We start from the raw sequence: 243636 nt of genomic DNA on the forward strand, positions 1-243636 counted from the left end.
TTATTAGGACTAGGTGGTTCAAAGTAATTTACAAACAGCAAGATCAAGATTGGACCCAGTATGGAATCCTGCAGTACACCTTATATTACAGTGGTTTTTTTTGTGAATGATTGGAAATTAAATTTTGTACAAAAAGGCAAAAATTTAAACTATTTGTTGTCTGTTTTTTAGGTATGACTTTCCCCACTCACAGGCTAGGCCTATGACACCAACATTTTATAGCTCCCAAAGCAATAGATCATGGTTAATGATGTTAAATGCATTTGAAAGGTCTAGGAATATTGCTGTTTGTGTTCTTGTTTGTCTGCTGTGTTCAAAGCTTCGTTTAGGAAATCGATAACAGCTGTTTTGGTGGATTTATATTTCAGATATCATGCTGTGTGGTCAAGAAAAATTTATTTTTTCAGTGAAATTTATTAGTCTTTTGTGAAAGATTTTTCAATTAGTCTAGAAAAAACGGATAGTACAGACACTGGCCTCTAATTTGTTACATTGCTTTTTTTCAATTTTTTTTTCAGTGGCTTCACTTTAGATATTTTTAGGGCAATTCCACAGTTACGGGTGTTACACGTACACACCTTAAAATCAGGAAAAATAATGTAAGGAAAAATATTTATTGAATTTAATATTGAAAACTTCTAAGGCTTACATTATATTTCATCTTAGAAATGTTGATACTGGAATTGTTTTATTGTTCTCCTGGTTATTAATCAAAAAAGTAGTGTTACGGGTGTTACCAAAAGTAGACCTGGCCCCTGTTATGAGTTAGGGAATTCTCTAATTTCTGCAAACTTGATGAAGCTTTTATTCTTGTAAAACACCTGTTAAGAGGTATTGCCCCAAATTTTATTTTGAAATATAAATTTTTATTTTTTTGGACATCATAACTTAGTATATATATATATTTTTTTGCTGTTACGGGTATTACATAGATGCATCAGATTTGATTCTTGAAGGAATAAATTTACCTCTTACAATTGCATAAAAAGAAAAGAAGTATTGTAGTTTATTTGGAATAAAAGTATATACTTAAGGAAATATATTTGAAGAATAAAGCTATTTATCACACAAAAAATTTTGTTACAATTTTATAGTACAACTAGACCAAGATATCGTTACTTACTTAACGTTTACCTCATTTTGTAGGCCTAATAAATTTATGACAAAAATGTTTTCTTATTATTGATTGGTTTAAAAACTTTATTTAATAATCTTTTTCCGCACACATCCAACTCAAAATTGAACTCTTAGTACAAACAGTTACCTTGTTGTTAGATTTCTGGTGTTGTTACCTTAGATAGTACTTGAATGAATTTCAAAAAACAAACATCAGTTTCATCTAGTTTAAAAAGTGTTTTACCTTTTCCTACTGACTTCAGAAACATTATTTTCACATCCTCCTTTTCATCAACCTCACTCTGGCAGATTCCCAAGTAACGGTATTGAGTTTTGGATAGGGTTGGCTTCTTTTTGTCACTTGGAATGTCAACCAAGACAAATAACCCAAATTTTAAATCAGACTTTTCAATTTTATTAGTTAGGTTTAACTCACAAGCTCTTCCAATATTGTCTTGTGATTCAGATAGTGAAACATTCTCCTGATCAGAATCATCAGAACTGCACACTTCATAGAAGTTTATGCATCTTTTGCATGTAATGTTTTAACTTTGGCCTCCTCAGTGCTAAATACTGACACCCTTGTCATTAATGACTCTGCTGTTTTTGAAACCAGCAAATGAGTTGTGTTACAAGGCCGAAAGTGATGGCAGCCCTGGATTTGAGGAATTGCTTGTAAATTTTTCCACCTTTCATCCAAAATAGGAATGTTTGGAGGGCAGCGTGGAAGGTAAAAATCGTGGAGAGAGACAAAGAGATGAATACACTAAGCAGATTCAGAAGGATGTGGGTTGCAGTAAGTACTGGGAGATGAAGAAGCTTGCACAGGATAGGGTAGCATGGAGAGCTGCATCAAACCAGTCTCAGGACTGAAGACCACAACAACAACAGGAATGTTATGCTCCACTGTTATCTTATCAACCCATAGTACCTTAATTTTAGAAAAGCTCATCAGAGTGTAGTCATAAAAGTCAATTGCGTTGTTAATAATAACTTTCCTAGATCTAACAGCTGTCCACATGCTCCTCTTCAGTGCACCTCCAATGCCATCCATGGCTCCTTTACCATGTGAACTGGCAAAAAAATTCCACTCAACTGTCAATCAGAAGTCTCTCTCAAAATAACATAGATTGGACAAAGTATATTTATTTTTGAACTGCCCAGCACAGTTGTCAGAAAATATAAAAACTCTTTTAACTTTAGGAAACGCTTTTTTAATGTCCGTTATAACAGTTTTAAGAAAAGCCCACACAAAATATTTTGTGTGTGAAAGGTCATTACTGATGACTGCATAGGAACTGACTTCATGGTTTGCAAGCTAAATGCAGAAAGTGCAAATAGTTACTTGTGAATGTGCCCAGTGTGCACTCTGTACCTCATCTTGTGAAATTAGAGCATAATTCTCTGCAAAGTCCATTTGAAGAACACATTCTTCAGCGTCAAGGCTGTTTTTCTTTCCTTTGATGAAATCACTCTGCTTTATCTTCACGTAGCAATGCTTTTTAAACTGCAACAATTTGTCAAGCAGGCATCATCGCAGCTCCCTGAATGTTCACTAAGACAAGGACGATGTTTCGCATCATTTTCCCATTACTGCCAGACAATCTTTTTAATTACGTCAAAGCCTTCTGGGATAAATTTACTCAATTTAACTTGACATTCCTGGCATGACCCAAAAACACAGTCTTCGTTCTGTGAATTACAACTTAATTCGTTCAATAATTCCTTGTGATTGCTTGGAACAGCTTTGCTCAAAGACTCAAGTATGATTATGAAATTGTATGTTCTTATGAATGACTAGAATTTGCCTCAATAAGCAGTTTACTGGGCCTATACAAAATTTAAAACTGAGGTTAGCAGTATTGTTGTCCTTGGGAAAGTTAGAATGGAAAACATAAACTATATGCAATCTAAAGAATTTTGGGCTTAATTAATTTTTTAGGAGAACGTCAGTTGAGTCAGGTTAATGCCCCAATTAACTTTTATAATGTAGGTGCAGTGCTTAAACAAGTGTATGCAGAGGAATAAAAATTTTTGTTTTCAAGCTTAAAACTGTTTTCATATGTAATAAACATAGTTAAAAAACTTTTTTCATTCATAATAATACCCTTTGGTTATAATTTAAATGCAGGCCCTAGGCCTACTGAAGATGAAGGTGGCATTAAACCTTCCAATTCAAGTTACGGGTGTTACGCATGTGTTAAGTAACACCTGAAACAAAAATTAGTAACACCCGTAACAGCTCCAAGAGTGTTAAATAAGACTTCAAAATTCCACGTAATGGTATGATATTGTGAAACATGTGCATAACCTCACTTTTACAGAAAGGTATTGTACAGAACAAATTTACTAGATTACAAATTAAACTTTTGTACCTTTTTTGTTACGGGTGTTACAAGCTGCACATATATTATAAAACTAACAAAATAAAGAAATGCAATTAGCTTAGCTCAACAAAACGAATTATTGTGAGCTATAATAATGTTGACTTCAATATTCTTTGCAACAATAGAACAATCAGCCATAGATAACACAACTAATACTCATCTGGATATAGCATAAAACATACCTCTCTGTGGTGCCATGGAGTAGTGCACTTTAAACACTTAGTGATGGTAGAAATTTAATTTTTTCATAGTCATGATTATTTTGCAATGAACAAATGTACTTTTAACTTGGTATTTTTAAGATTATATTTGAAATATTGTCATTTTAATTTTTTTGTCACAAAGTCTCTTTAACATGGAATGACCCTTTAGTTACTTTGGGAAAATTCCCCTCCGGAAATGAGCTGTTGCATATGTCAACCACAGGCCTAGCTACTAATGATTCACATTTTTTAAAGGCTGGGTCTGGTATGTTGCCAGTACCAAAGATGATTTTGATTTTAGCTCCTCTCTCTCTCTCTCTCTCATTTTTTTTTACCCCAGTTTTTACTCCAGTTTCTTGTCTTACAATGGGCCATGTGGCTTCATTTAATTTGGTGTGTTTGCTATGCAGGAAATATCTGCCATTCCTTTTGCTTCTTTTATAACTTTAGTTAAAACATTTTTGTAACTCTTAAATTAGGAATCAAATTCTGGAAATGTAGTGTGCTGTCTAAATATTTCATGAAGTAATCTCTCTTTCTTCACAGAAGTTTGAATCCCTGTTGCGATTCGTCTTATTTCCAAATCCCTTTTTGTGATTGTACTTTTATGGAGTGGAAAGCAAAGTTCAAAATAATAGCTAAAATTATTTAAAAATCTATAGAACTTATCATTTGTATTTTTACATTCATAGATCTCTTTTCAAGTTTCTTTACTCAGACAGTGAAGGAAATGTATGTTCTGGTCATTATACTTCCTAGATGTAGTTGTTAGAGATGGGGTTGAACCAAGCTGTTTTGCTAATATTATATTAATTTCTTGGGCTGTGTGGTTTCTAAAACCTATATTGAAGGTTTATGTTGAACATTTCAAGGGCACATTCATAAATAACAATATTAGAGAAGGAAAGTTGGTACTCACCATACAGCAGAGATGCTGAGCTGCGATAGGCACAACAAAAAGATTCACACAAGTATAGCCTTCGGCCATTAAGGCCTTTGTCAACAACAGACACACACAAACACACACACACACAAAGGCAACTTGCACGCATGACTGTAGTCTCAGGCAGTGTGGTTTCAGTTGACTGAGACTGCAGTCGTGTGTGTGTGTGTGTGTGTGTGTGTGTGTGTGTGTGTGTGTGTGTTGCTGCCAAAGACCTTAATGGCCGATAGCTATTGTGTGAATCTTTTTGTTGTGCCTATTGTGACTCCGCATCTCTGCTATATGGTGAGTAGCAACTTTCCTTCTCTAAGACTGTTGCACTCCATCCTGGATTTTCCATTGCATATTCATAAATATTTGATCGAGGATTGTGGCTGAGATTTCTGTGATGTGTGTTGGTGTTTCTACAGCAGCCTTTAAACTGGAAGTTGCTAAGAGGTTAAGTAAAACAGTTTTTTGCTTGGACTCACTTGCAGTAAAGTCAATATTGAAACCCCATCATAAAATAACTTTTCTGTTTTTATGTGTAGTCTTGTGTAAAATATTTTCAAGGTACTGTAACATGATGTTAATATGGCCACTTGGAGCCCTGTATAGACTAATTATAGTTGCTTTTTCATCAGTGATTTCAATTCCATTTACCTCAATATCTCTCTCTGTGGATAATTTCTCTAAGTAAAGTATACATTTAGAATTAATGCCATTTTAACATAAATGCAGCTACCTTGATGTTTATACAACTTCTTACCAAAATAACTGCCCAGTACAAAATTTGAGATGGATACCCATTGAAGTTTCTCTTTGTCAATCTAATATTCAGTAAAACATAATACATAAGTATTTTTCATGTTATTTTCTAACAAAATATGAAATCCATTTTGTTTGTTCAATAGAGATCATAAATTTTGATGAAATACCATCATGTTGGGAGTTAAATTTGAGCTCTGAAACCTACTGTCTTTAGTACTTATATTTATATCAGAATTTTGGAAATACGGAAGCGTCCGATCCCGCCCGTCTGCTTTGACCCGTGACGTCACAAATATGGCGGAAACAAAAACACACACACTTTCCACAAGAGGCCTAATGACACTAACGGGACAAGTGCGGGAAATGGGGTGTTTTGGGTGGGGGCAAACTAAATATAAACAAATTTAGACGCCTTGCGAAGCTACAACGTGTAAGTGAAGACAGCCATGCATGAATACCCACCCACCTCCCCAGGGGTCGTAACCCCTGCAACCTATAGAAGATAAAGATGCTTCAGTAGCTGATTAGTGTTTTTTGTCTTTTTAAAAAAAAAATCTCACGGGATAGAACGAACAGATCAGAAAGATAAATATAATAAACTAAAACAGAAATTGGAGGAAACAGATAATTAAAATAAGTAATAAGTGTTTTTAAATTTTAAAAAAATCCCACGAGATAGAACGGACAGATCAGAAAAGTAAATAAAATAAGATAAAACAGAACTGGAGACAGCCACACTCAAACCAAACTCCGTCACACACGACAACACCCTTACGTCACGGGTCAAAGCCGAAGCGTGGGATCGGACGCTTCTGTTGACCCAGAATTTCTGTCTGAGAGATGTTTTTTTTATTTTCAGTTGCCACTTTTTAAATTTCATCCTCTTCATATGGTAACAGTTTCCCTTGTTCTTAATGATTTTACAGATGTTTGTAGTCACTTTACTATAATTCATTGAGCCTTTAAATGCACGCCATCCTTTCCCAGGCATCTGTCACTTAAAAATTTGTAGAACGAAAAACCAGTCCAGTCCAAAGTTGCAAATTTTTACTTTTTATGTACTCAATGACTAGTTTCGGGTTGAGACCATTTTAAAATTATCATAACATAGTTGAAAATGGCATTTCTGAAGATGTCAAAAATGTGCAATGAATATGCACTGTAACTGTTCATTGCATATTTTTTACATCTTCGGAAATGCCATGGCACAATGATATGAAAATGAGTCTCAGCCTGAAGCTTGTTCAAGCGAATGAAAAGTAAAAATTTGCAACTATGGACTGGACTGGTTTTTTCGTTCTACTGATTAACACAAGTTGCTGACCCAAGCTAATCCAGCATGCTGGAAATTCATAAATACTTAAAAATTTGTTAGGATCAATGAATACTGTGTAGAGTTTGTTGCACTGTTCCCTGACACCACTGTTTATTTTGTTTTTGGATTCTGTGCAGAATTCACCTTATAGCCAATCTTGAGTTTTTGATCAATACTTTGACTTGGCGAATGATGTTTCTGGTCTCTCAAGTCCTTCCTCACTGCAGCTTCATGTTGAGTTCGTCCCAGAATGAATGAAAACACATTTGAAATTGGTCTTTGGATCATATCCTTTTTTAGTTATGGAGTGGTTTGCACTTAGACTATTTTTAAAATGTTTTTAAGCTAATGAGGCCAGATACCAGAGAGAAACCTGGTAAGGAGTCATTCCAATCCCGGGAAAGCCCCGGGATTGGAATGACTCCTTACCCTATCCCTTAAAACCCACTTCCTTTCGTCTTTCCCTCTCCTTCCCTCTTTCCTGATGAGGCAACAGTTTGTTGCGAAAGCTTGAATTTTGTGTGTATGTTTGTGTTTGTTTGTGTGTCTATCGACCTGCCAGCGCCTTCGTTTGGTAAGTCACCTCATCTTTGTTTTTATATATAATTTTTCCCACGTGGAATGTTATATATATATAAAAAAACAAAGATGAGGTGACTTACCGAACGAAAGCGCTGGCAGGTCGATAGACACACAAACATACACACAAAATTCAAGCTTTCGCAACAAACTGTTGCCTCATCAGGAAAGAGGGAAGGAGAGGGGAAGACGAAAGGAAGTGGGTTTTAAGGGAGAGGGTAAGGAGTCATTCCAATCCCGGGAGCGGAAAGACTTACCTCAGGGGGAAAAAAGGACAGGTATACACTCGCACACACGCACATATCCATCCACACATACAGACACAAGCAGACATATATATATATATATATATATAAAATAGAGGGAAACATTCCACGTGGGAAAAATTATATATAAAAACAAAGATGAGGTGACTTACCGAACGAAAGCGCTGGCAGGTCGATAGACACACAAACATACACACAAAATTCAAGCTTTCGCAATAAACTGTTGCCTCATCAGGAAAGAGGGAAGGAGAGGGGAAGACGAAAGGAAGTGGGTTTTAAGGGATAGGGTAAGGAGTCATTCCAATCCCGGGAGCGGAAAGACTTACCTTAGGGGGAAAAAAGGACAGGTATACACTCGCACACACGCACATATCCATCCACACATACACAGACACAAGCAGACATATATATATGGATATGTGCGTGTGTGCGAGTGTATACCTGTCCTTTTTTCCCCCTAAGGTAAGTCTTTCCACTCCCGGGATTGGAATGACTCCTTACCCTATCCCTTAAAACCCACTTCCTTTCGTCTTCCCCTCTCCTTCCCTCTTTCCTGATGAGGCAACAGTCTGTTGCGAAAGCTTGAATTTTGTGTGTATGTTTGTGTTTGTTTGTGTGTCTATCGACCTGCCAGCGCTTTCGTTCGGTAAGTCACCTCATCTTTGTTTTTATATATAATTTTTCCCACGTGGAATGTTTCCTTCTATTATATATATATATATATATATAAACAAAGATGATGTGACTTACCAAATGAAAGTGCTGGCAGGTCGACAGACACACAAACGAACACAAACATACACACAAAATTCAAGCTTTCGCAACAAACTGTTGCCTCATCAGGAAAGAGGGAAGGAGAGGGGAAGACGAAAGGAAGTGGGTTTTAAGGGAGAGGGTAAGGAGTCATTCCAATCCCGGGAGCGGAAAGACTTACCTCAGGGGGAAAAAAGGACAGGTATACACTCGCACACACGCACATATCCATCCACACATACAGACACAAGCAGACATATATATATGGATATGTGCGTGTGTGCGAGTGTATACCTGTCCTTTTTTCCCCCTAAGGTAAGTCTTTCCACTCCCGGGATTGGAATGACTCCTTACCCTATCCCTTAAAACCCACTTCCTTTCGTCTTCCCCTCTCCTTCCCTCTTTCCTGATGAGGCAACAGTCTGTTGCGAAAGCTTGAATTTTGTGTGTATGTTTGTGTTTGTTTGTGTGTCTATCGACCTGCCAGCGTTTTTGTTCGGTAAGTCACCTCATCTTTGTTTTTATATATAATTTTTCCCACGTGGAATGTTTCCTTCCATTTTTTTTATATATAATTTTTCCCACGTGGAATGTTTCCTTCCATTTTTTTTATATATATATTTTCCCACGTGGAATGTTTCCTTCCATTTTTATATATATATATATATATATAATCAAATGAGAAAGCGCTGGTAGATAGACACAATTAAAAAACACACAAGTGCACACACACAAATTTCAAGCTTTCGCAACCCACGGTTGCTTTATCAGGAAAGACGGAAGGAGAGGGAAAGACGAAAGGATGTGGGTTTTAAGGGAGAGGGTAAGGAGTCATTCCAATCCCAGGAGCAGAAAGACTTACCTTAGGGGGAAAAAGGGACAGGTATACACTACGCCCCCCCCCCCCCCCCCCCCCACACACACACACACACACACACACACACACACACACACAGATATATACAGACACAGGCAGACGTATGTAAAGGCAATATATTTTTCCCATGTGGAATGTTTCTTTCTATTATATACATAGTAAGTGTCATGTAATATTTTGTGTGATTTAATATCTTGTATGGACACCTTTTATTAACCTGACACGTTCCACATCATTACGAAGTGTTGTATTCATGATCTATGGAACAAGTACTAATCTAATCTTACTATATGTCACTGTTTTCCAGCTATATTTAGTTACAGATTTTCCACAATTTAAAGATTTTTTTTTGGGGGGGGGGGGGTTATTTTGTCCATGAGAATTTTTACTGTTGTGTAATGTTTAAATGAAAGTGTATTTCAGTTATGTAGAGTTATGCCCATTTATAAGAGGGTAGTGAGGGGCACCTCTAGTTAACTCCCAGTATCTCTGACACCAATTTTATGTAAAGTTTTAGAATGCAGCATCTGTTACCAGTTTTGTGATTATTTGGAACGTAATAGCATTCACTGTGCTGCACAATTTAGCTTTAGGAAGAGCAAATCTACTGTTCGTGCTATACTCTTTGATTAAAAAAGGTGCTTAGTGCTCAGGAGGAGACAAATTTTACTCAGGCTACATTTTGCAACTTAGTAAGCCTTATGCTGTGTGCAGCATGATTCATTCCTTAACATATTAGTTTATTATGGAATCATTAATGTCAAAGTAGCTAACATTTTTGAATCATTTCATAATAACTGTAAATAAATTGTGTGTATTGAGTCGCAGGGATTGCAGATAACTGAAGTTAAGTTGATATGGTGGGACCTTCGTTATTTAGTCTAATGATACATGATTTACCATTTTATATAAATACTCACTCCATTCTCTATGCTGACGGTACAGTTTTTTCAGCCCCATTTCAGACTTTGATACCCTACAGACTATGAGTAAAGACACCCTATCGCAAGTGAGAGTAAAACTCAACAAACGGTATTTAATTTAAGAGATCTGCCAGTAGAAGACTGGTTTTGGGAGTGTTCAGTTCTTCAAATAACCATTGATAGTAAATTGTTTTGGGAACCACACAATAAATAACTAAGGGCAAGATTGTGTAGATGGTGCACGGCTATTGTTTGGTCCTTTTTCTTGGGCAGAGACTCTTCAAATCTAATAACTTGAGCATCTATATTCATTACAGTAGTTTCTAATGTAATACCTTGAGCATTAAATTCTTCTACTAGGTTAGCTTTATTGCCGTCTGTAAGAGGCAGTTTCCATTTGAGGGCTTTGCTGCAGTGTAGCATGGCTATGAAGTGGGTATATAAACACTGACATGTAGCAAGTGATCAGTGTGGCATTTGTATGTTTCTGATGTGCGTGTGCTACATGTGGAAATGTGAATTATGGCAAAGTTATATACCACATGCATTGAAACAGGATCAATGTACTGTTATTCTTTCCTTGGGTGCTGAAGAACGAAAACCAGTAACACACATTGGAGAATGAACTATGGGCACGGGGCACCACGTCTTTCAAAGACCACTGTTGTGCGATGGTGTGCCAATGGGTACTGCTGCCACTTCATGATAACACAGGCTCCGTATCACAAATGTCATAACGCACAAGTTGCGGCAACTCGTGGGAGACACTCGAGTACCTAGCCTTTAGTCCTCATCTCTCCCCACGTGGTTACCTGGGATGATTGCCTCAACGCTCACAGAAATTCTACTTGATTGGTGTACCGATTCTGTACAGCCTTCAAACAGAAACTTTTTGATAGCCTCTGATAATTTGGTTCTCAATTCATCACTCTGAGCTTTTACACTCAAGTTATTAGATTTTAATTGCTGTAAAAATCAGTATTCCATTAAATCCTGGTGATTAATTCAGGTGTGGCTTTACACATCTCCATCTTAAAGGTCAGTACAGCCGTGCTGTTTAAACAAGATGCAGTTTAACTCCAAACTACTCATATTTCCAGAATGAGATTTTCACTCTGCAGCGGAGTGTGCGCTGATATGAAACTTCCTGGCAGATTAAAACTGTGTGCCCGACTGAGACTCGAACTCAGGACCTTTGCCTTTCGCGGGCAAGTGCTCTACCATCTGAGCTACTGAAGCACGACTCACGCCCGGTACTCACAGCTTTACTTCTGCCAGTATCTCGTCTCCTACCTTCCAAACTTTACAGAAGCTCTCCTGCGAACCTTGCAGAACTAGCACTCCTGAAAGAAAGGATATAGCGGAGACATGGCCTAGCCACAGCCTGGGGGATGTTTCCAGAATGAGGTTTTCACTCTGCAGTGGAGTGCTCATATTTTTACTCATATTTCTGTTTGTCACACCATTAAGAATAAATCTGTTAATTTGTAAATACACTTTAACACTTTCTTCGCTGCAGCTGACACTTATAAGGCCCCTTACACACTGGTGATTTGGTCGTGCGACTTGGCTGCTAGGTGGAGTCGCGTCCGTCCTATACACGCTGTTTCCATAAGATCTTTCACACTGGCAATTTGGCTGTGCACCTGCTGCGCGCCCGCCTGCTCCCGCGACTGGTCACGGTGATTCAGCCACGTTTGAGCCTTTCATACGCGGTGATCTGGCAGCGCAGCTGTGCACCTTTGGAGGTGATAAACAGCTGACGCCTTGTCAGTGTGATTGTTGACTTGCGTGCTATTGTGCTACTTATGCTACTGAAATGACTTTCGGTGTGGAACTTTTCATCATTGAAGCAGAACATCGCCGTGTAATTTGGGATTCAAGAAACAAGGATTACAGTAATAAGTTCGAAAAACGTAATGCTTGGGAGGAGATGTGTAAGAAATTTGTTCCTGGCTTCGAAAATGAAACAGTATCAGAGAAAAACGAAAGTGGTATGTATTGTTCTGTTTATTTCTCATTAGAATACATCTTATATTTTTGGGTAAACAGTGCTCTTCTCCTCTTACAATTTTATAAGAAACAATCTAGAGCACAAACTTCATTTCAATTTCCATAAGCAGTTAATAACACCTGGACACATCTGCAGCACCTGCTCCGCTCCCCGCCAGCTGTGGTATTGTCTGAAGATGGTCCACCTATGGATAGAAACTAGTTGCTACTAAATTCAAAAGTTTCCACTCTAGACAGTTTTTTTTTATATATAAAAATTAGTATACGTTTTATATCTTGCTCATTTGCCAAGTAGGAGCACATTCACTGCTAACAAAATAATCAGGAAATTTGTCTTGTACACTTGCAGCATAGCGGGCTTCTTACAGGCATGGTGCTCTGTACATCGTCCAACCCAATTATTTCCCCCTAGGGGGTCTACAACTGTTTTGTGGATACGTGCATAGCGAGTACGGGACCCCGAGCTAGTGTGGCCCTCTTTCCTTTCCGGGCTGCATACCTTCCTTTTCCACATCCCACATCTCCCCCCCCCCCCCCCCCCCCCCACCTCCGGCCTCTTTCCTTCCTTTTCTCACCTCTGGGAGTATGTTTAGTGCCTACTCCAGAGACGGACACTTGAAACTGTAAAACAGTCTCTCTTCTTCTCTTTCTCTGCTGGCAAGTCTCTGTCCTTCTCTTTACCCTCTTCTTCGCTGCGGTGTTTGAGACTTCTCTTCTTTCCTTTCCCTTTTTGTTCCTCCCTTTCTCTTTTTGCCTCCGTGTGCGTGTCTGAAGGCTGACCCACACATTCCCACGCATAGCTGGTGATGGGGTAACGTGTAATTCCCCGCCCCGGGTAGACAGGTAGGACACATACTTACCCCCTGGTAACGGCCAGGCCCAGGGAGGGGTGATTACCCGAGCTGGTATCTTCCGAAAGTGCCAATTTGTCCCTCTGTCCATTTCTTGGGAGGTGTGACCTGAGGTGTGAACAATCACCTAATGCAGGAGTGCCCTCAGAGAGGGCCCCCGCAAGGAAGAAGCACGGCATCGGAGACGCCGATAATCATGGGGGATACTTTCGCAATGGTTTCCTCATCATCTACTATGTCTGCTCACAAGCGAAAGTTAAATGAGTCTCAACCACGGACAATTCTTCCATCAGTGCCACAGTTCCTTGTTGTTTCTCATCGGACGAAGGCCAAGACTTCACCACGGTCAACCCTTTCATTATTCAGAAAGGTGTGGACGCAATTGCAGGCCCTGTCAAGTCTTGTTCCCAATTACGAAATGGCACCTTGTTGTTACAAACAGTCAGTGCCCTCCAGGCACAAACATTGCTGTGTACTTCACTGCTACACACCTTCCCTGTGCGAATAAAAGTGCACTGCACTTTAAATTCATCACATGGGGTGGTTTATACACGCTCCCTGGACGGATTGTCCGACGAGGAAATTCAAAACTACCTGTCTGACCAGGGCATAACAGCTGTTCATCAAGTCATGAAAAGGGTTGACAAGGACTTGGTTCCAACCTGTACTGCCTCCTTACATTTGACAGAGTTCAACTTCCATCGAATATAAAAGCGGGCTATGAGATAATTTCCGTTCGCCCTTACATCCCAAACCCTACGCATTGCTATCGGTGTCAGCGGTTCAATCATACCAGCCAGTCCTGTTCCAATCAGGCCAAATGCGTTACGTGTTGCAGGGATGCCCATGAGGGTGCTTGTCCACCTCCATCGCCTCGTTGCATCAACTGCATGGGTGACCATGCTGCTTCCTCTAGAGATTGCCCCATTTTCAAAGACGAATGGCTCATTCAGGAAAACAGAGTGAAGGAAAAGGTGTCAAACTATGCTGCTCGAAAGTTACTCGCCAGTTGAAAGCCCACTGTGCCTCATGCAGGTAAATACAGCACTGTTCTTGCCTCTTTTGGCCCACAAAGGAGGCAGCCATGCAGATCGGCCAGCACAAAGATCGCCTGTTCAACATCCCCACTATCACCTGCTCACTCTATGGCTCACCCTTCATTGGGTTCTGCTAAATCACAAGTCTCAAAATCAGAGACCTGGACTTCCAGAAAAGAGCCTACTAGTGAAGATTTTTTACATACCCCGACTTCACAACCATTGATTCCTACCTCATCTCAACGTCCTGTTTCCAAGAAGGCTAATAAGAAACCTAGTTCCTCACCTTCTCCACCACGACGTGTCTCATCTACAGCACCACCTGGCGGTAACTGCCCTCGGCCGTTTTCTGTGTCAAGAAGGCACACTGCTGGTGGCCGATCAACCGGCCGATCGCTGGTGGCAGGAGCTGCTCCCAAACAACTTATGGATCAGGATCTTTTGCTTTCGGCTGAATGCCGTTCCACGCTGTCGGCTGCCGGCTCTGAGCAGTCGTTGAGTTGAGGGCAACCTTGGCCACATTCTTCCCTTTTCTGTCCACCCGATGTCCATTATCCATTGGTATATCCGCGGCATCGAGCCAATCGGGATGAATTATCGATCCTCTTATGATCCTACTCGCCGGTCATCTTCTGTGTTCAGGAAACAGTGCTATGTCCCACAATCGCTTTGTTTTCCCTCATTTTCAGTCAGTCCGATTTGATCTCTCCTCTGTTGATGGCACTCCAGCACACAGGGGACTTATGATTCTTCTCCATGATACTATCCATTATCACCCAATTCCCTAAAACACTTCCTTCCAAGCTGTTTCTGTCTGCCTTTCCCTTTCTGGATACACCTTCTCTCTTTGTACTGTATAGATTCCATTGTCCACACCAATGGCACGAGCTGATCTCCTTCATCTTCTTGGTCAGCTTCCACCCCCCTATTTGCTGGTTGGGGACTTCAATGCCCACCACCCGCTTTGGGGATCTCTGCGTCCTTGTCCGGGCGGCTCACTATTGTTAGACATCTTCCACCAAATGGATCTTGTTTGCCTCAACTCTGGGGACCCTACATTTTTGTCTGCCTCCACGACAAATTTCTCTCATTTGGACCTTTCGGTCGGTACTGTTCCACTAGCTCGGCGCTTTGAATGGTTTGCTCTTGCTGATACACACTCGAGTGACTACTTGCCATGTTCACTTAGATTGCAGCCACAACTGCCATATATGCGCCCGAGACGCTGGAAGTTTGCCCAAGCCGATTGGACACTTTTTTCGTCTCTAGCGACATTCGATGACCGTCACTTTCCTAGCGTCGACGATGAGATCACTCGTATTACAGAAGTTATTCTTAACGCTGCAGAATGTTCAATACCTCGCACGTCTGATTTGTCCTGGCGCCCCCCAGTTCCTTGGTGGAACGAGGCATGCCGTGACGCAATACGTGAGCGGCGACGTGCTCTTCGCATTTTCCGCCACCATCCTACTTGGCCAACTGTATCCGCTATAAGCAGTTCCGTGTGTGATGCCGTTGAGTCATCTGCGATGCCAAGAAGGCAAGCTGGGACTTCTTTACTAGCTCATTTAACACTTTCACTCCCTCCTTGGAAGTTTGGGGTTCAATTCGACGGTTATCTGGCGCGCCTAGTTTCTCCCCGGTCTCTGGGCTCATTGTCACGCATGATACGTTAGTGGACCCTGTCGCAATTTCTAACTCATTGGGTCAACACTTTGCTGAGATTTCAAGCTCTTCAAATTACCCGCCAGCTTTTCTCCCGAAGAAACGTGCGCGGAAGTGCGACCTCTTGCTTTCTCCTCTCAAAATCGCGAAAGCTATAATACTGTTTTCTCCATGCGTGAACTCCAACACGCACTCCCTTCTTCTTGCTCTTCCGCCCCAGGACCAGATGGTGTCCACATCCAAATGTTGCTCCATTTATCAACCCATAGTCTGTGCTACCTCCTTCGCCTTTATAATCGAATTTGGACCGACACTACTTTTCCCAGAAGGTGGCGGGAAGCTATCGTCGTTTGTCCTTTCCAGGTTTCGGAACAAGAACATCTCTCCTCCAGCTATCGCCCCATTTCTCTCATGAGTAGTGTATGTAAGGTTTTGGAGTGTATGGTGAATTGCCGTTTAGCCTGGTGGCTGGAGTCCCGAAGTCTTTAACACCTGCCCAATGCGGTTTCTGAAAGCATCGTTCTGCCGTTGACCATCATGTTGCTCTCTCCACTTATATCGTGAAAATTTTCTCAGGACACGCCAAACAGTAGCAATATTTTTTGATCTGGAGAGAGCATATGATACCTGTTGGAGGACAGGCATCCTCTGCACACTGTTTTCTGGGGGCTGTCGAGGTCGGCTGCCCCTTTTTATTTGTAAATTTATGGCAGAGCGCACATTTAAAGTGCGAGTGAACACTACTCTTTCCCATACTTTCTTCCAAGAAAACGGGGTACCCCAAGGCTCCGTGCTAAGTGTTGTACTGTTTGCCATTGCCATAAATCCAATTATGGATTGTCTCCTTCCCGATGTCTCACGCTCCCTCTTTGTGGACGATTTTGCGATCTACTACAGCTCTCAGTGGACCAGCCTTCTTGAATGGCATCTTCAAGGATGTCTCGATCGCCTCCACTCTTGGGAGCATCAAACTGGCTTCCGCTTTTCTTCCAGTAAGACTGTTTGTGTCAATTTTTGGCGTCGTACGGAGTTTCTTCCGCCTTCCTTGACAGAAAATTGTGCTGGTCCTCCCACATTTCGTATCTTTCGGCTCGCTGTCTACGATCCCTCAACACCCTCCGTGTCCTGAATGGTACCTCCTGGGGAGCGGACCGAGTGGTCCTTCTCCGCCTCTACAGCACCTTAGTGCGCTCAAAATTGGACTATGGAAGCATAGTTTACTCCTCTGCTCGGCCGTCTATTCTTCTGTGTCTCGACTCTGTCCACCACCGTGAATTACGTTTAGCGTCTGGAGCTTTTTACACCAGCCCTGAGACTGCTGAACCTCCGCTGTCCAGTTGGCGAACTGTCCTTCTAAGTCGTTATGCTAGCCATCTGTCTTCCATGCCGGCTAATCCAGCCCCATGACATTTTTTTCGATGCCTCCTTGGATTAAGGGTATGCTGGCCGCCCCTCCTCCCTACTACCACCGGGAGTCCGCTTCCGTCAGCTGCTCCATTCTCTTTCCTTCCGCTTGCCTAAAACCTTCTTGACAACTTGGGGTACAGCACCGCCTTGGCTCCGGCCCTGGACCTGCCTGCTCCGTGGCCTTTGTCAGTTTCCCAAGGATAGTACCCCTTCATTTGTTTATCGTCAGGCATTTGCTGCTCTATGCGCACAAATGAAGGACGCCACATTTATTTACACTGATGGCTCAAAAACATCATTTGGTGTTGGGAGTGCATATATTTTTTGCGACACCCCTAATCAATTTCGGCTTCCGGACCAGTGTTCGGTTTTTACTGCGGAGCTTTACGTTGTTCTCCAGGCTGTCCATGTATATCCGTCACCATCAGCGGCTACAGTATATTATATGTTCAGATTCGCTCAGCTCTCCCCTCAGTCTCCAAGCTCTCTACCCTGTCCACCCTCTGGTCCATTGGATTCAGGACTGCCTTCACTTGCTCGGTGTGTCTGCGGTGTTCCTCTGGATCCCAGGACATGTTGGTATCTGTGGTAACGAGGCAGCCGATACAGCGGCCAAGGCTGCAGTCTCTCTTCTTCAGCTTGCTGTTCGCATGGTTCCCTTCACCGATCTATGGAGTGTTTTATGCCGTCGTGTTGCTCTTTTATGGCATACACATTGGTCGACACTTCCCAATAACAAATTGCGGAACGTGAAAGCTCTTCTCTGTGCTTGGACCTCTTCGTCCCGAACTTGTCATCGGGAGGAGGTAATTTTAACTAGAGTCCGCATGGGCACTGTCTTTTTAGCCATCGACATCTTATAAGTGAGAATCCTCCCCTGCTTTGTCCCCACTGCTCTCAACTGTGGACGGTGAGACACCTTTTACTTGAGTGCCCCTATTTTATTCCGTTACTCACCCGTCTACAGCTGTCGCCTGATATATCTTCCATTTTAGCAGATGACACGCGCTCAGCCGATCGCGTTCTCGAGTTTATTAGTGTCAGTGAGACGACGTCAGTCATTTGAAGCTCTTTTTGGGGACAAACTACTCCCCATCTATAGTGGGTTTTTAAGCTTTCCTTCTGTTTTTAGTTTCCCCACTTTTTTTAGTTTTGCTCCCATTGCTGCTGGTTTCTAGTTTGGTTTTTTACCCTTTCCTAAGTCACAGACCGGGCGGCAATGACTGTAGCAGTTTTGCGCCCTAAAAAACTAAAAACAATTATTTCTAAAGTTTCATCCAGTTTGAACTCATCTCTTTTGTTAACGAAGTTGTGTAAAACAGAATGTGCTTTAATTATTACTGCACAGAGGTCCTCATTCACATTTAAATGGCGATGGAAAAATTCGCCATTTGTTGGATAGGATTTCAAAAGTTCACTCAATGTAACGTCACACCATCGATAACCTGTAATTATTTTCCACTGTAAGGACGTTGCCTGTTTTCTTCAAGTGCAAATGCTTCATCTCCAACAAAACAGAATGGAAGAGGCTCACCTGAGTCAGTCAAAAGTCAAGGCTCTGGCAAATTTAAATTATTATCTTTCATTCTTTTGTAAAGCTCACTGTTTTTGTAAATTTGTGAGTCCTCACTTTTGCCATATGAACCTACATCTACGAATGTAAAGTAATAATCAGCATCACAAACTGCTAATAACACTACTGAGAAAAAGAGTTTGGTGGTTTAGTGGCAGTTACAGGCGATACCATAACTACAGAGTTAGAAGAAGCTGATGTTCTGTAAGAGACAAAAGGTGACAGACAAGGAGAAATTATTTCAGGTACTTGCAGCAAACATCAAGGGGGGAGGGGGGGGGGGGGACGTATCAGTGGCTCAGTGGCTGAAGTAGATGACCCTGACAAACTTTTCTACTATCATTATTACATGATTTGAAATCTGTGCCACAACATTTGAAAATAGACGCTAAATTTGAAATAATGTCAGTTTTGAGGAAGTACAGTTCACTAGAAAACTACAATTTTCATTTCACTTCTCAAATACCAATGCCTGTTTACTCAAATTCACCAGAACTGTATCTGCATCCAACCCAAGCCCACGTACATCAAATGTTGATGCCACACTTTCACCTGTATCATCTGTTTGATCAGTGGTCACTGATTTATTTTCTGGGTAGCGAAATATCACAGTTTTGGCTTACTGTATTTTAATATTACACATTGGAGCAAATAACTGTTACACCTAGTTTAAAAATAAAGGTATATGTAAAATAATCATTTTATTTACCTTAAAGTAATTATTAGTCTTTCCCCTGGTGAAATACTGTTCCTCCTTTGCGTATTTTGCTTTGTGAGATTTGGCCGCAGCTTAGCACATGTCACAGACATTCTCAAATAGTTCATGAATTTTGCAGGGTTTTCTCTTAATTCGTAATAAATTTTGAAAAAATGTCCGTGTTTCTCTCGAGCATTCAGTAGAGGATGAATCCAGTATTTCCTTTTCAACAGCAGAGCGAAAAGCACCACTTCCTCGTCAGAATCCATTTCGGAACTGGCTGGCACGAGCACACAGAACTGCTGCCGCGCGGTTGAGTCGCTTGCCTGGCGATTCAGTCGCACAATCCAGCCGCGTGATAGTCACGCATTGCAGCGATTGAATCGCGGCGACGAAATCACCAGTGTGAAAGCAGCTTAAGCGTCACAACAAGCCATGAGCCAGTGCGAATTGTCCGCACTCACCGTCGGATTACTCAGTCTAGTTGCAGCGTCTAAGCTAGCATCAGAGCGTATAAACTTTTGTTTTGTGTGGTCAGTTATCGAACGTATATTTTTCGTAATGGCGGCTAGTGAACTGACACCTGGACCTTCCAATGTGAAAAGCAGCAGGAAAAGTGTTAAATTGATAGATGAACAGTTACTTAGTGTACTAGACGACAGTGATTTTCTGTGTAGTGAGGACGAGGCATACCACGGATATTGTCATTTAGAAGCTGCAGTGTGATGATAGAAGCACAGCTTTTGAATCTGTTTCATGACAGTTCTGAATCTGACGATACGGATCACAACGATTGTGTGGAAATCTACGACGAAAAAGAGCCCAACCTGTCACACGGAGATAATCCAGGTGCGTCATGGCATAAAGAACTACATAATACGCAGTATCACCCATTTACGAAGGAAGTAGTTTTGCAAATTCATCCTGCTTGCAATTCTCCTTTGGGTTTCTTCAGATTATTGGTAACAGACGAATTGTTGCAACTTGTAGTTGACGAAACGAACGATAATGCAGTCAACATATTGGTGAGCGAAAATACAAAAGAGGGATCTAGGATCTGTAAATGGAAACCTCTAAGTAGAGGCGAATTACTAGTTTTCCTGGGTGTTTCTTTACATGTGGGTAACATTAAATATCCTCGATTACAAGACTACTGGAAGAAAGAACCGCTGGTTGAGAATAGAGGAACAGCGGTGAGTATAAGCAGGTACCGGTATTTGATCATATTACGCTCTCCGCATTTTGCAAAAAATCCACTTCCAGAAAACCCAAAACCAGACTATCGTTTATATAAGATGCGACATATATTAGATTATTTTAACACGAGAATGTCTCAAGTGTATTACCTGGGAAGATATTTATCAATTGATGAATTAACGATTGTTTGGAGGGGAAGATTTTCATTTAGACAATTCATAAAAAGCAAATTTAATACATATGGCATTAAGATGTACATGCTCAACAATCCAGACGGTTTCATAAATAAGTGCGCTGTGTATGCAGGAAGTAGTGGAGATATGGGGGGAAAAGGTCATGCTGAAAAGGTCGTTTTGCATTTGATGGCAGAAAAGCTGCATGTTGGTCATCACATTTACTTGGGCAATTATTATAAGTTTTCATTTAGCTACAACTCTGTTGAATCTAAAAACACTTTCCACAGGTACTCTGAAATTAAATAGGAAATATACCCCCAAAGACGTTGTATCGGCAAAACTTGGGAGAGGAGAGACAATAGCGCGGTATTCTAATGGAGTAATGATTGGAAAATGGAAGGATCGACGAGACGTTTCCTACATTTCCACAGAACATCTAAATGTTATGGAGCAAGTGACGAATGCATGCCAGCAAATAGTGACAAAGCCTTTACCTATTATTAGGTGCAATGCGAGTATGTCTGGGACTGATAAACAATATCAGATGTTATCGTAATATGTATGTGAACGAAAGACTATCCGCTAGCTTTTAGTATTCTTTCGTGTCATTGACATGCTAGTTTTCAATTCTTTATATCTGTACAACAAATACTCAGGAAATAAAATGATGTACGATTACAGAATGAACATTATAAAGGGCTTCCTTCCGCCAATGGACGTTTCACGAAATGTCAGCAAGAAACATCGCAAACACACACACGTTGTGCAAAAGCGGGAAGCTACTGCAGGGAAGAGGCAAGTTATGAGAAAACGGTGTAAGAAGTGCGCAGAACAAGGCAAGCGCACTAATATACCATACGAGTGTACAACCTGCCCAGAGAAACCTGGATACTGCTTGAACTGCTGTATGATGTCTCACAAGTAACAAAAACGCGATAATATCGGGCAAATTCTGATTATCAAAGACAACTTATTTTATTTCTTCTGACATTGCATGGTTTCTTCTTACGACGTGAAAGGTTAGAACTTTTTTTCATGAGTACTCAGAAAATGAGGTTTTCTTTTGTGTTAAGCCGACTTATTTCTTATTGCGTTGTAAAGCATTCACTTTAGTTTTTTGCGAAAGAATTTGTTGTGCTAAATTTGTTTTAATAGCACCGCAATTGAAGTGATGGGGGACACGAGACAAGCCTCCACGTATTACTAATTTCTACACATCCGGGCGTCCCCTGGGCATCTATGATAAATGTAGACTGCTAATTCCCTCATACCAGGAGGAAACATGCTACTAAATTGACGACCTCTATCAGAGTCAATCTTAAAAATGCGCATTTGAAGTAAATATAATTTCAAATGAATCCAGTTTCCTTTTTTTCCTGCTTAAGAATTTGCATTTTGGAATCCAAATTTTTCCTGAATGCAGTGGATGTGTTGCTTGTTTGCATTGTATTTTTTGTTACATTATCTAAAAATCACGAACATTTGAGTGACGCCTGTGACCCCTATAGGTGTCAGACAGCAAACAGACTTTAAAACATGACCACAATATAGTCGAAGCCTATTTGAAGTAATGCATCTAAGGTGTCATCATTAAGTCAGTATAGAACATGATCCTACAGATCTTAAAAGGTCTTGATGTCAGCCTGTAGCTTAGGAGCGTCGGCTCCAAGTGGTACCTGCCGTTTCAGAGTGTTACCGGCTGGCACTTGCATGTTGCCGGATGGAGAGTTGCGTGCCTGCACCAATGCCGCAGCTAAAGTGTTAATTATCCATGAGACACAGCACCACCACTGCAATTTAAAAAAATTAGTCACCACAGCTTACAAATTTAGTTGAGCAGCTCAAAGTGTCGTGATGATGCAAGACTGTACTGCCACGGATCAGTGAGCAGCTGCAGTGATTCAGCTAGTAAGCAGATGAAACAGTGATAACTCTTAAAAGTTGATGATCTTCTGACTCACGGACTTATTACAGTATTCTGTGATGTAACTGTTAATGACCTATTTTATTATTAATTATTGACTAATTATTACTTCTTTTTCTACACGGCTTCATCATAATGTTTTTCTGTCAACTCCTTTGTGAATGACAACAGTGATAAATGTCCGATAAACATCTGGTTTAAAAATCGCAAATCTCCTTTAATAATGTAATTTTCTGGTTACTGTTATTTTTATTCGTGAAGCTCTGTCATTCCATCTATATTTGTCCTTGGTTCTTGTCCCAAGAGCGCCAGAATGCAATGTTCTTGCTGCTTGTAGATGACTAGTTTGTTAGTGAGCATTAGCTTCAATATATAAGTCAAGAGTGCAAGCAAAATATCCGATTTCCAAAATAAATACAACTTCTCAAATTAATGTGATATATATATTCATACTCTCAAATATAATGACTGTTCATATTAACATGTCTTTGTAGGTTAAGCAAAATAATCTAAATGTGAAACATCAAATTGACAAATCAAGATATAACTACAGAATGAATATGTATTTAAACGATAGAGATTCTTCTCTTGTCTTTGCTGATATCATCAATATTGTCACACACTGCATGGCCAAAGAAACTGGTATAGGCATGCATATTCAAATACAGAGAGATATGTAAACAGGCAGAATACGGTGCTGCGGTCTGCAACGTGTATGTAAGCCGACAAGTATCTGGCACAGTTGGTAGATCGGTTACTGCTGCTACAAGGGCAGGTTATCAAGATTTAAATGAGTTTGAACATGGCGTTGTAGTCGGCACACAAGCGATGTGACACAGCATTTTCAAGGTAATGATGAAGTGGGGATTTTCCCATATGACCATTTCACGCGTGTATCATGAATATCAGGAATCCAGTAAAACATCAAATCTCCGACATGGCTGCAGCCGGACAAAGATCCTGTAAGAACGGGACCAATGACAACTAAAGAGAATCGTTCCAATGTGACAGAAGTTGAATCCTTCTGCTAATTGTTGCAGATTTCAATGCTGAGCCACCGAGTGTCAGCGAGCAAAGCATTCGATGAAACATAATCAATATCGACTTTCAGAGCCGAAGGTTCACTCATGTCTCCTTGATGACTGCACGACACAGCTTTACGCCTCACCTGGGCCCGTCAACACTGACATTGGACTGTTGATGATGGGAAACATGTTGCCTGGTCAAATAGTATTGAGCAGATGGATGTGTACGGGCATGGAGACAATCTGACGAGTCCATGGACCCTGCATGTCAGCAGGGAACTGTTCAAGCTGGTGGAGGCTCTGTAACTGTGCGGGGCATGTGCATCTGGAGTGATAAGGGACACCTGATATGTCTAGATACGACTCTGAGAGGTGACACATGTGTAAGCATCCTGTCTGATTACCTGCATCCATTCATGTCCATTGTGCATTCTGACAGACTTGGGCAATTCCAGCAGGACAATGAGACACCACACACGTCTGGAATTGCTACAGAGTGGCCCTAGGCACACTTTCTGAGTTTAAACACTTCCGCTGGCTGCCTAACTCCCCAGACGTGAACATTATTGAGCATATCTGGGATGTCTGGCAGCACGCTATTCAGGAGAGATCCACCTCCTCGTACTCTTATGGATTTATGGACAGCCCTGCAGGATTTATGAGGTCCACTCCCTCCAGCACTATTTCAGACATTATTATAGTAGAATCCATGCCACATCATTTTGCGGCACTTCTGCACGCTTGTAGGGGTCCTACACAATATTAGGCAGGTGTACCAGTTTCTTTGGTTCTTCAGTATAGAATGTGCTTTCCAATGGCACACCTTGCATCCCCAAGGTGGGACATCACAGCGTAGCACGCTCAGTATGTATCGCAAGACGTGATAAAGCTGCAGCCACTGGTGACCACCCAGCCTGGCCTTGTAATGCTAGTGCAACTATTACTGCTGTGCTAATAGATGTCTTGCAATTCTGGACAGCCAGGCATTGCCTGCCATCACTGAGAATACGGCAGACTACATGTTGCCTGAGTGGCCCAGGAAGGAGTCTTCAGTTTGAACATTGGCAGATGTCGAGACATTTGGCTCCTGGCATCATCGACCTGTGACGATTGGAGAACGTAGGCCCAAGCATACGGACGGTCAGGCGAGAGTTGGAGATTTGAGGCTCGGTGACGGCGGCAGGGTGGTGGTGGCAGCACGATCGGTACAGCACTGTCAGGCACAAGCTGGATGTCATAATAGTGTCAAGCTGTTCGACAATGACAGGCTGGCCTTGAGGGGTTTAATTGCAGCTGTACAGGCTGACCATGTAGAAACTGTCACTTTTTATGTTGCGTGGAAACATATTAACAGGTGCCCAGTTTTCCGGAACCATGTATGTGGTGGATGGCTGCTAATGTAGTAGTTATAATACTGGGCTGTGGCCCATGGCTTTACAGTAGTGATGCACATCCCGGCATGTCGTAACGGATGAATGATACTTACAACAAAATTGTTTGTATGGCAAATAATAACATAAAATAAAAGGTCTAGTATAAATGTTAAAATTTTGTGTTCGGTTTTACTTTTATTGTGAACTTCGTGAGCCATATTTAAGGAGGACTACATGGCTCTTCAGCATGGGTAAGCAGTCAGTAAGAGGAAATACCTTATCTGATGTGGAAAGAGGTATTCCGTGGATCACTATTCTGCCCTGGAGGTGCTGAGACTACCTAGTACTCCTCTATCAACGATTTTAAAAAAATAAAAAAATAATAAAAAAAAAATAAATAAAAAAAAAAAGGTGAGAGATAGAGGGAGACAAACACATTGTAATGGACGTGAAATGAACTTTTGGGTTAAATGTTGATTGTGTATGTGAAGCATAAAGATATCAGATTCATATGAGTTATCAGTGTTCTAAAGTACAGGACAATAAATTGCATATTAGGTTGCATATAATGTGGGGAGTTTACACCGAAAATATGATATAAATGAGAATTTATTTATTTTTTAAGTTAAGCCTCAGTGAAGCAGTCAGGAACGACAACAAGAGAAATACACGATAAAACTATTAGTTGATCACAATGTTATTGCACCTGGGAGTGACAGAACTTTGGTGGGCTTACGTGAGTTTTTATCATGATATTCAAACATGCTGAAACACTTGTTATTTCATGCACAGCTGTTCTGAAAGCTGAAAGCATTCATGGTGCGATGCATTTTCCTTAGTCACCACTATACTGTTTTACTGTAATGTCACCATGGGTTTCCAATAATGGCCACATGGGGCCAAGTGCAATAATATTGTTTTTGAATGTGGGTTTAATTTATATAACAGTTTCCCAACCACATCACACTTGTTGTGGGACTCCTGAAGTAACTGTTCCATTTTAGTGTCGGAAAAAGCCTTCAGTGCAATTTTGGACAATGTTTTTTGCCACCACTTTGAGGGTAGGTTCAAGTCGCCGCCTACTTCACTGGTGTGTAAAACATAAGGAAGAAAGCAACAGTTGCAGGATGTATTACTGCTACAGTACAGGAGATAAATGAAAAAATATGCAACGAGATGAACAGAAATGACATTTTTTTTCAGAGACAATAATTACACTGAAGTCACCACAATTTTGCAGTGGCGCCCTGGACTTTATAAAAGGTGGGACATTGTTCTTAATACAGAATGTGCAGATCACACATAGCTATCTGTTCTAACCAAAGTACTCCCATACGCATGCTCTGCAACTTGCCCCTGCTTTTATGGTAGAGCAGTCCATTCCTCCACCAACACGGTTGACAACTGCTGGATGGTTGTAGATGCATGTTGACATCCTGCAATACATCTCCCCAGTGTTCTTTCCAAGAGCTGCTCCACCTGTGCAGTTTGATGCACTCATGCATTGTCATCCATAAAAATGAATTCAGGGCTGAATGCACCCCTGAAAAGATGCACACGGGGAAGGAGTAGCGTCACGACGACGTTGACCAGTGAGTGTGCCACATTCAAAGCTTTGGAGAGCAGTATGCCTGTGCAACATTGGTCCGTGCAACATTATATGACAACAGTTGAACCACAAAAATGATTGTATTCAGTAATATGCCTGGGTGCACTACATTTCTCACCTCTCCCCATATAATGCGCAGACCATTATCGATCACAATTGCTTTGGTGGTCCTGATATAGTGTGGTGAGGCATAATCTTGCGCGGGTGCACTGACATCCAAATCTTTGGATGCAATAATGCAGTACTCTCACCGATCCACATCACTGTCACTCTATACTTCCTCCCCGTGTGCCTCTTTTTCTGGGGTGCATTTGGCCCCGACTCCCTTGTTATGGATAACAGTGTGTGACCACATCAAACTGTACAGTTGATGCTCTCAGAAAGAGAGGATACCTGGCGACGGGTTCACCTACTTATTCTCCCAACGTGAACTCCATTGAGCATCATCATCATCAGTTATCTGCTATATTAGCAGGTCCTTTGCCTCTCCATTTTCTGCGATCCATTGCTTCCTTCTTAAGGCTGCTGTATGTTGTACCGTCCATCAAGTCATCCAGTATCTGGAATCTCTTCCTTCCTCGCTTCCTTTTCCCTTCTACATAACCTTCTAAAGCTGTTTTTATCAGTCTGTCATTCTTTCTTAATATATGCCCAATCCAATTTCTTTTTCTTCTCTTTATTACATCTAGTAACTGTCTTTTCTCTCCCACTCTTCTCAGTACCTCTTCAGTTTTTACTCTGTCCATCCAACTTATTCTTTCCATCTTCCACCATGTCCAGATCTCAAAAGCCTCCAGCCTTTTTCTGTCTTTTTTCCTCATAGTCCATGTTCCAGCGCCATATAGAAGAACACTCCATACAAGACATTTTGTGAGTCTCTTTCTGAGTTCTCTGTCCGGACCGCTGCAGAAGATTCTCCTTTTCTTATAAAACGCCTCTTTTGCCATTGCTATCCTTGTTTTAATTTCTGTGGTGCACTTCCAGTCGGTGTCTATCCTGCTTCCAAGATACTTAAAATTTTGCACGTGTTCTAGTGTTTCTCCATTCAGCACAATTTTTATTTCCTTATTTCCTCCTATTGCCAATACTTTTGTTTTATTTATGTTAATTTTCATTCCATATGTTTTTCCGTTAGTTGCAATGGTGTCCATCAAATCCTGTAATTCTTTTTCCCCTGTGGCTAGAAGGACCATGTCATCAGCAAATCTCAAGCACCCTACTCTTCTTCCTCCAATTTCTACTCCTTTGTCATCTAATGAGCATTGGTCAATCATATTTTCCAAGTACAGGTTGAAAAGAATAGGTGATAAACAGCATCCTTGTCTTACTCCTTTCCCTAGTCTGATCCAGTTTGTACTTTCTCCTCTCACTTTAACTGAAACTTTTTGATTAAGGTACAATGAGTTTATAAGTCTTCTGGTTTTCCAGTCCACTCTCTTTTCCCTCATTATAGTTGCCATCTTGTCCCAAACCACATTGTCAAATGCCTTTTCTAAATCGATGAAGCACATATATAGGTCTCTTCCTTTTTCAATAAACCTTTCCCCCAAGATTCGTAGGAGCCCTATTGCATCTCTGGTGCCCGTATTCCATCTAAAGCCAAACTGCTCCTTGCCGAGATTCTCCTCTATTACTTTTTCAAGTCTTTTATTAATTATTCTTAACATCACTTTGGCTGCATGTGAAATGAGGCTGATTGTCCTGTGCTCACTGCATTTCCTGGTTCCTTGTTTTTTCGGTAATGGAATCATTACTGTTGTCAAAAAGTCCTCAGGCCATTTACCACTGTCATATATTTTATTACATAACCTCAATATTTCTCTTATTCCATTGTCGTTCAAGCATTTTAGTATTTCTCCCGGTATTGTATATGTACCTACTGCTTTGCCATTGAGCATATGTGAGATGAAAAGTGTCAACACGTACCGGTGACCATCGAATCTTCATCAGCCACGTTGATGGAGGAATGGAATGCCCCACCACAAGAACTCCTTAGCAACCTTGCGGCCAGGATTGCAAAGCATACATTGCTGTCTGCAGTGATCACACAGCCTATTAAGAACTGTGTCCTGCCTTTTGTACTGGTCAGGGACCATCATGAATTGCAATGACTTCAGTGTATTTATTATCTTTGAATAAAAGTATTAGTTCTACTTGGCTCATTGATATTTCTTTTAATTCCCTTCTGCACTACACTGAAGCAGTTCTCTCTCTCTGTACGGTCCCAGTTTCAGCGAGTTATGTTACTTGACAGTGACCCGACATCATGGAGTTACTTTTGTCCATAAGTTTTGAACAACAGTGAATAATTGTATGTAAGATACCTATTCGAAATAAGCCTCTCTGCAGCTATATAACTGAGTCCAGCATTTGAGGAGAGGAACCAATTATTAATTTATTTCAGTTGTCGAGTCTATCTATCTAACTCAACAGGGTGGCGATTCTTCTGGAAAACCTGGAATTCTCAGAGAATTACATTTTACGTGGAAAAACCAGGGAATTCTGCATTATTAACCTAACAGTGAAATTGAATTTTATGTAGTTTTATAAGTAAAAAAGTTTAAAATACTTTATATCACTCAAAGTGTGCTGACTATATGAATTTTTTTTGTGCCTATTGCGACTCGGCATCTCCGCTATATGGTAAGTAGCAACTTTCCTTCTCTGGTATTGTTACATTCCATCCTGGATTTTCCAATTGTTTGATTATATGAACATTATTCCTTGTAAATTATGAATGTTTAAAAACTGTGGTCAAACTATGGCTCATGGATGGATAAAAGTCATTATTGTGGTATGCTGACCAACACGAATCCTATCGAACATTTATGGGGCATAATCGAGAGGTCACTTTGTGCACAAAATCCTGCACCAGCAATATTTCTGCAATTGTGGATAGCTACAGCGGCAGCATGGGTCAATATTTCTGCAGGGGAGTTCCAACACAATGAAGACTTTGGAAAGGTCACAGAGCGGTTATCTTTCTTATTTCCATCACGATTAAGGTTATGTGATCAATTATTGGTTTCTTTGTACAGAAAACTGTACAGAAGCTGCACTAGTTATGAAAAGGCTACTATCAAAAAGGTGGCATAATACTCTTACATAAGATCCTCCTCTATAATTTCATAGAACACAGGAAGGGAGAGATGGATTCGTAGTTGAAGATCACTTGTGTATCTCCACTTTTACAGGACAGTTAGTGCTAATGGATTAAGTACTTACTGGCTTCAGATGGGGGCTGAAAGCATATGTCAAAAGAGGGAGGAAGAGATTGAAGTGGGCTGCTATAGGCACCAGAGAGGGGGTTGGGGGGAAGAAGAATCACAAAGAGGGCAGGTAATAAATTCATCTTTTTAAGATAACATTTTGTGAAAAGTGTGTATACAACAATAATAAAATTCAATAATATGAAAATATTCTTCAAAAACGAAATACATATTCAGTTTAGTAACATTACAGTGTTGTATATTGAATAAACAAATATGTTAAGTACAATTTAAATCTTAATTGTAGCATACGGAACTTGCAATGAAGGCACAACTAATCGTTCACATGACTAAGCACTATGGGACTTAACATCTGAGGTCATCAGTTCTCTAAACTTAGAACTACTTCAACCTAACTAACCTAAGGCTATCACACACATCCATGCCCGAGCCAGGATTTGAACCTGTGACCGTAGCAGGCACAACAGTTTCACCCCCTAAACAAGTCTCCCTTCACCAATTCACTGCTGGAGTCCAGTAATATTACCTTATCTGTGTAATGTTGGTTCTTCAGATGAGCCTTTGTACTGCATATCAGTTACCAAATTTTTATGAGAGGGTTTTCATATCACCACAGATTTGTGAAAATTAACAAGTACTTGTCTCTGGGAAGCACAATGCCAGTTTTGCCAATATGAATACATGAGAAACACCATTCAATGGGAAGAATGTGTTCACTGTTGCGAGAAGAAAGAGGAATTATTTAGGGAGGGTGAAAAGTGTAGCAGTCACTGAATTCTAGCCTAAATGGAATCCTACTTGTTATTTGGAGGAAGTGAGGTGAAGATGTTACAGGGAGCATGAGGTTGAATGTAACACATCAGTATTACACCAGATACGATTAAAAAGTGATAGTCAGAAGATATTGAGAAATACAGAATTACAACAAGGTAAGAAAACAGGAAGAGGAATGAATAACACAGTTATAAAACACAAAGGATGGCAGGAAATGTGGTTTGTTCATACTGCAAGTGTTCAGGGATGGGGATATGGGGGAGATAAATTGGGATACAAAATAAAATTTCTAACACACCATTTATGGAAGAGGATCTAGATGTTAGGTTAACGGAAGGGGGCAGAATGAAAGGTTATGTCGGGAAAAATGTTAAAGTCTCTAGAGCAGGGCTTCCCAACGTGTGGTCTGTGGACCCCTTAGGGGTCCGCCGCTCTTTCTAGGGGGTCCGCAGCCACCTTTGACCAAATCATGTAAAATAATGAGTAAAATTATTGAATAAAAATGTGAAAATCAAATTCATCACATTTTTTTTTGTGTGTGTGTAAAACATGTGTACTTTTACTTCAGGCTGTATTCCCAAGCAGCGTTTGCAGTTGCTAAGTGAGAGCGCATACACAGTTTAGTGCCGGTGAATGCGGCTTCTCTGATCAACTGTTTCGCAACAATACGGGGGTCGCTTGAGCCCCGGCTCACGACGCTAGATGCGCTGAAACCTTTTACGCATGCACGGAGTGAGCTTTGTTGACCAAGCACAGCACTCGCTGGTACGTATGCGGCTCCAGGCATCGTTAAATGTTAAACTTGCTTTGTCAGTGCACTACCTATTTCATAAGTCGATTTTTGACCAGTTTATTACTTCTAACATGGATCCGTGGCTGAAGTCAGGATCATTGAAGAAGGGTGCAGTTTCTCCATCGCCTTCACAACAAAGGAAGTTTCCAGTTGGAATTAATGAGGAGGGAGGATGACCAAAGGAAGAACAATCACAAGAAGCTCCAAAGACTATTGATACTTCGGGGTGGGGGGGATGGAGGGGGGTCATTGGGAATATGGCACTTGCATTAAGAAGCTTTCAGTTCCCATGGGTTTCGCCCTGAAATTTAAAGTTATTGTGCTCTTGATTGACTAGGGGTCCGCTAAGGATTTTCGTCTGTAGAAAGGGTCCGCCAAGGATTTTCGACTGTAGAAGGGGTCCACCAGCTGAAAAGGTTGGGAAGCGCTGCTCTAGAGTAAAGTACTGGGTGGGAGGATCCGAATGTCCCTTGTTGTGTAGCAGACACTCAAGTATATAGTTATGTTGTTGAGCATGGCCAGCAACTGGGTACTTGATGACCCCAAACAAGTTGTTTCTCTGTGGCTGTTTGAATATTTAACTACATTTGTGGTGATCATCTCCTGCTAAGAAGCAGCACAGTGAACACATCAGATAGTAAGCAACCCAAGTAGTTTGACATGTTGCTCTGTCTTTTAATATAGTGGAGTACAAGGTAAGGGGTGTTTTACAGTGGTGTTGGACGGTGGCCTGCAATATTTTCCATTCTAAGTGGAATATTGCAGTGGTTACAATTGCAAAAATGTGTTGTGGGGAAGGCCGTGGGAAGTCTGTATCATTTTATGGCTGGACTTGAATTTGCATCCCTGGTAAGAATAATCTGTTAAGGCAAGTAATCTGTTAAGGCAAGAAATGCTATTGTGATTAAGTGTGGTTCTTCTAATGTTTTAGATTCTATGACGTTTGGATGAATGGGACAGGAGATGGTCAAAGACATTAGTTTGTGGATAAAGCCAGTGGATAACTGTTTTCAATATAATTCAGTTTAAGACGTCTATGTTTCATTACTGGTAAAATGCTTCCATTGACTGGGTCTACGAAAACACATTGTCGCTTTACAACAATAATCACAGCCAATGTAAAGCTTCAGTCACAGCACTGAGACAAAAATTACATGGTGCTGTCAACAGAGTGCTACCATATTTTAAGGATTATAAGAAAACTTTTTTCTTTAAAAAAATTGCCTCCAAAATTCAGGTGCATCATATTTGAAATTAAAATAAAAATGTCTAGTGATTGATTTAAAATTCCCACCAGTCTTAAAACTGGCCACATATTCGATGCCACAGGAAATCTACGCCTACGAGGCTACACTGGATTCAACTGGCAGCAGCAGTGCACCAGCATCACAAACTCGAGTTGTGGGGAATTTGCACGCTTGCTGACATTGTCTCCCTCCCATCCACCAGAACACCGTTGAGCCTATGATGTGTCATTGCAGTCAACAGTGATAGTGAACTTGAATTGAAAGTGATTTGTATTATCAATAACAGTGTGCTATTTTTGTTAGTAGCTAGTTTTGTAATGGAAGAAAATAGAAGTTATTTGTATGGCGCGGACTATAAATTGAAAGTAATAGCATAAGCAGAACAACATGGAAACAGAGCAGCTAAGCGGCATTTCAGCCCTCCACCAACAGAGAAAACCATTTGTGGTTGATGGCCTAGTAAAAAAAAAAAAGAGGGACACTAAAATAGTGCAAATAGAGTACTGAATGCAAAATGGCCAAAACTAAAATATGAAGATTTTCAGGGATTTTAAAGGTAAGTTTGGTTTTATAAACTAATAATTTTTTTAGTATGGCTTTGCAATCTAATAATAAAAATAATAAAAAAACTTATTTAAAAAAATTGCTTAAAAATTAATGTGTGTCCAATAGTCTGTAGCATCTTATAGCCCGTAAAATACGGTATTACAAGGAACAGCATAATAATTTGTAACTTCCACAAACAGTTTAAAACTTATGCAGTAGCAACATATAACAAGTGATGGGAGCATAAATAAATAAGTAAATAAATGAAATATAAATAATTGTCTAAACACTTGTGCATACTAAAAACCTTTTTATTTAAGTTGTTTTCTTGTTCTTAATAATCACATATTACTGTCAAGGAACTACAACACTGCAATCTAATGATTACATTTAATTTTACTGACAGTTTCAGCTTTTGCAACTTGGGCTTAGATGATCACAGAGAAAGTCGGATTTTCTTTGGCAAACTTCCACACAAAACATATACATTTCTTGCGTACTTCAACATAAACACACTGATCCAACCAGGGAAACTGCACAACCTAACATTAGAGCTTAACAAACAGAAGATAATTATACTCACCCTGCAGGAAGTCTGCACAATGAATTATGGAGACTACTGTATCTTCAAGAGCAAGACAGACAATTGAGTCGCCAACGGTGCTCCAGTTCTTGGCATGGCCTTCATGGTATATAAGAAGATAATCAATTAGAGAAGCCAATCCAATAAACAACAGGTTAATGACAATGTGTTTACAGTGTGCAAACAAGAAATACACCACGATCAATGTACATGCTCACACAAATGGGGATAACAAAAAAAAACAATATCAACAGAGAAATTTTGGGCAATACTAGAGACATTGATGACCAAGATCCCCAAAGACGATACAAAAATTTTGTTAAGTGATTTCAATGCACAAATTGGCAGAGAAAAAGTCATCAAAGAACTGTAGGAAAGTTTCTGGTGCACAAATATACAAAGAGAAATGGCATGAGACTCATCGAACTATGCCAGCAAAACAACCTATAGGTTATGTCAATATCCCTTAGGAAATCTCCACAAAAACAGAAAACATGGATGTCACCAATACAAGAGATGGCAGAGTAGGCCATTAGCAATTTCCTACCCGGCCCTGAAGGAGATCCACGATGTTCAACTACGCAGAGGTGCCAATATTGATTCAGACCACTATCTGTCTCAAATCGAGATAAAATTTTAGATTGAAGGAAATCCATCAGAAAACAATGTGCTTAGAAAAGTTTGACCCAAGAAATATCAGACTCCAGTGTAAAACAGGAATGGGAAAAATAATCTGGAAACACATGGGAAGAATTCCATAGAAAGATCGCACAAGCAGCAAAAGAACTAATACCTCAGAAAATGAACACTAAAGACCCTTAGTGGGACTCAGTATGAAAAGACACTAGAAATACATAAACAAGCGTTTCAGGACTACAATAGTAAAAAATCCCCAGAAAGCTTATGTTGTTTCCAAGGATCAAGAAAACAGGCTGCAAAACTTATTAGGCAAACAAAGCAAAAGTACATGAAGGAGCAAGGAGTAAACTTCCACAATCACAACACGAGAGAATTCTACAGGACCTTCTCAATGAAGATCTGTGGGTACACACCTCAAAATTTGTGCTTCAGGAGACCAGATGGAAAACTAGTTCTAACTAACCAAGAGAACTGTCAAGAACTGTCACGTTATTTCTCTGATCTCCTTAACTGCCTCGAACCTGTAACAAGATTTCCAATACAGAACTATACCTCCATCCAACCAGAATCACTCCCACCTACATGTGAAGAGATCACCAAAAACACACACTTAAACTAAAATGCAACAGGACATCTGGTGTAGACAGTATCATTCCAGAATCACTAAAGAACCTTGGACCAAAGTCACTACAGGAGCTTACGTAAATATTCTCTTGAGAAGTAATAATTACTTTACACTGGAAAAATACCTATCAAAATACACTGAAGTCACAAGCAATGGTTTTAAGAGTTTGGGTATCCAGGAATGTTCAGAGTAACTGTATAGCACCAACTTCAGTTTACAATCTTAGTACGGTTCACCTCTTAACAGTGTACCAAATCAAGAAACAGATACTGATGACAAGAATGAGAGCAGGTCACGTGTGCTGCAGCGTGACATGCTCTACACCAGAACAGAATGCACCACAATAAAAACATTTTCATGTATTCAGATACACCACCATCAGAACTGTGAATGAACTGCTGAGAAGTGAGTGTGAGATGTATACTGAGATGACAAAAGTCATGGGATACTTCAGAATATCATGTCAGACCTCCTTGTGGCTGGTGTACTGCAGAAACTCTATATGGCACAGACTCAAGTCGTTTAGTGTCTCTTGCAGAAATATTAAGCCAAGCTGCCTCTACAACCATCCATAATTGTGAAAGTGTTGCTGGTGCAGGATCTCGTGCACAAACTGACATCTCAAATATGTTCCATAAATGTTCGATGGGATTAATGTCGGACGAGCTGGGTGGCCACATCATTCACTCAAGTTGTCCAGAATGTGTTCTTCAAACCAATCACGAACAGTGACTTGGCACACTGTCATCCATAAAAATTCCATTGTTGTTGGGGAGATGAAGATCATGAATGGCTGCAAATGGTCTGCAAGTAGCCGAACATGCTCATTTCCAGTTAATGATCAGTTCAGTTGTACCAGAGGACCCAGACCATCTGTTATAAACACAGTCCACACCATTGTGGAGCCACCACCAACTTGCCACAGTCCGACCCTACCATCCGCTCTTACCCACCTCAAATCGGAACTCAAATGACGAGACAACAGTTTTTCAGTCATCTAGGGTATAACCAATATGGTCAACAGCCCAGGAGAGGCACTGCAGGCGATATCATGCTGTTAGCAAAGACACTAATGTTGGTCATCTGCTGCTAACGTCCGTTAACATCGAATTTCGCTGCACTGTCCTGATGGATATGTTTCTCGTATTTCCCACAATGATTTCTGCTGTTACTTCATGCACTGATGCTTATCTGTTAGCCCTGACAATTTCCACTGCTCTCAGTCATTAACTGAAGGCTGTCAGTTATTGCGCTGTCCACAGCGAGAAGTAATGTCTGAACTTTGGTATTCTCAGCACACTTCTGAAATTGTCAATCTCTGAATATTGAATTCCCAAATGATTTATGGAATGGAATGTCCCATATATTTAACACCAACTACAGTTCTACATTCTGAGTCAGAAATACTTTCACGTGAATCACCCGAGTACAAGTGAAAGCTCCAATGCACTGCCATTTTATATCTTGTGCACATGATACTACAGCCATCTTTATTTGAGCATATTGCTACGTATTTTGTGTTACAGGTTTTCTCTCTTGAACAGGAGTAACTGTTAAGCAATTCCTTAAGAAAGCCTCACATTTATTTCAGTTTAAGCCCAAAGAAGATTAGAAAATTTGCTTTTCAATATTCCACCAAAGATGAAGTTAATGTACCAGTTTCTTGGGAGGAAAAAAAATCGCAGGACCTGACTGGTACACATATTTTATGAAGAGGCATCAGAGTTTATCCATCTGAACAACTGAAGCCACATGCCTAGCCAGGGCCACCAGTTTTAATGAAGTTAATGTGAACAATTTCTTCAGTTTGTTTAAAAAGATTTTGGATGGACTGAAGTTGCAAGCTCAAGTTATATGGAATGTGGGTGAAACGGTGATCACAAGTGTACAGAAACCAGACAGAGTGGTAGTGCGGAGAGGTTTGAAACAAATTTTAAGGATAATCTCTGCTGAAGGAGGCAGTCTTTACTCTAGCAATTTATGTGTCAGCTGAAGGTAATGCTATCCCTCCATTCTTCATATTTCCTAGAGCAAAATACAAACCATATTTTGTCCGAGACACTCCACCTGACTCTGATGTCGATTCCAAAAAGTCAGGTTGGATGGTAGAAACAAATTTTATTAAGTTCTCAAAGCACTTCATTTGGTGTTCTACAAGTTCGAAGGATTGCCCAACACTGCTGTTGCTTGGCAAACATGACTGCTTTGTCTACTGAAGCACTTGATTTATTGGAAGAAAGTGGGGTGGATGTCCTATCATTACGCCTACACTGCAGTCATAAATTGCAGCCTCTGGACCGAAGTCTGTTTGGACCACTTAAAAAATATGTCAGTACTGCCTGTGATGCTTGGATGAGTAATCATCCTAGCCAAATGATTTCAATTTATGACACACCTAGCATCATGAACACAGCTTTTCCACTTGCAACAAACCCATCCAATATCAACACAGGGTTTAGAGTAAGTGGGATTTGCCCTTTCAATCCCAACATCTTTCATGAATTCGCCTTTGTACCATCATCTGTCACTGATCGCCTTCATCCTGATGGTGTCCAAACAGAATGCTGACATTGTAACTGATCCACATCCTCAATATAGTCCTTCCATTGTGTTTTCCACTAATGCACCTACTCCAAGCACACCATCATTGTCCCAAATTGTAACACCAGAAGAAATTCGCTCTTTTCCAAAAGCAGGCCCACAAAAACTGTCTGTGGCAGGAAAAGGAGAGAAACTACTATCTTGACAGACACTCTTACCAAAAATGTACTCGCAAAATTAAACAAGTGTCAATTACTAGGCCTATTTTAAGAGAAGACAGGCAAAAGGGCTGCAACTCAAAAAATAAGGAAGGTAAAACGTTCTCGGGGAAATGATTCAGAAATGACGGAATCTGAAGACAAAACGTCAGATATAATAAGCTGTGCTGATTCTGAGGATAGCCTGTATTTCCCACTAAGTACAGACACTGAAGAGGAATATGAGCCCAAGTCTCCACCATCTTGAGAATGCCCACCAACACAGACTACTAAGGAGAACAGCACAAATGTAGTTCAAGAAGACAATTTGGAGCAATATAATGTGAAAGACTTTGTGATGGTGAAGTACAGTGTATGTCTGCCTCCTGGAAAGATATTGGAAATTGATGGTGACAAAACATTTGTTTCCACAATGGTAAAGGAAAAGAAATTTTGGAGTTGACCTGATGTTCATGACTCAATTTGGTATAACATAAGCAAAATTGTGTGGAAACTAAAACCATGGGTTCAAGTGAGCAATCGAGCTACTTTCTTGGTGGACTTGAAGTTGTGATTCTGTAATTTTATTGCTTTTTTTAATTTTATCATGTAACTTTTCTATGTTCATTTACTGACTTAATAATATTATAATACTGTCACCATTTTGACATACACTAATACAAAATGTACCAGCAACTGAAAGATCTAAAAGTAAGAAAGTGTCAACACCATTTGTCCTTCATATTGTATTGAAATGAAAGTGTCTTAGTTCCCAACTTGTGTTTATTCCTCAGAACCTCTTAATCATGCCAATTTACCCCAGCACATATGGGGTAAATTGTCATGTAACGTTTTAGTAAAGATTTTTACAAATTCAGCACAGAATTCTAAGTAATATTTTCATCATTAATTAAGAGCCAAGGGATACCACTACCTGCAGCATCAATCATGTAAGTGGAAAGTATTATAGGCAAAAATAGAAAAATCATAAAGCAAAAACTATGCCAACTAACACCAGTCTCCCCTACTGAAAAAAGAACTTTTATTTTGACAAAATTTGCATGTAATACAAATAAAAAGTGAAAAGATATGCCAGAATAAAACCTATGGGACAAACAGGTAAAACAAACATTTAATAATAATTTTAAATTAATTGTTTTTTCACAATCAGACATGCTAATCCTGCCACTGCTATTTAAGAATTGCTACCTCACCAGTGCTAACATTATATCACTTAAAGATAAGTGTCACTGCAAATCCATTGTTGTTACGACAAGAATTCAAACAATGTTATTGTACATGTTTTAAATTTTTTCCACACATTTCCAAAATTATTTGTAATTATCTCCCTTCAAAACTGTTTTTGTTTGATATGACATTACGGCAAAACTAGTTTAGCTACATTATACCAAAAATAATTAATTATTTGTAGCCTGACAGCATTTAGCAGTCCACAATGACACACAATCCAGTAATGACAGAGTATTAAATTTTGGCCCAGTTACAATGTTCCAGATGAGATGTAACAAGTATTTACACTTATAATTCCCTATAGATACACCGTATCACTTTTATATGTCATCTAGAATGAAAACTGATATACTGCTTTCATCTTAAACACTAATATCTCACATCCTATCACTGCTATTGCTAATATCACCACCACTGCCTCTATCACTTTCCGAATGGTCATCCATTGTGTCATACGCATTTTCAGGCACTGCATTCTCCTCTGCAAATTCCACATCACTCTCGTCACTTGTAATGTACAAAGCTGATTCCACAGCCTGAACGACACCGTACACTTTAAGATTGGGAATCTGCTCAGTCAGGCCATCTACGGCTTTAGGGTCACCTCGACACCCTTCGACTCCCAGTTCCCTGTATAAGAATGAAAACACTGCTTTTACTAGTGACAATTAGACCATCCAATTGAGGTACATCTATATTGTGTATGTTTGTACAACAGAAACTTTAATTACATATGTGCAGACTCATATTTCCTCAGACAAAAAATTATGAGAAAAGAATCTAAAGGGAAGGGACAAAAGACAGCAAAATAAAATGAAAAGGGGAGGGGGGAGTTAACATGGGGAAAACGGGTAAATGGCTGCAGGAAATACAAGTTAATACTACATATAAATTTTGAGAGACTCCAGTACTGTGCAGTGTGCAATACAAATGTTACTCATGGTACAGACTGAGGTCAGGATGACTTTAAAAATGCAATGTAAGGTCAGTCCTTAGGTGCACCACGCAGACTCTGATATTTGGGGAGATGATCCTTCTGGCATAACATGTATGTTATCATTTAAGTCCAGCATGTTGTGCTGCGCAGCAGTAAGTTGAGCCTATAGTTGGTCAACTTTGCTCTAGACAACAGTTGATGGTGGCCATTTAGTCAGGTAGAGAGCTTATTGTTGGTCACATCCCTGTAAAAGGCTATGAAGGATTTTACGGCAGACAGCCCAAAATTCAGGTAATGTTACACCCATGAACCTGATAACTTTTCACTCCTGCAGCAACAAACTTAGGGAATTCTGAAAAAGATTTAGCTGCAAAATTGTGAACAGGTTATTTAAAACAGTTCTATATTAATGTAAGAAGAGCTCTTTGAAAAGAGAAAATAATGAGTTCAGAATAGAAAGATAAGTCACAGTGTGTCCAAATTTCAGGATGGAGATGCCAAATGCATACTACTACTGACTACACAAAGCGTAACTCAGCAGAAACAAAAAAATCTGTTAGTATATCGACAAAGAACGCTGACATGGCAACAAGAAAGCCCTTGAACTACTAAAAAACACTTATCACATTCCCAGTTACACAGTCACATCATTTTGTATTACACTGAAACCTATGCTCACTATAAAGCCACTCCCAACATTTTCTTTTCTTTTCTTTTCTGTTCTCTTTTCCATATGCTATCCATATACCAAAGGGTGTGCCCCTAGGGAGTTTTTTAGGGCCCTTACTTTTCTCAATATATATAAATAACCAAGTGGATGATGTCACAAGTTTCCTGAGGCTTTTTGCGGATGATGCTGTTGTATACAGAGACATTACAGCGGTAGGAATCTGTAGCGAAATGCAGGAAGATCTGTAGAGATTCTACACTTGGTGCAGGAAGTAACAATTGACACTGAACATGAAGACAGAAAGACCTTTACTGTATAATTACATGATTACGGATCAATCAATGGAAGACATTACTTCCATAAAATGTCTAGCAGTATGTGTATGGAGTGATTGGAAGTGGAATGGCTACATAAAATTAATTGGGGATAAGGCTGATGCCAGACATTCTTTAGAAGAATCATCGGGAAACTTAGCCGATCGACAGAGGAATTAACTTACAGAACACTAGTTGAACCAATATTTTAATACTGCTCGTCAGCCTGGGATCTGCACCAGATTGATAGAGGGAATAGAGAAGATCCAAAGGGAAGCAGAACGTTTTGTTAAAGGTTCGTGTAGTAAGCGTGAAAGCCTCGTGTAGATGCCAAGTCAACGCCAGTGGTAGATGCTGCAAGAGAGATGTTCTATATCGTGCATGGTATGGTCTACTGTTAAAATTTCGAGAGTGTCATCCAATATATTGCTTCCCTCTATCTATACCCAACAAAAAATCTGAAGATAAAATGAGAGAAATTGGAGCCCACATGGAGGCTTGCCAGCAACTGTTCTTCCTGCAGACCATAGTGACTGCAATAGGAAAGAGGAACTGACCGGGGTACAGAAATTGCCTTCCACCACTCACCGTAAGATGGCTTGTGCAGTGTAGATGTAGATGTAGGCAGTGTTACTAGAAGAGAGGTTACAGCTGGAGGAAAGGTGACTGCTTAGGCTTAAGGAGATAGGAAAACCATCCAGGAGAAGTTGACGGAGACTCTTTGGAAAGCATATACATCACATTAGTAGAGGACATATATCAATGAACTAGAGTGAATTTCCACTTTGCTGCAGAGAATGTGCCAGTCTGAAACTCCTCGGCATATCAAAACTGTGTGCCGGGCTAGGACTCCGACCCAGAACCTAAGCTTCCACGGGCAAACGCTCTACCGATTGAGCTATCCGGGCAACTCTCAACTCACTCTCACAGCTTCCCTTCTGCCAATTTGGACAGTAAGAGAGGGATATTAATGGAAGTAAAGCTTCTAGGGCAGAGCATCGTCTGTGCCTGGGTAACTCAGTTAGTACAGCATTTGCCTGTGGAAGGTAAGGCTCTGGGCTGGATTCCCAGTCCAGCACACAGTTTTGATATGCCAGGCAGTTTTAAGCAATTAATCAACTACGTGTTCAGACCGTGCTGGCCACACACCATCTCATTCGGTGGCAATGGCATGACATGGATGAATTATGACACTACATTAATAAATATGTACAGATCTCACGTTTTCAGTGTATTGTTCAGTCTCTAAACACTCCTAAATAAACTTAATGCACAAAACAAAATATTGCAGTGATGTGGAGATTTCAATATTGACTTTCTTAAAGGCAGGAAATGCGAGTATGAGCTGTCACGTCACTAATACAAACTACTTGGCTCCACCTTTAAAAGATCTAATTAAGAAATCTGCTTTCCATCACATTTTTTTAAGTATAGAAAATCAATAATATTCAATCTAAGCCTTAGACACTACAAAGGTCAAGAAGCCCACTTAATAACAGAAAATCCTAACTCCAAATGGCAATGCCTATTTAAAAAATAATTTAATAACGAAAATGACACTTTGAAATGTTTGACTCCTTTCACGAAACATTACTTCAATATTAAAATTCCATTGAAACTGAGGAAATTTGGAGGGGAAAAAAAATAAAAAATAAAAATGCACAAGCTGCCGGATAATGAAAGGTAAGTTGCTCGAGGGATCCAGTAACACAATGAAATACATTTGGACAGTTGGAAAAATGAAGAAAAGAGCAGCATACTAAAAACGAAAGTAAATTATGGGGTTCTCTCTCCTTGAAGCGACCTCACTCACTTCGGAGAGATCCCCACCATTCACCATACTTTTCATGTCAACTGATTACTATTATGTAGTAATAGGCACTGGTAGGTCGACAAACAGATTTATTATCCCAGTTATGAATCGGTTTAACTTCCAACCGTCGATAACTTCTTACGACCGATAACGAGAACAGACTCTCATTACGGTTCCGAGTCAAATTTGGTTCTGCGTTATACACAGATCTCCTCGGTTACCGAGTCCCACCGTCACAGAACTTCGCCACGGATGGAGCTCCGTGGCATGCCACACTGCTCTGCAGACTCTGAGCTTTCACCTGCTCTAATGTCACGGGCAGCCATCTCGTGTCCCCAGAATATCTCCGATATAAATCACTGCACCGATCCGAAAAGAACCCAACTTTCTTTTATCTGTAACTATTATTACTTCAACCTAGCCTTTTGTAGCTCAATTTGCAGCCTTATACTTAATTCTATAAACAGCAGTAATCACCATCTCCCACTGACTACCCTGCACAATTACATCATTACAGGTGACATCAAATCTTAAGAAAATAGCATAAACAACTGTTTCAGTGAAGTACCTGACAACCTCATAACAATGAACTGCCATAGAACCACTACGTTTCAAGCTTCATATACAGCCATTGTGCACCAATGTTTCTCCATACAACATCAGACACAAGGATGGCGACAGTGGTGAAAACACTGAAAAATAAACTCACATGGAACTGATAACATATCAAACCTAAATGAAGTTCGAGCAGGCAAAATACATTACAGAACCCATCATAATTTGATCCTATCCATCACAGCTACTGAAGCTTCGAATCTGAATAAAATAGATGCTTGGTACCGATTCTGAGGCCTGTTGTTACATGCCTAAGTTAGTTACATGTTCCATAGCTCATGCGAATGATTCTTTTATCAAAATGATGTGGTACTAGTCAGTTTACAGGATATGTATACATGATCAGTGTTAACATTAAGGAACAAGTAATTTTATTCCTACTCGTGCAACTATATTTAATACCAAGGCTCTCTCTCTCTCTCTCTCTCTCTCTCTCTCTCTCTCTCCCCCCCCCCCCTCTGTCCGTCCATCCATCCGCCCCCCCCCCCCCCCCCCAAATCAGTTTTCATGTTGAAATTCTTCAATGGAGTAAGGAGAGTTGTCCAGGAGACATGATTTTAGATTTAAAACTTGCTTTGCTACCAGTTAGGCATTTTATGTTATTGGGCAAATGATCAAAAATGTTTATTGCTGCATACTGAACTCCTCACTGAGCTGCTGAGAGCTTTCCCTCATGAATTGGGACAAGCATGTAATGGCATTTGTGGGGAAGGCGGATAGTCGTCTTCGGTTCGTTGGTAGAATTTTGGTAAGATGTGGTTCATCTGTAAAGGAGACCGCTTATAAAACACTGATACAACCTATTCTTGAGTACTGCTCGAGCGTTTGGGATCCCTATCAGGTCAGATTGAGGGAGGACATAGAAGCAATTCAGAGGCGGGTTGCTACATTTATTACTGGTAGGTTTGATCATCACTTGAGTGTTACGGAAATGCTTCAGGCACTCAGGTGGGAGTCTCTGGAGGAAAGGAGATGTTCTTTTCGTGAATCGCTACTGAGGAAATTTAGAGAACCTGCATTTGAGGCTGCCTGCAGTACAATTTTACTGCCGCCAACTTATATTTTGCGGAAAGACCACAAAGATAAGATGAGAGAGATTAGGGCTTGTACAGAGGCATATAGGCAGTCATTTTTTCCCTCATTCTGTTTGGGAGTGGAACAGGGAGAGAAGATGCTAGCTATGGTACGAGGTACCCTCTGCCACGGACCATATGGTAGATCGTGGATTACGTATGTATATGTAGATGTAGATGTAGTGTTGTAGGTATGTACATCACTGTTTTTCTCGAACTGTGATGGATTATTTATGATGAATTTCATTAGCAAATATATGTATTGTGACAATACCTAGCTCCTTGAAGAGGTGTCCTTATGATGTGTGCACTACATATTATTCTTGATGGTAGCTTTTATGTAATCAATACTTTCTTTCTAAGTGACGAGTTATACTAGAAAATTGTTCTGTATGACATTATTGACTGGAAATATGCAAAATATGTCATGATTAGCAGATTCAGAAGGATTTAGGTTGTAGATGGGAGATGAGGCTTGCACAGGATAGAGTAGCATGGAGAGCTGCATCAAACCAGTCTCAGGACTGAAGACAACAACATGTCATGAGGCTGACACATTTGTTTCCAAGATTAGCAATTATACAAAGAGAAAAGCAGCTGAACTGGATTGTTTGAGAAGCTCAGAAGTATGCTTCTTCCAGTTCAAGTTTTCATCACTTTGGGGGGTTCTACCCTACTGACTCTCTTCTGCTCATTTGCTACATCAATTGTTGGTATGACCATTTGTAGTACAGAACTGAATATAGTGTGTGTTCTTCTCCAAAATTTAGGGACAGTCCATTTTCAGAGAACCACTTAATAATTCTTCACAGAATCTCGTTTACAAACTCTTCTGTTGCTTTCTCTCTAACGGAATTTATTACGACACTAATATCGTCTGCAAAAATACCAATTTTGCTTGTTGAATGTTAAGTGGAAGGTCATTCACATATACAAGGAATAGGAGTGGACTCAAAAACCTTGTGAGGCTCTCTCTCTGTAATTTTACCCCAATCACTAAAATTTTCTACCTTTCTGACATTGTCTGAATTATTCAGCACAACCTTTTGCATTCTGTTTATCAAACCAAATGCACATAAATGCATCAATTCCGTAAAATGTGAGTTTTTTAAGAGAGTATCATGACCTGCACAATGTAAGGCCTTTGAGAGATCACAAAAATAACAAGAGATGATATATTAATACAGGGTGCACATAAAGTCCGGGAACACTTTCATTTTTTTATCACACAAGAACTAAACATTGTACAGATGTCATACATATTGCATGTTGGAGGGAGACTCTGAAAGCTGCCTTTTTTTTTTTAATACAAACATTCAATATGCAAACCACGAGTGACCCAGCAAACATCAGTACGGTAATTGAATTCTTGCCATACTTGTCCCAGCATGGCATCGTCGACTGTGGCAGTCGCTACCCATTCTCTCTAAAAAGTCACACGGAGTGAGATCTAGTGATCGAGGGGAGGCCATTTTATAAACTCCCACACACAGAAAGCTCGATCCGCACCTGAACTCACCATGTTTGCGACTAGCACCGACTATCGACAAATTACCAAACTGAGCTGTGGCAGTATACATGAAAAAAAAAAACTTCGAGGGTTTCTCTCCAAAATGACATACGTGTGATATCTGTACAATGATTGGTTCTTGTGCAATAAATAATTGAAATTGTTCCCGGATTTTATGTACACCCTGTATTTATGGCTTGTGCTATTTGACGAGTGAATGTATAAATATCTTTCTTTGTCCAGCAGTCTTTCTGGAATCCAAACTGTGATATGCTAAGTGCATTGTTTCCACTTAAGTATGCAACTACTTTTGAGTAAATTACTTTTTCAAATATTTTGGAAAAAGATGTCAGTAAGGAACTGGAAGACAATTGTTTAAGTCCGTTGTGTCACCTTTCTTATGAAGTGGTTTAATAATTGCATATTTTAACCTGTCTGGAAAAATTCATTGTGCCAGTGATGCATTGCGTATATCACCAGGGATATTACTTATTTAGCTGGAACAACTTTTCAGAATTCTGTTTGAAATACCATTAACACCACGAGAGCTTTTTTTCAGAATTTTCATAATTTCAGTAAAGGATGTTGGTGCTACTTCTAGTTGCTTAAAGTTTTATGGAATGACATTTTCAACATATCCTCTTGCTTCTTCAACTGAACCTTTTAATCCTACATTTGCTGCTATGTATAAAAAGTGGTTGCTAATAGTACTTGCAACTTATGAATTATCAGTCACAACATTTACACTTAGTTTAATTGTTATGGAATCTTGTACACTCACTGGCTGCCCTGTCTCCTGTTTAACAATGCCTCATATAATTTCATTAGTTTCAGTATTTATTTTCGTCAGGACATGCACACTTCTGGACATTTTAATGACTTTCCAATCTATAGTATTTTTGTAGTATTCAAACTGAATCTTGGCATATTCTGGCCTTTACTTAAATTTCCCTCTTCTTTGTACATGACATTTTAATCCCCTTAGCTATCCACTGCTTACTTGTTTTTTAATGGACCTTTTGGATAATTTTTTTGAAAAGTAACTTTCAAACACTGACACAGATTACTATGGAATAAACTCAATTTGACATTAGCATATCTTTCTGAATTTACCTCATCCCATGCACCCCTTTTAACTTACTCTTATTCTGTTTTCATTTATGCCTCACTGCTTTTTATGAATCTGCCTTCAGGTAGTAAGGTGCGTTACTGTTTATTTTCATTATGTCTTACTATTTTGCTGCATGAGTTGGAAAATTCACTACTGAAACACTCAAATAATAATTCTAGTTCATTTTTCCTGTACATATCTTTTAAGAAATTACTTCAAAATCTCCACAAATTACAAACTGTTCCTTCTTGTTTGACAGGTAGCTCAATAATGCATATAGATTTCTTATAGATAGCAGAACATATCCTAGAAGGGATCTGTACTGTTACAATTATCAGAAATATTTTGCAGTAACAACTCCCAAGCACATGCTTCTAGGTTCTGTTCCATACAAAAGCTATTTGTTTCAATATTTTCGACTGTGTCAGACTTTTACATGTGTTGCAACTCCTCCTCCTCCTCCTCCTCCTCCTCTTTCCATGTTAACTCTACACAAAATGATGCAAGCCCATAATCCTGATATGTAAGTTCTCCATCCCTGTAGTTACATGGCATTCAGGGAGGCACATATTGTCTATTCCTTCCGAATTTTCCACATCATCTAGGCAGACAATAAGCTTATCTATTTTGTTTTTCAATCCTCTAATGTTCTGATGAAACAAATTTTATTTTTCTGGAATGTGTTAAACGTTTTATGGTCTTGTACTACTATAATTTCTTTCCATACTCTCTGTCTGTAACCAAAACTAAAAAATGTGCCCCTTTAATTACAGTAATCACAGGGATTTTGTTTTGTGCGGTTGTTGTCCCCCTTACACTTTCTGGAAGGTGCTCAGCGGCTGGTCACATCACTGCAAAATTTTGACAAAAATCACATGTGTGTGTGCACGCTGTTGCTGCTCCTATTTTCTCTAGGCCGCCTTTAATGCTACATTCTAAATTGTTGGCCAGACTGTTTCCTGCTCCTCTTACAATAAGTACCTTGTCCTCGCTGTAAAAATCTCTACACAAGACCATTATGTTCTCTGTCACCTGGCTAAGCTTGGCACTTTGCTTCCTGACGCTTATGACTTGGTATTCTATGTCTAGAATTTCTTGTCGCAATTGGCCTACACTTCTCTCATGACTGTTCCCTAGCAGCAAGACTCTCTCCTTTCTACAAGACTTTTTTACTGATCTAGCTATGAAGTCATTCCTACAAGTCTGCTGCATGCTATTAATTCAAATAGTGGTTGAGGCTCTTCTCCTATTTTAGGTAACACGTCAAACTGATTGCTAACCAGAAGCTGAAATGCAATTTCTGAGGTTTTCTCCTTTTGCCTATTACTCGTCATCTTCTCCCAGTTCTCTCTGTCTCCTTCCCCCTTCAACCTGTCTAATTCAAAATATGCCATCTGTAATTCTGCCAGGAGGGCAAAAAAACTTTTTCCCCTGCTCCACAATTTTCTTGTCTTGACTACAAAATATATAGCTCCATGGAAGAAAATTATCTGACACTTTTTGCTTTCCCACTGTATTCTCCCCATTGGAACAACAACCCACAGTCCTGGCACATTTCTCCCACACCAAATATTCTTCCATTAGCTATCTTTTAAGTGACTGGAGAATTCTAGATGGGAAAATTAATATCATAATTTGGAATTAACAGATGATACTGCTGGTTACAGAGGAAAATCCCACATGAATGGAAGAGAGAGATCAAAATTAATGCAGCAATTGCATAAGTATATGTTTGGTAGAGAGTTCATATAAGATATACACCAGAATGGTCTCCTTGAAGTCTTCAGTGTTGTGTTTGAACCCGTTAACAATTCAAAGCCTCTACTATTAGGTGAGTTATATGTAATTCTAAATTATTTACATTCTACTACAACTTTCCATTACCATTTTACATGATGGGCATATAGCTTCACAGACCAACTTGGAGGATTGAGAATAACCCCATAATCTCATTTTCGTGATGAAAGACACACAAAAATACAATAATAATGATCAAAACTAATATAATGATCACAACTGGCTCCAAAATAGCCAAGTAAATCAGGGTGTTGGACAAGGTTGAGAAACTGAAAATTTTTAATTCACCCTGGTTTACAAATAACATACAAAACACAAATAATCACTTGGTTATGCTGTGCAGGATCACACTGATTCCTGGCTAAGATTGTCAAAGATGTGGGGGATCTTAAGGGAGTTGTGCGAGTAAGAGAGTTAACTGAAGTAAATTCGTACATTCTTTGGCGTGTTCAGGTCAATCTGTGAGGCCGTCAGCCAGACGAGGTGGTTGTCACAGTATGTTAGGTTTAGTGCTGGAACAAAGTCTGAGAAATATTGAGTGAGAGGATATGGTTCATGTTACAGCTATATGAAAGCTGGTATTAGTGAGAGTGTCCAGTCTGGGTCCGACACTCTAGCAATGACCAATGTACAAGTTCTCTCTCGTGTTCCCTATTGGCTAATCACAGCAGTGCATAGTTGTTAGTCTGTCAGCACACTGCACCGGAACAACCAACCTTTGCTGAAGTGATGAACAATGCAGACGAAAATTTGGAATAAAAATAAAAATTTGTAATATCCATAGACTTGTCGAGGCAGCCTGCTCAATTCAGTGACAAGTTACTTGTACATCATCAGGAAGAAAAATTGCAAACTGCTGTCTACAAGCTGAGCTTACCGAATCATAAATACGACTATCTCTATTGATACGGTAAAAGTAATGGCATTTAGAGGAGTCTACCATGTAAGACCAAAAAACTGTCATTTACAGATAATAGAACAAGCAAAAAGTTTTAATAAGTTTGAGAATTAAATAAGTTATCTACAAGATAGAGGTGTAAATAAAAATATTGTAAAATTCCAATATATTTTTTGTACTGTCAATAAAACTTTAAATTTCACAATCATATGGCAGTTCCTGCACTTTTCTATGGCAGTCAGACCTGGACACTTATCAAAGAGAGAAATTAGATTCAAGTGTCTGAAATGAGGTATCTACGAGCTGTGAAAGGTTATACAAAATTAGACAAAAATAAAAACGTCCATTACAAAAAGAGTTAACAGTTGACTCTAAGAACGGAAGGACTGTGTGGAAACAGTGCCAGAGTGGTGAAGACCACTAAAAGCCATGAAGTATGAACCACATAGAAAAAAAAGTCTTGGAAGACAGGAGAAGAGATGACTCGAAGAAGGCCAACCCATGAACATGGAAGAGAGATCATGCCTAAACCTTTAAAGTGATGAACAAGATGATGATGATGATGATGATGATGGTTATTATTATTACTTCTTTCCTTTCTCAGACGTTATGTCTGGTTAAAAACGGAAAGTGACGCGGACCTTGATCAAGCATGACTTCCTTTTAACTGTACGGTATATGTTACATTGCAGTTAAGAACTTTCGGGTAATTGAACATGTATCAATAATTACAGATTACTGTAGTTCTATATATAAGTTTGGATGCAGCTGTATTGCGTTGATGTACTGGTGGATGTGGTATGACTCCTTTAGTTGATAAGTATAATTGGTATAATGTCAACTTTATTCTGATGCCATATGTCCTTGACTTCCTCAGCCGGTTGGATGTATTTTTCAATTTTTTCTCATGTTTTCTTCTGTATATTTGTTGTATTGGGTATGGATATTTAGATTAGTTAATTTCTTCTTTTTATTGGTGAGTATGATGTCAGGTTTGTTATGTGGTGTTGTTTTATCTGTTATAATGGTTCTGTTCCAGTATAATTTGTATTCATCATTCTCCAGTACATTTTGTGGTGCATACTTGTATGTGGGAGCGTGTTGTTTTATTAGTTTATGTTGTATGGCAAGTTGTTGATGTATTATTTTTGCTACATTGTCATGTCTACTGGTGTATTCTGTATTTGCAAGTTTGTACATTCGCTTGTGATTTGATCTACTGTTTCTATTTGTTGTTTGCAAAGTCTGCATTTATCTGTTGTGGTATTGGATCTTCAATAATATGCTTGCTGTAATATCTGGTGTTTATTGTTTGATCATGTATTGCAATCATGAATCCTTCCGTCTCACTGTATATATTGCCTTTTCTTAGCCATGTGTTGGCTGCGTCTTGATCGATGTGTGGCTGTGTCAGATGATACGGGTGCTTGCCACGCAGCGTTTTCTTTTTCCAATTTACTTTCTTCGTATCTGTTGATGTTATGTGATGTGATCTAAAGGGTTGTAGAAGTGGTTATGAAATTGCAAAGGTGTAGCTGATGTATTTATATGAGTGATTGCTTTGTGTATTTTGCTAGTTTCTGCTCGTTCTATAAAGAGTTTTCTTAAATTGTCTACCTGTCCATAATGTAGGTTTTTTATGTCTATAAATCCGCTTCCTCCTCCCTTTCTGCTTAATGTGAATCTTTCTGTTGCTGAATGTATGTGATATGGTCTATATTTGTGGCATTGTGATCATGTAAGTGTATTGAGTGCTTCTAGGTCTGCGTTACTCCATTTCAATACTCCAAATGAGTAGGTCAATATTGGTATAGCATAAGTATTTATAGCTTTTGTCTTGTTTCTTGCTGTCAATTCTGTTTTCAGTATTTTTGTTAGTCTTTGCCTATATTTTTCTTTTACTTCTTCTTTTAATATTTGTATTATCTTTTCCTATTTTTTGCCTGTATCCTAGATATTTATAGGCATCTGTTTTTTCCATCGCTTCTATGCAGTCGCTCAGGTTATCCAATATGTAATCTTCTTGTTTAGTGTGTTTTCCCTTGACTATGCTATTTTTCTTACATTTGTCTGTTCTAAAAGCCATATTTATATCATTGCTGAATACTTCTGTTATCTTTAGTAATTGGTTGAGGTGTTGATTTGTTGCTGCCAGTAGTTTTAGATCATCCATGTATAGCAAATGTGTGATTTTGTGTTGGTATGTTCCAGTAATATTGTATCCATAATTTGTATTATTTAGCATGTTGGATAGTGGGTTCAGAGCAAGGCAGAACCAGAAAGGACTTAATGAGTCTCCTTGGTATATTCCAAACTTAATCTGTATTGGCTGTGATGTGATATTATTTGATTTGGTTTGGATATTAAGTGTGGTTTTCCAATTTTTCATTACTATGTTTAGGAACTGTTTCAATTTAGGATCTACTTTGTATATTTCCAATATTTGTAGTAACCATGAGTGGGGCACACTATCAAAAGCTTTTTGGTAATCAATGTATGCGTAGTGTAGCGACCTTTGTTTAGTTTTAGCTTGATATGTCACCTCTGCATCTATTATCAGTTGCTCTTTACATCCTCGTGCTCCTTTGCAGCAGACTTTTTGTTCTTCATTTATAATTTTGTTCTGTGTTGTATGTGTCATTAATTTCTGTGTAATGACTGAAGTTAATATTTTGTATATTGTTGGTAGGCATGTTATGGGGCGATATTTTGCCGGGTTTGCTGTGTCTGCTTGATATTTAGGTTTCAGATAAGTTATTCTTTGTGTAAGTGTATCAGGGACTGTGTATGGGTCTGCAATGTAACTGTTAAATAATTTATAATAGAGGGAAACATTCCACATAGGAAATATATATCTAAAAACAAAGATGATGTGACTTACCAAATGAAAGTGCTGGCAGGTCGACAGACACAAACAAACACAAACATACACACAAAATTCAAGCTTTCGCAACAAACTGTTGCCTCATCAGGAAAGAGGGAAGGAGAGGGAAAGACGAAAGGAAGTGGGTTTTAAGGGAGAGGGTAAGGAGTCATTCCAATCCCGGGAGCGGAAAGACTTACCTTAGGGGGAAAAAAGGACGGGTATACACTCGCACACACACACACATATCCATCCACACATATACAGACACAAGCAGACATATTTAAATATGTCTGCTTGTGTCTGTATATGTGTGGATGGATATGTGTGTGTGTGTGTGCGAGTGTATACCCGTCCTTTTTTCCCCCTAAGGTAAGTCTTTCCGCTCCCGGGATTGGAATGACTCCTTACCCTCTCCCTTAAAACCCACTTCCTTTCGTCTTTCCCTCTCCTTCCCTCTTTCCTGATGAGGCAACAGTTTGTTGCGAAAGCTTGAATTTTGTGTGTATGTTTGTGTTTGTTTGTGTCTGTCGACCTGCCAGCACTTTCATTTGGTAAGTCACATCATCTTTGTTTTTAGATATATGTTAAATAATTTAGTTAGATGTGAATGTGTTGAGGTGAACTTCTTTAGCCAGAAATTTGCTATTTTATCTTTTCCAGGGGCTTTCCAATTGTGCGTAGAATTAATTGCTCGGGTGACTTCATGTTGCAAATTATCTGTTCAGGCATTTGTGGTATCATCTTGTATGTGTCTGTTTCTGCTTGTATCCACCGTGCATGTCTGTTATATTGTACCAGGTTTGACCGTATGTTGCTCCAGAAGTGTTCCATGTCTGTTATGTTTGATGGATTGTCTATTTTAATGTGTGTGTTATCTATTGTCTGGTAAAATTTCTTTTGGTTTGTGTTGAGTGTTTGGTTTTGTTCCCTTCTATTTTCACTTTTTTTGTATTTTCTAAATCGTTTGGCCAATGCTTGTAATTTCTGCTTCTTCTCATCTATTTTCATCTATCGCTTCCTGTTGTGAGATTTTACGTAACCTTTTCCGTTTATTTGTCTGATATTTTATTTCTTATAAATTGCTTTAGCTGTCCGATGTGTTTTCTCAATTTTTCTATTCTGATCTGTAGCTTGTGTTGCCATGCTGGTTTTGTGAGTTTCTTCTGTGTGTTGGTTGGTTCTGATCTCTGCCTAGTGTGTATATTTAGTGTAGTGAGTGCTCCTACATAAACCAGTAGTTGTAACTCTTCCATAGTTGTATTTTCATTTATTTTGTTGTGTATGATTGTGTTGATAGTTGTTGTTGTTGTTGTTGTTTCGACTTTTGGGTTATTTGGTGGTCTATGCAAGAATGGTCTAATGTCTGTATTTGTGTCTTTGTATTCTATATATGTCAGCTGAAATTTTTCTTCCATATCTAACATGTGTGTCACTTCGTGTTCTATTTGTGCTTGTTCTGGTGGCTGTCTTAAGATTTCGCTTTCCTCTGATTGTTTAATTGATGCGTGTTGTTCTTTGTTTGTTTGCTCTGGGATGTTCGAGTCCATTACTGTATTTTCTTCTTCTTCTTCTTCTTCTTCTTCTGATTGCACATTATTTGGTTCCCGTATTTGTTGAACTTGTTGTTTGATGTTTTCTAATTCTGACTGGGGTATCCTGTTATTTTTGATTATTACACGGATCTGATCAGCTAGTCATTGTTCTGTTAATTATTATTATTTCTTTCCTTTCTCAGACATTATGTCTGGTTAAAAATGGAAAGTGACATGGACCTTGATCAAGCGTGACTTCCTTTCAACTGTATGCTATATGTTACATTGCATTTAGGAACTTTCGGGTAATTGAACATGTATCAATAGTTACAGATTTCTGTAGCTGTATTGTGTTGATGTACTGGTGGCTATTGTGTGGTATGACTCCTGTAGTTGATAGTATAATTGGTATAATGTCAACTTTATCCTGATGCCACATGTCCTTGACTTCCTCAGCCAGTTGGATATATTTTTCAACTTTTTCTCCTGTTTTCTTTTGTATATTTGTTGTATTGGGTATGGATATTTTGATTAGTTGTGTTAATTTCTTCTTTTTATTGGTGAGTATGATGTCAGGTTTGTTATGTGGTGTTGTTTTACCTGTTATAATGGTTCTGTTCCAGTATAATTTGTATTCATCATTCTCCAGTACATTTTGTGGTGCATACTTGTATGTGGGAACATGTTGTTTTATAAGTTTATGTTGTAAGGCAAGCTGTTGATGTATTATTTTTGCTACATTGTCATGTCTTCTGGGATATTCTGTATTTGCTAGTATTGTATATCCGCTTGTGATGTGATCTACTGTTTCTATTTGTTGTTTGCAAAGTCTGCATTTATCTGTTGTGGTATTGGGATCTTTAATAATATGCTTGCTGTAATATCTGGTGTTTATTGTTTGATCCTGTGTTGCAAACATGAATCCTTCCGTCTCACTGTATATATTGCCTTTTCTTAGCCAGGTGTTGGATGCGTCTTGATCGATGTGTGGCTGTGTTAGATGATACGGGTGCTTCCCATGTAGTGTTTTCTTTTTCCAATTTACTTTCTTCGTATCTGTTGATGTTATGTGATGCGATCTAAAGGGTTGTAGAAGTGGTTATGAAATTGCTGTGGTGTAGGCGATGTATTTATATGAGTGATTGCTTTGTGTATGTTGCTAGTTTCTGCTCGTTCTATAAAGAATTTTCTTAAATTGTCTACCTGTCCATAATGTAGGTTTTTTATGTTGATAAATCCCCTTCCTCCTTCCTTTCTGCTTAATGTGTATTATTATTATTATTATTATTATTATTATTATTGTTATTAAGTTGTGTTACTGAGTAACAGTCGATAGTCGCGAAACTGCAGAGCTACGATTCTAGTTTTTGCCAGAAGACTCTCGAAGGGGTTTACGTGGTGGGCACCCTGCCCTACAAAGACTGACTGGACCTGTTACAAAATCAAAGGCACTGCTGAACACAATATATGACATCCATGTTCTACTCTAGTGCCCTATAAAAGCATAGGTGGATGGCACAATCTGTATTTCGAGAGATACGACTAAGAAAGTGGAGAGCACTGAGCTTCTGCATGCAACTTGTTTTAAGCTGACAGGTTGCATCTACTCTAAGAGAAGAGTTCAAAGGCAGTCTACTTTGTGGCGATAGTTTTCTAAGTAGAGCTTCCGGTCTGCATGGACCGTGCTGTGGTAACAAAAATGCACAATCTGGGCCCAAGAATGGCCCTCTGCACAGCTCCTCAGTGTTGAGTCTCAGCTAAGGCCCCGGACTCACTGCTGTACCACATGTAGCAGTCATCAGTATAGAGAGTGGGATTAACCACTGCACCTACAGATTCCCAAATTCATAAGAAAAAATGTAATGTTGACACCGAGCCCAAAGTGATCCTGTTTTCCTGCTTCTGAATGGAACAAACCCTATACATTCGAGAATATAGGTCAGCTGTAGAGTGTGGTCCAGATACAGTGACACCGCATATGTTATAAATTTAATGCAAGTGGGGGGGGATTGATAAAATGCAGGTAGTAGTAGCTGAGAAGGGAGAGAGGCACGGTCATACGCTATCCCCAACATTATTCAATGTGTATAATGGGCAGGTTATGATGGAAACCGAAGAAAAATTTGGAAAGGGATCAAGTTCAGGGAGAAGAAATAAAAAGTATCATGTTTGCTGGTGACATTGTAATACTCAAGTTAAAAACTTCAGCATATAATGTGCTGAACAAGCATCGTACAAAGCTATTATACGAATGTGTACTACATGCAACTATACAATATCACACTAAAGAAAAAGTTTAAATATACCGTGTCTGTACGAGACTCAGGTTCAACAAAAACAAAAATGTACCAGTAATTACCATATCGTGAAACAACAGTACAACAAAAATGAGACTGGTGCTACACATGAAGGAATAAACAACCAACTACGTAGTAAACAGTAAAACATAAAATCTAACGTTAGAACATACTGCAGGTAATAAAATCACAGCCAAACTTGAAAAGATCATCATTACATCGTGTTACTTGTTGATAGTAAAATAAAATATTTGTGAGTTCAGTAGGACGGACTGCACTACTACCCATTTGTAGCCACACTGCACGCACTCGCACAGACCGAAGCAAAGTTGACAGAAGACCTGGCAGATTGTGTGTGAGTGTGTTATAAAAATTGACATATAAAAAAACAAAGGGTAACAGTTAAAATTGTGTAGAAAGAACAATGTCAATTAAAAATATTTAAAGAAGTCTAATTACATGAAAAAAGAGGTAAAATAATCCTGTCAGTGTTAGTTACAAGAAGAATGTGAAACAGAAATATGCCACATTGCCACAACATAAAAAATGATTTAAAAATCATTATATTGCTAACAGTCATACTAAAAAATTAAATTACCAGCTACAGCAAGAAGACATCCGATACAGACGGGGCACCACCTCACGTGAACCGAAGGCGATCTGGATTGCAGGTGTACGCGCAGATGCAGCCAGAATGGTGGAAGGCAGCAATTGAAGCGCACAGTTCTCAAGACTAAATATTGTAGTCTGTCACGAATATAGCTTCCCCAGAAAGTTCTACAGTTCATCAAAAATATTATAAAAAAACACTATTTAGTCACATTAAAGTGAGCACCTGTCAAAAGCCCGAATAACCGCCTTCCGCAGCACGGACCACTGCGAGATGTTCAGGGAGAGAGAGTCGGTCGGGTTCTGGAAGGTACCGAGAGGGATACGGAGCCGTGCTGACTCGAGTGCTGAGGCCAGTTACATTAGGTTTGTCAGTCGGGGATCCACGGTACGAACAGCTCAGTCGAGGTGGTCCCACAGATTTCCAATCGGGTTTCAATCCAGAAGTTCGAGGCCAGGGTAGTACGATCGACACATCCCGATGCTCTATAAACTACGCACGTACACTGACAGCTGCGACGTGCCACAGTGCCGAGGAAAAACAAATTGCGTGTATGGGTGGACACGGTCCCCCAAGGATAGATGCGTACTTGTGATGATCCACTGTGCCTTCCAGATCACCCAGCAAATGCCACAAAAACATTTCACCAGGCCATAACACTCCCTCCTCTAGCCTCGACTCTTCCACTGTTCCAAAGGCCACCTGTCTGATGGAGCCACTTGCCCCCACTCAGTGGACATCAAGTTGCAGTACTGGCACGTCAATTCCAGGCTCCATCACCGACGAACAACACGGCGCGGGTGCACGAACTAGACACCTCGGTTCATTTGGGTGGTCAGCTGCTGAACAGTTGCATGTCTGTTCGATCGTAAACGTCTCCGCAGCTGTCTTACTGGAAATCTGTGGGACCACCTCGATCGAGCTGTTCGTACCGTGGATCCCCGACTGAGAAACCTAATGTAACTGGCCACAGCACTGGAGTCAGCACGGCCCCGTCATCTTTGACCGACGGTGCACCACAGGTGCTTTTGGAAAGCATCAGTGCACCACAGTGGCATGCGAACAGCCTTACAAACATAGCCATTTTGGAAATGCTTCTACTCTTAGCCTGAAAAACCACAATCGTGCTCCTTTGGACGTCAGATAAAGTGCCACGTCAGACGAGTTTGCACTTGCGCATAATGACTGCCGTCGGCTGCAGGACGGAATGACGACCGTGAAAATCTGTCCGGACTGGGACTCGAACGTGGATTTCCCACTTATCGCAAGTGGTCGCCTTAACATGTGGCTACCTGTGCACGACTCACGGCCAGACCCAAATCTCCGTATGTGGTCTGCTCGATGAAAATGGAAAAAAAGCTAGATTTACTTGAAGAACTGGAGATCAGCTTTTGTATGAAGAGTATTAAATGAGCAGAAGGAGTTCAATCAGATTATTTCTTCAGTATTTTTGAGTAACTGTTATAGAATGTTTCTATAAGTTACATTCATGATAGGTCACAACATTTCAACCCAAGAATTGTATGCTTCTACTCCTGCCTTCTGCCATTTGGCTACGCCTGCGCAGCATACAACTGCGAGCCAGATCACCTTCACGATACGTGAGATGGCACCCCGTCTGCATCAGCTGTCTTCTCGGCGTACCTGTTAACCCTTTTGCTGCTTTGGACATATATACACATCCTGCCACACCATTTTTAAGGTACAGTGGACTTGTATATGTGTGCTCTTTGGGTATTCTTACAGTGCAATGGATATCTGTGAGCATCCTGAGTTGCTGACCTCTCATTGTTGCAGAGAAGTTACTTCCCTACCTCAGTGAATAAAAAAGATTTGAGTATATTTCATACAACATATGTGCCTCGTTGTGTGCTATCATTTGCACAAAAAACTCTTTTTAATATCTTGAATAGTTTATGAGATATGACAATTGTTATGACCAGACAATACATGATGTTTGAGGACACGAATGGGCACATCGAGCGTGTCTGTCCATTGGGTATAAAACCCAAGAACTCGAGAATGAAATGAGGTAATGTTCTGCTCCTAATTAATTTGCTGCAATACAATAACACATGACATATAATGAAAAGAAATTCAGTCCTTTATCAAGTGAAGATATCAGACTGTAGGATGTGCAAAAATCAAATCTTTTCACCTAATAGTTTTAAAAAAGTCTGATAAGTATTTTATATCGGCCAGAACGCCATCTGTCAGCACAGACACCAGCGTTTGGCAAGCACTACAGCCACCTTCAGCACAGAATGCCGAGAGCATGTCTGTAGCAGCAGATGGGTTAATTTCATTCTGCTATGCAATATGTTCCCCCCATGAACCATGGACCTTGCCGTTGGTGGGGTGGCTTGCGTGCCTCAGCGATACAGATGGCCATACCGTAGGTGCAACCACAACGGAGGGGTATCTGTTGAGAGGCCAGACAAACATGTGGTTCCTGAAGAGGGGCAGCAGCCTTTTCAGTAGTTGCAGGGGCAACAGTCTGGATGATCGACTGATCTGGCCTTGTAACATTAACCAAAACGGCCTTGCTGTGCTGGTACTGCGAACGGCTGAAAGCAAGGGGAAACTACAGCCGTAATTTTTCCCGAGGACACGCAGCTTTACTGTATGATTAGGTACTGGGAGATGAAAAAGCTTGCACAGGATAGAGTAGCATGGAGAGCTGCATCAAACCAGTCTCAGGACTGAAGACCACAACAACAACATGCAATATGTTGACCATATAATTTGTAAATCTTTTGTTACATTGTGGAACAGGCTACTGTGCCGTTTCACATTCTGCTTTTACCTTTCTTCTATTTAATAATGACTAGATTTGCTAGTCTTTGTTTTTTTTTATGAAATTCAATTTCTCTGTCAAGTATTTTTTAATTATTACACTGTTCTTTCTACATACAAATATGTTACCTTTTATTCTTTCTCTATGTCTGTCTATGTAACTTTATACACTATATATAAAAACAAAGATGAGGTGACTTACCGAACGAAAGCGCTGGCAGGTCGATAGACACACAAACAAACACAAACATACACACAAAATTCAAGCTTTCGCAACAAACTGTTGCCTCATCAGGAAAGAGGGAAGGAGAGGGGAAGACGAAAGGAAGTCCACTTACCAGCTCTCCTGTCAACTTTTACTTCTGCCTGTGTGAGTTCATGCAGCATTCAGTTATGTTATGGCTATGAACTGGTGGTGGTCATATTAATCCAACTGGACACACAAACATTTTACTTGCTATCAATGACCTTTTTGACTACAATTTTAATTTATCCCATGAAGCGTGGACTGCACAGTTGGTGAATTCACTTGCATGCATCAGTGGTACAAGCAGGGAAGGGTATCTGTTGAGAGGCCAGACAATTGTGGTTTTGAACATTTTTGGAAGGTGACTGCTAATAGCTGTCAAGTAATGTACGAAATGCACGTCTGACCATCAGCTGTGTTTTAATTAGTATGTTTGCCTTTAAAAGTCCTGTGCATTATACTGGAATTTATGACATGCTCTACATATGAGATGTGGCCATTATTTAAGTAATGACAGATGTGATGATGTGGCTAAAACTGTTCCAATCCTGATCTGTAAGACAGTCTGTGACTGAAACCAGTAATATTTGGGTTTTAATTAAAAAGCAGCTGTGTTCATACATGCATTTCATACAAACATGTGGTTCCTAAAGAGGGGAAACAGGAATGGCTAGAGGACAAATGTAAGGCTTTAGAAGCATATTTCCAGAGGGGAAAGACAGATACCACCCACAGGCAAATAAAAGAGATCTTTGGAGAAAAGAGAAGCAGCTGTAGAAATATCAAGAGCTAAGATTCCAAAACCAGTACTAAGCAAAGAAGTGAAAGGAAAAATAAGTATACAGATTGTCTATATAAAGGAGATGAACTTGAAGGCAATATTACAGAAGTGGAAGAGGACACCCATGAAGATGAGAAGGGAGATGTGATACTGCAAGAAGAATTTCATAGAGCAGTGAAAAAGCTAGGTCAAAACAAGGCTGCAGGTGTAGATGACATTCCATCAGAACTACTGATAGTCTTGGAAAAACTCTTCCATCTGGTGTGATAGATGTATGAGACAGGTGAAATATCCTCAGACTTCAAGAAGGATATATTAGTTCCAATCCCAAAGAAAACAGGTGCTGACAGATCTGAATATTACTGAACTATCAGTTTAATAAGTAATGGATGCAAAATGCTAACATGAATTGTTTACGGAAGAATGGATGAAGTGGTAGAAGCTAACCTTGGGGAAGATCAGTTTGGATTCTGGAGAAATGTACGAACACATGAGCCAGTACTGACCCTATGAAATATTAGAAGATGAGTTTAGGAAAGGTAAGCGTACATTTATAACATTCCTATACTTAGAGAAAGCTTTTGACAATGTCGACTGGAATACTCTTTTTCAAATTCTGAAGGTGGCAGGGGTCAAATACAGGGAGCGAAAGGCTATTTACAATTTGTAAAGAAACCAGATGGCAGTAAGAGTCGAGAGGCATGAAAGGGAAACAGTGGTAGAGTAGGGAGTGAGACATGGTTGTAGCCTATACCTAATGTTATTCAATCTGTACACCGAACATGCAATAAAGGAAACCGAAGAAAAATTTGGAGTAGGAATTAAAGTTCATGGAGAACAAATAAAAACTTTGACATTTGCTGATGACATTTTAATCTGAGAGAGAGCAAAGAACTTGGAAGAGCAGTTGAACGGAATGGACAGTGTCTTGAAAGAGAAATATAAGAGGGAGATATAAGATCAACATCAATGAAAGCACAACAAGGATAACTGAATGTAATCAAATTAAATCAGGTGACCTTTAGGCGATCAGATTAGGAAATGGGACGCTAAAAGTAGTAATTAATTTTGCTATTTGGGAAGCAAAATAATGACTGAATCAGAGAGGAAATAAAATGTAGACTGGCAATGGCAACAAAAATGTTTCTGAAGAAGAGAAATTTGTTAACACGGAATATAGATTTAAGTGTCAGGAAGTCTTTTTCTGAAGGTATTTGTCTGGAGTGTAGCCATGTATGGAAGTGAAACATGGACAATAAACAGTTTAGACAAGAAGAGAAAAGAAAGTTTTGAAATGTATGCTATAGAAGAATTCTGAATATTCAATGGGTAGATCACATAACTAATGAGGATACTGGGAAATGAAAAGAAAAGAAATTTGTGGCACAACTTGACTAAAAGAAGGGATCAGTTGATAGGACTCAGTCTGTCACAGAAAGGGATCACCAATCTGTAATGGGGGGGGGGGGGGGAAGAGGGAGAGGGGGAGAGAGGGGGAGAGAGGGGGGGGAGAGGGAGGGAGAGAGAGAGAGAGAGAGAGAGAGAGAGAGAGAGAGAGAGAGAGAGACTTAAGACTTAGTTCGAGTGTATGTCTGAGGGGGGACACGGGGATAGAGGGGAATTAATATCTTAGAGGGGGTCCAACAGATGAATACAATAAGCAGATTCAGAAGGATGGAGGTTGCAGCAGTTACTCAGAGATGAAGAGGCTTGCACAAGATAGAGTAACGTGAACAGCTGCATCAAACCAGTCTTGGAACTGAAGACCACAACAACACCATCTTATATTCTTCCTTTTGAATATTCTCACAGTTTTTAATTTTTTCCCCCTGTGTGCGACATACTGTTTGATACATTTATTCCCACAGGTGTAGAACCAGTCCAATTTTTGTTGTGCTGTTACACCCAAAATTTTTCACTGAATTTGTCTCTACTGAAAGTGCTAGTTATTGCGTGATATGGTTATGATCCGTACATCCACTTTTTGCTAAATCAGTGTCTCATATGAGTACAGTATGTGCTGTGTCTCTCCTAAAACATAGTAACCTGCAAACCTACAGCACAGTCATGTCCTGCAATTGGCCACACTCGTGATGCCCTCTGCATTCGCTCTGTTTCTACAGTATTTGATCAGTATTGAAGATTAGTTACTATCCGAAATGGCTACTAGGTTATGGTTTTCTGTTACAATGCTGTAATTAAGCTGCAGTACAATATTTATGCACTTACACTCAGATCTTCATTTGGTAGAAGTGAACCGTAAGAAATACAAAAAGTATGTATAGGAATTCAAGAAAATAGTCAATGTTTTATGCTATTTTGAGAAATAGTGATTATTTGATTAAAGTATATATTTCTTAATTAAAATGCAAGACATCGGCAGTAGCAGTACTAGTAGTTGTAGTAGTAGTACAGAAATTCCACCAACTGATAACAAGCAGCGTTGCAAAAAGAACTGATGGAAATATTATTAACAGTGTCCTTTTATGTCAGTGTCCTAATTTGATCGCGAACAAATGAATCAAAATTCAAACTTTCATTATATGACAAATGAATCAAAATTCAAACTTTCATTATATGACAGTGACAGTGAACTACGGTAGAATTTCTGTTGAATAAGCATCTACTAATATTTCAACATGAACTTTATTATCCACAGTGAAGACAGGAAGTGATTAACAGTTTCTCATGAATCAGCGCAGATATGTTGTGGATCACACACATAATGCAGTTATGTACAGTTATTCAATACTATAACTGCTGAGCATTGATGAAACACAGACATTGAACGTTACTCACTACGTGATGCAAAGCATTACTAGGGTCTGCCACCAATATTTCAATCCCAAGGAGCAGCACGTAGCTCCGCAGACAACTGACTGCCGCAGAGCTGTGATACCATTTGGGATACCAAATTGGAGAACAGCAACTGCTGCAAATTCAGAGAAGCGGCAGTAATTCCCACTGGAATTCCACTGAATGATCACTCTGTGGGTTTACAGGGACTGGGGCTACATTGTGAAACAGAATTGCCACTTGCCACATTTTGGGATGGTACCGTACCTATGAACCCTCTACAGCAATGTACTTGGTTGTATTGTCGTCTCATATGCAACTTCCTTTTCACATGCAATGCTCTTTCCCAGCAGTCTTTTAACAAATCTTTTACTTGAATTTCCATTTCAGACCAGTTTTTAGTATTACCCCTAAGAACATACGAGGGTTATTCCAAAAGTAAGGTCCGATTGATTGCCAAATTGAAACCACAGTGAACATCGGAAATGTTTTACTTGTAACAATTAGCTACACCTTTCAGCTACTTCTCTACGTAGTCGCCGTTCTGACTTAGACTTTTGTCATAGCGTTGTACCAACTTTTCAATAGCCTCATCATAGAAGGCAGCCGCCAGTGCTTTCCGCCAATTCTCCACGCTGGCCTACACCTCGTTGTCTGTGTCAAAATGTTGTCTTCAAAGACAGCGGTTCATGTGACCAGAGATGAAACTCAGGGGGAGACAATTGCGGACTGTATTGTGGGTAATCTAACATTTCCATTTGAAAACGATGCAGGAGCATCTTCATTGCCCCTGCAGAATGCGGCTGAGAATTGTCGTGAAGACGAAACAGCACGACAGTTATGTAATGTTGGCTGCATAGCTTCAGGCGAAATTTCTCACCAGGCCCTCGTACTTGGCGGCAGACACTATTTTCTAGACATCTTTACGCACTCACTGCGAGCTCAGAAATGAGAAGAGCGACGTGATGCTAACTGGGGTTATACTAGAGACACTACCCAACACATCTGTGCAAAGCTTTATCGGATTTTCATAGTCGTTTCCATTTCGCGACCGATCGGACCTTACTTTTGGAATAACCCTCGTATATGATGTGACACACTCTACATGTTCGCTATTAATCTTGTAATTAGACACTATACTGTTCTCTGTTTATGTCAGTCATTATATTACATTTATCCATATTTCACATGGGAATATAACCGCGAGAGGAGTTATTCATTTTCCGCACATGCTCTTTGAGAGGGAATGGTACGGAAAGTTGAAGTGGTTCTGTATTTATGTACCATCTGCCAAACCCAAGTGTTAACTACAGAGTAATTGTGTAGAAGTAGATTCTTCCTTACCTGAGATTGACAAGCTTTCCAGGAAACTTATCAAACGGCACTCCAGTAACACAGCAATAATCAAATATCAGGCAGTGCAAACCCGATAATTCAAGGATACTGCTAAGACCTGGTTGCAACTTCACAAAATCCATGTTTTCGAATCGCAACTTGTTAAGTCGAGGTAGCCCAACTAGGGAGGGGAACAGGGCTTCGCCAAGCCCTCTGCAACACGATAAATCCAGTCTGGAATAAACCGTAAGTGTGTTATTGTTTATCTGGTAACAAGTTGGCAGAGAAAATGTTAATGAATTTTTACTTTTGGTGGCCATCTGTGAAACCGAGCATTTTTCATGTAAATGAAAAATTATGAATGCCTTCAAGAAAAAAAACTCCAGTATAATGCAGATGGGGAAAATGATGGACATACTTGAAGTGACATGGCATGGCAGTGACGAACAGGAAAATCTTAAAGAAAATTCTAAAGCAAGGAAGGTAACTGTCTCAATCTGAAGCATGAAAGCAATTAACTAACTCCTATAAAGTGCCTAAATATCAGGTTTCTTTATTCGGAAGCCCTTGTTGACACAGTGATAAACACCAAACTGTAAATAAGCCGTTGCCTTACTATGAAAAAATTCAGCTGTACTCATTGACAGTTTTTATATATCCATAATAGCAGAAAAAGATCAATTTTGTAGGGTTTTCATTTTCTTCTGTTTTCTGCGGACATTATAGATAACTCGAGAACATTCAAAAAATTGTAGAAATGTTAGTATACTATGCTAAAATTTACTCTCAATTGCTCAAAAATACTCTCCAGCACTCTGAAATTCACTGATGTACTTGATAGAGCTTTAACTTGAAATAAAGTACTTAGCTGATAACTTCTTTATAGAACACCGAGAACGTTCCAAAACATTCAATAACATTCAAGAACGTTAAAACAAATTCAGGTACTTTCTACAACATTCGAAAACATCCGTTCACATTCGAAAATATTCATAAAAGTGTGACAACATAGATAAATTTTTTCCATTACAATATACTCTGGTACGAAAGAGATGGAAGAAGTTCTGGTGACCACCATAATGCAATAATAACCACTTCAAGCACTCATATATCCAGAAACAACAACTTGCTTATGAACTATATTTGTCGTCTTGTTATGTGGTGAGTAGATACCTAAATTTTTTGGATGTCTCAGCCCCAGTAAAACCTACATGTAGCTGACTGTGATAAAAGCATGACTCTTCCAAATTAATACAATACAACACAACATCTAATGACAGCCCCCCCCCCCCCCCCCTCCAGGTCCCGACCCCAAATAAATATATCCTGTTTTTCATTTATTGTCTCCCGATATTTTTGCTTCAGTTACATTGTTTGATAACTTTTAATGGCCATTTCTTGTTTTGAATTGTTACATTAATACTGCCAACTACATTTCTTACTGCTAGAAGGCTCTTTCAAATAATCCACATGAGTAATTTTGAACAATATCTGGAAAAAATTGTGTATTAAGTCATTTGAGCTGTTGACAGTATTACATACATCATTTGTAAGTTCAATTTGGGCAATTACAAACTCAACTGGGTGGGTGCCTTCACTAATGTGCTGGCATGTTTTAACAAAATGTTTCACTTCATCATTCAAAAGCTGAACTCTCATATTTGTTCTTAATTTTAATTTCCTCGCTAGAGGCCAAAGAAATTATTTCTTCAAACAGGCACTGATTTCATCTGCTGGAGTTGATTTTGGAAGACCTGAAAGTGTTTGCTGAAAATGTCCAGAATGTGTAGGTAATGCTCCTCCCATTTATTTCAGAATACCTCGGAGATCTAGAACATTCTCAAATCTCCTGAAGGACTCTGTTACCTTTGGGAACATTCTTGGAAATTTCTAGAAGAAACATTCTGGCCCAACTGCCAATTTGGCACTTGATTCTAAGTTGCTTCATCATCTTCCCATAATAAGTGCATTGGTGAGATGTCCTCTTTTGACACCCATATCTTTGAAATCAACCCCTGAATTTCGAAACCAAACCACGTCCACGGCTGCGGGATGGAGAACTACCATATGTCCCCACAGGGCTGTAGGGGTGTGGTGGGGATATAACAACACCCACGGACAAATGACACTTACATTTACCATGTTGTTGTGAACAAATGCCTGCTTTAGATACCCATATCTTCATAATGAACCCTTCAGTTACAAATCAAAATCTCCTTCATGGATTGGAGATGGAAGATCACCACATCATATGACCGTCACAGAGTTACGAATTTCGCTTGCAAAGTTTTTTCAACATTATATTGTATGCCGGAGGGAGGGGGGCACAGAGAGAGAGAGAGAGAGAGAGAGAGAGAGAGAGAGAGAGAGAGAGAAAATGTGTGTGTGTGTGTGAACATATTTCCTCTGTAGAGACAACCACTCTTCGCTGATATACTTCCATTCTGTTTCAGTTTTTAACTGATGTAAAGATGAAGCAATACCTGAATTGCATCCCACATCGCCTGCCACTCCACTGTTCCACAAAGTAAATGATGCAGCTAAGACCAAATTAAACATTTAAATATCTGTTACTTAAGCAACATATTTTAAGAATGGATATTTGTGCTGCAGAACAACATTTGAAACTTTTTGTCAGATTAAAACCGTGCTGTTGTCCACGGAAGATCTCTCTCCCAGAGTAGTCATTCCCACTACGTTACGGTGCGAGGTTTTACGACTTCTCCACAGGGCCATTGGGGAGTTTGACGCACTAAACTGTTAGCTAGGCGATGTGTTTTTTGGCCAGTGACTGACAGCAAAATTTTGTATTTTTTCGTAGCTTCTGGGCAGTGTGCCCGACAATGGGCATCTCCCAGTATGTCCTGCCCCCTGGCCCGCTCTACGCCAGCCATCGAACATATTCGTGTTGACTTTGCAGGGCTCTTCCCGAATTCCTATTGTCTCTCGGTTGTAGATGCATTTTCTCAGTTTCCTTACATTCTCTGGTGAGCGTGGACATCTCTGGCAGAGGTCACAATTTGTATGCGTTTTCTCTATTATCCATTCTGATAATGGGCCACAGTTCATTTCTCACGCCTTTCAATTGTTTTGTTCCCATCACGGCATTTGTCACATTACGGCACCATTATTCCGCCATCAATCGAAAGGCAAGGCAGAGCCGCTAGTGGGTACGTTCGAGTCCTAAGTGGAAAAGTTTGCTGCGGATTCTTTCCGAGCATCTATCGCTCCGTGCCTATTAAGTCGGTTTACGGCCAGCAGGCCGTGCGCTTCTCCACCTTCCGGGGCCTGCGCCACACCTACCGCGGTCAGGTTCATCCGGCCCCTTCACGTTGGGTTCACCGTGTCGGTGCGAGGGTTCGGCAACTTCCGCCTGCCACTGTCTCTGTGACGTCCGTAAGGCTGACGGGCAGACCACTTCGATCAGTCGCACTTCGGCTCACCGCCGGAAGCTACCAGTTCACGGGCGCACACCCCGTTGCCGCAGCCCCAGCCCACACGTGCTGTGGAGGCACCCCCGTCCCACGGGCTGCCTCCCCTACGTGCGGCACTCTGGGGTTACAGCTTCCCGGCACCAGCACTGGTCCATCTCCGGCTTCGGGTCTGCTGCCACAACCGGCCGTTCTGCTCCACCAGCCTCATTCGCCACCGTCATGTCGGCCACTGTCGCCGGTGGCACCAGCCTCATCTCCTCTGCACTGGGACCTGCCTGCTGGTGGCGATAGCACTCTCCTGTCTGGTGTTGTTGAGCACAATTCCTAAACTTCATCCACTTCCTGACCATCAATTCTAATGTTAAGTTTCTTGCTGTTCTTATTTCTGCTACTTTCATCTTTCTTCAGTTTACTCTCAGTCCATATTCTGTACTCATTACACTGTTCATTCCATTCATCAAATCCTGTAATTCTTCACTTTCACTGAGGATAGCAATGTCATCAGCAAATCTTAATACTGATGTCCTTTCACCTCGAATTTTAATTCCACTCTCGGACCTTTCTTTTATTCCCGTCATTGCTTCTTTGATGTATAGATTGAACAGTAGGGGGGAAAACTACATCCCTGTCCTCACTCGGTTCTTCACTTTCCACTGCTATTATTCCCTCTCGGCTCTTGTACACGTCGTATATTACCCGTCTCTCCCTATAGCTTACCCCCATTTTCCACAGAATTTCGAACACCTTGCATCATTTTACATTGTCTAATGCTTTTTGCTGACTGTGTCTCGATTTTTCTTTAGTCTTGCTTCCATTATCAACTGCAATGTCAGGACTGCTTCCCTGGTGTCTTTACCTTTCCTAAAGCCAAACTGATCACCATCTAACACATTCTCTACTTTTGTTTCCATTCTTCCGTATATTATTTTTGTGTGAAACTTGGATGCATGAGCTGTTCAGCAGATTGTGTGATAATGTTTGCACTTTTTGGCTCTTGCAATCTATGGAATTGTGTGGATGATGATTTTCCAAAAGTCAGGTGGTATATTGCCAGACTTCTGCATGATACACACCAAGGTGAATAGCCGTTTTGTTGCCATTTTGTCCCCACGACTAGAAATTCTGACGGAATGTTGTCTATCCCATCTGCCTTATTCAATCTCGAGTCTTCCAAAGCTCTTTTAAAATCTCATTCTAATACTGGATCCCCTACCTCTTCTATGTCGACTCCTGTTTCTTCTATCACATCAGACAAATCTTCCCACTCATAGAGGACTTCAACGTACTCTTTCCACCTGTCCATTCTCTCCTCTGCATTAAACAGTGGAATTCCCACTGCATTCTTAATATCAGTGTCCTTGCTTTTAAGTTCACAAAAAAGTTGTTTTGACTTTTCTATATGCGGATGCAGTCCTTCCGACGATCATTTCATTTTCAATTTCTTCACATGTTTCATGCAGCCATTTTGTCTTAGTTTCCCTACACTTCCTGTTTATTCCCATTCCTCAGTGGCTTGTATTTCTGTATTCCTGAATTTTGTTGAACATTTTTGTTCTTCCTTTTTTCATCGATCAACTGAAGTATTTCTTCTATTCCTCATTGTTTCTTCACAGTTACCTTTCTTGTACCTATGCCTTTACTTTAAACTTCTGTGATTGTCCTTTTTAGAGCTGTCCATTCCTCTTTAAGCATACTGCATACTGTGTTATTCTGACCTGCTGCATCTACAGCCTTAGATAACTTCAAGCATGTCTCATTGGTTAGCAGTCCTGCATCTCACTTCTTTGCATATTGATTCTTCCTGATTAGGCTACTCTTCATCACTACTACATTGTGATCTGAGTCATTATATGCTCCTGGGTACGCCTTAGAGTCTGGTTTCTGATTTCGGAATCTCTCTCTGACCATCATGTAATTTAACTGAAATCTTCCCATATCACCCGGTCTTTGTCAAGTATACCTCCTCTTCTTGTGATTCTTGAAGAGAGTATTCGTTATTACGAACTGAAATTTATTACAGAATTCAATTAGTCTTTCTCCTCTCTCATTCCTTGTCCCAAGCCCAAATTCTCCTGTAACCTTTTCTTATACTCCTTCCCCTACTACTGCATCCCAGTCCCCCATGACTATCAGATTTACATCTCCCTTTACGTACTGTATTATCATTTCAATATCTTTATATACTTTCTCTGTCTCTTTATCTTCTGCTTGCAGTGTCAGCATATATACCTGAACTATCATTGTCGGTGTTGATTTGCTGTCGATTCTGACAAGAACAACCTGATCAGTGAACTGTTCACTGTACACACTCTTTGTCCTACCTTCCTATTCATAACGAATCCTACACCTGTTATATCATTTTCTACTGCTGTTGATGTTATCCTATACTCATCTGACCAGAAATCCTTATCTTCTTTCCATTTAACTTCACTGACTCCTGATATATGTAGATTGGCCCTTTGCATTTTCCTTTGCAAATTTTCTAGCTTCCCTACCACATTCAAGCTTCCAGCAATCAACGCCCCGAGTCATACGATGTTATCCTTTCGTTGATTACTCAATCTTTTTCTCATGGTCACTTCCCCCTTGGCAGTCCCTTCCTGGAGATCTGAATGGAGGATTTTTCTGGAATCTTTTACCAATGGAGAGATCACTGTGACACTTTATCAGTTACAGGCCACATGTCCTGCAGATACATGTTACATGTCTTTAATGCAGTGGTTTCCATCGTCTTCTGCATCCTCACACCTTTGATCATTGCGGATTTTTGCGTGTTTAGGGGCATTTTCCCACCCCGAGGACAAGAGTGCCCTGAACCTCCATCTGCACCTCCACCCTCTTCGACAAGGACGCTGGCAGAATGAGGGTGACTTCTTATGCCACAAGTCATAGCCTGCCAATGCTGATCATTTTTATTCAAAATCTGAGCGATGGCGGGATTCAAACCTGGTACCGAGGACAATTGGAGTGATAATCATTGATGCTACCCCTAGAACTTTCCCACTAAATGTGAATGTCGCACAATGGTCCACAATCATCACATGTCGGTTAATGAGACTTTCTGAATGTCCAATGTGTCTTTCACAACAGCACTGACCCCACACACAATACAAATACTTTGAGCTTCCTCCATTGCCTTCAACTCACTATTAAACCCAAAACAGACAATGTGAAAAATGTTGGACCTATTTCCTCTTTCAACTATTTTACAACACTTAAACAATGTTCATAAGTTTCAAGTATGCAAACTCCAACACGTAACATCAAAATAAATACAAGAACTTCAAATAAGAAAGTGACAGTGGATCAGTACAGTCACAGCACCGGGCTGCTACCACACGGTCAGATGGCACTAGATGACAGGGTAGCCACTGTAAGGGCCAGCAAGCTTGCAAGTGTGAACTGTTCTGATATTGACACAGTGACAAGCTGTTCTGCAGAATTGTTTCCGGAAGTTTCTGCTTTTACTGATGTGTTAGAATGTGAAGCGAATTATCTTTGAAGTTCCATCAGATGGATAACTTTAACAGAAAGCTGAAATACAGTGTAAAAACTAGAGGAAGTACTGGACACAACTTTTTGTCTAGATTGTGTGTCTCACCACTGATATAGCACAACTCGAGAAGTCCTCCAGACACTTCCGTATCCTACACCGTGCATACGGATCGGGTTAGAATTGTGAGGGGTGGCCAATTTCATTGCCCCCTAAAGTGAACGACTCGGACTTTTTTAAGTCTCTGCGGTGGCCAAGTTTTTGCACCTAAGAACGTACACCATTCCAGCGTCAATCCTACAGAGGAATCCGTCACTCGTGGTGGTGGCACGTCAGTCTTTCAGCAATCCGTGACCTGACATTTTAATCGGGTGAGAGATACTGGGGACGTGCTGCCTAGGCGTACTGACGACCATCCTCCACATCGAGCTGGGTCAATTTGTATATCATCTTGTCGAGAGATGTCACAGAGGCCCCAAACGGCATGTCACAGCTGGTGGACTTAACTTGTCACAAATGTAAGAAACTACCAGTAGTACAAATAAGTGGTAATCTCATTCTGTATTTGATGCCATCTGGCCTGCACAACAATGACAGAGGCTACCTCGCAAATGTTTTTTCTCCTCTCAGCCTCCACACATTGACAAGTGCACCTTCAAGTAATCACAGAACCAGACGATGTGGTGTAGTGTTGTTGTTGGGCACACTGCTGTCACCACACCTCTCTTTGCTGCAGCAGTGTGGGAAACTGCAACAAAGGTCGCCATGCTACAGTCAGTATCTTGCTCTCAATGAACGAGATATGGCCGTGTGACCCTACGTGACCGAAAGAACAACGTGTCTATCGCCTCGGGCCTCAGTCACTGACGACGGTCGACATCCCGGATCGAACTGAGCACAGGTCTCCTAAACTTATCAATTCCACGTTTGCATTATAATGGGTCGGTGCATAAGTTCGTAGAATTTTTCCGTAAGTTTAATAAACACGACAGATACACATTACAGAGACTTTTGTCATAAATATTCTCCTTTAATATTTACAACAGTCTGCCAATGCTGGGGTAACTTTACCAATATGCGGCAGTATTTTCATTGGGAAATGAAGTTTCTTTAAGATTGTTAAACAGAGTGGAAAAGATGAAAATATGAGGTGCGGAATGACTTCCCAACTCTGTACACTGTTTACTGTCAGTCTACCAGAATGCACGTGGGTGTTATTGTGGAGTGGCATCACTTCGTGCAGTCTTCCTGGCTGTCATTATCACATTGCATCTGCTGGACATCTCGGTTGTTGACAATAAAAGTCAGCAGTGGCAGTTTAACCTCAGGGAAGCAGTTCACAGTACAACAGACTGTCGGCTGTTCCACCACATGCATAACATTATCTTTTGTGAATGCGCACAGGTTTTTATATGAGGAGTTGTTGCTTTGTTTGGGCTCACCCATTCCATTATTTTCCTTATCTTAGCATAAAGACACAATTTCTTCTCACCAGCAACGATACAGCATAGGAACGGTAGGTGTTATTTGCAGCCGACTGACGATGAGCGAGCAGGTATACACATGTGGCCAGCCACTGATTTTTGTGATTTTGGCTTAGATGGTACGATATCTATATATCCGATTTTTCAACCTTCCTCACCACATGTAAATGTCGCACAACGGTGGAATGGTCACCGTTCATTACATTTGCCAGTTCTGGACAACAATGACATGGACCATTGTGCATTATTGTGTTTAAGCAATCAGAATCTGAAGATCTTGCCGAATGCCGAGAGTTACTAGTGTCACAATGACCTAACTTAAAACAAGAAAACCATTTCCTTGCTGTACTCTGTCTGGCGGCATTATCCCTACGTGTGGTACAAATGTTTCTCGTTGCCTCCGCTACTGTCACCCCACTACTGGACTCGATCAGAAGAATAAGTCGAAAATGTTCAGATTTCTCCACTTGGCACTCCATTTTCTAGTGTCCACAGCTCCCCTTTGTCTCCAAATGACAAAATGACAATATGTAAATTCAAATGGCAACAGTGAACCACAAATAAAAAATGACAATTGACAAACGTGTAGAAACTAGAATACAAACATGTAAAACAAAAACTGTACAAGTTATGCACAAACCTAATACCTGTGGGATCCCAAGCGATGCAAGCAGCGCTGTAGTCAAATGATAAACTACCGTGACTTCCGGCCACGATCCTGCAGATGGCACTTTCTGATACTTGCTGGCAGACATTTCTCCATCTTAGATGAGGCAGTAACGTGACCTTCTCACAAACAACATTCACACGTGATTTCTGAATGAGGAACTCGCTATGTAATCTTCCTTTAGATACATAAGATACGTGGAGTTACTTCTGCCCAGTCTGTGTGGCTGCACTGAAATGCTAATTTTCTGCATATCCAAACGTTCAGTACACTACTTGCCAACTTGATATTTGCTGCCTACTGCCGCTACGTATTGCAGTTCTAATCGTCAATAGTTGATTTTCTTTTAGGGTCACGACTTAACGATTCATAATGCAATTTCAAACACCACATTTATGAGTAATTTCTGCAACTGTCAACTGCTGCAGCAGTTATAGTTTCATTGCTCAGTTAAAGTACATTCCAGTGAGCAACACTACTTACATTTCAAGATGTTCCAGATGGTAGATCTGAGAGAAGGCAGTATCAGACAGATTCTCAGCATATTTGATAGACAGCTCTCGCAAAGCAGGGCACCCGTGGCTGATGGCAATCACTGCGTCATCATCCAGTTTGCACCCATTATGTAGATGTAGCACTCTCAGCTTTGGCAGCCCTCCATTCCTTAAAAGAAAATGGAGTACATAGTTTACGTTGTGCCACATAATTTTGTATTAATAATGGTTGGTGGGGAAGGGGGAAATAGGGAGGGAGGGAGGGAGGGGGAGGGGGGGAGAGAGAGAGGGAGAGGGAGAGAGAGAGAGAGAGAGAGAGAGAGAGAGAGAGCAATCTTGACACTATCTGTTTGCAAGAAGATGACACAACCTGCTTGCCAATTTTGACAACCTTGCCATGCTAATTGAATCCAGCTGGAAAGAAAATCTCATGGAAAGATTTAAATCATAACACTACATTGTCCAGAAATGTCCAAGTCATAGATCACAACAGCCTACATGATTTGGATAAGGTAGTATTGTTAGAACACTGAAAAGTAATGCATTTGTAGTTGTTAAGTGTACTATTTTCCCAGAGAACAAATATTTGATTTTGACTGGTTCAAGACATACTTGATCCATCACAATTGTGACCACTCTGATATGGAGGTGGTTGTTACACAGGGGAGGGGGAACCCTGACAGTAAGGTAATATTAGTGTAGGCAATATCAATTTCAGCAAAATTTTCCCTAATAACTGGAGCCAGAAAAGCAATGTTGGGGAGCTATGGCTGAAAAATGACAACCAATCAGCAATGAGCACACAGAAGTTTTTTTTGTGTGTGTGTGTGTGTGTGTGTGTGTGTGTGTGTGTGTGTGTGTGTGATTTTTTGTCAGAATAAGGTGTACTTGTCAGACTCACTCTACATTAGCAATAATTAAAAACATGTGGCCTTTAGATTTCATCATTGCACCTTACAGTACCACACATCCATCATTGTGCAACGCTGTTTCTCCAGTACAAATTATTATTTTAAAACATTAATGACATTATGGTACAATTAGCATAGTTGATTTGTTATTCGAGCATTAGCCAGTCGACATGAAAAAACTTCACATATAATGTAACTGGCCACAGACAAGAATTTACAGTTGACCTGGATTTGACTGATCAGCAGACAACAGTATCTGTTAATTTAAAAGCACACACATTTCTGTGTGCTTGCCGCCTTTTGGCTGCCCCTCCACAACGGTGCAGTTATGACCTATGGTTATTCAGAAAATTCTGCTCAATTTGACATCCTCTACCATCCTCCAAAGTAATCAACATGCTTTTTTTCTTTCTCTTACATTACATTGTCTCACAAGTTTATTCGCTTTTCATTACAGTACAATCACAAAGAACATCTGGGAACACAACTCCGTGCGGCACGGCTACGACAAAGTGTTTGCTTACACACTTCACACATGAGGTCGTGCACAATATAACTAAATAAGGTGGATTGGTTTTGTAAATAAACTATTTATTTCTTGCAGTATACATCATAATTGTTGACAATATACTGCCATTCTCTAGGAGCTTGTAAATGCCTTTCTTTCAAAATATGTGAGTTTTCAGGTTGACAAACTCTTCGAGATTCATTCTGTTGTCTTCCAAGGAGGTGATGTATTTGCCACTCAGAAAATTCTGCAGGGAATAAGACACATGAAAGTCAGAGGGGGTGGAGTCTAGTGAATATGGCAGTTGGGATAACACGTCCCACTCAAAAGAACACACCTTTTGATGGGTCACCATAGAGGTATGTGGTCTGGCATTACGGTATGTGTCCCACATACGGTCATTTCTCATCGACTGCTGCCTCGAGACGAGCAAACTGTGAAGAGCATCTCCTGGAAGTGGTAGTCTCATTTGGAAGAAGTTCGTAATACGGGATGCCTTTACAATCCCACCAGAGGCATAGCAGAGCCCCTCTTATATGCAGCCCCAGTTTAGAAACCGACAGTGGTGGCTATTCTGTCTCGTGCCACAATTTACTCTTCCAGGCGTTGTTGCACACAATCCACTTCTCACTTCCAGTCAACAGCCCTTCCAGAAAAGGAGCATTCTGATTGTGTTTCAATAAGGAGTCACAGATGAACACGCACTGAATCAAATTCAGCTTCACTCAGTTCACAAGGAACCCATACATCACAAATATTTCTGTAACCCTTCTTCCTCAAGCTCCTGGCTACAGTAGCATAAATGACATTGAGCTCCAATGCCAGCAACAGCGTTGTCATTCGTGGATTGTTGACTATCGTGTCATTAAGCCTTTCCACCTCTGTAGCCATTGGCTGTCCAGATTAAGGTTTGTCTGTTAGGGCAAACTTCCCAGCTTCAAACTGACTAAACCACTTTTGACATGCTTGAGCCATTATTGCATTGTCTCCATATACAGCACAACTCTTCTTCCAGCACTGTGATGCAATTTTCAGCTTACGATAGCATAACAGAAAAAGATGTCGGGAATGTTCCATCTTGCTTTCCATAGCTTGCAAACACACATTCACACTGTTCCATCCAATGCCAAGCACAAACACACACTAACATATCCAACGACATGTCATGTTGTTGACCTCAACGTCATAGGAGCAGTTACGCAACTATGCTACCCTGGGGGGCATGGTTTTTCTCGTACGACTGAGATTGTGAAAATAAGCATTTCTGGAAATGTATACAACAGAGCTGATCCAGATGTAAGGTTCCCTAAGAGCTCCAGGTAGGCGAAATCCATCAACACCACTGTGCGTGGCTGTTCCCCCACTCTCAATTCCTCCCAGCTGTACTTAACGGTGCTGCTCAGTACTGGCTCAGCAGCTGCGCGCAATGGAGGTGCCCTCAGTTGATCCCGCCAAACGCAACATTCGTTCCGTAATTCTGTTTCTGCACACGAAAGGGACTCCACCAGTGGATATTTATCGTCAATTAACACAAGTGTATGGTGACAAGTGTATGTCTGTTCAACACGTCCGAAAATGATGCCGGGAGTTTAGTGCCGGTCGGAAGGAGGTCCACGATGAAGTACAGAGTGGAAGACCTCCAGTTCTGGAGGCAATTATCGAGATGGTTCAACACGAAGTGCTTCGAGAGTGAGGAATCACTGTCTGAGAACTTGTTGCTTGGGTTCCTGGGAGTTCTTATTGTTCATTGGCAGTTGAAAGAGCTTTGACAGAAAAATTGGGGTATCACAAGTGTTGCACTCAATGGGTACCACGTATGCTGACAGCAGAACACAAGGAGAAATGCCTTCACTGTGCTCACCAGTTTTCTCCAAAGTGTCAAGAAGATAAGGAAAGGCTATCGGATTCCATCGTTATGGGAGACGAAATGTGGGTGTTTCATTTCACTCCTGAAAGGAAAGAAAAATCCAAACAATGGCGTCACTCAGTATCACCAGTCACAAAGAAGTTCAAACAAACTCCTTCTGCTGGCAAAGTCACAGCCACTGTGTTTGTTTTGGAATCACAAGCAGATACTGGTGACTGATTTCATGGAACTTGGGACAACAACCAGCTCAGACAGTTCCTGTGAAACACTACAAAAATTCAGGCAAACTATCCAGAACTGCCGGAGAGGACAATTGACAGAAGGTGCAATGCTGATTCAGGATAACACCTGACATCACGTCTCCTGCCAAACTCAGGGACATCTGACAGTGTTTGGTTGGTCTGTCATACCCCACTCACCACACAGTCTGAAATTAGCACCTAGTGATCATCATTTGTTCCCTAAGTTAAAGGAACACTCGGAAAGCAAATGCTTCCAGAGCGACGATGAAGTCAAAGAAGAGGTGAAATGTTTCCTCAATGGCTTGGTGACAGTTCTATGACTTAGGGATACAGAAATTGGAACAGCATCTACAAAAATGTATAGAAAAATATGGCGATTACGTAGGAAAATAGAGCTAAGTTTCTTCTTTCCAACAATGACAATTTCTAAGAGGTTAATTATTCTGTCTTTTTGTAAAAAAAACCTTACTTCCAGGTCAGCCATCATACTTCACAACTTGGACAACTCATGTTTGATCCTTGGTCCAAACACTATTTTTGTGCTCCTCCCTCTTCCCCACGCACAAGCGCACGCGCATGAGGAGGGGGGGAGGAGCACAAAAAGATCAAACATGAGTTATATACACACACACACACACACACACACACACACAGAGATTAGATTAGTACTTGTTCCATAGATCATGAATATGACACTTCGTAATGATGTGGAACGTGTTAGGTTAATAAAAGGTGTCTATACAAGATATTAAATTAGTAAAAATATTACATGACACTCAATTTTTTTTTGAGGTTGGGAAATTACCCACTTACTATATCCAAAAATTCATCTAATGAGTAGAAGGAGTTGCCATTAAGAAATTCTTTTAATTTCCTTTTAAATGCTATATGGCTATCTGTCAGACTTTTGATGCTATTAGGTAAGTGACCAAAGACTTTTGTGGCAGCATAATTTGTCCCCTTCTGAGTCAAAGTTAGATTTAACCTTGAGTAGTGAAGATCATCCTTTCTCCTAGTGTTGTAGCCATGTACACTGCTATTACTTTTGAATTCATTTGGATTGTTAATAACATATTTCATAAGTGAATATAAATATTGTGAGGCTACAGTGAAGATTTCTAGCTCTTTAAATAAGTGTCTGCAGGATGATCTTGGATGAGCTCCAGCAATTATTCTGATTACACGCTTTTGTGCAATGAACACTCTTTTACTCAATGATGAGTTACCCCAGAATATGATGCCATACGAAAGCAGAGAATGAAAATAGGCATGGCAAGCTAATTTACTCAGATGTATATCTCCAAAATTTGCAATGACCCTAATAGCATAAGTGGCTGAACTCAAACGTTTCAGCAGATCCTCAGTGTGTTTTTTTCCAGTTCAACCCCTCATCAATGCATACACCTAGAAATTTTGAATATTCTACATTAGCTACCGATTTCTGATCGAAGTCTATATTTATTAATGGGGTCACTCCATTTACTGTGTGGAACTGTATATACTGTGTTTTGTCAAAGTTTAATGAGAACCCATTTGCAGAGGACCACTTAACGATTTTCTGAAAAACATCGTTTACAATTTCACCAGTTAATTCTTGTCTGTCGGGTGTGATAGCTATACTTGTATCATTGGCAAAAAGTACCAGCTTTGCATCTTCGTGAATATAGAATGGCAAGTCATTAATATAATTTAAGAACAGCAGAGGACCCAAGACTGAACCTTGTGGCACCCCATTCTTGATTGTTTCCCACTTTGAGAAATCACCAGTTTTTTGCATATTATGTGAACTGTTTATTTCAACTTTCTGCACTCCTCCGGTTAGGTATGATTTAAACCATTTGAGCACTGTCCTATTCATACCACAGTACTTGAGCTTATCTAGAAGTATTCCACGATTTACACAATCAAAAGCCTTTGATAGATCACAAAAAATCCCAACGGGTGACTTCCGGTTACTCAGAGCATTTAATATTTCATTAGTGAAAGTATATATAGCATTTTCCGTTGAAAAACTCTTCTGGAAACCAAACTGACATTTTGTTAAAACTTTATTTTTACAAAGGTGTGAAGCTACTCTACAATACATTACTTTTTCAAGAATTTTGGATAAGGCAGTTAGAAGAGAGATTGGGTGGTAGTTGTTGACATCAGACGTATCCCCTTTTTTATGCAGTGGTATAACAATGGCATACTTCAGTCTATCTGGGAAAATACCCTACTTCAGAGAGCTATTACATATGTGGCTAAGAATCCCCCTTATTTCTTGGGAACAAGCTTTTATTATCCTGCTGGAAATGCCATCAATCCCATGTGAGCTTTTATTCTTGAGAGAGTTTATTATCTTCCTAATTTCAGATGGAAAGGTGGGTGGAATTTCAATTGTATCAAATGGTGTGGGTAAGGCCTCTTCCATTAACTGCCTTGCTTCTTCTAATGAACATTTAGATCCTATTTTCTCTACAACATTTAGAAAATGATTATTCAAAATGCTTTCGACTTCCGGCTTCTTGTTTATCAAGTTTCCATTTGCTTTGATGGTGATGCCGTCATCCTGTACTCTTGGTTGTCCTGTCTCCCTTGTAATAATATTCCAAATTGTTTTGATCTTGTTATCAGAGGTATTAATCTCAGACATGATGCACATGCTTCTGGACTTTTTAATAACCTTTCTTAATGTAGCACAGTAGTTTTTATAATATTTGGCTGTTTCTGGGTCATTGCTCTTTCTTGTTGTTAGATACAGTTCCCTTTTGTGGTTACAAGATATTTTTATTCCTTTAGTAAGCCAAGGTTTTTTGCATAGTTTCTTATAATTAGATTTAACTACTTTCTTGGGGAAACAGTTTTCAAATTTTCTTACAAGTGTATCATGAAATAAGTTATATTTTAAATTAGTATCAGGTTCCTTGTACACCTCATCCCAGTCTAACTGCTGAAGATTTTCTCTGAAATTTCTAACTGTTGAGTCATTAACTGAACGCACAACTTTGGAGGGTAGTTTTGAATTACTGAATGGAGCTATGTCATATACTGTAACTAGCTGAGCATCATGATCAGAAAGCCCATTCTCAACAGGACAAGAATTTATGAATAAGAAAAATCAAGCAAACACAATATATATATTTCAATGACTCACTGATTTTCTTGCTGCCATGCAAGTCTTCACATTATGTTAGAAGGAATTCACGGCATGGGAGTAGAAAAAGCTGAGAAATTCACTGCATTGAGCACACTGCATGAATACTGCTAACTTGTCTTTTGTTTACGAAGATAGCACTCTCGGTGGTTAATCTTGCCATGTACCCTACATACAATAATGTAGTGAGAACTACAAATCAGTCTGTAAAACCTACTGCAAGAAGTGTGAGTCGAACCCAAGTTAACTGATTGTGTTGTGTTACTCAATTCCTGTAAATAAAATGCACTAGTTTCTGATCAAAAACTTGAAGTTTTTGAAAGAAATCATTCGATGAGCTTCACACACACACACACACACACACACACACACACACACACACACACACACACACACCTGTGCCAGCTGGATACACAATTTTTGCGTGTGCGGGCAAGGTTTTTTTTATTTTATTTTATTTTATTTCATTAAGGACGACTTTCTGCCTGAAAGCTTTACATGTTTATCAGTCTTATTTTGCCTGTCGGCAGCTCAGCGCCTCCTCCATGTGATGAGTAGGGATCTATCCTTTCCATAATATTGCTGTTATTCCAACCTGGACATTCCTTTATTGAATATTACCTAGACGTTGTGATAAAAGTTAGCATCTACAATATGATTTAGCTGTAACTACTACTGTTTCAGAAACCTGTACATTGCCACTTATTTTCACAAATGTGCTATACTTGTTATATGACTTTGGAGTAATTACTTCACTTTCACGTACTACTACTACTACTACTACTACTCACACCTTCCGTATCTATTACCTACACCTATATGTGATTCTTCATTATCTTACTTTTCATTACTTTTCACATGATTACACTAATGGTTCCTATATGTTACAATTTTTGATTTTCTGTTGTACTCTGTCTTTCCCTTTTATAGCAATAATTTTTTTTCTGTTTTTATGTCTAGATTCAAAGTTTTATCTGACATGTTGTAGCAACTTTCAACACTGAAAGCATGAAGCAGCATTAGCTGTATCTTTGCCTTGGTCTCTCCGTCTGTCTATGATCAGATACTCTGACCTGATTTTCTTACAATTAGTTATAGCTGGACACAGCCTCTTTTGTGCAAAGATACCAGTTTGATTCTATAGATGTTCAGTAGTTCAGGCAGGGCAGTGTTTACACAGATTGCCATATAGATATGATACGTGAATAACATTGATTTTTGTATCTGTATTAGTTTATACCACATCCTGTAAAACTGAATGGACTTCATGTATTTCTGTTTGTTTCATGCTTTGTTTTGACATGTACAGATATCATAACAACGGTTTGAAGCAAACCAGTACTAATAACTATAAAAGATGTCTAAACACCTGCACTTCACAAAATTTAAACTCACAGCAGCTCACATCCCTTGCCCAATGCCACAGTTTGCAAGTGCCTTCTTCTCCAAGTACATCTACAACAGATCAAAATCAGTAATTCTTTACTCTCTTAGTAACCATCAGGTTCCATACCTGAAATGTGTGAATAAGACAGTGTTTCAAATGGCTCTGAGCACTATGGGACTTAACATCTGTGGTCATCAGTCCCCTAGAACTTAGAACTACTTAAACCTAACTAACCTAAGGACATCACACACATCCACGCTCGAGGCAGGATTCGAGCCTGCGACCGTAGCGATTCCAGACTGAAGCGCCTAGAACCGCTCGGCCACAGCGGCCAGCAATGTGTGAATAAAACAGGCTCAAACGTTAACATTTTCACAATTCCACCTGCTTAAAAAATGATCTCACATCACGACCTCACACCCAAATTACTTCTGAAAAATGAGGGACAGTGACTCTCGTCCTTTAACGGGCACTACTTCAGAGCGGCTGTAAACACTCCGGCTGAAGTTTGTCAAAATTGGTAGATCAGTGTCTGTTCTCTGCTTACCAGAATTCTAAGAAGAAACAACAAATTACATGTGTTGAAGTGTGACATTTGATTTGGATACATTAAAGACAGTGGCAGACATGCTCTGAAGCTGCAACCAAACGAGTTTCATTCCTTTCGAGTGAAGATTCAACGACACCAAAATCATTTGCGATAATATCTTCTGGTAAACCTCATTTACGATAAAACTAAAATGTTTATTTCCAAATTTAAAGAAAATGAACTGTAACTGACAGACGCAAGTGATAAGATACAATCAGTATTCCTAGATTGCCAAGAGGTATTTGAGACTGCACCACACTGTTCACTGATAACCTGGAATGGATGGGGCAGGTGAGGGTCTACTAATTTACAGGAAGTTCTATAAAATATTACAGTACCCGTGTACCACACTGAACTACACTGAATAACCTCTTGTTAGAGGACTAAGCACCTACTGCAATCCTGTGCAATAGGAACTACACAATTGAACAGCAATACAGAACAGACGATGTGCGAGGCAGGTAGAGAGAGGGACAATAGAGCAGGGGCGGGGGAAGATCCCTCAGTGTTGCCCGAGGGAGTGACCGGGGACGTGGCGGGGACAGGAAGGTGGGCCGTCGAGTGCAGACTGCGAGACTGTCAGAAGGAGAGGAGGGGGAGAGGAGAGAAGGGGGGAAGGGGAAAGAACTGTGCTGGTGCACTAGTGGAACAGAAAGTAAGGAGGGCTGGAGAGGCAGTGGAGAAGGACAGAGAGAGGCAGACGGAGGGCAGGGACTAGCAGAGAATGACAAGGCCAGGGGGATGTGTTGCAAAGATACTTCCCACCTGTACAGCTGAGAAAATGTGATTACGGTGAGAAGAATCCGTACGGCACAGACAGTGAAGTATTCACTGAAGTCAAGAGTGCCGAGTCAGATGGCACGCTCGGCATCTGGACGGTCTAGCCGTGTCGGTCACAGTCGAGCGGTGGGTATTCGTGTGGAGAGAGTGCTCGTTAGTGCCCACGTACTATGCAGTATGGTGGTTGTAGCTAAGTAGGTAGACCACACGGGTCCTTTCACAGGTAATTCTGCCTTTGATGGGGTGGAAGATGTCTGCAGTGGGTGGTAGTGGGAGGAAGTATGGGAGATGTCTTGCAGCCTCACATCTAGATCTATTACAGGGGTATACAGGGTGTCCATAAAGTCCCTTTATAACTTCAAAATGTTATTACAATGGCAGTTGTTGAAATATTTTAACAAAATTTCTTTTATTGTAATCACTTTTTACTAAAAATTTTATATATACTAAAATTTTGTGTTTCAGATACCCTGTTGATGGAAGGGACTGAAGCTCTACGCAATGGCAGCTCCTCAAGAGAAGCAACGATGTGTGTCCTGGTTTACTGAGACAAAATCGGATGTTCAGACTCGACGGAACTTCAGAACGAAGTACGGAAGAGATCCACCATCGCACCCTTCGATCTGTGCGTAGCACAAAAAATTTATGGAGACAGGGACAGTGTCGGATAAAGCGAGGAGCGGGCGACCGAGAACACTGACCGCGTTTTAAATGTCTTTGCCCGTTCACCTACGAAATCCATCCGCACTGCTGCCAGACAGTTGCAACTACCACATTCAACTGTGCATAAGGTCCTCCAAAAGAACTTACAGTTGTACACTTACAAAGTGCAACTGTTACCGACACTTGAGCCAAATGACAAGCCAAAACGGGCAGAGTTTGCACTCGACATGCCGGAATGTCTTTCGGAGGACAAAGCATTCCTCGAGCGAGTTTCTTTCAGTGACGAGGAAACTTTTCATGTTTCTGGGACATTAAACAGACACAATGTGAGAATCTGGGGATCTGAACACACTCCCATGAGACTAGAGAGCTTGACCGGGATAGTCCAAAGTGAATGTGTGGTGTGGAATCGTGTGCAATAACTAGTCCGTTTTTCTTCAAGAGTCAACAATTACTGCAGATGTTTACCTTGACCTTCTGACTGAATATGTAGCACCACAACTGATTGACTTACAACCAACTATCATTTTCCAGCAAGATGGTGCACCACCACATTGGGGACTGCACGTTCGTCGGCTCCTCAATGAAACATTTCCAGGTAGTTGGATTGGAAGGGGTGGGCCAATTCCTCAGCCACAGTGTTCGCCAGATATCACTCCCTCGTACTTTTTTTAATGGGGATGTGTAAAGGATATCGTGTATCAAACACAGATGCTAACTCGAAGCAAAGGATTCGTAATGCCATTGCCACCATCGATGATGCTTTGCTACAGCAAACGTGGAAAGAAATCGTGTACCGTCTCGACAAGCTTCGTGTAACTAAAAGGCGCCCGTACAGAGGTCTATTAAACACTGTCAAAAAAACTTTTATAAACACTGATTACAACAAAAGAAATGTTAAAATATTTTAACAACTGCCATTGTAATAAAATTTTGAAGTTGTAAAGGAACTTTATGGACACCCTGTATAATAGACACGTGTCAAGGAGTTGGAAAGAGGTACGGAAGAGAGACGGACAAAATACTGCTTGGGTTGGCTCAGTGAGATGAGTGAGCAAGATTGTGGTGAGGATATTTCTCATTTACAGGTGCAACAAGAGATATTATAAATTCTGTTGGAGAACGTGATTCAGTTGCTCCACTGCTGGGTCGTACTGAGTCACCAGGGAGATAGGCGAGTGTTAGGTGAGACAAGGGTGTAGTCAGGAATGCCCCAGAGAAGTGTAATAGGATCTCTGTTGTTCGTTATATACATAAACGATTTGGCAGACACGGGGGGCAGCAATCTGCGGTTGTTCGCTGATGATGTTGTGATGTACGGTAAGGATTCAAAGTTGAGTGACTGTAGGAAGATACTAGACGACTTAAACAAAATTTCTAGTTGTGATGAATGGCAGCCAGCCTTAAATGTGGGAAAATGTAAGTTATTACAGATGAGTAGAAAGATCACACCTGTAATGTTCAGATACAGTATTGCTAGTGTCCTGCTTGACAGTCATGTCGTTTAAATATCTGGGCATAACACTGCAAGGCAATATGAGGTGGAACGAGCATGTGAGAAGTGGTAGGGAATGCAAATTGTCAACTTCTGTTTATTGGCAGAGTTTTAGGAAACAGTGGTCGACCTGTAAAGGAGACCGCATATAGAACACTGGTGTGACCTATTCTTGAGTACTGCTCGAGTGTTTGGGATCCCTACCAGGTCAGATAGAAGGTAAACACTGAAGCAATTCAGGGGCAGGCGGCTAGATTTGTTACTGGTAGATTTGACCAACATGTAAGTGTTATTTAGATACCTTGGGAACTCGAATGGGAATGCCAAGAGGGCAGCTCTTTTTGAGGAACACTGATGAGAAAATTTAGAAAAAGGGCATTTCAAGCTCACTGCCAAATAATTCTACCACCACTGACATAAATTGTGTGCAAGGACCGTGAAGATAAGATATGAGAAACTAGGGCTCATATGAAGCCATATAGACAGTCTTTTTTTCCCTTGCTATATTTGCAAGTGGATAGGAAGAAAAATGACAGGTAGTAGTACTCCGCCACACACCGTACAGTGGTTTGTGGAGTATCAACGTAGATGTAGAACAACTTACAGCACACAGCAGCTGCCTGCACATACCTTAGGTGCATGATATGTGTCACCTGTTTCTCCCGGACATTCAAAAAACTGATCCACCACCTCATTTCACCCATACATTTTTCCCACTTCACACGGTCCTGCTTAACAACCGCCCCCCCCCCCCCCCCCCTGCCAATATCCAGGAATGCACCATACTGACTTGGCCCAATCCATTTACACCAACTGTCGCCACTCAGCTCTACCTGCCAACTTGTACCCCACATAATTCTTATTAGGGGAGTTCTACAGCTGTTGCTGTATCCCCAATATCTACTGCCAAAGCCCTTGACCTTGCTAGTCTGTCTCACCCTTTCTTCTGTGCAATTATTGTCTGTATTTACTTTTACTTTTAATTTGTTTGTGGTATCATCCCGTTTTCAACTCTTTCTTGTTTCATTTCCTTCATGGTTTTCTTCTAGACTTTGTATGGTTCCTCTTTTTTCCCTTCTTCATGGTTTTAAGAGTCCCTTGTATTCTTATTCATTTTAAAAACCTTTCACTGTTGATCCTCACTCCTTCCATTTGCACCAATACAGAAAAGTTTCCCTTTTCTCCAGCCAGGACATATACTCACACACTGTTCCCATGGTGTTGCCTAGCTCCTAGAATCACCCTGTAATGGCACTGACAAATAGACCTCATTTTGTTACATTATACACTATAGTTGAGTTAAAAAGCGTTTACCTTATATAGTACTAGGTTAGGTGTTGTGATCAATAATCGATGTTGACATTGTATGTTCTTTGTAGCTTATGACCGTGATCTTTGGTCTACAACAGGTTTTTGGCCACTCGAGTTTTGGCTGCAGTCGAGTTTTGGCAAGAAATGTGTGTTTTTGTTACAAATCAAACGTGGAATACTGCGTCATGATTTCATTATTCCAGTGGACCCAGAGCAGGAAAGGAATCATCGCCTAGACAACGAGAAGCCACATGGACAATACAGACTCAGCAGCATCAACAAAGGAAACACCATGGCAGCTCTTCAAAAGTACTATACAGCCATTAGTCACACCGTAATGGTGTCCATATGGAGATAACTTTTCCAGGATAAATACCTTCCAGTATAGAAGAGAGGGTTCATGACAACTGGGGGCTCGTCCGGGATTAAGACATTTATATGTACTGGATTGACGAAATCTGTTTGCCGGAGTAAAAAATACGTTTTTATTGTGTCTAATGACCACGTGGTACCAAGAAGTGCAATACATGGCAGTCAATGGAGACAAAACGAAACAGTAAAGTGGACTGAGCACACGAGTGAGGTCCCAGACCGAAAAGATAAGTGCATCTGTGTAGTGCTGTTTATTCCTTTTATTATTTTGTTTGTTAAATTTTACACAAATGACCATTGTGAAACAGGAAAGTGGTGCTGAATCCGAGCAGGATTGTGAAAATTTGTTAGTCTTTGGGGATATAGACATGTCGATAAAAACGGAAGATGAGTCAGTCAATGAAGCGGATCAAAGTCTTAATTCATCAGAACGTGAGATGTCGGACATAAAATCGCTGTTACAAATGAAACAATCGTCAGCTTTAAATTAAACAGTTGCAGCATGCTTACAAGTTAATGAAGAACAATTACAAAACATGAATCAGACGGTTGCGGACAGTTTTCGGGTCATAAATCAGAATGTATCGTGTCTAGAGTGAGCGATGAACAAAAACATTGATAATGTCTTACTTTGGGGTAATAAACTTCGCAGTGATATATCCAAGATAGACAAGAAACTTAGCAAGGCGGAAAAAAAGATTTTGGCAGTAGAATCTAAAGTGGGGGAAGTAAAATCTAGTCTGAGTAACAAAATTCAGTCTGTAAAAAATGAACTGCTCACAGACAAAGAGAAAATTCAAAGTGTTTTGTTAATGTTAATAGTTAAATAGATACAGTTTGTGTAAATGTAAAAGCTATGGCAGTAGATGTTGAAAGTAAAGTAGATTCAAAACTAACTGTTGTGAATGATAAACTGGAAACAGTCAGTAACACAGTAAAACTCCACGAGATTGAAACTAAGACAAACGTTAGTGAACTAAAAAGTACAGTATCAGACTTGAATCAGAAGTTTGAAATATTTAGCAATGACATCATCGTCGTCATGGTCTTCAGTCCAGAGACTGGTTTGATGCAGCTCTCCATGCTACTCTATCCTGTGCAAGCTTCTTCATCTCCCAGTACCTATTGCAACCTACATCCTTCTGAATCTGTTTAGTGTATTCATCTCTTGGTCTCCCTCTACGATTTTTCCCTCCACACTGCCCTCCAATACTAAACTGGTGATCCTTTGATGCCTCAGAATATGGCCTACCAACGGATCCCTTCTTCTAGTCAAGTTGTGCCACAAATTTCTCTTCTCCCCAATTCTATTCAATACCTCCTCATTAGTTATGTGTTCTACCCATCTAATCTTCAGCATTCTTCTGTAGCACCACATTTCGAAAGCTTCTATTCACTTCTTGTCTAAACTATTTATCATCCATGTTTCACTTCCATACATGGCTACACTCCATACAAATACTTCCAGAAACGACTTCCTGACACGTAAATCTATATTCGATGTTAACAAAATTTCTCTTCTCCAGAAACGCTTTCCTTGCCATTGCCAGTCTACATTTTATATCCTCTCTACTTCGACCATCATCAGTTATTTTGCTCCCCAAATAGCAAAACTCATTTACTACTTTAAGCATCTCATTTCCTAATCTAATTCCCACAGCATTACCCGATTTAATTTGGCTACATTCCATTATCCTCATTTTGATTTTGTTGATGTTCATCTTATATCCTCCTTTCAAGACACTGTCCATTCCGTCCAGCTGCTTTTCCAGGTCATTTGGTGTGTCTAACAGAATTACAATGTCATCGGAGAACCTCAAAGTTTTTATTTCTTCTCCATGGATTTTAATTCCTACTTTGAATTTTTCTTTTGTTTCCTTTACTACTTGCTCAATATACAGAGTGAATAACATCGGTGATAGGCGACAACCCTGTCTCACTCCCTTCCCAACCGCTGCTTCCCTTTCATGCCCCTCGACTCTTATAACTGCCATCTGGTTTCTGTACAAATTGTAAATAGCCGTTCGCTCCCTGTATTTTACCCCAGCCACCTTCAGAATTTGAAAGAGAATATTCCGATCAACATTGTCAAAAGCTTCCTCTAAGTCTACAAATGCTAGAAATGTACGTTTGCCTTTCCTTAATCTATTCTCTAAGCTAAGTCGTAAGGTCAGTATTGCCTCATGTGTTCCAACATTTCTACGGAATCCACACTGATCTTCCCCGAGGTCGGCTTCTACCAGTTTTCCATTCATCTGTAAAGAATTCGTGTTAGTATTTTGCAGCTGTGGCTTATTAAACTGATAGTTTGGTAATTTTCACACCTGTCAGCACCTGCTTTCTTTGGGATTGGAATTATTATATTCTTCTTGAAATCTGAGGGTATTTCACCTGTCTCATACTTCTTGCTCACCAGATGGTAGAGTTTTGTCAGGGCTGGCTCTCCCAAGGCTATCAGTAGTTCTAATGGAATGTTGTTTACTCCCGATGATGTAGCTAACAAAAATTTTTCTATGAACACATGTACCTTATTATCCAATATTCCAGTTAAAAACTTTTCTAATGAGTGTAGTTTGCATCCTGTCAACTTTCTGCAGAATTGTAGAGACAACTTTTTGCCCTATAGGGGTGAAAGTTTCAAAATCAAATTTGTAACAAAATTTTTTGAGGGGGAATCTTTATCATGGGCCGATCAAAATTTTTCTATGGGCATGTCTTATTCAGAATTTGAAACTGAGTTCTTAAAACGGTTTGGTCTGAAACTGAACAAACCAGGATAAAGAGTAAGTTCCTGAATGGACCAAATTGTAGGAAAACACAGGGGACTATGAAACAGTTTTGTAAAAATCAATTGAAGAAACTTGTACATTTGAGTCAACTCTTTGATGAGCTCACACAGATAGATGCTTTAAAGAGAAGGTTGCCAACAGATGTGCAATGGGACCTAGTTTATGGACCAGGTGACAACATTGACAATTTCTGAACTACGTGGACAAACTAGACAGGATTATAGACAAAGTGGGGAAACCAAAAAACTATTTCAATCACAGAGAGGTGGGGATCATAGTTGGGGAAACACTAATTTTAACAGAAGGGAAAACAGGAGATCTAACAACCATAGTTTTCATCATAGGGAACAAAATAGTCACAACAACTGTTATATCCTAGCCAGTAATGCCACCCGAGCCCGCTGCCAAAAGGTTGGCAGCATCAAAGTCCGGACGCCGTCCGCATAAGCAGCGCCAGCGATACAGGAAATCGCCGCAAGTCTGCGCGCCCCACCGCTGGCTTCTGGGTTCTTAAGCACTGGAGTCGCGAGCGCTAGCACAGTTCTGTATTCGCCGCTCAGTTGTATACTCGCCACCGAATTGTGTACTTGTTAGTCAGTTGTGTGTTCATCGCAGCAGAGTTGTTGTTTGTCGTCAGCCGACGCTGACCTAGCCGCTCCGACTCGAACTAGACAGATCTCTGTAGACACGGAGTTCACTATTGTGTTTCTGTATCTTCGTCAATAAAGATAAGTACCGACTTTTATTTAATCAGAGTGTTTGGGTTTTCATCTTTCTGTTCACTGTTCCAGCGGACCGGTCGGCCCGCTATTAAAAGTGTGGCGGTGACTTCGTAAGCCGTTTCTACAGCGAATTGTGTGTTGCTACAAACGCCGCCACAAAACTGGCGACGAGGACTTCCGAACTCGTGTGCAGGGCTGGTTCAACTTGTTCTTGTTATACTAATTATAGAGATAAAATTTTGGGGGCTGGTTTAATTTGTGTTCACTATGTCTGCCGAATTACAACAGTTGATCTTGTTACAGAGTCAGCAAATACAAAGTCTGGTGGAAGCAATCGCCAAACAAGCGGCTAATCCTCCAACACAAAAGGAACAAGCACAGGCAGCACCACCTTTCCGTGCTTTTGATGCATCAAGAGAAGAATGGCGAGAGTATTTCGCGCAGTTGCAGGCGCACATGACAGTCTACAAAATCACAGGTACTGAGCGGCAGCTTTATTTAATTTCCACTGCAGGTGTGGAAGTCTACCGACTACTTTGTAAGTTGTTCCCGGAATCCCAGCCAGAAGCTTTAGACTATGACGTTGTTGTTAACAAGCTTGCTGAGTATTTCGAGTCGCGAGTTCATGTGGCAGCAGCCAGATTCAAGTTCTTCAGATTAAAGAAACTGCCACATCAATCTAATAAACAATGGTTAACAGATTTACGGGGCCTCACCTGTCAGTGCCGATTTAATTGTGTGTGTGGAGCTTCCTACAGCGATGTCATGCTACGAGACGCTATTACTCAAAACATTGCAGATTCTCGTATTTGTGCTGCTATCTTAAAGTTGGCTGACCCGTCATTAGAGACTGTGATGAACATCATTGAAGCCCAAGATACTTTTGATTATGCTGAGTGTGAGTTAGATCGGCCATGTTTTTCTCAAATTGCCCGTGCTAAGCAAGTTATGTCACGCCCGCGGCCCCACCGGTAGAGTCAGACTGTAAACACTAGCCGGCCGCGTCATGTTAAACACATTCGTCAGCCGCGTGTGCAAAATGATAGAGTTAAGTCTTGCCCTAAGTGTGTTCTGGCTCATCCTCGTGAACGTTGCCCGTTAAGAAACGCGGTTTGTCACTTTTGTCAAAGGAAAGGCCACATCCAGACTGTTTGTTTGCGTAAACGCATGAACAATTCTACTGCTGCCCAGCCCATGGATATTCATGTTCTTCAAAGCCAGCCCGCCCAGAAGATCGCGTTTAAAGACTCTTCCACGGTTCGTGTGGGTAATAAACTTGTTCGCAATAAGCCACCCACCCAGCCCTCTGCTACACGACCCAAGCGTAATTCAAACGCTGTAAAAAGTAATGTACAGACCGCAAGTGAAGCGGGAGTTGTTGTTCCACCCGCCCAACCCACGAGTTGTTGTAAGCAGCGACCACGCGCTAAACGCGCTGATTTTGTGTCTTCCGCCTCCACTGCACCGATCCAGAGACAGTGTAATAAACTATTTGTGAAGCTACGCATACAGGATAAGACCTTCAATTTTCAATTAGACACTGGTGCGTCTGTGACTCTCATAAATAGTGCTACGTATGCGGCTATCGGCCGCCCTAAACTTTCAGCGGCAAAATATTCTTTGGCTACTTATAGTGGAGAACAAATTCCTGTGTTAGGTGTATGTAGCGTGCCAGCCACATTCCGTGGCAATACAAAAACAGTTTCATTCACAGTGCTCCGCGCTACAGACAGTGTAAAGATTTTCGGATTAGACTGTTTTGACTTGTTTGGCCTGTCTATCCAGGACAATGTGTTGCAAATTAATTCTGTTGTTGTTCCTCAAGACAGCATAACCGATTTGTGTAAACGATACAGTGACATATTTAGAGACGAACTAGGTTGTGCTGCGAACTTTGCCGCTCATATTACGTTAAAAGATAATGCTCAGCCTCGATTTTGTCGTGCTCGTCCAGTGCCTCACGCCCTCCGGGCACCTGTAGAAGATGAACTTCGTCGTTGGCAAAACAACGGTGTTATTCAATCCGTTTCAGCGAGCCAGTGGGCTTCTCCCTTAGTTATTATAAAGAAACTGTCTGGCAAGTTACGTTTGTGTGCTGATTTTAAGTCGACAGTTAATCCTCAGACTGTCATTGATTCTTTTCCTTTGCCTAGACCGGACGAGCTGATGGATAAGTTAGGGGAAGCTCGTTTCTTTTCCAAAATTGATCTCCGTGAAGCATATTTGCAATTGCCCCTCAACGAGCAATCACAACAGTATTTTGTCATAAACACGTCGTTGGGGTTGTTCCGTTTTCTGCATTTGCCTTTTGGTTGTGCGTCAGCTCCAGCTGTTTTTCAGCGTTTTTTGTCACAACTTCTGGCTAATGTGCCATCGTGTTGCAACTATTTAGACGATATTGTTGTGTCCGGTCGGACGCCTGCTGAACATTTCCGTAATTTGGAGTGTTTGTTTAAAGTGTTGTCTCAGGCAGGCCTACGTTGCAACATTGATAAATGTTCATTTTTCCTTACGGAGATGGAGTATCTGGGACATGTTATTAATGCTCAAGGCATTCATCCCTCCCAGTCACATTTAGCAGCTATTTGTGATTTGCCCGCCCCTCGCAATCTGCATGAATTGCAAGCAGTTCTTGGCACATTGACATATTATATTAGGTTCATACCTAATGCATCACAGATTGCTGCACCGTTGCATCATCTCCGCCGTAAGAATGTTCCGTTTGCGTGGTCAGCTGATTGCCAATCAGCCTTTCAGCAGCTTAAAGAGGCTTTATTGAATGATCGTTGTCTGGTCCATTACGACCCTAACAAGCCTCTGGTGTTAGCTTGTGATGCCTCTTCTTTCGGCCTCGGTGCTGTGTTGTCTCACCGAGTCGGTAACACCGAACATCCTATTGCGTTCGCATCTAAATTGCTAAACAAAGCTCAGTGTAATTATAGCCAATTGGACAAGGAAGCGTTGGCTATTGTGTTCGGTGTCACAAAATTCCATCACTACCTCTATGGTAGACCATTCTATTTAGTAACAGATCACAAGCCCCTGACGTCACTGTTTCATCCGTCTAAACCAGTTCCTCAGCGGACAGCTCAGAGACTACAACGTTGGGCTCTTTTGTTATCACAATACCAGTATGAGATACTGTATCGCCCTACAGCTCAGCATGCAAACTCTGACGCGCTTTCTAGATTGCCAATTGCTGCGGATGATGTCTTCGATTCCTCTGACGACTCTTGCCATCAGATTGACGCCGATGAGCATCAATCCCTCCGGGATTTTCCGATTGATTATCGTCAGGTGGCACGTGAGACAGCTACGGATCCTCATCTGAGTTTACTATTACGTTTTGTTCAACGTGGTTGGCCGTCCAAGGCAAAGGACATATCGGATCCTGTGGTTCGTCGCTATTATCCGCAACGTTATCTGTTGTCTGTTTCGCACGAAGTTTTGCTGTTACGCACCGAGAATGACCAGCTTCGTGTAGTGGTTCCCCAAGTGCTCCAATCCAAGGTCCTCGACTTGTTGCATCAAGGTCATTGGGGAGTGGTCCGCACCAAGCAGCTTGCCCGCCGTCATTGTACATGGATCGGCATTGATAAGCAGATTACACAGATGTTTACAGATTGTTCGACGTGTGCCGAACACCAAGCTGCTCTGCCTCAACGCTATTTTGAGTGGGCACGCCCTGCCGGTCCCTGGCAGCGAGTACATATTGATTTCGCTGGTCCATATTGGAATTCTCGTTGGCTCATCGTGATAGATGCATTTAGTAATTTTCCGTTTGTTGTGCCCATGCAGTCTACAACGTTTGCACAAACTATACAGGCGTTGACTTCAATTTTTTGTATTGAGGGTCTTCCAGAAGTTTTAGTGTCTGACAATGGTCCACAATTTACCTCTGCTGAGTTTGAAAGTTTTTGTTCTGCCAATGGCATTCGCCATGTTCTTACTCCGCTGTTCCACCCTCAATCGAATGGTGCAGCGGAACGTTTTGTACGCACATTCAAGGATCATATGGACCGCCTTCGTGCTACGCACTCTCGTCAGCAGGCCCTCATCGCATTCCTGTCGTCGTACCGGACCACGCCACGCGACGGCCCTTCGCCTGCGGAGCTTCTCCACGGCCGTCGTCATCGCACCCTACTACGGTTGTTGCACCCCCCGGATCGACCCGCCGCTTCTGAGCATGGCACGCGTTTTCAGCGCAACGACGCCGTTTTTTTCAGAGTTTATCACGGTCGCCGTCGTTGGGAACGTGGTACCGTGATAAGTGTCCAGGGTCGCGGTTTTTATACTGTTCAAGGTTCTACTGGGGTGCACAGGAGGCATCAGAACCAGTTGCGCCGCGCTGGCCGCCCGGATTCTGCCGCTCGTTCTTTGTCCACAGATTTGGTCCGCGGTGGGTTCCAGCCGCGCCTTCTGACTTCGCTGCCGCCCCCAGGGCAGCAGCAGCAGCCGTCGCCGCTACCACGCCGACGGCCCGTCCCGTTGATGCCTTCCGCGCAGCTTCATCCGGGAGCGCCCCAGGTGGTCGCTCTAGTGCCTGTGGTCCCTCTTCAGTCGCCACCGCCTTCGGAGCTGATGGACGTCGACCCCTCAGCCGGGCCGCCTTCCCAAGCGGTGGCTGTGCAGCCTGTCCTGCAGCCACTTTCCTTGGGCACACCCAAGGAGTCTGACACAGCAGCGCCTTGTCCAGCGCCCCCTCAGCAGCCGTCGACGCAGCGTCAGGAGACGCTGCCTCTCTTCGTGGGTCCCGACGCCCCGTCGCGTCCAGTACCAGAAGCTGCGCCCGTGGTCACAGGCGTGCACCCTGCCCTCGGTTTTCAGTCGGTGTTTCCCGAGGCCCCGCGCAGCCAATGCTGGGGTGCGGACCGGGGACTGCCACCGACAACAGTCTCCGCCCCGGTCTCTTCTGCTACGCCTGCGGCCAGACCCCTCCCCCGCCGTCGACGCTCGCCACGTCATTATTCAACGACGGTGCGGCGATTTGGGGGGGAGGAGTGTTATATCCTAGCCAGTAATGCCACCCGAGCCCGCTGCCAAAAGGTTGGCAGCATCAAAGTCCGGACGCCGTCCGCATAAGCAGCGCCAGCGAGACAGTACATCGCCGCACGTCTGCGCGCGCCACCGCTGGCTTCTGGCTTCTTAAGCGCTGGAGTCGCGAGCGCTAGCACAGTTCTGTATTCGCCGCTCAGTTGTATACTCGCCACCGAATTGTGTAATTGCTAGTCAGTTGTGTGTTCATCGCAGCAGAGTTGTTGTTTGTCGTCAGCCGACGCTGACCTAGCCGCTCCGACTCGAACTAGACAGATCTCTGTAGACACGGAGTTCACTATTGTGTTTCTGTATCTTCGTCAATAAAGATAAGTACCGACTTTTATTTAATCAGAGTGTTTGGGTTTTCATCTTTCTGTTCACTGTTCCAGCGGACCGGTTGGCCCGCTATTAAAAGTGTGGCGGTGACTTCGTAAGCCGTTTCTACAGCGAATTGTGTGTCGCTACGAACGCCGCCACAAAAACAATAATAATAATAATAATTTCCATTCAAGGGAAAACTATAATTTCCGTTCAGGAGGACAATCTGGGAACAATTGGAACAGAAGTAATAACAGGGAGTCTGAAAACAGGAATTGGCACGAACATAGTGACACCAGGAGTCAAAATGTTATGGGAAGTCATGAAGTAAAAAACTAGCATGTGCTCCATTGTCGGTCCACGAGGTAGGGGCGAAAAGCATAGATATTAGATGGACCAATAACAGTGACTACGCTGCAACAAAAGATACATATGGAGTAATGAGTAGTTATCTTATGAACGTGTACTACCCTCTAAACACAGTACCTGTTAAGAATGAACACATTGGTTGTAATAAAGAGCCAGAGGAAGTAATTGACTTAGCTGAATTTTATGAATGGGCCGAAACTTGTAGTTTGTCAGAGGACCAGCAGGTTAACGATTTACATGATTTAGGAATTGAAGCACTGTTGAGGGAACCAGGCGAGCAAATTGTTGACACTGATTTAACGAGCAAAGAATTAAATAGACTTGGGTGTGAAAGCAACGTTTTAAGTTTTCAGGAGAGAGGGGTTGATGATTGCAGTAGTTGGGATAATGAAGATTTAATTATACATGATGATGGTGAGAAATATTTTGTTTGCTTGAAAGAGGAAATGGAAGCATTAGGTGTTGTGGGAGAAACTGATATGCATGTTGTAGATGTACCCAAGGATGTTCTTAACAATTTAAGTGGTGTTAATGTCAGTGTCACAACCAATAGGTTCTGTAATCCAACATCTTATGAAGGAACCCGGGTAGATGATAAAGATTCCCTGAACAGTAAAACAGACTGTGCAAGTAGGCTGTCATTTGCTATGAACAAAGGTGAATTATTTCTTTATAATATTTGGCTATATAGCGATGCAATTAGAAATGATAGCAGTTTTAGAAAAATGATTCTTAATATGTCTCAAATTTTATATCCTGATTGGTGGCAAAATACTGAACAACTGAAGGATAAATACCTTAGTGATGACCAATGTTACACGGATGAAAATGCTTGGATTAATGAAATTATCAATGCAAGTGACAGTGCAGATGATGTCTATGTTAATGTAATGACCATAGGTAATAAAGGTGACAGTAATATAGGTAATTGTAAGTCAGGAAGTCATTGTTTAGTGAAATTGAAAATGATTTGTTGTATGAATATGTTCAGCCTGAAAAAGGTGATGACATTAGAGTAAAAGTTGGTACCTGGGAAGGCAAGTGCCTTATAGACACAGGGAGTCAAGTGTCAGGAATATCTGAAATACTAAGCAAAAATCTGAAGTGCAAGAAAGATTAAACTGAAATGGCAGTCACTGGGGTGAAAATAAGAGGTGCTATAGGAAAACATAGTAAAACCATGAAAAGTCAAACTTTTTTATCTTTTACAATTGAGGGAGTCACATTGACACATGGATGCCTAATTATACCAGGACTCGGTGAGGACTGTATTCTCGGGATGTCATGGATTCGGAGTGTAGAAGGAAGATTTGACTGGGGAGGACAAAAACTTGTCATAACAACACCAAATGCGGTGTGTATCTCCACCAAGTTTGTCAGATCAAATACAGTTTCGTGTAATGATAAATTTAATACTATAAATTTGTAAAGGAGAAAAGATATGTTGACAAACACATAACAGAGCTAGACTTAAGTGAAGTAGATTTCAAAACACTTGTAAACACAAAGATTTCAGAAGCTAGTGGTCTAAACAATGGGCAAAAACAGGAAATAGAGTCTTTGTTATGGGAATGCAGTGATGTCTTTAGCAACATTCCAGGGAAAGTTAGGGGTTACCAATGTACTCTGCTAGTAAGATGCCATGACCCATTTTTCATAAATCCGTATGGTGTGCCCATAGCAAAACATACAGTGGTTCAGAAAGAATTACATAAGATGGAAGTGTGCGGCAGTATTGAAAGGAGTATCAGTGCTTATAATAACCCACTGGTAGTTGCGTCAAAGAGAGACGGGAGAGTGAGAATAGTTCCGACTCCAGGCCTTTAAACAAGATCTTATACTGGGAAACAGACCACCCTGAAAACATCGATGAGCTGTTGCACAAGTTCAAGGATGTAAAATTAATATCAAGTCTAGACCTAACCTCAGGCTTTCACCAAGTACTCCTGGCACCCAACTCTAGGAAATACACTGCTTTTCTACACAATGGCCATTGCTATCAATACTGTGTCAACTCACTGGTAGCAGAATTCATTAGAGCTTTAGACCATGTGCTTGGGCAGGAACTTGTATCCAAATTATAGTGATTTACGTAGATGACATTTTAGTAACTGGACAAGATTGGTATGAGTATGTTGGGCTTTTAAGACAGGCGTGTGAGAAACTTAGAAGAGGGAGAATGGCACTAAAACTAGAAAAGTGCAAATTTGCAGTACCCGAGTTAAAATTTTTGGGACATGTCATAACAGAAAAAGGAATTTTGGCAGATCCAGACAAAACTAAAGCTATTGCAGAGTTCCCTATACCCCATAACAGAAAACAACTGAAATCATTTTATGGGCTATGTGGCTTTCCAGAAAATTTGTAAGTAAACAAAGCTTAAACACACCCTCTCTAAGTAACTTGTTAAAGGAGGACACTGTTTGGATATGGAGTAAAGATTGTCAAGAGGCTTTCGACAGAATAAAAAAGGAACTTAATAATCAGAACCTGTTACACAGACCAGATTTCAATTTACCTTTCTGTTTACATACTGACAGTAGTGATTATGGGCTAGGTGCTAAATTATTTCAAATAAAAGAAGTCAATGAGGAGGCAGTTCATTCTACAACTGCATTTGCAAGCAGAATGTTATTGAAGCATGAAAAGAACTATACAGCCACAGAAAGAGACTTATTAGCCATACAGTGGTCATTTTCAAAATTCAGGACCTATTTACTTGGGCATATGGTAATAGTGTACTCTGATCATAAAGCCTTAAGCTATTTACAGGAATGCAAGCTCTATCATGATAGACTTACAAGATGGGCATTGAATTTACAACAATTCAACTTTGAAATTAAGTATATTAAAGGCACTGACAACAGTTGCAGATGCTCTATCAAGGCTACCAAGAGGAGGGGAACAGAAATTTTTGACCAGAATGAAGAAAATCAGTTTAAAATGAGGTATATTAAAGGGGTCACAGATGAAAAAGTTGTTAGATCATTGTGCGATAAAATCAGGAGGAGCCAGAACCGTGATACAAATTGGAAATTAATAATGAGCTGTTTAGGAAAAAAGGACTATGAAAAATTAGACAAGTACTATAAGGTGTTTAAAGGTATTCTATTTAGGAGAACTGACAAAGACTCAGACAATTGGAAACTATGCTGGCCTGAGGATGAAGCTGAGAGGTTAATTAGGTATACTCATGAGAGCTATGGTCATTGTGGCATTCAGAAGTGTATGCAGAAATTACAACAAAACATATACTTCTACAATATGGCCAAGAAAGTTAGAAAATAATTCTCAACTTGTGATAAGTGCCAACGAATCAAAGTAAGTAACAGAAAATGTCATGGTGGAATGCAAAACATTACTCCTGCACAACCTCTAGGCTTAGTCGCTGTTGATTTCTATGGGCCTCTTCCAAAGAGTAGGAGTGGCCACTGCTACATTTTAGTCATGGTGGATGTATTTTCTAAACTAATCAAGTTGTATCCTGTCAGAAAAGCCACAGGTAAAGAGATAGTCACAAAAGTTGAAAAAGACTATTTCTTAAATGTTGGGCAACCAAAAGCAACCTTGTTGGATAACAGTTCTCAGTTTTTGTCAAAAGTTTGGAAAGCCTTTGTTGACAAATCGGGAATCAAATGTGTTCAAATATCTGTAAATAATCCGTCGTCAAACCCAGCTGAGAGGTATATGCGCGAGATTGGTCATTTATGTCGTACATATTGCAGTCATAAACATCCCACATGGTATGGCCATGTACGAGACTTTGAAAATGTAATGAACAGTTTGCAACATACTTCCACAGGATTTTCACCTTATGAAATGATGTTTCATCTAAAACCAGACAACATTATCACTGAACTCATAGAATTTCCACCGTGCACAATGATGACTATGCGTGACTGTGAAGCCATAGTCAAAGAAACCATGATAAAACAGGGGGAAATTAGAAAAAGACTACATGATGGCAAAATCAAAGCAACCAAGTTTAAAGTTGGAGATTATGTTTTAGTAAAATCACATGAGAAATCAAAAATTATAACTTCTGAAATAAAGAAATTCTTCAATATATACACGGGTCCATTTGAGATTGTAGAGCATCCACACCCTAATGCATACCGGTTGGTGTACCCTAAATCTAGGAAATGTCTCAGACTAAGGAATATTGTTTCGTTGAAATTGTATAAAAAAAAGGGGTAAGACTATTCTAAGAAAGTTAAAAGGTGACTCAACCAAAGTTTTTCACTGGAAATTATGAAATGTTATGTATAAAAATTGTCTGATTTTGATACAGTTTTGTATCCTTGAAAATGCTTATTATTTGTTTAAAATGTATTCGCTGTATGAATTGTTTGCAATGAATTTTCTCTGTGTAATATGCTTACCGTGTTAGTTCTTGATATTTCTGTATGTTTATGCAATTTGAATGATGTTTGATAATTTGTGTAATTTTAGCTTGTGTACCCTCCTCACACCACACTCATCGAGACATCATTTAAAATGCAAACCACCAATCAGCACTAAATCTGTCTTACAACAATTAGGTTTTTTTTAATTTTTTTAATCTTAAAGGCAGAGTCCTAATTACTACACACCTAAGTGTTTGAAACGTCCAACTTTACTAGGAGAGAATCGTTTTTAGTAAACCACATGAGTTACTGTATATTTGTTTCTCAACCACTGCAAAGCATAAGCAGTAATATTTTTTTCTAATTTTGATATGTACACACCATTCTAAAACTTTCAGCCATGATACTACCCTAGCACTTTTACTGTGAATATGAACCCTTGCAACAGACTGACTGTAACTTTACTTTTGAAAACAATTTAATTTTTTGTTTATCCTTGCAGTAAGTGTTAGAGTTTGTGATAAGACATTTTACACCAAATATGTTAATGCATTTGTATTACATGTTTATTGAATTTATTATTATTTAAAGGATCCTTTTTGGACCAGTCCATAACTGAGTAGTATCTCTCAGACAGATTCTGTAAACTTCTCCCACTAGATAAACATTACCAGAAGGTTAACTATGTATCCTAACCATGTACTTACATATAAACATTATGTAACCAAAAGGTGATCTCTGTATGTGATTTTTAGATAACATGGTATTATAATCAATGAAGCAATACAAACAGCTAAGCTGTGGAAATTGATGTGCTGCAGAACAAACAGAAATCAGACCTATTAACAAAAGTCGCCTAAGTGAAAATGGCCAATGTGGAACATTACTGTGAGTATTGAGAAAAGTGATCAACAAAATAAAATAAAATAAACTAGTAGTTAAAAGTTATAACCTTAATGTGAAGTGCTACAGCATTATGGGCTCTTCTAAGTGAAAATTGTAAATCTTCTTTTGTATTTCATTTACCTTAAGATTAACAATTGTATGTTTTCCTTTACTTTGTGTAACAATTTCAGTGTTAAACCTAATGTCATGCCAATCGCTATGGGCAGAAAGTTAGCATAATTCACAGAAAACAGTCCTATTAAAATTTTTGATTTATTTAAAATCATATTCTTTGCAGTTCCATTATTCTGGTCTCAGAATTTTGTTCACATGTTCATACTTACAAAATTCTTCGGGGACTGTAATGGAACTGACAAATAGACCTCATTTTGCTATATTATACACTATAGTTGTGTTAAAAAGCGTTTACCTTATATAGTACTAGGTTAGGTGTTGCGATAAATAATCAATGTTGACATTGTATGTTCTTTGCAGCTTATGACCGTGATCTTTGGTCTACAACGGGTTTTTGGCCACGGTCGAGAGTAGTCGTTTTCGAGTTTTGGCAAGAAATATGTGTTTTTGTTACAAATCAATCGTGGAATACTGTGTCATGATTTCATTAGTCCAGTGATAATTAAAAAATCTGCACCTTTTCTTGGACCCAGAGCATCAAAGGAATCATCGCCTAGACAATGAGAAGCCACATGGACAACACAGACTCAGTGGCATCAACAAAGGAGATATCACAGCCAGCTCTACAAAACTACTATACAACCATTAGCCACACCATAACGGTGTCCTTATGGAGATAATTTTTCCAGCATAGTAGAGAGGGTTCATGACACCCCAAATGGCCTACCATCAAATTACCTATCTCCAGCTGCAACCCATCCTTCCACAATGACATCTGTTCAAATTCTATCAATCCACAGCTCTCACACACAACCCAAATCCCTGCATCCCATCTCCCAAACTGAAACACTTGTCCTCCAGGAACTATAGCGCATGTACAACACAATCTCAAAACACTGTCCAATCAGTTCACCTTATAATCCTACTTCTTACTCCAACTATCCTCGACTACTGCAAGAGCCTCCATCAAAGCTCCCCCCTAGCCATCAAACTCTGTTTTGCAGACCTGTTGTGTCTGTCACACCTTCAGAAATTTCCTCCTGCCACACTACAGAACCCGCAGCCTAAACACACACTTAACACAATTATGAATGTGTCCTCCAAAAGCCTCAGTCCCACAGAAGTATCAGTCTTTTAAATGGCCACATCATCCAGCCGACACCCAAATTTAATCATACTGGTCTTGTTAAAGGCATTCACTCCTTCTCCCATCCCCTACAATATCATTTGATAACATACCAGAATTCCCCAGCCTCAAACATTGGCTCATCATCATTCCCCAAATACCTCTACATGCAGACCAACATCACATCCACAAAAAGAACTGCAATTCAACACCTAAATAGTGATCCCAACCATATGATACTACATGCAGACAAAGGCTCCATCATTGCGGTCACAAACTGAAGGGATTACCTGACTATGTATTCTGCCAGCTATCACAGAGGTCCACGTACAGGCCCTGCCAGTGTAACCTTATTCCAGAAATAGGGTAGCATCTCCAGTCCATCCTCAAATCACAAAATATACCCCAGAACCTCTCCCCTGAATCTATCCCCCTCCTCACCCCCACCACCCTCTATTCTCGTACCTCAAATACTTCCCCTTCTTCCCATTATTAATCTTCTGACAGGTTTGATACGGTCTGCCACGAATTCTTCTCATGCCAACCTCTGTTATGTTGCAGGAAGGCACACTAAAAAGACCGCTGAGCATTTGATCTTCCATCCGAAAGACCTCGGAGAAGCAATCTGGATGATGCGGGTAAGGAGGAGGCCGGGGCAGGGAGAGGGACGGATAGCAGGGCAGGGGTGGTGTAGGGTGGGGTACAGTAAAGTGCTGTTTGTGGGAGCATACCCAGAGTGTCGTTGGGACAGGGTAGGGCAGCTAGGTGCCATTAGGTGGTTAGATGAGAGGGGTGGGGAGGGAGAGATCAGAAAAGGAGAGAAGCAGAGGAAGGGGAAAAAAGAACAGAGGAGGAGGTGGGAAAAAAAGAGAGAGAGCGAAAGAGAGAGAGAGAGAGAGAGAGAGAGAGAGAGAGACAAGTGGGTGCGTTGGTGGAATAGGATTTGTAGTGCTGGAATGGAAGCAAGGAAGGGGATAAGTGGGCAAAGAACTGGGAATAATGAAAGCCAAGGCCAAGAGAATTACAGGAACACGGACAGTTCCCAACCCAGCAATTCAGAAAAGCTGGTGTATGTAGGAAGAATACGGGTGGTACAGGCTCGGAAGCAGTTTTTAACCTTTACAGCTACCTCTCTAGTACCACGGAAATTACTCTCTGATGTCTTCCTGTCACTACTTCTTGTCAGTGTTTTCCATGTTTGTTTATTCACTGATAGTGCAAAGAACATCTTTATTCCTTATCACTCCACATAATTTTTGACATTCCTCTACAGAACCACTTATCAAACACTTCTTTTCTGGTTTCCTCACGTCCACGATTCACTACGACATAATGCTACATTCCAAATCTATACTCTCAGGAAGTTCTTTGTCATATTATGGGCAATGTTTGACACTAATAGACTTCTTACGGTCACCAATGCCCACTTTGCCCCCGTTAGTCTGCTCTTTGTGTTCTCCTCGCTTTGTCACTCACTTGTTTTTGCTTCTGAGGTAGCAGAATTCCTTAATTTTGATGATCAGTTTATCACTAATCTCATTTGTGCTACTCCTCATTGCTTTTGTCTTTCTTTGGTTTCCTCTTAATCCACATTCAATACTCACTGGACTGTTCATTCCTTCGAGAGGTTCTGTACTTCTTCTTCACTTTCACTGAGGACAGTAGTGCCCACAGCAAATATCATCACTGATAGCCTTTCAGCCTACATTTTAAAATCCCACCACTAAACCTTCCTTTTATTTCTGTCACTATTTCTTCGACATACGATTGAACGGCAGATGTAAAGACTACATCCCTGTCCTTCATTCTTCTTAATCTGAGTACTCGGTCTTCCATTCTTATTTTTCTCTCTTGGTTCTTGTACATATTGTACATTATCCATTATGCAGGGTGGTTAGAAACAGTCTGAAAAGCTTGTAAGGGTGTTGCAGGGTATGTTGTGCTGAGAAAATAATGCAATATATTGTGCTGTTTCCAATTTATTTAGCATTGTAGATTATCAATCAGATCATCGAGTGGACTAATTCGAGCACTTGCACACGCTGAAATGTGGTAATGCACAGGCATCTGTGGGTTCCTGAGTTACCACTTGTTCAAACGCTCATTACTAGTTAAAACGTGTCTTTTGTAGAAGTGATATATTTAAGCTAGGTGAGCAAAAGTTATGTTTGTTTGGTTTGAGGAAATCGAACTAAGAACAAGTTTGGTGCCACTATCTGAATTTGCACACGTGACAACCCGACTGGCCAATTTCAATGCTAAATAACCGAAATGGCGCAACATATCTAATTTTTTTCCGAACGTTCCTTTCTCGGCATATCCTCCTTTACAGCATCCTTACAAGCTTTTCACACTGTTTCTGACCACCCTGTGTATTACCTTATTCTTACTGATCTCACAATTTGAACATCACCATTTTACATTGTCTAAAGCTTTTTCCAGGTCAACAAATCTTACGAAAGTGTTTTGATTTTTTCTTATTTTTGCTTCCCTTACAGACTGCGACATCAAAACCGCCTATCTAGTGCCTTTATGTACCCAAAAGCCAAACTGATCCTCATCAAATGCATCCTCAATTTTCCACTCATCGATCTACTAGTCTCGCCAGCAACTTGGATGCACGAGCTGTTAATCTAATTGGGTGATAGTTCTCGCACTTGTTTCGCCTTGCTGTGTTCGGGATTGTGTGGATAATACGTTTTTGAAAGTCTTACGGTATGTCTACAGACTTGCGCATTCCACACAACAACTGGCTGCTACTTCCCCAATGATTTCTGGAATTCCAAGGTATGTTCTTTTTCCCTTCTACCTTACTTGATTGCAAGTCTTCCAAAGTTCTTTTGAATTCCAACTAACACTGGATACCCAATGATTTCCATATCAACTGGCATTTCTTCTTCTATCACATTAGAGAAGTTTTTGCCTTCGTAGAGGCCTTCAGTGTGCTCTTTCCACGTAGCTACGCACTACACTGTATTTTACAGTGGAATTCCCATTACTCTCTTAGTGTTGATGCCCTTGCTTTTACTTTCATCAAAGTTGTTTTGACTTTTCTGTATGCCGAATCAATCTTTCTGAGGACCATTTCTTTTTCTATTCCTCCAACTATTTCCTGAAGCTATTTCATGTTTATTTCCCTGCACTCCCCATTTATTTTACTCCTGAATGAGTATCCCTGTATTTTTCCTGAACATTTCTGAACCTCCTCTGTTTGTCAATCAAAGTATTTCTTGTGTTACACAAGGTTTCTTCACACATACCTTCCTCGTACCTATGTTTTTCTGTGCAACTTCTGTGACTTCCCTTTTTACAGATGTTCATTCCTCTTCAACTGCACTGTCTACTGTGATACTGATTACTGCAGTATCTACACCGTTGGAGACCTTCAAGTGCTCTTTGTCATTCCTCAATACTTCAGTGTCTTACTTCTTTGCACACTGATTCTTCCATACGATCAAACTTCAGCTTATTCTTCAGCATTACTAAACTGAGTTTTGAGTCTGTATAGGGTCCTGGATATTACACTCCAATATATAATTTTGGAATATCTGTATGATGATGATGTCTTCCTCGGCTCAACAAGCTCCCTTCCTCGACGCCTGCCATCACCTCGCATCGATACATACATCCACATCAATGAACGATATCTCTCATTCCACACTAAGAAATCCTTCCATACAGCCTAGCCAACTGTGGCTGTCGCACCTGCACCAATGGGCAGTCCCCTGCCAAACATGCAGAGGGTCTCGTCTGAGCCTTCACAGATCAAAATTAACCTCACTATCTTATCCAGGGACAGATCTCCTGCACTTTCTCTCCCTACTCACCTACCGGTGACAGACGAGCAGTTTGACTCGATTCAGTTCCACCCGGGACTGGAGCAGCTGAATCGCATTCTCCACCAGGATTTCAATTACCTCTCACTTTGCTCTGAAATGAGAAATGTCCTCCCCACCTCACCTACAGCGGCATTCGTATGCTCGTACAACCTACACAGTAGCCTTGCCTATCCCTAATTCATATCTGCCCCTTGCCACGAGGCTCACGGCCTTATAATAGACCTAGATGCATGACCTTCCCATACTTACTTCCACTACCACCTACTCCACTACTGTCACAGACGTTTCCTGCCCCATCAAAAGCAGCCACCTGGTCTACCAACCACTGTGTGGCATTCTACACAGGCACAAACAATAACAAGGTGTCTGTCCACACGAACAGCCACTGCCCAACTGCCAACTCAGCTGCAGAGCGTGCCACACGGCACAGTCTGCTCATCTTCGAGACTGCTTCAGGGCCCTTGCCATCTGGATTCTTACCCGAATAGCACAAGTGAGAACTAAGTCTGCAATATATCCTTCATTTCTGCAACTCCTCTGGCCTCAATTTTCCCTAGTACCTGGCCTCCATTGGTCGCTATCCCCTGCACTGCTCACACACTCTTTCTATTCCTCCAGAGCACCTGGATAGTCCTTTCCCCCTTCTCTGTGTCTCTCCTCTCCTATTTTAATAAATTGCATCAGACTATAGAAATGTGTGTTCACACGTAACTTACTTAAATGCTAGAGCAGTTGTTCCAGGCAGTAGTCGATCAGGGAGTGTTATCATAAGTTCCTGCAAGTTCTTCAAGCTTCCCAGGGCGGTAAACGCCTCTGTCACTGCTGTGTGGTCTAAGTGGGTTTCATAGAGTTGCACACGTTCTAAGCTGTTGGCGCAGACTGTCAGCAATGGTGAGATAGACCTGTGAACAACAGAAATGGGGCTCGTGAGAGTTATTTATCTCCTGCCCTGTTTCATATGTCCGAAGAAACAATGTAACTTATCTAACTCTAAATTTATGGTTCTTATCCTGTATTTTTAATAGTACCATGTTCAGCTGTCACCTTTACGACATTAGCCACCATAATATGAGATCATTACTATTACTATTACTATAACATTAATTTCTGTCAGAAGCATAACTACCATTGACTAATTATATAATTATATGTGATAACACACTGATTACTACAGCTGTCACTTACGGTGAATATAAGTCAGGGCACTAGGGCTAACGCAGTGTCCACAGACACACAAATGGCACACCCGGAATACTGGAGGCAGCCGCCATAGGCAGCCCAGTCACCAACTGCTGTCTCCTGGTCGCCATTAGTGCACCACTACTCCCGTGACATCCGACACGGATACTGTCCTTTTAAGGACACACACGGGCCTCCCGGACTTCAGTTTTTATGCATTTGAGACATATAGATACCTTCTTGCTATTGTCACTCTGTTATTCAATAAATTCTCTCTTATGGCCGTATGACTCACGTTCCTAGTTATAACAAGTGGTGATGAGAGAGGCTCAGATTTTCACACGTTTCATTTTTTGTCATTTTCCGGCCATTCAGTTCTTCCACAGTGGCTTCACTCCAGTTACTTCTGCAACAGCACGCTGATGTGACCGTGCCAGAATGGTGACTGGCTACGATGACCCATGCTCAGCTGCCGGTTGTTCACCCACCGACGTATCCACCCTATAACAAATCTGCAGAATACTGGGAAGCTTCATTGACATTCTGCGGCATTTTGGGTGGTCGACAAGGTGGTCTCTAAAGCTCTTTTCTTATCACGGGTACACCTTGTATGTATCACTTACTGTGTCAGTTAGCTCCTCTGCAAGAACCGGCACTGCTTTCTTTTGACGATATGTCACTTGCTGTCCTCCTACCACCACAAGAGTACGTGTGTGGTCAGTGCACATGTCGAATTCTACCAATGTGTCAAAGAGCTGCTGAAATTGCGTCGAGCTCGTTGAGCTTCACGGCCTCAGTCGTGTCAGTTTATCACGGCTCAGTCTCAGGAGTCTTATGTGGACACCACAGTCATTCATTCAGCTACAGATACGGAAGTGCACCAAGGTGCCCTGAATCTCGAGGACTGTACGTTGGAAGAGGTTTTGAATATTGCACAATTGTTCGAGATCTCCCACACTGCGGTGCACCAATTAGAGGCTCAGAGCGATGTCACCACTGTTGACAGTATGCAAGTCTGGTGCACGGAACCGAACACACTGTAGGAAGAGGGAGTAGCCACAGTACAAACAAGTCGACTGGGCCACTGTTGACAAATATGCTGTCAGCGGCTGGTACAGCAAACGCCGCTTCCTCCGTGCCACTCGTATTTCGTACAGCACGAATGGGTGGCTTGCCCCAAATGGTTGGCCTCTTGCCATAAATGTGTCAAAAAACCAGCTCCAAAAAGGAGGCTGCTTTTTAAAAATTAGTTGAATTCTGGGAACTGTTTTAGCCCCTCATGTAAGCCACTGAGTTCAACAGTCCCAGTTTACCCCAATTTCTGAGTGGAGGTTTGGCTGTGATGAAAAGAAAACCACAGAAGTTGTGGACTTACCAAAAATTTAGAGCATTAAATTCTGCATCAATTGAATAACAAAACTTCACTACATTATTAAATTTTCCCACTGAATCGATATGTCAGAAAATGGTAATTTTGCACACTTCTCGAAAAACACTCGTCTCATCACTATAAAACATGCAGTATCTGAGAATTTGCATCTGACACAAAATGTTCTAGGAAAAAAGTTGTAGAGCATTGACTGCAATTTCAAAAAGTCCAATAATGTGATAGAAAGCCAATCTGGTAAGTACATATCACCATTCGATCATATGTACGAGGGTCACTCCAAAAGAAATGCACACCTTTTTTTTTTTAATCCCTCTTTTATTCTTCATGTTTGAAAGTTTTACAGTGTGTAGATACATCCTTTAGGGACAATATTTTCATTTCTACACATAATTTCCATCCCTCTCAACTGCCTTACGCCATCTTGGAACCAGCGCCTGTATACCCGCATGGTCAAATTCTGGACCAACCTGTTGGAGCCACTGTTTGACAGCATGCACAAGGGAGTCATCATCTTCAAACCTTGTTCCACGAAGAGAGTCTTTCAGTTTCCCAAAGAGATGTTAGTCACATGGAGCCAGGTCAGGACTATAAGGTGGGTGTTTCAGTGTAGTCCATCCAAGTTTTGTGATTGCTTCCATGATTTTTTGACTGACATGTGTGGCCGTGCATTGTCGTGCAACAGCAAAACGTCCTGCTTTTGCCGATGTGGTCGAACACGACTCAGTCGAGCTTGAAGTTTCTTCAGTGTCGTCACATATGCATCAGAATTTATGGTGGTTCCACTTGGCATGATGTCCACAAGCAAGAGTGCTTCAGAATCGAAAAACACCGTAGCCATAACTTTTCCAGCAGAAGGTGTGGTTTTGAATTTTTTTTCTTGGGTGAATTTGCATGATGCCACTCCATTGATTGCCTCTTCGTCTCTGGTGAAAAATGATGAAGACATGTTTCATCACCTGTCACAATTCTTCCAAGAAATTCATCTCCACCATTCTCGTACTGTTCCAAAAGTTCGCTGCATACCGTTTTTCTTGTTTCTTTGTGAGCCACTGTCAACATCCTGGGAACCCACCTGGCACAAACCTTTTTTAACGCCAACACTTTCAGTATTCTGCAAACACTTCCTTCCCCTATCCCAACATAGCATGACAATTCATTCACTGTGATGCGTCTGTCAGCAGTCACCAATTCGTTAACTCTCAGCACATTGTCTGGAGTGTGTGCAGTACAAGGCCTGCCACTGCGAGTACAATCCTCAATATTGCCATGCCCGCTTTCGTCACGTAATCTGCTTGCCCACCGACTAACTGTACTGCGATGGACAGCATCATCTCCATACACCTTTTTCAACCTCTTTTGGATGTTTCCCCCTGCCTCATTTTCACAGCACAGGAATTCTATGAGAGCACATTGCTTCTGACGAACGTCAAGTGTAGCAGCCATCTTGAAGACATGCTGTGATGGCACCACTCACGGGAACAGGTTGAACTAAGTTTGAAAACAAGCAGGAAGGATGTATCTACACACTGTAAAACTTTCACACATGCAGAATGAAAACTGTATTTTTACAAAAATAGTGTGCATTTCTTTTGGAGTGACCCTCGTAAATCACGTTTAATAACTAACCTCAACTTTGTTTTCATTTGAATGATGTCTTCAAATGTTCACTCTTGTTCATTTACTTTTCAGTACACTCATTTTCTGCCTATGTAGATATACCAAAAACAAAAAAAAAAAACAAAAATGGAAAATCCTAGATGGAATGTAACAATATTATGAAAAGGACACTTGCTACTCACTGAGTCGCACATAGGCACAATAAGAAGAATTTCACACAATAAGCTATCGGCCAGCAAAGCCTTTGTCAAAAATAGACAAAATGCATGTGCGTGCGCACGGGCACGGGCACACACACACACACACACACACACACACACACACACACACACACACACACACACACACACGAGACCACAGGCAGCTGGAGGCAGACTACAAACAGCAGTGCATGATGGGAGAGGCAGCCGGGTTGGGGTAAGAAAGAGGCTGGAGGGGGAGTGGGAGGGATAGCAGGGTATGGGTGGGGGACATTTAAGTGATGCTGCGGGAGTATGCAGAGACGAGGTGGAGAGAGAGTAGGGCAGCTCAGTGCAGTTGGGAGGTTAGATGGAGAGCAGGGGAGAGGGGTTGGGAGGGAGGGGGGGGGGGGGTAGCGGAAAAGGAGAGAAGTGAAAAGACTGGGTGGGTTGTTGGAACAGAGGGCTGTGTAGTGCTGGTATGGGAACAGGGAAGCAGCTAGATGGGTTAGGACATCACCTAACAAAGGTTGAGGCCAGGAGGGTTACATGAACAAAGGATATATTGCAGGAAGAGTTCCCACCTGTGCAATTCAGAAAAGCTGGTTCTGTTGGGAAGGCTCCAGATGACAAGGATTGAAGCAAACACTGAAATGAAGATCATCGTGTTGGGCAGTGTGCTCAGCAACAGGGTGGTCCAGTTGGTTTTTGGCCACAGTTTGTCAATGGCCATTCATGCAGAAAGACAGCTTGTTGGTTGTCATCCTCACATAGAATGAAGTACAGTGGTTGCAGCTTAGCTTATGTGGTTTCACATGTTTGCAACTGGACTGGAGTAAGTGGTGGTGGTGGTGGTGGTGGTGGTGGTGGTGGGAGGATGTATAGGGACAGGTCTTGCCTCTAGATCTATTACAGGAGTATGAGCCTTGAGGCAAGGGGTTGGAAACAGGATTGTGTAGGGATGTAGTGCGAGGATATTGTGTAGGTTCAGTGGGCGGCAGATTACCACAATGGGAAGGGGGATTGGGAAGGCTAGTGGGTAGGACATAGTTGAAACACTAGTGGAGAATGTATTTCAGTTGTTCCAGTCCTGGATGGTACTGAATCACGAGGGGAACACTCCCTGAATCATGAGGGGAACACTTCTCTGTGGCTCGACTGTGGGACTTTGGGAGGTGGTGGGTGATTGGAAAGGGAGATCTGTTTTTGTATAAGAATGGGGGGGGGGGGGGGGGGTTTACAGTCTGTGAAGGCCTCAGTGAGTCCTGCAGATGCTACGGCCATGGGTGACTCGGCTGTATGGAAGGGCCTACTTGGCACGGAAGTGCCTACTTGGTATGGAATGGGTGGCAACTGTCAAATTGGAGGCATTCCTGGTGGTTGGTGGGTTTGGTATGGACAGACACTGATGCAGGCATCTTTGAGGTGGAGGTTAACATCGAGGAAGGTGGCTCGTTGGGTTGAGTACATCCAGGTGGAGTGAATGGGGGACAAGGTGTTTAGTTTCTAGATAAATGTGAATGAGGTGTCCTCAACCTTGATCAGATCACACAGTTGTCATCAATGAATGTGAACCAGGTGAGGAGTTAAGGATTCTGGGTGTTTAGGAATGATTCCTCTAGATGGCCCACGAATAAGTTGGCATACAACGGTGCCACACAGGTACCCATAGCCGTATCCCTAATTTGTTTGTAGGTACTGCCTTCAAAGGAGGATACAGTTGGCTTCGGTGACTGGGAAGGAGATAGTCGGTTTGGAATCTGTCGGGCGTTGGAGGTGGTTTTCAACAGCAGTAAGGTCACGGGCATTCAGAATGTTAGTGTGAAGGGAGGTGGCATCATTAGTGATAAGCGGGGTACCACGTGGTAAAGGAACACGAGATGTAGAGAATCGGTGGAGGAAATGGTTGGTATCTTTTATATAGAAGAGTAGACTGTTGGTAACAGATGAAGGTGTTGGTCTGGGAGAGCTGAGCTTCTCTCAGTGGGGGCACAGTAACTGGCCACAATGGTGTGTCCTGTCTGGTCGGGTTTTAGGAACCACGTAGAAGGTAGGAGTGCGGGGAGTGAGAGAGAGGGGCTCCAGGGAGAGGTTCTGGGATGGGCCTGGGAATTTGAGGAGGGACTGGAGATCCTGTTAAGTTTCTGGAACGAGGTCTCTGTGGCAGGGTTTGCAAATGGACGAATCTGACAGCTGGCGGATTCTTCCTGCCAGGTAACCCTTGCAGTTCGAGACAACAGAGGTGGAGTCTTTGTCAATAGGTAGGATTATAAGGTGAGGATCGGTTTTTAGGTGGTGGATTGCAGTTCTTTCTGCAGACATAAGATTAGTTTTCAGATTGAGGGGTTTGGGGAATGATGGTGAGGCAAGGTTCAAGGTTAAGAAATTCTGCAAAATTAGCAGGGGGTGATTTGGAGGCAGTGGAGGTGGATCACGGTTGAATGGAGGAGTGAAACGAGTCACGCAGGCTTCAACATTGGTCTTTTCTCAAGTCTGACTGGCAGCGTTAGTGGCGAAAAAGTGTTTTGACTGTAGGGATGGGAGAAGGAAAGAAGATCTTTAATGAGCCCCGCACGATTGAATTTGGGAGTGGGGCAAGGTGAGGCCTTTAGAAGGGTCTGATATTTCTACGGGGCTACAGCTTTTGGAGGAAACATTCGTGACTGAGTTTCGAGTCTGTTTAGGTTCTGGATTGTGTGTGGGTGTTTTGACTCGAACTGCAATGATTACGTGGCAGTAGGACTCCGCCAGCTGTCATATTAATCCACCTACAAACACTGCCACAGTGACACCATTCCAGAAATCTGGGAGGATCGCCAGTCTCTCCTGAAATTCTTAGGCCCATTCCAGAAACTCTCCTCGGAGTCTATCTCTCTCTCTCTCTCTCCTCACCCATACCACTGCCTGCACTTCTACCTTCTACATGCTTCCTAAAACCCAACCACCCAGGACGCCCTACGATGGTCGGTTTCTGTGCCCCCACTGAGAGAAGCTCTGCTCTCGTAGACTGACAACTTCAGCCTGTCACTCGCAACCTACCCACCTATATAAAAGATACTAACCATTTCCTCCATCATCTCTCCACAGTTCCTGTTCCTTTACCACACTGTGTCCTGCTCATCACTATCGACGCCACCTCCCTTTACACTAACATTGCTAATGCGCACGGGCCTTACCGCTATCGAACACTACCTCTCCCGACGCCCGACGGATTCCGAGCTGACAAACTCCTTCCTAGTCATCGTGACCAACTAGATCCTCACCCACAATTACTTCTCCTTTGAAGGCATTACCTACAAACCAATCCGAGGTATGGCTATGAGCATTCACACGGTGCCATCATAGGCCAACCTATTCGAGGGCCATCTAGAGAAATCGTTCCGTAACATCCAGAATCTTAAATCCCTCAACTGGTTCAGATTCATTGATGACATCTTCGTGATCTGGATTGAGGGTGGGGACACTATCCACATTCCTCTAGAACCTGAAGACCTTCTCGCCAATTTGCTTCACTTGGTCCTACTCAACTCGACGAGCCATCTTAATCGATACTGACTTCCACCTCAAAAATGGCTACACCAATACCTCTGTCCATATCAAACCTAACAGCCACCAGCAATATCTCCACTTCAACAGCAGGCACCCATTGCACACCGAGAAGTCCCTTCTGTACAGCCTAGCCACTCACGGCTGTAGCATCTGCACTGATGAGCGGTCCCTCTCAGAATACCCAAAGGGTCTCACCGAGGCCTTTACAGACCGTAATTATCCCCCCTCTCCGACACACCTTGTACAAAAACAGATCTCCCGTGCCTTATCTTTCCAGTCACCCACCACCTACTGATGTCCATTCCCCTCGTGACTGAGTACACCCACAGCTGGAGCAACTGGATTAATTCTCCACCAGGGTTTCAACTACCTCTCATCATGCCCTGAAACGAGAAATGTCCTACCCCACTATTTTTCTCAACTCCCTCCCCACTGTGGTATGCCACCACCCAACGAACCTACACAATATCCACATCCATCCCTACACAACCCCTGCTCCCAACCCCTTGCCTCAAGGTTCATATCCCTGTAATAGAGCCAGATGCAAGACCTGTTCCATACCACCACCACCACCACCACCTACTCCAATCAGGTCACAAACATCACCTATGCCATCAAAGGCAGGGCCACCTGTGAAACCAGTCATGTGATCTACAAGTTACGCTGCAAGGACTGTGCTGCATTCTACATGGGCACGGCAACCGACACGCGCTCTATCCGCACGAATGGCCACCGACAAACTGTGGTCAAAAACAACTGGACCACCCCATTGCTGAGCACACCGCCCCACGATGTTCTTTATTTGCACATTTCCTTCACAGTCTGTGACATCTAGATTTTTCCCACACACACACCCCAGCTTTCCTGAATTGTGCAGGTGGGAACTCTTCCTGTAGTATATCCTATGTTCCCGTAACCCTCCCGGCCTCAACCTTCATTACTCATTGTCCTTACCCATCTAGCTCCTTTCCTGTTCCCATTCCAGCACTAGACAGCCCTCAATTCCACTAACCGCCCAGCCTTTTTACTTCTCTCCTTTTCTGCGAGCCCCCACCCTCTGTCTACACCTGGCTGCCCTATTGTCTCTCCACCCCATCCTTGCATGCTCACACAACAGCACTTTACCATCCCTCCACCCTTACCCTGCATCCCCTCCCCCTTCCTGCTCCAGCAGCTTCTTCCTTACCCCGACCCACTTGCCTCTCCCGTCAGGCACTGCAGTTCGTAATCTGGCTTCAGCTGCCAGAGACTGTGTGTGTGTGTGTGTGTGTGTGTGTGTGTGGGGGGGGGGGGGGGGGGGGTGCACCTATTGTGGCTCAGCACCTCCAGTATATAATCAGTAAAAATATAAAAATTCTGTCTTTTACAAGTTGTTTGATGCCTTTTAAGACACAACTGACTTCAAAAAGGTATAGTTCACTGAAGATGGCAGATTTCTGCTGCAGACAGTGGCATGGTTAGCAAAATATCTATTCTCTTCCATAATTACAAAGTGTGCAGATTACATCAAGCATTTGTATGGTAGATGGGTCACAATTGTGTTTGATGGATACCATGATGTAACAAGTGACAGGAGGACAATATCAGCTGAATGCCTGCACAGAGCCCTCAGAAAAACTGCACAGACTGTCACGTTTAATAAAACAACATCATTAACCGTGACAAGATATTTGTTTCTGTCAGACGAACAAGATAACAGTGTTTCATTTCTTTACTGACTGTACAATACTTCAACATTAAGGTAACTGCTGAGGATGCCGATACAGTAATTGTAGCTACTTCTGTTGTTCCTCAGCTCTCTGGGCTGTCACCTCCTTGTGACTGATAATTGAGACAACTTGAAATTTAGAGGCCTGCAGAGTAAGTAATGTTTCTGCCTTTGCCTGGCTTCAGCAGAAAAATGCTGGGGGAGAATGAGGCTGAAGCAATCCCGAAAGACAAAATTCTGTTCCTACACGTCTTCAGTGTCTGCGATACGACTGTCATTTTCTCGGCAAAGGGGAAGTGAGCCGCCTAAGGTCCTGGAGATGAAAACAACTTATAGAACACAAGCAGAGGTATTCTGCAATTCCAGTATTACTGCTGATGAATCTGATGAGACTGCAGAGAAGTTCACAGTAGTACTATACTGCTAAGATCAACAAAGCCATTAAAAGTGCTTCGCTATTAAATCTTTGAGAAAATGTATGTCAGAGACATCATTCAACCTAACTTCATTGTCTAGTTCACAAACAGCTCCTTTATCCACCGTTTCTAGTTCACAAATAACTTCATTGTCTCCTACAGAAGCAACTGCCCATTAGCACTCTCTAATAACGTATTTGCAGATGTACGGGTGAAAAAATTACCCACCAGATCCATTCAAAATTCAGTTTCTTTCCAGTTCCCACTAATAATGAAGCAGCTCTTGCAGAACAGGGGAAAACCACTTACTGCACATTCCACCCACGGTGCCACGAGGTTGTTCCCGCAGGAAAAATGGCATCGAGCGCACCACGGTTTGCAAACTGTGCAAACCCTGCACCAGTGGTGCAACCTACATCCCCATTATTGAGTTTGACAGTGACATTTTGGAAGAAAGAAGAAGAGATCACACCGAGGATGTAAATACAGAAGTATAAGAATAGGATTTCGTGTTACTTGTCCCCTCACCCTCCAAACATATAAAGAAGTAATGTATTAAAATTAAGAAAAATACATTGTACACAGCTGAACATTAATCTTTTACTCTGGAACACTGATTTATTGAATTACTTCAATGCAGTTTCACATGATCATGTCAATATATTGTTCATCGAATTTAGTTTCTTCATACCTGGTTAAACAATTCTTTTCACTAATACTCTTGTAAACAAATTTTGCGATCGGTATATGATATGTTAGTATTAATCTGTTAATTTCATATTTTCAAAGCTGTTATCTCAATAATATGTATGTTAGAGAGTACCAGTTACAAAAAAACAGCGAATATTGGAAAAATCTATTTAATGGATTAACCACATGATTTACTTGTTACTGAGTACTAGTGATATTTAATCACCAACTATGTTTTTGTCACTTTCTTTGACTTTTTGAAAAGACTGTTGGATGCTTTCATGCTATACGACTTTTCTCCTATACAACTTTGTGTCAGACTGCCCAAGTCTCAGGGGCTGCATGTTTTATAGTGACAAAATGAGTGGTTTTTTTTTTCCCCCCCCCCGAAGAGTGTGGAAAAATTGTTTTTTTCTGACACAGTATTTACACAGGAAAATGTGCCTTATAAATGCAATCTCTCTCTCTCTCTCTCTCTCTCTCTCTCTCTCTCGTGTGTGTGTGTGTGTGTGTGTGTGTGTGTGTGTGTGTGTGTGTGTGTGTGTGTGTTTGAGGTTTACGGGCGCTAAACAGCGTGGTCATCAGCGCCCAAACGCATAAAAACAGGAACACATGCAGTGAAGGGACTAAGACGAACAGCAAACAAGGAGAACGGCTAAAAGACACAGACCTGACGCAGGTCCAAATCCTCACATACAGAGGCAAAACAAGAGGAGAAGGAACACACTAAAAAGGAAGGGAAACAAGGAAAAGAGAACAGAAACCAAAGAGAAACAAGGAGGTAATCGTGACTGGCTGACCTCTTACCTAAAACCTGGGTGAGCCAGTCACCCAGCAGCACATTAAAACCCTCTCCCTAAAATCCGAGGCAACAAATTGGACAGGACACAAAACCGTAAGACCTTAACTACAGTCGTTGCGTCATCTTGTAAAATAGAGGGCAAATCCGGTGGCAAAGAAACCACCGCCCTCTGGTCAGAGAATAAAAGACAGTCAAGTAAAATGTGGCGGACAGTAATCTGGACGCCACAAGCACTGCAGATTGGGGGGTCCTCCCGCCAGAGTAAAAAACCGTGTGTTAAGGGACTGTGCCCGATGCGGAGGCGAGTGAGGAGAACCTCATCCCGCCTGCATGACTGGTAGGACGTGCGCCATGGCCGCGTGGTGGCCTTGACCAGACGCAGCTTATTTTCACCGACTGCCAGCCACTCCTCTTCCCACTGACGCAGAACGCGATAAAGCAGGAGGGAGGTAACAGCATGGAGGGGGACGGCACATGCAACAACGTGAGGGAGGGAACATGCATCTTTGGCAGCCACATCCGCCAGTTCGTTTCCCCTAATACCCATGTGCCCCGGCACCCAGTAGAAGGAAACCACCTTCCCCTGCCGTTGCAGGTGGAGTAGGGCATCACGGATGTCCTGGACGACCGTATCCGCTGGGTACAAGTGTTGCATGGTCTGAAGGGCACTCAGGGAGTCAGAACAGATGAGGAACTTACGACTGGGAACACATCGCATCTGCTCCAATGCCCACAAGATTGCAAACAATTCAGCATCAAAGATGGTAAACGCCGCAGGAAGCCGTAACTTGACGACTCGATCAGGGAAAACAACAGCACAACCAACAGAGTCCCCCTGTTTAGAGCCATCTGTAAATACTGGTACATGGTCGGGATGCTGGTTTAAAATATCATAAAATAAGGAGGTAAAAACAAACACAGGAGTGCAGCTCCTCCGGTACTCCGACAAGTCTAAAAGGACGGTGGGCCGCTGGAGCAACCAGGGAGGCAGGCGAGTAAAACCTTGGCGTTGGAGGGCCACACGCTCCACACCAAGGGACTCGAGCAAATGCTTGGCACGAATCCCAAATGGTTTCGTTGCCCTGGGACGACTGGAAAAGAGACGTTCCATAGGCGGTCGGGCAACGGTAGGGTACGCAGGGGAGGTAGGACAGGCAAGGAATTGACACACCCGTCGCACCGTGAGGAGTTTCCGCCGGACGGCGAGCGGCGGTTCCCCTGCCTCAGCACACAGGCTGGGGATGGGACTGGTACGGAAGGCACCAGTGGCCAGCCTGATACCCTCATGGTGTACTGCGTCAAGAATCTTCAGATACGAAGGCCTTGCTGACCCATACACGGTGCAACCATAGTCAAGACGCGATCGGACGAAAGCCCTATAAAACTGCAGCACACACGCCCGATCTGCTCCCCAGGACCGATGGCTCAAACACTTCAAAATATTCAGTGCCTTCAGGGCCCGCACCTTGAGGTCTTTAAGGTGAGGCAACCATGACAACTTTGAATCGAAAGTGAGGCCCAGGAACCGCACAGTGTCGCTAAAAGGAAGAATGGTATCCCTCAGACGCAATTCAGGGGAGGTAAAAAGACGTCAAGAATGATTAAAATGAACACACACACATTTGTCTGCAGAAAAGGTAAAACCCGTCTTTGCAGTCCATGCCTCTAATCGCTGTATCGTAAGCTGCAACTGCCGACTAGCAGTGACAAGACAGGAGGAAGAACAGAAAACAGCAAAATCGTCCACAAACAAGGAGCATTGGGCAGGACTCCGGATAGTGGACGTGATACTGTTAATGGCGACGGCAAAGAGGGTGACACTTAAAACGCTTCCCTGAGGAACACCATTCTCCTGCACATACAAATCAGATAGCACATTACCAACCCTATATCGAAAGAGGCGGTGGGAAAGAAAGGACCGAATGAAGATAGGGAGACGGCCACGAAAGCCCCACTCATGGAGTTGATTGAGGATATGGCGGTGCCAAGTAGTGTCATACGCCTTATGAATGTCAAAGAATACACCTAGACAATGCTGGTTACGCAGGAAGGCCTGTTGGATGGCCACCTCAAGCAAGGTCAAGTTGTTTATAGTTGAACGACATCTCCGAAAGCCACACTGAGAGGGGCTACGGAGCTGCCTGGTCTCGAGCAGCCAAACCAGGCGACGGTTGACCATGCGTTCCAACGTCTTCCCGACACAGCTCGTCAAAGCAATACTCCGATAACTACTGGGAAGCGTTCGGTCCTTCCCCGGTTTGAGGAGGGGAATCAAAATCGCCTCCCACCACGAGTCAGGGTACGTGCCGGATAACCATATCATATCAAAACAATTCAGGAGAACTTCCTTGGAAGGCAGTAACAAGTGCTGCAGCATGCTGTACCGGATTTGATCATGACCAGGCGCAGTATCATGAGCCACAGACAGCGCCGAATCCAGTTCCCACATTGTGAAGGGGCAGTTGTAGGGCTCAGAATTTGGAGACCGGAAGTCCAAGTGACCCCTCTCGATGGCAGTGCGGTAGCGGCAGAAATCTGGATCACAGTTAATAGTGGCGGTAGATGCCGCAAAATGCATGGCCAGTGTCTGGGCAATGTCTCTCGGCGCCGTGAGAAGACTTCCCTGATGCAGCAATGCCGTGACAGGTAGTTGGCTGCGTTTCCCGGAAATCCTCCTGATGGCTTCCCATACTTTCGTAGAATTAGTGGAGCGGGAGGCGGAGTTCAAGAACGATTGCCATGACCGTCGTTTGCTCTCTTTAATCACGCGCCGCGCTTTGGCCCTTGCCACCCGAAAGGCCGCAAGATTGTCAGCTGAGGGACGGCACTTGAAGCGGCGCAGAGCTGCACGGCGGGCTCGGATGGCTGAGCGGCACTCAGTGGTCCACCAAGGGACAGGACGCCTCTTGGGATGACCGGATTACCGTGGGATTGACAATTCAGCAGCATGGGAGATCATGGCTGTAACACGGTCTACCCATTCGTGGACGCTGGCACGGTGTTCCAAAACAGCCAGTTGGCTGAAAAGTGTCCAGTCAGCTCGGCAGAGGTGCCACTGGGGCAGCACTGGTAATGCCATAGCCTCATCCAGGAGGCGAATCCAAAGGGGGAAGTGGTCACTAGAATGGAGGTCAGCAGCAACCTCCCACAGAGCAGAATCCGCGAGTGCTGGAGAGCAAAAGGAAAGGTCAATAGCTGATGACGACCCAGAAGCAGTACAGAAATGAGTGGGAGCACCAGAGTTGAGGATGCACAGTTCTTCAGACATCATGAGGCTTTCCAGAATGCGACCCCTGGGGCAGGTAGTCGAAGAGCCCCATAAGACATTATGAGAATTGAAGTCCCCCAGAAGAAGAAATGGGCGGGGGAGTTGGCTAATAAGGTCTGCGAGAGCCTCAGAGTCTATCGCATCCTGAGGTGGTAAGTAAAGTGAACAGACTGTGAGCCTCCAACCCACAAGAAGGTCAACTGCAACTGCTTCCAAGTCTGTAACGAGAGGGAGCTCAGATGAGGGGTGCATGTCACGGACAAAAACCGCAACACCACCCTTTGCCCTTTCCCCCGTCAGATCATCTTTCCGATATACGGTATAGCCCCATAAAGAAGGAGCATCAGTGGCCCGAAACTGTGTCTCTTGGAGACATAAGCACAAAGGGCACTCTCGTACAAGGAGTTGTAATTCGGCCACATGCGTCCTGAACCCATTCAGGTTCCACTGTAATATGAGAGCCAGTGATCAGGGCGGCTGAACTCTCACCCTGCCTCTGGGCTTTGGGGGAGAGCCCGTACTGGCCAGAGATTTATTCTTGGGGCGAGAAGATCGCCCCGGTCGACGTCAATGTCCATCAGCTCCGATGACGACCCACGGGAGACGTCAGACAGTACGATGGCCTCGTCATCGGACCGACCCTGACTAGTCTCCGCAGGTGGCAAAACCTTCAGCTTCGGCGTCTTTGTCTTGGGGGGCTTAGAATGCAGAGCCTTGTCAACAGGTGGAGCATTACTCGCCTGGGCAGAAGGCCCCATATGGGGAGAGGGAGGAAGTACCCCAATGTCAGCAACCACAGCCTTGTCCGATGTTGCGGGGAGAGCCGCAGGTTGCAAAACAACCGCAGCAGCACAAGTGCACTGGCAAACGCGGGTATTAGTGCTAACACTAGCAACCTCCGTTTGCGTAGCAACAGTGGCCAGTTGTACCGGTTTTTTTAGAGCGGAAGCGAAAGATGTAGTAAACACAGGAGGTTGCATGGCCTTAAAGAGCTTCTTGGCCTCACCATAGGGGATGCACTTAGATGTTTTAATCTCCTGTATCTTCCGTTCGTCGAGATAGATGGGGCAGACCCGGCTCCAGATAGGGTGACTCCCAGAGCAATTCACGCACTTCACAGGCAATGAACAATCAGCTCCTTCATGGGCAGGCTTACCACATTTACCACAAGTGGCTATCCCATTGCACCCCAACGTAGTATGCCCAAAGCGCTGACATTTAAAGCAGCGCATTGGGTTGGGGAAATATGGCCTTACTGGCAAACGCAAGAACCCTGCTTTAACATGCTCTGGGAGTTGCGGGCAACTGAACGTGAGAATAAACGAGTCGGATTTGACTAGGTCCCCATCGACTCGTTTCATAATGTGCTGCACGTCAACAATCCCTTCATCAGCCCATTCAGATTTTAACTCGTCTGTGGGGATATCCACCAAGTCCCTACATGTCACAACACCCTTACTGTAGTTCAGAGTGGAGTGGAGCTCGGTCTCGATAGCGTACTCACCGAGACAGGTTGCTTTCCAAAGAGAAGTTACTTGACGGGAACTAGATGTCTCAACTAACAGAGTCCCATTGCGCAGTCGCTTCACAGATTTAAGTGTTCCTGCAATTCCCTCAAGACCCTTGTGGATGTAAAAGGGAGAAACCCTCTTAAAGCTACCCTCCTTCCATTTAATAATCAAAAACACATTCTGATTATCAGCATGTGCTCTGTTACGACAGTCTGATAAATCTCGATCAACTCTAGGCGCTGGAGGACTCGCAGCACGAAGTCGCTTCTTCGATGGGGTGTGTTTTCCTACCAGTGGCCCACCCAAGCCACTGGTAGGGGGAAATGTAGAGGTCGAAGGGTCCATTGTGGTCCCACCAGCAGCTAAGGAACTAAAGGTCCGCTCAGACAGAGCCCCGCGTGCCCGAGTAAGCCTTATACAACTGGGGTGCGGCAGGTGCCCCAGAGGTTGCCTGCTTGTGACTGTTCCACCTCAACAGCCATGCATCTCTTAGGCGCGGAGCACACCGGAAGATTGAGGGGTTTTTATAGAGGTTGGCCTTCCTCGCAATCCAGGCGGTCTAGCCAAGATTACCATTCCCCGCAGCACACATCATTCCACCGCCACGCCATACGGTGGTCGCTGAAGCATGTCCGGGGGTTACGGTGACAGGAGACTGGCGGCGCCGACCAGTCCCCAGCTCAGGACCCCAGGGTCGCCAAGCCCGTACTCAGCAAATGAATGCTGAGCCCCTGGGGGCTCTCTCTCTCTCTCTCTCTCTCTCTCTCTCTCTCTCTCTCTCTGTGTGTGTGTGTGTGTGTGTGTGTGTGTGTGTGTGTGTGTGTGTGTGTGTGTGTGTGTGTGTTTTACCAAAATAACTGGACAGGTCTGGATGATAATTGGAATGGCAATAGGTTATACCTTGAATTAACACACAGGGTACCTCATATATAATTACCTATCAAAATGGTGGGTGTTGGGATCGTGGTTGTGACGAAGTAAACTGGGATCCCTTTACTTCCTCTTTTGTTTTGCCATCTGCCTCCTTAAATTCATTTTTTCATTTCTGACTAATTACCATTAACATATTTGAGTATAATCTGTTTTCATAAAAGAAAGGTTGGACCACAGTCTTAAAGAATATAACACCAGATCTAATTCTGTGCTTAGTTTTATGTATGTAATTGATTTCCTAATTTATTTTGACTATTCCTAGTTAATATCTTTTGTTATACGGTGAAATCAGTAATTGTTTCGTAGACTTAGATTCTATTGTTGTCTTAGAAACAAATATAAATTCTGTAATAATTATAAACATTTGGAAAAATAATCACTAGGATTCTTAAAGTATTTATTTAGCTCTATTCAAAAACATATTAGCAAAGCCAGCCATTAATTAATTCCCAAATAATTATCAGGTTTGTCAAAAGTATTGTTTGCATAACTATATCTGTTAATTTCATTATTTAAACAAATTATTCGGCCTAACCTTTGTGGTAGAAGAAACTGTTAAAAAAAAAGAGAGAATTTTTCTGTATATTCAGTTGATTGAATGAGTTATGTTTTAATTGTAATTTCTGTAAATTAAACATCAAACAATGTATAGTTTCAGTACCTATTATTGTGATGATATTATAAAGGCCCATTTTTGTTCCCAATACAGTCAGTCCACAGCCGATTTTCAGACGAGGAATCTGTGTTGGTTAGAACAACAACAACAATGCATCCACTTAACCGTGAAATAAGTGTAACAAAAATAGGCCGTGTGTTAAAACAATAACAGTGTCTGTTCAATATGTACCATATTATTCTGCAAGAACCGTGTGGTTAGGCTTTTACTGCTCATAAACATTCAACAGTAAACTGTTGTAGCAGTATGCTGATGTTTGCCTGCAAACTATTAATGAGGATTATCAAAAAGTTAACCAATAGCAAACTGACCATATAACTGTAATATTGGGGAGGTTGTGAACAGTGAAAGTAAAGAACTGTGTTGTGCGATTGTGCACCTGTCAGCTACATATCATTTACAGTAGTCAGTGTTGAACTTGCACCCCCTCCCGCCATTCCCCATTTTTCAGCCAGTATAAGAACACCACTGACACCAAGGACTATCAACGAATATGGTAAAGCAGGCGAACATCACAGGGTGAAAATGAAGTGTAAACTATGACGCATAAAAACCTATGTTCATTCATTCATTATTTGAGGATGAGAGCTCTGTGACTTGCAGCAAACTTTACAATGATATCAAACCTCTACAAAGCTTTTTTCTTGTTGACAACCACCAGAAAATCATGTAAAGAAAAAAGTTGATAATTTGTTACATTTTTGGTGTTCGTGCAGTAAAACTGTCACACGAATCACGAATTTTAATTACTGCATTTACGACAAATCTTATTCACAACACATTATTAGCAGACAATACCCACACGTCGCTAAATGTATCGAGATAAAAATGTCATTGTGTGACACGCGCTTCACGAGATATGACATCATAAACTTGAGCTGTGTGAAAATGAAACTGCACAGAAAAATTCATATGATAAGTGTATAATACGTGTGACACTTGTGAAATAAATTCAACACGTGCACACAAGGGAAAAGCCACAAGTAAGAAACTCATTCTAAACCCTTGGAATGATTTCAACCAAATTTGATAGACATTAACTATGATCTGGAAAGAAAGACTGTCGGGTTAAGAACCACCAGCCTCCGACTGGGGTACGGGTGATGACGTGGGGAGAGAAGGGGGGAGGTGAAAATGAAACAGAGAAAGGGAAGTGGAGGAGATGGATATGGACAGAGAGGGGCAGCAGGAGGGGACCGACAGAGCGAGAGTGGACGAGGTGGACAGAGAGTGGGGAAACGGAAGAGGTGGACTAATAGAAGACTGGAATAAACGCCGGGTATTCAGCAATCTCGACATATATGTAGAGAACGACAGGTCTCGGAATGTTGCTTGCCGAGACACGTAGCAGTAGATTTCTGGCTCTCCAGACATATCGAGACAATTATGATCTTTCTGTCGTAAGCACGCATCAAACAGTCTAGAAATTATTTACTCCCTTTTCTGGCACATATTGTAATTCCCTATTCAGATGTATCAAAACGTTTTCTGTGAAGTAAACAAGTGAGATGCAAGCGATACGAGTTTTGTCAACTTCTCCTATCGTTTGATAATTCAGTGGAACAACATGTCGTTGCCATTACGCCTTTGCCGAGTCTATCCGCTCGACAACAACTTCGGGCATTTTGCAGCAAACTGACGTACTGTCACAAGTTTATTCCCAGAGAGGCTACAACTGAACAGCCTCCATCTGGTGCTTCAGAAACTTACTACTTTCGTGCAGTCTCCAGTTTGTGAGTGTGCTTTTGTGCAGCTTAAGGACAGTCTTTGCTCCTTCCCATGTCTCATAACATTTCAACTCGGCAAGCATCTGGTCCTATGTACAGATGTACCCAGTTACAGAGGTGGAGGGGGGGGGGGGCTGTCCTTACCCACTGCCATTCACACAGCTCCAAACAACCTATTGCCTTTGTGTCAAAAACACTAAACTCAGCTAAGCAACATTATGATCAGGTGAAGAAAGAAGCTCTTGCTATTGTCTATGCTTTAAAGAAATGTTGTGTGTTCTTGTAAAGTGCAAAACTTTGTTTAATTACCAAACAGCATTGCTTCCCCGCCCGTTTAGCCCATCAGCACCAATACTGGACAAAACTGCTCATCGCTTTCAGAGCTGCACTCCGTTCTTGTCCCAGTACAATTATGAGATCCATTTTCATCCCCCATCACAACACGCAAACATGAATGCTCTGTCCCATCTTCCCGTGGGCATGATCCCTTATTTGACCGGGAGGAACCGGTCTGTTTGCAATGGGATACAGAGGTGAGGCACAAGGCGGATGGCTTCTCCACCACCAGTTACCACATTGCCTCCTCTGATGCTCTATTGATCATATGCGTGACAACGGGGGCAGCCAGACCACCTGCCAAGTTGGGAAGCGGACCTGTTTCAGAATTTTTATGCACTGTGCCATCACTTTTCCCTCCCAGATAGTGATTTTCTCCTGTCAACAGAACGGTTCACTTCCTGTGTCGCAGTTTCAGCGGTGGAGCGTCCACCACTTATTAAGTCGGGGTCACTGTGGGTCCTGTCCTTACACATTGCCGTTCACACGGCTCTGAACAACCTATTGCCTTTCTGTCAAAAACAATAAACTCAGCTCAGCAACATTATTTATCCAGTTAAAAAAAGGAAGCTCTTGCTATTGTATATGCTTTAAAGAAATTTTGTGTGTTGTTGCAAGGTGCACAATTTTGTTTAGTTACCAAACACCTGTTTTCCAGTACTACATTTTTCGGGCAGACATTTACCCAATGGCAAAATAACCTCGGTCGTGGCCTGCCGCAAGTGTTCGGGTCAGCAGGTGGCGCCACACGTTTTCTGCCACAGCCACTAGAGAAAATGTGCACATTGATTTTGTTAGTCTTTAAGACACTTTCTGATTATTGGCAATTGCTGCTGCTTCTCATTTTTCATTTACTTTGTGTCGTTCGTCATCCACGTGCACTGTCGAGGCCTCGCACCCCGCAATCTTTTGAGGACTTTGGTAAGTACAATGGCATTTAGCACATCACAGCACATCAGCACATCCCTTCCTTCCAAAGTCGAAAGGCAAGGTGGCACACCTCATCCAAACATTTGGGGGGGGGAGAGGACATCAAACTTCTTGGAGCAGGAGAAGCACCACATGACTTTTTAATTTCCACTGTCCATACTTTTACAAACAAATTCGTAAAACTTTGTCAGTATGACCAGGACAGATTCAGGATTCACACTCATTGCAGTGGAAGATCAGAAACATAACAAAATAAGATTTTTTTACATGTGAAATTTCATCGTGTTTTTCACTTACTATTGGCTGCATTTGTGGCCATAGGTACACCTTTTTTCACAAGTAAGAGAGATTCTTCAATGAATTTTGTACAGCTTATTAAACGCGAACTACTTAATGCAAAACTCTAGAATTTTCCATATCTATTAAAAACTGTGGTAAAAATTGAAATAGTTAACTACAAAAAAGTTTAAATTGTAACAGCTCATTCATTTTTTCATAAATTAAATAAATTACAGAGTTTCATACACCTGTAAGTATGGTTATACAAACCATACTGTGGTCTCACAGGAATCAGCTGATTGCTATTCACCGCTCCAACAATTTGAGGTAGCAGGCACATATGGGGCAAAAAATCTGTCTTGTTTACACCCACAGATAAAAACTGCAGGAGGGGGGAGGGGTAAGGTGAGGCGATCTGGGAGGCCACTGATTATGAATTTCATCTTCTGCTCCTGCTCCTCCTCCAACCGGCCTCCTAGTGGCGTTACTCAGCGATTTCTGAAATGTCAGCAAGAAGAGCGGTGCGTCACCTCGCACAAGTAAACAGAAAGTTTTGTATTGTGTCTAGGTAAGAGATTCCTCTGATGATGATCTCAATAAAGAATAATGGTCCATAAACTTTGTTTACAGTTCCTTGTTGAATAACTTTTTAGATATCCTTTTAGATATAATATTAGAGATAATAATAATAATAATTATTATTATTATTATTAAGAATAAATAAATGGATAAAAAATAGTAATAAAAATAAAATAAATAATTTTTATTTTATTAAAAAAATAAAAAAATCTCTCCCTCTATAAAACACACACACACACACACACACACACACACACACACACACACACAAAACAGTTGAATGCAGAAAACTGAGAATGTTGGTAACACTTAGAAAACAAATGAAACTCTGTATTAAAAAGATGGCAGTTACAGTGATTTGTAACGTAAACAGTGAACTGTAAGTGAATTGCAAGATGTCTACCTGGTTGCCAGACGAGAAAAAGCAGTTTGCTTGGATGCAATGAATTAGAAGTAAGTATCTTTCCATTTCATAAAAAAACGTTAAGGAACTATAATGTTGATGTAACCATAACCTATGTGTAAAAATGGACAAATCATGTAATATTTCAGGTTACCGACTGAAGATGCCTTGCAAAAAAGGTGAAATGCGTCTGGGTGCATAAATAAAAATAAAAATAAAAATAAAAATTTTGATGTGCAGCACGCAAAAAAAACATTTTCTTTGCAACAACTGCAATTTATATACAGCTGCTGCAAAAATGGCCACTACAAGATAAGTGTTAACTAAAGTAGGATTTTCACTCTCCCAAAAATATGACATTATGCCAATTAACTGCACCAGGAAGACAAAAAGTGGATCCATAAAAATTAGTCGTTCAGAAAAATTCTCCTCTTCCATGTTTTCTGGAAATGCAGTGCAAAATTTGTACCTTTTGGTAGGGTCGTCAGAATGCAATGCTTACAAAAACTGTTGCGTGTACAAATTATGATGCAGACAGTGTTTCATAACTTACCATACATTTGGTTGAGGGGTTTTAAGTGTACAGTTTGCCCATGTCATACATTTTCTAACCTTCCATTAGTTGCCCGAATATGTCCAACAATTTCACTCTTATGTGCAAGGATGACCCATGCTTTTATGTTTACAGAGCTGACATTTATTGAGATTTTTTTTTTACAGCACTCAAGTTTATGACGAAGAATCTGTTTTTCAAATTGTCAGCAAAATACATGTTTCACATTAACAATGGACTAATTTCAATAACTGCAGAGCACTTTCTTGTGGGGCTATGTCAAGCAGGCCGTTTATGCCCCACTTCTACCAACAACAATGATCGGTCAGCAGAACTGTGTCACTGCGTTGTGAACTCCGAAACACAAAGTGTACTGCTTCGCATGTGGGACGAGTCTGGCTTCCACTCAGATGCTTGCAGTGCAGCAAAGGGAGGAAACACTGAACATTTATAACCTGCATTTAAAAAACAACTTCGAAACTTCCTCCTTTCATTAGTATGTACGCAGTTCGTGTACAATTTATGATTCGTGAAATACAAATCAAATTGGTCCATCTTTTTGAATAACCCAGTATTCACATTTTGTGTGCATTTTTCATAGGCAACATCAGCAATGTACGGAAAGGACGGATTGCTACATTAAGTTGCAGGCAGGCGCAATTAAAAAGCTCTTACACATTAGCCTTCATCAGAAAAAGGCAGAGAAAATACACACCATTCATTTGCACGAGCAAGCACACGTCAGGTACAAGTCACCGCCAACTCCAACAGCTCGGATTTGAATGCAAGTGTCACATGGGAATAATGCAGATATCTGGAAGGGGCAGGGATGGAGAAGGGATAGCAGTGAACGAGTGGGGGAGAGGGAAGCACCGTCTCGGGGAATACGCACAGACTAGACTGCCGACAGGCGCAGCGTCAGGAAGTTGTGGGGCAGCGAGGAGGGGAAAATGGAGCTAAAAAGAACAGAAGTGGGGAAAGATGGGGGGTGTGTCGGCAGAGGGTGGCACACAAAAAGGACGGGAGATGAGAACAGGGGGGAGGTCGTGGGACAGAGGAGGTGGAAACTGCTGGGAAGAGGTGGTGGGAACAGTATGTTACCACAGGTTGAGTCCGCGATAATTTCAGGAGCAGAGAATGTGTTGTAAGGGTAATTCACACATGTGTAGTTCAGGAAAGCTGGTGGTGGAGGGAAGGATCCAGATGGCTAGAGAACTGAAACAGCCATCGAAATCAAATTGTTATATTCAGCTGCACATTGTGCAACAGGACTGTCAACTTAGCTCTGCTCATCTTGACAAACAGCTGGTGGGTAGTCGTACCAATTTAAAAAAAAACTGTACAATGATTGCAGCAGAGCTGGTAAATGACGCGGCTGCGCTCACAGGTGACCCAGTCCCTGACGTGGTAGGATAAACCTGTGGCAGGACTGGAATAGGGAGCGCCGGTTGGGTGGATGGGGCAGGTCTCGCACTCGAGTCTTTCAGAGAGATATAATCCTTGAGGCAAAGGGTTGGCTTTGGAAGTGGCATAGGGACAGATTAGGATGATGTGGAAATTGGGTGAATAGGTAATCATAGCCCTGGCAAAGGATTTGGTCGAGTCGTTCCAGGCTGGGTCGGTACTGGGTGACGAAGGGGCCACTCCTGTGTGCCCGATTCTTGGGGGGCGGTGGGAGGATTGGAGGTGTGAGGGAAATGGCACAGGAGATCTGTTTGTGGACTAGATCTCGGGGATAGCGCCCGTGTACGAAGGCCGGTGAGCCCCTCGGCGTACTGGGCGAGGGAGTTCTTGTCACCGCAAATACACCGTCCCCAGGTGGACGGGCTGTACGGGACGTTTTTTTTTCTGTTCGGAAGGACGGCAGCTGTCGAAATGCTAGTACTGTCGGTGGTCGGTGGGTTTAATGTGAACGGAGGTGCAGAGGAGCCGTCAGAGAGGAGGAGGTCAATGTCCAGGAGGACGGCAGTCGGAGCTGGAGGTGACCGTGTGAAGTGGACAGGAGAGAATGTGTTCAGGTCGTGAAGGAATGACGACAGGGTGTCTCGGCCCCTAGTCCAGATCACGAACCCGAACCGTACGAGCGGTTTGGCATTACGGAAGGCTAGGAAGGTCTTTCCTCTAGACGGTCCGTAAACAGGTCGGCACAGGGGAGTGCACTGCGGGTGCCAATTCTCCGCTCCCGAAATTATCCCTGCCTCGACATACGGTAACACACAATCTCCACCCAACAGTTTCCGCTCTCTCTGTGCATCATCTCCTCACTATTCTCATCTCCCACCCTCTTTGTGTACTGCCGTCTGCTGACACATCTGCCCACCTTTCCCCACTCTTCTTCTCCTGCACCTCCCCACCCCACAACCACCTGTCGACACACTACTCCCTGCACACTCCATCGGACAGCATCCCTCTGTTCCCCCCACACGTACATTGCCACCCCTCCTCCTTCCCCGCCCCCTCCAGAATGCTGCTTCCTTGTGACAGTTTCACTTCTCTGTGACAGCCGTGTTCGGGTCTGAGCTGCAGGAGCTGGCGGCCACGTGTGCGTGGGGTGTGCTTGCTTGTGCAAATGAATGGTGCATGTTCTTCTTTCTTTTTCTGACAAAGGCTGTGGCTAAAAGCTCACGTGTAATTGTCTTTTAATTGCGCCTTTCTGCAATTTAACGTGTCATCTTTACGGTAAGTAGAAATCTATCCTTTCCTTACCGTCCTGATATTCCAACCTGGAGTTTCCATTATTTCACAGGGAACAATTTTACGTAATATTTTGTCTTTTATGTAATGCGTAACAAAGAAACAATGATGTCCAGGCCAAAACACATTCCTCATAATGGTTAATTGTGAACTGCATAAAAGCTGAACTTCAGTTTACTGAATTTTGACACACAAATGGTGGGCACAACATTCACACAGTTGCTCCTTCATTTGCGAGCTACAGGAGAGAGCCATTTTTGGCAACTATCTTGCAACAAAGTTACGTAGTACCTTTAAGTTACTAAAGTATCTGTCCCACAGCAAGCTCGCATAGCAGCACGTACAGGTTCTTCGCACACGAGTTGCAAAGTTTCTCATAGTGTTACTACTGTCTCTTTGGGTGACAATGAGGAGCAAAAAATGGAAGGGGAGAGACCTGATGGTAGAATATTACTGATGTAAATAGAAGAAAGGCCCAGAATAGTGCCCTGCGAGATGTTTGTGTGAGAAATGTCCTGCTCTATAGACACTCTCTATGTAATCAATCAATCAATCGATCAGTGAATAGCAGCATTTGTTAAATTATAAGTTCCCATTTTGAAATGACTTGAGTGGGGTCAAATTGGACACATTCTGCCTGTTAACTTCACTATGAAACATCATCTACAAACTAATGTTCAACAATAACTGAGGAATCCAAAATCTGGAGGCAAAACAGATCTGCTGGGTACTGCTGTATCACACAGAACTGAACTGTGTCAACCATTAAACACAATGGCTCAACCGATAGCACAATCAGTTAAGAGCAGTGGTAACTACAGTATTTTCCCAACATTTTTAACCACTTCTGTCAAATTTCCTATGTTCATGCTGTTAATTCACATTATATTTGGCATTAACATATTTATGATTTTCCTGCCATTTACACTTTTTGAAAAATGTTTGTGTACAAAAAAACTGAAATAATTGCCGTAAAATGACACTGGGTGTCAAGTAGTGTTTATAAACTTTACGTCGTTTAAGTTTCTTGATGCTGGGGCACTCTACACAACACATCTGTAGCAGTAAACTGGTAACAATTCGTGCCGTATCTCCAGCTCTGCCAAGCTCTGCTCAGCGTGTTGCCCAATGGCAGTAATGAGCTATGCTCAAGTAAAGATATTGTGAGCAATTACAACCATTTCCAATCTTTCTACTGTGCACGAGCAGCTTTGTTAATGTCGTTATCGTCGTGACCCCTCTGTCGAGTCATATTTAGCACGTTTCGTCGTTTGGCCACTTGTAGTGCTAGTTGACAGCTTTCCTCAATCACAGCTTCAAATGTTTTTGGTTTAAACACAGCTGCTTAGCAAGATGTGTTTCAAGAATTTATTCTTGGTGTCAACTGCAATATTTATATAAATATTTTTTTGGATGTTTCACAAACAAACAGACAATGAAAGTGATAGTTTGCGTGTGTGTGTTTTCCACGTAACTGAGGAGTCACAGTACCTAATAACATCAAAAAGATGACCATAGCCCAAGAGACGCAGAAGAATACATATCCAAACATACTCTGGACAATAACAACAAATTCTCGAAACGTGTTGTGCTAAGCGTGAAAATATGCATAACTGGTGCAGTGTTACAAATTTTTAATTCAACTTCCCAGACAGTTACAGTTACATCAGCAATTTTCATCAGATAAACTTTTATTAGATAAATAAACAAGTCTCTGACATATTTTGATGCCTACTGTGTACATATATCATATGTACAGGGAGTTTCACAAGTGATGGTCAATAATTCACACATGTAAAGTACTTGCCAAAAGTAGCTAAAAAGTTCCAATAAACACAGGTCCACATATCAACTGTTGCCAAGGTATCGTATTAATTCGAGTTGGGAATCAACTATAAATACCCCAAATATCGCGACATTTACGTCGGTATTCGAGGTTTGGGTTAGACTATCTGTTTGTTTACGCGTGTGCAGCTACTTCCCTTTCCCCGCTTACATTTAGTCGGTTACGTCAGCGCGTTAGAGAAACCGGGAGTTTCTCACACCATGTACGAAAAGGTCGACCAGATCCCTAACACCTGATGTTGAGGAAAGTGTGTTACACATTGTTCACAGACATCAGAGTACTTCAACACAGAGGATTGCTACGAAAAAGCGAGTCCCGAGTCACAGCAGTGTGTGGCGGATTTTACATCGGCAAGTACTCTATCCGTATCAGCTCCGATGAATGCAAGCACTCAATAATACAGACTTCCCTCCTAGAGAGAATTTCTGCCAAAATGGATGTAACACTAGTGTACCCTGAATCTCCTGTTGGTAAACAGTATTCTGCTCACAGATGAGGCTGGATTTACCTGTGATGGTATTTTTTAACTACCATAACAGTCACATTTGGGCCAATGTAATTCCTAATGTGACACACGTATCATGATATCAGCAGTGTTTTTCGTTGAATGTCTGGGCAGGAATGCTCGCAGACTGCATAATTGGACCACACTTCCTACCACAGAGACTAACCGGATAGTAGCACGTGCGATTTTTGCCCACTGTACTTCGGGATATACATGATGATTTTGCACTGAACCAATACTTGAACATGTTATTCACGCATGACACTACTCCAGCACATTTGTATTTATGAGTGCGCCAGCTTCTAACTCAGATTACTGTCAACACTGGTGTCGTGGTCTCCAAGGTCTCCAGATTTAAATCCTACAGATTTCTGTGTGGGGGGTCAACTCCCTTCAGGAATTACACTTGCAGACTGAAGCAGCCTCCCAGCATTTAAGGAATTCCCCCGGTCTGCCTGAGAGGATTTACAACTCATTTCAGAGACAAGTTCAATGTTGTATTCAGACACATAGGCAACATTTCGAACACCTATTTTAACATTTAGTGATGGCACGTGTTCCTAGACACTGACGAACCACAACAGAAAATGTGTTGTGTCTCACCAACGGTTGATTTGTGAACCCATGTTTAATGGAACTTTTTAGTTACTTGTAGTGGTTCCACCGGCTTTATTTATTTTGTCGGTTGTCGTCGTCGGTGTCGACATATTGCGTTGCTACATTGGCTGAAAAATGGGGTTTGTAATTTGGACACTGACTACGGCAGATAATGTGGCCAACAGATGCACAGTTGCGTTTCACTGTCTTCTACTTTCACTTTTTCAATGCCTCATTAATAGTTAGCAGGTGAACCATCCACATACTGCTACAATCTTTGGTGTGACGTCATAAGCGCGTGACTCTGTGTGAGATCGCTCTCTAAGTTTTCATCTATTTTTAGGTTTCAGATATATATTTTAACTGTTTTTGTGATAATATTTACTATATAAGTGACTTATTAGTGGTTTCTTCATTCACCTCTGCATTTCTTGTGTTGTGGCCTGATATTTGTGAGTGTTTCGTATCGAGCAACTTAACCTCTTACCCGTGTTTACATTCCGCGCTGACCAGTTGCAGCTGTAGCGGCGCATCGAAAGCTAAGTACTAATTAATTGTTTGTGTATAGTAGTTTATTTAGGAACTTTAGTAGTCTTCAACCGGTGTTCTTGGTGTTTTCCGGTGAAATAACTTCAGAAGAAATTTTTGCGAACTGCTTTCAGTTTCGTTACTGTCATTAGACGTTTGATTTTCTTTCTTTACCATGAGTGAGAAGTGTGGGCTTTGCCGTAGGTTCGTGAGTAGTGGATTGCGGTGTGAGACTTGTTCGAAGTATTTTCACTGGGGGGAATGCAGTGGGGAAGCCAGTGGGCATTCTGGTGAGATCCTCTCCTGGAACTGCAAGTTATGTAGCAAGAGTAAGTTGACAGAGGAGCAGGAGCGTAAGATCTGTGCCCTTCAGGTGCAGTTGAAAAACGCACAGGAGGAGCTAGATAGGATGAGGAGGGAGAAGGGGGTTGGGGAATGGGAGCTGGCTGTTGACAAGAGATCTGCTAGGAGAAGGAGATTTTCAGATAGTTTTACTATTGGTGTTTGTAATAGATATGACCAACTGTCAGAGTCTAGTGGAGAGGAATCTCTAGCAGCTGTAGATGTAGGAAGTATGCAGCAGATCTCAGCAGCTGCGGTGGCTAGGACAGTTGCAAAGTCTAAGAGAAAGAAGAAGGTTCTGCTGTTAGGTAGTTCTCATGGTAGAGGTGTAGGCCAGCAGTTGCAGGAAGTTTTGGGGAGTGAGTACCAGGTCACCAGCATTGTGAAGCCCAATGCAGGATTGGCTCAGGTGACTTTTAACATAGGGGGGTTATGTAGGGATTTTACTAAAGAGGATCAGGTAGTGATTGTGGGTGGGGCTGGTAATAGTATTGATAGGGATGGGGAGTATGACATAGATGGTGACCTGGAAAAGATAGCCACTCAGACTGGCAACACGAATGTGCATTTCGTGGAACTGTTTCAGCGTCACGATCGGCCTCATCTTAATACAGCCGTCAGGCGTAATAACATGAGACTTGGGGGTGCGCTGATGACAGAAGGCATGAGTCACATTTCAGTGGTGTCGGTGGAGTCTATCAGTAGGATGGGTTTCCCTAGACATGGCCTGCACCTCAACAGGTATGGGAAGGGGAGGTTGGCAAAACTTATAGGTGACAGCATAGGTGGGGGTGGTGGGATCACTCATGGGAAAATTCCGGTAGTTGTGGGTGTTAGAGCTGTACCTTTTTTAGATTGAAGTCAGCTGATAGGTATTCCTGCTTAAGGGAAGTCTCTCTAACAAAGAAACCACTTTCTACAAAGCTTGGGTATCCGATTAATGAGGGAATTAGTATATTTCATCAAAATATACAAGGTATTAGAGATAAAGTTAGTGAACTGCTTATAGATGTTGACTCTGAAATTATTGGTATATCTGAACACTTCTTAAATAAGGAGATAATTCAGAGGCTTCCTTTACCAGGATACAGGTTGGCTGGCAGCTTTTCTAGGAGCTCTTTGCGGTGTGGGGGAGTAGCCATGTATGTGAAAAACGGTATCCCATTTGAGTCAATTGATGTTTCAAAGTACTGCACTGAAAAGGTGTTTGAATCTTGTGCAGGTGTGGTTAAATTTAGTGGAGCTAAACTTCTTACTGTTGTTATTTATAGATCCCCAGACTCCGATTTCACAACATTTTTGCTAAAGCTAGAGGAGGTTCTTGGTTCACTTTATAGGAAATACAAAAAGTTAGTTATATGTGGTGACTTCAATATTAATTGTATAAGTGATTGTGCAAGGAAAAGGATGCTGGTAGACCTCCTTAATTCATATAATCTTATGCAAACCGTATTCTTTCCAACGAGAGTGCAAGGGAACAGTACAACAACCATAGACAATATTTTTGTTCATTCATCATTATTAGAAGGGCATTCTGTTAGCAAAAAGGTGAATGGCCTTTCAGATCATAATGCACAAATTTTAATTCTAAAAGATTTTTGTGCTGCAACACATGTTAAATATAGTTACCAACTTTTTAGGAAAGCTGATCCAGTTGCTGTACAGACTTTTGTAAACCTTATCAAGGAACAAGAGTGGCAAGATGTTTATAGTGCTGATACAGTAGACGATAAATATAATGCTTTTCTTAAGACTTTTCTCATGCTCTTTGAAAGTTGCTTTCCGTTAGAACATTCAAAACAGGGTACTAGCACAAACAGGCAGCCTGGGTGGCTGACTAAAGGGATAAGAATATCTTGTAGAACAAAGTGGCAATTATATCAAAACGTTAGAAACAGTCAAAATCTAAATGCAGCAGCCCATTACAAACAGTATTGTAAGGTGCTTAAAAAAGTTATTAGGAAGGCAAAAAGTATGTGGTATGCAGATAGAATAGCTAAGTCTCAGGATAAAATTAAAACCATATGGTCAGTCGTAAAGGAAGTGGCTGGTCTGCAGAGACGGGTCGAGAATATAGAATCAGTGCGTAGTGGGGATGTCCGTGTTACTGATAAGTCACATATATGTACAGTACTTAATAATCACTTTCTGAATATAGCAGGTGAACTAAATAGAAACCTAGTCCCAACAGGGAATCATATAGCGCTCTTAGAAAAAAGTGTTCCGAGACTGTTACCTGAAATGCTCCTCCATGATACTGACAAGAGGGAGATTGAGTTAATAATTAAATCACTAAAGACCAAGAACTCTCATGGATATGACGGGGTATATAGCAGAATACTGAAGTATTGTTCCACGTATGTTAGCTCAGTACTTAGCCATATCTGTAACTTTTCCTTTAGGAGTGGTCGGTTTCCTGACCGATTAAAGTACTCGGTAGTGAAGCCACTTTATAAAAAGGGAGACAGGGATAATGTTGACAATTATAGACCTATTTCTATGCCATCGGTGTTTGCTAAAGTTATCAAGAGGGTTGTATATACAAGGTTACTGCAGCATTTAAATTCACATAATCTGCTGTCAAATGTACAGTTTGGTTTTAGAAATGGCTTAACAACTGAAAATGCTATAGTCTCTTTTCTCTGTGAGGTTTTGGATGGATTAAATAAAAGGTTGCGAACGTTAGGTGTTTTCTTTGATTTAACGAAGGCTTTTGACTGTGTTGACCACAAAATATTACTGCAGAAGTTGGAACATTATGGAGTAAGGGGAGTAGCTTACAATTGATTCGCCTCCTACTTTAAGAACAGAAAGCAGAAGGTAATCCTCCGCAATATTGAGAGTGGTAATGATGTTCAGTCCCAATGGGGCACTGTTAAATGGGGCGTTCCCCAAGGGTCGGTGCTGGGGCCACTGCTGTTTCTTATTTATGTAAATGATATGCCTTCTAGTATTACAGGTGATTCAAAAATATTTCTGTTTGCTGATGACACCACCTTGGTAGTGAAGGATCTTGTGTGTAATATTGAAACATTATCAAATAATGTAGTTCATGACATAAGTTCGTGGCTTGTGGAAAATAATTTGATGCTAAATCACAGTAAGACTCAGTTTTTACAGTTTCTAACCCACAATTCAACAAGAACTGACATTTTAATCAGACAGAATGGGCATGTTATAAGCGAGACGGAACAGTTCAAGTTCCTAGGCGTACAGATAGATAGTAAGCTGTTGTGGAAAGCCCATGTTCAGGATCTTGTTCAGAAACTAAATGCCGCTTTATTTACCATTAGAACAGTATCTGAAATAAGTGACATTTCAACACGAAAAGTAGTATCCTTCGCATATTTTCATACGCTTATGTCATATGGTATTATTTTTTGGGGTAATTCTTCTGATTCAAAAAGGGTATTTTTGGCTCAAAAACGGGCCGTTCGAGCTATGTATGGTGTAAGTTTGGCAAACCTCTTGTCGACCCCTATTCAATAGTCTGGGAATTTTGACATTGCCCTCACAGTACGTATTTTCTTTAATGTCGTTTGTTGTTAGCAATATTAGCCTATTCCCAAGAGTTAGCAGCTTTCACTCAGTTAATACTAGGCAGAAATCAAATCTGCATGTGGAATGCACTTCCTTGACTCTTGTGCAGAAAGGAGTGCAGTATTCTGCTGCATCCATTTTCAATAAGCTACCACAAGAACTCAAAAATCTTAGCAGTAGCCCAAACACTTTTAAGTCTAAACTGAAGAGTTTCCTCACGGCTCACTCCTTCTATTCTGTTGAGGAGCTCCTGGAAGAGCTAAAAAATTAAGCAAATTCCAGTGTTACATTCTTGATTTTCTTTATTTAAACTAACGACTTGTCGCCTGAATATGTTTCTTATATTTCATTTTATCTGTTTCTATAATCGTGTTATAATTTCATGTATTGACTCGTTCCATGACCATGGAGACTTCTCCTAAATGTGGTCCCACGAACAATAAATAAATAAATAAATAAATAAAAAATAGATTCCTGTTGGAACATCTACTAGCAGTAAAAACCTAACCACATAATTCACAGCTCTTGAAGAATAAACAGGTACGTATGGAGCAGACACTGCCATTGTTTTTACACGTGGCCTAACTGTTTAACACTTATTACACGGTTAAGTTGAAGCATTGTTGTTGTCCTAACCAGCACAGATTACTCGTCTGAAACTCAGCCATGGACTGACTGTCTCGTGACCAAAAATCGGGCCCTTATATATCATCACAACAATAGGTGCTGAACTACACATTGTTCAAAGTTTAATTTACAGAAATTACAATTAAAACTTACTTCATTCAATTAACTGAATACATTGAAAAATTGCGTCTTTATAACAGTTTCTTCTACTGAGGGTTAAGCCGAATTATTTGTTTAAATCATGAAATTAACAAATATAGTTCCACACACAATACTTTTGACAAAACTGTTAATTACTTTGGAATTAATTAAGAGCTGGCTTTGCTAACATGTTTTCGAAGAGAGCCAAATAGATATTTTAATTTTCCAAACATTTATAATTAGTGCAGAATTTATATTTGTTTAAATGTCAGCAGTATAATTTAAGTTACAAAGTAATTACTGATTTTGCTCTACAACAGAAGATACTAACTAGGCATAGCCAAAATAAATTAGAAAATCTATTACATACATAAATCTAAGCACAAAATTAGATCTGGTGTTATATTCTGTAAAACTGAGGCCCAACCTTTCTCTTTTATGAAAATGCAGATAATATTCACGAATGCTAAAGGTAAAGAATTAAAAGTAACAAAACAAATTTAAGGAGGCAGATGGTAAAACAAGAGGGGAATTAAAAATATTCCAGCTTGCTTTTGGCCTTCCCATGTGTGAATTATTGACCATCACTTCTGCAACACACTGTATAGTGTGAAAATGGAAGGGGCGATCCTATACATAATTTTTACTGCCTCAAACATTTTTTCCCACATTGTACATTTTCCTGAACTTTACACCATTTTCTTAAAGTCCCTTGAAAAAAATGTAAAAGCAGCGTTTCACTGTATGGTGCCAAATATGAAGATGTTTGAAGAGGTGCAAAAGTTTAATGACCCAGAGTTTTCTTAAACATATTGTGGCAGCAATTAAATGTCTTCTTAACATTTTGTATCTAGTTGGTCACTCACTATGCATATATGAAAATATAATGTGCGGGTCAGTCCATGTCAAATCAACATAATTTTGAACAAAAATTTACCTTGACCTCTTATATTTTGATGATACTTGATATACCCAGTTTCCCTACATAATTATGAATGAAAATCATAATTTTTTTTTGTGATTTAATAAAAATATATTACACCTCGAATTTTCAAATTTTCATTAAAAATTGCTACACCCTGGAATAGCAAATTGTCATTTTCTCAGGAACCAGATGAGGCACAGACCTGGAAAATGTGTCATTTTAAAGCTCTTTAGACAGGTCTTCATTTGGCATGCAACAGGGTGGTGTTGAAAACTTAAATTTTAAAAAAATTAGATTTTAATTTTCTAAAAAAGCCATATTTTTAAAATTTTGAAAAATTACAAAATTTCCGTGCACCTCAGGAAGCTTCATTTTGAATCATCTTGGGATCAGATCATACAAGGAGTAATCTACTACATTAACACATGCATGGATCACATCAGGTGAGACATGACACCATACTGCAAAATGTGCAAAACTTTGTGGCATCCTATGTGAACAGTAGCTCATAGTGTTACTGCAGAATGTCAGAGTTGTTCATGTGTACCTCCATTTGCCTTTTCGATACACATTTCTTTTAAATCTCTGTCTGGAATTTAAAAGTATATGAGGTGACTTCAGACATAAATTGACTTTCTTTTTTTTTTAATTCTATTTTCTTCCTATTTGATTTTAGCAATTTTCAACACATATTACGGAAGTCCATCATTAGCAAAAAGTGGTACGGATTCAGATAATGCTGCTATGGACACGCTCTCTTCATTCTGTGCTGAGTGCTGCTTCTGTTACACAGCTCACCTGTGCTGAGAGAAGGCGTCCCGGCCACTGTGAAATGTTTGTTGTCTGATTTCGCAGGAACTAACTGGAGAAAAAATTCGATTTTTGCACATCTTACAATTTGACATCTTTGCCCAATAAAGGACTAAATTTGTTTCTTTTATTCCTCATTGTTACAGTTGCAGTATGAAACTAAGTAAAGCATTGAACAAAATTTTTTAAGAATTTGCTAAGATAAAATCGCATTGCGTCGATTTTGCATATAGTCGATTTTAGCTAATACAATGCAGGAAATAAATTCTAGACAAGACATCTAAATTTTATTTAAAATTGGAAGCAGAACGATACCTCACTTTGCTCTCAAGATTTTGGTTTTTGTATCAGACAGAGAGTCATGCATGGTGCCTATCAGGAATCCTACGATCATAAAAACTGTCATACTTCATAAATGGTTCAAGGTACTGAAACAATGTTTTTTTTTTTTTTTTTTTTTTTTTTTTTTTTTTTTGCAAATGATAGCGCAATGAGACACGTATGTTGTACGATAAACACCCAAAAATTTTTATATAGCAATATACGAAAATAGGTTATCCGCAGCAGAGAGGGGGTCAGCAGAATGGCACACATAAACACAATGGGAACACAGAAGCATCAATCTAGTTATACCATAGAAATCGCTCACTTTCCTAAATACGATAATTTGTGTCAACTGGCGTCAAGAGCGGCTCTATCTAAAAGTTCCGTGTCATAAATACACACTTTAGTACCTTTCTTGCTTTTATATGTTCTCGACACTGTCCGAAATCACCCCACACTATTCACATTTTGGTAAAAACCATCTTCATTTTATAACTTTACATAAAAAAAACTCAACATACTTGTATAGCAATTGTCTTCATGCCGTAGGCTACGATCACTTTGACAACTGCAGTTTTAATACTTTTTCACTGGTTGAAACTACAGAAAGTTCCCACTTGATGATGCTGCGTGAACTTTCAACAGAGAAACTGCTCCTCAGACATTTACCTAGGTAAACATTCAACACAAAATAAAAGTCACAGAATGCAGCAAATACAACCTCAAGCTTAACTGCAGGAAAGAGCAAATAAACCATACTGTCTGAGATCTCTGCAGTGTCTGAAATCACCCCGTTTGATGAAGTAGAATTAAGGAACGACTGGGCCCCTATTTCGGTTATGTCATGTATTGACTCTGTCCAGAATACTTCGTGTCCACTGTCCAGTTTTTCCATTGCTGCCAAAGCCAGCAATCTACCAACTGTTGTATCGTAATTGCTCGGTGAGGATAAATGTTGCAAGTTGTGATGGCTATGCCGATCATGGATTACGTGAGTATTTCCTCTCTCACGTCTCGGCTCTCTACAACAGCCTAAGTGAAATGAACCACCAACCACAGTGCAAGCAGTCCCAAGAATGTAGAATCAAGGTCCACCTTGCTAGGAATAAACGTAAATTTAGGGAGTTTTTGACATTGATCTTATGGATTTTTTACAGGGGCTATGAATTTATGCCATAAAATAAAGAATAAAACATAAAATTGAGGAACATAAAATTCAACTTCCACTGTAGTTATTTAATTTTTTTTTCCAAATTCCAGATGTTGCTGGTTTAAGACATTAAGATAACAAGATGAGGAAAACTGACAGATGTGTAACTTTACATTGTTTCAATCCTTTGAGAACAGTGAACCATATCTGCCAAACAAAAGACATGGATGTATACACTTTTTCCTGAAATGCCAAAAATTGCAAAAATTTGTGACAGCTATAGAAAAAAAACTTGGTATACTGTAGATCCTATAGATATCCTGACAATAATATGGGGTCAGACTCCAACCAAAATGAAATTTTTACTTCTCAGGCACAGGTTTTGCAGTCCCTTAACATTTGTCTTTGAGAGTTAGGAGTGTCTCCTGTAAATACAGAAAAGATAGGATCTAAGAGATATTCTGCAGGAAAGAGAAAAAGACTCAATTCCCCTATGATAAGAAATCTTTTTGTCAACAGAGTCTTCTGAAAGTGACACTGATGTGTCAGAAAATGCAGTTTTAAATATCTGAAAACCAACTTCACAAATTTAAGCAGCAGAAAAAAGAAAATCATCATTTTAACATGCCTGCTTAAATCATGGATTTTGGTGGCCCAAACTACATGGTTCGGCAAGCAAAGCAGTTATTGAAGGCATTTTGAAAATCCAGAACAAAAACCAAGGAAAAGTCTGTAAGTAGAAACTGTCCACACCATTCAGTCATTTTCCGAAGGTTATGATATAAGCAGAGCCATGCCTGAACAGTGGTGGTCAAAAAATTAAAGCTTCAAAGAGACTTGTTCTTTGTGATTTAAAAAAGGCATACACAGTGTTTAAAGAAAATATTCCTAATATGCCTGTTATTTTTTTCCAAATTTGCAGAGTAGAGACCATTTACCACAATTTAACAATGGAAAAATCCAGGACGGAATATAAAAATATTGTGAAAAGTAAAGTTGCTATTCACCATATAGCGGAGATGCTGAGATGCAGATAGGCACAACAAAAAGACTGGCACAAATATAGTTTTCGGTCAGAAGGCCTTCGTCAGAATTATACGTCAAACATACACACGTGACTGCAGTCTCAGGCAACTGAGGTCACACTGCGAGCAAGGAGCAGTGGTGCACGATGGGAGTGGCAACTGAGTTGGGGGGGGGTGGGGGGGGGGGGGGGTACGGAGGAGGCTGGGGGTGGGGAGGCGGAGGCTTAGTGGAGTAGGCGTGGCGGACAGTGACACGCAGTCAGAAAGCGCAGAGGGACGAGGTGGAATGAGGGTAGGGCACCTAGGTGCAGTTAGGAGGTTAGACAGAGGGAGCGGAGAGGTGGCGGGCAGGGGGGGATAACGGAAAAGGAGAGAAGTAAACACACTGCACGTGATCGAGGAACGAGGGCTGCGAAGTGCTGGAATGGGAACAGACAAGGGGCCGGATGCAAGAGGACAATGACTAATGGAGATTTCGGCCAGGAGGGTTATGAAAATGTTGGATATATTGCTGGAAAAGTTCCCCTCCTGTGTAATTCAGAAAAGCTGGTGTTGGTGGGAAGAATCCAAATGACACAGGCTCTGAATCAGTCAATGAAATGGAGGATACCATGTTTCGCAGCGTGTTCAGCAACAGGATGGTTAACTTGGTTCTTGGCCAGTTTTTTCAGTGGCCATTCATGGGGACAGACAGCTTGTTGATTGTCATGGCCACATAGAATACGGCACAGTGGCTGCAGCTTAGCTTGTAGATCATATGACTGGTTTCACAGGTAGCCCTGCCTTTGATGGGATAGGTGGTGTTTGTCACCAGACTGGAGTAGGTGGTGGGTAGGAAGATGTCTAGGACAGGTCTTGCATATAGTTCTATTACAGGGGTACGAGCCTCGAGGTAAGGGGTCGGGAGCGGGGATCGTTTAGCGACGGACAAGTATATTGTGTAGATTCGGTGGATGGCAGCATACCACTGAGGGAGGGGTGGAAGGATAGTGGGCAGCACATTTTTCATTTCAGGGCACGATGAGAGGTAGTCAAAACCCTGGCGGAGAATGTCCTCCGGATCCTCAACCTGGTCCTACTGAATCCGACAAGCCACCTTCCCTACATGTTGACCTCCACCTCTACATCAGTACACCTCAAAGATGGCTACATCAGTACCTCCGTCCATATTAAACCTACTAACCACCAACAATACCTCCACTTTGACAGCTGCCACCCATTGCAAGCCAAGAAGTCCCTTCCATACAGCCCAGCCACCCGTGGTCGTCACATCTGCAGTGACTTCGGGAGGACGACGGTTCAATCCCGTCTCCGGCCATCCTGATTTAGGTTTTCCGTCATTTCCCTAAATCGCTTCAGGCAAATGCTGGGATGGTTCCTTTGAAAGGGCACGGCCGATTTCCTTCCCCATCCTTCCCTCCCCCGAGCTTGCGCTCCGTCTCTAATGATCTCGTTGTCGACGGGACGTTAAACACTAGTCTCCTCCTCCTCCTCGTCTGCAGTGACGAGCAGTCCCTCTCGAAATATACTGAGGGTCTCACTGAAGCCTTCACTGACCTAATTATCCTCTCAACCTTGTACAAAAACAAATCTCCCATGCCTCATCTTTCCAGTCTACCACCACCTCCCGGCCACAGAGCATTCCACTTGTAACTCAGTACCACCCAGGACTGGAGCAACTGAAATACATTCTCTGTCAGGGTTTTGGCTACCTCTCGTCATGCCCTGAAATGAGAAATGTCCTACCCACTATCCTTCCCACCCCTCCCACAGTGGCATGCCACCGTCTGTCCACTGAACCTACACAATATACTTGTCCGTCCCCACACAATCCCTGCTCCCAACCTCTTACCTCGAGGCTCATATCCATGTAATAAACCTAGATGCAAGACCTGTCCTATACATCCTCCCACCACCACCCACTCCAGTCCGGTCACTAACATCACCTATCCCATCAAAGGCAGGGCTACCTGTGAAACCAGTCACGTGATCTACAAGCTAAGCTGCAACCACTGTGCTGTATTCTACATGGCCACGACAATGAACAAGCTGTCTGTCTGCACGAATGGCCACCGACAAACTGTCGCCAAGAAACAAGTGGACCACCCTGTTGCAGAACAGGCTACCAAACGTGACATCCTCCATTTAAATGGATGCTTCAGAGCCTGTGCTGTTTGTATCCTTCCCACCAGCTTCTCTGAAGCATGCAGGTGGGAACTTTTCCTGCAATATATCCTACATTCCCGTAACTCTCCTGGCCTCAACCTTCGTTAGTCATTGTCCTCTCCCATCCAGCCCCTCCTTGTTCCCATTCCAGCTTCGCACAGCCTTCATTCCTCCATTGCACACAGTCTTTTTACTTCTCTCCTTTTCTGCTATCTCCCCCCCCCCCCCCCCCCCTTTCACCGCTCCCTCTGTCTAACCTCCCAACTGCACACGGCTGCCCTACCCTCTTTCCACCTCGTCCCTCTGTGCTCCCCAAAAGCACGTCACTGTCTGCCACGCCTACCTTACTATCCCTCCCCCTTCCCCACCCCAGCCTCCGCCTTACCCCCACCCAGTTGCCACACCCATCACACACTGGTGCTGCTGCTCGCAATGTGGCTTCAGTTGCCCGAGACTGCAGTCACGTGTGTGCTAGTTGCGTTGGCGCGAGTGTGTAGACGTGTGTTTGCCGTGTAAGTCTGACGAAGGCTTTCTGGCTGAAAGCTATATTTGTGACAGTCATTTTGTTGTGCCTATCTGCAACTCAGCATCTCTGCTATTTGGTGAGTAGCAGCTTTCCTTTTCACAGTATTGTTACATTCACCAAAATTTGAAACTTATGACTGAAAATGCACGTTTGAACTCACGAACAAGTGGAGAAATGCAGACATATTAACACATTCTTGCAAAGATTCTGTGCAATCTACCATCAATAGTTTGTCAGTTGGGAGACTGTAATTCATGCTCTGGGAGTAAGGAAATCGAGACCATACTGCAGAAAGCATTTGAACAAAAGCTGATACACAATGTCGCCTTCTGACAGTGGATGCTGTGAACGAGTGTAAATTGGAAACATTACAAAAATCGACAACAGTGTTCATCAAATTATTTTGCAATAAGCCGTCTATGTTTGTTTTTTTTTTTGCAATAAAGTCATGACAAACCAAGTTCATTTATGAAACACATTAGAGAAAGTCTACAAGATTCACAGTTTGCTGTGTATGTGATTTTTTCAGAGAACTACTCATTTATGATGCAGGATGTGGTCCGGAGCATCACTGGACAAGTCAGCAAGTCACTGTTCACAAATTTGTCGTGTACTACACAAGAGAAACAGAGCATCTCAGTTATGTTGTTATTTCAAACTATCTCGAACACAACACTGTGGCTGTCTACTGCTTCCAGAAAAAGCTCACTGTATTCTTGAGAAACCACTTTGAACCTAAAAAAAATTACCTCTTTTCTAATGGTGCTGCAGCTCAGTACAAAATCAAGAGAAACTTTTTAAAACTATTTTTCCATCAAGCTGATTTTGGGATAGAGGCTGAATGGCATTTTTCAGCAACAGCTCGTGGAAAAGTGCCTTGCGATGGAGTTGGTGGCAGAGTGAAGAGGTTGGCAGCACGAAAAAGTTTCAAACATCTGTACCACAATCAAATTCTTCCACCTCCACAGCTTTTCAATTGGGCAGTGGAAAACATCTCTGGAGTAAATTTTACATTTGTAACTCAGGACGAATACACAGAGATAGCCAAATTTCTAAACAATCGCTTCAGCAAAGCATCAATTCCAGGGATTCAAATGTCTCATACATTCACTCCTATGGCAAAAATCTTTGTCAAGATATTCTCATATGCTCAAAGTTCATTACAACAGTTGACCACCAAACCCGAAGAAACACTGTCGCTGACAGGTGTAAATCGATACATAATACAGTGTGTAACAAGGACAAGTAGTGGCTTGCATACATTTTGGGGGAAAGATGAAGAAGAAGATGAACTAAAGGTGACATTTCTTCATCCGTGTGATCCATCTCCTCCTCCTGCATACCTGGAGAAGCCATATGTTATGTCGGTTCGTGTGGTGGATTTTCTATGTAAAGTGAACCCAATGACTCCAACACACTGAATATACACATTGTCTGAACATGACATGCTCAGAACCAACAGAGGCTTCACCGTTAATTCCAACTTGTTACACATTGTGACTGACACAGCTGTTCGTACATTTCATCTTGTAAGTAAACTTTTTAAAATTAATTTGGTGATTTGTTAATGTAGAATTTCTATGGAAGTCTTTTTCCAAACAACACATGGAACTTGAACATTCTGCAACATGTGATCCCATGATGATCTCAAAACGAAACTTTCAGAGCTGTAAGAGTAGAGTGCAAGGAAATTTTGTGATTTTTTTCAAAATTTTAAAACTGTGTCTTTTTTAGAAAATTATAGTTTATTTAAATTAAAAAATAATAATTTTTAAACTCCATCATGTCGCATACCAAACAAAAGCCTATATAAAGAGTTTTACAGTGATAAATTTTGCAGGTCTGAATCTCACCTAGTTCTGGACAAAATGGCAATTTACTACTCTAGGGTGTAGCAATTTTTAACAAAAATTTTAAAATTCGAGGCTTAATATTTTTTAATTAAATTATGAAAAAAAGTCTTTTATCATTTTCATTCATTAAGATGTGGGGACACTAGGTATGCTCAGTTTCATCAAAATCTAAGAACATCAAATTTAATCAGTTTATCGATTGGATATGGAATGACCCATAACCACTATCCCCTTGTTGCAACAAGAAAGCCACAGCTTGTATTATGTAAGAGTTAAAATACTGAATACTCGAGAAGCACTCATCAACCAAGAGTTCACATCTTCATACGTGAGACCACCAAATGAGGAGAGGTAATAACACTCACCTTGTCCCACCCATCGTCCACTTTATGCGTATCGACTTGAGGGTATTACTCTTGGCATTCAGAAAATACCTCAATTCGTCAATATTCGCAAACGACCGTCCAAAGTCCATCTCAGCCAGTTGCGGGCATCCGTCAGCCAAAGGTCGCAGCAGTACACAAGGTTGCGAGGCAGAAGTACCCTCTGTGCAGTCGTGGTCCAGACGCAGCACACGGAGGTTCCGTAGCCGTGACACTGCCTCTGAAAATTCCTCAGATCTCAGCAGATTGTCTGATATCCGCATCATCTGTAGACTGGAGCACTTCTCGACCAAGTTCTTCAGCATCTGCAAACCAAAAACTTCCTGTAGTATAGAAACACGTTCAAACAAACAAATGGGAAATCTCGAGAGGGGAGAAGCCCCATTACCAGTTGCCCAAATAGACACTTTGTCTGTTCTGAAACTTACAAGCAATTTCCAGCAACAGAAGTTGCGCAGAAAAACTCTCACGTATCAAACAGCTTCAAACATCCGATTACTTTACAAACGAGTTACGACGTTAAATATTTGACGCTAAGCACGTTTAGTTGAACTTTGTTGGAAGTCACTAAGTACTCTCATTATCAAACAGTATGAATATAGTCTGAGTAAATGGTATTCTATTTTAAGGAAGGCTAGCTTTTCACGCATCTCAATGCCGACGACTTTGTATCCCCGGAACTGTGTTGTACAATGAAATAATTTTGCAGGTACATTCATTCAGTGGGATATGTGGATACTGGCAGTTAAATGTGTTACGAATAGTGTTAGTAAAGGAGTAATAAATTAAAATTTCATGCTCGACGATGAAGTTTTACTGCACCACCAGTGAAAATGTGATATGCTGTAAACTTTTTGCTTTGACTGTTTCGTGGTGGGTGTCAGTGAGAAGTAGATCCAAAAAGGTTTGAAATTATGTGTGAAGTTTGTCGGAAGTTACAGAGCGCTCTCATTCCCAAAGGGTGGATGAGTACAGTCTGAGTAATCTGCACGCCACGAGTTACACTGCCTCGAGAGACACAGTTTCTGACTATAATACTTGTAATACTGTGTTAAACCTTTAACACGAGATGCTGCCTCTCAATGAGCAGATTCTGACAGCTTTTTAAATATGGTAAACAATATATGAAATTATGTAAATAAAATTTTTGCTGTATCTGAAGCTGCTAGACAGGCAATCTGCAAATGGTATTGTGCCAATAGTGATGCAGATATAACAGCACAGGTGCCCCTTTGGTAAGCAGTACTACAGACTCTGTGGCAAGATCCACAAAGCACTCAGTATTTAATCCATATAAGGTACTAAGATTTTCAAAATTACAGCAGACAAAAACCAATTCCATAGATACCTGTTGTTGTTGTTGTTGTTGTGGTCTTCAGTCCTGAGACTGGTTTGATGCAGCTCTCCATGCTACTCTATCCTGTGCAAGCTGCTTCATCTCCCAGTACCTACTGCAACCTACATCCTTCTGAATCTGCTTGGTGTATTCATCTCTTGGTCTCCATCTACGATTTTTACCTCCACGCTGCCCTCCAATGTTAAATTGGTGATCCCTTGATGCCTCAGAACATGTCCTACCAATCGATCCCTTTTTTGAGTCAAGTTGTGCCACAAACTTCTCCTCTCCCCAATCCTATTCAATACCTCCTCATTAGTTACGTGATCTACCCATCTAATCTTCAGCATTCTTCTGTAGCACCACATTTCGAAAGCTTCTATTCTCTTCCTTTCCAAACTATTTATCATCCATGTTTCACTTCCATACATGGCTACACTCCATACAAATACTTTCAGAAATGACTTCCTTACATTTAAATCTATACTCGATGTTAACAAATTTCTCTTCTTCAGAAACGCTTTCCTTGCCATTGCCAGTCTACATTTTATATCCTCTCTACTTCGACCATCATCAGTTATTTTGCTCCCCAAATAGCAAAACTCATTTACTACTTTAAGTGTCTCATTTCTTAATCTAATTCCCTCAGCATCACCCGACTTAATTTGACTACATTCCATTATCCTCATTTTGCTTTTGTTGATGTTCATCTTATATCCTCCTTTCAAGACGCTATCCATTCCGTTCAACTGCTCTTCCAAGTCCGTTGCTGTCTCTGACAGAATTACAATGTCATCGGCAAACCTCAAGGTTTTTATTTCTTCTCCATGGATTTAATACCTACTCCGAATTTTTCTTTTGTTTCCTTCACTGCTTGCTCAATATACAGATTGAATAGCATCGGGGAGAGGCTACAACCCTGTCTCACTCCCTTCTCAACCACTGCTTCCCTTTCGTGCCCCTCGACTCTTATAACTGCCATTTGGTTTCTGTACAAATTGTAAATAGCCCTTCGTTCCCTGTATTTTGCCCCTGCCACCTTCAGAATCTGAAAGAGAGTATTCCAATCAAAATTGTCAAAAGCTTTCTCTAAGTCTACAAATGCTAGAAATGTAGGTTTGCCATAGATACCTGTAATTAGCAATCTGTAAGCTGTGTTTCATTCAAAACACCTGGCAAGACAGCAACCTATTTCTGGTCATTTTGGCTACTAACATCCACCAGAGTTATTTTTAAGCAGAGGAAAAATGGCAGAAAGAAAAAGACAATACTGACAGTGACTACAAACAAGATTCAGTTGCAGTCAGAACCATGACACCCCACCCCCTAAAAATTACACACGTGCGCACACACACACACACACACACACACACACACACAATCACACACACACACACTAGATTCATGACATGATCCAACGATATTAAAGTCTTAACTTTATATATGTATTGTATTTAGGATAACACAGCTTAGTCTTATATTTTTCATAAAAAGAAATGATACATGAAAGTTAACAAGCTTTATTTTTTAGAAAGCATAATTATTTTTCATACTTCTAATTTAATTCAAAATTATAATCATATCTGACACAATCAATGCCATTTTATAATGTATTACGAGTAACAACTTGACACCATTTGTAAAAGAAATATTTAATCGGGTATGAAATTCTTCGGATGGTCAAGGTCAATGTATCATAAGATCCTGAACTGCGACTTCTTGTACCTTTGCTCTTGGTGATTTGTGTAACAAGCAATTGTTGGTCAGTTACGGCACAAGCAGTTGAACTGAAAAGTCACAAGATGTATGGGACGAGAAGTAGTTGGTGTCAACGGTTGTTGCAGGTTTGACTTGTACTGTAATGTGGAACTATTATAAATTACTGTATGAGAGATGGAAACAGACAGCCTGAGAAATAAAATCTCACAGCAGTGACATTTTACAATGAAGCCCAGTCATACTGCCGAGATACGATAATGCTAATTTCAGCAAGCCACAATTTTCGGCAAGCAAAAAAGTCATTGAGGAGCGAGGCGAGCACGTAAGGAATAACTTTTATTCTCATCTATTTCCTAGTTGCACGTACATAGTGACGTAAACTAGGAATATGCACTTTCTTTGAACTATTTTTGAACAATAGCAGAGGAGAGAGTCAGCTCTATAGCTATCCAATGTTTAAACTGGAATCTGTTTTCTATTGCTTTCCAGCACGATAATACGCAGCCTCAACTTAACAGTAATGACTTTTAGTAGAGAGAAATTCCTGCAACTTCCTAAACGCCAATTTGGTGACCCATAATTTCTTCACGCATCCCAGATCGTGCTTTTCTGGACTTGGGGCACCATTCCTGTTTTGTCACAGTGTAACACACACAATCACAATACTCACTGCTGTGAATATTTTTGCTATCAGACAGTCTGAAGGAACCTACTGCCCCTAGCTGCGAGCAATCCAGCTGTAAGATTGTGACTATTTTTCTACTTACTTAATGAAATAGTTTCTGTATTTTTGCATTCCAAACATTTGTACATTTTCAGTACACATGAATGATAGTAAAATAATGTCACTGATTCAGTGACATAAGCTACAACCTATTCACAAAGAAATACTTTCGAATGTGTGTGAAAGTGCAGCTTACTCTGCTGGAAGCAAGTCAATGTAAATAAATTATTCATGCGCTAGAAGCTTAATTTCTGTTACCTGTTCTTATTACAATAGACACTTTCCTCAACACACAACAGTTTTGCACGGCGTTCAACTACTCACATTTTCTTACATTTCACTCCGCTTTCGAATGCACAAATATTTTTGTAGCTTTAATTACTTTTGGTTCGAAAGCAAACGTATTTAACATTCTTTATGTTCACAATTTAAGTATAGCAACACTTACAGGATTGGTTACTTCTATATTGGCAAACTGTTTTATTGTTTTTTATGTTTTATTATGATGTTTGCGTGGTTCTCTCTTCAGCTTGGTGGCTTATTTAGTATGTTAAATTGGGGTAGATGTTGCATCCCATACAAGTTTCCTACATTTCACATTCATTCATGTGACAGGAGTTGCAATAAAAACTTCACAGATATACGATGTCTTTCAGCAAAAGTTAAGGTCTTCTGCTGTTTACTAATAATTCTGTTCTTAAAAAGTCATTAGTCAGTAGATATTGTAGGTTACAAGAAAACTGAAAATAAACTATCCTGTATTGCACCATTTCACACCTCTGTGGGCTCTTAAGAAACTAAAGAAATACAAATTAGGTGCCATTTCTTTAGCAATTACTAATTTTACAGGCACTACATAAACTCCCTATTGTAAAAACTTTATTACAAATCAGTATAAATGATTTTATTCACACTCATCTGATATTGTATTTAGAAATCCAGTGTCAGAAGGTGCGGAAGTTGAAATCGTGCCAGAGGGTACGGGATACCCACTACCAATCGCATTTCCCAGTCACGTATTTAGGCGGCCACACGGCACTGTCCCAGCAGTCCGGTACTCGTCATAGTTCACGTGTACATCTCAGCCATACTGCATTCCAGTTTCTCGTACATACAGTCATTGTTCGGAGTGTTCCTGCACTGTTGTTGTCTCGCCACGTTTATCCCCAGTTCTCGCTCGCTTCCCTCGCCTCGTGTCCCGGTCGGTCGCGGTGTCTGTCATCCGCTACTTGTTCGTCTGTCCCGTCTGTTCACTGTTAGGGATACCTCCAGTGGCTCCCCCACCTGACAGTATCGCGTCTCCATTCTCCACCATGCACCACTCACCGGTCGCGCATCTACAACACTGGCAACGAGGTAAAAGATTCGATAGCACAGAGGCTAAGTTCATATGTCTCCAGGACCAACAGCAGCAGCTCATGCAGCAGCAGCAGCAGCAGCATCAGTTAAGATGTCTCACGGCAATCCTCGCAGTTGCTGGCGGACAGTCACAGCAGGGGGGGACCATACTACAACAGCTCCCGGGTGTCCCGGTTTCTGACGCTTCCCCATTTCCATCGTCGTTTCCACCCTTTAACGACACTAAGGATGACTGACAAACTTACTCGCATCTTCTGAAACATTTCACAGCATTTCAAGTCAAGGATGACTCCCTACAGCGAACCCCGTGACTCTTTCCTTTGACGAGATGTGCGTGTTGCCGATTAACTACTATTTCCGGCGATACAGTGTCGTGGCATCTCGGCTCGAGTTCCTCCGGTACCGTAAAGGCCCCACAGTTATACCATTCTCGAGTCACGGACCGCCAGGGTCTCATCTGCAAATGCTACTTCACTTGCACGAATCAGCATCACAAGGCATCATACGCAGACTCCCTAATTTGCGATGTTGTCGCTCGACTGGCACCCGATCCCTAGGTCCGGACAGCTGCGTCGAAACTCTACGACCCCTCATCGGAAGACATTCTGCACGTAGCCCACTCCTTTGAAATTGCACAAATGGCAAATGAGCGTCTCGTGGTGAAGCCACAGGTAGAATCCTCCCCGTGGGCACGTCCCTCGTGCTGTCGATGTGGTACATCCCAGAGAGAGACGACTCCTCGACTGACGTCTCTACGGCTTCGGAGGTGCCGATCGCTCCTCGTCGACAGTCGTGTGGATCACTTCCGTTTCACCTGCACTCCTTTTCCGCCATCTCTCCTGCAGACTGATCCCGTTGCTGGACGACGTGCACACTCTATCAGGAATACGGCCGTCTCCGATCTGTCTGTCACAGCCGCTCGACCCGCTCCCGCCCCTCACCCGTGGGTCATCAGAATACTGTGCGCACGCTGCAATCGGTCGTCCCGCTGGAAACACCACCGATGCGAAAGTCGTTCCTCACGCTCCGCATTTTTAACATCGACGTGTGTTTCCAGGTCGATACGGGGTCCACTGTCTCCTCGATCAGTCTGGCAACGTACACGTGCCTGGGTTCCCTGGAGCTGTCTCCCACCTCTCAGCAATTGGTCGCATACGGTGACGCTTCTATCCCCTCTCTGTGGGCAGTTTTCGGTCCCGGCCACCTATAAACACGTTCCCCGGCTCCTGACCCTACCGGTGGTCAACCGTCCCTCGGCTCCGAACATTTTTGGACTCGATGCTTTCGCACTGTTAGGCTTTTCGAATTCTGACGAAGTTAACGTCGTTTTCACTGCCTTCCCATTCCGGGACCTCGACAAATTGTGCTCGGCCTACACCTCTCTGTTTCGGCCCTACTTAGGGTGTGCTTCGAACTTACAGGCACACGTCGCCCTCCGGGCAGGTGCTCGGCCACAGTTCTTTCGAGCTCAACCCGTTCAGTGGTCTCGTGTCCGGCTGTCAAGCGAGACCTGGATTGCCTGCAGGCTGCTGGCACCGTCGAGCCTGTGAAAAGTGTGTGTTCGGGTGACCTCGTTAGCGGTGATTGGGAAACTTGACAGCTCCCTTACCCTTAGATGAGGAATCACAGAACATTTGTCATCAACACGCCTTTCAGATTATATAAATACGAGCGCCTTCCATTTGGTATTTCCTCAGTGCCGACCATTTTCCAGAGGTACCTGGAGCAGCTCACACAGTTCGTCTCGGACTGTGTCAATTATCCCGATGACACCTCGGGTCACTGGCCTTCCGCACCACGAGCATTTGCAAAACCTCGGAACATTGTCTCGTGCCCTGCAGGCCAGGCTTACGCTGTCGGCTGGAAAAGTGTAGTTTCTTTCAAGTCACTGAATGAAAACAAGTTGCTGATAAAGCATGCTTCATCGTCTACTAAATTTATTCAAGTCCTTCTTGGAATTCAAAACATGGCCTCTAACACAATTGAAGAGGAAACATTTGTCACAGCTATCTACGATAACCAGTGGTGGCTTGGAAAAATTCTAGAGATAAGTGAAGAACACAGAGATGCAAAAGTCAAGCTCATGAGTCCAAGTGGCCCTTCCTCAAGTTATTTGCTGGATACCTAATGAAAACATTTTAATGACTTTCCATGTTCCTAGTACAACAACAAGTACTCGTTGTTTATATACTTTTGAATGAGACATAATATTGTCCATTGAAAACTTGTGAAAGAATGAATGCTTTTTACAATTTTATGAATTTGTTTTATGAGAACTGATCATCATTTGTGACCACTTGGTAAGAGTCACAAAACGAAATGTGTATATTATTATTTATGTTCTTTCTGTTTTAAATGATTAAACAGAACAAACACCCCTCTGATTCTTTTTATGTTGAAATTTATGACAATAGGAATTCTTTGAGACAAAATTTAAAATGGTGAAACTTGTGATTTTGACGAAAAAAATTCAGGAAGTTTGTAAAAAAAAAAAATTTGAAAACTGACTTTAATTACAGATTTATATGCACAGTTGCAGCATTTTTATAGTTTAGTGATATAGTTAGTCCTTTTGTCTTTCTAATGACACCAAATTGAATAAAATTGATTTATAAATAAAGTCCTGGAGCAGTGTGTCTAGTCGTAGACAAAGCTGATTGCAGTTCCCACATGCAGAATGGAAGGTTGCAAGCTTCCTCATTACACGAGAAGAAATTGAGATTCCTCATCTCTGCAGTCCTACGGAACACCTGACGAGCAGGAGTTTGTACGGACGATGTAGTAACAGTAAAGAAGTGTTCAGCTAAAACCTGAGCAATGTCTTCTGCAAGTCCACCAAGATCCCGCGACTTGACAAGGCCGTAAGGGGACGTGTACTACCCTCGCCTGAAATCCGTCTTATCGATTCCCAAACTTGCGCAGTGGAAATGGACCGCTTAATGGAAGTTGTGAATTCCCTCCAGGAAGCCCTCTTCCGCTCGTATCACTCGCCTCGCACGTGCTCTCGCAGATCTGAAGGAGTGAAGATTGTCTATAGTTGGACAGTGTTTGAAGTTCTGCAGAGCTCTTTTCTGGCCCCAACCGCCAGTCAACAGTCGTCATTCTACCAAGGTACAGGTCACCGTCTAAGGTTACTAGACCCGAGGACGGAGTCTGCGGCAACCCGCCGGATCTCAAAAGTGATACGGGCCACTGCCTCCAGTGCAAAATCCTGGAGTTCAAAAATAGCCTGCCGACTGCACTGTAACTAATTTGCCCTTCGAATTGTCCATCTTTGTGGTCTCCTGTGGGCCACTGTCCTAGTCAGCAGATGGGTCCACACTGGTGTGTGCACTGAAGTCCCCCACGAGGAGGAATGGGCGTGGGAGTGCCTGGAAGAGTTCTGCCAGTGCATCTGCATCCAAAGCCTCATTATGGGGAAGGTGCACAGAACACACTGTGATATTAAAGGGTGAAAGAACTTTCACAGCAATTGCTCGCACGGTCGCTGTAAGGAGGACAGGAGAGGAGTGGCATCTGTCATCGACGAGAACAGCCGTTCCACCTTTAGCCCCGTCTCGAGTAGTATCGTCCTTCCTGTATGCGTGATAGCCCAGTAATGCAGGTGTGTCAGTGACTTTAAGATGCATTTCTTGTAAGCAGATGCAGAACGGTTTCTCCTGGACCAGTAGCTGCAATGCTTCCAAATGTGAGCAACATCCATTCAAATTCCACTGCCACACAGAAGTCCCTGTGGAAGCCATCGGTTAGTGACGGTTGTTCTCGTCTTTCTCCTTCGGAGGCAGTGGTTTACCGGGGAGGTCGGGGGGAACGTTAGCCGGTTCCTTGCCCTCTGGTTCCTCTGATTGGAAGTCCGTATCCTCAAGAGCACAGTCCCCATCAAATAAGGAGAGAGCTCGTCGATCTGAAGGTTTAACTATCGCTTCCTCGGACTTAAAACTATTTTTCGAAGGACGTTAGTCTTTACTGACGGAAGGAGGTGGTTGCCCGGGTGGCTCAGTTGGCTTCTGACGTTGGGTAGTGGAATGTGGCTTAGAGGGTAAGCCTATTGCTGATAGCTTCCAAACTACGTCAGTTTGGGTGTTTCCCCCACAGGTACATCCAGAAGTGCACGTGCTCGTATTTGAATCTGTGGTCAGAGTTTGTGTGGATGCATCACACTTAGCGATTGGCATCTTAAGGGCCGATGCAAAAGAAGTGGCAAAAACTGGTGGTCGCATAGCTTCGAAAGCTCTTTTAGCTTCACCGTACGGCACGCGTCTCGTTACTTTCGACTCCCGAATTTTTCTTTCCTCGTTATAAACCTCACACTTTCTGTTCCACACTGGGCGATCCCCGGAGCAGTTTACACACTTTGCAGGAAGTGTACAAGAATTGCCCGACTCGTGAGCCGAGCCTCCACAATTGTCACACGTAGCCTTCCCATTACATCACATTACGATACGACCAAAACTTTGACATTTGTAGCATCGCGTCAGGTTAGGAACAAACGAGCAAACCTTAAGACAGATATAGACTGCAAGGATATATTCAGGTAATTCTGGAGTACTAAACATTACAATAAATGTTGCCAATTTTTCTAATTTCCCATTGACTCTCTTCATATAGTTCCGCACTTCCGTGACACCCATATTTTTCCATTCTTCACATAACTCTGCAGGGTCCATCTCCATTATATCGGAGCATGTAACCACGCCCTTACTGAAGTTAAGGGTGCTACGCATCACAGCTTTGAGTGGGTAGTCACCTCAGTCCTTATATCACAGAAGCTTTTACATTTGGTTTGAAGTAGCAATTTCAACTAGACATGTTCCATTATGAAGTCGTTTGACACTTTTTGGAGACCCCCACAATATCTTCCAATGCCATGTAAATACAGAAAGGTGAGATCTTCTCAAAGGTTCCACCTATTCGCTTGAATACAATGAAAATGTTATGGCACAATAATGCCCTGTTACTATGACTCTATGACTCTGAGGCTTCTTTTTGGGAGGACCGACCAGCCTAGCTGTCTTTGAGGAGTTGGTGTGAGTACTACCTGACGGTACACCCGTCCCGTCAGTAGCAGTAGTAGTAGTTTGGTGAGCCCATTCTACAGGGATCCCACGAGGTGCCAGGGAAATAACTGTCGACCCAGGCAGAACCCTGCATGTCTGAGCAAGCCTTATATAGCTGGTGGGTGGCAGGTGCCCCAGAGGTTGGCCACTAGAGACTGTTTCACTTTAACAGCCATTCACCTCATCACCAGGTAGCACACCTCGAGGCTGAGGTGTTTCTTTATACAGGTGTGTACCTTCGTCGGAGTCTGGGCAGTGAAGCCGAGACCCCCATTCTCCAAAACGCACAACATTCCACCGCCGTGCAGTACGGTGGTCGCTAAAGCGTGCCCGGAGCTTACAGTGACAGAGGGCTGGCGACACTTACCGGTCTCCAGCTCAGCTCGGGAACCCCGGGGTTGCCAGGCTCGTACTCGGCAAACGAGTGCCGAGCCCCCGAGGGGGTGGATGTGGAAGTTGAACGCGTGCCTGAGGGTACGGACCGGGACACCGACGGGGGGGGGGTCTCTGTGATCCAGCTCGCCCTCGCTGTGCGAGTGCACCACTCTCCGTAGCAGGTGAAGTCTGTGGCCGATAGCGTTTCCCGCAGTTACGTATTTAGGTGGCCACACGGTGCTACCCCGGCAGTCTCTTACTCGCCGTAGTTCGCTCGTGCGTCTCGACCGTACCGTGTTCCATTTCCGCGTATGTAACATCGTCATTTGGAGTGTTCCTGCACCGTTGTCGTCTCACCGTGTTTATCCCCAGTTCTCGCTCACTTGCCTCGTGTAGTGTCACGTCCCGGTCGTTCGTGGTGTCGCCCGCTATCGTTCGTCTGTCCTGTCCGTTTGTCGTTAGCGATACCTCCGGCAACTTACCCGCCCGGCGGCTCCGTATCTCCGTTCTCCGCCACGTACCACTCGCCGGTTGCTCGGCTATAACCAGAAATTTGGCTTTCTGTCTGATTAGAACACTTACCACAGTGTACAGTAGAAATGAGCAGGAGTGTCGTGACAGTAACGTGTTAGGCTGCAGCCTTGCCTCCAGTGGAGGGGTTGACAGTGGTTACGGACACTAACACCCAAATTCTCTGAAATACCAATTTTAAAAATAAATACGTTAAAAACTTTGCTAGTAGAAATTGTAAAGTGACCCATTTTTAAACCACAAACATTTCAGAACTTTGACACAGTATTTGCCCACTATCTCCTATGACGCCTCCCTCTCTGTAGGAGACCAAAACTTAGGCAGAAAAATTTATAGCTGTAATGAAGGCCTGCAAAAAATGTTTTACATCTCCCAAGATGTGAACGGTGGCATTGTGTAACCATTGGCAGGTTTCTTGTCCGCAGATACTTAAAAGAAAAAAAAGGTAACAAAAGAGGTAACCTACAGTATAAATATCAACACTTCATCTAAAGAATAAAATACTTACCGAGTAGCTAGGCTTCTGACTGCTACGCAAGCGCAGCTCTTTGAGTCTTCGGCATTTTTCAGAGAGCGTACGGAAGAGACGGGGGCTGACATCGTGCCATATGCATACTTTACACAGGTTTGGGGCATTTTGGAAGATCTGTATTGCCTCCAGCTCTGTCACACTACCCTTACAGTTCTTCGAGTTGCAATGGCTCGGGATCCTGTCACATAGTAATATGCTGACAGTTCATTCCCAAATAGTATCTCCGACATGTAGTAGAGACAGTATGTCAACACTGTAGTAGCCTATTCTAACTTCTATAATCTAAGTTATGTTCCACATGAAGCCAGAAGTTGACAGAAAAACAAAACATTACAAGCACAATTATAAAAACGGCGGATCAACACCGACATTTAAATTCAAAACCACTGTTTTCTTCACATGGCAACAGAAAGGAAGGATATGTTATGGTACTTTTCTTTTTCTGGTTTCATTTCACCCTCTTACATCAGTGTTACGAATCCCTCGTTTAAACTGTCATGGTACATACCACTCTAGAGGACTTGTCTAACCCTACATCTTCCTACAAACAGGTGGTACTCACAACTGAAAAATAACATGTCACAGACAAGACTGCAGAATATTGTGCGGGGCTGTTATTTTTATTTACACGAAGTGAGCTCTATCGAAGAAAGGTACGCATCTTCTGAGGTGGTATGGCAACTGCAGCAACTTCGTGAGGCGAAATAGCTGCTCAGACACGACACTAAAAGTTCCACATACTGCCATTCCTAGAGATGCACCAAATTTCAAAGCATGTGTACAAACATTTTAAGGTCATTAAGTAAAAAAGACATTATAGTAATTTCCATAATTCTTTCCACTTTTACCTATAATTCTACAGTTTGGCCATCCACAACCTAGATATAAGATAAAATATTTCTAAAACTATTAAAAATCATCTAACAAACGTTTTGGGAGCCAGACAAGCTTTCAGAAGTTCTCTTATCACGGGCTCGTACACACCGGTTTTGCTACGATTTAATCGCATCCTCAGGTGTATACGTGTAACCAATCTAACAGTGGGTCATTAAAATACACGGTCTCCAAACATTTGGATTCGAATTACCAGAACCGCCTAAACTGGACGATTACCAACCCGACAGAACATCAAAAATTCCAACGGGTAGCAAGCACAGGCAATGTACGAGAGTACTGCGAGCTGTGGGTGTGGACCAGTGATAAGAAATCGACGGGCACCCATAAAAGTCACGTGGCAGAGGCGTGCCTGTGCCTAAAGTAGGGAGGGCAAATCACCTAACAAATGTTATCACAATAATAGTGTCAAATGGGCTGTTATGTGGCCTGTCCTTCCTACTTCAGGTACCGTCACGTCTCCGCCATGCGGCTTCTGCTTTACACTCATCTCAGTCACACTGCACACAAATTAATAACGCCTCTATTATGGTCATTATGTGATACTGTAGTAACTATCATGTGATTATAGGACACAGCAATAATATTTTTTACTTTTATTGTTGTGGTAAAAACAGTAGTACCTGGGTACTTTTGCAAAGTGCTCGTATGTGGTTCTGATACAGACGAATGTTGTTGTTGTTGTTGTTGTTGTTGTTGTTTTTTGTGTTCCTCCTGCATGGGTGTCACTTGAAGTGCAACTAATTCACATTAATGCAGAATGACACAGGGAGCTAATTCTCCCACACAGAAAGAGTCACCCACACAAATATTCCGACGTGTGCTCTAGAATTCGCCTGCTGAATTACCGCAATTAATGCTGTACCCTTTCACTGTACACTATATAAAGTGGCACCAAAATTTACAACTTATAGCACTGAATGTTTCTTCTTGTACATTAGGTTTTGTATCTAATATCCGGGCAACTGTCAGCTAGTTTTCTAATCTCTGTCACTCGGATTCGCACAGTTGACGAGGTGGAGGAGGACATATTACACGAGTGGTACCCCGTACAGCGGCAGGCTTGTCGGCAAGGGCCGAGGGACTAAACTCTGAGATCGTCAGACGAGAGATGTGTCTTCTGTAGTTAGTGCCGTCAGCCACAAATTTAACTTAAACTGTGGAAGTTTCTACGAGTTGTACAACTGACACACTGAAAGCAATGCCGATGCCAGAGAACCGAAATAATTTAACCTCTTCAGTTCCGTAGCAAAACAAAGACTGACACAAAAACAAAACACAGCTTTTTATTGCATTTGAGACAAGAAAAGCGAGACACACGTTCAAAAAAATTTTATATTGTGGCCACAAGGACTGTGTAATTACGACATTTTGGCTTGTAAGTTATAAAACTGCCACACATATGCAAAGCAATAAAACAAATGATCATTTTACACGAAATACATCTTACAAATGTCAATGAGTTGCAGCCTGCTAGTCGGCACTTTGATCTGTTTCTAATTTTTTTAAATACTTTCAGGCAAGTGCTTCACACAGTCATTTCCTGCAGCTGTTTATGATAATACTGCCACTTTCGTCTGTTTTCGCCTCTCTGCAGGAATCACTCTCAACTTGGGAATCAGTTTTTGTGTGTAGATGTTCCACAACCACTCCGAAATAATAACAGTTGTGCATATTTCTTCTCGAGCCTACTGCTGAGATGGGATCATTTGTTTGTCGGTGCAAATATCTGTAGGTGTTGGGGGTCTTCAAGCAAGAGTCTCTAACAATATTCAGCACAGGCCTCACTTTCCAGAATCGATCAGGTTGTCTACCCTGCCGGGACAGCATTATCGACAACAACTTTCGGGTCGACTCGACGAAGGAATAATCTGTTTCTTGAAATGTTGTCTGCTATCTAAGGAATTCTTACTCCTTGAGCCCAAAACATTTTCAAATTTGGATAACCATTTTCCCGAACATTCTACACCCCTTAAATCATCAAACTTCGCTACAAAAAACTCACTTAGACGGTCTTAAAAGTACAAATGTCTTCCGAAGATATCATTGAATACTGGCTGTCTTACAACAATCTGGGTTGGTGAAAATCTGTGAGACAGAAAAGAAAAAACTATCTGTAATTCCTACAATCCACTATCACAATTCTTTTTTTTTTCCTAAGAATGAGAAACTACATTGTTACAAGAGTTCTAAACTACACATTGATATATCTGTAAGAATTTTATTCGTTTCTTCTCCCTACTGGTTTAAAATCTTGCTGCAACTAACTAAGAGGTTCCACATCTGAAGTTTCCCAAGAAGAGTTACTATTTTCATGAATCAATCTGACATTTATTTCAAATTTTTTTCAGTATCCCCAAACCCAAAGTCAGAAAGTTCTGGGTGAATGCAAGACTCCAGCCTCTGTTGTGAATATTATTTACATTGGCTTGTTAAGGAACCGAAGTATGAAATCTGATACTTTCAAACAATAGAAAATCCAGGATGGAATGTAACAATATTATGAGAAGGAAAGTTGCTACTCACCATATAGCGGAGATGCTGAGTCGCAGATAGGCACAACAAAAAGATTTTCACATTTAAAGCTTTGGTCCAATGGCCTTTGTCCACACACACACACACACACACACACACACACACACACACACACACACACACACACACACACAACTGCAGTCTGAGGCAACTGAAACCACACTGCAAGCAGCAGCACCAGTGCACGATGGGAGTGGCGACTGCACTGAGGAAAGGAGAAGGTTGGGGTGGGGAGGGGGAAGGATAGTATGGTGGAAGTGGAGCCAGTGAAGTGCTGCAGGTTGGGCGGAAAGCAGTGGGGGGAGGGGGGAAGTGGCAGAAAAGGAGAGACAGAGAGAAATAGAGAAAAAAATAAATAATAAAAAAAAAGAGTGGGTGTGCTGGTGGAATGACGGCTGTGTAGTGCCGGAATGGGAGCAGGGAAGGGGCCAGACGGGTGAGGACAGCGACTAACGAAGGTCGAGGCCAGGAGGGTTACCGGAACGTAGGATACATTGCAGGGAAAGTTCCCACCTGCGCAATTCAGAAAAGCTGGCGTCGGTGTGAAGGATCCGTACAGCACAAGCTGTGAAGCAGTCATCGAAATGAAGGATGTCGTGTTTGGCAACGTGTCGAGCAACAGGGTCATCCGTTCGTTTCTCAGCCACAGTTTGTCGGTGGCCATTCGTGTGGACAGACAGCTCGTCGACTGTCGTGCCTACATATAACGCAGCACAGAGGTTGCAGCTCAGCTCGTAGACTACACGACTGGCCTCAACCGTCCAGCCCGTTCCCTGCTCGCACTGCAGCACTATGAGCCATCATTCCACTACTGCAGCCAGTCTTCCTTTTATTTATTCTTTTCCCCTCCCTATTTCTCGCTGTGTCTCTCCTCTTCTGCCACTTCCCCTCTCCACCTCCCCAAGTCTCCCCTGCCCACCACCCAACCTGCAGCTCCTCACCGTCCACCATCCCCACCGTACTATCCCTCCCCCTTCGCCGCCCCAGCCTCCTCCTCCTTTCCCCCACCCAGTCGCCACTCCCATCATGCACTGGTTCTACTGCTCGCCGTGTGGTTTCAGCTGCCAGAGGTTGCAGTCTGTCTTTGTGTGTGTGTGTGTGTGTGTGTGTGTGTGTGTGTGTGTGTGTGTGTTGTTGACAAAGGCCACTGGCCGAAAGCTTTAAGTGTGAAAACCTTTTTGTTTTTTGTTGTGCCTATCTGCGACTCAACATCTCCACTATATGGTCAGTAACAAATCTGATACTTCATTATTCTGACCAAGACGAGTGTATTTGAAAGAAACATAGTAAATGGGTTTCAGAACTGAAGAAATGCTATTTTATTTACCTTCGTTTCTCCTAGTAGTGTGGCAAAGGCTCGCATGCTGACTTGACATCTCTTGCCAAAGTGATAATATTTTCAACAATTACCAGTCACATCATGCATGAAGTACTGGTTGTGACATTGTTGGCTCCAGAGATGAATATGCACTCTGAGATGTACAAAAAATTTTTAAAATGGGGTGTCATGTATGATACATGTGAACACAACATGGTAAAGAGGTAAATGGGCTAGTATGCAGGTCAGAGTGCAGAAAACGTTTCCCCACTGATTGTGTGGTGAGAGGAACCCCACTCACACCTGACCCACTGCCAACCCAAGTAAGGACTAAAAGTTATGAAGGAAAGAAGGACTTCTATCATGAAAATTGATGACGGTAAAAGTTAGAAGGCTGAAAACGTAATAAACATCAGTTTCACTGACAATAACAAAATACGGTGAGAGAAATAGTCATACCAGTAGCTGGGTGGGGGTGGGGGGGTGGAGGGGGGGGGGCATCAGGTGACAGTCGGCAAGAGCCCTATGTGTGACTTTCAACAGCTGTCCCACTCCAGATCCATTACAGTCAAAGTGTTACAGGGGCAGAAGCACCCATTATCCTGGCGGAAGCATGAAATCCTATTCAACAGTACTTTTGTCAGCAGATAGTGTCAAAGATAAGGAATACTTTCGGTCCTGACTCCATCGGAGTGCTACTCCTAAAATGTAAAACAGGGTGTGGGAGAAAAAAAGGGCTAACTGCATCTGAAAGTGATTAAAGCTGAGTAGGAGAGCGATGATCAAAGCAGCTGGCAGAGGAGGTAGCACTGACCTTTGGACCTTCAAATGTAACGTGCCTACTGTCATTCAGGTGACGTATGGAGGTGGACTACATAGGTTACACGTTTTTGTAAAAGAAAGAAAACTGAGCAGGCAGTAATATTAACGTCAGGTAGTTGTGTTGTTGTGGTCTTCAGTCCTGAGCCTGGTTTGATGCAGCTCTCCATGCTACTCTATCCTGTGCAAGCTTCTTCATCTCCCAGTACCTACTGCAGCCTACATCCTTCTGAATCTGCTTAGTGTATTCATCTCTTGGTCTCCCTCTACGATTTTTACCCTCCACGCTGCCCTCCAGCACTAAATTGGTGATCCCTTGATGCCTCAAAACATGTCCTACCAACCGATCCCTTCTTCTAGTCAAGTTGTGCCACAAACTCCTCTTCTCCCCAATGCTATTCAATACCTCCTCATTAGTTATGTGATCTACCCATCTAATCTTCAGCATTCTTCTGTAGCACCACATTTCAAAAGCTTCTATTCCCTTCTTGTCTAAACTATTTATCGTCCACGTTTCACTTCCATACATGGCTACACTCCATACAAATACTTTCAGAAACGACTTCCTGACACTTAAATCTACACTCAATGTTAACAAATTTTTCTTCTTCAGAAACGGTTTCCTTGCCATTGCCAGTCTGCACTTTATATCCTCTCTACTTCGACCATCATCAGTTATTTTGCTCCCCAAATAGCAAAACTCCTTTACTACTTTAAGTGTCTCATTTCCTAATCTAATTCCCTCAGCATCACCCGACTTAATTCGACTACATTCCATTATCCTCGTTTGGCTTTTGTTGATGTTCATCTTATACCCTCCTTTCAAGACACTGTCCATTCCGTTCAACTGCTCTTCCAAGTCCGTTGCTGTCTCTGACAGAATTACAATGTCATCAGCCAACCTCAAAGTTTTTATTTCTTCTCCATGGATTTTAATACCTACTCTGAATTTTTCTTTTGTTTCCTTTACTGCTTGCTCAATATATAGATTGAATAACATTGGGGAGAGGCTACAACCCTGTCTTACTCCCGTCCCAACCACTGCTTCCCTTTCATGCCCCTTGACTCTTATAACTGCCATCTGGTTTCTGTACAAATTGTAAACAGACTTTCGCTCCCTGTATTTTACCCCTGCCACCTTCAGTATTTGAAAGAGAGTATTCCAATCAACATTGTCAAAAGCTTTCTCTAAGTCTATAAATGCTAGAAACATAGGTTTGCCTTTCCTTAATCTTTCTTCTAAGATAAGTCGTAGGGTCAGTATTGCCTCACGTGTTCCAACATTTCTACGGAATCCAAGCTGATCTTCCCCGAGGTCAGCTTCTACCAGTTTTTCCATTTGTCTGTAAAGAATCTGCGTTAGTATTTTGCAGCTGTGACTTATTAAACTGATAGTTCGGTAATTTTTCACATCTGTCAACACCTGCTTTCTTTGGGATTGGAATTATTATATTCTTCTTGAAGTCTGAGGGTATTTCGCCTGTCTCATACATCTTGCTCAACAGATGGTAGAGTTTGGTCAGGACTGGCTCTCCCAAGGCTGTCGGTAGTTCTAATGGAATGTTTTCTACTCCAGGGGCATTGTTTTGGCTCAGGTCTTTCAGTGCTCTGTCAAACTCTTCATGCAGTATCATATCTCTCATTTCATCTTCATCTACATCCTCTTCCAATTCCATAATATTGTCCTCAAGTACATCGCCCTTGTATAGACCCTCTATATACTCCTTCCACCTTTCTGCTTTCCCTTCTTTACTTAGAACTGGGTTTCCATCTGAGCTCTTGATATTCATGCAAGTGGTTCTCCTTTCTCCAAAAGTCTCTTTTAATTTTCCTATACACAGTATCTATCTTACCCCTAGTGAGATAAGCCTCTACATCCTTACATTTGTCCTCTAGCCAACCCTGTCGATATCATTTTTGAGATGTTTGTATTCCTTTTTGCCTGCTTCATTTACTGCATTTTTATATTTTCTCCTTTCATCAATTAAATTCAATATTTCTTCTGTTACCCAAGGGTTTCTACTAGCCCTCATCTTTTTACCTACTTGATCCTCTGCTGCCTTCACTATTTCATCCCTCAAAGTTACCCATTCTTCTTCTACTGTATTTCGTTCCCCCATTCCTGTCAATTGTTCCCTTATGCTCTCCCTGAAACTCTGTACAACCTCTGGTTCTTTCAGTTTATCCAGGTCCCATCTCCTTAAATTCCCACCAGGTAGAATATCGTAAATAACATGTACCACAGGGTGGCAAGAGTAACACTGATCAATAGCCAGAGACTGCTCCCTGAATCACTACGCATTCAAATCCTGCCAAGGAAAGCCTGTTTCCCAAAACTTAGGGCTCTGCTGATCATTATCAGCATTATGTATTTACTTGAATCTAAGCCACCCTTTTTTTCCGGTTTTTGTGATCCAAAAAACCGCCTGCAGCTTAGAATCGAGTGCAAAGTAGGCAAAAGTTCTGAAAAATGTTGGTAGGTGTCGCCACAACTAACTTCTGCCATCGAATACATGTAGCACTACACAGGAATTCTTTGCAGGCACAAAGATAAATACTGGCACCAAAACCTCTGCGTCAGTAAAAAAAAAAAACAAAAAAAGGTAGAAGACGAGCTTTTTTCTCTGCCCCGAGTTTCAACCACTGCAATTTTAATACATTATCCAACAAAGTAAATACAAATTCCGTATTGTTCACCTTCGAATGTAGCAGCATTTCAATATACTACGAAAATCCAACTGGCAAGACTGTTTGGGATGTTTGTCAATATAGCCAACTCTACATTCTGAATTCTTTCCTACCTGTGAGAAGAGATGGTTGCCAATAGGAACTTTTATGAATTGTGAATCACATGCAGTTCCCCCACCAACCTTTCAGTGTCTGTTTCTTTCAGTTCATCTAGATTATTATTTTCACTGACAACTTTAAAATCATGTGTAGGCTGGGATATGGTTGTACATCATTTGCTGCCAGTGTTTTTTTATTATTATTATTATTTTTTTTTATGGGGGACTACACCAGATTAGGGAAGGATGGGGAAGAAAGTTGAACGTGCCCTTGCAAAGCAACCATCCCAACATTCACTTGAACTGATTTAGGGAAATCACGGAAGACCTAACTCAGGATGGGTGTACACAGGTTTGAACCAATGTCTTCCTGAATGCGAGTCCAGTGCACTGACAGGTAATGGAGGCAACGAACTTTAGGGCCTTGAAGTAGATCAGTCCTAACTTGCAGACTGTGTACTAACCAAGAGGATGAAACACTGTGCATACATTCTAAGGAGGTTGTGCAGAGGTCCCAACAGTAGGACTGGTTGGTGTCAGAGGGTCAATGCTCTTTGTATGCAAAAAGAATCTGATAATTTTACAATTAGGAAACTGTCGGACGGTCGTCGTGTAAGTGAGCTGGTGTCGGTACAGTCAGAATCGGTGATGTGATATCCCCACCTCAGTGAGGAGATTTTCTAAGGAACTTACCTGGAGGACACCAACGGCCTAACTTACTCCACGAAGATGGGCTGGGGCAATAATTTCAAATCCAAATGTGCCACTGAGCCAGAAAATTGGCAACAATAGCCCAGTTAGGATGAGACCAGTGCTCAGTAAGTACGGAGTGTAGTAGCACAATCTGCACCCCAAGTAGTGTGGGTGGGAAAGCGGAGAGTGTTAAGCATATTCGTGCAGCTAGTCTTTAGTTAACAAATACGGGGCAGCCGAGTCAGTTTATCAAAGAGGAGACTCAAAACTCAGGATTGTGCAAGAATGTTCAAGCACTGAGCAAACAAGTCATGACAAATTGTGGAACAAAAATTCTTAGGGAGCCCTGGAAGTCCCAGTCACGGAGGGTAAGTTAAATATGATGGTGCCAAGCAGTGTCATATACTTTGTGGAAGTCAAAGAAGACTGTAATGAGGTGGTAGCATGTAGAAAAAGCCTGTCAGATTGCCATTTCCAATGAACCAAATGGTTAATTGTGTGTCATCCCTCCTCATAACTGCAGTGACTGGGGGAAAACAACACAGCGTAACTGTCGGACTACAGTCCTTTCACGTACTGACGCTAATCAGTTGGCAGCAATCAATAAACTTAGGGTCTCGTCTGGCTCAAGAATTGGAGCTACGATGTTCTCTCGACACTGTGAAGGGAAAATACTTTCTAGCCAAACGTGGTTGAAGCCGATGAGTAGACGCCTTCTATGAGCAACGTGCAGATGTCTTATCATCTGACGATTACTTGAATCAGGACCTGGGACCATACCGTACCACGAGTCAAGAGCCTGAAGGAGTTCCCAGTCAGTGACAGGTCCACTGTATAATCCATCTTGATGGAGGAGGAGAAGTGTGCGGTTACAAGGTGTCGAGCAAGAACCGACGGATTGGTAGAAACACGGACGACCCGGAACAGTTGTCGATCACTGTAGACTACTGAGCTTAGCTCACATTTGGCACGAATGGGCATACATTCCCCAAGGCGGAGATGTAGCATTCTTAATAATCCTTACCTTATTTAATTAGATTATGGAACCGAGGACGGAGCCACTCAAATGTAATGGGGTGTTCTGTGAAGAATGTCACTTGATACATTGCAGGGCCTTTCAAAAATCCCGATAGCTGTTGCAGTGTCTTAGGTCTATTTCCATCCACCAGGGCACCAGTAAGTGACGGTGGGGCCTGTAGAAAAGGGAAAAGCAGACCAGCTGTATGGGTGATTGCATCGGAGACGTCACACACGATCTCGTCGGTGCAATCCGACAGAGAGAATGAAGGTGACAGCAAAGGTAGACAACCGCCAATTGGCTCTTTGAAGAGCCCGCTACAGTAACTGATCCTTAGATCCGTGAACAGGAAGTGACAGGATCACCAAATAATGGTCACCGGTGCAAAGATTACCGTGTACCGACCACTGTAATGAAGCCACCAGATAGGGGAAAGAGATCACGAGGTCGATAGCTGAGAAGGTGCCACGAGCTACACTGAGGTGGATAAAAGTATTGTCACTGAGGAGAGACGGATGAAGACTGGAAAGAAGTAGTCAATCAAAGGCACTACCAGATGACATACTACTTCCCCGCAAGGAGTGGTGTACACTGAAATCCCCGAGAAGGATGAAAAGCGGTCGGGTGGGGGTGGGGGTGGGGTTCTTTGATTAAGGTAGTCAGCTCAAGTATGTAAGTGCTCTGCCCAAGGATAAATATCCACTACTATTGCTCCCTAGTGGAACCCACACACTTACGACCTCTGTGTGAGCCGACGTACATACTTCGTCTGATACTCTATCAGGACTATCGCCATCCTGACAGACTGCACAGTAACCTCCAGAGTTGGAGAATGGTAACGAGTGAAATGTGTTTCTAAGAGAGCAACACACATTGCAGCACAAGAGGGAATTAGTTGTAGTTCTAGCAGGTGATAGCACTATACACACCATTTTCACAAATTTTCGCATTTAGGGCATCCTCGTTAGGCGTAAAGGGGACAGGCCACAGTCCGGGTCCACTGACACTGGTGGGGGTCGAGAAACATCAGCCGACATCAGTTCATAGTCTGACAGTGTGAAGGAAATCTGGTGCCTCTAGTGTCAATGGAGCAGCATTTCCACAGACTTCTTCTTTTTCCTTTCAGCACTTTTTTGTAGTCGACAAAAATCTTTTAAGATCCTATCTGCCACTGATGTAGGAATGTATGAGAAGTCGGCAGCCCCGGAACCTGCAGTCATCGGTTTTTCGGCCCCCGGTCGGCATCAGATCACCGCTCTGTAAGTTTCCGGGGAGAGGATTCCCGAAACAGCTCCGTCAATGGTAAGTGCCAGAGGAACGAGAAGGATGCCGCTTCTCCAGCTGAGTGTGGGGAGACGCGGTTCCCGAAGATGCGAACAGGAGCCGAATGGGAAGAAAATCGGCAGTGCCCATTCGAAGGAACCGTCACAATATTTGCATTAATAGATTTAAGGAAATAATGGCAGCCCTAAATTTAGATGGCTGGGAAGGGTTTTGAACAACTGTCATCCTAAACATGAATCTAGAGTCTTGTCACTGCGTCACTTCATTCATTGGTAGAAGTGGTGGTTATTAATGTCACTATTAACTATATTAAAAAGAGCAATATATGAAACAACAGTATTGTGAATATGTATCAACAGCAAAAGACAACAATACTGAAGCAGAGGGATCGGATTCTAAATAGCACACCAAAAAATCGTGTTCATTGGCATCTCTCTGCTTTGTATTCTTTAATTCACCTGTCAGTCCCCTTTGGCATAGATCCCACTCATTTGAGTAAAATGCAAGCAATTCGATTTGTAAACTGATTACATTTTTCTGGTGTTTTATGCCTGCTTTATCTGCAACTGCTCACTGTCACTTCATTTCGTATCATAACAAACAGTTATACAAAAGTGTTTGCAGAAGCTAAATGATTCTAGTTACAACTCACTGATATTGTATTCTTATGATGCCACATTTGTGTGTTTCATTTAGCACATTATTTTAAATTTCTGTACATTTGAAGCAAGTTGCACCACTATCAAGTATTATTAAGATTTTACTAAACATTTATGATTTTTTCAAACAGTACTTCATTATAGATAACCACATCATCTGTGAAAAGTGTAAGGTAACTATTCATATTGTCTCCCAGGCCATTAATATGGAACCTTTACTTCTGACAATAAGTCTCCACTCACGATGACATGTCAAATCCTACCGATTGGGAAATTAACAGCTTTCAAGATGCCACTGAGAAAAGTGTGAATCGGGTTTCACACGATCGACGTTTTGAGAATCTGTGCCGAGTGACAGCCATAGAGATAATCGTTCTGTTCGAGATACCTTATTACATTTTAGCTCAGAATATGTTCTGAGATTCTGAAACAGTACTATGTCAATGACATTGGACAGTAGCTCTGGGGATCACTGCTGCTAAACTTCCTGTACATGGGTACAACCTGTGCTTCCTTTCAATTAAAGGATATGGTATTTTGCTCAGGTGATCTCAAGTACATTACGGTCACAAGCATGGATAATCCCACTCCTGCTGATAGGGATTCCATCAGACATTGGCACCTCCGTCAATTTTAATGTGTACCAGTTGTTTCTTAATGTGACTGATCCTAATATACAGGGTGTTCCCTTTATCTGATGACTGCCTGCTTGGGGTATTGCCGGCTGGCCACAGAAGGTGCACCTGCCGGTCAAATTCATCCCACGTGACCGCAGTATGGCTCCTCTTTTTCTGTGGGTTTTAACCTGAGGGCCATACGGACATACCCGCCTCTTAGGCTACTGTCATTCGAGCTGTGAAACAGCCATCACGAGTGTAACAGTGAAGTTTGTGAAAGCAAAAATGGCAAGAGCAAATTATTTAATTCCACAACGAGTGTTTGTTTACGATTCGTATGTGTGAACAGAGTCCACTCCTACTGTTCAGAGATTTTGAGCCGAAGTTTCCGGGTGTTCGAGTTCACAAATTAGTGAATAAATTTCCTAAAACGGGAAGTGTCGAGAGAAGAAGCGTAAATGACGACGTAGTGTTCACAGGAGCTCATCTCGATAGCGTCGCATACTGCCTGGAAAAGTACCCTAAAAAGTCTCTTAGACGTCTTTCACAGCAAACACAAATATTGTGCACCTCTGTACAGAGAGGTGCTAAGCTGCTTCGGCTAAGGCCTATAAAGTACCAGTAGTAAAAGAACTTCGACCCAATGTTCCTGCCCACAGGGTTAAGTTTTGCGAAAGGGTTTTAAAACTAGTGCTTCGAAGTGAAATGGGTCCTTAATTCGTTCTGTTTTCAGATGAGGCTTGGTTCCATTTACACAGGTATGTTAACTCCAAAAGTTGTAGACACTGGAGCACAGACAGACAGACCTGTTGTGCTTCGTGAGAAACCCCTTCGTGATCAGAAAATAGGGGTGTAATACACAGTTAGTGATGACAGAATAATAGGCCCAATTTTTTTAATGACACTGTCACAAGTGAAAGGCATGTGTAAAACATTTTGTAAAATGTAAACTTTCATAGCTGGAATTGTCACAAGTAATAAAATATCCCGAGCTATTACGCTGCGGTCGAAGAGATTTCACTAGTAACAGCGGATGAAGACAGTCGACAATGGCCAATTGCGCTCCAGTATTCGAAACGTGATGTCACGCCACTGCGTGGAAGCTGAATTTTGCTATAGTCAGTAGCAAGCCAGGGTGTGAATCACACACTCGACGAAACTATGATCCCCCTTGAAAATGTGCTCTGCAGGTGCGGTTTTAAAGTGATATCCCGTCAACCACAGAATAATAGCCCAGATTATTTTATTAATTGCTGCAAAACATTTTGTGACCATTTTAATGAACTGAGTGAAAGAACAAAGCTTCACATTTTTTCAACAGGATTCGGCAAGGGCTTATATGGCCAATGTTTCTCTGCGCCCAATTCACGATGTGTTCCATGAAAGACTGATTAGTAACAGTGAAGTACTGATTTAACTCCAAGTGATTATTATTTGTGGGGTGCACTGAAGGACAAAGTGTGCACAACAAACCCTCACACAATAGAGGAACTCAAGGATAATATCTGTGAATCAATTAATTCATCATCTCAGAGAGAATTACATCATGTAGTTAATAATTTCTTGAGTAGATGTCAGAAATGTGTGGAAAATAATGGCAGGCTGTTCCACCATCTCCTTGCATGATATGAGTGACTACAAATTTTATTTGCTTATATTTTAAATGTAATCACGTTGTACCACAGCCATAGACTGGCGACACGGCATCTAATTGCCGGGCAACGGAGTGCTCGCTGCCCGGCATCTACTACAACACACATGTGGTCATCGGATAAATAATGGCACACCCTGTATATTATTCATCTCTGCAGTGCTGAGAAAAACTAGGGTAATAATCATGGATCTTTGTTTGCAAAAGGAAAAAAGAATAGTTTGGTACCAAATTTAAGCATTTCTGCTTTAGTTTCTTCGTCTCAGAATTAGTTACTGTCAATCCACAAGTGTCTAACAACTACCTTTCTCTCTTCCTTTTTTTCTTTCAAGAAGGAGAGAACAAAGATTGTTGCTTTGCTTCCATTCAGCTGTGTTCATTGTTTTAATTTATTTTTTATTGATTTCAAAGCCAACATGGCTTCATTTTCAGGCACTTTAGCAATGCGATATACCACTGCAAGTATGTACTAACCTAATGACAGCCCTCTTGTTCACAGTAGTTAAATATTTTCAAGTTTTTAATATGTTTGGAGGCATTAATAATGACATTCCAGCCCATAATTCCAAATTCATCTAGGGATCTCTATACTGTGTGTATTAGAAAGTGAGTGACCAAATTTCACAGACTCCAAACTATTTGATACTATCACTGAGCAAAATTGATGGGTTTAAATCATATTTTTCATTACCCCAAGTTTTGCTTAACAGAAATCACATCAGCTGCTATAAAAGACAGGTCCGATTGTAAAATTCACAATTTTTTAGATGGAAGCTGCACATTTTGTTCCAGTCTAGTGAAAAGTAGTAACTGGAAGTGGGCACGAACATATTTGAGCTGCACAGTCCGCCCCTGACCAACCAGAATTTTCCAGAACATCAGAGCAAAAATGAGGGCAAGCAAAAATGAATGAGTATGTGCTCATGTACAGAAGTAAAAGAGTAAGAAAGAAAAGTAAAAAGATCAACAATATGAGGAAAAGATAGATCACTACTTACTGGTGGAGGGGGGGGGGGGGGTGGGGGGGGAAGGAGAAGAAGGAAAAAAAAACACACACACACGATTGCCATTTCCGGCAGCTCGGACCAGAAAGTCAAAAGCTGTTGTGCAAGTGTCTTAACTGTGCCTGTCTGTAATTTAATGTGTCAGCTTTACAGTATGTAGAAATCTATCTTTCCCTTAAACTGTTGATATTCCAACCTGGAGTTTCCACTTTTGAAGGTAAAAACATCACTATACGCACAAGTGACACAGAGTACAAGTCTAATGCTGAAGTAATTTTCATTAATAGAGCGTATGAATGCGCACGCACATGCGCGCCCACACACACACACACACACGCACACACACACACACACACACACAAAAGAAAAATCACATTTACACAAAACACTCAATCTAATAAATATATCAGACACAAAATAGATCTTAGCTCCTTTACAGGACACTAAAATGAAGTCCATTTTGAATACAGAATCAGAATACTCCAATGATCTAAGGTGAACTAACAGTGTGTTCAAATCTAAAGTTTCCCATGTCACTGTACAATATAAGAAATAAAGGTATCACCTAACAGTATTTTTTGATAGAGAACAATTCACATTCTATGTATTAGTAGGTTTCTTACCCTACATGGTAATCCTTGTCAGCCCACAACTCCATCTCTTGTGACAGCCTTCTCCAACGGTGGCACACTTTCTGTACCACATCCAGTAGGTCACTGAAAGATACGTGTGAGAAAATCGTTACCAGTATCTCGTCAGGCAAGTCGTCAATGCCTGCACGACACAGTTTGACATCTTCACCGGCCACGTGGCATCTGCCACTGTACTCAGACTTCGAAGCCATTGTGCTGTCGAGTGTGCCTTCAAACCACAGAGAGTTGGATGTGCTGGGAGAGGAGTTGTCAGGTGAACGCCTGTCAGATATGATGGCAAGCACTGGAAAAAAAAAAAAAAGCCACAGAAACCTATACTTATACGAATATGAAGATTTCACCTAATGCCATTATGTTAAAGCAATGAATAATAGCAACAGCACGCCAACATCACCTGGCAGCTGTCCTCATAATCACTTCTTACGAGTGAAAACATTTAAGGACACATTAACAGTGTGATACAGTGCTGACAGACCACTGACATCATTACTGTGGCAGACATATATGCTCATTAAAAAAAAAAAAAAAAAAAAAAAAGCCAACAGTTGACATTACAAACAACACTAATACATTAGCAAAGTAAAATCTTGTGGAATTAATGGAATTTCCATTGGCACAGAGGACCTGCAATACTTTAAAATATCAGATTACAATGGCAAAATAGTGCTCTCGATCAGGAATGTAAATTTAACTATGTAATGAACAAATTAAAAAAGTACAAATCCAGGATGTAATAATGACAATATTGTGAAAAGGGTAGATTACTACCCACCATGCAGTGGAAACGTCCAGTTGCACAAAAAAGGGACTGCACACACACACAAACACGACCACCGACTGGCTGCCGTGGCCAGATTACGAGCGACAGCAGATGAGGGGAGAAGCAATCTGCGTGGTGGGGGTCAGGAAGAGGCTGGAGCAAGTAACTGGAAGGATAGCAGGGTAGGAGTGGGTGACGGTTAAGTGCCGCTCGTGTGTGCATACAGGAATGAGAACGGGGGTAAGGTAGGGCTGCTAGGTGCGGATAGGAGGTTAGACAGAAGGGATGGGGAGCGGAAAAGGAGAAAAGTAAAAAGACTGTCTGTGTTTGTGGAATAGAAGGCTCTGTAGTGCTGGAGCAAGAACAGGCACAGGACAGGGGGAAGGGGGGGGGGGGGGTGAAAAACAATGAATAACTAAGGTCAAGGTCGGGACATTTCTGCGAATGTAAGATGTACTGCAGGGAGAGTTCCCACCTTCACAATTCAGAAAAGCTGATGGTAGGAAGGATCCGTACGGCACATACATTGTGAAGCAGTCACTGAAATGAAGAATGTTGTTTTGTGCAGCATATTCGCAGCCACAGTTTGCCAGTGGCCATTCGTGCGGACAGGCAGTTTGTCGGGGTCGGATAGGGGAGTTCGACATCGGTCTTTGGTCGAGTCCCACTGGTAGGGTTGGTGGCGAAGAAATGTTTCCACTGTAAGGACAATGTGAAGGAGGTAAAGTCAAAAAGTCCAGCACGACTGAATTTGAGAACGGGGCAATAGGTAAGTCCGTTGGAACAAATGGATACTTCTGTGGAACTAAGGCTTTTGGAGTAAAGGTACCTGATGGTGTTTCACGTCTGTTTAGGTTCTAGATTCCGTACGGTGGTGAGAGCGAGTTTTTACCAACTACCTGCAATACCTGGACAGCAGCTACCCATACCATACGTACCGAGATGTTCCTTCTATAAAGCCTAGCCTCCACGAACGTCACATCTGTAGTGATGAGCCGTCCCTCTCCAAATATACGATGGGCCTCACTGAGGCATCCACAGACCATAATTACCCTCCCAACCGTGTACAGAAAGAGATCTCCTGTGCCTTATCACTCCAATCACCCACCACCTACTGAAGTCCCATTGATCACCCACAGAGAAGCATTCCTCTTGTGAATCAGCATTACCCAGGATTGAAGCTCATTCTCTGCCAGGGTTCTGACTACCTCTCGTCGTACCCTGAATTGAGAAATATCCTCCCCACTGTCATTCCCACCCTTCCCACAGTGGTATCCCGAATCTATACGATATCCTTGTCCACCCCTACTCAACACCTGCTTCCGACCTCATGGCTCACATCCCAGTGTCAAATCTTATTCACCATGTCAGATTTTGATGAAACTTGGCGCAAAGATAGCAAACCTATTGTTGTTGTTGTTGTGGTCTTCAGTCCAGAAACTGGTTTGATGCAGCTCTCCATGGGCTGTACAAGCTTCTTCATCTCCCAGTACTTACTGCCACCTACATCCTTCTGAATCTGTTTAGTGTATTCATCTCTTGGTCTCCCTCTACGATTTTTACCTTCCATGTTGCCCTCCAATACTAAACGTTTGTATTTCTTCTCCATGGATTTTAATTCCTACTCCGAATTTTTCTTTTATTTCCTTTACTGCTTGCTCAATATACAGATTGAATAACATCTGGGATAGGTTACAACCCTGTCTCACTCCCTTCCCAACCACTGCTTCCCTTTCATGCCCCTTGACTTGTGTAACTGTCATATGGTTTCTGTACAAATTGTAAATAGCCTTTCACTCCCTGTATTTGACCCCTGTCACCTTCAGAATTTGAAAGAGAGTATTCCAATCAACATTGTCAAAAGCTTTCTCTATGTCTACAAACGCTAGAAACGTAGGTTTGCCTTTCCATAACCTATTTTCCAAGATAAGTCATAGGGTCAGTACTGCCTCACGTGTTCCAACATTTCTACAGAATCCAAACTGATCTTCCCCGAGGTCGGCACCTACCAATTTTTTCATTCGTCTGTAAAGAATTCGTGTTAGTATTTTGCAGCCGTGGCTTATTAAACTGATAGTTCGGTAATTTCCACATCTGTCAATACCTGCTTTCTTTGGGATTGGAATTATTATATTCTTCTTGAAGTCTGAGACTATTTTGCCTCTCTCATACATCTCGCTCACCAGATGGTAGAGTTTTGTCAGGGCTGGCTCTCCCAAGGCTATCGGTACTTCTAATACAATGTTGTCTACTCCCAGGGTCTGGTTTCGACTTAGTCTATATGATACTGCGTGAAGAGTTTGATTATTTTTTTTAGCTCTTTCAGTGCTCTGTCAATTTTATTAAAATCTGTTGACCCATTTTGAAAATACAGCAATGTAAAGTTGTCTTAAATCACCAAAAAACACTGAACTGCCATAATTTCCAATTGCTGTAGCAGCTCTCCTAATCAAGCTAAAATCGTGGGAGAGGTATCATTTTGCAAAATTTTCCATGAGCTTTCCTTTGATATAGAACACAATATGGGTTCAAGATGATTTTTTTTAATTTAAATTAAAATTTAAATTTTTAATTTCTCTAAAAGAGCATCTTCAAAAATTTTCAAAAAATTGTATGTAATACTCCACATTACTATGAATGAAAACCACCAGTTTGCTTTTGTTCTACAGTATTACTTTTATAATGTTAACTGGTTTTTGACTTACAAGGCCATCAGACATTTACTGAGTGTTGTCACCAAAGAAGTTACAATGTTTGCAAACTACATCAGAAATGAAGTAACGCGGCTAGACTGATGCACAAACATACAGTAAGTAATATCTTTGACAGCGTGGTGCTAATACAATGAAAAACGAAAAAATTGAACAGTAAATAAATAAAAATGGAGTAGACGGGAAAAACTTTAACACAAAATAGGAACAGCATGCCTAATAACAGTTTCTATTAATAAACAAAACTAATAAAATAAAATTAGTACTTGACAAGGCTACATCAGGAGGTACAAAACATGGAGAGTGATACACAAACCAATTAAAAGAAGAAACAATTATCAGTGTAGCTACAGAATACATAAGAAAGTAACATCAATAAGATAAACAGAAATAAATAAACGCAGGAAAATGGAGGAGTTTGAGGGAACATACATTAAATGCAATCTTTGAGAGTGTGGTGGTATTGCATTATAACATTAACATTATATTCAGAACTGTGGCTATGTAACAGTTTGCATCAAATAAATGACCCAAGTAAAATATAAACAATATTTGATGGGACAGCTACAAGAGGTGTTAAATATGGACAGTAACACGAGTACCAGTTAAAAGAAAGCCTTAAAAATTGAAACTAGTCCATATGAAATACACAAACAACTTCAATAAAACAAAAGAACTTAATGAATACAGAAAGTAGGAACAGATAGTGTGGGAAGAAAAGAACAACAGAGATGATTGTATGAAGTGCAGGAGAGCGGAAGTGTTGAGCTGTGTCTGGTCATTTAGGATTAGATCTGGACTGTGAGCTAGATGTTTGTTGGTTTCCAGGGCTTCCAGCAGGTTGAGTTTATGGCCTTTGTTGGCTAAGTGAAGTACACGGGACACTGGCTGGTAGTTGTGACCCTCACTCATTACATGCTCAGCAAATGCGGAGGCAGAAGTCTGCAACCTCCAGCTGTGTTCATGTTGAACCAGCCTAGTTGCTATGTCTCTGCCTGACTGACTTATGTAAAATCTGTCACATTCAGAACAGGTGATTTTGTATACCCACTGTTGGCTAATAACTGGATCTTATCTTTGGTATTAAAAATAGACTGTGTTGTTGTGTTCTTAACATATTAGGAAAACCTATACTTGTAGGCTTTCAGTGCTTTGGCTACAATCTGTGATACCTCACCTAGATATGGAAATGTACATCGTTTCTTGCAGACAGAGGATGGGAAAGCAGGTGGGGCATAGAGGAGGGGTATAATTTTCAATTTTGTTTCCTGTACAAGATGTGCTCAATAAGAACTGGAATGTAGCCAGCCATTGGCTGTGGCAATAAATTTTATTGTATCTAACTCTTCTTTAAAATCATCTCTGGACATAGGGATGGGTATGAGATGGTGAACCACTCAGTGGAAAGCTGCATGTTTGTGAGCTATGGGTTGTTGTGAGCAAGAAGGTATTACTATGTCTGTAGTTGTAGTTTTTCTATAAATTTTGAAATAATGTGTGTGTGTGTGTGTACTGATGTCAATGGTGAGACCTAAGTAATTTATGGACCTGTTGCCAATCTCCATTGTTAATTGAATATTTTTATGTTGACTGTTTAGGTTTTTCAAAAATGTGTTGAGTTGTCTTGTTGTACAACTCTACATACACATGTAGATGATGTCATGTGTTCATATACATTATTTCATTCTTAATGTATCATATTTAATGTTCACACACACATTCCAAATGTCACTACTAAAACCTGATTTAAATAGTCTGTGTTTCAAGACTGAACTTTTTGTTAAATGCTTCTTTTGTTTTTACAGTTTCATCCCCAGGAATCTGATATATTCTTCCTGTTGGTGTTACTCGGTTTACCTTGCAAAGAGTATCATTTATAGATAACCACAGATTATTTGGTTTTATAGCACATGCATAAGACAGTGATAGGCCAGCTGGGTGAAGGAAAGTAACTTTAAATTCAACAAGATCTTCATCTTTTGTTAAAATATAAGCTAACCACCATTTCTTGTCATAGGCAACAGTAACATATCCATTAATGTCTCTCACAGTTAGTTTTTCTGGTGATTTTGTAATAGTTTCAATAGTATATTCTGTTGTTTCTGAAAATCTCTTTACCCAATATTAGTGATGTACTTGACGCAATCAGTACAAAAGCACATAACTTCTGTGTCCCTTTTAAGGAAACAGATTGACTACAGTGCTCTTCCAGAAATCACTGTTTTAATGCACTCTTTGTGTGTTGAAATTTCAAAGTGTACAGATGTAATACTTTTTTACTGCCCAATCAAAAAGTTGTTGCAAAGTAAGAATTTGGTTGTCATACAGCCACTGCAGACTTGCTTTTATTGCTAATCTCTTAACAGTACCAACGACACCATCACAAGGTCCTTTCCCACAAGCAGTGGTAAAAAAACGCCATTCTGTTTCAATTTCAATATCTTCTTCGTGGAAGCATAAGTTTACAAATCTTTTTATTCTTGTTCTGGGCTGCATTGCCATCTGAAAAGTAGTATATCTTCTGTATATCAGTCTGAAATTTTGTTTTTAAAAACTGAATCAGCATTTTTTCAAGAACAGCAGACTGCTATGGTATTATGTCACAATTTCAAACTGTCTAGAGCATAACTCATGTGCTGTTTTGTTCCCTCCTTTGTAATATTCTACAAAGGGGTGCACTGTTGCATAATCGCTTGACCAATGATAACCCTGGGCCTCATATTGGATCACAAAAGTGTAATTCCCAGAGAAGTCACATAGAACAACACAATTGTCCTCATTCGAGTTTCCTCGATTTCGCTAAGAAAAGAGCTTTGTTGCTTCAATAGAAAATTGTGGAGTATCAGTGTAGCCAGTTTTTCAGAAAGTAATTCAATGAACCCTGATGAGATCTTCTGCATTATTTGTAAGTTGCATCTGTCTACTGCAACCCCCTGTCGAAAAGTGATATATTCGACCACATTAACAAGTGCACTTTTCAGGTTTGTTTATTTATTATATAACTTCCTGGGCAAGAGCGACCATTTCCTATCATGCAGTGGAATGATGCTGCGTTGCACAGTACTTTTGCGAAACAGTGTTTATAAGAGGCCAATTCTCTATTGGTTAAGATACTGAGCTTAGCATTTGCTATCATTAGTTTCATGTTTTGATGTGTAGTGCAAACACATACTGAGCGTGTTCCACTACAGCCAGCTATAATGCACTGTTTTGGGCACAGTTCTGCAAATTTGGAAACCCAGTCTTCACTGCTGGAAATTTAGCTTTGAAACTTTTCCATTTGCTTCTTTTAAACTGCACAAAATAAGTCTTTAAGATACTATTGTTCTACCTCTATCATCTCCCTTCACAGTTGCAGTCTCCTTTCCTGGCATTGCTCTGCTTATCTTGCCATTTTCATTAAAATAATTGCACAACTTCTTATGACAAATTCTTTCCTAGTTTTTGATCAGAACTTTCTAATATACTGCTTTCCTTCAAAAGCCTTTTTGCCTGGCATACCACGTATCTGGGAGCATCAAATTCACACATTATCTTCTTGATGCGCAAAGGTTTAGACAAACAAGTTAGTAGCATTACTTTCTTTTTCCTGCCACTTGAACAAAAATCAGGTATCAGGTTCCCTATTACAGACAGTTTCAACGGCTCTCATTCATTTTCTAAGGAATTCTCTGCATTAGCAAATAACTTCTTTTTAAGTGTTAACCCAACGGTTTTTAAGTTTTTGTTCGAATACTGCTTTGTCTGAAGTTTTGTACGATGTACAGGGGGCTCTCCTAACGTCTGAAGAGACTCATTTAGTGTCTCCACAACAGCTAAAGGTGGAGGAACATAGCTCGTTTCATCATCATCCGAAGCTTTTCTACAATCATTATTTTCTTGAATATTTGCCACTGAACCAATCTACTTCTTACAACTATCACAAACTTTTGATATCATTGGGATATCAGGGGACATCCCACACATCCATTCAAGCACATTTCTTATTCCCTTTATGTTTTCACTGAATTTTATATTATTCTGCTGCTAAATATGCCTGCCCTGTTTGGTACAGTTCTGTTTGTGGCAGGCCCGGGGATGTTGCTAACAATGAGGCACGTAGAATAACATCAGGGTGCTCGAGAGCAATGCCTGACTACAAACTCTACATCCTGGCTGGGGTAGGGCCACCACACATCGACGGGAAGTTTCCGTGAACACAGAGAGAAACAAAGCGGAACTAAACGCTGTTTACTTGCTGTGTGGAAATCGACCTCCCCAAGTACATTGAAATCTAGGAAGAGCTTTCCAAAAATTTCCGTCGAAGACAGTAAATCACCTTCAATTCTACAAAAAAAACCTATGGACAACCAGAAAAAACAGATATTGTGTCACAGATACCACCTTTGGAGCCCCCCCCCCCCCCCCCGGGAAAAACGCCCAATGGTAGTCCCTCCACAGACTAAGAAATGGTGTTGGTAGAACAAAGGATAATATGGCCAAATGGAATTATCTTGGAGGCCCACATCAACGTTCTGCTAATGTGAAGCAGAAACAGACTACCAAGCACCTGTACAACTGTCCTCAGAGCCAGGTTTCCTGCATGCTGGAGGACCCGACGTGGGCCAGGGACAACGCCACGGAGGTCGCTAGTTTTTGATTTGATTATATTTAGTGTTTGTAATCTATTCATACATAACTATTATTATTTTGCTCTACGTGCCTCACATTCTTTCTGTATTTCCTTTGTATAAATCAAATTTAAGTATTTGGCCTGCTTGTCCATTTTGTCTATTTTTTAAAGAACGATTTTGACTCAAATAAATAAAAACTGAATGATTCTGTTTTTCAAAGGATTGCAACATTGTAGTGTCTAATATCTTTCCTCCTTACCCATTGTGTAATAAAAATTTATAAATGTTTATGCACAGAACACTAAAAAATATACTGAAATAATGAGTAACGACTTAGATAATAATTTTGTTCACTAACCAACCCCTTCCTGGCAGAATAAACAGTGTACCGGACCGAGACTCGAACTCGGGACCTTTGCCTTTTGCGGGCAAGTGCTCTACCGACTGAGCTACCCGAGCACGACTCACGCCATGTCCTCACAGCTTTACTTCTGCCAGCAGTTCATCTCCTACCTTCCAAATTTAACAGAAGTTTCATATCGGCGCACACTCCGCTGCAGAGTGAAAATCTCATTCTATTAACACATTAATCACCAACACATCACATCCAACTGCCTCTAAATCAGCATGAAGACTTGTAGGTTTCAAGCAACTGAATCATGAAAGCTACAGACTGTTACAGATGGCTTGACCCTGAACTGGCCCAGCAGGGCCTCGACAGCTACAATAATAGCGGTTAGCTATTTCTGATTGGGGCAGAAATTCCAGTTCTTGATTCCAACAGTCAGTTTGTTTTTACATATAGTAATCAAATCTTAAATATTACAGATACAGATTACAATTGTATTAAAGGCGTATTGTTAATACTTCTCATAAAATAATCACTCAGCATAGTCACTAGAGACTTTTAAACATATTATGAATAAATTTATGAAAAAGTGTAAATTTAGTACATTTATTTACTGGTTAATTATGTATTCATCACATCTACAAATTTTATAAAAATGTCATTTTTTAGTGAAATGTGAATTTTTGAAACTTCATAAAGGTGTGAACCCATGACAGTCCCACTTTCATACTTAGAGAATTAGTTAACAGTCATGTGAAGCATTCTACATAATTTCTTGAAAATTTTTGTAGATGCACTTTTTGAGAAATTTAAGATTTAAATTATTATTCAAAATAAAAAAAATTACCTCTAACCTATATTGTGTTGCATATCAAAGATAAACTCATGCAAAATGCTGAAAAATGACACCTCTCCCAACATTTTAGCTTAATAAGGACTATTGCTACAGCGATTTGAAATTATGGCTGTATAGTGTTTTTTGGTGATTTTTGAAAACTTTAAATTGCCATATTTCCAAAATGAAACAACAGATATTAATAAAATTGGGCATTTCTCTTCGTCTACAAGTAGGCTTGCTTTACACCAACTTTCATCAAAATATGAGATGGTTAGTTAAGATTCATGTTAAAAATGTGTTGATTTCACATGGAATGACCCCAGCAACAGACCCAGATGCAAAAGCTGTCTCATATATCCTCCCACTGTCTGCTCCAGTCCAGTCACAAGCCTCAGCTACTCCATCAAAGGCAGGGCTACCTGTAAAAAACCAGCCACGTGATCCACAGGCTAAGCTCCAACCACTGTGCCGCATTCTATGTCAGCATAACAACTGACAAGCCACCTTTCTGTACAGATGGCTATCGACCAAATTGTGGCCGAGAAACAGTAGGGTCGCTCAGTTGCCGAGTGTGCTGCCCGACATAACACTCTTCGTTTCAGTCACTGCTTCACAGTGTGTGCAATCAGGATCCCTTCTACAAACACCAGCTTTTCTGAATTGCACAGGTAGAACTCTCCCTACAATGTATCCTACATTCCTGTAACCCTCTTGGCCTCAAACCTTCCTTAGTCACTGTCCTTCACCCAGCTATCCCCTTTCCCATTCCCACTCCAGCACTACACAGCTCTGCATCCCCTCACCCTCTGTATAACCTCTAAGCTGCAACTAACTGCCCTACCCTCTCTCCAACTCATCCTTGTATGCTCCCAGCATCCCCCCAATCCTGCCCTGCTAACCCTCCGCCTCCCCACCTCAACCTCCTCCTTACTCCCACCACCCAGACTGCTTCTCCCATTATGCACTGTCGCTCGCAGTCTAGCCTCGGTAGCCGGAGACGGTGGTCGAGTGTGTGCGTGTCGTGTTTGCGTGTTCTACTTCAGGTGAAGGCCTTTGGCTGAAAGCCTACTCGTCTAGCAGTCTTTTCTCGTCTAGCAGTCTTTTCTCGTCTAGCAGTCTTTTCTCGTCTAGCAGTCATTTCTCGTGCCTTCCTGTGGCTCGACATCTCCCCCGTATGGTGAATAGTAATCTATTGTTTTGATAATATTGACATTATTCTATCCTGGATTGTCCATTGTTTGATCAGGAATTTTGTTGAAAAAGCTGAGAGAGAAACTGGTCTGAAAATTAGGGGTTCTACGGAGTTTACGAATACTGATTTCGGCACTTTTTCGGTGTAAATTGGTAACCCATCAAAAAAGCACCGTGTACACACCACAGCAAAATAGAAGAGGTGGAAGGGAAATGTGCACCTCAGTTGAAACTGCGGATTCAACGATTTCAGAACTGTCCAAACATTTCCAGACTGAAGCAGTTAACATGGCGGCTTATGTATCAAACAGAACTCGTCCGAGTCCTAACGGGGCAAAACTCCTTTCGAAACCTTTTATGGCAGATAATTACCCTTAACTGAAAATATTTGTGGTTTGTGTGTGTATCCTTATACCCAAAGAAGAGAGATTAAAACCAGATCACAAAAACATTAATACGTTATTTCTGGTTCGTGATCACATGAAGGGGTACAGAATTTTTACAAAAAGGAAACTGAGATGCATCGAGTTTTAGTTTCATTGCCACCAGCAGTATAAAATTTCATAATTGGGGGGACAGAGAGGAGAAATGAGAATTGAAGTAGTGGAAGAAAACAGAGGTTAGCTTAGAAATGAACAATAAATCAAAAAAGACAGAGAAATCAGAAATTTCTTTTGAGGATGAGAGGACATAAAATCTGAGACCCAGAAGGAATATTAAATGCCCTAATTACTTAGAGGATTATGAGTTAGGCCCATTCATTGACTGCACTGAATGATGATCACCCCAGCACCTACGCTAAAGTGACGTCTTGTAGTGACGCTGAAAATCGGAAAGATGCCACAGCAAGAGTGCTGCGAGCCCTGGAAGAAAATAACCGAAGGGATTATATATATGTCAGCTAAATTATTGTAATACACTAAATTATTGTAATGTTATTGACACTAAGCAAGTTTTTACGTGAGAAAGAGATAAGAAACAATGATGTTTCTTATAAAGCTCGTCTTGTAGCAAAAGGTTTCTAACAGAGACGAACTTATTCGGAAATACACAGTCACTTTGCAAGATTAACATCAGTGAGCCTTTCTCTGAGTTTCTGTAATGAGAATAACTTTACCGTCTATCAACTGGATGTTTGCAGTGCTTTTCTCTACTGAGAAGACAGTTGGAGACTTATGTTAAATTATCTACTGAAAGTTTGAATACAATGAATGGTAAAGTTTGTGATCTTAAAAAGGCTCTGTATGGTTTAAAGGACCCACTCAAAAATTGGTATGTTAAAATCCACACAGTAATAATGGGCTTAGATTTGTAAGAAATGATAAGTATTTCTTGTACATAAAGACACAAAATAGCCATAAGAGACTTGTTTACATTGATGATCTGCAGATAGCTTCAACTTCTCAGGGTGAAACTGATCATTTAAAGATTTTATTAAGTGATAATTTTAAAATCAGGGATTTAGGTCTGATTAGAAAGTATTTGGAAATTAATATTGTTCAAAGTTTAAGAGACAGTACTATTACTACTTGCCAAAGTACCTACCTTGAAAAATTAGTGAAAATTTCTGATATATTTGAATGTAATTCTGTTTCAACTACCATGGAGGAAAATTTTGATCAATCTACATCTTTGTGGAGTATAGATGTAGTATAGACAAACAACCAACAGGTGCATGGCAAAGGGTACTTCCCACTCTACCAGTTTAGGATTTCTTCCCATTCCATTCAAATAAGGAGTACAGGAAGAATGGCTCTATGTGTGCAATAATCAAACAATGGAAAATACTGGATGGAATGTAACAATATTAGGAGAAGGAAAGTTGCATAGGGTATTGAATGGTGACTCTAGGAATATGCTACAAAGACTTTTCTTTTTTACTCTGTTAGCAGACTTTCTTGGGATAGTTTATGCCTATCTTCAAGAGTCTGCCAGTTCAGTTTCTTCAGTATCTCTGCAAGTCTCTCCCACAGATCAAACAAACCAGTGACCATTCGTACTGCCCTTCTCTGTATACATTCAATATCCCCTGTTATCCCTCTCTGGTATGGGCCCCACACACTTAAGCAATGTTCTAGAACTCATTGCACATGCGATTCGTAAGCTATCTCCTTTCTACACTGATCGCACTTCCCCAGTTTTCTACCAATGAACTAATGTCTGCCACCTGTTTTATCCATAACAGAGCCTTTGTGATCATTCCATTTCAGATCTCTACAAAGGGTGTCACGCAGGTATTTGCAGGAGTTGGGTGATACAAATAGTGACTCATTGATACTACAGTCCTAAGCTACTACATTTTTTCGTTTTCTGAAGTGCACAGTTTTACACTTCTGAACATTTAAAGCAAGTTACCAACTTTGCACCACTTCAAAAACTTATCAAGAGCTGACTGAATATTTATACAGTATTTTTTTTCATATAGTACTTCAGTGTGTGTCAAGAAGCAAAAAGTCTGAAAATGGAGACATTGAGAAAAGGTGCATAAAATTAATAGAGTCATGATGTATGCCACATTATTTTCCTGGCCAAATTTTTGAGTAGCAATAAGTATTCTAAGCAGGTACCGATCACATGCAAGTGATGATTTATGGAATGCTCTAAAATGTGTGTTGCATTATATTGCGGGAACCCTAAAACAGTCTGTTACATGCCAAGCATAAATCTGTTATTAGGTTGTGTTGACTAATTGGACTTGTGACAGTGTATATAGAAAGTCCCCAAGTGGTTATCTTTTAAAGCTTTGGGTATTTAAGAAATAACACACACATTCTGTCATTAATGGATCAAAATCTATAGCCTTAAGCATGCCAACTAGTGAAACCTGTTGGCTCAGTAATTTGTATTGTAGTCTTTCTGCCAGTCAAAAAGCTGTTGTAGTTTATGAAGACAATATGCCAGTGATAAGGCATTGCAAGTACCCACAGTTCCATCATAAAATAAAGCACATAGATATCAAAATTTTATTTATGATGTCTCTGCTGAGAAAGTTCTGTTAAACCACATTAGCACAAATGAGCAACAAGCTGTTGTTACAACAAAGCCAGTAGGTAAAACAAAACATGAAAAATGTAGTCTTGTTAGGACTTATTTAAAGCTTGTAATTTAGTTTTTGTAACACCGAGGGACTAGTGTAGCAGGGGATACAAACGGTCGGCTTTGGACATTGACGTCACAAGTCGCCAATCGAGAAGCGATTCTTCTTAGTGTTGTAGCTCCCTTCAGTGGCTGATAAGTGTTTTTTGGCTTTTTAAAAAACAAATCTCACGAGATAGAATAAACAGATCCACTTTATTAAGCAATCAGTAAAAAAAACGAAACAAACATAACAGCAAAAGCGAAAATGGTAAACTGCTATCTGGCGACTTGTGACGTCATTGTCCAAAGCCGACGGGTTGTATCCCCTGCTACACTGACCTAACACCGATAAGAAGGATGTCAGTGGTACAATGTTAATGTTGTTTAAAGGCGGCAGCACTGTTTTTCTTTTGGTTTATGTTAATTTCCGTTTATCATTTGTTTTACACTCTGTGTGATTTATTGTCGTCCGCCATTGAGTGTAAGTTATTACATATTTATCTATACTCTTTCCAAACAGAAATATCAAGCTTCATTTACTGCAACTAATTATATCATCCCACTGCTAAACGTCGCAGCAGCACTCTTCACACTTTGGCAGTCCTTGCTCGAAGATATCACACATCATGACATATGTCAAATTTAAATGTTCGTCACGGAACAGCACAACTGCTCACAAAATTGTGCACCAAAAGGCCGAAACTAAACTGCGTTTCCTCCTCCTTTTAATAACTTCTACGAACAAAGTTTTTGTCATAGGCCTTGTCTTAAGAGCTGTATACAATGTATTGACACATTAATGTAGTAAGATCTGACAGTACACGAATTCGAAGACGAAACTGAATTAAAACATGTAATCGTAATAAGCAATGCACTTACACACTACGCAATTCGCACGTGACGACTGCAAAAAAAACTGCACAGTGCACACAACCGCCTTGCAGTCTATAAATCCCCACACATCACTCCGTGAGCCGACTGCCGGGACCCTTTAAGGAAACGAAATTGAACATCGAGGGCAAACAGGCACGATGGCGACAAACTAAATACACAGCGTCGACATTGAAGTTTGTTACTTGTTTCAAGCAGCATTTCTATTTTTTTAAAAAAAAAAAGTTGCCTTGTTTTCCGGCAACTACTGATGATCGACGTTTGTAACATGATTCGAAACACGGAGGCAGGCATCCGTGGCAGTTCCGGTCCAGACCAAAGATCCGGCCACCTGCTTCTCACACGTGCGTCTCGCGGGCCCCGAGGAATCGCTTCATGACGTCATCAGTAAGGCTGAAAGCGTGACAGCGCTGCCTGGTGACTAGACCTGTAAACAACTCTGTTGACGTAAGTGACGTCACACGTTGGCCACAGCATTTATACAGACTTGCCATCAGCTATGGTTTTGGAACGTCATATCAATCCACATTGTTTTAATGAAGCTTCCATTAACAGAATTAAATGTAGAAAGAAGGTTTGAATGCGAATAATCTGGATTATGGTGACATAATAATCCGCAGCGTAGTCAAAGTTACACATTAGAGTCTTACGTGATTGATTGAAGCCAACTGATAACAAATTATTGGTCGAAAGGCAGAGTGATTTATAGCATAACACACATTACGCATTGAGGACAATGTGTATAAATGTTTTTAACGCATTAACTGCAGCTTTGAGCTTACCAATGTAGGCTAACTACCACTGAGACGTTTGCAGCACGAATTTGTCTTTGAACCCATACCATCAGTAGCAAATGCGGAAAAACAAATCAAATATGGTAAAGGATACGTAGTGGAACGCCCATTGCATTTTTCCAGTTTGTGCACGATATCTGTAAGAAATATGCATCAAAACACGTCGGATGATTGTTCATTTTCTAATATATGTTTTTTGGGGATAACCCAGTAGTTTTATTTTTTTTTTTTTTTAATTATGAGAAATGCATTAAATGTGGGAAAGTGCATTTAAATACGCCGCAAACAAATATTAGGCAAAGCCACACGTCTGTCTGTTATCATAACCGTTATTTCTCATTCGCTGTGTTCCACAACTGTCGAAAAAATTATCGCTTTTCAACCTAATGTAGACCTCAGACTATGCTACAAATAGTTATTACTCCAGCCAAGGTTTCTAGGGAAAGGGGGGCGTTTTTCTGTAAACAAACAGCTATATGCCAATCACATCTCCCTGTATGTAGTTTCTCAAAAATCCAGTTTATGTGATCTTAAGATAAAAAGAGCTCAATGAGAGAATATTAATAGATCTAAGCAGTAAGCCTACTGACATCTCCAAATTGTAATACTGCTATAGATGCAAGTCACTGATTGTCAGAGTGTATCAGTGGGACAAAACATTTGAAGTAAATTACAAAGCTTAGGTTAGTTCAACTATTACTTCTTAATGTAGTAGGCAGTCACAATTTTCTTCCGTATTTTGATGTACATACATACTACACAAGCAACCAAATGGTACCTGGTGGAGGGTACCTTGTACCACTACAAATCATTTTCTTTCGTGTTCCACTCGCAAACAGAGAGAGGGAAGAAAGGCTATCTACCATCCAAGCCTAGATTTCTCATGCCTTCTAAATTTTCTCAATAGTGTTGTACAAAAAGAACATTATTTTCCCTCCAAGGATTCTCACATGTGTTTGCCAAGCATCTTCATTATACTCGCACATATTTTGAAACTACTGGTAACCTATATAGCATCCAGACTCTGAGTTGCTTCATTGTGTTGCTTAAATCTGACCTGGATCTCAAACATTGGAGCAGTACTCATTAATGTGTCACATAATTGTTCTATACGGATGGTGTAAGTGATCTTCCCCTCATTTCCAGTCACAAACTATATTCATCTTCCCAGAGGAAGGAAGTAACAATCCTGAAAGCTAGAAAGGTTGTGTGTGTGTTTTTTTTTTTTAAGTGCTGTTTTTCTCTCATACTTTGTATAAGTCATTTCATAATTTTACAATGAGTACTGTCAGCTGTACATATAATGGTTACATTAAAATCCTGTTAATTTGAACCTTAGTGTTAACATTAACTAGCAATTGCATTCGTGAGTCGAAACATTATGTTTAATTATAATTATGGAAGGAGAAGCTAATGAAATATTTTTTTTTTACTTTGTATTTTTTTATTACCTGAGGATTTTCAGTTTTCTGCCTGATGTCTAGCAGCAACCTGTTAAAGACTTTCGATCAGAATGTGATATTCCATTCTGAATCATAGGCAGGGATGTATAGTCTACATGGACATTGTTTTTACTTCCAGTATTTTGCAAGTTCATTTCACTGAACAGAGTAAAATTACCCCTATTATGAACAACAAATACTATTAGGGAGTAAATATGTTGACATGTATGTGAAAGACTCCGAAGGGCCCTGAAAAGACTCACTGCGCTATCAATTTTACACAATAATTTTACTCACATGGATAAAAAGTTTTGTTAACTTGCCACATCAGATTTGAATAAAATCGCAAGCTTTTCATAGCAGCCTCCATCACCGTCACCAGTAATGGTACTGGTGTGGTGTACTGTAGCAGCACATTAAAAGTGAAACTTCCTGGCAGATTAAAACTGTGTGCTCGACCGAGACTCGAACTCGGGACCTTTGCCTTTCGCGAGCAAGTGCTCTACCATCTGAGCTACCGAAGCACGACTCACACTCGGTACTCACAGCTTTACTTCTGCCAGTATCTCGTCTCCTACCTTCCAAACTTTACAGAAGCTCTCCTGTGAACCTAGCAGAACTAGCACTCCTGAAAGAAAGGATTAGCGGAAACATGGCTTAGCCACAGCCTTGGGGATGTTTCTCATTCTGGAAACATTAAAAGTGTTTCAATTGAATTGATTCTGCATTATTTCTCTTCCTCATGTCCTTGACATTAATGCTACCAAGTTGTGTTCTTGTACAGTAATTAGTTTCCATGTTATAACATGTTAAATATAGAAAGTTTAACTGTAACCAAGCAGTAGTTTTCTTTGATGACAATATCAGTTCCAGTGCACAACTGAATTTCAAAATCTGTCTTGTGGGGTGAAAATCCATTACTACTGCTATCTTGTGCTGACAATGAGATGACTTTCATAGAAATACTGAATTATTTCATTTGTAATACAGTTTCATAGTTTTTGTAGTTGCTCATGGCCTTTACACTTGCATGCAATGGATGTAGCATCAGCATACAGAACTATCCTTGAATTTGCGGAGCATTATTTTGTCATTTACATAAATTGACAAAAGAAAGTATCCCAGTACTAAGTCCTGGGTACCCTGTGTTACGTATCAGTAATGTTAGATCTGTGTGTGCCACTCACCATTCTTAAGAGTGAAAACTGATTTGTGTTAGATAAGGTTTTATTAAACTGTGAACAATTATCAGCACTATTACCCAGCCGTTTTCCCAGAGTATTTACTATCTCTCTCTACAAGCAATTGAGAGAGATTAGCTTTCCCATCTATAGCTTATCGCAGAAAGTTCAGTAACACCTTCGACACATAAGGAATTGAGCACCAACTATTGGCACTTTTTACAACATCACCATAAGGTTTGATATCCCTACTGAAAGACGAGCAGAAATTTTTTGTTAATTGGTGCATAATAAGGTTCTTTTTTGGTATACCAGTGCTCAGTAATAACTGAAACATCTGGTTTATTAAAACATGCTATTATGTCCAAATTATTGTGCTTACTTCCTAGGCTCGTAAAGTTTTGGAGGATGATCTTTGTTCGCAGGTTGCATTGTAACCACATGTTTTTTCTTTTTTCTTTGTAACCATAAATATCCTCATTAAGTAAATCAGATGTACTTGTCAAACTGGGAAGAGGACACAAAAAGGTCACACATGTACAAAATAATAATAATAAAAGGAAAGATTCCAAACGAGTTTCTTACAGCAAAATGTAAAACTTAATTGTTTTTGGATATATTACTTACTTATATCCTTCATTCAAAAACTTAAGAAGGCTGTTAGTTTAGTGTCTTCAAGGCATAATGCTGTTTCATTGAGCATCGCAACAATCAAGCCTGAGATAGTAGTGTACTATGATACTGCCTATGAATTCTGAAATGTGGATCTAGTAAACCTAGAGTTGCTATAGGAAAATAAGTAAGATGTGACATGTGCCCCAGATCAAAGATGAGAAAATGAAAGGTTGCTGTAATAGTTATAGCACACAAATATGCAGTGACTAAGAAGTGTGAAATGACTGTGTTCAAAGCTATGTAGACTTCTTTAATTCCTGGTTTAAGTCATTCACATTATTTCATTGCTGTGTTAACTGCTGCCATCCATTAATACCAGAATGTCAACAACTACTTTGTCACTTTAAAATCTTCAACATGTTCACTGTGGCTGACACAAAGGTCAATAAGAGCTACTAGCCACGAGCTTTTAAGTGTCAGCTGCAGTGAATGTGCAAAACAAGAAAATTTTTGCAATTTAATTTAAAGTCCTATTCAGCTTCCTTTTTCAGGCGTGTTTATTTTTAAATATTAAAACTGATGAGAGTTTCATTACAAGACCCCTAATTTTGAAATCTGGATGACATCATCCCAGCACTGCAACAAAATATGCACCATACACAACAGGTTCAATGCAATCTCTCCTCTCCACAAATTTGCACCTCAGATGTGTTATATGTTATACATCATATAATACTACAGTTAATTTTCCATATATCTGAGCAAAATGAGTTATTGTGTGTCCATGCTTATCTCATCTAGGCATTGCATCTTTCCCTTAACTTCAGTGTGCTTTACAATAAAATTTGTATGAAAAGTTTTCTGTGTAAATTACCTATTCTACACCTACAGCTAATGCTTGTGTAACCCAGTGTGCCATTCAGGTGGGTTTACTGGTGTGTCAATATAATTGTCAGGTTTGGTTTGAAAGGGTTTCTTGAAATATATTCCCACATAAATTTTTAAGTATCTATTCTCGGTTGCAAAATATCTTACACATTGTCAGTGCCATTTAAATGCAAAGATTTTAAATCATGCTGGGGAATATACCAATAACACAGTTCCAGCATACCTCAGAAATTTAATTTTAGTTGCTTCAACCAATGACAGTTACGGACTTGCCAAGTCTTGCACTGCCCTGTTTTGTGTATTGCATTGCTTCCACTTACTTATGCCAGGCTCCTCACTCTTATCTTTCCTATGTGGCCACCCTAGGCCAGCTCTTGTTCTTTTCCGATCCTGACGCTATTAGGTTTCGAGGGCTAGGGGTCTTTCATCTTCCAACCTATACTTCTCATGCAGCGTCTGACCCGGAGCGGGCGGCTGCAAAAGGCGTCTGTATCCCATGTTAGGGGCGGCCTCCAGAACTGCGGAAGGCAACGGAATACCACCGCAGATTATCTTCCCTGCATAATGCAGTCTCCATTTTATGCACAAAAAATGGCTTCCTCTCATGTTAAATCAGTGTCCGGAGGTAAAATAGTCCCCCATTCGGATCTCCGGGGGGGACAACTTGAAAGGAGGCAAAAAATCAAAACGAGAATTGGTACCTGGAATGTCAGAACTCTGCTACAAGCAGGAAAACTTGAAAACCTTAAAAGAGAGATGGAAAAGAATCATATGGACCTCGTAGGAGTTGCTGAAGTAAGATGGAATGGACATGGAGAGTTGCAGTCAGATGAATATGTATTCTACTACTCAGGAGGAGAAGTAAAAGGAATTAATGGAGTAGGAATGATTATGACAAAGGAATTGGCTAAATGTGTGGAATATGTAGACTATGCAAATGACCGGGTTATTGGTGTAAGGCTGAAAGGAGCACAAAAAGATTTACTGATTGTTCAGGTGTATATGCCAACTTCAGAACATGATGACCAAATTGTAGAGGAAACATACAATGTAATAGAGAGAATAATGGACGAAAATAAAAAATGCTGCAAAATAGTAATGGGAGACTGGAACGCCATTGTGGGAGAAGGGAAAGAGGGAAACATAGTAGGCAGTCATGGTATTGGAAAGAGAAATGACAGAGGTGAATGGTTAATTGACTTCTGCAGGGAAAGGCAGCTGATAGTGGCAAACACATGGTTCAAGAACCATAAGAGGAGGCTCTACACTTGGAAATCACCAGGGGATAAATATAGAAACCAAATCGATTTTATACTGGTAGAAGAAAGATACAGGAATGGAATCAAGAAGGTGCACACATTACCAGGTGCAGATATTAATAGTGACCACAACTTACTTATGGCAGAAATAGAAATAAGAATGAAAAAACTGAAAAAGGCGACAATGGTGAAGAAATGGGATCTAGAGAAGATAAGGTCCAACAAAGAACAAATTACAGAAATGCTGTCTCGGGACTTTCTAATCACATTACGAGACAAAGAAGCACCTGATAATGCCAATGAGTACTGGAATATGCTGAAAGAAGGAATCATTAAAGCAGGACAGCAAAATATAGGATATGTAAAAGGGAAAAGGTCAAAAAAACCATGGGTCACACAAGAAATGATTTCCAAGATGGAGGAGAGAAGAAAATTGAAAAACAAGAACACTGAAGATGCAAGAAAGATATACCGAAGGTTAAATAACGAACTGCGAAGAGAAACAGAGCAGGCTAGGAAAAAATGGCTAAAAGAGGAATGCCATGAAATTGAAGAACTGGACAGGAAAGGAAGATACGACTTACTATACAACAGAGTAAAGACTATGACATGGGAACAAAACAGAGCAGGAAGTGCTACTATGGAAATTTTGAGTAAAGACGAAGAGGTAGTGTATAAAGATCGTGACGATGTCCTCCAGAGATGGGAAGAATATTTAAAAGAGCTATATGACACAAATAGCAAACCAGAAACTCTAGAACTTGAACCACACAACAGTGTAAGTGATGAAGAGAAAGGACCGACCATCATAATGGAAGAAGTAAAGTCTGCCATTGCTGCAATGAAAAATGGCAAAGCAGTAGGTACAGATACAATACCCAGAGAAATACTAAAATGCTTGAACCACAATGGAATAAGAGAAATATTGAGGTTATGTAATAAAATATATGACAGTGGTGAATGGCCTGAGGACTTTTTGACAACAGTAATGATTCCATTGCCGAAAAAACAAGGAACCAAGAAATGCAGCGAGCACAGGACAATCAGCCTCATTTCACATGCAGCCAAAGTGATGTTAAGAATAATTAATAAAAGACTTGAAAAAGTAATAGAGGAGAATCTCGGCGAGGAGCAGTTTGGCTTTAGACGGAATACGGGCACCAGAGATGCAATAGGGCTCCTACGAATCTTGGGAGAAAGGTTTATTGAAAAAGGAAGAGACCTATATATGTGCTTCATCGATTTAGAAAAGGCATTTGACAATGTGGTTTGGGACAAGCTGGCGACTATTATGAGGGAAAAGAGAGTGGACTGGAAAACCAGAAGACTTATAAACTCATTGTACCTTAATCAGAAAGTTTCAGTTAAAGTGAGAGGAGGAAGTACAAACTGGATCAGACTAGGGAAAGGAGTAAGACAAGGATGCTGTTTATCACCTACTCTTTTCAACCTGTACTTGGAAAATATGATTGACCAATGCCCATTAGATGACAAAGGAGTAGAAATTGGAGGAAGAAGAGTAGGGTGCTTGAGATTTGCTGATGACATGGTCCTTCTAGCCACAGGGGAAAAAGAATTACAGGATTTGGTGGACACCATTGCAACTAACGGAAAAAAATATGGAATGAAAATTAACACAAATAAAACAAAGGTATTGGCAATAGGAGGAAATAAGGAAATAAAAATTGTGCTGAATGGAGAAACACTAGAACAGGTGCAAAATTTTAAGTATCTTGGAAGCAGGATAGACACCGACTGAAAGTGCACCACAGAAATTAAAACAAGGATAGCAATGGCAAAAGAGGCGTTTTATAAGAAAAGGAGAATATTCTGCAGCGGTATGGACAGAGAACTCAGAAAGAGACTCATAAAATGTCTTGTATGGAGTGTTCTTCTATATGGCGCTGAAACATGGACTATGAGGAAAAAAGACAGAGAAAGGCTGGAGGCTTTTGAGATCTGGACATGGCGGAAGATGGAAGGAATAAGTTGGATGGACAGAGTAAAAAATGAAGAGGTACTGAGAAGAGTGGGAGAGAAAAGGCAGTTACTAGATGTAATAAAGAGAAGAAAAAGAAATTGGATTGGGCATATATTAAGAAAGAATGACGGACTGATAAAAACAGTTTTAGAAGGTTATGTAGAAGGGAAAAGGAAGCGAGGAAGGAAGAGATTCCAGATACTGGATGACATGATGGACGGTACAACATACAGCAGCCTTAAGAAGGAAGCAATGGATCGCAGAAAATGGAGAGGCAAAGGACCTGCTAATATAGCAGATAACTGATGATGATGTTTTGTGTATTAACCCGTTGGCTGGCATGAAGGTGCCGGTGGTCACAGCAGATTGCTCTGCTGGGGCCAGTGCTGATCTCATGGTAACAACCAGGTATCAGCAATTTTACACTTTAATCTTACCGAGGAAAAATATTTACTTATATTTGATATCCCTTACCATTTCAAGACGATTTTTCGGTTTGCGGTATTTTTATTTAAATGACTACAAAGTTATTCATGAATTCAGTTTTAGATACATATTTAACATATTATATTTAACTGTGTAAAGGATAATTCCTGAAACAGTAATTAGCATTCTAGCTGTATCTTTTTAGCCAAGGCTGTACAGATGCATATACTTCACACTAGTTCCTAAACGACTGCTTAACACATTGACTACCATGCTGCTGGCAGCAGAGCAGCACACTTAATGCTGTATTCCAGACCTAATCATGTCAGGGCCAAGAAATGCAGAAGATAATCTCTCAGGGAGTACTATAATATAATAAACTTATAACTAAAAAGGCCATTTCCAATTATGTCTACCAAGCAAATTATGCTTTGAGTCAGTGATTTCTTTTGCCATAACTGACTAGTGAATACGCATGCCAGAGTATGGTGAATATTTATACTTTGCCTGTGAGAAGCAGCTATGCACATAGTCCAATTTATGTTGAAATTATCACCTGGGTATTTTAATTAAATTTGGTCTACTATAAGCAACATGATAAAGGAATCAAAAGAAAGACACACACAGAATTAATCTCTTTATTAACAATGCTCAGATTTCCACATCACCATAGAGGTACCAAGCTGGATGCGTTACTCGTTTCTTTACATGGCGAGTTTCCCCAGTAGGCCTATAAACCATGAAACAGACAAAAAAAGCTACTTCTCATTGTCTTCTCTTCCTTGGACTTTCACTTCAGAAGCTCTGAAACATCCATTACAAAAACACATTGCACCACTCACAAATCTGGATTCAGTCACTGCAATTCATATCTATTTTACTGTCAAAAATACTGACTATGATCAATGATTAATTGTGAACATTCAAAAGTTTTCAAATGTGCAGGTTACTGTTAGAATACAGTTACTACACAATTTTTGATCAGGAAAAAGTTACGATGATTGCAACTTAAATACCGAAGCCATTTGTTATGATAATACGCCGTTACCACAAATAATCCACATAGATGCATTGAAAGAAACTTTACTGAGTAACATAATGCATCAGAATACTATAGGCACAAATAATGAAATTTCTGTAGATTTACCATACATTTTACTTTTCTTGCGCATGATAAGATTACTAACGGAAGTTACTTACCGTCCATTGTCTGGAATATAAACTATCCTTTCTCCTCTGCAAACATGTGCTTTTGCAGCAAGTATTATCAATTTTTTCCGTGATTGAAAAGCTTTAACGCACACAAATCCCGCAATCATACACAAATCCACAAGGCATCAGCATGCCATGTTCAAAGAATATCCGCGTTTCGAAAACTACCAGCGATATTGGCTTGCATGAGAGACGACGTCATGCCATGATATGAAGTCATGATTCCTCGGGGTCCGCGAGACGCTTCTGACTGAAAACTGGATCAAGGCAGTCAGGGGCAGTATTACTTGATTTTCGAAATGCATTGATATAGTACGACATCGTTTCTTATAATCAAAGGAACAATCATATGAAGTATCAAGAGAACCTGATGGACGCAGCATGTTATCTTGGATGAAGGGTCATGGTTCGCAGGAAAACACCTGAAATTACTTCCACGTCTGTTGGTGTTGGGACCAACTAGTTGGTAGGGACCTTTGCTGGTGTCATGAATGAAATGTATTCGCAGTTGCGAATATAAATAATCTCCAGCTGCGTAATAGTTGGTAGGTTTGGGGTATAAAGGGATCAAACTACAGGGTCATTAGTCCCTGCTACGTAATGAAATATCGACGATAAAAATTTGTGCGGGACCGAGACTCGAACCCGGATTGTCGATCACGTTGTTAATGAGTTCACTAACGATGTTAATAGTAAACTCAAGGTCTCTTTTTCTTTTCAGGTGACGCAGTTATCCCTAACGAATGGGGCCCAGTTACCGACAATGAATAGGGCCTTGATTTTAGCGAAATATGCAAGCATTTATGATCTAGAATTTAGATAGATATGACCTTAAAAATAAAAGTAAAATATGACTAAAATTGCGAGTACAGTACTTACCTTTTCCAGTATTTGACACTACTTAGCACTTATTTTTGAAAGCTCTGTATTTGTCTGAAAAAAAAGTTCAGTGAAAATAACACCACTTATCCAAACAATAAAACCATGTTTTTTTACTATTGCACACCACTTGTTTATAAAGTATTACAAATTAGTTAATAAATCGTTTCAATAATTAGTTCCTGCATAGTTGCACAGGATTCCCAAGTGCGTTATCACGTTTTGAAAGTACTGCAGTTGTTGAGGACAGGTTTTCACCTGGAAAAGCTCCACATCACAGGACATCAAAGGAGGTGAGGTGACTGCAGGCTAGCTTTGGTTCATTGTCTACAAATTTTGTGGCATTGCCAGAAAGTCTGCCACTAATTTTGCACATTGTAAAATATCCAGGATTCTACTCGAGAACATTTTGCAATTTGGTGCTCACTTTGTCAGCCAGTAAGATCTTGATAAGATTTCAAAGTGGTGCAAATATTGACGACTTGAAATTTCCTGCTAGATTAAAACTGTGCGCCGGACGGAGACTCAAACTCGATCCCGAGTTCGAGTCTCGGTCCAGCACACAGTTTTAATCTGCTGGGCAGTTTCACATCAGTACACACTCCGCTGCAGAGTGATAGTTTCATTCTATCGACAACATGCTTTAAGTGTTCAGAAACATAAAATTGTGAACTTCAAAAAACAAAAGGACGTAGTAACTTGTAGGTTTAGGAAATGGAATTATCACGTTAGCTCAGTCATTGGGAAAGCATGTGGCACACTTCAGTACATTGATAAAATTCTGGGGAAGTGCTGTTGGCCTACAAAGGAAATTGACAGTATTCTAGGGTGGGCCGCATAAATGATTTGTAGCAAAATGTTTGGGACCTGTACCAAATAGGACTAACGAATGATACTGAGTGTGTACAGTGGCAGAGCAGCACGAATGGTCACAGGATTGTTTCACGTGGGAGAGAGTCACAGAGATGATGAAGAAACTTAACGGGCAGACTCTTGTAGATAGGTATAAACTATCTTGAGAAAGCCTATTTATACGTGGCTTTAAGTGATGACACTGACAGTAAACTAACCTCCTGTGTATCAGTCCCACAGGCATCGTGAGGACAAGATTAGATTAATTAAAGCACGCTTAGAGTCATTTAAACAAGTATTCCTCCGACACTACATGTGTGAATGAAATGGGGAAAAAAACCTATTAACTGGTACAGTGGGACGTATCCTCTGCCATGTCCTTCACAGTGGTTTGCAGAGTATACAAGTACACTCTTTGACATAAAACTTGACCGGCGGCCGGCCGCTTCAGAGGCTAAGTCCGCGCCGATCGCGACATGGGACAATAAAACTGGCCACCTCGCTATTTCTCTAAGTCCGGTAAGCTGCACAATCTGGCAACACTGTAGACTGCGGCACTTCCTGGAGGAAAACTTGTCCCATGATGGAGAAACTATAGGCTGATTGCACCTGTGGTCTAGCGGTAGCGTGCGTTGTTTCTGTTCATAATGTCAGTGGATCGAGAGCAGCTGGCATAAAATATTTTTATAGCCTCTTCTGCCTGAATACTGAACACGTGAATGTAATAGTAGCGCAGATTCAATCTATTTCGCTTTCTGACACACCGATATCAAAATTTTGTCCAGTAACCATTTTGCGGCAGATTTCCTGCAGACTGTCCTCCTCTGGACTCCGTAATCGGCAAAGCTCCGGGATCCACTCGCTGGCTACCGGCAGTGGCCGTGGCGACAGCTGCGGCGTTGCACTCCCCCGTTCTTTATCGAAAGCGCCTGCTACTGCTCATCGCTTCTGATGATTTAAAACGCTTTATTATTAAATGTTGCTCCACAGATAATTTCTACGATTTCCATTCACACTCAAAAGAACGGAGACAGACGCCGTGATTAGTAAACGGGTATTATATTACATTAATCAGTGAGAGCGGAGTATGGCCCGAAATTAAGTTTATAGACTGGGACGAAATTAAACCACGTCATTACATTCGATCAATTAATAACTGCTTCATACCTCGTTTCTTTTCCTTTCAAAGTCAATTATTTGTGCAACTTTTGGCCAATATTCGGATGTTTTCGTCAAGCCAGAGTGAGCGTCTGTGGTGTAAAGTGTATTACAGTCTTGTTTCATTCCTTATGGTAAGTCTATGTGATAAATTGTGTGAATACCTTGCAACGCATGCTCTGTAGCAGTGCAGGAACACTGCACATTTGGTGTTCCATATATGGTTTCATGAACTATTTAACGTTGATCGGAAGTGATATATGACGAACAAAGCTCAAATTCGTATCGTTGACAGTCAATTTGAATCTTTTCAGGAACCATTTTACAGTGAAGCATCTTGGCATTCGGAAAGCAGACATCCATGATATTAACATAATTTACATAATTTTCCGTAACGTTCGTAATCACCTCAAAATTCAATCGAAGTAAAAATACATCGGAAGCGTATTTGAACGGAATATAATGTAAGATATTAAACGCTTTGCTCCTCGATGTCGAATGTATCCACGTGCAATCTTTTGCAGCAACGTATAGAATGTCATGATTACCACGACAATGAAGAAATATGTTGGTAGGGATGGAAGCAAGAAGAGACTCAGTCAACAAATATTCGATTCCTCATGGCATTCATTTCATTTGACACGTAAGAAGAGGTAAAACGGGATATTACTTTCGTTAACGCGAAAGATATACCAGACATATGGATAACGAGAAAGTATGCGTCTTCATACGTTTCCTCCTTGAAATCTGTATGCTCTATTATATACTAAGTAGCTTGATTATTGTTTCCGTAATGTTACGCTCTTGTTTGGCCCTTAAAGATGAACAGGTTCCAAATGCGTGTCTCTGCATGAAAGTAGTTGTTTGAACCCTTCCTGTATTGTTTGTGTTTTTTGCTTGGAATTCATGAAGCAGACCACTGTGCCTTCTCCCCTCGAGGGTTAGGTCTCAAAACTAAACCGTTTTTTATCCAATGGCATAATTTATTCAGACAACATCAGCACAAGACTATCAAACAAAGTCATCCATTTACAGTTGCAACACTCTAACCAGCAGCTGACCGAAGGGTAATCCACGGTCATGGTCCGAAATTAGCAGCTCTCTGCTACTGTGGCAAAGTCCGTACTACATTTTCGATTCCGCAGCACCTGTTTATCTGGTAACGCTGTGTTAAAACAACAGGAATAGTTGCAGAGTTGTGCCAGCATATCTGTCCTCCATTGTCAACTTTATGTATCTCCTTTCTCCTGTAGCGTTGATCACGAGAAGTAGAAGTAAATGAGTGTATTCTGCATAACGTAACATTCAGTATTCCCTTCTTTCATAGCCACTCTTCATGTGCATCGATAGCAAATAGGGATGTGAAAACTCTTGCGAGTGAGAGAATGACAATAATAATCGTAACAAGAACAAGCAAATGATGAATGAAGTTTATTGCAATGCAGAACGAGAATGGCTGTGAAAATAAAAATCTATAAAAATAGGTTGATCATTGAGTTGGCACAATGCAAAATCTTCTTAGCATTTTGTTACTGAATTTAGTTCTGGATGTTTGCAGAAAAAAAGGAAAAGTCGATACTTCTCGCTAGTGTAATATAATGTGAACCTTAGAACACGACTCAAGCAGGTCTCCAAGTAGCTACCAAGGCAGTGCTGCAGTCTGTTCCCTGACACTGCTCTGATGACGGTTAATGCAGATAGTTCCGATTATGAAATACAAAACGTATTGCAGGTTACTTGTTAGGATCGTAACATTAAATTTGCGATGTAGATGGCACATGAACGTGACGACTATCCAGATTACTTATCAATATAAAAAGACAATATTATTTGAATGGAGCAGGATTACTCAACATGAATTTTGAAATTGGGTTACTGACCGCACGGGTGCTAAACGTCGTCAAGAGTATACCAAGTCCCAATCGCACTAACAGTATGAAGCTCGCGGCTTTCACATTGCTATCTGCACCCTACTCCAGAGAGCCCTCGGAGGAGCTGCACTAAGTTGCCGATGTAATGGAAGACCTTCAAACCGATAACAGATCACATATGCAAAAATACAAGCGAATTCTCTTGCAGCTTAAGCTTATTGTAACTAATCTAAAATGATTGGAGAGCAACATTGTCCTATTCAAAAAAGTAAAATGTTACACACTGTTGACGTCAAACGGACATTATATACGTCCCGTCTTGTGTCCTACTCATCTATAATATCCGGTGTACTATCAAAATGATTATATATAATGGATGCTAATGTAATGCATCGATACCAGATGGTGGGTTCACAACACTATTGATGCGAAAATAAAAAAGCAGTTCGCAAAAGCGCAGCTGTACTTTTTCGTACGTTTTCACCTCCAGATCTACCACAGATAATGTATACTGACAAACTTAGTCATTGTCCCTGTAGTTTTTTCCCTCTTGTTTCACACCAAGTTGATTAAAAAAAGTACAAATTCGTGACTCTTACAGATGCTTCGAATCTGTTCAGTAATTTTGTCAGTAATTTTGATGTGACTTAAGATCAGTTAGGTCTACGATCATGGCAACCTCTGCGAACTTGTTAGGACACACTTACATGTGACAGGTATCACCTGATTTAAAATTTACTGAAAGGAATTGATACATCGTTTGCAGCAAACCTGGAACAGCTTTCGGAGGCAACTACCATTTTATAAAGTCACTACAACTACGCTGCCAAGGAATTCCAGCATAAACACTCTCATTGCCACAATCGCGGCTGCAGTATATAACTGATAAACTCGCAAAATGAAAGATGAGACAAGGGGTAGCTTCTGCATGAAATGACCTTGTATTCACAAAATATTCAGAATATTTCATAGAGAAGACAAGAAAACGTCAGGCGAATTTAGCAGAATAAATCTGTCCCACAGCTGCAAATCATTGTTATGCCTACAGGATTGCCAAGTGATGCCTACAACGTTGCAGTCAGGACCACGCTGACAGCAAGAAGAACGTGTTTTCGTAGCCTGAATATTTCATGATAGGATCCAGACATCCAATCTGTCGCGAGAGATTCTGCTCTCCAAATTTCTGGCCATGTGCATACAATTTAGTAATAACCCTCTGATGGCTATTCCCATTGATGTGATTCGGATGACGAGAAAGCCCTGCTATTGGTTATCTATATGTTTACTGAAAGCAAGCGACATTACATAATAGCAGGAAGCCTGTCATATACTTTCAGATAATGTTTCCTGAAACTCAGACATATATCATTTTAGCATCCTTACCCCATCAAAAAGGATTTCTTGTTATTGCATTTGACATACAAGTTACAACTGAAGGCCTCAGGTGTCTTGCTTCCCACATAGCAAACAATGGTTACCACTCTCACTGTCGCATGTCATACCCTAATTCCTTCAGCATCATCTGGTTTAGTTTCGACTACAGTTCGTTATCCTTAGAAATATGTCCATATTTCAAAAAGTATAAGTATCATCTCTATGTAATGTTCACTGCGGGGTTACTCAAGAAGCTTTTCGAATAGAAGCGAAAATCGCTTAGCGGATGAGAACTTTACTTCGTGGTACACCTCAGAACGAAAGAAACAAAATAACAGGAAGAGCAGCAGGCTCTTCATACTGAGCGTGGGCACTGTCAACGCAGCGCCCTTAATTTGGCCATATTCCTCCGAATTTACTTCCCGATAACCCAAAGGCGCTGTCACTACAAAAATATCAGCATATTCACACAGGAATTACTATCCACATGTAATTGCTAGAATACCTTGCTACGTCGGGTATCAGGTATGTGTTATCAAACGCTCGATCTGAGCTGTTAATTTTTATTGAATCAACCTGCTGTGTTAAGGAAATTGATCAGAGTAACTGAATGAGTTTATTATTTTGGTATAATGTATGAAAACCCACTTTTCCCACTTATCGTATCCTAAATATACGTCGACTGGGTTGAGAGGACGGCCGGCGAGGCCGTGCGGTTCTAGGCGCTTCAGTCTGGAACCGCGTGACCGCTACGGTCGCAGGTTCGAATCCTGCCTCGGGCATGGATGTGTGTTATGTCCTTAGGTTAGTTAGGTGTAAGTAGTTCTAGGTTCTAGGGGACTGGTGACCTGAGAAGTTACGTCCCATAGTGCTCAGAGCCATTTGAACCATTTGTGAGTGCTCGGAACCATTAGTTTATAAGTAGGAATGTGTTGATTTACCATAATTTTTTAGTAATGGTCAATTTCAATTCATGATTTTGGTTAGTTTGTATCAAAATCTGATCTGGAAGTGCAGGAACATATTAACTCGTGGCTTCAACTAATCGAGCTGCTACGAGAAATTCATGGTAGAAAGTAATGTTCTTAATTTTGATCTGAAAAAATTAATTTTCAAAGAAGCCATTTGTAGCTTGCATGTGTTTCAATTTGTATTTTGACGGGTTTCTGAAATTCATGGATGAAGGAAAGGTTGCTAATTTAATATGAAAGAATAAGAAGTCACGTTTTGTGAAATGAGTCAGTAGAAATTTACGTGTGAAGCTGATTTTTAGAACAACAGGATTTGAAAGATACGTGGGAATCAGTGAGACCGGTTTCCTGAATTAAATAAAGGGGAACCAGCATAACAGTAATTCGTGTAGCCATGCTATGCAATCTATACACGAACTGTAAGTATTGTGAAAAGTTCTGTGTGTGTATTTATGTATCTTTTGGAAGGGAGGTTTTGGATGGTATATTATTTAATGGTCTCGAGATATTATTAGGAAATCAGTCTAAGTAACTTGTGGAGGTTTTTTTTCAGTTGGAATAACGTGCCGCGCACGAATATGAGCGGAACGTAAATTTCAGAATCGCGACCGCGCGAACTTTCCAACCACGCGAGACTTAGTTAACATCGAGGCACATCGATAAGTGAGAGGTGTTTTTGGGATGAGACAGTGATTGAAGAAGTTACAGAATTTTTCTAGATCTAGTCCGCGTTGGGATACGATCATTGCTTTGTCCAATGGTAATAAGAGTGATAGTGTGTGGCTGTGACATTATGAATCAAGCATTGTGGGCTATCCTTCGTTCCTTCCCGTAGGTGAGACAATGGTTATCTTCGTAAGAAACCATAGGAAGTAGAAATATCTTTATATGAGCTGTTACAAGATCATCTGTTAGGGAATTTAATCCTGTATGTTACTGGTAATACCGTTATTATGTTTTGAGAGATGAAAGTAAGACAGAATGAAACGAAATAGATTGTAGAACGGAGGAGGAGTTGTTATGCAGGTCCAGCTACGATTCCGGTTACTTACGCTTTTTCTTTAAACACCGTCAGGTGATTAACAGTGTACCAAATTTGGGGTTAATACTACAAAATCAAACATTTATCCGTTGTGCATACATTTGTTTATTTATTTCCTTGAGTAAAGAATTTAATGAGTAGTTGCTATGTGGAAGAATCACGCAGTGACACATTTAATGAGAATACACAGGGACCATTTAGCTTTAGTAGGTTTCCGGAACACTTTAGGACCACGCAACTGGTTTGACCTTTATTTTTCTTTCAGTACCCTACCCATCCTCCCTCGTTTTCTATAATTGCTCGAAGGCGTCTGGGAAGTGATAAGGCTAAATTCCTCGAGAGGTTGAGATGATCGTTGATCTCCCACCATGTATTCTCTATATTTTCCCACAGAGTTTCCGAATTCCTTGACCCAGGTGGTAACGACCTCGTAACCTCCGCCCACATATTTTCAATGGGGTTGAGGTCTGGTGATTTTGGCACGAAAGGAAGAAGTTTTATTCTCTGCTGATCTTGGAACCAGTTCTGGACTGCTAGGCTATTATGAATCGGGCTATGATCCTGTAAAGAAATGATCATCCATTAATTTCGAAATTCAGTACTTCTAATACTATGAATACTTAATTTCCATACTGTGAAAAAATTCGACAACTGCAATGGCTGTGTAGTCTAAGCTACAGGTCTATAAATCATTCGGAGGATTCCACAGTCCAAAATACTTTGCTGATAGCTGTTGACAAAAACCTATGCTGACAAGGGGAGGGTGCTGGGACGGAGATCAGGATACAGAGCGAATGGTAATACAGTTTAAGGCGCCAGTTATAACACACAGGTAGGCCTTCTTTCGGAATATGGTTCAAATGGCTCTGAGCACTATGGGACTTAATATCTGAGGTCATCAGTCCCCTAGAACTTAGAACTACTTAAACCTAACGAACCTAAGGACACCACACACATCCATGCCCGAGGCAGGATTCGAACCTGCGACCGTAGCAGTCGCGCGGTTCGAGACTGAAGCGCCTAGAACAGCGAGACCACTCCTATGCTTTGGTAATGATGAGGTCGAGTGTAGGTTGTTCAATACAGTGCAGCAGTCTGTTGAACTGTTAGACTCGTTGCATGGTTGTAAAGCTAATCTGCTTCGCTTATTCAAAACGATTGATTGCCTTCACTATAGAATTCTTTCTTCTGTACATCCACTGTCAAAGATATATAGAAGAAAAAAATCTGTTTTATAGTGAGATATTCTCTACGGACTTTACACGTGCTCGTTCGTTCAATGTGTTGCATTTACGGAAGGCGGCCGTGGCCGCTGACGTCACCTGTTCACACCTCGTGCCAACGCGGCCCCGCGCTCGGAGTAAACGCCTGCAGTTGAGGTAAATGGCTGATTTCAGGAATGTTAATAAAATAATCTTCCCTTCATATTAGTGAGAACTAAATATCACTACGAGTACGTATCTTTATGTAATGCTCATTGCTCAAGAACAATTCGTGTATGCAACGTTGCTGTTATGACTAAGATCAAGAAATCTGCAAATCGTAACCCAATTCATATATTTGCATGCACCTACGGAATATTAAACATGAAAACAGTTTGTTTCTTTGTCATATAATTTTTAATCAAGGCAATGCGGGCAGTTGCCAGCTGATATCAAAACTGAATGTAAAGGATGAATAATGAAAAAGATATACAAGAAACAAATCTCGAACCCATGAACAACTGTGTACTATCCTGGAAACGTGCTGATCCGGCTATCACACAATTTCAAAGGATGAGAAAACCATCCTGTCCACTTTTCGGGGACGATATTTCCTGACAGAAAGCACACTAGGGTGAGCGGCTTTAGGTTGAGACACAAGGAACCTCAAACTACGTCACCAGTACGTTCACTCTCCGATTCCTAGCCCCGTCACCACGCACTTCCAATGTCAAAGTGGCTGGCAGAAACCAGCGCGAACGACCTGGGATTTGGTGATACAGGCCTCGTCTCTCCTGTTTGGCAGATGTGTTGTCATTCACCCATGCCAGGAGGTGAGGAAATGCACTTACGAAGACGTTGAACACATTTTAATTTTACATGTGGACTTTACTGCGCAGTTATATTCTAAGTTACGAGAAGTGACCTGGAGAAAAAGAGTGTATACCATGAGGGAAATGTTATAGATCATGACTGTAATGTTAGTAAAGTACTGTAAAGTATATTTTATCTCATGCTTAACTTTAAGAGAAAAATCAGTCAAGGCAGTCAACAGTGAAAAGTACAGCATGCCTCCAAGAAACGTACGAATATCGTACTATTTTAATAAAAGGAAATATAGATCGGTTTATTGGGGCAGGCCAATTCGGGAACAAAGTAAGAACAACCAAATCAGTTACAGGTTCGTATGTGCTGCTAGTTAAAAGAGAAGAAATGAACCGATAAAGAAATAATGCCTTCATTGATTTAGGAATGGTTCGAAATGGAAGGTATAATTTTACTATTATAAAAAACTGGCCTGGATTGAGTTGATTAGCTCAATAATCAATACAAATGGAATAAAATGGGAATATGACGTCTGGAAATGAGTAAGCGAGGACGTCCTTTGTCTACATATCTGCTTCGAATATAGGGTATTAAAAACAAGAAATCCATATTTCGAGAGCTGATAGGATGGACAGAAATAAGACAAACATATTCAGTAAACAAGAGCAATGAGTCTGAAATGATTATCTTAAGAGTAATGAGCACTTCCTCACCTTTACCACTGTGAAAAACATCTGTCTTTCTACTTAAAACACTTTTCTTGTACAGAAGAAGTGCGTGTAGCTCTTACGATATGCAGTTTGTCTTGTTTTAGTCCATACTACCGACTCGCAAAGTATGGAAAACCACTTTCCTTAACACCGTGTATATATATTACAGAAGCAATACAAACAACAGAACAGTTAACATTAAAAGTTAAATTCAATTGTGAAAAGATACGCTGCATCACATTTGTTAACAATTTCCTAATCATTCCAGATTTAGAAACAAAATGAACAACATTTTGCAGGTATTACCCGAAAATCGAGAAGATAATAACACTGGAATGTAAGAACAACCACCAATGGTAATGGCAATGAGAAAAAGTAACAAACATAGGAACACAGCAATAAAAACTGATGGCATTAAAAGTATAGCACTTCAGCCACGCCAGGACCAGAATGAGAGAGAAATAGATGCTTAACAAAAGTAAAGCGAATAAAAGTGCTAGCAAACCATTTATGTTTACGAATAATATTCTTTCAAGTAAACATACAAGTGATAGAAACATAGAAACACACTGCAAAATGGACGATGTGGAGTACTCTTTTCTTTGGAAGTGAAAGACTGAATCTGAAAAAATAAAGTATAATCCGCCTACAGGTAACAGGATACTGAATGTTGTGGAAAATGACCAAAACAAGGTAGACGGAGATAGAAACGAATCGCAGAGTCGTGTAAGAAGTAACTGTGGAGAGAAGCCTAAGAAGAGAAAAGGTAAGTAGGAAAATTTATGTATATCAGTTTTTTATACACGGCGTCTTCCTTACACATACAATTATCGAACGAGGCACTAAGAAAGAGACTAAGATGATGCCCGGGAAAGCTATATTTCACGGCCATCAATATCAAAGCAAGGTGGAGATATCAAAATTATACGTCGGACAAAGTAGATTAGTCGCTTCGATAAGAAGTAGAGCCTATCAAAGTAATGAATAAATCGTAGGAGAAACCGGAAATACTCTTAATTGTTCCACACGTCCACTGTTCACACCTGCAGAAGATATATTTCACCGTCTGGGTACAGCATTTCAGCACTCGGCTTCATAATGGCATTCAGTATGTTAATGTAGGCCTCTCCGTTGAGAATTCCTTCTATTCTCCAGAGAGGACCTGCCCCATGAGCCGAAATATAGCCCCATACAGCTACAGAGAACCGTCCACTTCTTTGTCTTTCGTTAATATACATTGGCTGGAAGCGTTGTCCTCGTGGGCGGTATACCTAACGCAAAAAACATTTGCGTGTTAATGCAAATATTCACAAATTCAGGGGTTACAATTACTTATCAGATGAGGGATGAACTACTAAAATCATGATATAGGGAACTGTTTATATTTATTATTTTGTGCTTACTACAAATGTAATGTCACTAACAGCATAAACTAATAACTTTATAGAGAAAATTTCGTGTCTCACCTGAACAGGGGCGTCGCTACAGGAAGAAAATATTTTTTCATCCGAAAAGATGACTCTGCTCCAGTCAAAGTCGATATGTTGTGCGGCAAAAGCCATGCGGTCAATCCTCTGATAGTCGGTCAATGACTGCTTTACAGCAGCTCTCCGACAATATAATCCGGCGTCTTTCAGTCTCCTCGCAACAGTCCTTCCGCTGCCGGGAAACTGAGATAGCTCTTTCAGGCCACGGCAACTGAGGAATGGATTAGCACGTATATTCTCCAAAACACGATGATCATCTGCTGCAGTAGACACACGGCGCCGGCCACTTCCTCTTTTCCGCCCTATATAGCCCCTTTCCTGGTAGTCTTTCCACCAGCGTCTAGCTGTTCTGGCCGGTACTCCACACTTTTCTCCAGCTTCTGATGCCGAGTAGTTGCCATGCTCAATCAGTGCAACCACGCGCACCCTACTCTCTCGATTCCACTGCGACTGCATTGCGACTGTCGCCCTTGTGACGTTACCATGCATTTTATAGAGAGAACCATTTACAATTCAGTGTAGAAACAACGACTGACAAAATAAAAGAATATCTTTTTTCAGTTATCTGACACACAAAAATATAAACTTCGTTAAAATGCTTTGTCGTTTCTTTGTTAACAGTGATTCTTGACAATCATTAGGCAAAATATTAAACGATGCTGTTGTTCATTTAAGTCAGCCCACAAATAAGCAATGAAAGATAAATTAAGGTTTCTGTCCCACTTATAATATCCATGTAATCTATTTGACTTATTACTTGAGTAACATGTTGAAAAAACACTGCGCCCTCTTGACACTGCCACTCGCAGCATGTGACGTCATGAGCAGTGGGCCCAGACACGTGGTGTTTGTGTTGACGAAACAGGAACGCTGCTGCAGCCACCGTGGAGTGAAAATAGCAGTCGGTCTTGACCATGATCACATCACTCGACTACCCAGAAACTGACTCCCATTCTCAAATCCGACGAAACTAGTGAAATCTGCGTTACGCGACTTTTCATCATGACAAAAACACCCTTCCCATACGCTACCAGACTCGAAAGCATTCAGTAAATGAATTTTTCGAAATGTATATAAATCACTTCTGTATCTTGTGACGTAAAACATGGGCACTGATACTGCCCACAGTGCTGCTGCCAGCAGGCCCTTCTTCAGAAGTGGTCTTTTGTATTTTCGAATCGCTGCTCAATTTGATGCTCTAAAGCAAGCCAGAGCTTTATGGGTGTCTAACTTACGGTGTGACTAACACACGATATAACGCTTTAGGAATTATCTGAGGCCGGAAACAATGAAAAAATGTGCGTCATCAAGGAATGGGCTGAAATTAAAATCAGTGATGGTCGCAAGCGAAACGTTACCTAACGTGACCAGGTATTCTATCAATTACACGTCGGAAGGAGCTCCCATATGAGTACACTGATGCTTTTGTATCAAGATCACATTTTGTTCTATCAGGAACTAAATTCGATTGAAACTGGTCCAACTTCACGGCACTACATCAAACCCTCCGGACGCTCGCTATGGTCAACTTGCTCCTCATAATATTATTTTGTTTCACTCGGTCTGGAGTGTGCTGCAAATTGAAAGGCTCGTTCAGCGGTTCTGAGCACTTTTATAAGCACAATTTTTTGATTGCATCACGGTAAACATTGCATGTAGATGTTATTTCTCTTTCCTTGATGTATAGCCTTTAATAAAAGGGTAATGAGCAGCAGTAAAATTACGTAAGGCTATGCAGAATGTATTAGGTCAGGAAATGAGACGGTGGTAGTCGTAGGCGTGGTTTCCCATGTGGGCAGCAAAATAACTGCTGCGCAGAAGTAAGAAGGATATGAAATGTTGTCTGGAAATAGAAACAATAGCTTTATTGAAAAATAAAATCTGCTACATCCAAAAATGAATTCAAATATCAAGGCGTATACTCCGAAAGTATTTCTCTCCGTTTCTGCTGTTATTTGATGATGTAGGTAAGCACGAACAGTGGTAATACATGGGTTTTAACCATGATACGAGTCACAGACGTGGGAATATTACTCAAAGGGTTAACAATTAGGTTTTCTGCTCTTTTTAGACATGTAGGCATACCGCCATACCTGTCATTCGGACTGCAATGCATCCGCATCCGTTCGTGAAGAATTCCTGCTAAGGAAACGGAATCTTCTTGCCACTAACGTAGTCAAGGACTCACAACGTCGTACACCTTTGTTGGCAACTGTGTTAGTATGAGAATGATTTGCGGTTGTGGGGCTACATTGTATCTGCTACATCCATTTAATATTTTCTTGTCATCTCGATCAAATATTGTCAATAATTATCACAGAAGGAGTGGTTTTTGAGTTAGGAAACGTATTTCAGTTCAAAATGGTCGCTTCATGCGAAAGGTGGTCGTACTCTTCATGTTTCACGTTGGGAGCTGTATACGTCAGTTACGATTATGGTAAGGGCAGTATTTACTACTGTGCGAACAAGGCACTGCTGCAGTAAAGTGCTCAAATTGTGTAACCATAGCTGCTTTTTTTTTTTCATTAGTTCCAGTTGTTCTGCAGAAGCTTGATCTTATCAATTCCTTCCGCTAGTGCTCTTTTTTAAGTTCTAATGACTAAAGGACCAAACTGATAGGGTCAACAGTCCCTAGACGTAGAAACTACTTACACTAACTTTAACTTATTCGAAGGACAACACACACATTCATGCCCGTGGGAGGACCCGAACCTCCGGCAGAAGGCAGAAGCGGCCGTGAAATCTGTGACACGTCGCACTCGACCGCGCGGCCACACCGCGCGGCAACTACTATTCTAAAGGTCAAAACTGAGAGACTATTCTTAGCCCTCCGTATCGTATGTGTTTCGAAAACCTCTCAGGATTTGCGACAGTAGTATTCTTCGCGAATGCCAATCTACAACAACAACCAAACAAGCCTAAGTCCCTGAAGAGACTAGAATTATCTGTCAGGGACCCGAATTTGTGTTGTTTACATCATCTCGGTGTCAAACAAGACGGTAACAGTCACTGAAGCAATACACGAGGTTATTATTGATGTGCCCGCAGCTCGTGGTCGTGCGGTAGCGTTCTCGCTACCCGCGCCCAGGTTCCCGGGTTCCCGGGTTCGATTCCCGGCGTGGTCAGGGATTTTCTCTGCCTCGTGATGGCTGGGTGTTGTGTGATGTCCTTAGGTTAGTTAGGTTTAAGTAGTTCTAAGTTCTAGCGGACTGATGACCTTAGAAGTTAAGTCCCATAGTGCTCAGAGCCATTTGAACCATTTGAACTATTTAACACAAAATGACATTAAAAATTTAAGTTATTCACAAGCAACTAGTTGAGAATATGTATTAACATTAAATGACACGACGAACCGTCTTGTTCTGCAGTTGGATTCAAACCCAGCTCATGCAGACTAAGCAAAGATTTCGTGACTGACGGACACTAGCAGTCATTCCTGATTAGGCATACAGAGAGTGATATACCTCGATTTTAGACAGTATCAGTTAGCAAATATCAACTTTAAATTGCATAACGCAAACATTTTTAACAGACGCGAATTCCTACCCAGCATCTATTGTCCCTGTTAACGAACGACGAGAGATGTTAAATATTGCTTCTTCACAAGTAACTTACTTGAAATGCCGTGAGGTAAAGCTGTGTGTTGGACACGGATTCGAACCCGGAACCTAATCGGATTGCTATCGAAGCACAGTCAAATGTGACATATCGGAATTTTGCGGCAGTAGCTAGATGTTTTAACTGAAATGACGAGACGAAACATTAATTTTTTCCTTCCCAGGACTCCAACCCGGCACCTATCGCTGTTATATTCTAGAGAAAACGAACGTTAAATATAGGTTTGTTGCACCAGCAGTGACATGTGAGCATGTTTGAATTGAAATAATATGACGAAGAGTTCAGCGCTCACTGGGAATAGAGCCCCACACATATCGTTGTTGACTACACACAAAGAGAAGTCAGCTACCGAATTTTTCTCCACCAGCTGGTCAGAATAGCATCTTGAACTTACAGTCATCTCGCAAATAGTTCTGTGTCTCACTGGGAGTTAAAAACGTCAGATATCGTTAGTGTTGACAGCGAATGAAAATACATTAAAAATCAAAATTATTATCCACCAGCAGATAGGTGTTCTCATGATAGAGCTTGATAATACATAATTAAATCTTTAGTGCCGGGCCAGGATTCGATCCCATTCACGCGTAATATGTGAAGGTGTTGAGGAATCTGCAGTTTTGGACAAACAACAAATTGTAGCCGAGCTGTATTGCCACGAAGGGATCAAATTCCGCGTTAAGGGCGGTCTGAGTTGCATTCCCAGTTCAGAACCAATTTTATCGACATACAGAAGCTCAAATAAAAGATGGAATAAGTGTCCTGTGACCATACATAGCGTTTGTGTCGTCACTTGAAATAAATAACTAGTATAAGAAAGGTTACTGGTGATAGAGTTTCTACATGTCGCCACTCCAGACTTTATTGTGGTTCAACCTACCGTCTACTTGGTAAAGAAGGAATATCATCTTTAATGTGAATTTTCAGACCACGCAGCCATTATATCTCCTTCACTTGGTGTAGCCAGGAGAGAATGGAATCTGTCTCTCCCTATCTAAAATCATTGACAGAAGTGGCAATCGAACCCAGACCATAGGTATAACAACCTACCATCCGTCCAACAGACCACGAAATCCCCTTCTCTGCGAGTCATTTTTCTATCGTAACGCAGTTGCGCCACACTGGATGAGAATTCTGACACACAGGCTCCCTGTAGTAATTTGCAGCATGTTCAGTAAATTCATTTACCTGGTTGACCGAATCACCATGAACTAGCTGCCTCGGCTACCCAGTGCATACATTCGACTATTTTGTAATCACAGAAATAAAATCACGTAACTGCCACCTACACACAACTGCCAACAGTGTAGATGCAGAAGTTTAAATAGGAAGTGTTCCTTTCCACTTGAGCTATTCTATTGCGCTATCTGTTACTAGAAAACGTCGCTCAGTCCAAAAGAAAAGCTGTAACTGTTTGTCTCTCAGAAGTCAAGACCTGGCCATATGCATAATCTCACAGTGCTGTGGGATCCAAAAGTTCTGGAGGAATAGTTGCCGAGCTCTGGAGCTGTTGTAGCTACGTGTCAGCTTGTAGCATAGATAAGATGTCGCGAGTTCGAATACATTCAGTGCCACATTTAATAAGACGCAATTCTGCTCTCTGCTGAAGTTATCAATCTAATGGAACTTTGAACTTAATTCCCTTCACTTCTCAACCCAAAGTAGTCGCATGTGGAAAAAGGACTAACTACTGTGACATTTTGTTCTGTTCAGGTTTAATAGACAGCAGGCAGCAGATGCATCTCGAAGATGTGTAGGGAGAGCGCATCGTGCCATAATATGTCAGAAAAGTATTTTCTACATTAGCTGTCGTGTGGTAGTGATATTTTATTCTTCTTCAAACTTTGACAGCTTTAACTCAGAACAAGTTTTCTACATGCATGTAATCAATAAACTGCATGTGCATTGTCAGACTGTCATAGGTAACATCAGAGAATTCGCATATATCGTTGATGATTAATTTCTCACTCATGTTTACTGTTGTTTTAACAACACTATAGGAAACCTTACGAAAATTGTGCACTGTATTATAAGAAATGAAATAAAACTAACCATGATAACCTTACGACGAAAGTATCTGTACACAAGCATGCCTCTATCGACACGAATTAGTAAAATACTACTCACTTAGATTTTGATTGGGTCTGTGTTTAATTGGTATGCTGTGTCATACTCAAGAGGTATGCAAATGTGGCATTTCATAAATATAGTTACGTATTCCTAGAAACCCAAAATTCGCTTGTCAGCAGTGGAAAGAGGCGTTACCTGTTGTGCAGCATTGTAAGTTTTTCAACATTGCACTATGAGCTGAAAGCGTTTTCTTGCGATTTCCTTATTGATGTTTGATCTGACTGCTTGTAGCTCTTTCACAGAAGGGATAAAAACGTTACAGTCAGTGAGACTGGAACTGCGAACCGTAACAGACGCTGTTTCACAGGTCAGCACGTTACCACAGAGCTGGCGAGGAGGTACGGGTCTCAGCTTCCTATTTCGAGGGCAATAGTACCTAGAACTCGTAAACCGCTATTTAAAGGTCGAGATCAGTTGCGATTTCCACCTGCAACGACTTTCCTGGGCTGAAAACCGTAAATTTTCAATCTTTTGTTACCCTTCAAGCGATAATAACTCAGATTATTCAATGGAAATGACAGGTAAAATCAAGTGAACTTTGAGGCTTAATTCCGTGCACACCAGGAAGTAACTCGTCGATCACAGAGTTGCCAAACATACGTTGCCTTGTTGCCAAATCTCAGTTACAGTACTAGCAGGAAGAAGACGAACCGATGTGATCCTACAGCGGTCTGGGAAGTGACAATAGCTGGTGTCTCCAAGTCGCGGCTGCTACGGCCTGGAATACGTAATGCGTCTGATTCGCTTTCTGTAACTAGGTTTAGGGCCTGGAGCGTAGTTACTAATAATACTCAGAACTGATTGCAAACTGAGCATCATAAATCAGTAACTCTCATTGTTGTTTTTATATTTCTTTCGTAAGTGTACTCAAAACTAAGAAAGTCATTCACAGGCGTTTTCGTGCCTCGCCGATAGTCGAGCACAACAAACAAATAAATAAAAAAAAGAATGTGTGTGTGTGTGTGTGTGTGTGTGTGTGTGTGTGCGTGTGTGTGTGTGTGTGAGAGAGAGAGAGAGAGAGAGAGAGAGAGAGAGAGAGAGAGAGGGGGGGGGGGGGGGGGAAATAAAAAGCAATGAGAGAGAGTGTAAAAAATTGTTGTAAAGAAATTGAATCATGGTATTTAAAGAAATTTTTCATTAAAATGACACGTTCCACATCATTACGAAATGTCGTATTCATGATCTATTGAACAAGAGGTAATCTAATGTAATCTAATCTAATCTAATCTAATCACATCATATTGATGATTAGCAATGAAGAGTCATGAATTACCGAAAGTTTTGCCAATACCAGTAACCAAATCTAAACTTGAAAATAAAATACGACAATTTTTGTAATAAACCGTGACTCCTATCAAGACCCTATCGTCCCTGTTATCTAACCACGAAAGATGTCTGATATACCTCCATTCTGAAGTAACAAAGTGTGCATGCATTTAAAGATGAAGTGCATGATGTGGAGTTCTGTGACAGAGATACGAACCCAACACGTAATCCGATTGTTAACTAAGAAAAATCAAATGTTACGTATCGGTTTTTCTTACGAGCCGCTAGGTGTCTGAATCTAAAATAAGGATACAAACTTTTGTACCTAAGCGACAATCGAACTGCACACCTACCGTGCATCCACGAATATAGCGTAAGTATCTGTTGCTTACTCATGAACAGTAAGATGTGTGCGTGTTTGACCAGAAATAACGACACCTGTTGCGATTGTTGGCAACACATGAACAGACATTGAAATTGCGCGTTAATTTTCACTAGCAGGTCGGTGTGCACTTGATAAAGCTAGAAATGAAATTATGAATATTTTTGTACTGGATCACGTTTCAGACCCACATACTTACCTTTGGAGACCTAGAGAAGATTGCAGTCTTCGGAAAAGGAACGAAATGACTGAACTATACTGTTCCGAGAGATTCAGATCCTCGAAAGAGGAGATACGAATTCGAATCACAGTCCAGCACCAAATTTTTAAACGTCTCTAGTTCAATCAAGTACAAGTAAAATAAGAGCCCTGTCCCTTTAAATGGCTATCGGTTCATCAAATAAAATAAAATTTGCTAATGTAAGTAAGCTTACTGGCGACTGTATTTCTGTTTACCATGATTTCCGCTGTGTCATTTCCCAACGTAAACCGGCTCTGCCCAGTCGGTAATGAAGGAACGTGATGTTTAAGGCGGATTCTGTATTATAACGTCTTTCTCTTGAGGTTACCAGAGGTAAAATAAATATGTTTGTGCCTCTTAAAAGTAAATGCCTGAACCCACGCATTGCACCTGTGATAGCTCGTTCCACCAGACCATTGTGGTCACATTACCCAGCCCCAGGAGTGTGCTGTAACGGATGATGTGCTTAGCTTACAAAATTAGTCACGGTGGAAAAAATGCGAGTCTATTAAATGGTCAAGTAGAAGCAAGCTTCTGACGCAGAGATTATGCTATTCTCATGTCAGCAGGATGTAAAGACTCTTCTAGGCATCATAGGCTGGATGTGAAGCCATTTTGATTTTTCACAAATTCAGCAAATTTCGTAGTTCTAGAAAATCCACTGTGAAGTGTGAAGTTGCCGGATAATTCGATTATTACTGTTATTATTAATATCATTTTATTCATACCGCTGCTGGAACACGACCGTAGTCTTGAGGTAAAACGCGAGACCAGCTAATACACTCCTGGAAATGGAAAAAAGAACACATTGACACCGGTGTGTCAGACCCACCATACTTGCTCCGGACACTGCGAGAGGGCTGTACAAGCAATGATCACACACACGGCACAGCCGACACACCAGGAACCGCGGTGTTGGCCGTCGAATGGCGCTAGCTGCGCAGCATTTGTGCACCGCCGCCGTCAGTGTCAGCCAGTTTGCCGTGGCATACGGAGCTCCATCGCAGTCTTTAACACTGGTAGCATGCCGCGACAGCGTGGACGTGAACCGTATGTGCAGTTGACGGACTTTGAGCGAGGGCGTATAGTGGGCATGCGGGAGGCCGGGTGGACGTACCGCCGAATTGCTCAACACGTGGGGCGTGAGGTCTCCACAGTACATCGATGTTGTCGCCAGTAGTCGGCGGAAGGTGCACGTGCCCGTCGACCTGGGACCGGACCTCAGCGACGCACGGATGCACGCCAAGACCGTAGGATCCTATGCAGTGCCGTAGGGGACTGCACCGCCACTTCCCAGCAAATTAGGGACACTGTTGCTCCTGGGGTATCGGCGAAGACCATTCGCAACCGTCTCCATGAAGCTGGGCTACGGTCCCGCACACCGTTAGGCCGTCTTCCGCTCACGCCCCAACATCGTGCAGCCCGCCTCCAGTGGTGTCGCGACAAGCGTGAATGGAGGGACGAATGGAGACGTGTCGTCTTCAGCGATGAGAGTCGCTTCTGCCTTGGTGCCAATGATGGTCGTATGCGTGTTTGGCGCCGTGCAGGTGAGCGCCACAATCAGGACTGCATACGGCCGAGGCACACAGGGCCAACACCCGGCATCATGGTGTGGGGAGCGATCTCCTACACTGGCCGTACACCACTGGTGATCGTCGAGGGGACACTGAATAGTGCACGGTACATCCAAACCGTCATCGAACCCATCGTTCTACCATTCCTAGACCGGCAAGGGAACTTGCTGTTCCAACAGGACAATGCACGTCCGCATGTATCCCGTGCCACACAACGTGCTCTAGAAGGTGTAAGTCAACTACCCTGGCCAGCAAGATCTCCGGATCTGTCCCCCATTGAGCATGTTTGGGAGTGGATGAAGCGTCGTCTCACGCGGTCTGCACGTCCAGCACGAACGCTGGTCCAACTGAGGCGCCAGGTGGAAATGGCATGGCAAGCCGTTCCACAGGACTACATCCAGCATCTCTACGATCGTCTCCATGGGAGAATAGCAGCCTGCATTGCTGCGAAAGGTGGATATACACTGTACTAGTGCCGACATTGTGCACGCTCTGTTGCCTGTGTCTATGTGCCTGTGGTTCTGTCAGTGTGATCATGTGATGTATCTGACCCCAGGAATGTGTCAATAAACTTTCCCCTTCCTGGGACAATGAATTCACGGTGTTCTTATTTCAATTTCCAGGAGTGTATGACGTCTGGCGACCGAAAGCACATATCGACAAAATTTTTATCGCCCCTTTCCTCTCGGTGCTGAAGCTATGAGTGTAATACAAGCGAATCTACAATATCATATTAGCTGGTCTCGCGTTTTACCTCACGACTACGGTCGTAGTCAAGAGTAATGTACTAAGACTGGAGTCAAGACTTCCTCTGGGAAGTGCCGCAGTCTACATGTTGCCAGATCGAGCATATTGCCAGACATAGAATTCTGAGAGGAGCATGACTGTATTGTCCACCTTACGTGAACGACTCGGCGGTCAATTTTTTGGTCTGAGACTGTATCTACAACACATATTGTACGCTTAAGACCCAGAAGAATTTAAAACAAAATGTATTTTTTAAGAGAGCAACGTTAACCATACCGTTCGAAGTATTCATAGTATTGTATACGTCTGTGTAAACGCCTTCCAATGACCACTCAAGAAAGACAAGGATACACAGTCTAGCTTCAATATTATAAATACGCCTCAGTTTGTGGATGGACTCAGACTTAGGTTGATAATAATTTTGAAAATTTAGCAGCCCTGTACCCATTGGTGTTAAACTCGTTTTCAACCAATGATTCCCACAGCTACAGGGATACTACTTGCGATACCTCTTAGACAGAATACTTAAGCAGTGTTATCAGACGAAAAGATCAACCTGACACAAACTGTGGGAAGTTTGTTTTACAACTTTCGTACCTGGATATTCAGCTTTTTCCTATTTGAGATTTCTGTGAACGTTGCTGCTTAAGACAATGTAAGCAGAAACTAAATTCCCTCAGCTTCGACAATGTTTAAAGAAATCGTCTTATCGGCACTAAATCGTGGTTTGTGAATTGTTTACCGGCCGTACTCTTCCGTATTTTGCCGGTTGGAAGGCGAAAGCTTACTGACAAATTTCACACAGAAATTACTGTTACAGTGTAGTTATGGAGCCAAATGAGTGAATTGCGTATTTTCCGGTGAGAAAGAGCACTGGCAACCAGTCTTCGCTACATTAGGTTATTTAAACTGGTGTCACTCTGAGCTAGACTTTATGGTCAGCGACTAAGTGTAAGGTCAACGTTTCGGATGCGAGTTTGTGACTGCGAAATACTTTCCTACATTATAGAAGGGAATATTAAATTTGAACTAATATTGCGAAAATTTTGTACTTGGACAGCTTAGAATGAAAATACTTCTGTTTATTGCAAAGGGAAACAATAGATTTTCTAAAACACTGTCTGTCATACACTACTTGAAACAGGTCATGTCGACCACATCATGTGGAAGAACTAACAGCAACGTATATCGGAAGGCAGTAAGATCACTTGCCTTTTGGTTTGTCAGTACTCGATAGCCATTTCTAGGCGAAAGTAAATGAAGAAAGGCAGTGCGATTTTGTTACCACGTAACGTCTTCGTCAATTACTTTAGTTTTAATGTAATCTACGACTAATTGCTGGTGTTTGATATTAACATGAAAAGGATTCCGTAGACAGGGAAAGAAACTGTTCATGGGAAACTACTTCTATAGTAACCAAAAGGCATTAAATGATGTTCAAGCACTTGAGTTCCAGCAGCGGTATAATTAAAATGATATTAATAATAACAGTAATAATCGAATTATCAGGCAACTTCACACTTCACAGTGGATTTTCGCGAACTAAGAAATTTGCTGAATTTGTGAAAAATCAAAATGGCTTCACATCCTGCCTATGATGCCTAGAAGAGTCTTTACATCCTGCTGACATGAGAATAGCATAATCTCTGCGTCAGAGGCTTGCTTCTACTTGACCATTTAATAGACTCGCATTTTTTCCACCGTGACTAATTTTGTAAGCTAAGCACATCATCCGTTACAGCACACTCCTGGGGCTGGGTAATGTGACCACAATGGTCTGGTGGAACGAGCTATCACAGGTGCAATGCGTGGGTTCAGGCATTTACTTTTAAGAGGCACAAACATATTTATTTTACCTCTGGTAACCTCAAGAGAAAGACGTTATAATCCAGAATCCGCATTAAACATCACGTTCCTTCATTACCGACTGGGCAGAGCCGGTTTACGTTGGGAAATGACACAGCGGAAATCATGGTAAACAGAAATACAGTCGCCAGTAAGCTTACTTACATTAGCAAATTTTATTTTATTTAATGAACCGATAGCCATTTAAAGGGACAGGGCTCTTATTTTACTTGTACTTGATTGAACTAGAGACGTTTAAAAATTTGGTGCTGGACTGTGATTCGAATTCGTATCTCCTCTTTCGAGGATCTGAATCTCTCGGAACAGTATAGTTCAGTCATTTCGTTCCTTTTCCCAAGACTGCAATCTTCTCTAGGTCCCCTCCAAAGGTAAGTATGTGGGTCTGAAACGTGATCCAGTACAAAAATATTCATAATTTCATTTCTAGCTTTATCAAGTGCACACCGACCTGCTAGTGAAAATTAACGCGCAATTTCAATGTCTGTTCATGTGTTGCCAACAATCGCAACAGGTGTCGTTATTTCTGGTCAAACACGCACACATCTTACTGTTCATGAGTAAGCAACTGATACTTACGCTATATTCGTGGATGCACGATAGGTGTGCAGTTCGATTGTCGCTTAGGCACAAAAGTTTGTATCCTTATTTTGGATTCAGACTCCTAGCGGCTCGTAAGAAAAACCTATACGTAACATTTGATTTTTCTTAGTTAACAATCGGATTACGTGTTGGGTTCGTATCTCCGTCACAGAACTTCACATCATGCACTTCATCTTTAAATGCATGCACACTTTGTTACTTCAGAATGGAGGTATACCAGACATCTTTCGTGGTTAGATAACAGGGACGAAAGGGTCTTGATAGGAGTCACGGTTTATTACAAAAATTGTCGTCTTTTATTTTCAAGTTTAGACTTGGTTACTGGTATTGGCAAAACTTTCGGTAATTCATGACTCTTCATGGCTAATCATCAATATGATGTGATTAGATTAGATTAGATTAGGTTACATTAGATTACCTCTTGTTCAATAGATCATGAATACGACATTTCGTAATGATGTGGAACGTGTCATTTTAATGAAAAAGTTCTTTAAATACCATGATTCAATTTCTTTACAACAATTTTTTACAATCTCTCTCATTGCTTTTTATTCCCCCCCCCCCTCTCTCTCTCTCTCTCTCTCTCTCTCTCTCTCTCTCTCTCCCACACACACACACACGCGCACACAAACACACACACACACACACACACATTCTTTTTTCTTTATTATTTGTTTGTTGTGCTCGACTATCGGCGAGGCATGAAAACACCTGTGAATGACTTTCTTAGTTTTGAGTACACTTACGAAAGAAATATAAAAACAACAATGAGAGTTACTGATTTATGATGCTCAGTTTGCAGTCAGTTCTGAGTATTATTAGTAACTACGCTCCAGTCCCTAAACCTAGTTACAGAAAGCGAATCAGACGCATTACGTATTCCAGGCCGTAGCAGCCGCGACTTGGAGACACCAGCTATGGTCACTTCCCAGACCGCTGTAGGATCACATCGGTTCGTCTTCTTCCTGCTGGTACTGTAACTGAGATTTGGCAACAAGGCAACGTATGTTTGGCAACTCTGTGATCGACGAGTTACTTCCTGGTGTGCACGGAATTAAGCCTCAAAGTTCACTTGATTTTACCTGTCATTTCCATTGAATAATCTGAGTTATTATCGCTTGAAGGGTAACAAAAGATTGAAAATTTACGGTTTTCAGCCCAGGAAAGTCGTTGCAGGTGGAAATCGCAACTGATCTCGACCTTTAAATAGCGGTTTACGAGTTCTAGGTACTATTGCCCTCGAAATAGGAAGCTGGGACCCATACCTCCTCGCCAGCTCTGTGGTAACGTGCTGACCTGCGAAACAGCGTCTGTTACGGTTCGCAGTTCCACTCTCACTGACTGTAACGTTTTTATCCCTTCTGTGAAAGAGCTACAAGCAGTCAGATCAAACATCAATAAGGAAATCGCAAGTAAACGCTTTCAGCTCATAGTGCAATGTTGAAAAACTTACAATGCTGCACAACAGGTAACGCCTCTTTCCGCTGCTGACAAGCGAATTTTGGGTTTCTAGGAATACGTAACTATATTTATGAAATGCCACATTTGCATACCTCTTGAGTATGACACAGCATACCAATTAAACACAGACCCAATCAAAATCTAAGTGAGTAGTATTTTACTAATTCGTGTCGATAGAGGCATGCTTGTGTACAGATACTTTCGTCGTAAGGTTATCATGGTTAGTTTTATTTCATTTCTTATAATACAGTGCACAATTTTCGTAAGATTTCCTTTAGTGTTGTTAAAACAATAGTAAACATGAGAGAGAAATTAATCATCAACGATATATGCGAATTCTCTGATGTTACCTATGACAGTCTGACAATGCACATGCAGTTTATTGATTACATGCATGTAGAAAACTTGTTCTGAGTTAAAGCTGTCAAAGTTTGAAGAAGAATAAAATATCACTACCACACGACAGCTAATGTAGAAAATACTTTTCTGACATATTATGGCACGATGCGCTCTCCCTACACATCTTCGAGATGCATCTGCTGCCTGCTGTCTATTAAACCTGAACAGAACAAAATGTCACAGTAGTTAGTCCTTTTTCCACATGCGACTACTTTGGGTTGAGAAGTGAAGGGAATTAAGTTCAAAGTTCCATTAGATTGATAACTTCAGCAGAGAGCAGAATTGCGTTTTATTAAATGTGGCACTGAATGTATTCGAACTCGCGACATCTTATCTATGCTACAAGCTGACACGTAGCTACAACAGCTCCAGAGCTCGGCAACTATTCCTCCAGAACTTTTGGATCCCACAGCACTGTGAGATTATGCATATGGCCAGGTCTTGACTTCTGAGAGACAAACAGTTACAGCTTTTCTTTTGGACTGAGCGACGTTTTCTAGTAACAGATAGCGCAATAGAATAGCTCAAGTGGAAAGGAACACTTCCTATTTAAACTTCTGCATCTACACTGTTGGCAGTTGTGTGTAGGTGGCAGTTACGTGATTTTATTTCTGTGATTACAAAATAGTCGAATGTATGCACTGGGTAGCCGAGGCAGCTAGTTCATGGTGATTCGGTCAACCAGGTAAATGAATTTACTGAACATGCTGCAAATTACTACAGGGAGCCTGTGTGTCAGAATTCTCATCCAGTGTGGCGCAACTGCGTTACGATAGAAAAATGACTCGCAGAGAAGGGGATTTCGTGGTCTGTTGGACGGATGGTAGGTTGTTATACCTATGGTCTGGGTTCGATTGCCACTTCTGTCAATGATTTTAGATAGGGAGAGACAGATTCCATTCTCTCCTGGCTACACCAAGTGAAGGAGATATAATGGCTGCGTGGTCTGAAAATTCACATTAAAGATGATATTCCTTCTTTACCAAGTAGACGGTAGGTTGAACCACAATAAAGTCTGGAGTGGCGACATGTAGAAACTCTATCACCAGTAACCTTTCTTATACTAGTTATTTATTTCAAGTGACGACACAAACGCTATGTATGGTCACAGGACACTTATTCCATCTTTTATTTGAGCTTCTGTATGTCGATAAAATTGGTTCTGAACTGGGAATGCAACTCAGACCGCCCTTAACGCGGAATTTGATCCCTTCGTGGCAATACAGCTCGGCTACAATTTGTTGTTTGTCCAAAACTGCAGATTCCTCAACACCTTCACATATTACGCGTGAATGGGATCGAATCCTGGCCCGGCACTAAAGATTTAATTATGTATTATCAAGCTCTATCATGAGAACACCTATCTGCTGGTGGATAATAATTTTGATTTTTAATGTATTTTCATTCGCTGTCAACACTAACGATATCTGACGTTTTTAACTCCCAGTGAGACACAGAACTATTTGCGAGATGACTGCCGGGTTGGAGTCCTGGGAAGGAAAAAATTAATGTTTCGTCTCGTCATTTCAGTTAAAACATCTAGCTACTGCCGCAAAATTCCGATATGTCACATTTGACTGTGCTTCGATAGCAATCCGATTAGGTTCCGGGTTCGAATCCGTGTCCAACACACAGCTTTACCTCACAGCATTTCAAGTAAGTTACTTGTGAAGAAGCAATATTTAACATCTCTCGTCGTTCGTTAACAGGGACAATACATGCTGGGTAGGAATTCGTGTCTGTTAAAAATGTTTGCGTTATGCAATTTAAAGTTGATATTTGCTAAGGAAACGTATGAAGACGCAGACTTCCTCGTTATCAATATTTGCGGTATGTCTTTCGTGTTAACGAAAGTAAATTCCCGCTTTACCTCTTCTTACGTGTCAAATGAAATGTATGCCATGAGGAATAGAATATTTGTTGATTGCGTCCTTTCTTGCTTCCGTCCTTACCAACATATTTCTTCATTCTCGTGGTAATCATGACATTCTATGTGTATGCTGCAAAAGATTGCAAGTGGACAAATTCGACATCGAGGTGCAAAGCTTTTGGTATCTTACATTATATTCAATGCGAATAAGCTTCCGGTGTATTTTTACTTCGTTTGTATTTTTAGATGATTATGAACGTTACGGAAATTTATCTCACATGCTTTATGTTGAATGAGAAACATTGAATGATCCGTTTTGCTTTCCCTACGTTGAAATGATATAATGTCGGCGTCAACAGCCTTCTTCCACGCCGGAAGCTGAAACTTGTATCATTCTGGATTAATGATAATTGAGTGTCTCATATGTATCCATAGCCCACAAGGCGACGTCAGAAACCATCAGGGGAGAACGCCGCATAAAAACCAAACGTGCGCGCGCGTCTCCACTCTGAAGAACCGTATCGGAGAATCACGGCAAGCATTTCGCTGAAGAGCTGCCTCGTCAGAGAGCCGAGAAATGGCAGCGTCGTAGCAAGTATTTGTCAACACTCTGATAGTGCATTTACTTCCGGGTGTAGGTCGGCGTTACCTCGCTAAATTCACTTGACATTCGTTTCCCACATCGAAGACTCATACGATATAATTCACTGTAAGATGAGACACCTATAAAGTGTATTTAATTTCTGGACTCCAAGAACGGCGCTCTTCACATACATAACACCTGTTTGTGTGTGCATTCGGGAGGACGATGGTGCAATCCCGCACCCGGCCATCCTGATTTAGGTTTTCAATGATTTCCCTAAATCGCTTCAGGCAAATGCCGGGATGGTTCCTTAGGAAGGGCACGGCCGATTTCCTTCCCCATCCTTCCCTAATCCGAGCTTGTGCTCCGTCTCTAATGACATCGTTGTCGACGGGACGTTAAAACAGTAATCTCCACCTCCTCTGTGTGTTTAAGGTTGCGTTTTGAGGCTCAGGCAACATCGCAGTGACTATAGTCCGCCTCTGGCCGCCAGTGTGTCGTTAGTTCAGAGGTTCCCTTGTGCTTTGCAGTGCTTGTACTATAAGACATAGCAGTTCGAATCACGGTAGAAGCCGCTGACTACAACCTTTTACTTTCCATTTTAATTAATGGAGTTGCAAACTGCTAGTAAAAATTTCTTATGCGAAATCTGAAGAATGCCTTTAAAGATGAACCTTCGTCCGATTTCGACTTAGTAAATTAAGTTAATATCATGGACTTCTGCTTTGCAAATTCCAAGGTGCTTCACTGTAAAATAGGTCCTGAAAAGATTCAAACCGACTTTCAACGATATAAATTTGAGCTTTGTTCGTCATATAGGTCTAACATGTCAGAAGGTTGTTTATGAAGTGCACATGTTCATTAATATAGTTCCCTTCTTCTAAATTTTTGCAATAGCATTTAACTGTAGACGTTTTCTAACACCGGCGTTAGCAATTCCTTTCCGTTCTCTGAAACCTACAAAACGACAAATTTTTCTGGTTTAAATCTGATGACCTTAACTATCACTTCCGATCAACAATAAATACTTCATGAACCCATACATGGAACTCCAAATGTGCAGTGTTCCTGCACTGCTACAGAGCATGCATTGCAAGGTATTCACACAGTTTAACGCATAGACTTACCATAAGAAATGAAACAAGAACTGTAATACACTTACACCACAGACGCTCACTCTGGCTTGACGAAAACATCCAAACATTGACCAAAAGTTGCACAAATAATTGAGTTTGAAAGGAATAGAAACGAGGTATGAAGCATTTATAAATTCATCGAATGTAGTGAGGTGGTTTAATTTCGTCCCAGTCTATAAAATTAATTTCGGGCCATACTCAGCTCTTGCCGATTAATGTAATATAATACCCGCCTACTAATCAGGGCGTCTGTCTCCGTTGCTTTTGAGCGTGAATGGAAATCGTAGAAATTTTCTGTGGAGCAACATTTAATAATAAAGCGTTTTAAATCATCAAAAGCGATGAGCGGTAGCAGGCGCTTTCGATAAAGAACGGGGGAGTGCAGCGCCGCTGCTGTCGCCACGGCCGCTGCCAGTAGCCAGCAAATGGATCCCGGAGCTTTGCCGATTACGGCGTCCAGAGGAGGACAGTCTGCAGGAAATCTGCCGCAAAATGGTTACTGGACAAAATTTTGATATCGGTGTGTCAGAAAGCGAAATAGATTGAATCTGCGCTACTATTACATTCACGTGTTCAGTATTCAGGCAGAAGAGGCTATAAAAATATTTTATGCCAGCTGCTCTCGATCCACTGACATTATGAACAGAAACAACGCACGCTACCGCTAGACCACAGGTGCAATCAGCCTATAGTTTCTCCATCATGGGACAAGTTTTCCTCCAGGAAGTGCCGCAGTCTGCAGTGTTGCCAGATTGTGCAGATGACCGGACTTAGAGAATTAGCGAGTTGGCCAGTTTTATTGTCCCATGTCGCGATCGGCGCGGACTTAGCCTCTGAAGCGGCCGGCCGCCGGTCAAGTTTTATGTCAAAGAGTGTACATGCGGAAGAAAAATGCATGCAATAACGTAAACTAAAAATGAGATTCTGGAATGAATTGTTGCTGCATTTAACACCAGCAGCAGTTTTCAGTTGGTGAGAGATCTGGAGAATGTGCTGACCAGGGCAGCAGTCGAACATTTTCTGTATCCAGAAAGGCCCTTACAGGACCTGCAACATGCGGTCGTGCATTTTCCTGCTGAAATGTAGGGTTTCGCAGGGATCGAATGAAGGGTAGAGGTGAAGCGGGAACGTGTTGTGTCTCCGCTTACAGTCACTCACGTGCAGTGAACCAGCTTTATCGCCGCACCCACGCACTATGCTCAAGGGAGAGGCTCGGTGGCAAAAAAACGACTAGAGCAGTTTCATGACAGGACACATTTATTCCTCCTACCGTTACAATAAATGACAAATAACATTCGTCGCTAATGTCCGTCCGTACAGGTGCGATGCACTGGCAGCACGGCTCGATCACCGATCCCGGAGGGTGTGCACTCCGGTGGCGGGCCGTGGCGCGACCGCGTGGACCTAGCGAGGCAAAAGGCGCTGTAACGTCCGCAAAGGAGCGAAAGTCACTTCAACAGTACGGTGCACACTGCGGGACGGCAACTGCGTTTACGACCGCGCGTACGCATTTACGGCGGAGTCACGTTGACTCGACGCACGTGGTCCGCGGCGGGAGAACTGAGAGACACGTGTCGCATCGCGTCGACTAGCCCGCACTGTCGCCTGCTTTGTCCCCGTGCGGTCCGGTGTGCGACGCACCGTTGCCGAAATTCTGCGTAACGGTACAGCTGCCCCTACTTGTGTCGGCAGTGCCGTAGTTTAGCCCTTCATGCGTTGGACGGTGCTGCCGCCACAGAGCCACGGGTCGTAACACATCTGAAATGTAACGTCCACTGTTCAAAGTGCCGTCAATGCGAACAACAGGTGACCGAGACGTGTAACCAATGGCACCCCATACCATCACGCCAGGTGATATGCCAGTATGGCGATGACGAAACACGCTTCCAATGTTTGTTCACCGCCATGTCGCCAAACACAGATGCTACCGTCATGATGCTGCAAACAGAACCTGGATTCGTCCGAAAAAATGACGTTTTGCCATTCGTGCACCCAGGTTCGTCGTTGAGTACACCATCGCAGGCGCTCCTCTCTGTGATGCAGCGTCAAGGGTAACCGCAGCCGTGGTCTCCGAGCTGATGGTCCGTGCTGCTGCAAACATCGTCGAACTGTTCGTGCAGATGGTTGTTGTCTTGCAAACGTCCCCATCTGTTAAGTTAGGGATCGAGACGTGGCTGCACGATCCGTTACAGCCATGTGGATAAGATGCCTGTCATCTCGACTGCTACTAATATGAGGCCATTGGGATCCAGCACGGCGTTCCGTATTACCCTCCTGAACCCACCAATTCCATATTCTGCCAACAGTCATTGGACCTCGACCAATGCGAGCAGCAATGTCGCGATACGATAAACCGCAATCACGATAGGCTACAATCCGACCTTTATTAAAGGTATGCATTTCTCCTCTTTACATGAGGCATCACAACATTTCACTAGACAACGCCAGTCAACTGCTGTTTATGTATGAGAAATCGGTTGGAAACTTTTGTCATGTCAGCACGTTGTATGTGTCGCCACCGGTGCCAACCTTCTGTGAATGCTCTGAAAAGCTAATCATTTGCATATCACAGCATCTTCTTCCTGTTGGTTAAATTTCGTGTCTGTAGCACGTCATCTTCGTGGTATAGCAATTTTAATGGCCAGTACTGTATATTCGGTAAAATTTGGTTTCGTATCCAAAAGTGGTCCCTCGAGACAAGTGTGGGCAGTGTCCACAGTTACACCTGTCCCCGTTTAGAATGGAGGCCAACTTTTGGTTTCGTTATTTTACTTTTATAAATGATTTTAAGTAAATTATCTATTTTGTAGATGGTGAGGACACACATTCTCAGAACTAACAGGGCTAATATTGATGAAGAAAAAGTTCAGAGAGCAGTAAGAGAAGTTTTTTAAAAAAAACGTGTTGTTCAAAAGATAATCACTTACTAATACTTCTAGACAGCTGCGCAAGTCACAGCACTGTTCACATTATCAGTGTGGCAAGGGATACTAGAATCACACTTCTGACATTCTCAGTACATCGTTCCCACAGGCTGTAGCCACTAAATATCGTGGTATGTGGGCTGTTTTAGGGATATGTAAGAATAGCAGTGGGTAACTGGATCAGAAAGCATTCTGGTCACCAGTAACTCTTTCACTTGTCACTATGTTTTGTGGGATGTGTTTTCACTTTCCTTTACCCGAAAAAACATCAGGTCTGGCTTCGAGGTGACCGGATTGTGATGATTTAGTAGTTTGGCATTCAGTGAAGAAGTAACTGAGCAGCCAGCAGCATCTTCAAGTTGTGATACACCTCCTCCTGCAGCATTTGCAACTTAGTGTGACGGTTCACCTTCCGCTTCAGGTGCAAACCTAACTGAAATGCCAGCTCTTGAAGACTATAGATCTTTCCCAAAAACTGTGAGGCAAACTGCATATTTTCTTGCCTAAATTTTGCTGTTTCCACAAGTACTCTGGTCAAAGATGAATTGGAAGCAGCAGTGGTGGGTAAAATGGGATGTTAAAGGAAACCTTGTTCCAGAGCAACAAGAATTCAGAATATCTGCAAAAAATAAAATTGGCAGTGAATCACAAACCCTTTCATCCAGTGAGTTGGAAACTGATGATGAAGGATACTGTGAAGCCCAAATCTAACAAAAGTTGACAGATGATGTAGGAAGTGAGGTTTGTTGGTTTTGTTTTGGTTCATTTCACTACCAGGAAGACTTCTAAATATTATGTTTGCCAAGTTAATGATTTAGTTGGAAAAGCAGAAGTGTGTCTGCAGAAAAAAGGCTCTGGATTTGTGTTCCCTTTGTCCCAGATGAGTCAGTAGTGGAGGTTCTGATTTTATTTGTCTCCTTCCTTCTGCAAAAACATCTGGGACATGAAGGCAAGGGACTATGCTGTAGTTTAATCTTGATTTTGAGACGTGCAATAATTCTTAAAAAACAAAATCAAATTTTCTATATTTTAATTTTGATATATATGACATTTTTAAGTAATAAATAAAAATTTTGGTGGGAAATTTGGACTTGTTTATATCAAAAATATACTGTCCACTTTTACTTGATGCAATTTCAGCCAGCGACCGTGCTTGCCCCACTGTGAGATAAATGTGGTCAGACTGCAGGTTGTGTTCCCCCTCCCCCTCCTCCCCCAGCTGCTGCTCAAAATGCTGGAGATACAAAGATTTGCGTTGATGCCTTTAGCGAGGTAATTGGTTAATCTAAAGATATTAAACTCCAAAAATCTGAATTGAATAGTTTTGTGATAAAACACGAAACATAAGGTGTCCACACTAGACTCGCTATCCCCTTCAGTAGTACACATTGTACAAGATACTGCTGGCAGAATTTGAGTGAACTTGGCAGTTGTTAACAGAACAATAGGCTGAATCAGTGATATTAGTGGCTCAACAATCTGTGTGTTATATTACTTTGCTCCCTAAGTTCGGATGCATGTTGGATGCAAAGCTGTTCTGTATTATAGTGTCTGTAAACATTCAGGCAAATTATACAGATTGTGACGTGTCATTACATTGTATTTAGAAAGAAGACGCCCCTGAAAAAATCGTTCAAAACATTCTGTTGCCGAGCAAAAAATCTGTACCCAGATGTATCAGAATAACTGTTCCTAACTTTCTCATGTTATTGAGGACATAAGCATAAACATTACGTATGAGTAATAGTGTCTGTAAATGCTTCGTTTTCAATAGAAGATTAGATTGTAAATGGTTTTGTTTCAGATTTTTTTTCCCCCAAGGACATTTACTGCATTTGGATTTCTGATTTCCACACACATTTTCACTCAGAATTGGAACAGACTGCAGTAGTTGCAAATTTAAATAACAGTTATAAATATACTGGCAATTTTCATTGTATTTAATTATAATAATTTTGTATAATTGGTCATGCTCTAAATTTCACACTGCAATGAAGTTGTCCTCTATTTTTATTACAATATACAGTTTTATTCAGACCAGTATAAGTTCAAAATTACACATTTCTGGATAGTGCTTTCATAAGAAAAATGTTCTTTCATGCCCTCTGTTACATCAGGGAACTAGAAATACTTTTTGTGATACGTCTTGTATATAATTCTGTTGCAGTATTTTTTTTAAAAAAAAAGTGGAGGGAGGGGGTCATAAACCATGTCTTAATTTTCCACTGTGGCTTTGAGAGAAATAACACACCAATTGGATGAATTACAAATGAGTGTGCGAAGGGCTAAATACATCGAAAAAGAATACCGGTGCCATTATGCTTTCATGGAGTAGGAGACTGAAATAGTAGCAATAAATATTAGTTTGGAAAGTAGTGATGAAGACAATTATCAGAAATACAAGACCATCAGAGCTAAGGAATCAGATAATAGCTCAGCTGGGCTTACGTGGCAAGAGAGAAATCTGAAAGACGTGACATATGAACTGAATCATTGTAATACATATGTGCTTAACTTCACTTCAAAAGAAAAGGTTATATACTGTACTAGTTTGTACACTGATGTATGTCTGATGGCAGTACTGCTGTGATATGGAGGGTTCTGTCCTATCGCTCAGTAGTGTACTAGTAGTAGTAGTAGTAGTAGTAGAGGGGTTTTGGGGGCACACGACAGCAGTGAGTAGTGTACTCACATGTAAACTGCAATGAAAGATAGTGTATTATAACCTATTTGCCTACAACACTCTTCAGTTGCTCTTTGTGAGCCTTTCACTCAGTAAATATATGAATGACATTATCATTGCTAGTTGCAAGGCTAGTTGCCTTCCAAATCAGATTCAATCTGTGGGACGACATTGATGCATAGTTGATCTGAAACCACTTGTAACCTGAGCCAGAGTTCTGCATGACCTTTCTGCTTCAGCTACAGTTATAGTGTGTAAAAGATGTGCAATGCTACACACAGAATTGGAAACCGCCTATCCTTCCGTGCCAGTGCTGAGTGTCATCACTAGCCAGATGGGTACCACCAGCAGAGATGGATATCCCCTACGAGAAATTCGGCAGTCTTTGGCACCACTGGCTCCAATTTTGTGTGGGCGAGTCCCACTTATGGGGCCGCACGCTGCCTCGTAAGTAACTGCAGTCGACATTTCTGGAAACTAATGTCACCACACAGTCGCCGTCAGCTCACTGCCACCTCTTGCCACCAACAGGAGCAGGTATACAAACTAAAAGGCATATTACTATAAACAAAATTAGGTCTAGAATGAGATTTTCACTCTGCAGCGGAGTCGTGCTTCGGTAGCTCAGATGGTAGAGCACTTGCCCGCAAAAGGCAAAGGTCCCGAGTTTGAGTCTCGGTCGGGCACACAGTTTTAATCTGCCAGGAAGTTTCAAAATTAGGTCTAGATTGATTCTTCGGTTCGATCCTACAATGCCATGTCTTGTAAGCGATAACATTTCAATCGTCGAAGGATTCAAGTCCAGGTAGCGATGCATTCTCACAGCGAACAATAGCGAGTGTAAACCACCCACTGCCAGCTGCTCCACTTGCAACATCAAGGGAGAAATTAACTCGACAACCACAAAAAAAACATAGGTCCACTGAGAATAACAGATTGTGCAGTGCTATTAGTGCCAAGTTTGTTTTCCAGACTAATTATGTGTTTGTAAACTGGTATGCAGTGGCGGCGTTGACGATACACACGTCAACAAGGCATAGTGTTTCAATGCTGTTGCAGATCAAGCTCACAGCAGAGTAAGCAGCTGGTAATCGACTACAAGCCGATAGTCATTCTTGCCTGCCTTAGGGAAGAGGAAAACAGGAGAAGCGTACGGCGAGGTGGAATAGTGAATTACCTCATCCTTCAACATCTGCTCAATTTTGGCCCGCAGCACTCGCATTTTAGGAGGTGACAACCTATACGGAGCCTTACGCATCGGCATCTGATCGGTAAGAAGAATTTTGTACTCGATCTGATTGGTTACTCCTAATCTGTCCGTAATAACTTGCGGGTACTCAGACAACAGCTCCTTTAACCTTGCTTCTTTTTCGGAAGGGACATGTGATACATCTGGATAATTCTGTGTTACCGCCAAAACAGTACTTCCTCCTCCCCTGCCACACTCACGAAAGGCAATTCTAGTAGTTGGTCGGAATTAAAAATAGAAGGTACCCCTTGAAGGATCGACAATTAGACCAACCCAAAATGAAAGGCGTGCTTAAATTCTCCGCAACCAACAACTGAACAGGCCATGAAAAGGTGCCAATAGACAAACTTGCTGTGCACTCCTCCAGAATAGGCAACATTTCACCATTAGCATTCTGACATCTACTTCCAGTAGAATGCACACTAGACAAACAAACTGTTTTACCAAATTCCAAATACCACAGCTTACTAATGAAAGACCGGGCATTGCCTGTGTCTAATAAGGCACAAATCGGTTCCTGCCCTAATTTCACACAAATAAAGGGGAGAGAAGGGATCGACCGAGCTCGAATTACACGACAATTTACTGGCCAGTTTTGCTTTCTTTTCCCCCACCTTCTTCCCCCCTTCTCCTGGCGTCATTTTTGATAACGGGGCGTGCGAAGAACTGGACAGGACTGGACCAAATGATCTGGGGATCCGCAACGATAACATTGGCGTCGGTTAGTGACATTCCACGGAACAACGGTTGGAAGTGCTTCCGAAGGCATAGTATTATGAGAACGCTGCTGGGTAACTGCCGGAAATTGGCGGACATCTAATTTGTCAACAACCGCCAACAACTCGGCATACGTTCGTGGTCTCTCAACAAAGAAAAATTTTCCCTTCTCTGATGTAGAAAGACCAACAAGGATAAGGGTGACACAATCGCGTTCTGAAATTTGTATGTCAAGAACCCCTACCGCAAGCCTAACACGTTCCACAAATTGCATTAGTGGTTCCCTATCTCCTTACACCCGCCAAAATTGTTCCCGATCCAACGCTCTACGCGCGCGGTCAGTGAGCTTAATATTCAGGTGCATGAGCGAACTGCCTTCTAGCAACGTTTCGGTTATTATCAAATCTAAACTGCCGCGGGCCATTGAATACAACGCCGTCAATACCGTAGCATGTGGGTGAGATAGAGCCTCCATATGTCACCATAAATGAACAATTAATTCCAACAGCTTGATAACTTGATCTACCGACTCAATAGTAATGTCGGTGACATCATGCAACAATCTCAATAAAGGGTGGGGCAATTTCGCAAAGGAATTAGACTGTTCTAATTCGACTCGCTGGGACGCACACTTCCTTACATCATGACGATCCTCAAGATCGATATTACTCTCCTCTGCCCCCCCAAGGCAAGCGTCAGGAGGCACGAATTCAGGCCCTCCATCCCTGCCGAGACCTGATTAAAAGCTGCTCTATGCGCGTCTTGGACCCCAACTGATTTTAAATCTAACAAAGACTGAAGTGAATGAGCCAATTGAGCTTGTGCCAGACGAAGCTGTTTTAACGTGGGAGGAGTACGCTCAAAGACTGACATGGTAGCACTCCAAGTAGCTATAATTTGTGGAAACTGGTGATATCCACTTACCCTGATCTGGGAAAAGATCTGGAGGCAACGTTAATGGGGCTAACAACGCCACCCGGAGCCGTGCAATCAACTCATTCACCGTACTGTCAACACTTTGACTTCTGATTCTAAGCTCATATTGCAGTTGGGCTTTCATAAGTAAGTCTAAACCTGGTACTGATCGTGCCATGATCATTTGGTGTTCCTGTATAACACACAAGAGAAGCTATAAGCAAAAAATGTTCTCAATAAGCAAGAGCATAAAAATACAAAAAAATATCACATTCATACTCCACCTACACAAATTTCGGCACCCAAGGTCCGGGAAGGAAGGTGTGCTGCTACCACTGGTGTGGCTTACCAAGACAAGTACAAGGATAACGTACCAATAGGGACAAGAAAGAAGGCATGAAGGGCGCCAAAAACAGAAATAACAGTCATCCATTTATAGCACCCTTTACCCACGCACATCATGATATATGGGACATTATAATTGCCATACTCAAACTCCATTGTGTGTACCCTTCATGATACATATTGTTTGTCATAATAGATTTAAGAAATTACAATGGCACATCAACTCCGCTATGACAAACAGTGTGCATAATGAGGAATGCATAATGTTAACAATGTAAGAAATTAAAATAATACTAGCGTAAAATTAACTAAAAAGCCTAGAAGTAAATGTTTATGAGAAGAACACAATGGGGCCACAAGGGAGGAGGCAACACAATACTTAACTCAGGTGCACCAAAACAAACAACGGACACCAGGCCGCACCAACAATGTACATGTAAGGCACGCAACTACCCTCTCCCTTGCGGTTCCGAACGTTCCACCCAAGTAATAGCTACCTGAAACACTTTAATACTTGGAACAGTACATGAGTGATCAGCAAATTAAAAAGAAAACAATGTTTTTGTTGTTGTCTGCAGTCCTGAGACTGGTTTGATCCAGCTCTCCATGTTACTCTATCCTGTGCAAGCTTCTTCATCTCCCAGTACCTACTGCAGCCTACATCCTTCTGAATCTGCTTAGTGTATTCATCTCTTGGTCTCCCTCTGTGGTTTTTACCCTCCACGCTGCCCTCCAATGCCAAATTTGTCATCCCTTGATGCCTCAGAACATGTTCTGCCAACCAATTCCTTCTTCTAGTCAAGTTGTGCCACAAACTCCTCTTCTCTCCAATTCTATTCAATGCCTCCTCATTAGTTATGTGATCTACCCATCTAATCTTCAGCATTCTTCTGTAGCACCACATTTCGAAAGCTTCTGTTCTCTTCTTGTCCAAACTATTTATCACCCATGTTTCACTTCCATACATGGCTACACTCCATACAAATACTTTCAGAAATGACTTCCTGACACTTAAATCTATACTCGATGTTAACAAATTTGTTTCCTTCAGAAACACTTTCCTTGCCATTGGCAGTCAACATTTTATATCCTCTCTACTTCAACCATCATCAGTTATTTTGCTTCCCAAATAGCAAAACTCCTTTGCTACTTTAAGTGTCTCATTTCCTAATCTAATTCCCTCAGCATCACCCGACTTAATTCGACTACATTCCATTATCCTTGTTTTGCTTTTGTTGATGTTCATCTTATATCCTCCTTTCACGACACTGTTCATTTCGTTCAACTGCTCTTCCAAGTCCTTTGCTGTCTCTGACAGAATTACAATGTCATCGGCAAACCTCAACGTTTATCTTCCTTCTCCATGGATGTGTCTGTATGTGTGGATGGATATGTGCGTGTGTGCGAGTGTATACCTGTCCTTTTTTCCCCCTTAGGTAAGTCTTTCCGCTCCTGGGATTGGAATGACTCCTTACCCTCTCCCTTAAAACCCACTTCCTTTCATCTTCCCCTCTCCTTTCCTCTTTCCTGATGAGGCAACAGTTTGTTGCGAAAGCTTGAATTTTGTGTGTATGTTTGTGTTTGTTTGTGTGTCTATCGACCTGCCAGCGCTTTCGTTCGGTAAGTCACCTCATCTTTGTTTTTATATATAATTTTTCCCACGTGGAATGTTTCCCTCTATTATATTGATATCATTAATTTGAATCCAACAATTACGTTTGTTATTGTCACTGTTGCATTTCGAAATCTTTTCTGTCGTCTTATATTCCTCTTTCTGTTTTTGCCAGTAGTTTCACTTTGTATTCACCTTCTCCTTTTTACCGGAATCTGCTATACTATTTTATCCCACCTATACATACTAAATAATACGTAACCCACTTCCAAACCATAACCAAAAAAATTTTTTTGACGCTTTCAGCACTACCGCCGCTATAATATCCACCGTCTCTAGTTCACAAACAGCTCCTTTCACCTTTTAAACAACCATTTCGGCCAGTTCTAATAACTTTCGCTTTATTTCCATTTCCGTTTTTCCCACATCACTTATAATTTTTAGCCGCTTCCCACAGGTTTTAACGTCATTATTTCTTCGTCAGACAATTGTTAGCCTCATTTTAATAATCTGCCACCACAATACCACTTCTTTTAATATACTACACGCAGTTTTTTCAAAATTTTCCCGAATTTCTCCGTCCTTTAACGTGTTTCGGCGGCAACACAACCACCTAACCTTTATGCACATCGTTGTCTATCAACCCAAGTCCAACATAGCCCAGCTGTAACCAACACCTTTTCGCCTTTTTTCATTCCAGATCTCCAGTTACTTTCCGGTTCACCTTTATCTCTCCCCATATATTTTTATTTTCATTTCACCTCATGTTACACTTTCCACCTTCTAATACCATGTCACCCTCACAACACCCCCACAAGTTTTATTTACATTCCCTCCGCAAACATGCCTTCGCCCTAGCCAGGTCTTTAAATATGTCTGCTTGTGTCTGTATGTGTGGATGGATATGTGCGTGTGTGCGAGTGTATACCTGTCCTTTTTTCCCCCTAAGGTAAGTCTTTCCGCTCCCG

General features: G+C 41.4%; 1 protein-coding gene across 3 annotated transcripts; it reads right to left on the bottom strand.

Moving 5' to 3' along the window:
- Positions 1-38896: 38896 nt before the first annotated feature.
- Positions 38897-192529, bottom strand: LOC124719065 (F-box/LRR-repeat protein 7-like). Of its 3 annotated transcripts, XM_047244745.1 has the most exons (8): positions 192173-192529; positions 177724-178036; positions 161799-162000; positions 150172-150494; positions 108199-108384; positions 74645-74824; positions 65093-65317; positions 38897-39715 (listed from the first exon to the last, which is right to left on the bottom strand). In XM_047244745.1, exons 2-8 carry the CDS (start codon positions 177942-177944, stop codon positions 39463-39465), a joined length of 1590 nt encoding a protein of 529 aa, XP_047100701.1. In that variant the 5' UTR covers positions 177945-178036; positions 192173-192529; the 3' UTR covers positions 38897-39462. The 3 variants fall into 3 exon arrangements, with proteins under 3 accessions (XP_047100701.1, XP_047100702.1, XP_047100703.1); XM_047244746.1 differs by lacking the exon at positions 108199-108384; XM_047244747.1 differs by lacking the exon at positions 65093-65317.
- Positions 192530-243636: the final 51107 nt, after the last annotated feature.

Source organism: Schistocerca piceifrons, chromosome 10 (assembly GCF_021461385.2).
Source record: "Schistocerca piceifrons isolate TAMUIC-IGC-003096 chromosome 10, iqSchPice1.1, whole genome shotgun sequence".
In the NCBI taxonomy this organism is placed as follows: Eukaryota; Metazoa; Arthropoda; class Insecta; order Orthoptera; family Acrididae; genus Schistocerca; species Schistocerca piceifrons.

Excerpts from the sequence above, each read along its gene's own strand:
- LOC124719065 (XM_047244745.1), bottom strand. The coding sequence starts at position 177,944 with ATGGCTTCGAAGTCTGAGTACAGTGGCAGATGCCACGTGGCCGGTGAA. Across the intron at positions 65,318-74,644 it reads CATCTGGAACATCTTGAAAT|ACTGGATTTATCGTGTTGCA; the intron begins GTAAGTAGTGTT and ends GGTTTATTCCAG. Across the intron at positions 39,716-65,092 it reads GGAAAGCTTGTCAATCTCAG|GGAACTGGGAGTCGAAGGGT; the intron begins GTAAGGAAGAAT and ends ATTCTTATACAG.